The 288,358-nt window shown below is 38.4% G+C and overlaps 9 protein-coding genes across 12 annotated transcripts; 4 read left to right on the top strand and 5 right to left on the bottom strand.

Moving 5' to 3' along the window:
* Positions 1 to 16,423: 16,423 nt before the first annotated feature.
* Positions 16,424 to 19,941, bottom strand: LOC149016044 (flavonol synthase/flavanone 3-hydroxylase-like). Its single transcript, XM_089155639.1, has 3 exons — positions 19,418 to 19,941; positions 18,892 to 19,219; positions 16,424 to 17,026 (listed from the first exon to the last, which is right to left on the bottom strand). Exons 1-3 carry the CDS (start codon positions 19,876 to 19,878, stop codon positions 16,814 to 16,816), a joined length of 1,002 nt encoding a protein of 333 aa, XP_089011765.1. The 5' UTR covers positions 19,879 to 19,941; the 3' UTR covers positions 16,424 to 16,813.
* A 4,610-nt stretch (positions 19,942 to 24,551) lies between these two features.
* LOC149016043 (uncharacterized) lies at positions 24,552 to 25,940 on the top strand. Its single transcript, XM_089156661.1, has 2 exons — positions 24,552 to 25,188; positions 25,354 to 25,940. The coding sequence occupies exons 1-2, from the start codon at positions 24,552 to 24,554 to the stop codon at positions 25,938 to 25,940; spliced, it is 1,224 nt and encodes a 407-aa protein (XP_089012787.1).
* Positions 25,941 to 45,917: 19,977 nt separating this feature from the next.
* Positions 45,918 to 53,345, bottom strand: LOC149016042 (glycine-rich protein). The gene is made up of 4 exons (XM_089157157.1): positions 53,161 to 53,345; positions 46,610 to 46,713; positions 46,371 to 46,518; positions 45,918 to 46,285 (listed from the first exon to the last, which is right to left on the bottom strand). Exons 1-4 carry the CDS (start codon positions 53,177 to 53,179, stop codon positions 46,248 to 46,250), a joined length of 309 nt encoding a protein of 102 aa, XP_089013283.1. The 5' UTR covers positions 53,180 to 53,345; the 3' UTR covers positions 45,918 to 46,247.
* Positions 53,346 to 86,694: 33,349 nt separating this feature from the next.
* On the top strand, positions 86,695 to 89,966 carry LOC149016041 (Ribosomal protein L36). Its single transcript, XM_089157156.1, has 3 exons — positions 86,695 to 86,806; positions 88,008 to 88,161; positions 89,319 to 89,966. Exons 2-3 carry the CDS (start codon positions 88,010 to 88,012, stop codon positions 89,467 to 89,469), a joined length of 303 nt encoding a protein of 100 aa, XP_089013282.1. The 5' UTR covers positions 86,695 to 86,806; positions 88,008 to 88,009; the 3' UTR covers positions 89,470 to 89,966.
* Positions 89,967 to 90,064: 98 nt separating this feature from the next.
* Positions 90,065 to 91,859, bottom strand: LOC149016040 (Eukaryotic aspartyl protease family protein). Its single transcript, XM_089157155.1, has one exon. The coding sequence runs from the start codon at positions 91,531 to 91,533 to the stop codon at positions 90,196 to 90,198; it is 1,338 nt and encodes a 445-aa protein (XP_089013281.1). The 5' UTR covers positions 91,534 to 91,859; the 3' UTR covers positions 90,065 to 90,195.
* Positions 91,860 to 95,773: 3,914 nt separating this feature from the next.
* LOC149016039 (uncharacterized) lies at positions 95,774 to 102,896 on the bottom strand. 3 transcript variants are annotated; one of them, XM_089157151.1, is made up of 6 exons: positions 102,675 to 102,896; positions 102,511 to 102,584; positions 102,185 to 102,409; positions 100,320 to 100,538; positions 96,598 to 96,817; positions 95,776 to 96,479 (listed from the first exon to the last, which is right to left on the bottom strand). In XM_089157151.1, exons 3-6 carry the CDS (start codon positions 102,304 to 102,306, stop codon positions 96,213 to 96,215), a joined length of 828 nt encoding a protein of 275 aa, XP_089013277.1. In that variant the 5' UTR covers positions 102,307 to 102,409; positions 102,511 to 102,584; positions 102,675 to 102,896; the 3' UTR covers positions 95,776 to 96,212. The 3 variants fall into 3 exon arrangements, with proteins under 3 accessions (XP_089013280.1, XP_089013277.1, XP_089013278.1); XM_089157152.1 differs by lacking the exon at positions 102,511 to 102,584; XM_089157154.1 differs by lacking the exons at positions 102,185 to 102,409; positions 102,511 to 102,584; positions 102,675 to 102,896 and adding an exon at positions 100,661 to 102,178 and having other exon boundaries at positions 95,774 to 96,479.
* Positions 102,897 to 119,455: 16,559 nt separating this feature from the next.
* On the bottom strand, positions 119,456 to 120,791 carry LOC149016038 (uncharacterized). Its single transcript, XM_089156660.1, has 3 exons — positions 120,686 to 120,791; positions 119,678 to 120,196; positions 119,456 to 119,580 (listed from the first exon to the last, which is right to left on the bottom strand). Exons 1-3 carry the CDS (start codon positions 120,789 to 120,791, stop codon positions 119,456 to 119,458), a joined length of 750 nt encoding a protein of 249 aa, XP_089012786.1.
* Positions 120,792 to 128,467: 7,676 nt separating this feature from the next.
* On the top strand, positions 128,468 to 256,616 carry CSTF77 (Tetratricopeptide repeat (TPR)-like superfamily protein). Its single transcript, XM_089157150.1, has 23 exons — positions 128,468 to 128,703; positions 128,868 to 128,936; positions 129,039 to 129,101; positions 129,652 to 129,761; positions 147,647 to 147,747; positions 148,003 to 148,064; positions 148,208 to 148,348; positions 148,648 to 148,776; positions 166,196 to 166,242; positions 172,622 to 172,685; positions 179,095 to 179,215; positions 179,466 to 179,524; positions 179,611 to 179,679; positions 180,185 to 180,325; positions 188,560 to 188,624; positions 188,751 to 188,847; positions 192,253 to 192,312; positions 217,138 to 217,290; positions 238,382 to 238,448; positions 238,534 to 238,650; positions 240,404 to 240,580; positions 242,754 to 242,951; positions 255,532 to 256,616. The coding sequence occupies exons 1-23, from the start codon at positions 128,692 to 128,694 to the stop codon at positions 255,693 to 255,695; spliced, it is 2,286 nt and encodes a 761-aa protein (XP_089013276.1). The 5' UTR covers positions 128,468 to 128,691; the 3' UTR covers positions 255,696 to 256,616.
* A 14,910-nt stretch (positions 256,617 to 271,526) lies between these two features.
* Positions 271,527 to 281,704, top strand: LOC149016036 (Pentatricopeptide repeat (PPR-like) superfamily protein). 2 transcript variants are annotated; one of them, XM_089157138.1, is made up of 4 exons: positions 271,527 to 274,768; positions 275,051 to 275,239; positions 277,589 to 277,729; positions 280,012 to 281,704. In XM_089157138.1, the coding sequence occupies exon 1, from the start codon at positions 272,105 to 272,107 to the stop codon at positions 274,577 to 274,579; it is 2,475 nt and encodes an 824-aa protein (XP_089013264.1). In that variant the 5' UTR covers positions 271,527 to 272,104; the 3' UTR covers positions 274,580 to 274,768; positions 275,051 to 275,239; positions 277,589 to 277,729; positions 280,012 to 281,704. The 2 variants fall into 2 exon arrangements, with proteins under 2 accessions (XP_089013264.1, XP_089013265.1); XM_089157139.1 differs by lacking the exon at positions 275,051 to 275,239.
* Positions 281,705 to 288,358: the final 6,654 nt, after the last annotated feature.

Below are 288,358 nucleotides of genomic sequence, written 5' to 3'. Positions count from 1 at the left end.
TATAACACATCGCTTTATACCGGCATTAACATGAACATGCATCGCATCGCATTTGGTATTATCTTGCAAATTAATGTGAAAAAGACCATCAGACAAGGTACCATTCCCAACAATTTCAGATTTATATGATAAACTAAAAAATGAATCTGAAAAGTTAAAGGAATATTCCAAAGGTAAAAGTGCTGAAACAGAAATCAAGTTTCTCGAAAAACTTGGAACATAAAAGGTCTTTTCTAAAATTAAGACAAAACCACTACTAAGAACTAATTTGCAAGTTCCAATAGCTTCCACATGCGATTGCATCTTGTTTCCTGAATAGATGCATCGTTCATTTCCTACTGGCTTCCTGTGGTTGAGAAAACCCTGCAAGGAATTCGAAATATGGATTGTAGACCTAGAGTCAATCCACCATGTGTTATGACTTACATCTATCATATTAGATTCATAACAAACACAAGAGATATAAATACCTTTCTTTTCGAGCCAGGCCTTAAATTTAGCACAATCCTTCTTCATATGTCCCTTCTTTTTACAGAAGAAGCATTTGGATTCCTTCTTAATGTCAGATTGGGGTGGCATTTTACCCTTTCCCTTCTGCTTGCCTTGCCCTTTGAACTTTCCTTGTATGGCCAAATGAACACTTTCCCCTAACTCCATAGTCAGTCGGCCTTCCTCTTGAGCACACATGGTCATGAGTTCATTAATTGACCATTTCTCCTTATGTGTGTTATAAGAGATTTTAAAAGGTCCATACTGCGGTGGAAGAGTGTTTAGAATAAAGTATACAAGGAAGGACTCAGATATATCAACCTCTAAATTTTTGAGCTGATCGACAATGTCCCTCATCCTCATGATGTGTTCACGCACACCTCTTACACTAGTGAGCCGTAGGGATGTCAGTTGCATAATTAGGGTCATGGCATGTGCTTTTTCAGAAGACTCAAATTGTTCATCAATAGCTTTCAACAATTCTTTAGCCTTAGTATGCCTCTCAACAGAACCACGAATACTAGGAGAAAGTTTGGTTTTTATGTACATAACGCTAAGGCGGTTGGACCGCTCCCAGCGATCATAAAGATCCTTTTCTTCCTTAGTGCTAGTATTAGTAACTGTAGGTGGTTCTTTCCGGATGGGATAGTCAATGTCCATCCACCCCAATTGAAGGAGAATCAACTCTTTCCAAACCTTATAGTTGTCACCCTTTAGTTTAGGAACATCACACTTAATATCAGACATATTCATAGGTAATGGAACTACATAAATAAAATATACACACTTACGTCAATGACTCGAGGAAAATAAATATTAATCATAATTTACCAATGTAAATTAAGGAAGAATATGAATCAAACAATATACAAAAAACCACCTGTGGGCCAGATTTTCTAAAATAGATCCATATTAATTTAATGATGAAACCAATAAATCATGTTCATTTTCTCAATTCCTGTGGGTAAATTAAGAAATATAATTTGTTGTATCATCCTAATTAATTAAATTAATATAACAGAAGTTCCTGTGGGATAAATTCCATTATATTAACATATTAATTACAATGAATGTCATATACCTTATGCGATTTAGAGACTCTTAATATATAATTTAAATAATTAAAGATGTTGTGGCTAATCTTTAATTAATCAAATTATATTGATCACATGACATTTGATTTTATGTATGATTATACATATAAAAATTGCATGCATCAATAGAATCATACACTTAAATTGCATACAATTAGATAATTACACATAATTAATAAAAGTCATAATTCTATCATGCATAAACTGATAAATATTGGTTCTAATATGCAAATATTAGAAATATTAGATTCAAAATAAACTGTAATGACAACAATAAATCATGTAATCATGCTCAAAAAATATTCATTAAGTGACAAATCATTAATAATATTAAACATATTTTAGAGAGTTTAAAAATAAATAAATAAATAAATGAACATAAGTATCTTCATTTATTATTCATTTCTCTCCTTAATTTAGGAATAAAAGAGAATGAATATAATTTATTATTATTAATTATTTTCTGTCAAATATATATAATTGCACTTAACCAAGATTTCAATAAATAACAAATTAAATAATGAATGTATTCAAACGTAATACTTTTCTTACCTTTTTTTTTTTATTTATTTTTATTATTATTTTTATTTCCCTTCAATAATTTTCAAATTGGAAACTTTTAATGATACAAAAATTACATCATAAGAAGGGATTTTAAATAAATTCATTCTTAAACAACGAGGGAACCCCAATAGCTTAAAATCAATCAATCCCTATTGGGTAACGATAATTAGAAGAAGAAAACATGATATAAAAGTACAAATATACATATAAATTCATTGGAGTTTACTTAATAATCTCTCTTTTTGTGAAAATTTGAAATACCATCATAGATATGTCAAAAACCATGACATCCTTGGATCAAGGTAGATATTAGAAAAAGGCCCTGATGCCAAATGTTAGTAGTTAAACAAATTATAAGCATGAAAATCTAAATTCATATGATAAAACAAATGCGGAAGCGAAGTCTTTTATATACCTCCTGCCATTGATCCTACTAAAGTTTTGCAGATATAATAAAATGATTTAAGGATTCTTCTGAACCCTAGCAAACTCAAAATGATGGTGTCTGACTTAATCTATTTGCTAGGTTCAGGGACCCTTTATATAACAATGGCTCACGTACGTTTTCCCATCAAAAACATCAACTGCCAATTCAATTGAGCACTTTAAGTGAAATTGGATTTATGATCATTTGTGAGAAGTAACAAGATTTCACATTAACCCATAACTAATAGTCACTTATTTATGACATTTAGTTATGGTTCAGTTTGTAAAGTATAATGTTATCCCAATAAAGGGATCATAACTTGTGAAATAGGCCCCCCCCCCCCCCCAAAACGAAAGCGTCAGATGTGGCCCGACCGCTGGGTTCGGGAGTCCACCTCCGAAGGCTAAGTCAGTTGATGAACTTAATCACAAAACGGCTCTGCTGGAAGCGCAGAGCTAAGGAATGAAGAACTGGGAAAGGTGATCTAGATAGTAGATCGCTGATAGTTTAGGTCTATCAGTATGTATCTGAACCTGAGTCTCAGATAGTATTCTTTTCGATCCCCTCACCTTGTATGGTAGTGAGGTTTATATAGAGTGTACCTTCGAATCTCCTTCGTTGGATGCACTTGAGCCTTCTTCGGGTAGTCGTTGGATCTTAACAGTTAGATCCGTTGAGCAATAGATTTCTACTAGTTTGGACTAGTAGAGGACTCCTGAGATAACCTTTAGGTTATGTGATGATTATCCCTTCGATAATGATTATCCTCAGCCGTCAATTCGAGTCTGCCATCATTAGGGTGATTACCCTAATCCATAAGTAGGATTAGGGCGCGCTTGCAGCCGAATAAGCTTTCTTCTTCAGCAAGCCATCTTCCGGATCCGGTTCGCTCCGGAGCGAGTCGGTTCTCTACGTCTCGACCGGGGTTGAGGGTTGGACCAGGTATGAACCCGGTTTGACCATAATCTCTCCGTATCACGAGCCCCCCAGATCAAGCGTTCGGTCGATCCCGAGGGCTTGGTTTTTAATTGGGTTCGTCGTCAGGTGATAATCTCTGCGTGCTTCATTAAATGTCATATCACATTTAATGCGGTGGTCACTTTTCCTCGAGCGTTGTGAGTGTAAGGCCACATATCTTCTTGCAGTTGATCTGTCGTGGCTCACCTCATCCAAGCGACGGTTTCCGAACGCCTATTTCGGATTCGTGAGTTCAAACTTTCAAAACGTCTTTCAATCTTGATCACTGATTTTGAATCAATCTCGATCGTTCAGATTCCCGAACACTCGTGCGGGAGTTTTAAAAGCGGTTCGTTGTCTTCGTAGGTTTCATTCTTCCTGTCTGGAATTTGAACCTTTGTTTATGCGCTTCGCGCCTTCTTGCTCTCAAGCTTCCGCCTCACTGAATCAGTAAGTTTACCGGTCTTTTTCTTTTTGTAGTTTACTGAAACAAGTAATGGCGGATGATAGGGCTTCTCTGGTACCCAGTGTTGGTAATAACAGTGAGGCTTTTGCTTCTCCTGCTCCCGAACATTCGGATAGTGATAACAAAACCCTAACTGTCCTCTAGCGCGAGTTCGCTGAAGTTTCTCAAAAAGGTTTAGAAAGAAAAACCGAAACTTCTCCTGTCCTTCTCGAGTCTGGATCTTCCAAGATTGTCAAGTCTTCTAGGCAGCCTCAAACTTCCGGGTCCGATGGTGGACCTGGCTCTGTTCCCTCCATTTATAATGAGAAAACCCTTCTTTCAGCTGTCCAAGATTTTGATTTTCCTTCCTCTTATCAGGTTAGGGCTCCCCACCCTGATGAGAGGGTTGATTCATCCCTTTCGGGTGAATTTTCTCTGTATATAGATGCACTGGAAAGCGGGGTTTGCTTTCCCTTTTTTAATCCTTTGTTCTCTGCAGTTCTGAATCATTGGAACATTTGTCCCGGAATGCTCCTCCCCAATAGCTGGCGTCTTAACATCGGCTTCTTGGGTTTGTGTTTTGAACTTGGCATTACGCCATCTCTTTCTCTCTTTGTACATTTTCATGTTCTTTCTATCTCCCATCCTCCCGGATGGGTTTTTCTGTCCAAACGCAATAAGGCTGAACTTGATTGGAGGGGCAGCATCCTTGTCAAAGGAACTTGCCCTTCTAACCACAAAAGATGGCTCGAATGATACTTTTTCTGTCGAGTGCCTCCATCAGATCTTAACTTCCCAACCACCTGGAGGAGGTGTACTTCTTCTTCCGAGAATAACCGAGGCCTTCCCTTATCCAAAGAAGATGAGGCGGCCGTCAGGAAGATCAAATCCATTCCATGGTATCAAGAGATACATGGACTTGAAGTGGAGTATAACTCCATCCTTCAGTAATGGGGCTTGGCTCATTGTGAGCATCTAACCACCATCCTTTAATTTTACTGAAGTGATATGTTTTTAATTCTGACTCTTGTCCTTCTTCTTTGCAGTGCCTCCAAGAATGAACCCTGAAAGCCTGCGGGAGAAGGCCGCTAGGGCCGTTGTGACAGCCGAGCAACGATCGCCCAGAGCCTTGACCGTAGATCAAGAGGCTTCTATTCCCTCTCCCGACCCCTCTTATAGGGGTATTAGGAATATCAGGCCCGTGGTTGATGCTTCGGGTAAAGGGAAGAAACCGATGGTGGAGAGGTCTAATGTCTCTTCTTTCGCCCGAACCAAGAGGAGGCATGACACAATTGATGCTCCCTCCAATAAAAAATCCAAAGCTTCAATGGATGGTGAGGAGGTCTTCACCCCCCCAGTGGACCCTGAAGGCGACCGACGGGGTGACTCGGGATCCCAAGAAAGCGCTGAGAATGGAGCTCCCTCGGTCTTGCTCCTTCGATCGCCGAGAATTTGAAGCCCTGGATGACACCTCCCTTGTTAGTCAATCTACAAGGTACCGGTCTTCTTGCTTAGTTATTTCTTCATAATTTCTTATGACTTCTTCTCGATATTTTCCGCCTTCCCGGGAATGCTTGTGTTGAGCTTTTATCAACACATGGAAGCATTGAGCCGGGTTGGTCGCACCAGCTCCTTGCCGCAAACTCCGTGAAGAGAATTTGGCGAAAGCCAATTCTAAAATAGACCAGCTGACCGCAGTCTGTGGAGCTGCAGAAAAAGTATGAGGAAGAATTGATCTCCCTCAAGGAGGCCCTCGAAGTGTCGAAGATTCGTGCCGCTGCTGCCGTGCGCGAGGCCAGGAAGCAAAAAGCAGCTGCCACGTAGTTTGGTGACAGGCTTGAATTCAAAAGTAGGGAGCTCGAAGAACATCTGAAGTTGGCGATCCCTAGCAAGCCCGAGCATATAAAGCCAGAGCTTCGGAAGGAGTGTGTTCGGAAATACCTGAACAGCGTACCTTTCTCCGAGCTGCTAGGTATCTACAACCTTCAAGCTTATCGCTTGGGGTAGAACGACATTTGGGAGCGAATCCTCGGATCAATCCCTGCCTTCGACACTGCTCCCTTTCGTGAGGTGTGCCACAAAGAGGTCTTCGGGAAAGTTGGTATGGATCTCCCGGACTGGGCTCAGGAAGAAGATGATCCTTTTCCAGCTGACCCTCAATATGAGGCATACCTTGCTGACGAGCCGGCACTTCCAGAGGAGAAATCACAAGCCGAGTCTCAAGTTGCTGCTGTAGAGGACTCAGCCGATGCCATTCTTGAGGAAGCCTCTTCTCATGATCTTGAGAAGAGTCCTCCCGACCAGGGTCCCTCGGGCAACGATGAAGAAAAGGCTTAGGGAGTTATCTTTTTGTACCCTTATGAATTGACTTCTCTCTCATGGGCCTTAATCAATTTCCCCGTCACTGCCGAAATCTTGCCTTGAATATCAAAGTATTAATGATAAAACTCATCACTTAACTTTACATTCCTCGCCGAATAATAATCTTGTAGAAATATTGTGAAGATGCGTTTCGGGAAGATGCATTAATCTTCTCCACTATTTCATTTATTACAAAGTCCGCACGTTTCCCTTCGGCGAAGTTCAGACGTTTTCTTGCTTTTGTATACCATTCACTATTTCCAATGAATCGGAAATACATCCATTATTTTAATGGCGGTGCGACGATTGGAGGTATCTCTGCATCAGGTGCTCGCTTCCACATGTTTCCATGTGGCATCCCTCCGACCGTTGATCTTGCTTTCTGCGGATTTTGAAGCGTCATTTCGATCTAGGTCGTCGGTTGTCCTTAGCCTTCAACCGTCGTCTTAATACCTGAGGCTATTTAAAGCCTTCGTGGGTATTCTCCATCTATCCCGCCTTCGCAAGTTAGATTTGCTAAAGTGTTAAAGTGACCTTTCGTCCTTCGGCCTCGCTTCCGTATTCCTCGTACTCCAACAATAGCTCTATCAACTTCTGAACAAGTGAGTTTCTTGATTACTTATCTCCTTCCCCACTTCCCCCCTGAGTAAACTGCACAATAGTTATACTTGGGGTTTAGTTATTTGGTTTTGTCGGAAGTGATAAAAAACTAGGGTTTTCCCTATTGTTGTTGTCGTTTATTTCTGTACTGATACGGCTTGTTTGTTTGCATAGTGGCTCCCAAGGTCAACCCGAACTTTATCAGAGCAAAATCTTGCAAGATAATCGTTCCGTCGGTGGTGGTTGGGGCTAGTGCGGTGGTTTCAGCTAGTGAATCCTCTAAGCGTAAGCCGGTGAATCTTCAAGTCAGATTCCCACAGTTTCTATTGATGCTGTCCCTGCGCCTCCTTTGCCCGAAGTGATCGCTCGTCTTTCCCAGGAAGGTCTTGATCACTCCGTTGCTGATGGTGCTGCCGACGCCCCGCTGGTGAGATGTTGGTGCACCCCCGAAAGAGACTCATCGGGCATCCTGAGGCAACTATGTTGGCGTCTGATCAAGGTGTGGTCCCATCAGGTGTTGCTCCTATTTCCAACTCCAGTGCTTGTTTGGCATCCTCCTCCTCTCCTTCCGAGTTGGAGGATTTTGCCACTAGGAAGCACCGTCGGGTGACAAGTGATGCAGCTCATCCTTCTCTTGGTGTAGCTCATCCTTCTCATCCTTTGCCTGAATTAGTGTCAAACGAGTTTGACAGAGCGTTGGAATGGTGTACTTGCTGCTCGAATGACTTTCGAGAGCGCAGCTTCTTTCCAAACTTCTAGATGAAGTCTTTACGAAGTCACTTGGTGATGTAAGTCTTTCTTCATTATCCCTCGATTCTGAAAAATTACTTTTCTCGCTCCTCGTTAACTCGGAAGTTGTTTGCAGGAGTCTTGCTTTGGTAACTTCCACAACCAAGTGGAAGCGAGTTACTAGGCTCGATGAGGTTGAGCAATGAAGTTTCTAGGCTTCGGGAAATCTCCGAAGCTAAAGATGTTGAGATTGCTCGCCTTCGGAATCTAGCTTGGGAGGTGGCAGGAGAAAAAATTCGATGATTGGTTGTCTTCGGTCGGACTTGGATGATGCCGGGGAGAAGATCCGGCGATCGGAGCGAACAGTTGGAAAGTCGGGAGCCAAAGGATCTGAAACGTTACCCGAAAGGCAAGATGTTGTTCCTTTGCTCGAATCCCTTCCAACTGATGTTCGCAGAGCCTGCGTCTTCAAGTATTTACACAGTAAGCCTTTTGTTGATATGCTGAATGCTTATAACTTGCAGGCATACCGGGATGGTGAGAACGAAGTATGGGAATCAATATTAAGGAAGGATCCTCATTTTGATACGACTCCCTACAGGTCTTTTTGCCATCCTGAAGTATTTCTTGACACGGGTATTCCTCCTCCCGATTGGACCAAGGATAAGATTGATCCTCCACCTTCCGATCCAGATTTTATGCATTATCTGGAAGATTCTCCTGTTTATTCTCCCCTGGAAGAAGTCAATTATGACGAGCTTGTCCTGAATGCGAGTTTGGTCGAGGACCATGCTTCTCCTGGACAAGCTGGACAAAGAGTATGAAATTGCGGAGGATTTTATGCATACCGAAATATTTTTTTGTAATCCTCACTTCTTCTCTTCTTTTCCTTGAATCCCCACCAATGGTTGACTCATATGTTTGTTCTAGCAAAGTCGCATCGATCTTGTATAACTTCTTAACAGTCACATATGATGACTTTCTTTTTTGACCAAAGATTGTATTCAGCTCTTGTAATTGTTTTGATACTGGCCTCTTTGGATCTTTTGAAGAAATAAGAAATTAACTTTATCTTGAACTTTGCTAGCCACTTGAATCGCTGTTGCATTAGGTCTTAGTTGTTTGAAACAATGCCTTTACTTAAGGATTTCTGGAGAAATACAATAAGTTTGAGAAGGAACTCACTCGGGTTTTAAACCGATGCCTTTACTTAAGGATTTCCGGAGAAATACAATAAGTCTGAGAAGGAACTCACTCGGGTTTTAAACCGATGCCTTTACTTAAGGATTTTCGGAGAAATACAATAAGTCTGAGAAGGAACTCACTCGGGTTTTAAACCGATGCCTTTACTTAAGGATAATTCAAAAATTCAATAAGTCTTGAAGGAACTTACTCGGGTTTCAAACCGACGCCTTGCAAAAGGAACTCACTCGGATTTTCATCCGATGCCTCGACTTAAGAAAGTCCGAAAAATTTCCATAAGTGTTGAAGGACCCACACAAATTTTCATCCGATGCCTTATAGTTGGATCTTGTTCTTGAATGTGGTGTATGATGCCCCCCAATCAAAAGATAGTTTGTTGAAAGCCAAAAATTGCATTGATTGAGTTGAAAATGATTACATCGCGAACAAAATTGAAATCATCCTCAAGGATAAAACTTTTTGAGATGCCTAGCATTCCACGAACGATCCAACTCTTTCTGGGTGTTGATGTTCTTAAGCCCGTAAGCTCCCGAACCGACCGGTTTCACAACCATATAAGGTCCTTCCCGGGGAAGGGTCCAATTTTCTTTGGTGACGCGGGTCGGAAGCTAGGGTGTTTCTCAACACCAAATCTCCGGCTAAGTACCGATGATTCTTCACTCGAGTATTATAATGAGACGCTATCCTTCTTTGATAATGTTGAGTTCGTGCTATTGCCTTTGCCCGAACTTCGTCCAACAAATCAAGACTATCAAGCAGTCCTTGTTCATTTGCTTTTTCCTCGAACTCACGATCCCGTAATGTCCCCGCCATTATCTCCACTGGTGCCAATGCTTCGGATCCATATGCCAACCTGAATGGAGTTTCTCCTGTGGGTGTTCGAACCGTAGTTCTATAAGCCCACAAGTACATTATGAAGTTCTTCGACCCAAGAAGCTTTGTCGGCCTTCGAGTCTTCTCTTTATTCCTTCTAGTAGCGTTCGGTTAGTAACCTCTACCTGTCCATTGCTTTGGGGGTATGCCACCGAGGACATACGATGCTCGATCATATATGTTCCACGGAATTGCTCAAATTGTGTGGACAATGAACCGAGTACCATGGTCGGTGACAATAATCTTTGGAATCCCAAAGCAATATATGATTGATTCAAGCACAAATTTCTCCACTTTTTTCTCGATAATTGCCGCGAGTAATCGCTTCTACCCATTTTGTGAAGTAATTAATTGCTACTATCGAGATATTCCCATCCGCTTCGATGCCTTGGTGAATTTGCCCATGATATCAATTCCCTACATCGCAAAGGGAATGGGATTTAGAATTGAAGTCATAGTTTCCCGGGCGCTTCGACATCTTGTAGCATGAATTTGATGATTACCACATCGACGAACGTATTCCATAGCAGCCTCTTGGACCTTAGGCCAATATAACCCAAGTCTTAGAATTTTGTGAGCCGGGGCTCGTCCACCCATGTTAGCTCCACAAATTCCTTCATGAATCTCACCAAAGCTGATTTTGCTCCTTCGAGGCCTATACATCTCATAAGGGGTCCAGCATAAGATCTTTTGTATAGTCTCCCATTCCGAATGACAAATCTAGCTGATCGAATCTTGATCAACCTTGCCTCTCTACCGGATCCTCGGATAATTTGTCATCCCTTAGATACTCGATTATCGGATCCATCCAAAGAACGTTCGCTTCAATATAAGAAATTTCTTTCTCATGATAACTTGGAAAAGTTATATCTTCAATGTAGACCGAAGGGTCTAGATTCTTTTCCTTGGCATTGGCTAGTCGGGATAGCTCATCTGCCAATGAATTTTCATTCCTCGAAATCGAGATATCTTCAAATTCCGAAATTGGTTTTGAAATGCTTGAACTATCTCTTGATATTTCTACAAGCGTGGTTCTTTAATACCATACTCCCCCTGGACTTGGTTGACTATAAGTTGAGAGTCACTATAAATAGTAACATCTGCAATAGATAATGCTTTTGACAACCAAAGTCCTGCTATCAGAGCCTCATATTCTGCTTCGTTATTACTTGCTTCAAATGCGAATCTCAAAGCATATTGAATAATAAATCCTGCTGGACTTTTTAATAGAATTCCAGCTCCGCTCCATCTTTATTACTCGAACCATCCACATATACCTCCCAAGTGGTTGGTATAATGGGATCCTCAATGGTGGGTTCCACCGGTGCAGTAGTTTCTACTACAAAGTCGGTTAATGCCTGAGCCTTGATTACAGTTCTGGGCTTAAAGCTCACTTGGAACTCGCTGAGTTCAACCGACCAAGACACCATCCTTCCGGACAAATCAGGTTTGTTAAGAACTTTACTAAGAGGAAAAGTTGTAAATACCTCAATTGGATGACCCTGAAAATATGGCCTTAGCTTCCTGGCGGCCATCATGAGAGCCAGAGCCTGCTTCTCAATTTGTGAATATCTTGTCTCCGCATCTAGCAACACGTGGCTTACATAGTAAATCGGCCACTGTTTTTTATCTTTTTCACGAACAAGTACTCGCGACCGACCGCCGAAAGGGACGTCGCTAGATATAGCTGTAATATTTCCCCCTTCTCCGTGTCCGGGACAGGATCGGTGGTTGTCCAAGTGCATCTTTTAATTCCTCGAAAGCTTTTCTCGGCACTCTTCAGTCCACTTTGCTTCCTCATCGCCCTTCAGGTTTTTAAGAACCTTGAAGAAAGGCAAACATTTTTCTCCAGACTTGGAGATGAATCGATTTAAAGTAGCAACTCTCCCTGTTAAACACTGCACATCCCGAACAGTTTTGGGAGCCTCCATATCAATTAGAGCTTGTATTTTGGCAGGATTAGCCTCAATTCCCCTCTCGTGATACCATGAAGCCCAAAAATTTGCCCGAGGAGACTCCAAAGGCACATTTTTCCCGGGTTTAGCTTCATTTGATGTTTCCACAGATCGAGAATACCTCAGTCAAATCTCGCAATATGATTTGCTTTTGTAAAGCTTTTCACTAGCATGTCGTCAACATAAGCTTCAACATTCTTTCCTATCAGCTCTTTGAAAATCTTGTTGACGGCCCCTCGATATGTGGCTCCGCATTCTTCAGTGCCAAAAGGCATGACCTTGTAATAATAGCTTTCACGATCAGTCATGAAAGCCGTATACTTCTCATCCTCCTTATTCATAAGGATCTGATTATACCCTGAGTAGGCATCCATGAAACTTAAAGTTTCATATCCTGTAGTCGCATCTATCAAGAGGTCAATCCGAGGCAACGGGTAGCAATCTTTTGGGCAAGCTTTGTTAAGATCTGTGTAGTCTGTACACATCCTCCACTTCCCATTCGCCTTTTTTACCATTACCACGTTGGCCAACCAAGTTGGGCACTCAATTGGTTCTATGAAACCAGAATTCTTAAGTTTTTCAACTTCGCTTCGAACGGCTTCATACTTTTTAATGGAGAAATTTCTTCTTTTCTGTATCCCTGGTTTCGCCTTAGGGTCTATCCAGAGTTTGTGCTCTGCAATGGCCCGATCGATTCCGGGCATGTCCTCAGCAGACCATGCAAATACATCTTTATTCTGCTGAAGAAATAACTTCAACTCATCTTTAAATTCTTCCAGCTGTTCAGACCCGATATAAGTAATCTTTTTCTCATCCTCAGTACACAGCTGGATTTGTTCCAGCTTCTCCACTGGTTCGGATCTTTGCATCTCTGTCTCTTCCCGATCATCTCAAACTTCTATGGGGAGGGCAGTCACCTTCCTCGGGCCCTCCTTCACGGAAATTCTGATCGATATTCCGGTCTTCAGCAATCTCTTGGTCACGGGGCAATGTACGTCTCCCTGAATCGCGCTGATCAGGATCTTGTGGTAAAACCACCCGTCTGGTGAGCATGCGGAGTGCTTGGCTCACCTCCAAGAGTTGAATCTTTACCTGATCCAATTGATCTTGGATTGTATCAAGAGGAGGATTACGTCCTCCCTGGCCACCATCTACTTCGATAGGATTTTGGCTTTCCTAGGGAATATCTGGATTATTCACTCTAGGGATCTGAACACCGGAATTGCGCTGTGCAGCGGCTGCTGATCTAGTCACCATGGCTTTTCAAGTTGTTTCCCACAGACGGCGCCAATTGATGCGTCCAAAATCTGCTCAGCCCTTAGATCTCCTCGTGATGTCCTGCAAAACGAAAGCGTCAGATGTGGCCCGACCGCTGGGGTCGGGAGTCCACCTCCGAAGGCTAAGTCAGTTGATGAACTTAATCACAAAACGGCTCTGCTGGAAGCGCAGAGCTAAGGAATGAAGAACTGGGAAAGGTGATCTAGATAGTAGATCGCTGATAGTTTAGGTCTATCAGGATGTATCCGAACCTGAGTCTCAGATAGTATTCTTTTCGATCCCCTCACCTTGTATGGTAGTGAGGTTTATATAGAGTGTACCTTCGAATCTCCTTCGTTGGATGCACTTGAGCCTTCTTCGGGTAGTCGTTGAATCTTAACAGTTAGATCCGTTGAGCAATAGACTTCTACTAGTTTGGACTAGTAGAGGACTCCTGAGATAACCTTTAGGTTATGTGATGATTATCCCTTTGATAATGATTATCCGCAGCCGTCAATTCGAGTCTGCCATCATTAGGGTGATTACCCTAATCCATAAGTAGGATTAGGGCGCGCTTGCAGCCGAATAAGCTTTCTTCTTCAGCAAGCCATCTTTCGGATCCGGTTCGCTCGGGAGCTAGTCGGTTCTCTACGTCTCGACCGGGGTCTAGGGTCGGACCAGGTATGAACCCGGCTTGACCATAATCTCTCCGTATCAACTATACATATAGACCTCAGGCGTTCCAACTGTTTTTTGAATCATTATATTTCTTTTATCCAAATTTTTCTTTAGTCATTCAGTTCCGTTGTAAACCTACGCAAGGAAACCGGAAACCTCGAAACTACTATGCATCTAAACCTTCCCAAAGTACAAGTGGGTTATCAGACCTAACCAGTCAATCCAATCCAAGGTTACTCAGTAAGGACTAAAGCAGCCTGAACTGAATCTTATTGAATACTGAATGTGTATTAGGTTCAGGTCTGTAAAACCTGTCAGCTAGCAGAGTCTGGTTTGCACCATGAGTAACCCAATAAACCCAACCAAATGCACCCAACCGAGCCATTAACCAACTCAAACCGTTAGAACCATATTAAAACCCTAGGTTGATAATATACTTTTTACCGTCTCTCTTTTTTCTCTTCACCTCTGGTCTAACACTCCCTGTGGCTGCCCAAGTTCTCGAGCACCTGAAAGATTTGCTGCTCTCGAGCATCTCTGTAATTACTTGCTGGTGGCAGTAGGCCTACACTCTATAGGCTTTAGCAGTATAGCCTATAGCCATGACTAATGAGATGACGAAGATGTTATCATGCCATGCCCAAATGCTGACCGAGGCTACCTGACCATAAGCCATGAAGCCATCCATGGCTTCAATTCCATGATAGAAAAGTAATGAGTCCTTGACTACAATGGCATACGTCCTTTCAAGCATCCGAACCTCTTTAACCTCTTCATCTCTCAACTTCTCAACACCCCCAACAATTTAGCATGCTATTGCATCTTGATTTCTTATTCTCCTACTCCTGCCCATATAGACCATCCTTGAAGGCTTGTAGCTCTGGAAACTGATGATACTCCCCTCTTGAGACTTGGTTACTTGAGTTCTCTTTCTTCTTCACATATTTTATAACTTTATTACTGCAAAGAATATGCTCATGTGGTCATTGTCAATTGATGTGTCCCACTTCCCTCTGCTTTCCCATTCACCAATGGATGATGGACGATGAAGTGGATTCTAGAGTTTCAAATTTTGAAAGTTCTGAAAATTTTAAAAATGAGAGAGTGGTAACCACATTGCCAATAGGGGAGCCCACACAATTTATACAAGAGGGATATACTCAGAATTTGGTTTCTTGGGAGAATGCGAGTCTACCATGAATTCAATTGAGCGGGCCCACATAAAGGCTTCTCTACACGTGGAGGTGAATTGGCCATTGTTCTATCTAATGAGATGGATGCTAATCCAGGGTAGAAGGTGCAGTCAACCCTGTCTGTCGATGATAAAATGTCTCAAGATCTAAGGTTGATCCAAAATTAATGGCTCGGTTGGGTGTTGTGGTGAGGTCGTGGCATTCTGGCACTAATTATGGGATTAACCGGTGGAAGACAAAAACATGGTGACGTGGTGGCAGAGGTGGAAGGAATTAGCCTCACTCTGTATCTACTAGTCTAGATGAAGAAATGGAGATCTCAAACTTTCATGGTTGTACTATATCATCATCTGGATGAATTGAGAATACTTTTGAAGAATTTGCAAAAGTTAATCGATTCTTGGTGGAAAAATAAAATAGTGGGATGAACAATCAATTTTAGATTATTTATTTTTCTAATGAGGAATGGGTTGTTCTATCTTAAAATTTTGAGCAAATTGCATAGGCACCCCAAAATGGAAGCCTTAAAACATTGACGCCTTATTTTATGTTTGAAAAACACAGATATTCCAAAATTGAATTTTCATTAAACACATTAGTTCAATTTGTCACCTGAAAACTATTAAATCACTATTTATTTTCTTTCAATTAAAAAAAAAAAAAAAAAAAAGCCCTATCAAAATACAAAGGAAAAAAAAGCATAAACAATAATTTAACGGTTTTCAGTGACAAATTGGACTAGTGTGTTCAATAAAAATTCAATTTTTTTTTTTTATGTTTGTGTTTTTCAAACATAAAGTAGGGTATCAGTGCTTTAAGACCTCCATTTTGGGATGCCAATGCAATTTTCTCTAAAAATTTTATGATGATATTCTTTTGGCATATGGAATATTAGGGGCGTGAGGAAGAAGGTAGGGATCAATGCTTTGCAAATGTGAACAAGTATTGCTCTTCATTGTCCACACATGCGACAACATCAACACAAATTACTCCAAATGCAAAACTTATCCTTTCCGACCATGGCCTAGAAGTATGTATATATTGACTTACATTTTAACAAAAGTTTTAGTATAGAATACCAGTACAAATTTTCTAACCATTTTTCGAAAAATCTAAATGTAAGTCCTTAATGTTGAGGTATCTAAGTCATACTTAAATATGGTTGAGGTATTTGAGTTATACTCAACGAATATTCTAATATAAGCCATCGGATCAATTACGATCCAATGGTGTAATGGCTCTTCGTGGGAGAGTCCAACTAACCGAATACTAGCTGGAAGCAACGGTCTGGGTATTCCAAAGTAGATACTCAGGGTGTAATGCTTTAAGCCACCTTATGCTTAAACACTAACCCTAATACTTAATACGCCAAAGCAAGGGGGAAATCCACGGGTTCACTTGAAACAGATTATCAATTGAGTCACAAGGCTAACTCTAGCACGCCCATGCAATTGAACAAGACTCTAAGTGTTTGAATACAATGAGAAATTTAATTTTGATTGATCGACAACAAGGTCCCATATTTTCTTTTCCATTGCTTGTCACCCTATAAATTTTTTTTTTTGGGGGGGGGGGGGGGGAGGTTGTGGTAGTCTTGGTTCTTAAAAAGTGTCAAATTAATATCATATGGACCATTGGATTGTAACCCTAATTACACTGTTTTTTTGGGTAGGAGAAAACCCTAATTGCATTTTGCAGTTGAAGAAAATTAAGAGAGAATCTTTTCATCTTGAAACTTGGAATGAGGTAGCACAATATAGGTGGCTTCTAAAATTTAAAATTAGCAGGTAACCACCATTCTACCTATCTTGCAAAAAATGATCAAACACACCTCCACATGATAGAAAAAAACCATTCATCAAAAAAAAAATGATAGAAAAAACCAGCAATTTTCAAGTTAAGGAATTGCAATTTTCTAAAATCCTTCAGAACTGCAAACTAAAACTGTAGCTAGCCAGGAATGATTCTCTTTTTCTTATTTCAATCTTCTACTGTGGAAGTCCATTGAGCTTGCAATACTCATAATCCTTAAATTTCTTGCTTTTGTACTTTGGTGGGTTATGTTCATTAGTAAGTTGACGCAGTGGGCCTACAACCATCTCTTTTGGCGGCGAGCAAAACACCGGCCATGAAATCCTTGTCTTCTCCTTGTTCACAGTGGATCTATGTAGGACGCTCTTGTACCTTCCATTGCTTAATATCTGCATCCACAAGCAAAACCCTTATTTTCTTTTTCCATCTTAAATGCAAGTGAAGATGATGGGATAGCAAACAAGGTCGAAATGTTGGACTTAACTTCTGAACTTCATCTTGGAAACCCTATATTTTTTTTTTTATGCTAAATAAACTTCATATTAGTTAAAACAGCAATATACTTCATCTTGGAAACCCTATATTGGAATTCCCAGAAATGACCACAAGACACTGAGTTCTTGAGGTCATTAACTTCTTTGTTTTTGGTTGGAGAGTTATCTTCTTCTTCTTATTTCAGCCCAACACAAGAATGAGAAGCCAAAAGCGACTGAAAACTAAGTAAAGGCTAAGTATGCACAAAGGTTTCAAAGAATTTTCATCATGTCAGGGGTGGTGGAACACCTAATGCACCCACAATGAACTGATCCAACTTTTTCATTGGAAGTGGAAACCCAATGAGTTTCAATGAGCATTGACGACTACTATATCATCCACACATCCCAAAATGGATGGATGTCTATCTTGAGTATCAGCCAATTGGTGCCTCATTGGGTTCCTATTTTTTTAAGGAAATTCAAATTCAAACTAGCAAATTTCGCCAATTTTCTCCTTTTAGTTTCACGTGGTTCACCTCTTTCACGTTTTCTATTATTTTATGGTCTTTCACTCTTTTCAATTCAAAAGTCGGAACATGAATAAATGTGTCCTCACTCCTCATAAGTATTTTAAAAGATTTGATTAGGGCGTGGTCATGAACAGAGATCCGGATTCTGAATTATACCCGGGTGAAACTCGATCAGAACCCGTTAGGTAAAAGGTGATCGAGATTATGGATAGGGGTGAAATCCGAGATTTCAAAAAGCTATACAATGACACACAAAAACGCGATCAAATAAATTTTAGGATGAATCACGTTTCATTCCACAACCAAACACTTAATTTTATAAATTATAATTCCATAGATTTGAAGTCTATAGATTTGAAATCTCTAGATATTTGAAATCTCCAGACTCATGTAACCAAACAGGCCCTTAGACAATGAATAAGGATTCAAAGTCTAGCTCAGTCAAAAAAGCATTGTCATTTAAAATTTAAAATGAAAATTTGAAGTATGAGAAAGTGAAAACTGAAAACTGAAAAGGTAGGTTATGTTTTTAAAAAGTATTAATAATTAAAATTAAAAATAACATTGATAGTCACATATGAAATCATGAAGGGTATTTAAAATTTTAAAAAGTACACGATATTTAGCTAGAATATGCGAATAATCATCGATTTTGGCAATATATCGGTTATATCGACCAAATATTGGCAATATTTTGCATTTTTTCGGATCCAGTGGATGAAAAAAATCATTACTCGCCGAAATGACTGAAAAGTAGAGAATTTCGATCGAATTTCAGCAATGTGTCACATTGTGGGAGGATGATCACTTTTGAACACTGGAGACAAGGTTAAGCCCCCTACATATGATGACGAAATCAGAAGGGCAAAGAAACCGGGCTCTTCGAATCCATGCATTATACTGTATACCCATTGAATGATGTTGACCCTAGCTACCAAATGCATGAGTACATAATACAATGCACCAAATGGGTGCAGTACTCCCCCTCACATATTTACTATCACATGTTTAAGAAAGACATTTGCTTATGGTTTACTTTATCAATGTTCAAAAAAAAAGTGAATATTTTCTTAAACATGTGGTAGAGAATTATAAGAAAAGTGCAATCTCGTATTCGAACGTAGGGATAAAGTACCTGGACTCACAGTAAATAGTGGACAAGAGCAGAGAGGGGAACAAGTATCAGAAATCCAACCTGTGCATGCAATGCTTCAGCTTGATTTGTAGTGGTGGACAGAAAACACTAACCTCAGTCTGATCACCAATGTGGACAATGAGAGCACTAGGGATGTGATTAACGTCAAACCAAATGCCATCTTTGAAGACTTGCAGACCAGGAACTTCATTGGGCACCAGAACGGTGAGAGCTGACAAGTCAGTATGCTGCACCACACCAAGAGCCAGATCAGGGCGAGGGCAAGGTGGGTAGTAGTTAATCTTCAGCAGGTATTCGAACTCATCTCCACCCACGGCATCTCTCATCGCATTTCCTTCCAATCCTAACCCCAGAGACAAGCACTTCAATAGCTTCTCCACAACTGCTATTAAGTACTCTGCGTATTTCTCATTAGCTTCCCTGCATATGCAACAAGAAATAAGTAGAATGAGCAGATTATGAAAAGACCATATAGAGGTTTAACTTGATGAATCCGGATCTCCCCATCTGGCATTGTTTTTTCTTTTGCCCAACTGTCCAATGGGTGACACATGGACTGTTAAAATTACAATCATCAGATGAAAAGTTTGAAATGAATCAGAGGGAGGAATTCAATACCTGTAAGAAGACGGGTTCTTGGGCCAGAACTGGTAATTGATGACAGAGGGAGGCCATATACTATGGAACAAGAAATCAACCCAAGCTCGCTTTCCTACTTGTTCCTTCTGAAGTTTTGTTCCATAACCTTCTAAGGATCCAGGAACAGAAGCGTAGGTTTCTTTTTCTTCTTGTGGGAGCTCGAAGAACTCTTTTCCAACGGTCTGCAGCTTTTGAATTATCTCTACAGGTATTCCATGATTCACGACTTGGAAGATGCCAAAATCTTCGCTGGCAGTGGCAATTGAATGGACAAGCCTGTCTTCATCTGGGTCACTGAAATCGATGGTTGGGATTTCAGGGACAGGTCCATGGAAGGTGGTGGCTGCTGGCTGTTCTTCCTCGCTTCTTATGAACTCTTCAGGCATGGCGTTTGTCTCCATTGCTTGAGAAGCCATTATTTGCACTCGCCCTTTCTCCATCCTCTCTCTCTTTCTCTCTTTCTCTCTCTCTCTCTGTCTCTCTCACTCTATATATATAGTAGGCTTAGTGAGGGAACTCAAAGAAAGAGAGAAGAGGAAGGTTTATTTATATTCACGAGAGTGAACTCAGTGAAGAGTAAATGAAGAACCGTGAGGAAATGGCATATCCTGTCAACGTCAACATATTTGCTTTAATTGCCTGGATTTAATTTATGTTTGGAGGAAAATGAATGAGGGGGCACCAAATTCAATAATTTGCACATGGTTGTCCAAGTTGCTTTTGAATCTTTTTCGTTGCATATCATGCAGGGATTCTCTCAACACCATGGTTTCCTCGCGATGGTATACGTACCACGGGTTTATTCATTGGTATTGTAAGAAACAGCAAAGAAATGAGTGAATTCTTGATCTCACTCTGGAGAGGATTTTGCTTGGCTGTTGAGTCTCACCTTGTGGTTATGGGTGTAAATGGATAGTCGAAATCCACATCCGAATTCTTATCCGCATCCGTTTAGTGGTATTCAAATTCGTCCGATTACTAATAGAATGCGGATATGTTATACCCATTTCCTACCGATTATTATCCATCCGATAAAATTATCTAATTAAGTTACTTATTTAGATTTATTTTTCTTATTTTTATAAATTTGTACTTGTGATATACGATTATTTTTCTAAATTTTCTACTAAAATAACTCCCAAAGTTGTTAAGTTCTTAAATTTCAAACCTAACACTCACAAATAAAATAGTAAAGATGTACACAAGTAGTCAAAAACTTGTATTCAATATGTATTATACTTCTTTAAGAAGAATCTACTTTAGAAAATGACCATTTGATTATTATCTGAATCCGTCCGAAAACCAATAGGATATTATCCGAATTCGTCCGAATATAATAGAATGTGGATATGGTATTACCACTATTTGATCCGAATCCGGTCCGTTTACACCCTTAGTTGTGGTGCCTATAATATATGCCCAACGTTGGATGACAAGTTGCTTCCTATGATGCTTAGTAGGGGTGCAAGTTTGGCCCTGGTGGCGTTGACCGCCCTAAGTTTGCCCTGAGCCCTAATAGGGCTTGGGCTAAAGATTTTGGCCCTAAGGGCGGGTTAGGGCCAAAATATTCTAACCCTAAACTAGGGCCAAGGGCGGGCCTGAGATTACTCTCTGGCACACGCGTCCAGCCCATCCTAGCCCGACCCTGATTTTGGCCCTGATTGTGATCCTGATTCTAGCCCTGATCTTGGCCCTAATTCTGACCCTAATTTTGGCCCTAATTTTGGCCCTAATCCTGGCCCTAATTCTGGCCCTAATCTTGGCCATAATCTTAGCCTTGATTTAGGCCTATGATTTTGGCCCTGATTCTAGTCTTGATTTGAGTCTGGACCCTCCACCCATATGGAGAGGAATTAATTCTAATCCACATGGGTGAATACTTGACAAGTGTTAAATTTTAAAAACATGATAATGTTTTGTAAAAAATTAATAAAAATAAATTATATCCTGATTACTAATGTAGTAAGCATCCATCTGATTTTGGCCCGATCTTGACCCTAATTTTGGCTCTAGTCTTAGTGTTAATTTAACCCTGATCATGTACTAGATTTTTACCCTAATCTTCATATTAACATTGATATAATCTCATAACTATAAGTCTCGACTTTGACCTTTAATCATTTTGATCATATTAGACTATGAGTTCACTTTTTATATTATTTTTCAGATTATATTTTTATTTTTTGAACTAAGTCATTTTTAGTTCTCAAAAATCATCGATTTTTTTTTATAACTAAGGCAAGATAATATATTATAAATAATAAAAGCTAATATATAGAGAATTAATATCTAACAAATCTACACCCCAACTTCTCATCATGAATATTAACATATTTCATCCAATTAATACGATTCCTATGGTAGATCAAAGAATAGAAACGTCTTCGCCGCCGATTAACCCCATGGTGAGTACTCTTATCCATTCTTATGATTCAAATAATTTTCATTCTCATCGAGACACCAGCAATATGGGAAGAGAAGGAAACGAATGGAGAGCACCTCGTGCAAACCTTGGCCGAAGAGGAACCGCTAATGTTCAACTTGACAGAGCTTTTGGTGGTCGCGAGACAAAATAGATTCAAGTGCTTGATGGAAATGAGAATCAAGACATCCCCGATAGTGACATTCTATGGGGACAGGAAGATAGAAGCAGAGAGAAAGATCGTTCTCAAGAAGTTGGGCTTGGAATGTTAGAGGTTTAAAAACCGAAGAGATTGATAAGAGATTGGATCTAATAAGGACTTGATATGGTAGCTATGATTGAAACTAGGGTCCGGAAGCAAACCCCATAAGGCGATGATGGATGATCCTGGAGTTTTATCAACTAGAAAGATCACTGGGTGTATTTGTGTCTTTTGGAACAATGACAATGTTGATTTCCAAAAGTTTTGTTCTATGCAAATTGCATGGAATGACACCACGAGATAAAAAACGGTCTTTGTTTATGGTGCAAATGGATTCTAGATCGACTCCTCCTGGAATGACTTCACCAGTTGGGTAACCAATGCAATGCGGGGTGTTGCTTGGTGATTTTAATGCTATAAAAGGGATAGATGAGGTGAAGGTGGTTTAGCAAGGTAAAATTATTCAACCTCATGATGCATGCTCTTCTTCACAAGAACTCAAATGGATGGGGAACAAATAGGTGAAAAACTGAAGGAGAAGGAAGGATACGGTCAAAGATCGACACGTGTTGGTTAATAAGAATGGTTAGCAAACTTCCAAATGCTAGCCGATTCCTAATCAAGGTCTGATCAAGGAGTGATATCCATCGGAATCAAGGGAAAAATTTTCAACAGGGTGGACCACGATCATGAGATAGTAGAAGAGGTATGGAACTACCCAATTTGAGCCATTTTTGGTTTAATGAGTCGCTGAAAGTTTTGAAGGATAGACTAAAATTCGGAGTAGAGGTGCTTTCAATCACTTGGATGACCAAATAAACAAGTGAAGCAGTTGGATGAGAACCAAAATTGAACAACGGATGAAACACTTCATATGAAGGAACGACATCTCATTCATCACCTCCAATATCTGGGAGATCGAACCGAAAGCAAGAATTAAATGGTTAGAAGGACGATAATACCCAATTTTCATAATTCCATCAAAACGAAGAGCAAAAATGGGTGCACAATTATGATCAAGGGAACCCATTGATGATGAAGAAGCGATCGAGAGGAAGGCGTAGATTTTTGAAAGTACTTTGGAGGATCTCCCAGCACGCAACATATAGACGTGTCTTCAAAGATGTTTGTCGAGGATGAAGAGCACCCAAAGACGCACGATGAAGAAGTGCGAGGTGTCATCTGCGGACAACAACGGGCGATGGGTTTGGGGCTCTTTCACAAACGAACATGGATTATAACGGGGAGGGTTGTATGTGATGCAATAAAGGATTTTTGAACACCGACGACAACTAAAGTTATCAAGACTAACCGATTCCTAAAGGCAAGTACAAACAACTTTGGTGATGGACAAGAGTTAGTTCCATGGTGTATGGTTTATTGCGAAGATTCTAGCAAATCGGTTGAAACAAGTTATACACAAACGGTGGGAATGGATCAATCAGCCATTGAAGGTCCAAATTACAGACAGATTCTATTGTGTCAAGAACCCTCCATGGGTACCATCTAAACAGGGACAGCTGAAGAAAGATTGACTTTCGAAAGCTATGATTCAGTCATTGGAGCTTTTTCAACCCAGAGAAATACAGCAGCTAATTTTATTAAGTGGGTGAAGAAATGTGTTGAGAACCGTCTTTCGTATTTTCCTAAATGGACAAACGACTCGCTTTGGATCGACTCGCGGGTTGGACAAGGATGTCCTATGTCTCACTCCTATTCAATATGTTCTCAATCTTCGACCACCGCTAGCAACTCGAAGGGAGACTTTGATCATCATCAAACGCAAGGAACCGGGATACATGGCTCTTTGCTGATGATGTCTTTGTTTATGGAAAGGCTACCAAGAGAAGTGCAATTGCCTTAAGAACACTCAACGTTGGATCGGCGGACTACATATCAACATACAAAAATCTCATATTTTCTTTGGGAACTGTTCAAGAGATGAAAAATCTCTTTGATGAGGTTCTTGGATTTACTCATGGCACCTTCCCTTTAAATATCTTGGCGTTCCTATTACTTCAGGGATGTATCGACAAGTGGATTTACATGAGCTCTTGAATAAAGTAGACAAGCGATCAACAACTGGGTTCATAAGCACTTGTCATATCGGAAGATTCACACTCATTAATTCAGTCCTTATGGGAATCATTGCATACTGGCTGAATGTAATCCCTGTACCAAAAAGCATTCTCCACAAACTAGAGAGTAAGTTGGCAAAATTCCTTTGGTTGGGACATAAGGCTAGTGGTTCCTATAAAATTGCATGGTCAGATCTTTGTGTTCCCAAGCAAGAAGGAGGATTAGGCTTAAGAAGACTTGAAGATTGGAATAAAGCTGCCTTAGCTCGCCATGTGTGGAACTTGGCATCATCATCTAATTCATGTTGGGTCCATTTCATCAAATGTAGATGGTTAAACAACCTCTCAATTTAGGCAATTCCAAGGCCAAGTGGTTGCTCAGGTACTTTTCAAGCCATCCTCAAAATCAGAATGGAGGTAATCGGTTGTGTTAAGAATCTCATTAAAAATGGTGAGAAAACCAATTTATGGTTTGATCCTTGGCTTGTGCATGGTCCTCTTTGGAAGCCGGGTATATTAATTGCACCAGCTCTTGGCCGATCCTACAGTGATACTGTGAAGACCTTGATTGTAGAAAATAATGTTTGGATAAATCCATCAGCAGATTATACGATTCAACAAAGATGGGGAGACATTAGTTCAACCAAACTGTACTTGGCGATTCCTCACGATTTACCAGTATGGGTTCCAACCTCATCTGGCGTATTCTCTCTCAAATCAGCATGGGAACATGTTCGTCAACGACGTCCGGCGGTTACATGGTATAAGGTCATATGGGGTAATAGATGCCAAAAACGTTTCTCTTTCATCAGTTGGGTTGCTGCTAAAGAAATGTTACAAACAAAGGATAAACTCATGAAGTGGGGAGGTGTGATTGATAGTACATGTGTCTTATGCACTCACGCTAACGAAGATCATAATCATCTTTTTTTTCAATGTGGATTTTCCAATGAGATTTGGTCTTCGATACTAAAGCTCAACGGATTTAGACATATTACCACTGGATCATGGAAGGAGGTGCTTGCATGGGTGGCAGATCACTTCACTGGTAAGACTCTAATGAATCGAATACGGTGCTTTAGCTTTGTATGTACGGTGTAGAGGATCTGGGCAGAAAGAAACTTAAGAATTAACTCTCCTAATCGGCAAAGTCCTACATCAATACTTAGTCAAATTGTTATGGAAACACGACACCGCTTTTCGTCAACATTAGACAAGGTGCCAAATAATGCGAGAACAAGGGAATTTTTTCAACGTTGGCAAATCCAAGCTCGATTCGTTTTTGACATAGAGAAGATGTTCCGTTGGATACGGCCACCAGACGATTGGATTGCAGTTAATTGCGATGGTTCTCAAATTGGTAGCCGTGGAGGCTATGGGACACTTGGACGTGACAATACTGGCAAACCAATCTTTGCCATAGCCGGTGGTATGCCAAGCCTTAACATCCTTCATGCTGAGCTTAAAACAATTGCTATTGGCCTACCGAAAGCTCGCAATTTGGGGCACAACAGAGTCCAAATACGATCCGATTCTGGAGTCACTATTAAGATGATACAGAAGATTTATCGGGTTCCATGGTATGTAGTAGATCTTGTGCAACAAATTCATGAGCTGACTAGGGATTTCGTTGCATGTTCTTTTGAATATATTGTGCGTGAAGTGAACTCTTGTGCGGACTTCCTGGCTGGATTCTCGCAATCCACCCAAGAATTCCACCTTCACCCCCTTTATCTCTCTGAAGCTCTTTCCTGTCTTATTAGGAATGATGCTAATGGGAAAAAATTCTATTGTCTGTAAACCCTTTATTTTTAAAATTTTTAATATAAAGCTACCTTTCTCCAAAATAAAGAATATTAACATATTTATTTTGCCTCCAATGTAATATTTCAGAATTTTTTTTAATTTTTTATTAAGGACAAATAGCTATCTTTGTAATTAAAATATCACTTTCTTTAACTACGAAAAAAAATATCAATCCTAAATTACCGTTGATTTACTTGTTAACAAAGTTTTGAATACAAAATATCAGTCCTAAATTACCGTTGATTTACTTGTGTTGTTGTTGTTGTTGTTGTTGTTTTTTCTTTTCTTTTCTTTTTTTTTTTGGAATAAGGATATCAATGGGAGAGGTTTTCCATTTCCATTAATAAAGCAATATAGAATTGGAGTATGAATTTATTTATGTTTAAAGCAACATTATCAACTTATTGATTATTTTATCATTTTGTATAAGCTTGAATCATTTTATATTTCTATGAATTTTATTTTTAATTTACTTGTGATACTTTTATTTTTTTTTTTTTTTTTAAATATGAATTTACATTTGATATTTTAGATCCAAAGATAGGACCAATTAAGGCTAAGGCCAAGATAAGGTCAATCAGGGCTAGGGATAAGGCTAATCAGGGTTAAGCCAATTAGGATCATGGCCCAGGGACAAGGCCAATCAAGGCTGATCAGGGCCAACCCATCCCAACCCGACCTAATTATGGTCAATTATGACGGGAATGGAATTGGTTTGGCCATGTAGGGCTTAGGGCTAGGGACAATAATCCTTGGCCCTGAAGTAGGGTTAGGGCGGGAATGGGCTCAGATTAGGACATATAGGGCTAGGCTTGGGATTGCAAAAGCCCGGCTCAGTTACAGCCCTAATGCTTAGCATTAAATGAACATCGTGTGAATTCCTTTAAATTTGGCCACACAAAAGAGCATTGCTTAGATTATGTCAACTTAAGTAAAATAAACTGATTTTTTCTTCTATCTGATCGAACCAATCTTTTTTACAATTGAGATTTAATAGAATCCATGTGATGTACATTAAATACTAAGCACCACAAGTGAGATCCATGTATTATATTTATACTTTCAAAAAAGATTAAAAATAAAAACCTGTGAGTCAACTGTTACAGCTATTTTACTTAAAAAATGGTGCTCCAGCTGTATATATAGTAAAATAGTATACACGTTTTTATAATAATAATAATAATAGCATATATCAGTAAAGCGATGAAACCAAGCTCTAGTATTATAAAGAACGTTGGAATTTAAACACAATGAACAGAAATCTGGATATCTAAATACCTGGGGGTTGGTGCATGTAAATATTCTAATTTAAAAGTAACGTGCAGCGGTGTAGGTGCATTAGTGCATGTAAACATTCTAATTTAAAAGTCACGTGTAAAAATGCATTGTTGATCGTTGCCAAAACAGCCATAAAATAGTTTTACAACCCGATTAAAAGTTTGATCATTAATGTAAACCAAATTCTTGATTGTATTCCTTGGCAACCGAGCCTCTTGGATCTGTTGATGGTGCCATCTATCCGCCTCTTGATGCTAAAAAAAAGCCATTTGCACCTAATAATAGGTCAATCAAGTAGGGGTGGAGTAAGAACTCAAGTGTTGTTAATTATAAGTGAATTAAATTTATCATCCATTGTCTTGGGCTAAAGAGCATACGTAGAGTATTAACTAATAGGGATTTAATACTCTGCACCCTGAAACCCAGCAGCTTCTGGGTATGGCTGCCATCGATCATTATTTTTTCACTTTCTCAAAATTAAATAAAATATAATTACAAACCTAAACTGAAGAGATGTCTTCGTTTTCTATTCATCTCGACGGAAAAGAGAAACCTCTTCACGAGGAGATACACAAGAGCAAGTTTTATTTTTTCAATAGATTTGCAACAGTAGTTTTTTGTTTTGATAGAATGTGCAAGAGCAAGTATTATCCAGCCCAGTGACTTTCATCATGTACTTTTGGGAACCTATGGTTCTGTATATGAAGATAAAGGTCAACCAACAAGTGCACCGATGTGTTAGGTTTACAAAGGCATGGTGAATGGCTCCATGCAGGGTAGATTTTGGGACTCATTAACTGGATAGAACTAAAGGCCATTTAAATTCAGTTCTACGATTCATCCATCTGTAAAAAAAAAATACTAGTTGTACTTCTTCTTCTCACGTTCTCCTGGTTTCAACACGATGAGATGGCAGCATAGTCATACACTTCAGGAGTAAGTTGGGAAGTGAATGTGAACTGTGAAAGCCAGACATCTAGCTGCCCATGTTGATAATTAAGCATTCAATGCTCGTGTATAGGCACTGAATGGAAAACAATGTAGGGTCTTACAGAAGTAGTATAATGAATTTAAAACTTCGTATTTCTCTCTTCTGTCGAGATGAATAGAAGACAAAGACGTCTCTTCAGTTTAGGTTTATAATTATATTTTATTTGATTTTGAAAAAGTGAAGAAAGAATGACCCGTTTGGTTTAATCAAATAAATCCATTTATTCAGCCTATAACTGAATATTTGAGAAATATTGGCTTTTTGCCATACCCAACAACAGCTGGATGGCTCGCTGAGGATTAAATCCGTAACTAATAAGAGCAAGAGGTGGGGGTCGCTAAAAGTTCATTCATAAATCTCTCCACAATTAGGAGAGTGAATTCTTGAGCTCACTCTTGAGAGGATTTTGCTAGGCTAGTGAATCTCACATTGAGGGGCTTATAACATATGCCCAACATTGGATGGCGGGTTGCTGCCTATGATGCTCAGCATTGAATGAACGTTGCGTGAATTCCTTGAAATTGAGCTGCACAAAAAAGCATGTGTTAGGCCAATGGTGGATTAGTAGAAAGCAATTGTTAAAAGCCGACAAACCGCATTCCCACAAGGGAGGCTTGATAGAATCAATGTGCGTGATCCATGCTGGCCAGGCACCACAATTGAAATCATGTATTATATTCCTCCCGAGAAAAAAATATGCACCGGCAACTCATAGTACAGCTCTTCAAAGGGCTTCAGCTGAATATAAAATAATGACACGCTTAAAAATAAAATGTAAAAACATGTGTAGATCATGTCAACTTAAGTAAAGATCAAACCGCATTCTTTTATACAATTGAGAATTTGATTGAATCTATGTGACGTGGATCCCATTTTGGCCAGGCACCACAATTGAAATCCATGAATTATATTTATACTTTGGAAAAAAATAAAGATAAAAACGGGCAACTCAGAGTGTTACAGCTGCTTTACTTAAAAAAGGTGCTCCACCTGTATATATAGTAAAATAATATACACGTTCTTATAAAAATTACAATAATAATAATATATGTTACAAATTTTTATAATAATGATAATAATATATAGCTCTAGTATTATAAAGAACGTTGGAATTTGCAATCTAAATATCTGGTGGTTGGTGTAGGTAAACATTTGTAACTTAAACGTGTAAAACTGCAGCGTTGATGTTGCTAAACCAGCCATAAAATAGTTTTACAACCGGATTAAAAATTTCATCATTAATTTAGACCCTTGCATCAACTGGTGCTATCTATCGGTCACTTTAAAAAAATAAAAATAAAAAGAGGCCATTTGCAACTAATAACAAGTCAGTCAAGTAGAAGAGGCCATATGCAACTAATAACAGGCCAGTCAAGTAGAGGTGGAGTAATAACCCAAGTGTTATTAGATATAAGTTCATCCATTGTGTTATGTAGAGGCTTAACTAACAAGAGCAAGAGGTGGGGTTATTTGGGGGCCAAGAAGTTGCATGGGACATGTGGATAGGGGTGCAAGTTTGGCCCTGGCAGCCCTAACCCGCCCTAAGCCCGATTAGGGCTTGGGCTAAAGATTTTGGCCCTAAGAGCAAGTTAGGGCCAAGGGCGGGCCTGGGATTACTCTCTGGCTCACCTAGCCCATCCCTGATCTTGGCCCTAATCTTGGCTCTGATTATGGCCCTGATTCTAGTCCTAATTCTGACCTAATATTGGCTATGATTCTGGCCCTGATCTTGACCTTGATATTGGCCCTAATCTTGATCCTAATTTGATTCTGGACCCTCCACCCATATGGAGAGAAATTAATTCTAATCCACATGGGTGAATACTTGACACATGTCAAATTTTAAAAACATGATCATGTTCTGTAGAAAATTAATAAAAAAAAATTATATCCTCATTACCAATGTTGTAAGCATCCATATGATTTGGCCATAATCTTGACACTAAATTTGGCTCTAGTCTTAATGTTAATTTGACCATGATCATGTACTAGGTTTTTATCCTAATTTTTATATTAATATTGATATAACTATAAGTCTCAATTTTGACCTTCAGTCATTTTGATCATATTAAACTATGAATTCACTTTTTATATTATTTTTAAGGTAATTTTTATTTTCCGAACTAAGTCATTTAGTTTCCAAAAAATATTGACTTTTTTTTTTTTGACTAAGGTGAGATAATATATTATAAATAATAAAAACTAGTTTATAGAGAATTAATATCTAACAAATTTAAACCCAAACTTCTCATCATGAATATTGACATATTTCTTTTTCCTCCAATATGATATTTCAAAAAAAACTTATTAAGACAGATAGTTGTGTTTGTAACTAAAATATCATTTTCTTTAACTAAAAAAAAAAATACCAAATTATCGTTGATTTACTTGTTAACAAGGTTTTGAATATAGATTTTTTTTGTTGAATAAAGATATCAATGAGAGATGTTTTCAGTTTTTCATCACCAAAGCAATGGGAGACTTTCAGAACTCAATATAGAATAATGGAGTGTGAATTTATTTATGTTTAAAGCAATACTATTAACTTATTGATTATTTTATCATTTTGTAGAAGCTTGAATCATTTTATATTTCTAAGAATTTTATTTTTAGTTTACTTGTGATACTTTTATGTATTTTTTATTTTTTTTATGAATTTACATTTGATATTTTAGGTCCAAGGAAGGACCAATTACGGCTAGGGACAAGGCCAAGGGGTTAAGGCCAAGATAGGGTCAATCAGGGCCAGGAACAGGGCCAATCAAGGTCAGGCGGAGAGGCCGTTAGGGCCAATCAGGGTCAGGGCTAGGGACATGGCCAATTAAGGTCAAGGCCAGGGACATGGCCAAATCCGGGCCAGGGCCAGGGCCAATCAGGGCAAACCCATTCCGACTCGGTCCAATTAGGGCCAATCAAGGGTGGGAATGGGCTTGGCTTGGTCCTGTAGGACTTAGGGCTAGGGACAATAATCATTGGCCTTGAACTAGGGTCAATGCACAGAATGAGCTTAGATTATAATATATAGGGTTGGGCTTGGGATTGTAAAAGCCCGGCCCTATTGTAGCCCTACATGTGGAGGGGCGGAGCCCGCAATTTTTTTTAAATTATTCTTTTTTTTCTTCTTCTTCTTTCCACATGTGAATATCATCCATTTACCCCCTTCTCACTATTGGGTATGATTTTTAAAGATAAAGATAACAGTATAAATGTCATTCTTAAAATTTTAAAATTAAAATCCTATGTTTTTTACTTTCCGATTTATTCTCTTCACTTTCTTCACATGCTTAGGAAACTCTTGAAAGCTTAACTTTAAAAGTTCATTCTTAGATCTTCTCCACAATCAAGTGTTCTCCTCTTTCTTCACATGCTTAGAGAAAACTGGAAAAAAACTCAACTAAACTATAAGAGTTCATTCTTAAATTTTCTCCACAATCAGGTGGTTCTCCTCTCTCTCTCTCTCTCTGTCTGTCTCTCATTGAAATGATATACTTTCTTTTTTTCCCCCGTAATATGGATTTTAAAAAGAAATATTTTGTATGATATTTTTTTTGTTAACAATCCTAATGCTTTAATTTATCGATATTTTTATAAACGTAAAAGTGTCACATCAATAATTTGTTTGTATTTTTAACATATTTGGACCCATATCCGAATATGATAAATAATTCAAAGGTAAAACCCTTAGTGGGCTCTATATGGGCCACACAATATGTGTGGCAAAAAGTCTCTTGATAGGCTAGTGATCCGGATTTTCATTATTCACTCCGATCCTATATTGAATCCCAATTCTGCCCTTGAACACGTGGAATTTGAGTTCCATATTGAGAACAAGTTATCATAAGCAAGAGTGGTACATCAGAAGCTTTGTGCATTAGGCTAGCTTTAGAGGATGCAAGATCACGTGGCCGCACCAATCTAAATGTCCATTTTGACAATCAAGCTATTGTTTCCTACTTCTTCTCTCTTTCTTTCTTTCTTCTTCTTTTTTTTTTTTTTTTTTTTAATTAAGGAAAAATTCATTAGAAACTAATAGCACTTACATATATTATATATTGTTCTATTACAGTCATCCACTTGATTGGCTGCAATATTTACATACCGTTCAAAAAAGGTCTGAGTACTAGGTTTGGGATTTTATCAAATTTCATCAAAATTGTTGTCTTTGCCAATTCTAATAATATTGATAATTCCCCTATTGGCCAGCTTTCTCTTGTTGGTCTTGGTAATAGAGCTTCTAGGTGTGGATTATTAGTCCAAACTTCTTCTATCTTTAGTCCTCTCTCTGCTACCTCATTCAAACCTTTATGTATTCCAAAAGCATGGCTTCCAAGATATCCTTTGTTTTTCCTTTTCCAAAATTGACAGACTGAAGATGTTCATCCTTCCTTATCCTTCATCCCGCTACTCCATCCTGCTAGCTAGGAATCCCTGCACAGATTTAAACATTTTTATTAAGTAGTGGTATACAATAGCACCCATTATCATCTAACATATTAAGATTATCACAAATAGAGAAAAAAAGGTAAATGTGAAGTTTCATCCTCCCTTTGTAGTTTTAAAACCTTAATCCAGTATTTAAGGTTTTCTAAAACCTTCAAGGGATTAGAGTTTTTCAGATTAAACACCCTTTTATTCCTTTCTTTCCAAATGAAATAACATGCTATAATGAAAATCAACATAAACCACCGGGAGTTAGTCTTATTCAGTTGCAAGCTCATGTTATGACACCAGTTTAGAAGAGATATATTCCAAATTTCCGTTCGTAGTCCCAAGGGGCCTGCCACATGAATTCTTTTTCCCCAATCGCATGAGACTAGAAGGTACCATATTGTTTCTTCTTCTTTCCCGCACATAGCACATTCCGATTGCATTCCCGACCATTGTGCAAGTTTGGCCCGAACCAATATTTTTGTATTTAAAACACGCTAGAAAAAAAACTTTAAATTTGGGATGAATTGGTAACTTCCACATGTGAATCCACCAACTACAATTTGGTGTACGTGTTTCCTACTTATTTAATCATGATGGCCACTACCATTAGATGTAGTGCAGATCCTTAAGTTTACTTCTGAGCTCTGTTTTTTATTTTATTTTATTTTATTTTATTTTTGTAGCTTTATTATGTCCTGTAATTTCTTGTATGTTCCAAGAGCATCTAATGCATTAGCGGATGCTTTGGCTAGGAGTCCATGATCGGTATCGAGACCGATAGCTTGGCCCAATTTTGATCCTTGGTTGGTGGAGTTTCTGCCAGCTGGGTGCTGTACTCATTAAGAAGTGGTACATTAGAAGGACCCCCACTTAATTAGCTCAATAGGCCCAGCAAAAGGTGACCCATTCACTAGGACAAACAGTTTCACAAATGGGCTGGCTTGAGTCAATTAGTGAAACTGGGCTGACAGGAACATAAATGGGCTTTATGTAAAACAGATCCATCACTAATAGTATTTGACAGTTCATATTATTTAACAGTCCATCACTACTAATAGTATTACAAGTAGGCCCAGAAGAATGAGACCCCATGGACGGATGGCCCGGCCCCTATTACAGGGAGATATGTAGAACCACTCAGCAACCCATGCTGCCAAATGCTTTGATAAAAAGACAGCCAGGCCACCAAAGTGGGCTAAGAGGAAACAAATCTATTTCAACAATTTGTTTATGTTTCCTTTCAACCTTCCCATTCCTTCCCATCCCTGCTTAGACGTGCATAGTAGACATGAAAACCAACGATTATTACCACATTTTTTTTAATAGAAACAAAGGAATATTACAATGAGCATTTACATAATTCTAATGGAATTAAAACCTCCCATTTGTTCATAAGAGTTCTAGATATTGTATCCTGAACAAGATTACACATCCAAGTTTGAACTTCCCGCTTTGGAAATGGTTTGATCTTAACGTTAGTAGTAGTCTTTGCTAAGGTAAAAAGATCCTCTGTTAAATCGATTGGCCATGCCAATTGAGCGTTGGGAATGTATTGTGCTAACACATCAAATGTTGTCCAAATCCTCATGATGTGGATACCAGAAGAGTTGGCATAAGAAAAACCTTCCATAAGACCCCATATAACCAGTTGTAACTGGTTTCTTGAATGGAATCTTCCAACCACACATCGGTGTAGGGTACCATGCACAACAATGGCCCAACAACATCATGTCCAGTCACCTTGATTAGATGTACACCCTCCACATATGAGGAGATTATCATCTGCAAATTCAACTAAATTAAAAGCGGTACAACAACAGACATCAAAGTATAGGGTCATATGAGAAGTATCCAAAGAACTGTTACTAGGAGGCCTGAGACTAAGATCTTTAATCCAGTTGTTTACAAACCCTAAGACCCGACTAGGTTGGGGTGCAGTTCTATTAGCAAGAGTCTCATTACGAACAAACCAGATACCATAACAGGTAATGATAAAAACAAAGAAGAACCACGTTAGTGTAGCTCTATCCAACATATTCTGGGAAAACATAAAATCACAGAAGTCACGCAGAGTTATATTGAGATTCTCCATTCGAAGCCCTAATGGTCCCGAGGCCCAAATTATTCGCGTCCATTGGCATTCAGCAAAGAGATGCCAAATTGATTCACCATGGCTGTCACATAGTACACACACAGGATCAGCCATGGTCCACTTGGCCATCCAAAAAAATTTCCAACAATCAGAAAGCCTTTAGTGGTCAACTAATTATCCTTAGACTGAACAGCCACCCAAGTATTAGCCTCTTGTGATAGTGGAAAAGATGACATAAAAGACCTTTCTTGAGCACCAAGGAAAACTATAGGATGGGAAAGAAGTCCAAGTTGTGTAACTGCCTCCGCCATAGAGACCTTCCGCATTGTCACAAGGAGACTCCTACAATCCATAAAAGGATCGAAAGCAGGAAAAATGCATGGATCAAACCACAAGAAACCTTTTATAACCCACTTTCCTTTTAACCATTTTAGAGCGAATGAATCACCTTCCAAATATTATTCTAGACCAAAGACCCCCTTTTGTCCCGAACCTTCGGGTCAAACAAAGAGAAATGAGGAAAATATTTGGCCTTAAGACACTTAGCCCATAATGAATCAGTCTCAATTAGAAGGCGCCATCCTTGTTTGATAAGAAGAGCTTGATTAACTAGCTCTAATTTTTTAAGACCCAACCCTCCCAGGTTTTCTGGTTGACAACATTTGTCCCAAGCAATAAGAGTGGGATGTTTACTTGAATCAGTATGTCCAAGCCAAAATCTCGGACAAATAGAATCCATTTTCCTACAAATAATCTTTGGAAACAAAGAATATTGCATATGGTAAATACGAAGAGCCTGAAGAATAGATTGGATCAACATCGTTCTTCCCGCAAAAGACAGAGATTTAGCTTTCCACCTAGCTAGCCTAGCTCGAACATTACTAATTACCAAACTCTCCAAGTTCTTAGTACGAGCCCAAGAGTTGAAGAGATTAGTACCTAAATAGACAGCTTTAGAGGACATTTCTTTGAGGTTCTAGAATGGCTCACAAGCGATCACGCAAATCATGGGACACAGCTTTACTAAAAAAGGCTTCACTCTTTTCAAAACTAACCACTTGACTAGTAATGCAAGAGAATAGTTCAAAAACGGTTTTAATCACACACACATCTTCCACCGAAGCCCAACAAAATAAAAAGATATCATCAGCAAAGAACAAATGAGAAATTTGAGGGGCATTTCGGGCAATGGTGATGCCCCTAAAAGCATCCAGACTTCAAAGAGCATTTAAAAGTCTAGATAACACTTCTATGATAAAAAGAAAAAGATAAGGGCTAAGAGGGCACCCTGATGAAGGCCCCTCGAAGCAAAGAACCAAGAAAAAGGAGAACCATTAATTTTAACAGAAAACGAGGTAGAAGATACAAGCCCATCAATCAATCTACACCAACAGTTATTGAAGCCTAGGCATTGCATAATTTTTTGAAGAGAGGACCACTCCAGCCTATCATAGGCTTTAGACATATCCAATTTCAGAGCGAGAAATTCAGGTTTGGCAGGAAAATATTATCCATAATTTGACTGGTGGAAACAAAAGCACCCTAGCAAGGGGAAATAAAATTATGAAGCAAAGACTTTAATCTCAAGACAATAATTTTTGCCAAGATCTTGTAGGATACATTACATAGACTGATAGGGCAAAAATCATTTACATAGATAGCATTCTCTTTTTTGGGAATAAAACAAAGCAAGGTGTGATTAGTGCCAAAAGGTAATACAACATTCTGAAAGAAATTTTGTACAAACATAACAATATCAAAATGAATAGCATGCCAAAAATGTTGGAAGAAACAAGCTTGGAACCCATCAAAAACCTGGAGCCTTAAATGCACCAATGGAAAACATTGCATGTTTAATTTCATCAACATTAGGTATAGCAGTGATATTAGCAGCATCATGAACATCAAGATCTTCATGAAAGAGATTATCTATCAAATGCAGCATTGAAGGATTTGAAGAAGTATAAAGGTGAGACATATAAGCAGCAAAACATGATGCAATCTTTCCAGGTCCAGAGAACCATTCCCCCCCCCCCCCCGGCCCCATCACAAATAGCCTCAATTTTCATATGCTTAATATGAATTTTAGAGGCCAAATGATAGAAACGGGTATTCTTATCACCATCTCGAATATATTGCACTCTAGATTTTCTAAACCAAAAAATCTCCTGAGCATGGTAGAGCCAACCTAACCATTCCTTCTTTTGATTATAATCCACCCAGTAAGGAGAAGGGGAAGATTCAATTGTATGCAATTCAAATTCCAGTCTCTCTCTCAGAGAAAAAAGATTACCAAATTTAGAGTAATTCCAAATTTGCAGAAAATGAGATAAATTGGCAAGTTTGCAAGTGAACGACTCACCTTGCTGCAGATCCCAATGCTTACCAACACATCAATGAGAAAATCAGGATGAGAGTGCCAAGCAACCTGATAATGAAATAGCTTCCGACCAGTGGACAACTTAGGAAGTGTGTTGATAAGAAGGGGGGAATGATCTAACCCAATGGCAGCCAAATGAAAAACATGTATGTTAGGTAGAGAAGCCATCAAATAATCATAGATAAAAACTTTGTCAAGGCGTCCCTTAGGTAAATGTGGGAGGGGCTTATGAGTAGACCATGTGAAACTGGATCCAAAGACTCCCAAAATTGTCAAACCATGGGAAGAAAGAAGATGTTAAAGATATGGAAGAGCAGGAAAAGGTTTAAAAGGTACCCCAAACTTGTCATCAGGTGACATTACCTCATTAAAGTCTCCACATAAGATAATAGGGTCAAAGATAGAGTAAAGGTAGGAAGACAACAATGACTAGCAATTCTTGCGTAAAGAGTATTGGGAAGGGGCATAAAGGAAAATAACAATGAAGGAGACATGATTTTCATTTACTTTTATGGCTACAAAATGTTCGGAAGAAAAGAGAATAGTAGGGAAAGAGAAAGTTGAGCAAGAAGCCATAATGCACCCTGAAATCCTCGACGCCCAGAACTAGGAACCTCAAAGATTAAATTAAAAGATTTAAGTACACCAGTCCATTTTGAACTTACATCATTAAACTGCTTACAATGAGGTTCACAAACAATAGCAACTCAAGATGATATTTGTAACAAATTTTTCCCAAGCGAGAAATAGATAACTTTCCATGGATGCCCCTTACATTCCAACATAAGAAGACCATTGTTGCCACACTCTCTACCACAAAAAATTACTCAAAAAGGAGTCAACACCAAATGTAGCACCTCAAATACAAACAGCCAACACTACAAGTTAGGGTTATGCTAATTAAAGATAAAACAAACGGAGCGAAACTAGCTTGCAAGCGCATTACAAGAACCAGGGGAAAACCTAAGCGAAGCACACAAAGTTAGAAGGAATCACAGTTAGGAGAAAGCATAAGGAAATTTACATATCCACTTGAAACAAAAAGACCAGCCAGAAATAATTAGAAGTGCAAGAGAGTCGAGCAGATTTAGAAAATGGGACGTAGGGGTCACCTGGGAGTCCGCCAAAGGTTGCTCCCTAGAGTTTGCCTGGTAAAAAACCATAGGGCACTGAGCCACTGCAACAGACCCAGTACCATTAAAAGTCATTGCCACTATTTCATCCCGCATTTGGCGCAAGAGGGAGGAACGATCAAGATGATTGAGGGTAAGAGAGTCAACAAAAGTTTGGAAGGAGTCCATGGGATCCAATGGGGGAATCAGTGGGTTGGGGGGCGCTGCCGTTTTCGGGGAGGGGCATCAGTGGCTGGTTCCCTACTAGCTATGTCGCCTAAGTCATCCCTCCTCAGGTTACCAAGAGTTACCCCATGCGAGAATCCATGCGATTTAGAATGACAGCAATACACATGGTATACATTGACAATTTTACCCTCTGATTGCACCACTTTGTCCCTACAAATATCAGAAGAAGGGAGAACTTGAGTGGCATCCACAGTAGGGGTAAAAGCTGGAATCTTCATAAGAGAAGCCGCTTCATGAAACAGGCCCTCAAGATTAAAATTCTCCAATGGGTAATCAAGGAGGAATTTATCACCAAACATGACACCTTCACACTCCATGGCATCAAAAACAATAGTTGCAATCACAGTTTCAGTAGCCTCCCTACTCACAACAGACTCGTGTTTCCTTTTAAACTTGGAGTCAATAATGGAGGAAAGATGTTTCATTTTGTATGCCATAAATTTCTCAAGGCATCAAGTAGAGAAAACCTTCAAATAACCGGACATCAATGGCACGGTTCAAGGACTTAGATAGAATCCACCTAATGGCAGGTCCAAATTGATGCTCCCATCCGGCATCTTATGAAAAGGACAATGACCATCAAAGTGAGTGAGACAGCCACACCGAATACAAAGCATAAGAACTTCAAACAAGCTCTTTGAATAGAAGAAATCTCCATGTTTATTTTCAAAAGAAATTTGAAACTCAACTGGAACACCTAGATCAAACATAATCTTCACCCAAGCATCATCTTTAGGAAGCCCAAGAGAATGCAAATGCAACTGGACATCAACAATTCTACCAAGAGGAGTAGCGACCTCAACGATTGCATTTTCATTGCAGAATTCTTTTCGAATATCATGGATTTGAAACCCACGCCGCCAGCGGTGGCGCTGGGTCTCTAAGGCGATACATCTCAGGGAAAGGGGAAAAGGAAAGATGGAGCACTAAGTGATCAATCCACCAAGGGGCTAAGGATAGCACCCTATTCCGATGATCTTCATAAATAAACTCCACCGCAAAATGGCCTCCATTGAAGTTGAGAAGCAGATTGGCTCCATAACAGCTCCACGCAGAAACAACCTTTTCTACAAGCAGAGGTGCTTGGATCTTAGGAAAACCCATGGCAAAGCCAAAGCATCCCAAGAACTTTGTTTGTTAGGCATATGCTTAAAGAGTGACCCTTCAACAGTCACAACACCGGTGCCAGCCACACTCCACACAACAGCCTGCATCCGATCCCTTCCATCAGCAGGCTGAGAGTTTCCCTCAAGAGGCGACCGACCCACTAACCCAGATTGGGATGCATTGTGAGACGGCAATCGAGAACCAGAAGATGAGGACCGCCCCAAAGAAGAAACAAAAGTAGGAGAGTAAAGAGAAGTAGAAGATATAGAGAGAATAGAGGAGCGTCAGCAGGGCGATGCAAAGATTAGAAGTAGCACAACATAGAGGAGCTCACAAGAAACACGAGAAAGTAGAAAGAACCGCCTTGCTATAAAAGGCCAAACCAAGCTCAGGCACTTACTTCACACGCTTGAGGTAAATGGGAGGATTAAACACAAACCTAACCAATGGGAGCACCAAATACGATAGGACAGTAAGTAGGAAAAAAATGGCAAACCAGTCAAACCCAAAAGCAAACCGTGGCGTTATCCCAGATGACCATACCGAAAAGAAAGGTTAGAAAGTGCGAAAAGGACCAACCCGCAAATGCGAGAGGAAGACAATAACTACAGAGCTAAAGAATAACAGGAGATTGGTGGCAAATCCTGGCAACACCGAATCTTCATCCAATAAATTTATTTATTTTAGAAAGTTGTTTTTATCATTGTATAACTCAAGTTTGGTGTTTTCATAAATGTAATAGTTTTGAAAAGCGTAGAGGATTTTGTTCTTTCATTTTATGCTTCTCTCTCCCTCTCTTGATTGGAGTAGAATTGAAGAAATTGCTAGGTATCTAAACTGTCTTTTCTTATTACCACAATTTTGAAGAAGTTTTGAGAACCCCTTAAACCCCTTAATTCTAGTAGAAAACTATTTCTCAACAAGTGCTTTGAAAATTTGAAACAATCAAAAACTTCTGATTACAAGTTTTATGTACTTCCATGTAAGTCAAGTGAAGTGATGATCTACATGACCTTCATTTGAGAAATGAACATTGACAATAATGATAAGGATACCGTAGTACAATAGATCTTTTGATGTATTTCCCTTTGTATCCTTCTGTATACATTATATATACATGTAATTTGTCTAAAGTCAATATACAACTTTACAGTATTATCATGGTATCAGGCTTTTTCTCTCTCTTAAGAGCTCTCGATCCTGCTGTTTACAAGTTCTAGAGTTCTATTTTGAAGATTTCATGGCGGTGGCGATCTGAAGTTTCTTTTTCTTTAGCTAAAGTCTTTTGCAACTTCTTGATTTTCTTTGCAAATGGCCTCTGATTTCTTTGAAGATCTTCCTCACGATCGTGTCTCAGAAGATCAGGCATCTGGTGATCTTTCTTCTCCACCGTTCTAACTTGTTCATCATAATGTTGCCCCATCTTTACCATTGAAACTCACAAATGTAAACTATCCTATGTGGCGAGCACAATTTCTTCCACTCTTGTGAGGTCACAATCTTCTTGGTTATGTTGACGGTACTTTTCTCCGACCATCGACTACGGCTGCAGCTGATGTTTGGGATCGTCAAGATCAGTTAATTTCGGTTAACTTCTTCCCTTACTGAAGAGACAATTCCCTATGTTATTACGGCAACAACGTCTCGTGAAGTTTGGCAAACCTTGATGCAAATCTTTGCATCTTCTTCTAGCTCTTACGTTCTTGATTTGAAGAATCGCTTGTTTCAGTTAGAGAGGTGTTCAGATCAGTCCATGTCTGCTTTTCTTCTTGAGGTTAGGGCAATTGCTGATGCCCTTGCAGCTATTGATTGTCCTGCTCAGATCTTGATTTGGTGCTTTCTGTGCTTTGTGCTCTTGGTCAAGAATATCAAGATTTCTCAACCTCAGTGCGCCTACGGGCAAATCCAGTAAGTTTCTTGGATCTTTGTGGATTATTACTCAGTCATGAAATTCATTTGCAATCCTCGTCTTGTGTGCCAACTGCCTCTATTGTCTATGCTAATGCTGTGATTTCTACTTCCTCTGTTGAGGTCAATCGGAATAATCAATTTGGTGGTGGCCGTTCTGGTTTTGCTCAATCTGGAGGTTCTTGTCGGTTTCAGTCTAACAGATCTGGTGGCTTGAATCGTTTTAGAGGTTATAATAGATATGGTGGTTCTAATTGGCCTGGTTATACTCGATGGAACAATACTTCTAGAGCTCGGCCTGGTTATTCTCAGTCGTTTTCACAACAGAATTCTTCAGCTCGTGCTTCACCATCTTTCATTACTAATGCCTCTTCCTGTGGTGGAGCTTCTTCTGTCTCTCGTGTTGTTTGTCAACTTTGTAATCTTGCTGGACATGTATGCTCTCAGTGTCCTCACCGTTTTGATCAAGCATTCCTTGGTACATATGCATTCTCTATTTTTCATTCTTCTTCTTTCTTTTCTTCTTTATGGCTTTTGGATTCAGGGTCTAACAATCATGTGACTGTAGACATATCTAATCTTGCCATTTCTAATTCATTTTCTAGATCTGACAGTGTCTTTGTTGGAGATGGTAATGGTCTTCAAATCTCTCATGTTGGTTCTTCAATTTTTCATAATTCTGGTCATTCTTTTTCTCTTACTAATATTCTCTATGTTCCTGGAATTAAATATAATCTACTTTCTGTTTCTCTTTTTTGTTTAGATAATCATGTGTATTTTTCTTTTGATTCCTCTTCTTTCTCTGTGAAGGATTCCACCATGCACCGCATGCTTTGCTCCGGCCAGAGTAGTAATGGACTCTTTTTTCTATCACTACATCCTCATTTATCCATTCCTGCTTCAGTTACATCTTCTTTTGCATCTCCTGCTGTCAGCAATATAGCTTCACTTTCGGTCACTGATTGGCATCGTCGTCTCGGGCATCCCCATGATCGTCATCTTTCTTCTCTACTTAAGCACCTATCTCTACATGTTTCTAGTAAGTCTGAACCCTGTGATGCTTGTTGCAAATCTAAAGCTCATTGTCTTCCTTTTCTTCCTTCCATATCTACCACCTCTACTCCTCTTGAGCTTATTCACAGTGACCTATGGGGTCCTGCTCCTGTTTCTTCTTTTGATTCTTTCAAATATTACATACCGTTCATTGATGACTACTCTCGTTATTGGTGGTTATATCCCATTAAAAATAAATTAGATGTGCTTGCTATTTTTCTTCGTTTCAAAGCATTGGTAGAAAATTTCTTTCACTTGCCCATTAAATCTTTTCATCCTGATGGTGGTGGTGAATTTTTAAAATTAGCCTCTTCTATTTTTTCCACTTTTGGCATTTCACATCAAAGTTTTTTTCCTTATACTCAAGAAAAAAATGGTACTTCTGAGAGGAAACACCAACATATTGTGGAATCTGTTCTATGTCTTCTCTTTCAAGCTAATCTTCCTGATAAATTTTGGTATGTTGCTTGTCAGACTAGTGTCTATCTTCTTAATAGACTTTCTTTATCTTCTCTTGGTAATGTTTCTTCATTTCATTTTCTTTTTGGTACTTGCTCCGACTATTCATATCTGCATAATTTTGGATGTCTCTGTTATCCATGGTTGCGACCCTATTCTGCTCATAAACTCTCTCCTCGCTCTCTTCCTTGCATTTTCTTGGGGTATTCGCTCTCTTCCTTGCGTCTACTCAATGGCTCTATATTTTTAGACATGTTAAATTTTTTGACAATGTTTTCCCTTTTGTTACTTTGTCTTCCTCCAGTCTGTCTTCATCCTCTCTCTCCAACTGGCATCTTTTTGTTCCTTCTGTTATTTTTCCTTGTTCCCAACCCTCTACAAGTGTTTCTTTTGCTGAACGTGTGCATGATCCTACCACTCCAGTGCTGGTTGTTCAAAGTGTTGATGTTGTGTCTACAGTTCCAGCACATGATGATATTGTTGTTGATCCTGTTTCAAATAATAGAGTTGTTTCAGGATCTACTGCTGAAGGATGTTCTACTGCTTTTTCTCCTTCATTTGGGCTTTTAGATTCTCATCATTGTAATAATTTGGACACTTTATGTACACGGACTGCTAATGACACTTACAATTTTGTTGGTAATTTTTTGGATGGATCTGCTCCTATTGATGTTGTTGGGCCTGCAACACTTGATAAAAAACAATTCTCTTAGTCCTCAACAGCCCACTGGTGTTTTAGTTGTTAATAGGCCTGCATCTAGTTATCCAACTCAACCCATTCATCACATGCTTACTAGGTCCAAGACTGGTTCTCTAAAGCCTAATTGTAGATTTAATTTTGTGGCCTCAACAAATGATGCTTCTATTGATCCTCACACTTATGCCCAAGCTGCTCGTTACCCTCAATGGCGAAGTGCTATGGATGATGAGATTAATGCACTTCTCTAAAATGGAACATGGGTATAGTTTTATCCTCTTCTTCCCAAAACATGATTGGGTGTAAATGGGTTTTTCGGATCAAACGAAACCCCGATGGATCTATCTCTCAATATAAAGCCGGCTTGGTTGCAAAGGGTTACCATCAACGCCCTAGTTTTGATTTCAACGAGACCTTTAGTCCGGTTGTTAAGCCCACCACCATTCGTCTTGTTCTTTCTCTAGCCGTGATGCAATCATGGACCATACGGCAATTAGATGTTTCAAATGCTTTTCTTCATGGTGATTTGGATGAGTCTATCTATATGACTCAACCACCAGCGTACATTGATGCTTCTCATCCTTCTCATGTTTGTCATCTTCGGAAATCGCTATATGGACTTCGTCAGGCTCCTCGTGCTTGGTTTCTTAAGCTTAGTACCTTTGTGATTTCCTATGGCTTTACTGCATCCAAAACCGATACTTCTCTTTTCATTTATCGGTCTTCTACAGTGGTTCTTTATTTTCTCATTTATGTTGATGACATTATCATTGCTGGTAATGATCCAGATGCGATTCATGGATTCATTCGAGCTTTGGGAGGCTCTTTTGCTATCAAAGATTTAGGTGACTTACACTACTTTCTTGGCATCGAAGCTCACCGTTCCAAGACTGGCCTACAGTTGACTCAACATAAATATATTTTGGATTTATTAGTCAAAACCAACATGCAATCTGCAAAGCCGGTCTCTACACCTATGACCACTGAGGCACTTTCTGCTACATCTAGTTCTCCTTTGGTGGATGGTACCTTGTATTGCCAAACAGTTGGTGCTCTTCAATATCTTGCCATTACTAGACCTGATCTTTCCTATGCTGTTGGTCGTGTTGCACAGTTTATGCAAAACCAACTGACGTGCATTGGTCGGCTGTAAAACGCATTTTGCGTTATCTAGGTGGCACGTCTCATCATGGTCTTTTTCTATGGGCTGATTCTTCCATGCACCTTAATGCTTATTCGGATACCGATTGGGCCAGTAACTTGGATGATCGGCATTCCACTTCAGGGTTTTGTATTTTCATTGGTGCCAATCTCATTTCCTAGTGTTCTCGCAAGCATAAAACTATTTATTGTTCTTCTACGGAGGCAGAGTATCGAGCGGTTGCTACCACTACTACAAAGTTAGTTTGGTTACACTCCTTATTGGGTGAACTTGGTGTCTCTCTTCCACTTCCACCTTAGTTTGGTTACGCTCCTTATTGGGTGAACTTGGTGTCTCTCTTCCACTTCCACCTACTATCTGGTGTGATAATGTGGGTGCAACCTATCTTACGGTCAACCCTGTTTTTCACTCTCGTACGAAACATTTAGAGATTGATTTTCATTACATTCGCAAATTGGAAGCCTCGCAGCAACATCGTGTACATTTCATCTCTACTCATTTTCAGCTTGCTGATTTACTCATCAAAGCACTCTCTCGTTCTCGCTTCTTATTACTTCGTGCCAAGCTCACGGTCATGGACCTGCTTCACTTGAGGGGGCGTGATAAGGATACCGTAGTACAATAGATCTTTTGATGTATTTCCCTGTGTATCATTCTGTATACATTATATACACATGTAATCTGTGTAAAGTCAATATACAACTTTACAGTATTATCAAATAATACCCCATAAATCTGAGTTGATGATTTGAAGAGGAACTACGATATGTAACTTGTAGCATTCAGTAGGCAAACGATTAGACTTGCCAAGTTGGCAGGGAGAACGTACAAGAAGAGATCAACAATTTCCAGTAGATGGGAGATCAAAACCAGAAACGAAACGACATGTCCAAGGCACAAACGCCATCAGTCCGGAGTAGCTCTCACAGCAGAGAATGGAATTGAAGAAATACAGCCTGAGGATTGATTTCTTCATATTGATGCCCGAGGACTGATCCTTCATAGGATTTATAGTAAACGTTAATTTAACCTTCCAAAGCTAAAACTTTTAACGGAAATTTTAGTAAATATGATGCAAGTTCAATGGACCGAGATGAATTTTCTGTCATTGAAATAGAGGCTCTTATCTCATACTATCGTGCCCGATACAAGCCTCAATTTACACTAAGAAAACCCCAACCATGTTAAACAGAATATATGACAAAACATATATAGACATTTTCAGTTGACACCCCCAGGTTCTTTCTTACAAACAACAAAAACAGATGGATTGACAGCAACTGCTTCAATTTTGTTCCGACTTCATCACATCAACGTATTAAACTAGCATTAAAGACTCTTGAAGAAAAACCTAAGATGTAATTTTTGAAATATCGACCTTCTTAACCACCGCAGCATGAGCCGCAAGCTGGAAGTGAACCTGCAAATTGCACATACAGACTTAGTATCTGAATAATGAAAACAAGGTGTAGATGATGATGGTAGATGCCAGAGAATGCACTCACTATGATCAATGCCTCGGACATTGTCCAATCCACGGGGAGGTCCCCGTGGGCCACCGCCATATGGACCACTTCCAGGTCCTCCAGGACCACCACCGTCCCATTTCTTACTCGCACCTGAGCTTTTCTTGTAAGCATCGGATTTTTCCATCTGAGATTGCAGACAGAGAAGATGATTATATAACATGAAACCTTAAAGAAATGGGAGTATTGGAAAATGGCAAGAAGGAATAGAAATATACCGAGAACATTGTCATGAAGAATGCTACAATGAAATTGATAACGGCCCAGAAGGAATCAGTAACGGTTTTCAATCGCCATATAGATCGCTTGGATTTTACAACACCTGAGAGAATAAGAATATAAAAATTAAAATATAATAATTTCAACTCTGGTATAGGCATGACATAAACTTCACTTTCTTGCAAAAGCATCTGTAATGACTAAAAGGTTGAACTTCTAGAATACAAAGACAGGTAAGTGGTCACCATGAAGAAACCTGCCCATGCAACTAGGAGACACCTTGATGACTATGTAAACAATGACCAAAGCATGATATTCCAATATAATGCTTTTCCAAGGGGCTTGTGAACAAAATACATTGGAAGTGAAAAGGAAACGAAGCTTCATCTTTTTCAGTGGAAAAAAACAATAATTATAGTTTTAAAAGGGGAGGAGATAAGATAATCAGACATTTATATATGCTGTATGTCCTATGTTGAAGATCAATTCTGTTAAAGTTACAAACAGGTTTCCAAGAGAAAGTACAATATGCAATAAGATTATTTTTAGTACTGGATGAATCTGAAAGAAGGTGGATACCAATGAAGTAGTCAAACAAGGAAAATGGGATTTTAAAGGGGATACCAATGCAATGTGGAATGAGATGATTATGTGTATTAAGAAGGTGGCTAAAGATGTTCTAGGTGAATCAAAAGGAAAGATCCATTCTTATAGAGAGACGTGGTGGTGGGATAGTGAGGTTCAAGCTGCCATTAGGAATAAAAAAGCTAGTTTTAAGACATGACAAAGAACTAAGGATGTTGAGGATCTTCAAAGGTATAGGTTGGATAGAAATGAAGCTAAGAAAATTGCGAGAAAAGCAAGGGAAAGGAAGTATGAAGAGTTATACAATAAGTTGGGCACAAAGGAAGGGTAAAAATCTATTTATAAGATAGCTAAGATGAGGGATAGGAAGAGTAGAGACCTTGACCATGTTAGATGTATTAAAAATGGAGATGGTAAAGTATTAGTTTGTGAGGAGGATATTAAGAAAAGATGGGAAACCTATTTCTCTAGTTTACTAAATGAGCATTCTTCAAGCACTTATGTTTCGGACGATTACACTTTTCACCAAGGCACCAATGTCCGAACTTATATACGTAGAATTTCGATGTCCAAAGTAAAAGAAGCTTTAAGGAGGATGAAACTCGGCAAGACACAAGGTCCTGATGAAATTGAAATCCCAATTGAAGTATGGAAGAGCTTAGGAACCCATGGACTAGTTTGGTTGACTAAGTTGTTTAATAAGATTATGAGCACAGGGAAAATGCCAGATGATTGGAGGAGAAGTGTAGTGGTTCCAATTTACAAAAATAAAGGAGATATTCAAAGTTGTAATAACTATAGGGGCATTAAATTGATGAGCCATACGATGAAATTATGGGAGAGAATAATTGAAACCCGTTTGAGACACTTAACTACAGTTACGGAGAACCAATTTGGGTTTATGCCGGGAAGATCTACAACGGGAAGATTTTCATATGGTATTTATTGACCTAGAAAAAGCTTATGATAGAGTCCCTAGAGCGTTAATTTGGCAAGTACTAGAGAAAAGAAGTGTTGCAAGTAAATATATAGATATAGTTAAGGATATGTATGATGGTTCGGTGACTAGTGTTAGAACAGTGGGGGACAAAGTAATGAATTCCCGATAACAGTTAGGCTACATCAAGGGTCAACTTTAAGCCCATATATATTTGCACTAGTAATGGATGAATTAACCAAAGACATTCAAGATGAGGTCCCCTAGTGTATGCTTTTTGCGGATGATATTGTGTTAATTGATGAGACCCAAGTGGGGATTAATACCAAATTAAAATCATGGAGATTAGCTTTGGAATCAAAAGGCTTTAAACTTAGTAGATCGAAGACAGAATAATTAGTTTGTAACTTTAGTCATGATCGGGCAGATGATGAGGTGGTGATACTTGACGATAAAAAGATTCCTCAGAGTGATTGTTTTAGGTACCTAGGTTCAATCATAAGTAAAAGAGGTGATTTAGAAGATGAGGTTTCCCAAAGAATTAAAATAGGGTGGATGAAGTGGAGAGGGGCGTCCGGGGTCTTATGTGATCGGCGTATTCCATTAAAGCTTAAAGGAAAATTTTATAGGACTATTGTTCGACCAGCTATGATGTACGGTGCAGAGTGTTGGGCTGTTAAAAAGAATCATATAGATAAATTCAGTGTAGCAGAAATGAGGATGCTAAGATGGATGAGTGGCAAAATTAGGATGGATAAGATAAGAAACGATCATATTAGAGTTTATCTGGGAGTTGCTCCCATAAGTGATAAGCTTAGAAAAAGTCGTTTGAGGTAGCACGGCCACGTTCAACGGAGACCTATAAATGTTTTTGTACGGAGAAGTGATATAATCCATATTGAACGAACTAGCAGAGCTAGGGGTAGACCTAAGATAACCTTAGGAGAAGTGGTGAGAAAGGATATGTATAGCTTAGGCCTTGTATCTAGCATGGCCTCGAACAGAACTGATTGGAGGGCAAGAATCCATGTAGCCGACCCCATTTAGTTGGGACAAGGCTTATTGTTGTTGTTGTTGTTGTTGTTGTTGTTGTTGTTGTTGATGAATCTGAAAGAACTGAACAGTGGAACTAGGGGAAAAAGAAAATAAAAAGTGGAATAAGCGATGAATGATATATGAGTAACAGATTAAACATCAAAGGTCTAAAATTTTTCTAAGTCAGACAGCAAACTAACAAACCATCATCTACAAGGAAGAAATGGACATTTAGCTTTATAAGGTTTTGGCACATGATACAGTATCCCAATCCCCAGAGCAAGGCTATGTTTGGGTGTCAGAAAGAGAAAAAATGTTTTAAATTATGAATTCAAGGGGGAAGAGGGGAGTGAGTGAGAGACATAAAACAATCATAATGTCATCCTGCCAATCTAGTCTTTTTCTCTTTTAGGCTTCCAACATATCTTAAATGAGAGATTAGAATCATACTCCAGTCCAGACAAAAGAACCATCAGCTCAGTATATACAGAGAGTCAGAAGACTAATGACATGGAGAGTTTGAGTTAAAGATAAACATTGTATGGGCAGATCAAATAGAGGCAACAACCTTCATTGACCACAGGAAAAGATGGTGACTCTCACATGAGGTCTTTACACTTGTTTGTTGATTAGGTCCTCAATTTATCAGGACTTGTGAGAGCAACAAAATGAACAAAAAGTCAATCAGAATGTCCAAATCCGGGTGCAAATATAACTAGAAGTCATACATGTGATCTTCCTCCCAGTGAAGTAGAGAAAAGGCCTAACCATGGGAGCTCTCAGGAACAACATAGAAGATTAATCAGAAAAGCAAGAGCACTTCAAGGAGAATTACAATCAGGGGTTCCAAACCGTTTCAGCCCTGATACCAATTGACGCAACATGGTGTTCCAAAAAATGAGATTCGATTGCTTATGGGCCCATCCAAGCTATAAAAGGGTCGAGCACTAAACATATATCTATGAAAAACAAGTATCTTGAAAGGTCACTTAGAAGAAATACGTTTCTACCAAAAAAAAAAAAAAAAAAACTTAGAAGAAATACGTACATACAAATGCCAGGGGATTTCAATTTCCCAAACACAGGCAAAACTGGAATGGAAGATAAATTATGGACATGACAGAATAGAGGAAGGCATAGCTTTGGACGTTCCAAAACGGGGGCTTAAAGGACAACCCATGATAAGAGGCTGTCCTCACAACTGTTGGCAGGGAAGGGGTAGTCCAGCAAGGTATTAGGTGGCCGAACTCACTCAACTAAACTCCAAATAATGTGAAACTTCAAGGAAAACTACAAGGAAAAGGCCAACACTTGCTCAAGGGCAATACGAAATTTCAGAGGGCTACATATTTCAAATTCAATATTTTTTAAACATAAGAAGCGCAGGGGGTGAACTGGAGTTTATAAGGATAACCCTAGAAATGGTGTAATCCTGGCTTCATAAGGCTTACTCATTCAATTCTGTTAACTATATATGTAGACCTCAGGCATTCCAACTGTTTTTTGCATCATTATATTTCTTTTATCCAATTTTTTGTTCAGACATTCAGTTCTATTGTAAATCTAAACAAGGAAACCAGAAACCTAGAAACTACCATGCATCTAAACCTTCCCAAAGTACTACAATTGGGTTATTAGACCTGACCAGTCAACCCAATCCAAGACTACTCAATAAGGACTAAAGCAGCCTGAACTGAAACTTACCGAATATTGAATGTGTATTAGGTTCAGGTTTGTAAAACCTGTCAGCTAGGCAGAGTCTGGTTTGCACCATGAGTTACCCAATACACCCAACCGAACCATTAACCAACTCAAATCGTTAGAACCATATTAAAACCCTAGGTTGATAATATACTTTTTTACCCTGTCTCTCTTTTTTCTCCACCTCTGGTCTAACCCTCCCTGTGACTGCCCAAATTCTCGAGCACCTGAAAGATTTGCTGCTCTTAAGCATCTCTGTAATTACTTGCTGGTGGCAGTAGGCCTACACTATATAGGCTTTAGCAGTATAGCCTATAGCCATGACTAATGAGATGACAAAGTTGTTATCATGTCATGCCCTGATGCTGACTGAGGCTCCCTGACCATAAGCCATGAAGCCATGGCTTCAATTCCATGATAGAAAAGTAATGAGTCCTTGACTACAATGCCATGCATCCTTTCAAGCATCCGAACCTCTTTAATCTCTTCATCTCTCAACTTCTCAACACCCCGAACAAATTTAGCATGCTTTTGCATCTTGATTTCTTATTCTCCTACTCCTGCCCATATCGACCTTCCTTGAAGGCTCGTAGCTCTGGAAACTGATGATACTCCCCTCTTGAGACTTGGTTACTTGAGCTCTCTTTCTTCTTCACATATTTTATGACTTTATTACTGCAAAGAAGATGCTCATGTGGTCATTTGATGTCTCCCACTTCCCTCTGCTTTCCCATTCACCAATATTCATTTCTTATAGAAATCAAAATGACAGCACCCCCCCCAGGGGCATCATCTTAAGAAAGAGAAGAAAGACTGTAGTATAGTGTACACGATTTTGATTTAAAATCGGGCTCATTGTGGTTTAGTACTGCAGTTTAAAACTGATCCATACCATTGAAGACCGCCTAACAAGAACAGAACCCAAACCAAGCCCAACCTGGACCAAACCAAAAAGAAATAAAGACCATGAAAGAAGTCAAGAAGCTGATCAATATCACTGGTCTGTACGTGGTTCATCAGGCTCCCACCATCTTTTTTTATCTTTTTCTCTTTGTGTGTGTGTGTGTTGGAGGGGGGCGGGTGTCTGGACATGATCATAAAGTACATATATCCCCTCTTGAAGAAGCTGTTTCCAACTTGATCTCATGACCACTAAGTTGCAATATAACAACCCCAATTGTTGTCCAAGGTCTGGACTCTACAAGCTAATCAATAACTCTAATCCAAAATAATACCCCGAGGTTCCCTTCAGCAGGAAATTCCAGCAAACCATCAACAACATATGAACCCCAGATATTGAATACCAACTAAACATCCATCCTCTGTAAAATATGGCACAGTGGAGGTTCAGGCATGCACAGTATGATCTCGGTAAAATAGACAGAAAAAAGAAAAGGATATGGACTTGTACAAGTAAGACGCCCTAAATCATAATAAATCTAACGAGAAGGGAATGTGGTGGTATAGACAAGTTATAAACCTGCATACATGGAAGTAGATCACAAAGATCTGTTCTCTATTAAAAGGCAGAAATAATTGGATATAAAAGACGGCACTTACTAACCGAAGGAGTCACAAAGCCCCAGTATAGCACATTAACTCGTCTAATTATGTAGAGAAATTTGGCTCTATGTCACTCCCATTAAATTTAATACAGAGATCCATACCTACTGATTTCAAATTTCAAAGCTACAAGAAATTTCTCAGACAAGGAGAATTCACCCTATTTCACATTATACTACGAAAGTGATCCATGATCAGGAAAGGGAAAAGACACCTTCCAGTTTTGTGGGGGCAATTCTCCAGAATATATAAATAAATGCCTGAAACGTAGGGATTCAACTTCCAAAAGGAACTTGAAAATCTCCCATTTAAAAGATGCTACGCAGAAAAAGAAAATGCAAATTAAACCAATAACTCCAGCCAATTGCCAATAATACACCTCTAATCGGCAAATTAACAAAAACGGCGGTTCGGAACGAATTGCCGAAAAGAAGACTTTAATCGTTGACAAAAGAAATCAAAAAGGAAAATAGCATCGAAAGGCTATAGAAAAACAATCTATGAAGCAAGACGAATTGAGACCAGACAAATTGAAGGATTCGATGAAACCCTAAGAAATGGGGTGGGAGAAACTTATGATTCTGATTCATCATCCAATCCAAGTTTTCCATGAAATCCGAATTCAAAATTAAGAAGATCTCATAAACAGATCAAAGAAATTTAGATTTCCAGAAGAAAATTCAAGGAAGAGAGAGCATTTGCAATTAAAATCATAGCTTCGAAACGTACCTTTCTCAACATAAGCCATTGTAACAGCAAACTCTTCTGCAATCACGGTCGTCTCTAGTCTTGAGGAAGAACACAAAAACGAAAGGCTAAAATCGAAGAATTTATTTATAGTTAATTAAAAATCGTAACGAACGGTTTCAAACCTTCAATGAAGGAACCAAATTTCGTCTTGTGACGTGTTCGACTCAATCTCATTGGACGATGTGAGTGGAAACTTCTAGACGAGTCTTGGTTTCCATTTTAAGGTTAAAAAAAAATATATCGGACCATATTTAAACCAGACCAATGCACTCTACCGGTTTACAAAACCATATAGTAACTAAGTTGCATGAACCGAATTAGAACCATATGGTAGGATCAATTCAGAAGCGATTTTTAGAAACCGAAATCAAACCAATACCAAATTGGTTCGGATTTGGATCCAATTCTAGAATCGACTTAGTTTTTTTAATTTTTGGACTTGATTGCACTATCTTGCTCAAACCAAAATCAAACCAAATTTTCAAGACCAAACCGATCGACAGTCTTAGTCTCAAGTACTTGTCTTCGCCACAAATATTTAGTACGGAGTTAGACCCTTAAAAAAGTTAATGTATCAAAAGAGAACAAGCATTTAACAATGCAAAGGAGAATGTGTGAATTTTCATTGATAAAACTCTTATAGGTCCAAGCAAGTTCGAGATTGAGTTCCAAAGTCATTAGGATACCTTCCTCTTTTCGTGAAAAAACATTTGGAATGAGGATTTTGTGAATCTTCCTGTTTTTTTTGGGACTCCAAGCCAGCTTTGCACGTACTTCAACTATATTCTCAAGGGACCTTTTATAATTAATATAGGTGGGACTTCACCCCTAGCCCTGAAGGGATTTGAACTCTGACCTCCTATGTGAAAAGCATTGGTCTTTTGCCCACTAAACTACCCTTTGAAGTTTAAATGTTACATCTCTTTCCTTAAGTCAGATGTGGATCACAAAGATGTACTACTAAAGTCAACAATGCGAGATAAGGGAGATGTAAAAGGTTAGTAAACTAGTATTAGATGTTGGTCTAAAGCCTTGTGGATAATTCCAACATGTAATTGCCATATAAAACCAAGACAGAAAATTCTTTCCCACTTGGAAATCTGCTGACAGTCCTCCCATTTGGATGTGATAACAATTGGTAATTTGAAACTAGTTCTCTAACAAGTGAATCATATCTTTTATAGATAAGATCCTTCTCAAGAATAGTTTATTTCTAATTATTTAGTTTTAACTAACAATCACCTTTTGATCTACCTGGTCACAAAAGTAATGTCCATATGGTAACTTTGGATCTATTATATGTACTCAGATTCATATTTTACTATAGCTAGATTAGGGTGTCTGAGTGAGTCCAGCTCAAATATCCATATGGATATCGATGGGGACAATCTTTACCTTTCAAATAGATATGGGCCCATCTCTGAGATCATCTCTCCTTGGGAGCAGTATATAATATTACCCCTTGTCAATGCAGGGTTGGTAGAGTGGTAAGATCTATACTTCTCAGTGGAGAGGTCATAGGTTCGATCCTTGCGGACAACAAGCATCTCCCCTGAGGATGTAATCAAGGTGCGCGCAAGCTGGCCCAGATGAACCTCAATACCCAAAAAAAAAAAAAAATTTACCCCTTGCCTTCTCCACCATATACGATAAGGTGAGATTGCCACCTCTAAAGTCGACAAGGTGGAACCCTTTCTCGAATCTAGTTCTTCTCTACCCAAGAATAGTGTCTACCCATCTGTCTAGCCCTCTGCATGGATGACACTTGGCTGCTTGGTATCTACATAGGCCACGTATCGTCTATCTAAAGGACTTGGAGGACGAGCGGATATTATCCTTGGCAGAAGGGGATATTAATTGACTCTTTCCCTCACTATATGGTGGGAGTAGTATTATATAGTATTCTCAAAGGGAGCAGAACCAACCTAAGTTTTGAGATAGTGGAACTATCTAGGTAGAGAGAACTTAGGAACCTATTAGTTGCCTTCTCTTGTTTTACCTAATCAAGCTTCTTGTATTTTGAAATCATGGGAAGTTGTGGATAAGGATATATTACAGGGACAAGGGGGGTCAATCTTGAGATCAAATAGAAAGAAATTAGATTGAATCAAACCAGAAAAACCATTCCAAAGAACCAAACTCATCTTTACCTTTCAAATAGATATGGGCCCATCTCTGAGATCATCTCTCCTTGGGAGCAGTATATAATATTACCCCTTGTCAATGCAGGGTTGGTAGAGTGGTAAGATCCATACTTCTCAATGGAGAGGTCATAGGTTCGATCCTTGCGGACAACAAGCATCTCCCCTGAGGATGTAATCAAGGTGTGCGCAAGCTGGCCCAGATGAACCTCAATACCCAAAAAAAAAAAAAATTTACCCCTTGCCTTCTCCACCATATACGATAAGGTGAGATTGCCACCTCTAAAGTCGACAAGGTGGAACCCTTTCTCGAATCTAGTTCTTCTCTACCCAAGAATAGCGTCTACCCATCTGTCTAGCCCTCTGCATGGATGACACTTGGCTGCTTGGTATCTACATAGGCCACGTATCGTCTATCTAAAGGACTTGGAGGACGAGCGGATATTATCCTTGGCAGAAGGGGATATTAATTGACTCTTTCCCTCACTATATGGTGGGAGTAGTATTATATAGTATTCTCAAAGGGAGCAGAACCAACCTAAGTTTTGAGATAGTGGAACTATCTAGGTAGAGAGAACTTAGGAACCTATTAGTTGCCTTCTCTTGTTTTACCTAATCAAGCTTCTTGTATTTTGAAATCATGGGAAGTTGTGGATAAGGATATATTATAGGGACAAGGGGGTCAATCTTGAGATCAAATAGAAAGAAATTAGATTGAATCAAACCAGAAAAACCATTCCAAAGAACCAAACTCATCTGGTTGCTTCAATTTTGATTTCAACATATGTAAGCATTCACTTGATTCGGTTTGGTCTAACCCAATGGGAACCAAAAGAAGATTGAACCCTACCCAAATTGAATCATAATCCTAATGCAATTCAAAACACAACCATACATTTCTAAACCTAAGAACCCAATAAACCCAATGTATGGTTTTGCTAATTTGTTAATTTTCTACTTGGGTAAATTCAATTCTAGACTTCGTTTATTGATTAGGTAATGCATGTATGGTTTTACTCTACCAAATGAGAGAACATACATTTCTAGAAAGCCTAGCAAAATTATAGGTCCACTACTGAGGGGTGATTTTCATTATGTGTTACAGTATAATGGCCCATTTTACAGGTGGGCATACACCAGAATTTACATGACAATCTGAATAAGAAGCAAAGCAAGGCAAAACCACTAGTGAGCAAATTGAAAGCCATTCTTCAGCAGAAGGAGAAGATGTAGAGTGCCTCAAATTCTCATAGGAAAATTGTTACTCATCAAATGCCACAATTCAAGAGACAAAAGTTTTCCCAGACTGACAACTCATTGGGTAGCTCTCAAGCGTTTGCTATGTTATCTCAAATGAACCTTGTTGTATGATTTACATATTACTCTTTCCTCTCAGAATGTTATTAAGGCACATTGTCCCGTACAAAATGAAAGTCGATCTCAATGTGTTTCGTTTTGGAGTGAAAAACTGGATTTGCGGAGAGATAGGTAGCACCAATGTTATCGCACCATAATGTAGGTGGACCGGCTATTGGAATTCCCAATTCCTGAAGAAGAGACTGAATCCAAAATATTTCAATAGTAGCAGACGTTAGAGCTCGATATTGACTCTTAGTACTCAAACGTACAATAGTCGTCTGCTTGTGTGACTGCCAAGAAACATAATTATCACTAAGATAAACAAGATACCCACTATGAGACTTTCTATCATTAGGGCATCATGCCCAATCAGCATCCATAAAAGCATCAATAACATTCCGAGAGGAAGGAATAATATGTAAACCATACAACAAGGTGCCTTCGAGATAGTGTAGCAAACGCTTGCAAGCTACTTAACGGGTTTCAGTAGGACAATTCATAAACTGACAAAGCTTGTTGACCACAAAGGGCAAGTTGGGGATGTGAAAATGACATATTGAAGAGCACCCACTAAACTATGATACATAGTAGCATCTAGTAGCAAAACACCACTTTCTCTAGACAAAGTACCGTCTAGTACCAAAGGTGTAGAAATGGGCTTTGCATTCGAAAGACCAGTTCGCTCAAGAAATCCACTCACATAGCGTTGTTGGGACAAAAGCACCCTAGAAAGCATTGGAATCAACTCAATGCCAAGAAAGAATCGAGCAAGACCAAGGTCCTTAAAAGCAAACTCTGAGGAGAGTGAACTAAAAAGAACATCAATAGCACTTGATAAGGGCCCAGTAATCAAGATATCATCCACATAGATCAATACATCCAATGGAGAAGAACCAAACTGAAAGAATAAGGATGAGTCCGCTTTAGAACCAACAAAACCAAAACTTATCAGATAAGAATTCAGTAGCTAAAATCAGGCTCTTGCTTTAGTCCATAAAGAGCGTTGAAGTTTGCAAACATGTGTGGAAAATTGGGAATCAAGATAGTCAAGTGGTTGTTGCATATATACATCCTCAATGAGATGTCCATGTTAAAAGGCATTAGTCACATCCAATTGTCGCATAGTCCAAGCTAAAGAGACAACCATTGATAAAATAATATGAATTGTTGTAGGCTTGACCACAGGACTAAAGGTTTCATCAGAATCTAACCCATACTCCTGAGTGTAACCTTTAGCAACCAAGCAAGCCTTATGCCTCTCAATAGTACCATTCAATTTACGTTTAATCCAGAAAATCCATTTGCAATCAATAATGGTGCGTGTGATTACTAATGAAGGCATTAAACTCCTTGTCCATTGCTTCATGCCATATGGTAGACTTGTGAGCTTGAGAAAAACAAGTGGATTCTCTGTCTTGATCTATAGTCCTTATATAATGTACTTTCATTTCTCATATATAAATAGATCTATGGTCTCAGTAGAGATACGTGGTCATTTTACATCAGTTCCCTTTAAGCTCTCACACATGGTATCAGAGCAGGTTGAGATCCACTTTATTCTTCCTGTCTTTTCTCCATGTTCTTTCCTTTGGCTTTAATTCTTGCCTTTTCTTGAAGCTTCCTTTTGAAACTTTCTCTATTTCTTAGTAATGGCGTCGGCAACTTCGAACCCTTCATCTACTCTTCTTGGTACTAAGTCGGCTGTTTCTCTAAATTTTTCTCATGTTCACCATTACCTCTCTATGAAGCTTTCTTTACACAACTATATTGTTTGGCGATCTTAGTTTATGCCATTATTGTTCAACTCTGATATGTTAGGGTTTTTCGATGGTTTGACACCTTGTCCATCACCATTTCTTGAGCTTGATTCGGTTTCTCTTATCCCTAATCCTGAGTTTTTGGCCTAGAAGAAATGCCAATAGCTTCTCTTGAGCTGGATTTACTCCTCTTTAACAAAATCGGTCCATTCAGAGGTTGCTCACTTAACAACATCGAAGAAGGTTTGGACTCTCTTTATGCTACTTATGCATCCCCATCTCAGACTCACATTATGCAAACTTCAATTGCAGCTTCACAACATCAAGAAAGGGGTCGATTCTATGCAAATATAGTTACTCAAAATCAAACAGTTATCTGATTATCTGTCTCTTGCATCGTCACCTATCTTTGATGAAGATCTTGTATTGTTTTATCTCGGCAATTTGGGAACTGATTACCAAGGTATCTTGACTTCCATTGCTACTAGAGATGTTCCAATCAAATTTTCTAGTCTTCGAGGTTTTTTGATCTGTGAGGAAATCTAGCAATCTAACATTCTTCAAGAAATTTCCAACGTCTTTGCTCAATTGGCTTCTGTGACATCTGTTTCAACGTCTTCTCCTTCATTTCATCCCAATCGATTTCCTCAAGGGGGACAACACTTTGGTGGTCGATCTTTTGGGCGTTTTTCTGTTGGCCGATGTTCTTTTGGTCATGGCCGAAATTCTAGTTCTGTGTTCTACCAGATCTGTGATAAGTCAGGTCATGTTGCAAAACATTATTTTCATCTTCACAAATATGCCTCTGGCTGTGATGTTTCTTCTAGTTTCCCTCAAGCTCAGTTGGCATCTACATCTAGTTCTGTTGGTCATTCTACAAATTGGATTGCAGATACAGATGCTACTCATCATTTAACTTCAAATCTCAGTTCGATTAGCAATGCTTCAGAATATCTTGGTCCTGAGTCAATGGTTATTGGAGATCTTTCAGGTATGTGTATTAAGAATGTCGATCAATCATATATTTCTTCTACAACTTCTACACTTTGTTTAAATGATGTGTTACATGTTCCAAATGCTTCTTTGCCTCTCCTGTCTGTGAGTAAATTGACTAATGATCATCTTGTTTACTTTGAATTCCATGCCAAACAATTTTTTGTCAACGATCAATCCTCGAGCCATGTCCTCTTGGAAAGAAAGCTTAAGGATGGGTTGTATCAATTCTTTGATTTAGTTGTGGATTCACATTCGGTGTTTGCCCTCTTTACTGCTCGAGTGACACCTTCAGTATGGCATTCAAGACTGGGACATGCTAATTTTAGGAGTGTGAATTGCATTATTTCTCTCTTGTGTAATTCAAGGTGTAATAATCTGACTGTCTATGACTCTTGTGCTTTGGACAAGTCACATAAACTTTCCTTTGATTCTTGCACCACACACACCACAACACCACTACAGTTGGTATTTTCTGATTCGTAGGGACCTGCTTATGAGCCTTCTACCAATGGGCAACGATACTATGTTAGCTTTGTGGATGACTTTACTAGGTTTACTTGGTTTTATTTGCTTTCTGCAAAGTCTGATGCTCTTAGGGTGTTTCAGATTTGTAAGGCTATGGTCAAGAATCTATTATCTTCTACCATTAAACACTTTCAATCAGACTGGGGAGGAGAGTATCACACTTTCTTCAAATTTTGACTGAATGTGGGATTATACATAGATTGAGTTGCCTAGCTACTTCAAAGCAAAACGGGTGTGTTGAGCATCACCATAGAGAAATAGTAGAAATGGGACTTGCTCTTTGGCTCAGGCGGGTATGCCTATGAATTTCTGGGGTGATGTGTTCACCACTACCGTGTTTATCATGAATATACTTCCTTTGGTAGCTCTTGATTTTGTTTCTCCATTTCGATGTCTCTATAATAAGGACTCTGATTATCAATTTTTTTAGGGTGTTTGGCTGTAGATGCTACCCACTATTAAGGCCTTTTAATTCTCTTAAGTTGGACTATCGGTCTTGTCGTTATGTTTTCACGGGATATAGTCCTTGACATCATGGATACAAATGCTTGAATGTTACTACTAGCCGGGTCATTATTTCACATCATGTTTTCTTGGATGAACAGAATTCTCCCTTTAAACAAAGCACTTCTATAGTGGTTTCTTCCCCAGTTGACTCACCGAGTTACCCACTTCTCATGTTTAATGGATCTTTCTTGCCATCTACCTCACTGGATCAAACCCCACTTCCATCTACTATTGGACTACCAAATTCTGCCAATGGGCCACCAAATGCTGCTAATGGGCCACTAAATGCTGCTAATAGGTTAACAAATCCGTCTAGTGGATTTTCAACTTCTACGTTGCCTATTTTGGACTCAAGTGTCTTTAATTCCTCTCTTGGGCCTGTCCATGCTACAACTATTTCTGATGGACCATTTCCTACTACATTAACAAATGGGTCTACTACATTGAATGGGCATGTGACTTTAGATAGTTTGTTATTACCCTCCACTACTATGCTTACTACATCAATTGTTCAACTCCCATCCAGGCGGACCCACAAGATGGTTACTCTCTCTCTTGATGGAACATGGTTCCTAAAGTTCCCATGAATCTCATGGTTACCCTAATAATAGCAAAGATATCCCTTGTAAGCTACTAGATATCCCCAAAAACACACATGCCTTGATTTTATATGTAATTTAGAGGTTGTATTAGGCTTTGAACTAGGGTAGCATAAACACCGAACTATGCGAGTTAGAGCCCAAGTGGGCAATTCTTGGTTGACGGTACTCATTGACACTAGCTCTAGCCATAATTTTTTAGGCAATCAATGGAGTTGGTTGACAAGGCGAGAGGTGGAAAAGGAGAAGTTGTTGCATGTCATAGTTGCCAATGGGGCTTACAAGTTCTGGTTGTCGTCATGTTCTTCCAGCGCAATTACAGGATTATCATTTTACAACTGATTTTTTCTTGATTCCATTAGAGGGTTGTAACATGGTTCTTGGAGCTTAGTGGCTCAGAACTCTTGGTCCAGTGGTTTGGGATTTTAAGAAAATGCAAATTAGTTTCACAATTAAAGGGGTTGATGTGAAGTTGGAAGGATTAGAAGTTACTAATGCTAAACTAGTGGGTGCCAAAAAAATGACTAAGGCATTGCACCAATCTCATGGTAAGGGTTTCTTGCTGCATATTCAAGTTGTTGAGGATGTGGTGGCTACTGGAGAAGTTTAAAAATGTGAAGGTGAGGATTGGAGTTTTTTGCAGGAGGAGTTCCCACAGGTGTTTCAAAGCATTTCTGATCTACCACCTCAAAGACACATTGATCACCAGATTCCTTTGTTACTAAGTAGTAAGCTTGTGTTTGTGAAACCATATCGATATCCTTTTTTTCCGAAACAGGATATTGAGAGTTTGGTTGAGGAAATGTTGGAGAATGCATTATACCAAGTAAGAGTCACTACTCCAGTCCAGTATTGTTGGTACAGAAACAAGATGGTTCTTGGCGATTCTGTATTGATTATCGATAGCTTAATGCCCAAACAATTAAAGATAAACTCCCAATACCAAACATTGAAGAACTCATTAATGAGTTACATGGGGCTTGTTGGTTTTCGAAGCTGGACTTGAAGGCTAGATATCATCATATATGAATTAATGCAGCAGATGTGCATAAAACTGATTTCCGAGACACATCATGGGCACTATGAGTGATTGGTCATGCGTTTTGGGTTGTGTAACGTCCCTACTACATTTCAATGTTTAATGAATACCATTTTCAAAGACTATCTTCGAAAATTCATTCTGGTTTTCTTAGATGACATATTGATCTATAGTAAAACAAAAGAAGATCACATGGTGCATGTAAGGCTGACACTGGAAATCCTCCAATAACATGGTTTAGTTTTAAAGCTGCAGAAGTGTTTCTTTGGGAAGTTTGAAGTCCATTATTTAGGGCATGTCATTGGTGCTAGGGGAGTAAAAGCAAATCCGAAAAAGATTCAAGCTATGAGTGAGTGACCTGTGCCCAAAACCATTAAAGAATTGAGAGGATTTTTGGGCCTTCTAGTTACTATAGGAGATTGTTTGAAGTACCTATGGGAGAAGTGAATTACTCTTGAAGCTCAGCAAAATTGGCTCATTAAATTGATGGGACATGATTTTTTAATTAAATACAAGTAGGGTATATCAAATAGGGTTGTTGATGCTCTTTCACGTAGACGCCTAACGGGAGTCTCACAAGTATTCCCATGCCTAAGGCTGCTTGGTGGGAGGTAATCCAAGAGGAAAACAGGACAAATCTGACTTTACTTTATATTCATCAATTAGTTCAGCAACAAGAAGCAGTTGGTCCTTAGGAAGTCCACCAAGGGGTGTTATTCTTCAAAGGTAAAATTTTCTACCACCTCTTTGCTCCCTTATTCCAACATTGTTGGAGGAATTTCATAATACAAGGCATGAAGGGTATTTCAAAACCTTCCATTGTATTCGCGATGTGTTTTATTGGACAAAGATGTGCGATCAAGTGAAACAGTGGATTCAAGAATGTGATATTTGTCAACAAAGTAAGAGTGAAAACCAGTTGCCTGGGGGTCTTCTACATCCATTACTAGTTCCTTCTCAGATTTGGACTGATATATCAATGGATTTTATTGAAGGTTTACCTCTTTCGGACAGCAAGTCTGTTATTTTTGTGGTAGTTGATCAATTATCGAAGTATGCGCATTTTCTTTCACTAGCTCATCCCTATATAGTTGAGAAGATAGCCTACCTATTTTTTGATAATATCTTCAAGTTACATGGTTTGCCTTATTCCATTTTATGTATCAGGGGAGCAGCTTTTACGAGTTTGTTTTGGAAGGAGTTGTTTCAGCTGCAAGGAACTAAATTTAATTTTACTTCCTTGTATCATCCACTGACTAATGGCAATCTGAGGTTGTCAATCGCACCTTGGAGATGTAATTGCGATGTTTTACAAGTGCTTACCCCCAGCACTGGAACTATTGGATATCTTGGTCATAATATTGCTACAACACAAGCCTTCACTCAACTACCAATATGACCCCTTTTGAGGTTGTTTATGGTTATCCACCACCATCCCTTTTGTCCTGTGTTGTTGGCATTGTAAGGCTCAAGCTGTGGAGAATGCATTGGTGCAACGCGACCAAATTTTACAGGAGCTTCGTGCTCGTTTTTCCATTGCTTGCAATCGAATGAAATAGGTGTTTGACAGAAAACATAGGGAGCTGGAGTTTGAAGTGGGAGATCTAGTGTATCTCAAGCTACAGTGGTATCACTAAACTTTGGTGTCAAAGCGCACTTGTCAGAAATTAGTTCCCAAGTTTTATGGCCCATTTTGTATATTACAGGGTGTTGGTAAGGTGGCCTATAGGTTGCACTACCTCCAAGTGCCAAAATCCATCATATTTTTCATGTTTCCTTGTTGAAATAGAAATTGGATCTCATCAATCCAATGGTGTGTCATTGCATGCGTTGCTTCCTAGTACTTGTTATCGTATTCCAACTAAAGTCATTGATGGCCAAGAACAACTATTGATTCGTTGGCTTCATTTACCACCAAAGGAAGACTTATGGGAGGTTGCAACAGAGCTACTTTCTCAGTTTCCTTTACTTAATCCTTGAGGCCAAGGATTTTATTTTTTTTTGGGGGGGGGGGGAGAAAATTGTTACAAGGGTAAAAGAGTAACTTCATGTATACATGTGGGTTTATAAGGGAAAGTATATAATTGAGAATTGTAAATAGTGAATGTAGATTGAATAGATTGTCTACTGTTTACTGTTGAGAGCTCTGTTTCTCAAAGAGCGTCATTTAAAGATAGCTAAGGGAGGGAAGACTCGGGGGCAGGGATCTCTTGATCCTACCAATTTCAGACCATTGTCCGCTTTGTGTCACTCTCCCGACTACACAGGAATCGGCTAGAGGTAGAACATTTTCCTACTATAACCATTGGGTGTTAAATCTAGAATTTCTTCGTGGAACTTGAGCACCTCCAGTTCACCCATGTTCACCTTATTTCAAAAATTGAGTCAAGCAAAGTATATATCAGTTAAAAAAGTAATCTACTCATTGGCCGTTGGAAAATCAAATTATTGCACTAAAACAAGATGTTGATTGTGCTCAAACCAATCTTTGCACTCATCCAGATGATTCTAGCAGGCAATTAAAAGATAAAGAGGTGACGATGAAACAATCCAGTGATCGATGGTTATGTGAAGAAGATGCAAATGTCAATTTCTTTCACCGATCCGTGAAATGTGACGAAGCCGGAACCAGATTCATAAAGTGGAAAATGATGCAGGTGAAGTAATTATTGAGGATGCTCAAATCCCAACCACTGCCAAGCCTTACTTTGCAAGCCAAGGATGTTATGTCATGACACAAATTCTTGTGCCCGATTTTTAAGATGGACCTGCATTAAGATATTTTGTTGGGGCAACCAAATGACCTGTTTTTAGAGATTTGTGGTAGAAGTTGAGGGCTTAGGCCAATAGGCTTAAGCCTGGAGCCCACCACTGATCTCAGTCTATGGAAAGGGTGCGGGGGTGTTGCCCCCATGGTACAGTACAATCTTACCCAATGGTCTACTCGTTTACCTGATTGGAGTTTGTATATGTGTATCTTATGTTTCCTACCACATTATAGAGAGGTTTAGGATTTTGGATAAGAGTTCTTGTAACAATGTTTCTTGGAGATTGTGAAATTTTCTTCTGTACTTCTTCTACATAGTGAAAAACTCTTCACCCATAAATATAGTATACCCATTGGTGTGTGAACCACATTGAATCTCTGTATGTATTTTCATTTTCGTTTCTATTTCAATTTCCTATTTTATGGTGTTTGTTTTAACATAGTACATCAGCAAATACTTTGCCCAGATTTCTATCTTCCAATTCCACACGAGATTTCTAGACAGTGGGCGCCTCATCACTCCAGTAACAAAGGATGAAATCACAAAGGTGGTGTTCGCAAGTGATGCAAACAATAACTCACCGGGTCCAGATGGATTTGGCGTAGGTTTTTCTGAATCACCATGGAGCGTGGTTGAGGATGTTTGTCATGCAATTAATCATGAACTTCTTCAAGAACCCCACTCATGTGCCTTGGCATTATGGCAACTGACCATCTTCTCCTTCACTGATTTGCTAAAGATATATGGAATCTAACATCATCATTCAATCTTGAGAACAAAATACCATTGCATTCCCAACTTAATTCACCCATAGCATCCTTTCATAGTTACTTCTTTGACTATGAAAGACTCTTATTGACATTATACACCTTATGGTATATCTGGGGCAATCGTATATATTGCAGTGGCTCCTGGAGAAAGATCTAAGAGTACTCCACAATAAATTTTGAAATTTCTAATCAAGTCTTGCCCATAAAAAGAACAAAAAATACATCTTCTGTGAACATCAACTGGCAACCTCCTCAACCATCCTATATCAAAACCAATGTGGAAGGAGCACAGGATAGATCATGCCAGAAATGAAGCAGGCTTTGGAGGCCTTGCTAGAGATCATGCAGGTAAATTTCTTTTCTTTTATATTTTGCAGAGGCACTGGCAGTACCCATAAGGTTTTGCTTTTAGCTAAGAACCAGCAACTCGATAGATTCATTATTGACAGAGACAATCAATGTTATACACTTAACCCAGTTCAAAGAAATGCCATTAGCTGAAAATTTGATCACATCATACATGATTCAAGAAAATTGCTTCAGGAATTCTTAGAAAGAGTATAGCATATTCTGTGAGAGAAGCCAACGAATACAACAGATACTCTAGCAAACAAGGCTGTCGGCTGTGGTTATTCTCTTTTTTTCCTTCTCCCCACCCCACTTTGACACTTTCTTTGCTGGTCTACAGCTTAAACTGTAATTTCTCTCGTGGTTTTAAATTTAAATATGTTAGCTTTTCTAAAAAAAAAACAAGTAAACAATTTTTCATTAAAGACTTTTTTTGAACTTTCTAAAAGAGGATTTTGTGAATCCAGCTATCTATTTTCTTTAAATCAAGTGTGGGTCATGAAGATGTACTACTGGAGCCAACAAATTAAGCAAGATAAGGAAAGTTTAAAAAGTTATCAAACAAAGTTATTAAACAAGTATTAGATGTCGGCTTAGGCAAGCAAAAAGCAAAAAAAAAAACTAGTTTTCGATGTCGGTTTAAATCTATCTTTACCCATTCATAAAGCCCTAACAGCTACAGAACACCTCTATTTATTTCTTTAATTTTAACAAGTAATATCATATAAAACCTTAACAGAGAAAAGATATGGTAATAATAGGTCACTAGAAACTTGTTCCATGACAAGTGGATCTAGTCTTCTATAAATAAGATCCTACTCAAGAGTAATTTATTTTTATTTTTATTAGTTTTTTGACTGACAAATGACAATTACTTTTTGGTCTGATCTTTCTATTTGCTGCTTTCTCCTGTTTTATTCTCTGAAATCATAAGAAGGTGTGGCATGAGGATCAACTATAGGATAATGGATGTCAATCTCGAGATCAAATCAAAAAGTCTGATTGAATACAACTAGAAAAACCAATTCAAAGAATCAAAGTCATCTGGTTTGGCTTCGATTTTGATTTCAGCATGTAAGCATATGCTTTTGGTTCGGTTTGGTCTAACCCAATGGGAACCAAAAGAAGACTGAACCCAACCCAAACTGACCCATAACCCAAAAGCAATTGAACACAACCAAAAAATTCTAAACCTAAGCACCCAATAAACCCAATGTATGGGTTTGTTGATTCGTTAATTCAATTCACCATTTGGGTAAACCCATTTCTAGGCTTTGTTTATTGATTTTGGTATATTTTTACTCTACCAAATGAAGGGAACATACAATCTTTTCATGGTTAGGAAAAGGGAGAGGAATTTTGTTAAAAGTCATATTTAAACATGCAAAAAATATTAAATAAATCAGATAATTATTGATGCCTCTATAGTTTAATTATTACCTTATTTCTAGTATTTTTTGAAATTATTATTTCAACTTTAGGTTTTGCTTAAAATTGTTGATTTTGTATTTTTCAAAAAACCCCAAAAGTAACCCTGAGATTTTTTGTTGTCTATTCATCTCATCAAGATTTGGCTCTTTAAAATCCAAAATAACAGGAATATAAAAGGCAAAAGTTTGGCATTACATGTGCCTTTTCTGAATAAGGGTGAGATCATCTTTTTGAAGTTTAAATTGTAATGAAGGGTAAAATGGACATTATATATCTATTCTTATCAGCATTTTAACACCCTTCAAAAGGGGGGAGGCGGAAGCAGTCGCCTCTAGGACGAGCCGAGCCGATACGATAGGCGGGCGAAGGGAGCGAGACCAAGCCGAGCCACTAGTGGAGTGGCGAAGGAGGCCTACTATACGTATACTTGATTAGTAACCAGTGAAGGGGAGGCAATAGTAAAGAATAAGGTTCGATTAATAATTAAGTTATATTAGAAGGGGCAACAATAATTACCCCTAAATAAATCTAAACCAAATCTATCGTTTTATGTTGGAATGAGCACTAAGGGCATGTCTGGTAATGGGGCAAGGAATAGTTCTTTGCGTTCTTCAGTTTTCAAAATGTGAAGATTCCGATCCAAGGATTTTGGCAATTTGACATTTACAAGGTGACCAAATTTACCATATTTGTTTAGTCACACATTGGATGAAGCTAATGATAATATTGATTATGTATATATACAATGATTGCTACTAAGTGGGATGTATGCTAGTAAAGAGTTACATATGGATCACATGCATGTATTGAGTTGGGCTGAATTTGGCTTGGCTGAGGTCGTGGTCCATGGACCCTAGTCCAACCAGGCCATAGGGCATATATAATATTAATTAATTAATATTAAATGTCTATGATGGGGGCATGGGTCGTGGGTTATGATCTAGAAAACCCTTTTTTGGTTTTACTGTGGGGATGTGACTATACAACCAATCACAACGCTTTCCCTTGAGAGGTGACCTGATGAACAGATGTCACTCTCCTATATAGTTGTCTATATGAGTTTAGGAGAATATATGAGAAATTAAAAACAAGAGTTTGCTCTCTAATTTTTGGAGTAGAAAATTTTGTGTTTTAAAGAGTGAAAAATTTTCTTGTTTTTGTTTTCTTCCCTTCTTATGTTGTATGCTACCTTCCTATCTCCTTTGCAAGTAAAATCTATTGAAACGCTAGCTTTCATATCTAAAAGAGTTGTTGTATCTTGAAGATGAGGACGCCAAGGTCAAACCTGGTATGCACTTAAGGAGGCATTCAAATACCTTAAGGAAAAGTATTGTTTCATACGCCTCAACTCACCCTATTCGAGTTCGTGCTGTTCTATTTTGCTTCTTCTATTGCATACAGGTAAGGGCTTCTGACATAAAATTATATTACTTTGTGATTATGTAACTTATTGCTTGACATTAGTCTGTCTTTATACGGTGCCTTTGGTATTCTTATTCTAACACCCATTGGCTCATATTGTATGTTTGAGCTCTCTCTTGTTAGGTTTTTTATTAAAAATCTATATTAAGTTTCAAAATTAGTTTTTTGCATCTCTTTTATTTAATTTATTTTGTTAGTGTGTGGGACCATGAGGTAAGGGTGGTAATGAGGCATCATGAGTAAAGGAGGCCCTTCATGACCTTGGTTATGAGGCTCTTCATGACATTGGTCATGGGTCTTAAAGGTCTTGATCATGGTGATGAGGTGGGCTTACTTGAATGATGGAATTTACTCAAATTCTAATTCTTGACCTTCATTTCTCATTTCAACTTTATGACCATTCATGGCTATTACCATAAGTGGGGTTAAGGTCTTTGAATGGATTAAATCAAATTCATTACAAAGAAGTGAATATGAGAGTTACTTCTCCAAGTAGTGGGGAGGTTAGGTCAAGGTGGTTTATTCTCATTAGTGGATGAGGGACAAGCCATTGATTCTCCATTAGTGGAGAATTGATTCTCCAATTCATTGCCTTAAGAATCCTAAAGGGTGTAAGGTGAGGTTTGGGCCTATATAAACCCAACATTTCCTTGCATGTGGTGTGCAATTGAGACACTCCTCACTCTCACATTATTTGTGTTACAAAGTTAATTTCTTTATTTGAATTTGTCTAAGTGTTGTGCTCTAGCTTTTGGCTCCTTGAAGGGACTAGAAGAACTACCTCATCTTCTAGTTGGAGGTTGCTTTATCTTGGAGGTGGTGGTGTGAAGAACCCTTGGTAGTAAGGGTGCATCAATTACCTTAAATACAACACTCAAGGTGTGACTCAACCTCATTAATCGGTGGTTCGTTCGGTTGCAACTTCAAGCTCTCCGGATTGACTAAAGATCTTCATCTCTCAATTGTATTGCAATTTTATTTTTGTGTGTTTGAAGAATTTGTAATACAATTACCCCAACATCTGTTTACATTATAGATCTCACAATTTGGTCAAATTGGGGCTGCCGATCAAAATATGCCGATAGATCTCCATCTTCAAAATTGGGTATAAAAATTCAAATCACAGCATAACACATTTTGAATCACCCATCATATGAAATTCAAACAAAAATCATAATAAAAACCAAACAAATCTGATCTACTAGCATCCCTAATTACAGTTTGATGATTCATGTGATCGAAGAGAGACAAAAAGATTCACAAAACTAAAAGGGTAAATCCGATATTGAAGGATTTTGTATAAATAAAATCCAAAAGGACAATTTTCCTATGCAACCTGGCCCTAACAAAATATTTGTTGAATGGCTCTCTTTTGATGATAAAGAGTCACTAAGCTATCATTGGATTGGTGGTGTTTCACCCATTCAAAAAGCCCTGACCAAAAAAAAAAGGGGAGGTCACATACTCACATATCACAATCCACTGGCTAAGTCAAAAAACTCCTTATTTATTTCTCTAATTGTGTGCTGGCTTGCACTTATCCTCCACTTCCACCACTTACAAACTCTACAAGCCGAGCAATTTCAGAGTCATATCATATACTAAAGAGTGCTCATCATGATGATAAAGTTAACTGCAAAAAAGATCATTCAAAGCTTGCTTTTCTTTATCTCAATCGATCCCAAATTCCCAACTTCTCAAATTTGATCTCTGTAGCAAACCATAATCCAAGATTGACATGCAAAACAACACAAACTACTAACTGAATTCATCATATACACAATAAGTTTGATCAAAGTTTTCTCTCATCCTCTCCTGTTTAAATACTAAAAATTACAAAAAGAAGGCTGAGAGAGAAGCATATATAACTAAATTACAAGCCTTCCGTAATTCTTAATATTCTTCTTCTCCCTCCATTCAAAACAACCAGCTTTCTTCAACAAGAATGGAAGGAGAGAGACCTATGAATCTGATGGTGATTAAGACTGTTTGTTTCTCGCTCTATTCGCCACCGGAGATGAAGGAAATCGTCGACAGAACACGGTAGCCGGAGTGGCCCAGTGGTGTGATACCCATAAACTTCCTGTGCCTTCTCAAGAAGCCTCTTGAAAAGAGGGTGATAGAGATAAGAAATTGGTATCATAAACCTTTGTTGTCCTGCTTCATCATCTTCTAACCCTACTGTAACAGCTAACCATCCTTTCTTCACCTTCATCTTCTTCTCCTGCATCTTAGTTTCTGCTACTAAATGAAAACAAGCAAGCTAAGCTAAGCTAAGCTTATCAGACAAGTTGGAATTTTAGCTGCAATGAAGAAGATGAGAGACGAAAGCAACCTTATATAGGGAGTTCAACAAGGATTCTTCAATTGTTATAACTTAATTAATTAATTAAGACTTAAGAGTACGATAATCAGGTTGTACTTAATACGGAATCCAGGAATCCTTCTCGTAGCTTTTGGAACACTGCTTTTGTAATTTATGGCCCCAGTTTCTGGGTGTGTGTGTGACATTTGTGATTGGTTTTTTTTAGATACAGTGTTTGTTTTAATTTTTGTTTTTGAATGATGAAGAACAGGTCACGTTTGTGGTGGGGTTCACCACAAAAATAAGATAACGACCACAAGATCTTCCATTGTAACCGGTATATTTCCTCATTCTGCTTTTATATCTCTTTTCCTTTCGGTCCTGTTTTTTTCTTTATAGCCACAGTTCTTTTCAGAATAATTTTTTTTTTCTTTTCTTTTCTTTTTTTCATGGTAATATTCAAATTCTGGATTAATGAAAACCATGATTAGAAAAGCATCTTCCATAGTATATGTGGTTGGTACTCGACAAGTCAGAACATATCTGAACCATTCATTTCTATAGCTTTGACATCTGATGACACCTCAAAAGTAAGTCCAATACAATATTAAAGGCAGAATCCCGAGGGGTGGTTCAGCTGGCAAAAGACCAACACTTCCACATAGAAAGTAAGAGTTTGAATTCTCTTGGGGCCATGGGGGAAGCTCTATCTATATTAATTATATAAAGCTTCCCTAACGATGCAGTCGAGGTGCTCATAAGTTGGCACGAATGAACCTCAGATCCAAGAAAAAAAAAACATTGAAGACAGAGATTTATTTTCACTCTTACCAAATGTAGAATCTAAACTTAACCTAATGTCACTCTACCTCCCAGAATAGAGGATTATGCTTTTTTATATTCTTTCACCATATCATGTTTAGAAAATTGTACTTTTTCATTTTGGGCATTTTTTTTATTTTTGTATTATGGTTTTTAGGCTCTCTTCTTAGTGTGAAATGTCAGCACTTGTCCTCTACCTCTCATATTGAGAAGAAAAAAAAATTAAAAATAAAAAAGTAATGGGTTGAAAAGTCATTATGCTCCTCTCCACCTCAATGTTGAATCTTGATTCTATCCCTAGAGTCCAATCACAAGGACTAAGGGCCGATAAGCCAGAAAGATTGGAGGGTGGGGAGGAAGGAAAGGCCTGAAGGGATGGAGATTCGAACTCAAGATTTTCTTTAACTTATTATTTCGATATAGAAGATTGTCACTATTGTGCCGAAAACACATCCAGACAATAACATATCCATAGATTCTTCAAATGAGTGGCCTAAACTCTATTTTGAGTGTTGACCAAAGTATTTATGATATTCACTTGTCACAATCCAATATATTGAAGGACCAAATTTTGAGCTACTATGGTGCTGCGTGGTCGGCTGAAGTTGACTTTATTCTCCATGAGTACTATTATATTTTACAAAGTATCTTTTACATCCTTGACCACAAATTGGGTACTCAATACCCTTTGAATTTGCTCATTCAATAAACATGGAACATGAGAAATTTAAATTCTATAACCATTAGATTCGATATTCTTTCATTCATAGATCTTTATATCAAATGTGTTTTAATGAATGGTAATTGTTGAATTTATCTTAATTTTTAAATTAGAGTATTACACGTGACTGAATTCTATATTATATAAGACAATCATTAAATTAGTCATAATGACTGAAGAGAGGGGGAAGGTATAAAGGAATGAAAGTTCGAACCCGTGGCCTCCTTAGATTTGTTACATAAGAGTTTGCTATCATAGTGTATCTTCGTGCTAAATGATCATTTCCAAAGAAAATTCTTAAATTTTATAACAATTGTTGATTACAAAGGAAAAAGAGTCATTAAAAAATTAAGGTTAAATAGCATTTATAGCTAGATAGATATCAAAAGTGAGCCAAACCAGTCTTTTAGATAGAGATGGATACTCTCTCAAGAACCAAAGAAGAAAGAAGAAGAAGAGGAGAGAGACTCTCAAAAACCAAAGAAGAAATTTTCAATCATTAATTTTTTTTTGAGTTGATTGGGGTTGGGAGATGATGGGCAAGAGACACAAGACTTGGTCAAAAGTTTTGTCAACTAACCAGAAGCATACGAGTAGTGGCTCCTCAAAGGTGGAGGAGGTGAAGGTCATACCTGCAATTGGGCGGTGGTGGCGCACTGTACACCAATTTCTCAACCCTTTTTTGTCTTTTTTTTTTTTATTATCATCTAATTTGTAAAATATCTTGACAAATGAATTTTGAGAAACAACCTCATTTGGTCATGTGATTTTGGGAATTCATTTGATAACTCATCAGGTGTTTCTACCATTGCGGGGTTGTTCGGTTCATAAGACCAACACATCTTAGTGAAGAAGTCGTAAATTCAATTCGGCCTAATGGTATATTATGTAATACCTCGATCTCCAATATATAAAAAAAAATTCTTGTGAAAATAAATATTTTTCTTTTGAGAAATATCAAGACTAATTTTGAGTATTTTTGAAAGTAAGGATATTTTTACAGACGTTTAATAAATTAAGATGCTTTTAAAAGTAAAAATAGTATAAGTAGGCGTTGTATCATAGTAACCAGAGATAGAGAAGATGAAAAATAAAGACTCTTTTGGTAAAGACAATGATTAGCGTTTGATCTGAGTTAAAGAAGATGAAGAAGAATTTTGATCACTGAAGATAAAGATGTTGAAGAACCAAGAGATTTCTATTGATAGAGTTGAGCAAACAAACAAATGAAAGAGTTCTTTTTTTTTTTTTGGTTGGCAACCCCGGTTCCAAGGCTTGCCCGATTAACCGGGTGATCCGGCGCACGGTTGTGGTGGGTGAGTCTCCCGAGGATTTTTACATCCACAAGGTTTCGATACCAGAACCTTGCTTAAGCGGACCAAGTTGCTTACCACTTGGACCAATCCCGTTGGTCAAATGAAAGAGTTCTACAGTAACATTATTGGGTTTTAGTAGAATTATTCTATTTAAAATGTCAAATTTTCCGTCCCAACAACTGCCTCAATGAAATTCGACAATCCCAACTTTTGCTTCAAAAGACAAATGCAATTATTGTTGCATCAAAAATTGTTTCTCAAAACAGAAATTTTTACAAATTTTAATTTATGTTGTAAAAATGACTAAAAAAAGCAGAATAATTTTATCAAAGGGTTTCCATTAGGGCTGCAACTGGGCCTGGCTGGGTCGGGCTTTTGCAATCCCAAGCCCAGCCTTATATATTATAATATGAGCCCATTCCCTCCCTAATTGGGCCGGATCATGATGGGTTGGCCCTTATTGGTCCTAATTAGCCCCGACCCTGACCCTGATTAGCCCTGATTATCCCTCATTGACCCTGACCTTGATTAGCCTCCATTGGCCCTGTCCCTAGCCCTGATTGGCCTGTCCCTGACCCTGATTAGCGTTGTCTCTGGCCCTGATTGACCCTATCCTAGCCCTAGCCTTGATTGGTCCTATCCTTGGACTTAAAATATCAAATGTAAATTTGTAAAAAAATAATAATAATAATAAAAATAAAAGTATCATAAGTAAATTAAAAATAAAATTCATAAAAATATAAAATGATTCAAGCTCATACAAAATGATAAAATAATCAATAAGTTAATAGTGTTGCTTTAAACATAAATAAATTCATACTCCATGATTCTATATTGATCTCTGAAAGTCTCTCATTGCTTTGATGATGGAAATTGAAAACCTCCCATTACTTCGATAATTGAAATTAAAAACCCCTCCCATTGATATCCTTATTCAACAAAAAAGAATCATATTGAAAACTTTGTTAACAAGTAAATCAACGATAATTTAGTATTGATATTTTTTCGTAATTAAAGAAAATTATATTTTGGTTACAAACATAGCTATCTGTCCTTAATAAGTTTTTTTTATTATTTTTTAAAATTTTTTTCTTGAAATATCAAATCGGAGGCAAAAGAAAGATGTCAATATTCATGATGAGAAATTGGGGTGTAGATTTGTTAGATATTGATTCTCTATATACTTATATTAATCTCGCCTTAGTCCAAAAAAAATCGATGATTTTTTGAAACTAAAAATGACTTGGTTCGAAAAATAAAAATTATCTTAAAAATAATATAAAAAGTGAACTCATAGTCTAATATGATTAAAATGACTGAAGGTCAAAGTCGAGACTTATAGTTATATCAATGTTAATATGAAGATTAGGGAAAAAATCTAATACATGATCAGGGTCAAATTAACATTAAGACTAGAGCCAAAATTAGAGTCAAGATCGGGCCACAATCAGGTGGATGCTTACTACATTGGTAATGAAGATATAATTTATTTTTATTATTTTTTTATAAAACATGATTATGTTTTTAAAATTTGACACGTATCAAATATTCACCCATGTGGATTATAATAATTCCTCTCCATATGGGTGGAGGGTCCAGACTCAAATCAGGGCCAAAATCAAGGGCCTAGATCAAGGCCAATATCAGGGTCAAGATCAAGGCCAATATCAGGGTCAAGATCAGGGTCAGAATCATGGCCAGAATTAAGGCCAAAATCAGGGACAGGCCGGGATGGGCTGGGCGAGCCAGAGAGTAATCCCAGGCCCGCTCTTGGCCCTAGTTTAGGGCTAGAATATTTTGGCCCTAACCCGCCCTTAGGGCCAAAATCTTTAGCCCAAGCCCTATTCGGGCTCGGGGCGGATCAGGGCCGCCAAGGGCAAACTTGCACCCCTAATTTCCATAGATATCTCTTTTGTGAGGTTGATTCTTTCAAAAGCATATAAATAGACGAAAATCAATAATGTGCATGTATATATCTTTTTGGTGGGGTTGTATTTGATTCTTTCTCATGGAATATATATATACATAGAACAGCATCTATAAGCATCTATTTATCCATCTATTGTGAATTTAGATGTTGGGATGAGATTTTGATGTTGGCTTAGCATCATTTAACGTGCATGCATGGTCGGCGCATGCGCATGAAACCAATCCTTGGTTCCCTACTTCCCTTTCCGACAAGTGCAAGGTGGCGGTGGTGGTGGTGGAATCTGCTTCACGATTTTATTGTGGCACAGAACATGTGGTTGAACCCACCACGTACCCCCACGGATCCTTTTTGCTTGGAGCCCTTCCATCCACCTTAATTATCATGATGTCCATGTTTTCAATTTTGATTCTATTAAAAGGGGTTGATTTTACCAATAGGGTTCAAAAGGTTAAGGGACTACCCTTGCTAGGCATGTGAAATGGTGAAAAGGGGAATATCCAAATTGTCGAATGAGAAAGAAAAGAAAAAAAAATTGGCTTTTTGTTTTTGTTAAAGCAAATACTATGAAATAGCGAATAAAAAATATAAAAAACACACACACAGACATTTAACAACCAATTGCCAAGAAAACACTGTTACAAAAACTATGACAAAAAATCACAAATGTTCCATGATTTCTCCACTGAAAAGTATGGGTCTTAGATAGAAGAACCGGCGCCGGCGCCCGGGACACGGCGACACGGCAATTCGCCAAAGCGGGAGACTTTTGGTAGGGGTTCGATGAAAACGAACCCCGTTTGATGGGTTTTTTGGTCATTTTGACCGAAATTTGATGTGTAGCCTAATTTGAGGCTAATAAACACATTGGTAGTGTTATTTTGATCTAAAACATTACCAAACTAATGTTCTTAACGACCCATGTCTTACTATACGCGGACGAAAGCCCCGAAACTAAAACCTAAAACTCATAAACCAAATCATATAAAGCTACAATTCATTGTACAAAACCGTAATACATAAAGTCATCCAACCATATAAAAGAAACTCTCGGCTCGGACCAAGCACCGTGCCTAGGTGGATCGAATTCCCGACTCGATTGCTCCATTGATGCCCCCCAACAAATTCACATACTCATCCCATCTCATACGATATTGAAAATTGTTTAAGTAATCATTCACTGAGCTTCTATAGCGGTCATCTTCGCCGCGTGAGAACTCCAATTGAGGGAAGGAGAATAGGGCCAAGGAACGCGCATGCCATCGATGCCCTTGTTGGACGAATGACTCGATTGTGAAGAGAGAGAGGGACATCATAGCTCCCATGATACGAAGAACCGGAGGGGACACCATAGCTCCCAGATACGAAGAATTAGAGGGGTTACTAATTCCCATATCATACGTCCATCCGAAGGAGGGAGAGGGACACCATAATTACCCGAGGCCAATAACCCGGTGTGGAGCCTACGGACTCATCCAAGCTCATGGACCCCATTGACGCAACGCCGCATCCCAGGATTAACATAGTCATGGCAGCCCCCTCGATGGTGGCTCGGCCTCGTATCGGGATATTGACGACCACGCGATACTCACCACCATGATCATAACCCGAGTGGCATGATCAAAATGACTCTCCCCGGTGATCCGGGGTGGGGGCTCGTGTCTCTCGGTAGTGGAACATGTATACGCTCTCCAATCCCTCACCACCACCACCACCACCACCACCACCACCACCACCACCACCACCACCACACCACCACCACCACCATCATCATCTCCACCAGCCGACTAGGCGAGAGTGTGTCACGGGAGTGTTGCCCGCGGCTCCTCCGTGCCCGGTGCCATCATCCAATCCTCACGCAGTGGCGCTGCCCGCATGGCCGACCCTCTTCGGGGCCATATACCACCCACATTAACCCCGCAGCTGAGCTAGTTCGGGTCGGCCTCCCTCCAGGTTGGTCCAATACCGGCTCACCCCCGTCCAACATCCACCGAGTGAGGGGATCTTGGTCATCTTCGGCAACATCAAATATATCATCGAGATTGATGTATTGCCTTTCATTCTCGAGCCCGCTCCCGGCATATTGGGCTTCAACCTCATATTATAGTGAATAAATACGAGGTCATTTAGACGGGCTTCCCAACCGGTTCCTCCTCCGGGAGTGGATCATGCTGAATGTACTCCAATCCTCTCACATCCAGAGGCGAGCAAGTCCGAGACAGGATCCTGACCGCCAATCTTCGTAAGTTTGATGAACTATTGCCATAGAGATACCACCATTCAGCCGCATTATCACAAAAACATTAAGTTAGAAACTCAAAAGTCAAAAGACTCAAAACATTTATGCATCTAAGCCCTAAGGATCTAACTATATAAGTATCTAACCCGGATCCATGGTTTCTCCGCCCGTCAGACACCAGCTCCACTAAAAGACCCAAATGCATCTCTAAACAATTTGATCTGCAATAATACAATCATTAGTATTGATTGGTTATCTAAATTATTTAAACAATTAATACAACTCACTAATCGCTTGAAATTCCCAATGTCTCACCTCATTGTGGCAAAATGATTGGACCATCTCATCCGGCTCCAACTCGTTATCACCTGTATCGGGGCATCCAATAGGTTTGTGTCCAACCCTAAATGTTGACTATATTGATACTTAGGGTTTAGAAAATATGCTGCATAATTAAAAAGCTTAAAATTAGTACCAACTACCAAAGTACCAATACCTACAATTCTACAAGCCCACAAGTCTACAAGACTACAAGTCTACAACTACAAATCAACAACCCGAATATTTACTTACCGGCCCTATGAAGAGGATGCATCAGATGAGCTGTCCATCGTGCATCGACAATATCTAAGAAAGCCCGATGTCCTCTAGGGTTTGCTGCCTTTATAGCATCCTTCATACGCTCAAGGGATGCATACAAGTGTGGCATAGTGGGTCCCCTCAAGGAAGAGTCCACCATACGCAAGACCTTTACTATAGGATCTATGGTCTGCAACACTACGGAACACATCTCGAAATCATCGGATGATATTGTGTCTTGTGCGGCGCGCCCATTGGTCGTGCTGAATTATCACAAACTCATTAAGTCAATAGACAATAAATATCATACAAGATAATCATAAACTCATAATATAAATATAATAATTTATAAGATGAAATAGTAGATAGTTATCTTACTTGGATCCAGCCCAATCAAACCACTCCTGCGATGCAAACATGGATCTGAGGCCCGACTTCTTATCTTGCATCTTGCTCAAGGCGACGAAATTTGTCGCAAATCTTGTCGGACCAGGTCGCACCAACTCACCTCCTCATGATCTCCGCATCATTGCCAAAGCAACGTTATGATTGTAGATGAAGTTGGTTACCTGCCTTGCACTCTCAACGGTGTTGTGGACAATGCTGATTTTTCCAATGTCCTTCGAGATTAGGTCAATTGAATGTGCGGCACAAGGTGTCCACATAAGGTTATAATCGGTGAAGCCATCAACACTTCACCGGCCTTCTTATAGTTGGAGCCATTGTCGGTGACAATTTGCACCACATTCTTCCTACCAACCCGGTCGATCACATCCCGCAGGAGACCCATGATATATCGTGGTCTTTCGTATGACCGAGTAGCATCCACCGATTTCAAGAAGGCAGGTTCTCCAATCACAATATACCATGAAGTTGATGATGGACTTTCTCGTCGGGCCGGTCCATCCATCGGACATGATGGTGCATCCATAAGTATCCCAAAAGGGTTTCATACTATCAATATACTCCTGCAGCTCTTGCTTCTCCTCTTGAAGGAGGATGGTCATCAACTCGTAGGGTTGGGACCACTATATCCGAGGCTGCGCCGCTGCAATAGTATCAATCATATTCGTATAGTATGGACCCTGTCTGTGTTTCTTCGGGATGTGATTGTAATAAATCCACTTTGACATTGCCTTCTTTACCTTCTTTGCCATACCTTTCCATGCACGGATATCTTGGGCTGCTTGGCCCCTTTTCTCCTGAATGTATCGGGATCTTGCTCCATGGTCGGGCGGACGGCGTGGATAATCAGATGGTGGTGGTAGTGGCACCGAACGGTCGAACGATGTAGAGGGGCCGCGACTCGTGATCGCCAAACATGCCAAAACACCACCCCCCCCCGAACGGAAGGCAGCCCCGAGGCCAGATGGACCAGCTCCGAGCCAGCCGGCCAACCCGCCCCGATGGTGCAAGCGCCGCCAGGCCCCGCATATCCCTCTCCTCGATCCGTCCACATCAACAGGATCAACATCCCTATCATCATCTGAATCATCCACATATGATGACGGCCCCCGCACGCATCATCTAGTGCTCTATTGACTTTCCTTCGATCATCTTTCTTCTTCCCCTTTGTTTTGTAAACCCGAGTAACTTGATTACATCGGATGGGCCTCGTGCATTAGTCACATCCTTTGAACTCCCGGTGATGTGACCCTTGAACCTACGATGCCACCGAGTATATTCTTTTGTGACAAAAATTACACCGGTTATTTTGTTCCATCAATAGCCGACAATATTGCCAGGGTCAGCCCCTCCCCGCGATCTCTCGGGTTGTACGACCCCGCGACCACGCCGCCGCCCGCCCGCCACCCGGGAAGACCCAGTCCCCTCGACTCCCACCAGCGAGACATGATGACTGTGCATTCAAATAACATTAACAAATAACAACATCATTATAATTGTTTATACTTTATACACATATAAACAATCATATATGAAATTATGAATATTGCATGTATGATATAATTATAAAAATAGGCCCATATCAAAACCGGCGATGAAGCCACATGGGCAACACAACCAACAGTTGAAAAATACTTATATAATTATTCCATAATTTTCAAAACATTTCCCCCATTTTCCCTATTTTTGCATTTTCATAATTATTGATATTTTTATTAATATCGGGATATTTTGAAAAATAAAATAACTTATTTTGGTCAAAAAATATTTCGACTCCGTGAGTCCATAGATCGGCTCACGGAGTTCCACATATGTTTTTCTATCATAATACAACCACCGTATCACTTAAAAAGTAATCATACAAGATAATCAAAATATCATTTTTACCCACAAAAATAAAAAAATTAAATACTTGGGAAAAAAATTCCGACCCGTGAAATGTAGATCGCACATGGTATTCAACATATATTAATTTCAAAATCATCCAACATCATATAGCATGCATTTTGTGAAAAATTACTGGATAAGAATGGTACGTTTGCGAAAAAAGGATCGGGAAAGCGATCGGGAAACAACGGATATCCGGCAACAAGGAAGCAAGATGTACCCGTAGATGTCGAAGATCGGACGAAAATATAGTGAAAATGCGAAAAATGAGAGAGAGAAGCTCGGAGAAGAGAGAGAAGAGAGAGAAATTAAAAAAATTGAACGAATGGGGAATGCCGACGCATCGCGGAAGTGGCGATAATCGCCGACGCGAAACGCAACGGTCGAAATTGGACCATGGGTCTTAGTACTCTACCAACCCTGCTTTGAATGACTCGCATGTGATGTGTTTTTGAATTGTAATTTTTTTATGTAATTTATATATATTTTTAATTTTTTTTTCTAGATCTAAAAATCATCGAGACTAGCTTACATGCACCTCGACCACATATTCACGGTAGTTTTTTTATATAATTAATATATGTAGGGCTTCACCCTTGGCTCCAGAGGGATTCGAACTTTGATCTCATATGTGGAAACATTGGTCTTTTGCCAACTAAACCACCCCTAAGGTTAAATTTGTATATTTTTTTCTTTGAGTTGATTTTTAGAGCAATTAATGATAATTATTATATTAATTAATATTGTGTTAAAATTATAATTACAAATTTGGACATCTTTCTTAAATGATTTAAAGATATAAGAATTGAATAAGCACGGGTATTTTGGCTTAGAAAAAATGTAACATGTTCTTTGAATTCAAGCTTAATTAATAATTAATATTGTGTTTATGAATGATGAAATTACAAACATTTTCCTAAATGATTTAAGGATTTAATAAACTGAAAAGACAATGTTATTTTGGAAAGAGAAATGTAGTCACTCTTTTCAGTTTGTTTTTTTTTTTTTTTTTTTTGGTTGCCAACTCCGGTTCCAAGGCTTTGCCCTGACTAATCCGGTGTTCGACTTGGGTCGCACACCTGGCTATGGTGGGTGGGTCTCTCTTCAGTTTGTGTTTTTATAATAGTAATATGATATGATATACTCCAACCAGGTAAATGGGTTGGGTCGTACAGTACAACAGGAGTTACGCCCCCGCACCCGCACCCCGACATAAAGTTACCGGGTGGCTAGACCCCTTGTCTTCTAAAAAAAGATGGTACAAGGTAGGAAATAAGCCAACAACGCGTTGAAATTGAATTCAAAGGTCTGCAAGCTCGAGAGTACTACTAATGCCATAATAGTAAAGGAAGCGGGGAAGGAGATCATGCTTTCATGCATGCCCAATGAATCAAGATTCTCAAGATAATGTTAGCATATGGATAGAGCACCCACTAAGGAGATTTCAAATCCAATTGAAAAACTGAACGTTAGCATATGAATGACACATCCATGATGAAAAATATGAAACCGTTAAAAAGAAAAATTATCATCGGAGATCCAACAGACAATCCTCCTGGACAAGTTAATCTACATAGTCTTTTCTTAGGCTCTGCAATATTCGTTGATTTAGAATTCTAGCACCCCATCTACTAAAGGAAGGTGTTGTTGCTCCACATAATATTGATTTGATCGATTGCCAAAGGCAACTATATGACTAACACAGTCAGTCCGCTCTCACTATTTATTTTAGATTTATCCACTCGGAAAGTCAATTTTGGACATAATAGTTTTAAAAGAAAGATAGTTTTGCCACATAGTTAGTTTATAATTTCATGCTTTGCTGACACGTACAGTGATCTTATTAAGAATATGAAAATATTTATAACTTTAAGGGGTGGCTCAGTTGACAAAATACCAACGCTTCTATATAGGAGATCAGATTTCAAGATGTATTTCTTGAAAAATTATGGGAAAATTATGTGATTAACAATTATTGAATTTGAATTTACAAAATTAGCCAAAACAATCAATGTTAGTTTCTTAATCCGATGATAATTTTACCTCTCCTTCTTTCTCCGCCTCTAGACACTTCTTCCTATTCCACCTGTACCTTGCGACTTACCGTCCATCTCCCTATTTAGGAGTGTCAACGGTGCGGTTTGGGATGGTTTCGAGTTGGGCCTAACGGGTTCGAGCTGAAAAACACCTAGCCCAAACACAACTAATTAGCAAAATAACGGTTTCAGGCCGGTTTCGGTTTGGTGAGGTTCGGGTTCGAGCTAACTGACGGTTTGGGCTGGCGGTTTAGATTCAAGTTGACTAACGGTTTATGGTGTGTAAGAAAAAGAACAAGAAGAAACGATTGAGCATCTTACAACAAAAGCAAAAATTATATTGAAAGCAAAGCTGCTATTGGTCAATTTCCATTAAAAAAAACCCAACCCATTTTATAGAAATCAAGAACCTAGATATTAAGTAGAAAAATGACTATTTGATCTTTTGAATTCATGCTTAATTTTTTTAATTGTCTATACCAACTACCTATTGTTAATATAATAATTCAAATATTATTTAATGTAAAATTACAAAATGTGTTATAAAATGGGTTATAAAACGGGTTATAACTGGTTGAGGTTCGGTTTCGGGTTGATGCGGGCTCCACAACCCTCAGCCCAATTACGGCCCATTAAGGTTCGGACCGGTTCGATTATAATGGACCGGTGCGGTTCGGTTTTAACGGTTCATGCTATAAATTGACACCCTTATCCCTATTGAAAAGAAAATGAGCCAAACAACTATTTCTTCTTCTTTTTCTTTTTATTTCTATTTTTTTTAGGGGCAAGTTTTTATTTAATTATTTTAATGGAAATTTTCAGTTTGCTAGTCTTTAAGTTCAGTTTTAACCACGACAAAGGTTCCATGTCAAGATACTTCAAAACATGGTGACCACTACCAATAAATTTGGTTTTAGTGTTTGAATGAATGCATTAATTTTAGGTGAATATTGCATTGGAATAAATGATACCAAATGCAAACTTAGGTTATTTTTCGGATGCATTCTAATCATTTTCATATTTCTAAACAATTGAAGCTATTTAAGTTGTCAATGCTAAGTTAGAGTGCACACTCCTAACTCTCATTTCCTTATTCAAGCACCAACTTGGATTTCTAAAACCCCTACTATAGAGTGGTTTTGCTTTTCTATCTATTGGCATAAGAGGTAGAACATCGATCCGAAAGATCACTTCACTTTGATTTTTCTTCTTTCTTGAGCAGGTTTAGGGTCAAGCCTGTTAGGATTAGAGCGATCAATCACACACAATCGAATAAAAAACAAGGAAGAAAGAAACATGTATTTTACTCTAATTCACATCAATGTGAGGCTACCAGGGTTGAGGGCCAAACTTGAGACTCGGTTCGTTTGTGGTCCGACCCATTGATCAGATTTGACAATGCATGATAAATGATACGTTTGGTAAAATTTCTTATGTCTTTTTGAAGACTTGCTTTAAATAGAAATGTGAAATTTTTGGCTTGTTAGATCGGATCCAGTTAGGTCAATTGAAGAAAGTCAAGAAATCTTCACTACCTCACACTTGCCCCAACGTGCATGACCGATTAAAGGGTCTCACTAAGTGACTAGTACTGATAAATTGATAACGATAACGATGTCCAGTGGTTTATATTAGTCTTCTAGATCACAATTACTAGTGTACCTAAACAAATGAAATAATAGATTCCCACCATTTTTCATATCTTTCTTTTCAAACTATTTCAATGATATGGTAGGTTATCATCGTGCCAAAGATATTTATTTCTTCTTGTTTTTCTTCTTTTTTGTGATAGGGAGAGGAGGTAGGTAAGGGTCAAAAAAATTAATCTTGAATATCTTAGGTAAACTACAGAGGTCTGTGGTCGGCTTGGTAGGTTCATTTGGAATGATTCCAGTCTCTGTGAATTGACCCATTTAAATAATCAAACACTTTTAGACCCATTATAATTGGATGAGGGTTGGGGGTAGGTATGGTTTTTCAATACCTCATCATCTACTCCCCTCCATCCTTTTTCTCTCCTTTCCTCATCCACTCTAGTCCCTCCTTGTCTTTTGATAGGACACCCAGATCTGTAGTTTTTTTTTGCTTTGATCTGTTTGTTTTTCCGGCCGATCTCTCTCCCTGGTTGCAACATTTCTTTTTTCCTCTTTTCCAATTTTAAAATAAAAATAAACTCTTTGGTTGCAGCGATCGTTGGTGCACACTGCCAATTAACTCCAAATCTGGATCCAAGTTCTTCTGCAGCAAGCTTGATAGGTACGCCTCTACGACAAAGCAGGATTGCAGGTCCGACCTTCCTCCGCACTTTTGATGCTACCACAGCAACAACCGCACGAGTTTTGTGTCCGCCCTTGAGGCGTGTGGTATGTCCGCCCTTGACGCGTGTTGTATGTCCCCCTATGAGAGTGTTGTATCTCCGCCCTATTTGGCGTGTTATATTTTGCTGTTGTAGTTGCTACAGTCTTTGTTCTAAGGTTTCTTTGGGCGTGACATATTTTGTGCTTGTCCCAACCCTTAGTCTGGATGCCTTGTCGATTGCATATACAACAGTTTGGTCACTTTCCGCTCCTTGGTTCTATTCGAACCTTGTGTATTCATGCAGTTATATCTGTACTTTCTTTAGTTTACTGAATGAAATGCTATTTACCAAAAAAAAACCTAAAAATATGTTTTTTTTTTTGTTAATACCTAAAAAGATGAAGAGTTAGGGTGAGCAACCATGGGCCTAACATATACAAACAAAATTGTTACATTACTTGCTCCTAAATGCAATTGGTTTTCATTTTTTATAAGAGATAGAATGTAATTTCACTTAAAGTAGTACTATTGGCAATCTCATAACACAATAGGGTTCTCTTAATAAGTTAATTATAGGGAGACCTGGGGCTAGCTTAAATCCTTTACCGTAGAAATGCTCTCTCTTCCAAAAGCTAACTAGGAAAATAGTAGAAAGAGAAATGTTGCACATCTTTGATATAAACAAGTTGAAATCACACATTAATAGCAAAATAGAAATCATATCCAACTAGCCTTTAAGGCAATGGGTTTATGCACAGCGTGGATTCGGGAATTAGACTAATTATTCCATGGTGAAGAGAAGAGAAAAGAAGAATGACGACAATATAAGGTGGTGGGTGAATCCATTACACTTGATTCGAAGAAAGACTTTTCGCCTTTTATGTTGCCTAGGAACAAAAATAAATCGTACTTTATTAAAATTGGATTGAAGATTAGAAATAATGAAAAAGATATGGCTTGATTAATCAAAGGATGATGGATAATATAATCTTCTTCAATTTAACCTAGCAGTGTAAAAATATCAAACAGATTTGCAGGTTCTCTTGAATCATTTTAGGGTTTCAAAATTTTTGGATAATGACATCATCATTTACTAGCGAAATAGGGATACCATTGTAATAATTTTTAAAAGTAGGAAAACATTTTGAAATTTCGAAAATTCAATGGGTCCTTGATGTATATTGTGCAACTACAAAGGGCTTATCTATAATTTGCGCCACAAACAAAACTGACCGTTGGACCGAAGGTGCATTTCATTAAACCAAAACCATAAAATAAACCAGACCGCTTAATCGGGTTAATTTCTGGTCCGAAAGGAGGCTCTGAAGCTTAATCAAAACATTCAAAACTTTTCTGATTTGTTCATCGGAGAGGGAGTCGCCGTCAATCAAGAAAACGAAATATACAGATTCATCATCACTCACAAAGGTATGGATTCATCTCTCAAATCTGCAATTTCTCTTGATCTTTTCATGTTAACACAGTTCGTCTCTCAATCTCTCATTGATCATCGCTAGTACGTTGAGCCCCAAGGATCTCTGCGTCTTCTGGCAGAGTATGTGCGCATATAGCCCCTTCAAATTGATGATTTTTACATGTAGAACTCATACTTCAATAGGATCCCAGAGAGTGGATATTTGATTTCTTTCATTCGATTATTATGATATCCAAAGCTTCAAGTATATCAGGGTTCCTAATGAATCATGTTAGCAACCTTTAGTTCGCAAAATTACTTGATGTTTCTCTCTCAATGAATCATGTTAGCTACCATAATTAGGCTTAGCTATAGAAGAAGAAGAGCATCATCTTCTACAATCCTTGACTATAAATGAAACCAATTTCTTTCTCCAAGCTAATTTCCTCAGTTTGACCTATCTGTTTCCCTGCAATTAATTTATCTTAAAACAACATTATATGGAGCTGGCAAGTGAAAGTATATGGCGCTACCAGAAAAAGCCATTCAGGTTCTTTATCAGTTATGCATCAGTGGGAATATAATGATAAAGAGAGTTAACTGAGTTTCAGATCGACCAAATTGGATAAATGATAGGTCAGAATCATGTTGTTGGTTGGGAATGCATAGAATTGAAATAGAATCCTAACAAACCTGGCCATAATATTTATAAATAGTGAAAACTCATATGCAGGGACTTTTTTACTTCCTCTCGGCCTCACCCTTTCCTGGGTTGTGCTTTGACAACTATGCTACTTTCTGTATCTCCTTTTGTAACTCAGTCACTCAAGCCAAAACTTTGCTACATCCCAGACACAAGTCCTTAGAAGGAAAGATATGTAGTACGAGGCAGTGTACCATGTACTTTTTTCAGTGATGCTTTTACTTTCGGAAAGATTTAACTCCTAGTTGCTTATTTTACTCAATTTGTATCTCTAGGGGCCTTAATACACTGCAATTTGGTGATAGAATTTCTAGTGATCCTATAATCAGTTTTTTCTCTTATGTAGTTCTCAAGAAAAGTTATTCAGCCATTTTTTCTTACCAGCACCAATGTTTTTATAATGCTTTACTGTACTGCCATCAAGTATTCTGTTGGATTCTTAATGCAAAGTGATGATTTCTGATTTAAGTTTCCAGCACAGTAGCTGATGGTTTGCTCAATTTGATGTTTAGTCATGAAGGTTAGATCATCAGTGAAGAAACTGTGTGAGTTCTGTAGGACAGTCAAACGCCGTGGAAGAGTTTATGTGCTCTGCACATCTAATCCAAAGCACAAGCAACGCCAAGGACTGTCAACATTTGCATTTGAAGGTCCACTGCCTCCTGTGTATGTCTCTGTACATAACCTGCTCACAGTTTCTATGTGTTATTTCTTCCATGAACTTATTTATTCATTTACTTGTCTTTTGTTTCCCCTCCTTTTTTTTATAACCCTTTATTTATTATCTTTCAAGTACACAAGCCTGGGTCTGTTTCTTCATTAGTAGCACTGTAGTTTAGGCAGCTAATCAGCAGGTAGTCACTACCATGCCTTTTCTCTTTATAGGCAAAAAAAGAATTGATAATATTACCAATTGCATGTATTAATGTTGGGAAAATTTCTCACTTCCCCTATATTTGCCCTATGTTTACTTAAACTTCCTTAGAACTTTCACATCTGATTCCAACCCCCCCCCCCCCCCCCCCCCAAAAAAAAAAAAAAAAAAAAGGGAAGAAAAAAGAAAAAAAGAAAGCAGGAAGAAAACTCATACCTCCTCTGGTCTTATATAAAGACTTGAAATTCCTACGTTGGCTTGTAAAGAATTCCTAATCAATCTTACTCACCCAATAAAGTAAATAATCTCAAAAAAAAACTGAACTAATAAAAGTTATTATCCTATTCTAACTCAAACACTTGAATTAACTAGTTATCTGGTTTACTAATTTCACCCAAACTCGCTTGTAAGTTAAGCTTGTTATAGTGAAACCAAAATAATAAAAGACTCAGTCTATAGTATATCTACCTCAAGGTCGATTGAAGCCTATTAGTCTGTCACCAACACATTGTGGGCATCCCTAAGCTTGCCATAACCCTCCATATGAGACTAATCATGAATGTTTATTGCAACTGCATGACTAAAATGGATTTTTTTTTTTCTTTTCTAAGAATCTTTGTTTTATCTCTGAAATGTAGCTTGATTCCTTTGTGGTTAGGTCACCTTTGGTTGCTGGTGGCAAGCTTTCTTTCTTGCTCTTCCCCGATATCCTTCTTGATTCTTCTTGAATAAAATTAGTACCCTATGCTGGTTCGGAAAGAAATAAAGAATTTTCCTTCACCTTTTTCTTGCTTCTTTTTTTTTTTTTTTTTTTTTGGGGGGGGGGATGTTCTGGATTGAAGGGAAGCTATGCTCCGGTAGGTTTTTTGTTAAAGCCCTACTCAAAGATAATTTGTTCTGTCTCTGCAACTCTTGCATCTAAATTAATCAGGCAGTAGGTACTTTGCAGGATGTCTGAAATGGGTAGCAAGCAGGAGGTTTCTTCAAGCAATAGCTTGGGGTTGGGTCTTGCATCTCTGCTTTCCAAGAGGCAAGGGCAACCTCTGATTTATGGCTGGAGGACAGGTTTGGCATCCCTACTGCAAAAACAAGGCAAGTGATCGTCAACACTACCATTTCAGAAAGTAAGTATCTGGAGGCCGGCTGACAGATTCAGGATTTGTCTTGAGTGTGTTGGTGGAGATACCATTCCTTACCCTGTTGGAATTTGTTTTCATTTCGTTATTTTTCCTTCATAATGGATGTGGCTATTTGATGAATGTCAAATTGCTGCACTCTCTGGATATCGTCCTTTTTCTTTGTTGATTGGACGGTTAGTGGTCCTGAAAGTAGCAAATAGCAATAGCGTTGATTGGCTGCTAGTGATGTGGTGGGCGAACGACATGATTTTATTTTTGACAAATTATTTTCTTGTCATATTCATATTTTACGTAGATGTTGATGCCCCACCTGTAGCTCAGTTTTTGAAAGTTCTTATTCACCAAGCAGACGTTGATGCTTGAACTTATACTTAAAGTAAATCCCAAAAACATCAAAACGTTAAGTGCTTGTTTGGTAGTGTTTTTCTTCCTTGATTTTGATGTTTTTCTATGTTAGTGGAACAAATCACAATTTGCTACAGACCCAAAACATTACCAAATGCACCCCAAAACTATAGCAATCTGTCCTTAAATTGCAGGAACATGTGAAAGGAGATAACACAGCAACAGAGAATATATATATTAACGAGTATGAAACTTCTCTTTCACATTTACATCCTCTAAGGTAACACAAAGCAACTGAGACATTAAAATTAAAACCCAATCATCAGGAAGTCTCTCACCAACTCAATCACACTGATGAGGAACAAATGACAGTGTCTCCTTCTCCAGATCATGAAGCAGCATAAAATTCTGCTGTTGAACATTCCCAAAAACCGACAGCCCAGTCGAAGGCCCCATCATCAAGCATAACAAACCCATGGAAGAATCATACAGTAGGTAATTTTCTGCTGGCAATATCAAATCAGTGCCTGTGAAGTGAAAGATCAATTTGGGAACCTCTATATTAGTTCCATTAGGTGTGTCAAAGCACAAATCAAGTCCGGCATCAGTGTCAGACACTGGAAGTTTAATCCCAGATATGAAAGCTTTCCTTACTAATTTGTAACCACTTTCTTCTAAGTATGTCAGTGTAGTACCAGAATCTACAATCATCCCTCCACTCCCATCTTCTTTCATTGTGAAAGTAGATTTTGGAATGGGTAATAGAGTGTCTCCAACAGTAATCCCTTCAAGTGTTATATAATAGAATGTTTGCTGAGATGGATTTTGACTCAATGGTGTAGCTAAAACTGAATCACTTGATTTGTCTAAGCTTGGAAAAGATCCAAGCACAAGACTACTACTTGAGCTATCCACAGAACCAAGACAATATGCAAATTTTCCATAACCAACTTGTGAAACAAGTGATAAAGGACCTCTTCCAAGCCCTACTAGGCCTTGTCCTTGTTTAAACCCATCTCCTTCATTGTCTTCACCACACCCAAAAGCAATTTTAGGGATAGTGATTTTAGGTTTACCATCAAATGTTAAGGTTTCAGTTGCTAAAACCCCTTGTGTCGACGATGAATCACCGTATGCATACTGATACTCGCACCCATCAGTAGCGCACGCCGAAGCACTTAGGGCTTCGCAAAATTTGCTAGAACAGGAGAGCTTGGAGAATGATGAAGAAGTGTTTGGATCTAGAATTGGTGTGCTTTGTTGATAACAGTTTATGCAGGGCTCACACTGTGTCCATATCAAATCACTTCCAGTGTCCATTATAGCATCAAAATTCACTGGTGGAGTTCCAATTGATAAATGAATCAGAAAATCACCCTCACCTGGTAGCACTGGAGTTTGAATTTCATCAGTTGTAGAAGCTGCAGAGGTCTTAACCAGTGCACTTAACCTCTCCATCCTATGCTTCCCACGTTTAATGGCACGTTGGAGAAGTTCAAGCTTAGTGAAATTCCCTCCTTGATCCACATGACTTAGACCAAGCCGGACCCCTTCTCGCGCCGTCTCTTTTGATGATGGGTGATCGATGGCAGTCCTTGAAGTTGAGAAGACCTTTGGTATATAAAAAGCTGCAACCACTAGTACTAGCAAGAATATCAATGAAGGAGGCTTAGAAGCCATGATTGTAAGGTGGAGATAAGTTGGGAATGAATGAATATGAATGGATGAACTGATAAGTTACAGTAAGATATAAGAAAGAACAACTGATGATGAGCTTGAAGAAAGATTAAGAGGATAGGTTGTCATGTAGCGTGTGAGCTTTGAAAGTTGGAACTAAGCAAGGTGGGACACATTGGTTGAGAAGCTTCTGAGATACATAAAGAGCTCCCTTGTGGTTTTCAGTGTTGAAACATCAACACCAATGATTTGTTTTGGTAAATTGCAGCACTTTGTGATCTGATGTAAACACTTGGAGGGGCAAAAACATATGATTTTTTCCACTTCCATTAACATGGCAATTGTTATTACTTATAGTAGATTTGAAGCTTTATTCATTTATTTTGAGAGAAAGATCAAACCTTCAAGGTGACGAAAAATAAAGTAGAGAAGGATGGTTGGTGGGCTAATCCTGTTGCTTGGTTATCAGCTTTTGATTACTTCCCACGCATTGTAGAAAGATGAAGAAGGTTGGTTTGGTGACCAATTTTTTTTATTATGTGAGCCCCACTTATGAACACACATCATGCTAACCTATGCTCATAAATTAGTGGCAAAGATTAGTGCCGGATCAATTCTTTTGGTGACAAATTAGGTTTTGTAACTTCCTACCCAAAAAAAATTAGGGTTTGCAACTCATACGATTCACCTAATCCATGCACATATATGTGAATATGTGTGTGTGCATGCATGTTGAGAATTGAGGTTTCAATCTAATTTGTGGTTTGAAATACTAAATTTGTGTGCGAACGATAAAGAAATTATGCATGACTTACTTTGTAGGTAAACAATGTTGATGCAAAGAGATAAATGGAATTGAGGAATTTTTATTAGGTCAAAAGGAAATGACAAGAGAGATAGATAAACTGACACTAGACATTCTCACCAAAGCCAAACTACATTAAAAAAAAAAAAATTAAAAAACATATTTCGTTTGGTAAACCAAGAAGAAGAAAATTTGAGTGAAAATATATAAAATTAAAATCTAGAAAGCATTCATTTTGTCTAGGAAAAAAAAATTAGTAAGGAATAAAAAAATAAGTCTCTTATCAAAAGGAAAAGTAATTTGTGTTGCTGCGGAATTTCACCCTATACTAAAACACGGTTAGACCTTTGGAAGCTGGGATAAGACTTGTCCAAAGGAACACATAGTCAAAGCAAGTCAATCACTACGATCAGCGGGTTGCCTCCAATGCCTAAGTTAGATTAAAAAACAACACCACCCCTTGGGACTTTAGATCAGAAGTCTAATGTAGTTAGAATGAACGTAAGGAAAGCAATACGAGAGAATTTATACCATTACTTAGCATCAAAGAAGTGTATTCACAACCCAACCAATCAGATGTGCAAGTTATGCATCCTAGTTAGCCTCCAGTGCTCAAGTTATCGGTTGCTTTGGACCAGACCTGACAGGTACAGGTACGATATTGCAGCATTAGGTAGGGGGTGTCAAATTCTAATTTTGCTTGAGGCATGCGCATGACCGTCAAGCCGAGATTTTGGACCGTCAAATCCGAAATCTCGGTAAAACCAAAATTCTAATTTGAAGGCCGACTTGATGGTCCTGCGCATTAAATGTGCAGGACCCAAGCAAAGTCCGTCAGATGCATGTCTTCAGACTTGCCGGGGGTCTGTCAAGTAAGAAGAGGTCTAACTAGGGGACTGTCACACGAGCTATCCAATCATAACTCCTATGAAAGTGGGATTGGCTCTTGACTCCTGGTCATGTAGTTCGGTCTCAAGGCCAATTACTTTTTGCTCATGTGATCTGGTGGTTAGGCATGACCAATACGTCTAATCTTCTTAAACTGCTCTCGGTCCATTCATCAACAATTCACTGCACACTGTTCAAGAGTACAACTCATCTTTTAGTTAGTAAAGAAATGGGTTTCAAAGAGGACCTTAACCAAAGGGAGTTTTGAGTACTGACAACATGAATCAGGGGATTGAAACCAAACCGATCCCGAATTCTCAGGACCGTTAGGTATCCGCCGATTACATAGGATGCGGATGCTCCATATCCGCCGAAAAATTATCCGATTAGTTACTTATTTGGATTTGTTTTTCTTATTTTTCTATATTTTTTGCTAAATAACTACAAAGTGTAAATCTAATTGACCAACCCTCACAAATAAAGTGGAAGAGTTACAGGTGACGAAACTGTATTTAATCATATTCATTGCATTTAGAATAATTTATTCGAAAATAACATCCGATTACTCCGAATCCGGATCCGCCAACCGAGGATATCCGATCCGTCCGAATATAATAGGATGCGGATATGGTATTATCACTATCCGATCCGTTTACACCCCTAATGAATTCTAAGGAGTTGGTTTCCATACATAGGGGTGTCAACAGTTCGGGTTGGCCGGTTTCGGGCTAGGCCTAATCGTTTCGGGCTGAAAAACACTCAACCCAAACATAGCCCATTAAGAAAATAAAGGTTTCAGGCTGGTTTCGGAGCCGATGCGGTTTGGATTCGGGCTGACTAAAAGTTTGGGCTAACAGTTTAGGATTAGGTATACTAACGGTTTGTGTTCGGGTTTACTAACAGTATGTTTTGAGTACCTTGTTGATGTGTAGAATTTATCAAGAGCATGTGGACACATACAAGCATTAAGTTCTCTTTCAACTTTCTTGTGTTGAGTGTTAAAAACCAAAAATTTATTTTCTACAAAGAAGTAAAAATTATAGAACTAATATACAAAATTTTAGTGGTTTTGGCATCTTGATGAATTTTAGTGGGTTATCTCTGCTTATTCTCCTCCCCCTTCCTGACACTTGTAAAAATGGATCAAAATAAATCATTCAAAGATTTTCAAATGATAATACATTTGCTAAATATTTATTAAGCCCATCTTCCAAATGGCGAAGGCTTTGATAGGCTTGTTGTTTGCATATTCCAAAGCAAAACAATTAAGGAAATCAAATGGATACTTAGGGGTTTTCCTTGTCTTTTACATTTAAATTAAATTTATTTTATTTATTTATAACAAGTTTAACGGGCTCGTTGTTTCGGACCAAATGGTTCGGGCTAACGGGCCACACACAGACTGGCCCGGACCAGCCCAAACCAATGCGGTTGAGATTGTTCAGCCCATTAAGCTTATTCGGTCCGATTTTAACGGTTTGCGTTCGGATTTGACACCCATTGTAAATGGATAGATTCGTGTTATGTGCTTGCACCAAGTAATGACCGACTTGACCCCTCCAGTTTGCGATCTCCCTTATGCATGCAGCTATGCTGCTCTCGGAAAACCTACAGGTGCAACTTTAACCTCGCTTTGGCTAAGTCCCCTTTCTTCTGTTTGCCAAAAAAGTAATAATAATAATTCCTTTTCTTCTAATTTCATAGATCTTAGGGTCCTTAAAATTTTGTACTTCTGGATTTATTTTATATTTATGTTAAGAGGAAAATTTACACATACCCCACTTAGATATCCCATAATTACATACACATCCATCAATTTCGATTTTTTTAATTATGTATACCAGCCCTTCTCAGATGTTAACAAACTTGCCAAGATACCTCCTCACCCCCATTTTGTCTCACTCCATTTAACCTTCGTACTCTTACCCAAGGGAAATTAAAAAACAAATTCCCCTTGTACGTGCAGAATTCCCTTGTTCCAATGGAGAGTTGATTCCGTATTCCCTTGGCACAAAGGTTAATGGCCTATCAGTTATAATCTAGGACCAAGACATCAGAACAGCCTCTCAACAAAAGTTGCTAGAAAGACAGCAAAAAGCCAATGCAGGGTTAGTTGATTAATAAGACCCATACCTCTTAATGAAGAAATCGTGAGTTCAACCCTTGCAGGCGGGCGGTGTATATAACATCCTCATCCTCCATATATAAAAATCTTCCATTTCAATATATATATATTAAAAAAAAAATTACACTAACATCCCAAAATAGAAGCCTTAAAGCACCCCACTTTATATTTAAAAAGCACATAGATCACAAAAAATGAATTTTCATTGGATATGTTTGTCCAATTTATCACTGAAAACCTTTCAGACACTATTTATTATAGGAATATTTTTTAAATAAACAATAATTTAACTGTTTTCATTGATAAATTTGACAAACATATCCAATGAAAATTCAATTTTAGGGTCTCAGTGTTTTTTAAACATAAAATGAGGTGTCAGTGCTTTAAGACTTCTATTTTGGGGTGCCAGTGCAATTTGCTCCAAAAAAACAATGACAGCAGAAAATCCCCAACCCACCAAAACAAGAAAAAACCACAAAAATAAACACACTATAAACCATAGACAACAATGCCTGAAAAAGGGAAAGCAAATGCCCCGGCAGTTCCACCAAAATATCAGTGCAGATGCTTGGGATCAAGTTCTACCCTCAAGTCTCAGTCGTATGCACCTTTCTTGAGGAACCCCAAAAGCAGTTTGAAAAACAACAAAAAAGGGGGAAGTGAGGAGGAACCAAGCAACAGAATAGAAGATGAAAACCAAGGATTCAAGTAAGCAACATTTTCCTTAATTCTTCATCATCCAATTGATGGCAACCCCAAATACATTCAGGGGGAAGCCATTGTGAATTACAAATGCAAAATATGAAATCCAATATCACCTACATAGGCATGCAGCTTGGGAAATAAGTCAAAGCCGGCAAAATCTCACTTTAGACCAAACGCGAATGACAGCTTTGGTCGAGATTTATTCTTACCTAAGAGCTTCATCTGATTCGCACGTTCCTCCTCTTCCTCTAATTTCTTCCTCCTCATAGCCTCTTCTTTTTGTCTTTGAATCTGCTCTAATTCCCTGTAACGTTCCTCCTCTTTTCGCTGCTGCTCCAAAGCTTCTCTTCTTTGAGCTTCTTCAACCCTCCTCCGGTTTTCCTCTAGCATCTTATCCAGCTCTTCTCTCTCTCTTCGAGCTTGTTCCTATGAGACACAAAGGCATGAGACCAAAATCACGAAGAAAATATTGTTGATGAAGCATTAAATTTTTTTTTCTAAAAAAATTGAAACCGGCAACTGAACCGCATTCCAAGGTACTCACTTCTTTCTGCTTAATCTCAATAAGAGCAGCTTCTTTTTCTTTTTCAAGTTCAACTGCAACCTCCTCGAGGAGTTTTTTCCGCCCTTCCTCTATTCTTCTTTGTATTTCCAGTTTTATCTCCTCCGAGTTCAAGCTCTCCTCGACTTTCTTTCTAATTGCTTCCTCTACTCTCCTAGCAGTTTCTTCCTCTAATAGTTTTAACTCTGCTTCTTGCTGACGCCTGCTAGGGCAAGCAAAAAGTTAATGGGCATAATACTCGAAACAAAGATGAGAGAATATCACTTCCAATTCCAAAATACATTTCTCGAGCCAAATGGTAGAAAAACTGAATTGGCAAAGTGTCATTGCAAGCATCTCTCATTACAATAAATGGTCAACTAACCTCACCACCCATCAACACACTAAATACAAGCTTATGCTTTTAAGGCATACCTCTAAAAGATTCCTGATCCAAATAAATGAGTTTTCAAACCGGAGAACAGTAGATAAACGAGGCACCAATTGGATCATCAAATATAACAAGTTGAACTATAGCAGTAGCTTCCTTCAGAAAAGCCCGTGGAGAAGAATGTCAAGTAACCTGTTACAGGTTTAAACTAAATCACGAGAAAACACTTCAATTCTTACATTAACTGTCGTTCTCAGTTAGAATTCTAAGATTTATTCAAATAAATAATATTCTAGTTAAACTAATTGTAGGGTCAAGCATTGAAGAAAATCAATCATTTGACCTCCTGGTGCATCTTACATGAAATTGTAACTATCCATTTCATATGAAATACAGCATCATAACAAAGCAAAACCTTTTTAATAGAGAATCAATTGCCAGGCAAAACTCATGGTTACTTGAAACATTTTTGAAAACCCATGCCCTCATATTTGAACCAAAAAACAAGCACGTTCTGTTTCTTCTATTTGGCAAAATGTTGAATCCATTCAAGCAAGATTTTAAAATGCTTATGTACCTTTTTTGGGGGGTGATTCCAGTTAAGTGATAATGTCATTGGGTTAACCCTTTCTAAATGGAAAAATTGCCCTTACTGTCTAAAACCCAAAATAACCCTCTTTCCCAGTAAATAGCAAAACTACCCTTCTCATCTTCACCCTCAAGGAAGACAACCTAGCATGCAACTCCTCCTAGCCTTCCCTACAACCCCATGTTTACCAAGTACCACCCCCATCCCCCAAAAATAAAAAAGGAAAAGAAAAACCACACCCAACCCCCACCCTACAAAAATATAATAATAAGTAAACAAAAGCAAAAAGAAAAAGAAGAGGAAGCTGGACAGAGACAATTATATTTATAGGACATCAGGAGAAACTGGGACTTCAATCACAAATAAAATTCAAACACTTTCAATTTGACAACACCCAAAAAAGGGGAAGGTAGAAAACTGTAGTGAAACTCCTTGAATGTGATTTTAATGAATCTAAAAAACAGGGTAAGATGGCAAGGCCAACAGCTAACCAGGATTACTTGAAGAGGCAGAAGGTAAGACAAGAATGGGTCAATGTTTTCCATCCCATTCTAGAAACGAACACACCAGGAGGGAGCCTGAATCCATCTATGAATAAGGAATGATGCATAGGGGAGGCAATACAATAAAGCCCCCAAGACTTGGAAGCTATGACAGGGTATATGTCCCTTAAACCAAACAAGGTGGTGCCAAGGAACAACAGGAAAGCAAGCTCTGACAAAATCCCAAGCAGATGCAGTACCAAAGAGACCATTTAGGGGAGTGAAGCAAAGTGACTGTATCAACCATAGTGGACTCTGACAAAATCCCAAGCAGATGCAGCACCAAAGAGACAATTGGGGGAGTGAAGCCAAGTGACTGTATCAACTACAGCGGAGTGATAAGATTGCCTCCGTAGGCCGCAAGGAGAGGAGCATAGCAGCCCAAATGGCTGCTAAATCAGAGGAGGGTGAGTGGGTAGTGACCCACATACCATTGGAGATTACTGTAACCACCACATTAGAGTGCTTCTTTAATGCCAAAGGGAGACATGGCTCTGGCTCCTAGAGCCGAGAAAAGAACTCCCATAAAGTCCAATTGTTTAAACTGAGGAGAAGCTGCCATTACCAATCTTGGAGGAAATAGCCCTGAGGGCAATATGCTATGGAAGAGGACCCTGCATCAAACCCAAGAGGCATCTGAGGTGTGGAAGATAGTGCAAAGGGTCATTGCAAAGAAGATCCACATAGATCCAGTCGAGAACAACTTACCAGATCAACTTATGCTACCTATTACCTGCTCTATTTTCATTTTTAATCCCTCTCAAACCAATGCCTCATACATCTTTCAGGAGGCAGGTGGAGGCTCAGCTGGATCAGTGGAAACCCAGAAATTCCAGCCCTTTTCAAAAGTAACACACATAAGGGATTCCATAGCCTAGATAGTAGGTGGGGAATACCAAAAAGCCCACACCAACTCCAGCCCCTTCCCACAGTAACAAATGCATAAGGGATCCCATAGCCTTGATAGTGGGTTGAGGCAGACCAAAAAGGTGAGACCAATAAATGCAAGACAATTGGAGGACTGGTCAAAGTCCTACCAGTCAGATAATTTCTATAAAGCACCCATAACCATCAAAAGACCCGCCGGCTTTCTTATACTAGTCTTTTTGTAATAATTTGAACATGGAAGACAGTAGAAGGAAGAAAGGAATCTCAAGGAGAGAATCAACAGCAAGGGCCATGTCAATAGGGGAAGTAGAGATAAAGTTAGAAAAACATGGTGATTGGCGGGAGCTGCCCACCATACTAACCTTCTTTTGGCAAGAACTTATGGAAGGGCTATATGCTGGCTGAGCACTGACACTTCTTACTTTGCAGAACTGGCTCGAGCGGGCTTCCAGATAACACAACCTCATCCCCACCACTCCCCCACCCCAACCCCCAAAAAATAAAACTATGAGAGCCTAAAACAAAATTAGAAATCAGAAGACTCTGAGATGCCAAACATCAAAAAGAAGAATAAATATTACAGCACTTGGGCTTGTTAAAGAAAGACAATGCAAAACATTTATTTATCGAAGGAGAGGAGAGAAAGGACAACAATTGTAGTCTTTCTCAGGATACCACTAATCAATTTAATATTCAGAGAACAAAGTGTATTCCGGTTTTATTTCAACAGTACAACAGTAAAGCACAATTAAACTGAACCTTAAAATAGTTAAGGGAAAAAGTAAAGGTCCACATACAGTTAAGATCCATATGTCAGGCAAAATTATAGTGGTGTATTTCTACAGTAAATAGACCATAAACAAAATAATGAATGCATTACTACAAGTCATCAATACAGATCACAAATTAATCAGCTTATCACAATTATGCCCAAATATTCATCATTTATCCTGTCAAACAAACCAAAGCTCCGGCTTTGAGATGGAAAAAACTCCTGCAATTGTGGGATCAATAATTAAAATACCAAAATAAATAAAATTGTTAACAACATGAAACTTAGTGCAGAACAGTAACAGCAAGCTTTACAAAGTGCTCAATGGAAAAGATTCCTAACAAAGCTTGCTAGGAATATAGAGGAACATTTCTAGCAGTCTTGTAACGAAGTTACCAAATGTAAGAACTACAAATTGAAAAATGCAAAGAATGTCAAGGAAACAATTGTACCAAGAAAACATTCACCAAAAGAATAGAAAACAACCAAGAATCTGAAAAATTGCTGAGACAATGGGAAAAGCATGGAAAGTGGAAAGTACACCTTTTCTTTTCTTCTTCCTCTTTTTTCAATTTTTCAATGGCATTCTTTCGTTCTGTTGACCCAAGACTTGGGCTTCGAGACCGTTCCGTAGGAGATAGTGAGGTGGTCCTACTTCTTTGCCTTTTGTGTGGTTTTGGGGTCAGAGAGCGACTTCTACGGCGCCTTGGCGTTGGGGAACGACTTTTACGCCGTCGGGGTGATATGGAACGACTTTTACGCCTGTGAAGTAATATAGAAAATTAAAAAAGAACAAGAGGAATTTGAGCATCATAATTGATACCAAATGGCTATTTAACCCACCATCTACCATTGTAATTCTACAACATAACATCTACGGTTACCTCATATACTGTTAAGAATAACCCTTGTGCACTCCATCTTTTATAACAAGAATTCTCGTATGTCCGAAGTAAGCAACCAAAGGACATCCATCAGCACCCATCACCTGCTTATTTCCCACAACTTGGGAGAAACTACACTTCTTTAATTATCCTTATAGCATAATCGTTCTCTATCTCACTTTCAAAGGTCTCAATTTGTTTCCCAAAATATTTATATTTCCAATATTCTTTAGGCCTTACACGAAAAGTTAATATTTCTTGAAGCTGGGTAATCCTAAGCATATATCAATAGGTGTAAAGACATTAGCCACACAATCATATGGAGATCCATGCTTGGGAAGACTTTAACAGCAGTATGATGACGACGAAGCTTAAGCATGCAAACTGCCAGGGTGCTCATTGCATGAGAAGATTCTGGGTACAGAAAATGTCATTGTGCCACAACAATAGAAAACAAATACAAGTTATGCCAATAGAGAATGAAAAGAAAAAACATCCAAACATACTAGTAAGAATACAGTGTTCTACATCGTGCAAGTGCTTTTAATTTCTCCAAAACCCCTACTGCAACTTTGGGAGATTGGTCAAGATCTCTTTTCTGACTAGCACAAGTACAGCAATGGACAGGTAAACCATCAAGGAACACACCGAACATTGGCAACTTCCAATTAGTATTTAATCTTGGCTTCTTTAGTTTTTCTCTTTTTGCCAATCTTTCCTTTTCTCAGTAGAAGCTCAAATTTAATAAAAGAAAGGGGGAAAAAAAGGATGTACAGACGGTACCAAGTACAGTTACAATCCTCTAGAACACAAAGGAAGGTCTTCACTACCAATACTGGCCAACTACTGAAACCTGTATCTAGGTCTACCAGCTGCATCCTTTTCTAACTCCACGACAATTGACCAAGACCACGACAGAACCATAGTGGAAATTTTCTATCTCCCCCAGACGAGGAGGCTGGTAATGAGCAATTGGATTTGCTTCACGGTAACCGTGAGATATCTTTCAATCGATAAATTGAACAAACATCTGCAATGCCCTCTGCCACTGAACAACAAACCGAGGAACTCTTGCTAACATGAATCACCACAGGGATCCAAAGGTAAAAATCTTCTTTAACCCCCCCCCCATACAGGGATCCAACACAAGGTCCCATCCCAAGTAATAGAAACAATCCCACGCATTGGCCAAAGCCCATAATTTATTCCAGGTACCAAATCCCTTTCCTTCCATCCCAACCCACGATCATGACTGCCTACAGCCTATAGAGAATCTAAAACCAAAACACCATCAAAAAGTTTACCTTTTAAACATAGACTAAGGTAGCATCAAAATAAAGCTTGTGCCAAAACAAAAGGACAAAAAAGAGCACGAGAAAAAGGATTGGATACGTACATACTAGCTCGATAAGTTTCTAGGCGATTTGGCAATGATAGTTATCGAGTCCATGAATGAGCCTTTCTAGGAATACAAATGAATTTTATTCAATTCAATTAAGACAGAAAGTGTGTTAGTAGTATCACCTGCTACGGGAATAGGGAGATCGGCTCCGATCTCTTCTACTTCTCCTGCTATATCTATGCCCAACAGGAGAAGGAGAATATCTTCTCCTGTAAGAAGGAGAACGCGACACCGCCCGGGGCATCTCGTCTTCTCCACTTGTTCACTGCTATCAAACAAACCCAAATCCAACGCGAAATAGATATAATTGTAAGTTCTCCAATTGAGCTGCGATTACAGCAAGCTTCCTGCAACACGGAACAGGAAAAATATATTATTAACAGAAACGTTATAGAGGGAAAAAAAAATAGCCTGAAAAACGTAGACCAAAGAACCAATAACAGTGTACCCATTAAAACGGCATACAAAATCTGAAAATGACCTTCAGACCATTAACCATTGATAAACTTTAAAACCCTAAATCTGTTGGGAAAACAAAGTGAATCAATCAGAACCCTAAAATGAGTAACAAGAGAGAATGCATGAGAACCCACAAGAACGGAAGAAACATACTTTTTGGAAAGAGAAATATGAAGGTGGGTCTTGTCTTGTCTCTTTCCCTCTCTTCGTGTAATGGTGATGAAGGTATGAGAGGAAGAGGGAACAGGTCTTGAGGTCTCCTGCAAGGCTGCAAGCAGAGGAAGCGTTTTCCCTGAACAGGGTATTGTGTCTTTTGTTTCTTGATGGGTTATTCGGAGTTAATTGATTAATCCATACCGTGGAAATTGTGGACCATCTTTCAAAAAAACAAGGTAAAATTTATCATCTTCATATACAAAACCTCTCTTATATATGTAATATTCCTATCCCCATATATAAAAAGGGCCTTTGTACCAAAAAAAAAATTCTCTTATTTAAAATTTTAAAATAAAATAAAATAAAAATAAAAACCAAGAAACGCCCGAGTCTGGATCATCTCTCCGACAAGGAGCACTGAGGGTTGTTGACCACAAATGACAGGGCCCACAAGGTCAGGGTGATGAGATTTATTTTTCACTTATGGGCTCACATAATTTGTTGTTATAAGGGTGTCAAAGAGAGCACAAAGTGTGCTTCCCATCAAGGGAGATGATCCACACTCGAAACGCCCTCTCTACGAATGGGAAGATGCAATGGGGAGGGACTATGGTGGGTTTGGCTTTCCAAAAACTTTTAACATATTGGGGTGGGTATTACGAGATATAAAGCCTTTGCCCCTAATCCAAGGGAATTTGAAATCTAACCTCCAACTTCAAGATGTTGGTGCTTCATAAACTGAGTCACCTTGAGTTTCTGCAAAAGCTTTTACATATTGCTTAAGGTGCATTTAATAACGGGCCAAGGAACAAAGTTTTTGGCGTTCTTTTGTTCTCCGAACCCGAAAAAGCGTGTGGTACAATGGTTTGTTCTTTCAGGAAACAAATAGGTCTAATTTTCGTGTTTAATATGAATTTTTACAAAATAGCTTTGACTTGTTTTCTCGTTCTCAAAAACAAAAGGCACATCACAATTACATCAAAGAGAGACACTCATAGACAACTTCTAACTCCTTCCTACCTTCATAAGAAATTTTTTCTTTCTAAAAGAAAAATCCCCATCATCTCAAGTATTCTTAGCATATATATTTTTTTTTTTTTCTAACAATCAAAATTGTACTCAAACTACCGTTCTCTGATAAAAAAAATTCAAAAAACAATTCTCGCAAAGAACATTGTCCTCATAAAAGACCATTACCGAATGTGCAATTAGAGTTATGATACTTTTTTTAACTCAAAAAAAAATTGTATATTTTCTTTTAATCGTAAAAAAATAATTATTATTATTATTTTCCCTTTCTTCTTCAAAATGAAAGAGAAAAATATACGTTAATAGGGTCACTTTTTTAGTTAGGATAAGAACCAAGATAAAAATATACATATTTTTTGAGAAATATTAAAAGAATGAACTATTACACATTTTCAACATTATCCCTTAAATTGATTTAGTACCATATTGTACAACTTCTCAAACCTATCTACTTTTAATGGTTTAATCAAAATATCAATAATTTGATTTTCAGATTTATAGAAATCAAATTTGATATTGTCATCCTTGACCCACTAAGGTATATAAATATTTAATGCAAATGTGGTTGCTCCCACTATGAAATACTAGTTTTGAGAGAAAAATTACTCTCTCCTGTAAGTAAGGAAGTATTTGATTAAAATAGTAGATTTTGTTTTACCTGTCTATATCATGCATGTTTTATTATATCAAATGAATTATGTCATCACATGAACCAAATGATAAGACAGTTTTTTTTTGTGGTAGAATGACTAAGGCAGAGGTATCCATTAAGTAAAATGGGAAATTTTATGCAAAAGCAAGAGGGATGGTGGGCTGGGATTTAGGGATGTTCACTGTTTTAATGAGGCATTGTTGGCCAGAAAAAGTTGGAGAGTGCTGACTACCCTAATTCTATGTTGGCCCGAATTATGTCAACAAAGTATCTAAAAGGCATACTCCTATTAGAGGTGGAATTTTCCCACCAACTATTCTTAGGGCCATATGTTTTTGACTGGGAGGGATATGTTAAGACGGGATTTTAAGACAAGCGGGTAATGGGCTACATACTAAGATATACAAAGATCAATTTTCCCACTACAGTCCTCAATGAAGAAAGAAAGAAACACCCTTCCTCACACCCTCCATTTCCTCCCTGAACTTCGTGCATCTCAATCTTTCCCTGCTCAACCTAAATCTGAGTAGAACTCCCGCCCGGGGGGAGGGGAATGGCTGACGAGATCATTTCTCTCTGCCGGCAGTAAGTGAAGGAAGTTTGGATCGTTAATCCAGGGACTGCCGAATAGCCACGTCGCCTTTCATGCCTCAAGTACGTGTTCACCCCATCCCCATCTTAGCTTTATTGCACCCACCTACCGCTCAAAGTTTAAGCAGCAACATCCTTTATTCAATCTTATCAATTAATTTTCCTTCTCTGCTCCTCATTAAAAGCCATATAGTAAAGTCCCCACCCAACCTAGTTTACACCCTACCAACTACGACCACCTTGCATCTTTTATTACTTATTACTATTTCTTTTTCAGGAACATCTCATGGTAAGAAAAGACAGAAAACTTTCCTCTTTGGTCTATGTTTTCTCACTTTCTTTACTACACTTGTGCTTCATCGTAGGAAGAGACCTACTACGTTTATTTTCTTGTCTTAAGCTATTATGCAGGGTCGTAGTCGTTCCTCCCCTCGAACTTCATCAAACAGGAATCCAAAGTAAGGCCCTACGACCCCGGTCAGGTATGGCTTGGAAAGCTACCCAAAAGCTGGAGGGCAAATTTCTTCGTCTGCCTGGAGGCCTTCTCGGGGCCAATCTGAACCCAGAAAAAAAGAACCTTATGTTGATACCCCTATTGATAGAATTGTTTACGGTTATGCACTGGGCTTTCCCCCTCTAGCTGGCGTTGCCCTTGGTGGAAGTATTTCTAAACTCTGGAGAGACATGGGAGTGGTGGCTATTATTCCTGCTGGAAGAGACTATGTTAAAATCATCTTTGCATCTTCTGATGCCCGAAGCAGGACCATCGACCTATCTCCTTGGTGGATTGGAGACCACCTACTCCATTTATCCATGATTTCGTTCTCGGATAATCGGAAGAAAGCTAAACTACCTCCAATCACAGTCTGGACCCAACTAAGGGATATCATACCAAATTGCATGTATGGTGACCAGCTCTTCTGTGCAGCCTCTAAGCTAGGAGGAGTACTAGATGCTCAACTCCAGTTCAATGAGATTGGTCTACCACCAAACTCAGATCGACTGAAGATTCTCTTGGATATAAACTCCCCTGTTAAACTGACGGTGCCCATCAAGAACCTGAATGGGGACACTTTTTGTCTCAAAGTCTTGTATGAGGTTCTTTTCATTTGTACAAAGTGTGGGAAAATCTCTCATGAAGCTGACTTTTGCATCATTCATGAACCCAATCCCACACCCCTAAATCAAAATCAATTGGTCTATACCCCACCCAAAGCTTACCTCCAAGCACTTACCAACCCCATTAGAGGATTCATATCCAATCCTAAACCTTTCTACCCTGGTCCGTTGAACTCTGGCCTTGAAGGAGGTCCCAGACAGCCATCGGAAGATGATATTTTAAAATCACTTCTAAACAGTCCCGTTTTGACTCATTCCATTATGAGGTTCGAATAGGAACCCATGTGGTAGATGTCTCAAAAGCGGTGGCCCCACTAAACTCACTAAACCCAACTTCTCACAACCCAGAACGGTTGAACCAAAGAATAAAACCTCTAACCAATCCTATGCAACCCAACATCGACCCTTTACAAGCTACCTTATCTCCAAACCATGCTGAATCACTGATGCCAATAAATGGGCCCTGCTACGGTGTGCAAAATCAAAAGGAAAAAACACTACCAAAGGAATGGAAAGAGCTTCGGAACAACTCGCAGAAAGCGGTGTAGGAGTAATCTCGACACATGATGTAGTCTCAAAGAGCTTACTCATCGATTCAGGCAAAGTAACCAGAAATCGCGAGCTTGTCTCTCAAGCTGAGATCGTGATCACTGAAGAGAAGGGAACAAATTCTTCTCTCTTGATTCCCCCTACTGATGATGGAGGACCCATACCTTTTGCCCCTAAAAATAAGGGAAAGGAGATCGTCGATTTTGAGACTCCTTCTCTATTGCAGATGAAAAATTCGGATAAAGGCAAATCGGTTTTGGAAGCTGATGTCTATTTGCTGGAATTAAAAAAGAAGGAACAAGCTCTGAAGTTGAGTACGGCTGATCCTAGTCAAAACAGGACCCAAGCTGGAGAGACCCCAATGGATTGTCTGCCCCTAAGTTCTAGTTTGGAGCTTCTAAACCTCCTTAAGGACCCAGGCGTCATTTCTGTGCTGAATCAGCTCAAAGGGAAAAGCTCGGAGAATATGCAAGGACAACAAGTCTTCAACATCCAAAATGTTAAGATTTTCAATGGATCTACTGATCTAAAAGTGTCTGATGATACTGTGACTGAAGCTACACCTAACGGGGGTTGGGGGACTGGCTTTAGTGGTACTGCAGATGGAGGGGAAGGGGAAGAACGTACTTGGCCCAGCCGCAAGTGATCTCGATCATCGGCTCTCGATGATGAGCAACTCTCACCTCTAGAATCTTTCCGGCTGGCTTTGAACTCCTTACTTGTGAAAGCACCTGAACCCATTGCCCATTTCGCAATTTTCTGGGAGGAAATGAAAGCGCGATACATAAGCATATTTGGGCACCCTGTGAACGATCCATTCTTCACTCCTACGCGCCCGACGGAGAATGTGATACTGGAGCCAAACGCCCCCCAGGTTTTCCCCTACCATATCTACAGTGAATTTTTCGATTCTTGCATAGTCTATTTCCTCTCCTTATTTGCAGTTCTTTTCTTTTGGTACAATAAACTGTATGCTAGGTCTAGGAACCATTTTTTTGCGTAATCTGCAGTAATATTCATGTTTGTTGACCCCTAGAGTTTGGGATTATGCTTAGTATCTCTTGCTGGTTTATGCCTAATTTACTATAAATTTTGACTTTATCTTTCTTTCACCCTGTAAGCTTCTCTTCTTTTTCTTTCATACTGTTTTCTACTTTCCGTTGTAGTCTTTTTAACTAGTGTAAGCATTAATCCTTTCAACAATATGAACTTCCTTTCCTGGAATATTAGGGGTGTGAATGGAAAATTCTCTCTTCATTGTCTAAAGAAAACCCTCACAAAAATTAAACCTAAAGTGGTGTTTCTCTGTGACACCAAATGCAGCAACCACCTGACACTGGTTAAGGCACAAAACACTGTTTTCAAGAATTTCTCTTTGATCGGTTTCACTAATAGCTCTAGATCCAAAGGACTAAAAGGTGGTTTGATGGTGCTTGCACAAAAAGACTTCCCTGTCTCGCTGTCACATGTTGAAAACAACTTTTTGGTCATTACATGAAACAAGCCCTCACCGTGGGTTGCAATTTTTGTTTATGCACCACCAACCTACTCGGAAAGAGTCACATTCTGGGAGAACCTAAATTTGTATCTCTCCACCATTGACAAGCCATTCTTTATCGCCGGAGATTTTAATGAGGTCATCTCAAAAGAAAACAAATTAGGTGGCTCCTTAAAAAAAAACCCATCCTTATCCTCTTTCCTGAAAAGGGTTGATGCCTACTCCCTATTGGAGATCATAGCCCCAGGAACCTATTACACTTGGACTAACCGATAGAAGCCCCTGAACCTTATTAAGGAAAAACTGGATCATTTTTTTCACGAGCACTAGCTGGATTGCCATCTTCCCTTCCACCCATGCCCAAAGACTCCTAGCTGCTTGCTCTGATCTGATCATAACCCCATGCTCCTCTCGGCCACATATCACGAGAGAAGCGGGAAAAAGTTGTTCCATTATCAAATTGCCTGGCATCTCCACCTGGATTTCCTAAAGGCTGTATCAGCAAACTGGGAAGCAAATTATGGTGTGCCATTGGAAGGGAAACTAGCTAATCTCTCTAGATTCTTGTCCGCTTGGAATGTCTCCTCCTTTGGAAAGGTCAACGAACTCTTTCATAGACTGACTGTTGAAATTGATTTTTTGGAATCCAGAGACTCTCCTAATCTATAACTAATTAAGGAAAAAAAAGATCTCCTATCCTGGGCCCTTGATGTGGAAGAATACTTCTGGTTCCAAAAGTCTAGAACTCAGTATATCACCGCAGGTGATAGAAACACTAGATTTTACCACCTCAACTCCAAAATACACAATCACAGGAGGAAAATTGAATCCATTGACCATGATGGGGCCACTTTAACTGAACCACAAGCCATTGCATCTGCCTTTGCTCAATATATGCAGAATATTTTTTCCACCTCAAAACCACTCGACATTTCTTGTATCCAGTGCCTCTTCCCCCTGATTTCGGATCTTCATCCACGTAGCTCCCTACCGTTGGTCCCTTCCCTGGAGGAGATAAAATCAACTGTTTTCTCTTTCGGACCTTATAAAGCCCCAGGTTGTGATGGTTTCAATGCTTTATTTTTTTCAAAAGCACTGGGAGACCGTCTGTTATGACGTACAAAAATTTGTGACGTCTTTTTTCTTAGAGGGTACCCTCCCATGGGGAACGAATCATACGTTGCTATGCTTCATCCCTAAAAAAGAGAACGCCCAATCTGTGTCTGAGTTTAGACCCATCAGCCTCTGCAATGTCACCTACAAAATCCTTGCCAAAATTCTGCACTGCGGCTTAAACCGACACTCCAACACATCATCTCCCCTCTACAAGGAGCGTTTGTTCCTTAAAGACAAATCACTGAAAACATCTTCCTAGCTCATGAAAATTTTCACTTTATGAACAAAACAAGGGGTAAGGCTGGATATGTAGCTTTGAAACTTGACATGTCCAAAGCCCACGACAGGGTAGAGTGGAGTGTCATCACTGGGCTTTTATCCTTCCTAGGCTTCACCCAAAACTGGTGTGACCTTGTCTCTAAACTCATGACAACGGCTACCTACTCTGTAAAAATCAATGGTAGCCCCTTCCAATGGTTCACGGGATCTAGGGCAATTAGACAAGGTTGCCCCCTTAGACCCTACCTTTTCCTTCTTGTCATGGAGGTCTTGTCCAGAATCCTCAATGAATACAGGACTCTCAACTGCTTCAAAGGGATAAAAATTGCAAGGGAAGCTCCAGAAGTATCTCATCTCTTTTTTGCAGATGATACGTTCCTATTCTGCAAAGCTGAAAAGGAGGATGTCCTTACACTGAAGGCTGCGTTGGAGATGTTCACGGATGTCACCGGTCAAGAGATTAACTTTAAAAAAAGTGGAGCTTTTTTCAGCAAAAATGTCAGTCATGAACACAAAACCCAAATCCTGTCGATTCTGGGAATCGCGGAAATGAAGAAGGATGCTATATACTTAGGAACCAACCTGTTCCTGGGAAGATCCAAAACAAAAAATCTCAATTTCATCCTGACCAAAATCCGAAACCAGTTTGCCTCATGGAAAGCATCTACCTTGTCCTTTGCCGGGAGGGAGGTCCTTATTAAACCGGTCCTACAACCTCTATCCCTCTACTACATGTAATGCTTTAGGTTCCCAAAAGCCATCTGCAAACAAATTGACTCTTTATGTCAAAGATTTTGGCTAGGAAATCCGACAAAGAATAAGCAATTTACCCCTATCTCTTGGGATAAATGTTGCACACCTAAACATCTCGGGGGACTTGGTTTCAAGAAAATTGAGGACATCAACAGAGCTCTCCTCCTTAAGCAAGGTTGGAAACTTCTTAGTGAACCCAAATCCCTTTGGGCAACCACACTGAAAGCCAAATACTTCTCTAAATCAAGTTTGTTTAACCTCGAAATTAAGCTCAAGAGTTGATCATGGACATGGAAGAGCATTCATAGCATCACCCCTGATCTCAAGAGAATGATAGCAAGACAAGTAGGGAATGGGGTCGACACTTCCTTCTGGTACAACCCTTGGCTCCCTAAGGCTAGGAGTGTTAATGAAATGTTCCCCCACTCTAATATTTGGTCACACAACACTTTTGTGGCCCAAATGTCACTAAACATTCCAACAAACAGGGAGTATCTCTCAAACTTTAACCTACCTCTCTTCCCTACCACTCTTTTCAACCTTAATCATTCACAAGATTCTTAGAGTTCACGCATATCCACCAATGGTGAATTCTCAGCCAAACTGGGTGGAAAGGCGTTGACAAAACATAATTATGAGACAATACCTACAGAATTCACTAATTGGTGGAAAATGTTCTGGAAGCTGAAGTTACACCCTAAACTCAAAACTTTCTTTTGACGTCTACTGAATGCAGGGCTACCAATTAGAGCTACACTTTCTCAATAGACGGAAACGCACGATATTTGTGAACTGTGCAGCAATAAGACAAAGACTCTTTGGCATATCTTCATCTCGTGTGAATGGACAAAGAGAATTTGGGCAGCAGGACCCCTCGGTCTGCGAACGGAACATCTAGCTCAACAATCTCTATTACATTTGTGCAATGATTTCCTAATTGGATTTCAACTAGATATACATAAAAACAGTGGTTCTTCTCCGTATTTGTGATCACATGTTACTTTACATGGAAAGAGAGGAACAATGCTTTAAAAGGAAAAATTAAACCCAACCCCACAGGATAATGCATAATATAAACAGATGGATAGTAGACATGAAAGTTTCACCTTTTAAGGATGAGAAAACAAGTTTGGAAATCCAAACCCACCATACGGAGTATTTAACAAAGAATACTAAAACTAATGTTTTGCTTTGTGCAAGGGTATATAACAAATCAGTAGACACAGCTGGATGGAGCATAGGGATCATGGAGAAAGGAAAAATCGTGAGGAAAAAAGAGGATATTTGAGAAAAAGCAACTCATTGGAAGCAACAATAAGGGCGATGAAGGAAGGCATGAAATTTTTAGATTCCATTCAGGAAGTTTGGGTAAACGAAGAGACGGCAGTTCCACTCTTCCATAACCCACCCACAATTCATTGGCCCATCCACTTAATATCTAACTTGGTAGATATTAAATCCAAAATAGGAAATGCTGAGTTCTGTAACTTTAAATCCTCAGGACATCTAAACCTCTTCAATTAGTTAGCTACTGGTTGTTTTCTGCATGGCACAAGTGACACTAACCTCAAACAAAATGAGGATCTATGTTTAATTTAATCAGTAATGAATTTTCTTTCTTTGATCAAAAAAAAAAAAAAAAGATATACAAAGATCAATGGCTACCCTCTTTACTTTTCAAGTGTATCTATAATGCACTCCAACCTTATGGCACATATAGTATATCAAAAACTGATATATATATATATATATATATATATATATATATATATATATATATATATATATATATTATTTTTTTTTTTTGGGTGGGGGGGGGGGCATAAAACTGATATAGTACTATAAGCTAAACAAATATTAGAGAATCCAAATTATGAAAGATTATCATTAAAAAACTAACATAAGTTCATCTCATCATCATACAAATACACAATAGAAATTAGCAATATAATGTAATAACATTCTTCCCCCTAAGCAACACATGCTTTACCCTTCTATATTTCTAACATCCATCATTGTGGTATTATACATATTGTTAATGCAACTAAGAGGGGGTTGAATATGTTGCAATTAGTGGATTTGTCTTTTTTTTTTTTTAATTACAAATTAAAATTAAGTATAAAACTAAACTAAAAGAGAACAATTGCAATCAACCACAACACACAAATTTTATAGTGGTTCAACTTTAAAAGTCTACATCTACTCCTCTCTTAGCCTTAGAGAGAGTAGTATCCCACTAATGAATATCTTTCAATATGGTGGGTAGAGATCAAACACAATCTATGTTCAATTAGGACAAGAACAAAGAACACCCTTTATAGTCTTTGTTCTAGATAGGGCAAGAGCACCTTTAACCAATTCTAATCAACCTATATTAGAATTGAACAAACAAGATACAAGGGGCTTAACACTTTACCCCTTGTTTGAGTGACGCAATATGAGATGCATGCTCAACCAATGAAACTTCAACAGCCTTCAATCACCTCAAACTTGGCTCCAATAAGCTTGCTTAAACACCTTGGTATGTTCTTCAAGGTTGTGAGAGGACAAAAGGCAATAGTGAGTTAATCTTGACAAGTTTGAGAGCTTGAGAGTAGTTAGGGAGCAATATCTCAATAGGCAAGGTAGAAGTCCTCAAATGGGTTGGTTGGGCTTATAAAGATGGCACTGAATTGCTTGGCACAACCTCCTAATAGATATAAATTTTTGTAAAATTTTAGTCTAGAAGGATCACCATTTGATTCAGATGGAGATCCGTTTGAGAAAGTAGCCATTAAAATATAGTTGTTAGGCATATTTTAATCACACGAAATTCCGTCTTGGCTACTATGACCAGACAGACGACTGTCTGGTCCAGGCAAAAATTTTGTCTGGGCTTCTATGACCAGACAGATGCCCGTTTACAGCACAAAAGCACAACTACGAAATTGAAGGGCATTTTAGGTCCCTAACCAACCTTATGTCTACAAACACACTCATAGCATGTCCTATGTCAATATAATGACATGATGCACATGAATTTGATACTAATGAGTGCAATTACATGCAATTGTGTATGGAGGTGTCCTAGGTCCTAGTGTGCTATGTCTTCTTACTTGAGCATGACTTGATATTCTTGAATCTTCTTATGCCTTAATCTTCATGCTCATCTTGACTTAGACTCCTTATCCTACTTGACTTAGTATTGACTTGGGCTTGAGCATACGGTGAGCTAGATTCAACGAGTTGGATTAAGTCCACTTGCTTTAATATTAAACTAGACATACACAACTCATTATAAACATTAATACTTCATGTTTGTTATCATCTAAACTAATAGAGACTGATGTGGCAATGCTGACATGACATTTTTCCACACGTCTTTAACTATATTTATATAATTACTTGTGCTTCCCTCTTTCAATTATGGCCTAATAGATGAGTTCTATGGGTACCATATTATAAGGGTATTCAGCTCGAACCTAGTTGTGACCAATGAAGGAAAAATTGACAAAATATAGCAGAAATCGATGATATTTTGGTATATGGTGATACAAAAACTAGGATCGAAATGATATTTTCTAAAAGTCGCCAAAAAATAGACGATTTTCCAGCAACCCAACGAAATATTTGCAAAAATCACCAAAATTTCACATAACAATGCTCCTTTGTTAAAAAATCTCAAGTTTTGAGGATTGCGGGTTCGTGCATTTTGTAGGTATGGGAAGGACGAGCTGTTATGAAAGTTTCTCCCGGTACAACACGGTTGGCATGGAAGAAGCCATGCATGATTAACATGCATTCAACCACCCAAGCTCCGATGCTCTTTTGCAGCAATCACCACTAGCAACTTCCAATGTGCAAGAGCAACGACTTTGTGTGCGTGACTTGTCTCAAGTTCCTCATCAAACTTTCCAGGATTCTATTTTATCATCAATCCAATCACCATTCACGTTTTTTCTTTTTCTTATCAATGAATAGATCTCTTTACTTGTACGACTTATATGGCTCATATTTCTAGATGTCTCATATTTCTCGAAAAAGTGATTCGATTGATGGGATTTGGTATGACACTTATGAGATTGATGATATTGATGAGATTGATAGTCAATTGATATTCAAATATTTCTTCTTAGAACGTATTGATTTGACCCCATAAGCGGGACCACCACCCAATAGCATGTTGCTGCTAGAATCCCGTATTTCTTTTAGAGAATCTCCTAATTGTTCGAGAGCAACTAGAAAGAGATTCTTTAACTAGAAGGAATTCCGTTCAAATGTAGGATACCTATCCAGAAGTTTTCACAACTCAATCATGTATGATGGAATCATCAAAGATTTGATCTTTTCGAACTCTATCTGTAACTCACTAGAGGCTTGGGAGTTCTTCTATTCAATCCCTATTGAAGCATGGACTAATCCCAATACTCAAGCTCATCTTCTCTGGATGGAACAAGCTTCGCTTTTTCAATTCTTCTCCACATCGAATCAATGCTTAAGGGCCTGTTTGGTTACATGAATCTGAGAATTATACCCGTTTGGTTGTAAAAATCTCTAGATTCATGAAATCTAGAGATTCACCTTTTTACACTAAAAACATGAATATGTAGATTTATGGGTAAGGGGTGAAATCCAGAGATTTCAAAAAAGCTATACATTTGCACATTCACAAAAATCACGTCGATCAAATAGATTTTTAGGATGAATCCACTGATTTCATTCCACAACCAAACATCTAATTTTATAAATTATAACTCTATAGATTTGAAATCTCTAGATATTTGAAATCTCCAGACTCATGTAACCAAACAAACCCTAAGGCATTTTAGAGAATCAGAACTTCAGAAGTTCTTTGGATCTCGATCGATGCTCACCTTAATCTTGATTTTTTGACACTTTTGCTTCTATGTTCCCGTTAGATATAGTAAAAGATCCTCTTGTCAGTCATCACTACTAAGCCTGCAGAGTGTTAGAATCACTGAAATTGTGCTAGAAATGTCGGCAAAATGTTGCCAATAAAATGGGGTTTCACTAGTTTCGTTGGTTGTTGAACCAGGCTGTTCCGACGATATTTCATACCTTGGTTGTGTCTATCGTTTCAAAAGGACATACAATAAACAAAGTGTATACTATCACATATGATAATATCAATCAAAAAGATATGGACAGTTCAATAAATAATAAATTAGGTTTGACGGGCTCATAAATCCAATACTAACACCCTTTAAACAAAATATTGTAGTCATAAAACCATATAAGCAAAAAGATACCTCATCTTAGAAAATTGTAACTACAACAAAAATGTGAAACAACCTTGCATGTGTCCTACTTATCTTGAGGAGGCAATGTCTCCACATTTCACCCTGATATGACTCTACTTTTCATTTGGTTTCCTATTCCATGCGTGTACCTTGGCCTCCCCCCAAGAGGGATCAAACCGGTTAACTCTGACTCTAACTTGAGCAACTTGTTTAGCTTAACCTAGTCGAACCGATTTACCAAAAGCATATGTAACTTGCATAACGTTACTAGTTCTTGTTTTGTGTGTTCTTTTTCCATTTTTGGAATGAAAGCAGCTCAAAACATTAGTGCAATTCAGTTGGGTTTTTTTTTCTTTTCCTTTTTCTTTTATCTTATTTCTTTTCTAAGATAATTATTGTTGCTCCCCTATATTATAGTTTAATTACTACCTTATCCCCTATACTTTTTTAAACTGCTAATCAACCTTAAACTTTGCCTATAATTACTGATGCCCTTGCATTTAAGCTCCATTAATTAAATGATCATGTGACATCTTAGATTTACTCAAAACTCGTAAAATAAACTTGAGGTTTTATATTATTTATCTACATTACTCCCTTTATTAGTTAAGAAATTAACCTTAAGCCTTTATTAAGTGCTAAACGTTCTTCTTCCACACACACCAAAAAAAAACTTCTCCTGTTACCCCCACAAAAGGGGGGGGGGGGAATCTTCCTCAACGATGCTAAACTCAACTTCTTCCTTTCACTTGAGAAACCTTCAAAATAGAAGGTAATAAAAAAAAAATAGTAGTTCTTGTTATAAATAATATTTATTTATGGATGTTCATTACCCCCAAAGAGATCATACCAAAATATGTAACTTGCAAAGAAGATCTCAGCCATTTGAGCATGCGATCTTGGCGATTCACATTTTCATATTAATCGAAAATCTTAGCAATCCATCATTTCATATCAAGATCATCTTATTGTGTGTGAGAATCATATATTGTATTTCTTTGTAAGCTGTTATATTTCCATATTAGAAAAGATGCTAGTTCCATTTTAAATATGTAATGAATAACTCAATAAAAGAGTTGAATCCATCTTGTCCTAATTTTCTTTCTTGTTTTGAATATATTTTTGCATTTTATAATTGTTCCTTTATTAGCTTTTTTATTTTTCTATACTTCAATTTGGCGTTGTTTATTTATTTTGAGTGACAAAGGTAGCTTTTATTATAGAAAAGCAAAACAGGCATAGCTTAACAGCAACAACTTACGAAAGCAAATTTTTTGGAGCTGCATCCTTCCAAACCAAAGGGCTGGCGGGAGGGGAAAAAGATACATGAAGTGAACTCTACTGTTATCTTCAGCACGTCTTCTACCATACCTGCCGCCCTCCACGGCATCATGAACTTCCTTCTTATCAATGATTTTGCAGAACAAGAATCCAAACAAATGTGTATTTAATGCTGAAATTAGAACTAGAGAACTTTTCACTTGCTTGTGAAACTTAAATTTCCTAACACTTACCATTGATGACTTGCCTTGGAGCTTAGTTGAGATTCACCATATTTCTTTCTCCCATGAAATCTTTATTGAGACTTTAACGGCTTCAGATATCTAGAGATTTCAAATATATAGTCATAATTCATAAAATTAACTATTTGGTTAACCTAAATTTGTGGAATGAAATCTGTGGATTCATCCTGAAAATTTGGATTTCACCCACATACCTATAAATCTACAAATTCATGTTTTTAATGTAAAAATATGAATATTTAGATTTCATGAATCCAGGAATTTTCACAACTAAACGGATATAAATCTTGCATCCATGAATCTAGAGAATTCAAATCTTTGGATTCATGTAACCAAACACGCCCTAAGGCCATTAATTCATAGAACCTTGGGTGAATGAATATAGTGATTTAGTTTTTGTTATTTACTTTACAATCTCATGTTTTAGGAAATTTCTTCTTTCAATAGATTGTAGTTTTCAATTATTTTCTTTTGACAGTTAAAGAGCATGTGATTTTATCTCATCACGATTTAAATCTAAAATGATTAGAATATAAGGTTTAAATTGAGACTTTATATGGTTCTTCTAATGAGAAAATATAATCTTTTAGCTTCTTAATTAAGAAGGGTAAAATAAATATTAAACATGCAATCTTAACAGTCTATTAACATCGTTAGAAGTGAACATGACAATAGTAATCTCATAAAGAACATGGTCTGTTTAGGAAGTAAACTATAATACAAGAGGCAACAAAAATTATCCCTTCCTTTTCCATCGTTGAAATGAAGTGGTACTTTGTTATAGTTTTGAGTCCACCTTGAAAACATACAAAACTACCTCTCTTTTTTTAGGTCCAAGAAATTGTTTTTTTTTCACAAAAAAAGGACGTTTCTTCTCTTAAACGCGTGGAAGAGCATTTTTTACATCAAAACAATAATCTCATATTTTGAAACCCTTAAAATTCAAAATTTCTTCCTTCTCATTTTTCTTGTTATAAAAATGTTTTTTTTCTTCTCCTTTGTTACTATACATGATTTCAATACTTAGAAATAGTAGAAAACAATAAAAGAATAGAAATAAGAGAAACTATTTTTTACCTAAAAAAAGAAAAACTAAATAGAAGTGTTACCAAACAAACCCTTACAAAGAAACTTCATATGTAATCTAAGAAATTATTGTACATTACATTTTATTTGTTTAAGATATATATTTTTATTTCATTATAAAAAACTATGGGATTTTTTGGAATACCAGATTGTAGGCTTTTTAACAGGGGCGGAGCCAAGATTCAATATTGGGTGGGGGCCAAGAATGAAAGTCCAAATCCCTTCCTGTTGGGGAAGCACTAATGCTTTTTGCTACACATTGTGTGGGCCCTTATAAGACCCACTGGGGCCCTACCTTTGAATTATTTTATTATATTAAGGCATAGACCCGCATATATTTTTTGGGGCCCACACATTTAAAATAAAGGTAAATTATAGAGAATGATTTTTTTTTTGGGACAAAATATAGGTAAATTAAAGCAACAACACGAAGGAAAAATAAAAAAAAAAAGATGACTTCAAACCCTAAAAAGTTAAATGTAAACAAAAATTTTATTCGGTAGGAGATGCAAACCATTTTTTATTTTGGTAAAAGATACAAACCAATGATAGTTAGTTACCTTATTAACTATAGATATTTTATTCACAATATATAATCAAATAATAAAAATTACAGAAGAAATAAAGAAACGGAGAATATAAAATTAAATAAAAAGAATAACAAACAAAGAGTAAAAGATAAATAAATTGAGAAAGAGAATCTAACTATGAAGAATGCTATATATATATATGGTAGAAAGGAGGTTGAGATTTTCAATTAGAAGTATTATCTATTTGGGGGTGATGGATATTCATAATCAATATTATTTAAAACATAGAATATGTTTTTTCTAAATTTTCCTTAACCCAAGCTTATAGAAAGGGAAGAGAATAAATAGAAAGAAAAGAGGAGAGAGGAGAAAGGAGAGAATAAATAAAGGATTGATGAATTAGTTTTTAATTAGGAATGACATTTTGAATACCTAACAAGATTTTTAAAAAAATTACCTTTACCCATGTTTATAGAAAGAGGAGAGAACAAATAAGAAGAAAAGATGAGAGAGAAGAGAGGAGAGAATAAATAGGGATTAAAGGGTTAAATTTTAATTAGGAATGACATTTATATCTATTATTTATTTTTTAAAATCATTCTCAATATTGAGGGGGGCTAATAGTGATATTGAAGAGAAAAAATTAGAAAAATTAAAGGAATTAATCAAAATTTTCAAAAAGGGGCCATGGCCCCCTCCGGCTCCAATAAGCATGGAAATGCAGGCTTTGGTAGAGTTTTTGTTTCTAATCCAATCCAAAAATTATATGGGTTTAAGCTGCATGAGTGCATTTTTTTTTTGGTGAAAGGATATTTATTCAGATGGATCAACAGTAGGAAAACAAAAGCCTGGTTCAAGAGTAAGTATCTCTTGAAGCCAGGGAGAGCTCACAGGCCATCGCCTGGAACCAAGGGAAAGGCCACGCAGGGCCAAGTAATCTGCAACAATATTAATAAAGCGCGGGATAAACGAGAAAAAAACTCTGGCTGGAGGAACAGCAAGGGTCAAAATATCAGCAACAATTGGGGCAGCTACCATTAGGGACGCTAACAGCCTCTGTGAGAGCTCGAACAGCAACAAGGCAATTTGATTCAATAAAAATGTTGCGATAGCCAGAAGACAAAGCAAACTGAAGAGCAGCTTTGATCGCATCCAATTCACCAAGTAAAATTGAACTCATAAGCATCTCATCCGAAATCGCAAAGATGATGTCTCTGTTCCAATCTCTACCAATAAAGCCAATACCACCATGATTTGCTAACTTCGGGTAAGTAGCATCAGAGTTGACTTTTAACCATCCTTTAGCAGGTGGAGTCCATTCAGTAGGAAGAGGAGTGAAGGCCGATGGAGGAAGAGGCCTCCAAACTAAAGAAAATTCCCAATAGGCTGAAGAAGCTTTGGAGATCACCTCAACTGAATCAGTGACAATGCCATTAAAAATGAAGTTGTTGCGAGCAAGCCAAATAGACCATATGATAAAAGAGGCCCTGCTGAAGTGCTCAGATGCAAGTTTCTTATCTTTCCTTCTGAGAGCACACCAAGCAGAAAGCCAATCTGCTAAGAATGAATCAATAGGAGTAAGCATTTGAGAGAGGTGGGAGCCGAACCAGACAGCCTTGGCAAATGGGCATTCAAAGAAAATATGATTTGTTGACTTAGGGGCCAATCCACACCGAGAGCAGGTTGTATCAATAGGTATGTGTCTTCGATACAGGCCAGTAGCTGTAGGGAGGCCATTTGCACACATCCGCCACAACAGAAATTTGATTTTTGGTAGAGCTGGGGAGGTCCAAATCATTCTCCACATGTGTAGATCAATCCTCATATGAGAATAGTGAGTAGAAGAAGAAGGTCAAGTACTCATAAGTTGTTGCTGTTCATTGTATAACAAATGATAGGTACTCTTGACCGAGTGTAACCTAGATGACGATGGATCCCAAGTCTAGATGTCAAATCCCCTTCTCCAAGCAGGACGAATTTTTGAGATGGATATTACATCTTGGGCATTGAAGAGACCAGTCAGTAATGGAAAATTCCAAGTACCATCATCATATAATAGATCCTCAACCTTGTAGATTGAACAGTTAAGAGGTTTATCAGAAGTAACATGATATCCAGGCGTCTTCCCAAATATGCATAGAAGCGCCATTACCAACATTCAAAAGTAATCCTTTGGTCATCACATCTTGGCCAATTAAAATGCTCTTCCATATATGCGAAGGTTTATAACCTGTAGAAGCTTGTAAGAAGGTAGTCCTAGGGAAATAAATTGCCTTGATAATTTGAGCCCACCACGAGTCTGGTTCATTCCACATCTTCCAAGCTAATTTAGATAAAAGGGCTTTGTTTTGGAGAGCAGAGTCCTTGAATCCTAGGCCACCATGGAATTTGGATTGACTGAGTCTAATCCAAGAGATCCACTGGATTTGACCACCTTGAGGATTAGAACCCCAAAAGAATCAAGCAGAGGCCTTCCGAAAAGCTTCATGATGTTTTTGAGGAAGCATAAGATGGAGACCAGCATAGTTGGAGATAGTAGAAGAAACTAACTTGATTAATACTGACTTTCCAGCAAGTGTAAGAAGGTTCCCTTTCCAGCTGCCAAGACGTGACTTCACTTTATAATGCAACTCATGAAGAAATTCAGTTTTCTGAGAATTGTTGTCACACCCCACCCAGCCGGATCCGGCCATACCTGAATACCCGTGGGGGTGATACACCGCAGGACCTAGGTTTAGTGACAATTCAATACAACACATGATATAGCATAATTAAAAGGACAAGAATAAATCAAGTTCTAATAATAAGTTATTAAATCTGGATTATCGAAAGGTTACAATCATCCATTATCTAAAGTTAATCAAAATGGACATCAAAGTTTGAAGGAAGCATAGATTGTCATAGCGGAATTTAAACTAAACTGATTCCCTAATGGAATCCAACCTCATAAGAACAATCTTTGCACAGGCATGAAGCTCCATGCAAGTCTACATCTTCTTCAGTCACTCCTTCAAGAAAGCCTGCCGGCGACGAATCCTCCACTTGGAAGGAGTCCTCATAACCTGTAGAATATTCTAATAGAAATAGACATATAAAAAGGAATGAGTTCAACAGAACTCAGTGAGGTCAACTCAACATCTTATCATACATTCATCCATAAGATTCCACATCATATCATGCATTTGTACACAAGATCCCACACCACACGTATAGCTTGAGTATCGATAATGTAATTAATGATAGTGATATGATGTATGAATGATTATGATATTATGCTCCTAACTCTATCATGAGGTCTCTATGGTAGACACGCATTAAGTTTGTACACCAATCTCCTTTGGGTGGTCTCAGTCACTCTCCCTCAACAAGAGACTTCTATTGGGTTCTCCGCGGTTGTTGGATAAAGTCCTGGCAAACCATGGTTGGGGTATAGGTCACCACTCTCTCACATCACCGTTTGGTATGAGATTGGCGCATGTCAAGGATAATCCTAGCCCAGTGCAAAGTCATACAGTCTCGTACTAGATATGGTTTGGATATCTCCCCTCATGCTTGGTGCCCTTTTGGTTCAATACCTTTCCACCTATGAATGGAATCCTCAACGGGAGGCATCTGTTGGATCCCATTCCTTAACCCATTGGTCATCCACATATAATGGACATGATGCTCTCCATGTCCTCTCATGGATCATTTCACCGGTCTTGAGCGCCCAGGAGCCCTTATCTATTATATGCAACCCTACCTCTCTATGATGATAGTGGGCCTGCTTGACGCTCAGGACCCAGCCACTAACATCACGGGTTAACCGCTTCAATACTCATGCTGGAAGGGTAGTAGTACTCATGAGGTTACCTAGCCAAACATTTCTAGACACTTAGCATTCATGTACTTAGGTCTAAATGCATACTCATGTAAGTTCACTAGGGTAATGGGCGAACCCACAACCCTAGTTTGAAACATAAAATAAAAAGAGTAATTTAATTCAACATCATCTATATATCTTCATATCCATAATTTAGAATTTGAAAATAAAAGAAAACACTCAATCCATTCAATCTCATCCATCTCATACATTCGCATATTGTTTTCAAAGAATATTGAAAATAGAAGCAAAGATACTTGCTTACCTTTCATTCGTGCAAAGTCCCACACATAATCACAAGATAATAAATATTAAAGCAAGGCAATATATCAATAATGAAATTTAATTACATAATTAAACATGCAAGATAAGGTTGAGTATATTCCTCACCTTTTTAGTTAGTATAAGCTCTCCAAAGTTCTACAAAGTCACACTTACTAGTTGGTGATTATAATCAAAATAAACCTAATAATGTAAGACAATCATTAGACATAAATTAGAAGTCAATTAGGTTTTAATAAGGTTCCCAAAATCACCCAACAAAAGCCTAATCTGCCAACTAGTTTCAAACCCACCTTTCTCAACCTGATTTCGGCGAAAATCAAATTTCACCATCGATTCGAAGTCGAATCGAAACAAAACTTTGGGAATGCCTATTTGGAAGCAAAAGGGTTCTAATGGTACCTTAAATTTGATCTAATTCCATCTCAATCAAAAAGCCCCAAATTTTGGCTCTCGCGAGTGCTCTCGGCTGGGTCTGAGAGCCAAAATGCAAAATCGTTTGCAATGACTCGCACAAATCACTTACAAACCAAAGGGAAACATAAATGAAACTATTTGTAAGCATTCAAAACACCTATCATGTTACAACTACTCAAATTCAACATTTATTGCGAAGAACTACTCCTAAAATTAATCCCAAAGAAGAGGGTTTGATGAATCTTACCTTTCCTAATGATTCCGCAAAGATCCGGGTGCCGGCACGCTTCCAAATGGTTAGGAACCTTCTTCTTCCTTGGTTTTTCCTTCTCCTTAAGCCTCAGCCTCATACTAGCAACATAAAATGCGTGTATGAGTGAAAGATAGCTTCAAAATAGAGTTTTAAAAGGAAAAACCCGATTCTGCCCCGAATTGGGCTGGGGGCGGTTGACCGGCCGTTCAACTGGGCCAAACGACCTGCCCTTGTTGAGGGGCCAAATGAAGTCCAAATTGGGAGATCTTTGGCTTGTTGGAAAGGTCTTTCGACGCTCGTTTTGATACCTTATTCGCATCAATTGGATTCTCCATCACCGATCTATAGCCGTTCCAAGATCACCCTTTTTACACCATCATGATTAATCTTCTCTCTTCAATTAAAATTTAGGAGAGTTGATGAGTCATCACAAGGGTCATCCACCAACATTGGTTCCATTTCCAACCCTTCGGGCTCCACTTGAATGGCCCACATTTTTTGTCAACTCGAGGCCTGATTTTCTCGATTTTGAAGCCACGGGTTAAAGGGGTAGAAATCCGGGGGATTTCACAATTGTAATCCATCGGAAGCCCAAGGTACTTCTTTGGAATTGAGCCCAGCTTCAATTTTAGTATCTTTGTAATCCAGCATCGCCACCGACTAGGAGTGCTAGGGCTGAAGTAAAGAGAGGATTTGGTTATGTTGATCTGTTGACCCAAGCCTTTACAAAAAAGATCCAAGCATTTTTTAAGTCCATGGATAGATTGAACTGAGATTTCAGCAAATAAAACTATGTCATCAGCAAAGAGCAAGTAAGAGAGTCGAGGTGCCCTGTTTTTAATACAAAATCCCCGAACCAATCCCTCATCTGCAACTTTATCAAAGAGGTGAAATAGCCATAGAACAAAGAGGAAAGATAGCAGGGGATAAGGGGTCGCCTTGACGGATGCCTCTTGTTGGAGAAATATGACCCTGCACAATGCCATTGATAAGAAGAGAAAAGGAAACTGAGCTTATACTGGCCATTATGAGATCTACCCAATATCCTAATTGAAGTAATACCTGGTGAATAAATTCACACTCAAGACTATCATATGCCTTTTGAATATCCACTTTCGCAGCCAAAAAGTGAGTCTTACCCTTTTGTCTCCCCTTGATGTAGTGATACATTTCATTAGCAATAACTATATTTTCAGAAATGGATCGGCCTGGGGTAAACGCAGTTTGATGGGGGTCTATAATTTTGGGAAGAATGCTGAAGAGTCGAGTTGCAATCACCTTTGAAAAGACTTTGGATGCAACACCACAAAGGCTAATAGGGCGAAATTCCTCCACCGATTGAGCATTGCTGTTTTTTGGTATAAGACATATGAGTGTCTTATTGAAGTGCTTAGGGAACTGCCTGGAAATAAAGATTTCTCTCACGAAAGCAACTAAATCTTCATGAATGATATCCCAAAAGCGTTGAAAGAAGGCCGGAGGGAGGCCATCCCAACCAGGAGACTTATTAGGTTTCATGTCAAAAAGTGCAATCTTGATTTCAACCAAAGTTGGGAGTTGGAGCAATAGATCATTCATCTCCAGCGAGACACTAGGTCTAATACAAGCAATTAGAGAAGCAAGAGCAGTATGATCAGTACCTTCATAATTATAGCCATGTTGAAAATAAGGCACTGCTTCGTTAATAATTCCTTGTGGAGTGTGGATCCAAGAACCATCTTGCTTCTTAAGTTTGAGGATTCTGTTTGTACGCCTTCTATGAAGAGTGGTTGCATGAAAAAAGGAAGTATTAAGGTCTCCACATTTCAGCCATTGAAGGCGAGATTTTTGATTCCAGAGAGTCTCTTCTCGTGCAAGTTCTTCCTCCAATTTAGATGATAACAAGTTCAGATGCTCTTGACCAACAGAGTGATTGGCATCATTCATGAGACGAGTCATATCATTCTTGAGAGATTTAATATTATCCTGGACTCTTCCAAAGACCTCCTTATTCCATCTTTGAAAAACGGCTTTTGTATTTTTCTGCTTTTTCTTCAATCTATTGCATTACCAGTAGCAGAGGCTGACCAAGCAAGTTGTGCTACCTGCTGAACATCAGGGTGCCGAAGCCACATATTTTCAAACCGAAAAGGGCGGGGACCTCTCATTCTGCCTCCTTCGGTATCAACTACAATTGGATAGTGATCAGATGAGTGAATAGGTGACACAAGAGCTGTTGAGTCAGGAAATTGAGTTTGCCAGAGATTATTGATGAAAGCTCTGTCCAAATGGACTCGTATGTTGTGCTGCCCCAAACGCCGGTTAGTCCAAGAAAAGCGGGGGCCCTGAAAACCCAAATCAATTAAAGAGCAATCATCAATGAGTGTACGAAAACCCAAGGAGTCATGTGAACTAGCAGAGGATCCACTACTGCGCTCTCGCCAGTGTAATGTCGAATTGAAATCGCCCACAACCAACCAATTATTCTGTTTATTAGGCATTAATTCTCGCAAAGAAGACCAAACTTAGGCCCTATTTTCACGCCATGGAGCACCATAGAAACCAGTGATATAGTACACAGTTTGATCAGAGGATACACATTTGATATCTAATAAATTCGAGATGCCAGACAGGATATCAATCGAAAAATCTGGATGCCAGAGTAATGCAAGTCCTCCAGCAGTGCCAATAGAATCTACAAATGACCATCCATTCGAAGACTTTGTGCCAATCGTCTAACACGCAAGCAATTACACTTTGATTCCATTAGAAATATAAGATCAGGCTTGTGCTCTTTCAGGAGGTTTTTGAGAGACCGGAGCTTAGAGGATCCTCCCAAACCTCTAATGTTCCAGCTTAGGATCTTCATGGCTCCCCATGGGGCTGTTCTCCAGCACCCATGGGGTTGAGGGATAAAAAAGAAGTGTTGGGGAGAGAAATAGGTGGTAAAGCATGGTAAGGTCTCATCCGTCGGGCTTTCTTCAGATCAGGGGAGGAGGAAGAAGAAGGAAAAGAGCTACTTGATCTGGGATGATGAGGTTTACGGGGAGTGATTGGGCCCGAAGAAACCAAGGGTAAGGGGGGAGATGAATGATGTGCGTGGGAGATGGATTTTATGGTTTGTTGAGATGGGTTATTGAAAGGCACTAATGGGCCGAGTGAAGATGGGCTAGTAGAAAGAGAGGAGTGTAATGGGTTGGGCAGCATGGGCTGAGTGGGCCAGGTTGTGTGTTTATTATGGGCGGCAAGTTGAACTTGATTCAAAGCTGGAACCAGAGAGTTAAAAGTATTTGTAAAGGCCAGGTTCAAGATGGAGTGAGGAGATGAAAGTTCCATAGGGTGGGTGGGGTCCAGAAGGCATAAAGGAAGGGAGGTAGGTTCACACTGAGGATGTAGCGCGTGGGTAGGAGGGGGCAAGCTTTGCAGAGGGGCAGTGGACAGTTGCGTTTCAGTAGCCGTTAGGAAGAGAGGGTGGGTAGTGGAAGAGAGAAACGAATGCGGAGTGATACGGCTAGAGTTACCCGCGTGTTGAGGAGTGGAGACAAGATCGTTTAGGGGCAGGGAAGTGTCAGGCTCAGTGTCAGGGGTATGATAGGGCTGTATAAGAGTTGAATAGGAAATTTCCGCATCTTCCTCATCGCCGGGAACCTGCAACTCCAGCGAGGTAGCATCATGGTGGAGGGCTGATGGGGAGTTAATTTCATGGAAAGGATGTGGAGCATAGACTAGCATATGTTTACTCGCAACCTCTACAAGGCGATTTGGCGGTGGGAAAGTTTGAATATCTGAGGGTAAAGCCATTTGCAAGTTGGAATCAAGGGAGGCTGGCGCAGAGGGGCAACGAGCATCTTTGTGTCCCAAAAAACCACAAGTAAAGCATACTAAGGGAAGACGTTCATATCGCATCTGAAAAGTGTTAACGGCACCGCTGCAACGGCTAACCTTGATAACTGCTTTAAGACGTTTCCCAGCATCTAGGATCACCTTACCTTGAAGAAAATGGTGATGACGACCACCAACGGACCCATTGATGAACATCACAGATTGAACCGAACCAATTTTCTTAAAAAAATTTGCCCCCATCTGAACATCTAGAAGTTCCAGATTTGTTGTAAACAATTGAACCCAAATGGAGAATCGATTAAAGGACCATTGCTAGTTTTCTTTCCAGGGTTCAAGGAGTAACAAATTTCCATTTACTGACCATGGTTCTTCTAGCAGGACATTAATCAGATCTCTTTGGTTTTCAAACTTGAATAAAAACCGATGTCCTTCAAGCTGTGTTATAGTCACGTTGTTTCGTGGATTCCAGGCTTGAACAAGAGCAGTAGAAACCGCTTGAATCCTATATCTCTGGCCAATCAGCACTCTACCGACCAACGCCGTAGCCCAAGAAGAAGCATGCCAGTCTTCAGAAGCATCATCCAGGCAAACGACCTCATTAGAATCGTCCAAATCATATTCAGGTAGGTGACACGGGTCCGGTGGTAATAGAGGAGGGTTAGTGGAGTTGGTAAGTAGAAAGGGAGGACAATCCATTGACGGAGGAGCTCAGGTGAGTCTCAGGAGGAAGAAAGCACAGTCGGAGACTGCAAGAAAAAGCACGTCAAAGACGGAGGTGGTGGCGCATATTACCACCCTCTTGTAAATATATATATTACAACCCTCACACTCCCCTTTCTATCCTGCATCAACAGCAGCCTTGTCCAATCCCAAAACATCTAGATTTCCCTACTCCATTCCCTTTCCCTTAGCAGTAAGTTCAAGAAGATCACGAGTTGAAATTGTCTTCGCACAATTATCATCTCGTCAGGCTTATGGCCCCTAGTTGGTGGAAAATTTATCAGGTCCATTTCCTTGTTAGAAATTGACCATCCTTTATTTTGTAGATGTGTGACATTGACATGTGTCAATAGTTCATTTTCCTGTCAGAAATGGACCTGATATGAGTTAAGAGTCCCCAATTGGTAATGATTGGTTTGATGAACACCAAGGAAAGAAGTGAAAAAGACCGAAACACCCTCTATGCCTGCACGGGCGCGAGGGTCACGTAGAGCGAAGCGAACAGAATCACAGAGATTCTACTCTCTCGCTTACGGTGAACGGAATAAGTGCTCAAACCCCATGGGGGGCCGTCTTCTCATTCAGTACTCAAATAAGCCTAATCCTTCTCGTACGTAGAGTAATTATATTCGTCTGGTAAACCTGCTAAATTCGCAGTACGTGAAACTGGAACAGGTGTAATCGATAGGAGCAATGGCAGAAGAAGTAAGAAATTCTCTATAGGATCTAAGCGGAGTCGAGACTATAGTTTTTATTTTTTTTTCCTTTATAAGTTCCCTCTTTTTATTGGGTTTTAAATTCAAAGCCTCTCTTTGACTGTCTCTGTATCTCCCTGTTTGTGTTTTTGGGGATTCTTTGGCATGATAAAGGCGGCAGACAATCTTAGTGTGGATAAATACAATGTTGAAGCTGCGGAGAATTTGGCAAACCAAGCTCTGGTGAGACAAGTCTCATGTTGGCTTTGTAAAGTTAAATTTATACGGTGATTGAAGGGTTTATACTTTCTGTGCTGAACTTGTGTGAACTGGGTTGTTTTGCAGCATTTGCCCATCTCTGAGGCTACTCCGATATATGAGCAACTCCTGTCAACGTTTCCAACAGCTGTGAGTTCTTTAAAATAATTTTGCATTATCGTGTTTCTCTTGAATTATTTTCTGACAGACAGATATATGCATTACTAGACATTTAAGACAGAGTCACTTGCAAGAATACTAGTTTGTTAGTTATCAGCATGAAAAAAAAAGAAAAAGAATGGGCTTATTTTGATTTGCTTTCTTGCAGTGATATTACTTGATGGTTATGTAATTGGACAATTTTTGAAATGCCTTTGTACTCAATGAGTTCAGTTTCTGGTAGATATTATTGTTGCGCCAGTTTAATGGTGGCTTTTGTCTCACCCCCAAACCTTCTCCTAAAAATCAAGGAGAAAAAATGAAAAAGAAAAGAGAAAAAAAGAAGAAAAAAGAATATGTTGAACCATAGGTTATGCTGTTTATTCATTCCCCTGAATTGAAGGTGTCTAATTTCTAGTTCCTCTCCCAGATAATGGGGATTTCCATGTTACTTCTTTGTAAATGCAATGTTTCTATTTGACACTTCCTTCGCTGCACTGTATTGGATTTGTGGCTGAACTTGTCACACTCTGTACTGTAGGCCAAATTCTGGAAGCAGTATGTGGAGGCACACATGGTGGTTAATAACGATGATGCAGTAAAACAGATCTTCAGTCGTTGTTTGTTGAACTGTCTTCAGATTCCTCTTTGGTGAGACTTTTTTCACTCCTCAAAAAAGGAGTAATTACTATTCAATAATAGTACTTATTTTAGGACTTCTAATAGCCTTCAGATACCCTGGTTTATTAATTATATATTGCTATAACCTCCATGTTTGGCCATCGAGTGGTGATGAATTAGTTAAAGAAACTAATGGGGAATCCTATGGTGTGCCCTCTGTGTGGTGACCCCAGTTGGTTTTGCACTAGTGACCTGTGAATCCTTTGCGTAGGTAAGTGAAGTTGTAATCGGTTTATGTGGGGTAGTGCTGGTTTGGTATTGAGGCGTTAGGGGCTGTTTAAAGAAATTAAGAAAATGGGGTTGGGGGGGGGTGTTCAGAGAGGTTTCATTTGATGGTTTAGCAGATCTAATGTGATTGTATATGATTAAACTTACATCGACTCTAGGGCTAATTGTGTAGTAGATGCTCACCAAGTTTCATCAAATTTAGATGGTGGAACTGGAAGTTGTTTAGGATCTTTATGTTGGAGGGAAATTAGTGTGTCAAACTAAAGAATGGGCAGATTCGGGTCTCAGTAGGGTATTTTTAGCTATAATGGGGATTGGAGGTGAGACCCGTCGTGATGATGTGGTGCCTGGAATTTGAGAGTAATATGATGGTTGGTTGATGAGATGTGATTTCTGATATGGGGTGAAAGAAGGGCTTGAACCAGGGGTAGGGAATTCCAAATAGAAATTGAAGGGGAATGAGAAGCGGGATGGGGTTAGGTTGCGAGATACCTGGATGATCAGGTGGGATTGGTGTTGTGGAAGGCTGTCCTCTCAGCACAGCCAAACTTCAGGCTTGATTTCACCTTGGACCTATTTTTTTTCAACCTTGAACCTTTCAAGTCGAAGAAACCTTATTGCAGCGGTAAAACTTAAAGAGAATACTTGGACTAAGAAGTCTTATTAATCATCTGAAAGTTGGTTGGTTACCTTCCTATTGAGCAGAGGGCTTATACATCATATGCTGGAGCTGGACTCTAACTCAAAATGGAAATGACCATCTTAAACTAAGAAATAGGAATATTAATAGGTCATTATATGGACTAGGACCCTAAGTGTGGGCCTCTCTTAAGGACGTAAAACTGATTACAGAAATCTTAATATGCCCCTTCATTGGGCAGAATTACAAGTTTGTCACTGCCAAGTTGGGGGAAAAGATAGATCTGCTGCTGGGCAGCAACCTTAGGGGCTTTTCCTAGTCTTGGCCTTCCACTTGGTGTGGGAAGGCTTGGTTCCAGCATCAGATTGGTATCTAAAGGGTGATGCAGATTCATTACAAAATTGGGTTTCTATCCTCAGGAATAAGCCTTAGGGTTGGGTTATTTTCTTCTTCTAAACCTTCTAATCCCAGGTCCTAGCTTCCCCCTTCTCTATTTCCGTTTTTTGGAGACTTAGCTTAGTAAAACCTACACACAGTCCAAATTCACCGTTGTCTCCTGCACTGAATCCCCTTTGCTGCCCGAGAAACCCATTAAAACTGTGATATCCAAAAATCCAGCTTTATTCAAGTTTATGTTCAATTAAGCTGGCTATCATTAAGAAGCTGCAACTATCTTCTAGAAGATACAAGGTGTTTTGCAAGAATTCTTCCTGGCGAAGTCGAACCATTAAAATCTCCTGAAATTCTGATTGAATCTTCTCCCAACCCTAAGGGCGACACAATTCAAGTTTCACACCCATCTACCCAGCCGATTTGCCTGAAATTATCCTTTTAGTTTACTAGGAATCCTCAAAAAGCTCTAGATTTAACAACCTGATTTAGATTTAACTTCCAACATGTATTCTACTCCACATTAGCTTGATGCTACTGTTGCCATTAACCCTAACTTTAACCCCTAAGTAGACCCCCACTGCCACACCCAGCTTTGGCATGTATTGGCGGCTTCATTTGAGGTCCTGGTTTACTGGCCTCTAGTTGGTCCATTTCGATCTATGGCCACATTAGAGAGAAAAGGGGGAAGCTATTATCTGGATTAGAGGGGTTTAGAAGACGAAACTTGGGGATGGGGATCAATGCTAACCGTAGAAACAGTATTCGTTATGATGTTTTGTTGGACAATTATGGAGTGAAAATTTCATTCTTGGGGGGGGGGGGGTCCTGGTCATGCTTCTGCGGATTTTATTCACAAATGGGATCATCTGGGCAGCATTGGCAGACTAAATGAGTTAGTCCCAGACTCCATTTTATGAAGAGACAACTCCGATGGCATGTTCATGTCAGCCTAGCAGATTTCAAGAATCCTCATTCTGAGTTTCCTTGGACATCTTGTGTTTGGTTTCACTTTTATATTCCTCAACAATCATGACCTTTGTTTTGGCCAGCAATATAATATTAAGAAGACAGCAATGTTACAAAAAGAGTCATCCCTCAACCCTTCCCGCCGCACAGACCTAGCCGAGAAGGGGTTTCTTAACAAGCAAGGACAAACCCCTTGCACTCAACATGAGAACGTAGAAGGGCAGTTATATAATCCTTTATGTAGACAGCTGACAGCTCCCATGTTTTCATCTAGCACCATGTCCTTTGAGTTCTCATTGAACACCAAAGTCACCTTTTGCGCCCCCCCCCCCACACAAAAAAAAAAAAAAAAAAAAAAAAAAAAAAAAAAAAAAAAAAAAAAAAAAAAGGAAAAAAAAAAGAATACTGAGGTCACCACAGTAATTTCTCCTCTTTCCTTTTTTTTCCCCCTTCCATGCTTGCCATTGCCTTCTTCACCTCCTTCCAGGCATAAACCATTTTCATTCTAGAATGCTGTCGTATGAGACTAAAAGTTTTTCTGTTCAGCACTTCAATATTCCAAGGACCCACAATTTTCCCACTCAGCATCTCCACTGGTAGTAGGAAATCTGACTGTTGATGTGCGCCAAATCCCTCTTTAAGCACAGGGAAATACCTTTGGAGATTGCTGAGATCTCCATATGAAATACTGATTAGTTATCCCCTTTAACAGTAAAAGCAAAACTGCTTTTGCATTTTAGTCACTAACTATGCCTCCATATGGAGCTGTTTCTTCTGACAATGTTCCATATAAATGCAACATTACCATAGCTCTTGGAGGTTGAACCCAGGAGCAAACTTTCAAGGTAGGTGATGTAAACTATAAGCAGCCCCCTAATAGAAGCCACAAGCAGCCACCAATTTTGGGCACACCCATAGGGGTATTTTTGTCATTTTCCTAAAGTTTAAACACTTTTAGTTTAGAAAGTCCCAAGTGGGATTCTCTTAAGTAAAGGAGTCCTAGTAGTTTTGGGAGTCTTTTATTATTTGAAGTTCAAATTGTAATTAGTCGAGTAGGAGTTTGAATTAAAGTTCTTGGTCTTTCTAGAGTAGAACTCCCCAGCATCGAGTTCCACTTGGAGACTTTTACTTTTGGCTATAAATTGAAGGCCCTGGAATGTAACTATTCAGTTTTGAATGCACTAAAATTCTTGACAATTATAGCCAAGGAGGTTCGATTGAGGTTGGAGCAGGGTTTTCTAGGTGGGAAACCCCGTGGCAGACCCTGTGAGGTTATCTTCCTCATTGTTTCAGCATTCTAAGCATCTGCAGCATTGTTTCTTCTTCTGTATTCTGAACTCCAGCAAGTATCATTCCACAAACACCAAAATCAAACCCTAGGACCTCCCCAGCCCAACCTCTCTTCCCCCTTTCTTGCGTCAAATTTGTTGAAGTTTCCTAAACCCTAAAAGCTTAAACCCTCCTGTCTCTTTGTTATGAACCCTAAATTACCTTAGGAACAGCACCTAAACCACATCAGAAGCCTTCTGTTAAATCAGTAACCTTCCCCTAGAAACCACTCCTCTCCCTAGTTCTGAAAATAAAAATTGTGGAAGATACATCAAGTACAGAATTGAAACCCTAGACCTGTAAAATTGATCTACAGCACCTACTGTTCAATTTCCCTTAACCCTAGTTAAACCTAAGGCCAAGAAACCCCAGCTGCAAGCTATAAATCCTATTCTCTCTTAGACGCAAGCCTTAAACAGTGTAAACAGTGTAAATAGGTCTGCTAATAATCAAATAACTGTTAAGGCAATCCTTCCCTCCTTGGTTTACATCAGTAGGTGCCTACCATTTCACAGTAATTCCCCAAGCCTCTAGAAGGTTCTTTCTTTGATAATGTTAATCAGCCACAATCTATATCTCCTAGCAGTTTGGTGACCACTTCAAACTTAATAGAATCTCCTTGTATTCACAATTGGAGGTGCACTTTGATGCTCCTCCAACAAAGGACCAACTTCAAAGAAGATCCATCTGGTAGATCTCTATTGTTGTTTTTGTGGGTGGGTATGAAAGGGTAGAAAATCATCTTTCCCCCCCTCCAAGTGCTTAGTGACCTCCAAATCTGGGGAACTATACTTAGTTTTATATTCACCATCGGGGACTAAGAAGGATCATTGAGTTGGTGATACGCTGAAACCCATATGGATCCAACATACCATGAAGATGGTGGTTTCGGGCAAAGGCTACACAACCAAACCTTAGGTGGTACAGTAAAGCTGCTGTCCTAAAAGAACCTCAAGGGGACAGTTTTGTTGCAAAACTTTGGACGGCATTTGGTTAATCAGATAGGTTGCAGTAAGGACCGCAACCCCCTAAAACCAAGGAGGCACATTCATAGTAAGCATCAGAGAATGTGCCACCTCAAGAAGGTGTCTATTCTTGCTTTTGGCAACCCCATTTTGAGGAGGGGTAACTTGTTTAATTTATTTGGCTAAAATACAAGTGTCACAAAGAAAACCATTCAAATTACAATGTTTAACCAAATCAGGCAAAAACTTAAATAAAATAGCTAAGGGAATGTGGCTGAAGCGACGATGCCATTGTAACAAAGTAAAAAGTGTGGGAGAGGTGGAATCGGAGGCTGTAGAAAAAAACTGATAGAGACCCGTAACACCCGTTAGATAGAGTCTCTTTGTCATATAGAGTCCCCCTTTGTTTCTATCACTGTCAATCATATGCCCTTTTTTTAGGTCTTGAAACACAATATGAAGGAAAAAAATGTTACCTTGCAGTTTATATCATGAGGAAGGCCACTAATAGTCTAATAGATAAAAGATTAGCAAAAAATTTAGGAATATGAAAATAGAGGATAAAGTAAGGGAAGGTGAACAAATAATAGAGCCGTTTCCAGAGATAGGAGAAAGAGACCCATCAGTAGTTCGAACAACTTTAGTCAAGGGAATAGAAGAATAAATATGAAAAAAGGATGAAGAACTAGTCATATGGTTGGTTGCCCCATAGTCGATTATCCAAAAGGGATAAATTTAATTGACACTATGACAATCAAAGATACCTGTAGTAGACTGTGTATTTGAAGGGGGAACTATGGAAGAAGCTACAGAAGGCACTCGTATTGGGAGTTGGCGCAGAAGAGGTCATATCACACTTGGTCATCAAGTGGTAAAGGTGCTAGAGCTTGTTAGAGGAGAGAGGTGCTAGAGTACTCAAGGTGTCAGAATTAGCTTAATGGGCAGATGCTTGGTTTCCTCCATGGGAATTTGCTAGACAATTATACTACTTTTAACACTTATCCTTGATATGTTGCTCTCGACCACATTATTCAAATTTATTTGGTGTGCGAGAACCACCCGTATTGGGCTTATTACTACCTGTACCAGCCACCAAAGCAGATCTGTCAGATGTTTGAGTATGCACCATTGCTATCCTATGACTATCCTCAGTGTCACCTATAGCATAAGCTTGCTCTAGAGATGGAAAAGGTTCTTGGGAGAGGATTTGAGTAGTACATAATCATACTCAATATTGAGACCCGCTAATCAATCATACACTCTAAGTTTGTCCTCCCACTGCTAATAAGTAACAGCATCTGCAGCACAGGTTGGATTGAAACACCCTTAGAAGTCAAGAGTTTGATAGTGACCTTGAAGAGTATTGTAATCTGAGATAGGGTGAGCCCTTTTGTTGCAACTGATGAATTTTTTGTCGAATCTCAAAACACTGTGCATCGTCGCTAGCTAGGTAACTCCCTGCAATACTTGGTTCTATAAAATTGAGAGGGAATCCCATAACCAAGCATTTATCAGTCTCCCACTTGTCTTGCTCCGTTCTAGGAGAAGACAGCTTAATAAAAGTCCCGTGAAGATGGCCAATAAGGCCACGAGCACCAACTAGAAGAGAAATAGTGCAAGACCAACGAAGATAGTTGGTCCCATTAAGTTTAACAGTGGTCATCTGAAAAGGAAAGAAATCATGTTCTCAAGAAACAGAATAAACGGGAGTCTCCTCCATACCAGATGTACCAGAAGAGTTGGAGGTAACTTAATCGGCCATCGCATGGAATAAAAATTGATCAAAAAAATAAGATCATAGCATCAAAAGGAAAGTAGGACCCCTTGGCAAGAGAAAAGTGCTCACTACTAAGAAATAGGCATAAAGGAGGTTTTTAGGACAAGAAAGTCATTAAAAAGTTAAGGAGAGGGAGGCGATGGCCCTAGGAACTCTCGTAAGGAAGGGCGACAATCCTAGGACCAGTCGTAAGTGGTAGATGGAGCCTTAGGAGTATTGTAGGGTATAGGAAATGGCTCTTAGGGTGGTGCGATGGTGTTGGATTGCCCAGAAAGGGTTGCGACAACCCTAGGGGAGTCACAAGTGGGTGGTGACACTCCTAAAGGGAATCATAGGGGGTTTGGAATGGCCGGTGGTACAGAGTGATAGCCCTAAAGGGTTGTGGAAGGGTGGCGATCCTTATAGGGCTTATCGCTAGGTGCTGCGATGGATTTTGGGGCTGCGATGGTGGTGGTAGGGTCATTAAGGTAGCGCTAGTGGGCCAGCGTGGTGGTAGTAGGTGGTGATAGGGTAGGGAGGTGGTGGATATGAGTTACGATGGGAGGAAGAATAGAGAGAGGGCGGAGGAAGGAGTTTCTTGTTTGCGATGGTGGTGCTAGGGATCCTCAGGTCAGAGGTGGCTCTGATACCATGTTGTAAGAGTTGAGAAAATCCTGGCTTGTGTCTGAGTGACATAGTAGGGCCTTTGTTTGTATTATAAACTTAACAAAATAGGGACAAATATTCCCAGTGTGGGATCATTATAATGAGAATTATAAAATAACCTAACAAGACAATTCTACCCTCAGTAATAAAATAACTACTACTATGCCTCACAACAAAATGTTTTTTATCTTTAAGTTGGGTGGTCAAAATGGGTCAAACTAGGATCTAAGGTCACTAGGGTTGGTGAGATGATGTGCGGATGTATCTAATGTTTGGATTGGTATTTATTTGATGTTGAATATTGGACATATTGGGAACGCTGAAAAGTCAAGATTTGAGAACATAAAAAATATGTGATAAGAAAGTCTAATGGGGTGTAGATTGAAGAGTGCTTGCCTTTGAAATTACGCACGCCACGAGGGAACAGAACCAGATGATATTTTTCATATTTGGTGGGCCCCAAGTTTAGCTTGCATGGAAATAGATTCAAATTTGGTGGGCCCAAACTCCAGCTTGCAAGGAGATAAAATAGGATCTGTTTTCGTGGGAGTTCTAGAGATAATTTAGAATTTTATTATTTATTATTGGGATAATCATGTAATCAAAGTTTTTTTATTTGGGTAGGATATCTAGGATAAGTTTTAGTTAGTTTTAAATTCCTAGGAGTCCTGTAGGATCAGTCTTTGTTAGTTTTAAATTACCAAGAGTCCTATTAGAGTCGGATCAAGTATGTTTGTTTTGTTATTTAAACACTTGTAATCAGCTTATTGAGTATGGAATAGAAAATATGAATTGAAGCGAGCTTTGTGCGTTGCAGCCCCCCCCTTCTCTCCTCTTTTCTTCTTCTTTTCTTTTCTTCTTATGAGTGTTCTTCTCTCTCTTTCTCTTCTTCAAAACTAAGTCTTCTAAGATTTCCTTCTTCCCCCTATCTTCTTTATATCCTTCTTTCTTCTATATTCTGTCCCCCATTATTTGGTATCGAGCCCAAACCTGGATAGATCTCTTCTTTATCTCATCGTTTGTTCAACCTTCTTTCTCTCTTCCTTGTTTTCTTCTCCTCCTTGAGATCTTTCTACTCTTCATCCTTTCTTTATTGCCCCTAATTTCTTTTCTCAGAATTGAACAATCACAACAACCTATCAAATCCGTGGCCAACGGAGACAGATTTCATAAACCGAGACGAGTTTTAAGAGAGGAGAAAGATGCAGCACAACAGAACCAGAAAACAGCGGAACAAACCAGAGATATTTCATGTTGGGGCCCCAAGTCAGCGCATGGAAATAGATTCAAATTGGGGCCCAAACCCAGCCAAGGAGATAAAAAGGATCGCGGGAGTTCAGAGATAATTAGAATTTATTATTTATTATGGGATAATCATGAATCAAAGTTTTTTATTTGGGTAGGATATCAGGATAAGTTTAGTTAGTTTTAAATCCAAGAGTCCTTTAGGATCAGTCTTTTTAGTTTAAATTACCAAGAGTCCTATTAGAGTCTGATCAAGTATGTTTGTTTTGTTATTTAAACACTTGTAATCAGCTTATTGAGTATGGAATAGAAAAATATGAATTGAAGCTGAGTTTGTGCGTTGCAGCCCCCCCCTTTTTTTTTCTTTTTTCTTATGAGTGTTTTTTTTTTTTTTTCAAGACTAATTCTTCTAAGATTTCCTTCTTCCCCCTATCTTCTTTATATCCTTCTTTCTTCTATATTCTGTCCCCCATTAGTGCCCTGATGGGGGGAGTGTTGTAGGAGCTTGGGGTCAATCTGTTCAAGCTATGGCAAGGATCTGGCTTGTTCTAACGAAGAGTTACTCAACTCTTGGAGCTTCTTTGTCCAAAGTTGACATGACCAGCACTGCACTGTCACATGCAGAAGCACTAAGTTTTGAGAGAAAATATCTGATAATCTGAATTGTCTTTATTCTTTCTTCTAGGGGCTGTAGATAGGGCTAAACAGCCATACAACTTATTGTTAAAATAGGAAATAAACTCTTAAATGACACTTAAAACTTGATTAGACCTAGGAATCCTACCAGACGTATGACTTGGACACTTAAAACTGAAATAAAACATAGAAAAGCTATTCTATCCTTACAACTTAAGTCGGGTAGAGTTTACATAATTAGACCAAGTAAACCAACCTATTTTCGCACTTGGCCTGGACACAAACTTTTAGGCCCATCGAATAGGTCCATTACCACATAAACCTATAGAACAAAGGCCCAACACCCATATTTATTAACCTTACGTTGATTTCACACTAAAATAGTCCAATTTAGTGTTGGATATGCATCACAGTGTCAACCCCTTATTTTGCCTTTATGTGGACAATACTAGAAGATTTGGGGCCCCAGATTAAGACCATGTGAAGTTTTTCAAAAGGGTTGATTTTCTTTCTATTGTTATAGAAGTCCTAGTTTCTTTTTTTTTTTTGGGGGGGGGGGTACAATTGGGTCCTAATTACTAATAGTTTCTTTCTTTAAGAAAAATTTGCTCGTGGGTCCTCTTAGTGAGACCTAGAGTATTGTTGGGTCCCCTTAGTGCAAAAGATTACGTCTAGGTCCCAAACCAACTAACACCTTCTCAAATTGTTAACCTATTTCAAATTTCAAATTTTTAAGGACCAAAATACCCCCAACTTGTTTAATAAATATGGTATGACTTAAATACTCGCATATACCCTATTGTTATCAATCAGATAGGTGAGTCAAGGGGGAATCCCTTCACCTTGCCAGACCCACCGCTTGAAACCACTTCCGGGAGGGTGAAGGAATCCCTTCACGCACCTATGTTGTTGATAACAATAGGGTATGGGGGTATCATATTTATTGAACAAGTTGGGGGTATTTTGGTCCTTCCATATTTGAAATTTGATTGAGGTTAATGGTTGGAGATGGTGTGAGTTGGTTTGGGACCTATACGTGATTTTTTTGCACTAAGAGGACCCAACCATAGTTTAATTAAGAGGACCCATGCCTGTTTTTTTTGAATCAGTTTTATTTCTCAGTGAAGTTAGTTTAGGATTAATAGTTTTATTTTAATGTAACTTGGAGACACCTCACAATTTGAATCGATTTGCCTTTGAGCGTTAAGAATCTCATGTCCATTGTGAGTGATTAGAAGGGCTAGGGTGTAGCTGTGAGAGCTAACACCTAGAGCCAAAGTAACCTTGCTGTCGACTGCTAAATCCTAAGGGCAGAAGAAGCTGAGCTGGCTAAATCCATCTATCCTTGCCACTTCCAGACTGCTCCTCCATTTAAATCAGGTTGGTGGCTGAAAATTTAATTGGTAAAAACCATCCCCCCCCCCCCCCCCCCAAACAAAAAACAAAAGAAAAGAAAAGAAAAGAAAATCTCTCACATGCTCTTTTGTCGGCCTCTATTTCCATTCCACCTCGCTCTCATTCAATCCTTCTCTCCAGCCATTCATTACTCCATTCCAGCATTAAGTCATAAGTTTCTATTTTCAGTTCACCTCCATAACTGAGAAACCAAGGTCCATGTTAGCTTCAGATTTGTGGCATAGACTTCCCTCGCTTGGAACTCTTCTTGGTCTAAGTTTGGTACCAATCAGTTGGTTGATTGGTCCTACATCACAATCTATGGCACCACATTAGCTTCAAACTTGCAGCATAGCCTTCCCTTACTTGGAACTCCCACTAGATGTAAACTTGGGTCCAATCAGTTGCCCAATTGGTCCTACAACACAATCTATCCCACCACGTTAGGTTCAAATTTGCTGCAGTGCCTTTCCTCACTTGGAACTCCACTAGATCTAAGTTTTGGTCCAGTCAGTTGGCTGATTTGTCCTGCAACACAATCTATCATATTTTCTGACACTGAGTTCTATTTCGATTTGTGCCATGTCTCCCACTTCAACTGTTTGAGATGAGTGGAACTCACAGCAGTTGTTCCCCACCATTCAAGCTTTATTGGACCAAGGCTGATCATTGATTTGGACTTTGGTGGCTGGTTCAGTCCAGACCTTGAGTTACTAGCCCCATCCTTGTTTCTGATTTATTAATTTGTGGGTTAACGTGGTCCAGCTGCTCCTATCCTTAGCCTTTACGTAATTCAATTTGGCCCCCTAGTAGGCATCCCTTATCCTTCAAAAAATCACAAGTGATTGGTTATGGCTGGTTATGACTTATGACATTCTTTGGCAGCACCATTTGTGACATTGCTGGTGTCCTTGTGTTTGGTGCTACTGATATCTCCTATTTGGGATAGTGTGGAATCTTAGATGCACCTCTAATCCCACTCCTTATACTTGGAAAAGCATCTCCTTCAATGTTAGCTAGACTTTGTATGCTCCCAATAGCCCTTCTTGACTCCCTAAGGAACTGGCATGTTGTTGTTTCCTGTGGGCCTTGGTATCTCCATTTTGCAACATATTGGCCTGGCTTCTTAGGCCTGTGGATTTTATGATGCCGCCTCCACCCCTCAACACACCAAATTCCCTTTTAAATTATCAATACCATTCTGAGTTACCCCCTAATATTAATTCGATGCCAGAACAAATCAAGATATCAAGTAGATCCCATCTCAAGAAGTTATTTTTTTCTTTCTAAATGACAAAAATATGCCTCCAATAATGTGAAGTTTCTATCGTATCCCTTTAATTAGAACAATTGATCAAATGAATATGAAATTAACTTGTTGAGAGAATGATCAGGAATCATTGCCATCAAGGAAAAAATATCGATCGATATGGGAATTTCGACCTTGAAAAAGGTTGAAATTTCGATCGAAACTGGACTTTTTATCCGACTCTTGAAAAGTAAATTTCGAGCCTCAAATGCACTCAAATTGATTTGAATTTTTGCATAATACCTATATCAAGCATAATAAAATGGTATCAGCTGAATCAGAGAAGAAGCGGGAATGTTACTACTGAAAATGTAACATCCAACATTTCAAGTATATAGTACATGAATCAGAGAAGAAGCGGGAATGTTATTACTTACAAGTCTATTCTATTCAAGCCTCAAGGTCTCCCTCTTCCGTCTGCACTTCATACAAATGACAATACAACTCCCATGATGTTTGCCCCATATAGTTTTGGACATAGTCAACAACTGCATCTTTGTACGTGGCCTCATCCACGTGCATAAGATTTCCTGACGGTGAGAAGTTGTGAATCTCCAAAGGAATTGGTGGTGGTGGGCCTTATGGCTGTGGAATAGTGTGGAAGATCTGCTCAACAAATGAAAGAGCACTTTGGCTCTCAGGACTAGGAGAAGGATAAGGATACTGATAAGGTCCCAGTGGCTGACTCCGATAATCGACAGTGGGAGGGACACCATAAGCTCCATAGGCTGCTCCATAACCATAAGGCTCCACTAGTGGCTGACTGGCCTGACCTTGAATCTGATAGCTAGGAGGGACACCATATGGTCCATAACCATAAGTCGACTCGGTAGAACCAATACTCTCCACAAAAGTATCATATGAGGATTGTGCAGGCCTATGCCATCCGGATCCTCTGGAGGTGGAGGAGTCTCTAGCATCATCAATGCTCATCGATCTCATAGATCCCACCAAGCTCTCTGCATCGGGTGGATGGTAGGACCCATATGATGGCGTGTCCTCTGTGCTCCAGCCGTGCTGTCTCCCCTTCCCCTTCCTCGAATATGTAGAGGAAACATTTTTGCCTCGAGATGCAGTTCCAGTATGGTCTGAATCCTGTGTCGCATGGGTGAACTGACTCTCGCTTGTGAATCTCGGTGGTTGTCCTCCCCCCTTGACTCTCACGTGGTGGTGGTGGTTTGTCCCTAGGATTAGTTGAATCCTGATCACGAGGTCCCACACCCTCCTCATCCCCTCCATCATCACCGCCATCGCCATCATCACCGCCATCGCCATCATCACCGCCATCGTCATCATCACCACCATCATCGTCATCGTCGGAGGCTTGAGTCACCTCATCCTCAGTGTCGGACTAGAGAATCAAATCCTCACTTTGGGTGGATGCACTAGGGTGTGGCACGAAAGGATGGGCGGGCTCTGTATGTGCCCTCCCCTTGTGGGCCATGTAGTCATCCATATCAGCCCCCATCTCCTTTGTAATCTGCTTACTAGGGACGACCTCCCTCCTCATCTAGCAATGGCTCTCCACTGTCCCTGATCCAGTTAACTACTAGGTTATCATCATCATCCATCTCAAATATGTCGGCCAACTCGATATTGGTGCTCTCTGTCCATCCATTGTCTAATATGATCCTCTCTCAGTCTTATATTATAATATATGTAGACAAGGTCCTCTAGACGCTTCACACCCAATTGGTTGCGTCTCTTCGAGTGAATGAGAGCACTTTGCTTGCAATCCTACTTAAGTTGTGTGAATCACGTCCAAATTGCAACCACCACTCAGCTACAACAAACATAGACTCCAAGTCATTTTAATACTTAAATAACTAAATTAAAGATAGAATATAATAATTAAATGTATAATGAAATAAATGAATGAACTTGCCCACAAGGGCGGTTTCCCGTCCCGATACGGCCACAACACGACCGAAGCTCCCAGTGGCATCCTTAAAAGCCTTTATCTAATATATAAAGAGAAAAAACAATAACTAGTTACTAGGTTAATGACTTAGTATAAAACTATGAATTATGAATATCAAATGATTCAAATCACTATCTCACCTCCATAAGGATGACTGCTTGTTTAGCTGAATCCGGTTCGAACTTCTCCATTACAGTTTGGACAGCATCCATCAAATCTTGCCTCATCCCAAGATTGTCCTTGTAATGGTAATTGGGATTTAAATAGTATGCTGTGTAAGAAAGAGTATGTCATAAAATGGGAATAGTTAATGCTTAATAGTGTGATAACATAATGTAAATTAAATTAAATACTAGACTTAACAACTCACCAGCCTTATGCAGTGGATGCTGCAACATAGACTCCCATCTAATGTCGATGATTTGAAGGACTTTCTTGTTGCCACATGGGTGGACCTGAGCAACTTGCTGCTTCATCCTCTCTAATGTAGCAAATATGTGTGCTAGAGTAGGTTTTCTCTACTGATCTACCATCCTCAACACATTCACCACAGGCTCAAGCATTTTCACCACTATCCTCACATTGTGCCAGAAAGTCTCATTGAGTATGGTCAACTGTGCTTTCCTTCCTCCCACTGATGAAGAACCCTCCCAGTTAAACCACTCCTCTGATGCAAACATACTCCTAAGGCCAGTCTTCCTACTCTCAAAGTTCTGCAGTGCTATCCAATTAGTAGCAAATCTGGTTATGCCTGGCCTCACTAATTCACCCTGACACTTGTCCCTCATCATCCTTAATGCATAGGTGTGGACGTGTGGTTATATATGAAGGTGCTAACATGTCGAGCTTGCTCCACGGTCTTCTTCACAAGCTTAACCTTTCCAATGTCCTTCAACATTAAGTCAATGCAGTGAGCAGCACAAGGAGTCCAAAAGAGCCTATATCTGTCCATCCATCAAGGCATCAAGCCATCATACAAAGTTATAAAGTGTACATGTGTATGTGTAATGTAAATATATGCATTTATAAATGAAAATTAATACTATATGTTTAAATACCCGGAGTTCTCTTGCATCTTCAACCTAGCTTTCTTGTAGTTGGAGCCATTATCAGTCACAATTTGAACCACATTTTCCACTCCAACCTCCTTCACCACTTGCTTCAATAATTTGTAAATGTATTTTGCATCCTTCTTCTCACCGGATGCATCTACTAACTTGAGGAACACTGTCCTCCCATCACAATTCAACATGAAATTGATGATGGACTGTCTAGTGGGACCAGTCCAACCATCAGCCATCATAGTCACTCCATAATGATTCCACATGGGCTTTAATCCTTTAATGTACTCATTTAAGTCCTCTTTATGCTTAGGCAAATACATATTATATATCTCATATGGAGTGGGGCCCTGTACACCACTCCCAGCCCTGCCTATCTCCTCAATCATATCTCTATAATAGGGCCCCTGAGCTGTATGTGCTGGAATACTATGGTAATAGGCCCATTTGGAGAAAGCCATCCCCACTTTTTCCTTCACACTCCCCCATAAGTGCTTCAACTTCTTCTGCTTTTGCTCAGGCTTCCTAAATAGGGGCGGATCATTGTGAATAATCTTAAGATTTAGATCTGTAGGATGTGCTGACGAAGCTCGACCCCTTGTAGGGGCCCGTGGGATAGGAGCCTCCTGCTTCACACTCTGAGTCCTCCTTATAGAGACTTGGGAGCCACCTGTGCCTCCCATACCTACTGGCTCTCTAGAGGACCCACAACCCAGACCCCTCTGTTGCCTCCTCATGTCATCAATCCTCTGTTGCTCTTTACTCATCATCATCGCCCTCTTCAGCTGATCGGCCTCTGGATCAGGGTCACTCTCTCCTGGCTCATCCTTACCATAATCCTTAGGATCTGGAAGGTCATCTAAGCAGGCATCCTCAAACTCATCCCTCTGTGTTCTCTTCTCTTTCCTCTTTTTCTTTCCACCACTAATATATGAGGCCATTGTCCTCTTGACCTCTACGGGCACCTTTGGGCACCCTGTTACATCCCTGTTGCCACCAGCTAGATGCAGCTTCAATCTAGTGGCCCCACCTCCTCCTATTTGTTTTTTACAATAATTACACTCGCTCTTCTTCCTATCAGTTGTCAGTGGCCTCCCATGTTCCCAAGCTATGTCTGACATCTTTAAAAGAGAGTGCTTGATACAAGAAACACACACTAAGTATCTTGAAAAGCTCCACAATATGCTCCAAAAATGACATACATGCTTCTAATAATAACCTCCTATTTTTAAATATATAAAAAAAAATGTATAACTATATAAGTATTTTTTAATATATAAATCATTTTAAAATACATAAAATCCACACAAACTATCTTAAAAATATCCACAACATGCTCCAAAAATTGCATACATGCTTCCACTAATACTCTGCTATTTTAAAATTTATAACAGAAATTAATTATTTTTTTTTAATATTTAAATATTTTTTAATTATTTAAATATATATTAAATACAGTAAAAGTACATAATTAACAGGAAAAAAATTAATTCAACACCATCATAGCAATATGGTGTCTCAACTCTCACATACATTCGTTTGAAGCTTATACATGTACTATACAGCAATATACATAATTTAGTAAATAAATTTTAATAACAGAAAAATAAAAAAATAGTAGGAAGAATCAAAAAATAATTTTGACACTACAAATTCATAAATCAACACTCTAAAGTAAAATACATAAATTTGGAAGCAATCTAACATGATTTAAAGCACAAATGAAACAAAAATAAAAAAAAGGAGGAAGTTGGTTACTCACATTGCAAGATTTGAGAAAATGCACAAATGGAGGAGCAAATCAAGTGTTTGAAGGAAATGGAATACTAGAAATTAGGTGTAGAAGGGGATGAAAGCAAGAGAAATCACAAAAAATTCCAAAGGAGGTTGAAATGCAGAGGGCGATATCGCTCGGTAGGTCGAAAAGTGGCTCCGTTTGGACACTTTATAAGCTGCGTAAGTATCATTTCGGTCCGATATGGTATCGGGCTGATATTTCGACTAGTATCGATACGAAACGATATTTATACTTAGTTCCTACAACTACATTTCGTTTCGAATTCAAAATATGCAGACATATTGATCGATATTTCGACCATATCGATCGATTTTTGTTCCATGATTGCCATAATGCTAATTGGTTTTTGGGTTAATACTATTTACATTTGTATTCTCTTGTTGGTTCAAGGAATTTGTTCTTGAACAGGTAGAATAGATACTTCACACCATTACATGGGTATGTTTGTCTTTTTAAGAAATCTTTTGTCAGGGGCCTAGCTGAATTTTTACTTGTTTTGGATTGGCATTAATATTAGGCAGTAACTCTGGGGTTGCACTGATAATTTCCCTTCTATTTTTTCTCCTTCTTTGGGTCTTCCAGTGGTGGAAATTTTTATTTAGAAAACCGCCAAACTCCCCCAAACTCCCCCCAACAACACACACACCCCTGAAAGAAAAGAAAAAAGAAGGGACCATCATGATCTAACCTAATAACGTGTCCTATGATAACCGCATCGTCAATGTTGGTTTTCTATTTTATCATACAATATTTCAACTTTTATTGTTGCACTATATAATACATAGGATGTACATTTTTCATTTTTGTGGGACATTTATATAACTTGTAGTTGGTAAGAGATGGTAGTGTGTTTTCTTTTTCACTTTTTTGGTTTCCTTTCTTTCCCCCTTTTTTTTTTTTTTTTTTTGGGGGGGGGTGGGTGGGTGGTGGATTTTGCCTTGTGGCATAACCCCCTCTCCACTTAATCTTTCCAAGGGCAGCTGTGCCCCTGCTTGCTATAAACCAGAAGGAACCGCAGAAATTCATCCGCTCGTTAAGGTTAAATTAAAAGTTTATCTTTAGAATCTACTGGAAATTGTTTTCACAAAATGATCTTTATAGCTTATATCTCCCAGTTGTGAACAATCAGGGATTGTGAAAGATTATAATACTACGTATGTAAACTTGGGATTTGAAGTTGATCAAACTGTGCAGATGCTGATCCTTCCTGAGTTCAGTCAGCTGAGGGCTTTTCCTGGCAAAAACTCCATGGAACCAGTGTAAACAGTCATTATCTGTTAATTTCTTGGGTTGGTGGTGGTGGAATTGCTATTGGATTGGTTGAGTGGCCTCCATTGACTGCATGTTGACTTGGCCTAGTTGTCCAATCTCGATATTTGAAGGACTGTACACTTTGATAAAGATAATTCCATATGTGCAATTGAGTTGTTCACTGAAGAAACATAGTTCTTCTTAACCCTTTGTTGCCTTCCTGTTTCTTTTCTCTTTAGCAATGACTAACTAGAATCTGTTTTAACTAACTGTCATGGTTCATGTTGTATTTACAGGCGATGCTACATTCGTTTCATCCGGCAAGTAAATGAAAAGAAGGGTGCAGAGAATCAGGAAGAGACTAGGAAAGCTTTTGATTTTATGCTAAGTTATGTTGGTGGGTATCAGATTGCTTTCCTAGATGTTAGTTTTTGGTACTCAATGACTTAAATGTACACAGTCAGTGGATTATTTCACTTGCAATATTTGTTAGAAGAGAAATCTGTTAAATCCAAGGGGATTATTGATTGAGCTTACTTGTGCTTAAGACTATTCGTAAACCATGTTAATCATTTAAAGGAGTTACATATCCTGGTAGTATGTGCTAATTTATATGATCTAACCATGCTTAGTTTGCTACACCTTGTGGCAGGTAGTGATATTGCATCTGGGCCTGTATGGATGGAATACATCACCTTTTTGAAGTCATTGCCGGTCTGTTGAACTATTTACAGCTTTTTCTGATTTACTTATCATTTTTTTGGATTCTGGGGATTTAAAGTTTCAATTCATTATCAGTGGATTTCCTTTCATCTTCTATTTTCCTATTATTTATCTATTTGGATTTCCTTATCCAGGCTACGACAGCCCAGGAAGAGTCACAACGGATGACTGCAGTGCGGAAGGCATACCAAAAAGCTATTGTTACTCCGACCCATCATGTTGAACAACTTTGGAAGGAGTACGAAAATTTTGAAAACTCTGTCAGCCGTGCACTGGTAAACTTTATGTCCTTAATTGGAAATGCTTTGGCATATCTCTAAGCAATTTAAGTTTCAAACCTGTTCCATCTTCCCCACTTTATCTGTACATAATTGTGCTAATTGTGGAAAGTCAGCTTTCTAAAGGAAATGCTTGCTCCTGAGCAAAGATGGGAGTATTTATTTCTTATATTCTGATGGCCTTTGGCTTTATCTATCTTCTGTAACTCATGCTTACCATGTATGGTCTATTTATGACCTAGAAAACACACAAGTATTTGAAGGGTGTGGACTTATCTGCTAATGATATTTTGCAGGCTAAAGGGCTATTATCTGAATATCAACCAAAGTATAACAGTGCGAAGGCAGTATATAGAGAACGAAAAAAATATATAGACGAAATAGATTGGAACATGCTTGCTATACCACCGACGGAATCCTACAAGGCAGGTTATTTACCATGCTTTACAATTTCTAATTCTGTCTGATGTGGGACCTGAAATTGAATTATTCTTTGTGATTGTCGACATATTTCATAGTGCAAAAGATTTGGAGAAGGCATCCTAATTGCCCGAGGCAGTAAGCTTTGTTTGCTTGCTTGGTCAATAAAAGGCTCTCATTTAATTGGTTGTGTACCAGTTAGCTTTCATGAATAGATGATCTATAAAAGCTAAATCTAGATCCATATCCCTCTCAAGAAAAAAAAAAATAGAAATTGAAGTATTCTGGCTTTTCAGGGTGAGCATGCGCAGATGTAATCACTTATGCAGGAAGAATGCTGATCATGTATCATGTGCAGATATAATCACTGATCTTCTGTCTTTGGTCCCATCGAATGTCTAATTTGGTATAAAACTGTAATTAGTAGGGTAACTTCACAATTTCCAAGAACATATGTTATAGTGTCCCGGCTTTTCAGGGCAAGCACGTGTCGCTTAGGGGGAAGAATGTTATTACATTATATTGCTAATTTCTATTGTGTATTTGTATGATGATGAGATGAACTTATGTTAGTTTTTTAATGATAATCTTTCATAATTATGATTCTTTAATATTTGTTTAGCTTATAGTACTATATCAGTTTTATGCCCCCCCACCCAAAATATATATATATATATATATATATATATATATATCTGTTTTTGATATACTATATGTGCCATGTAAAATAGTTTTATTAAAAAAATGTGCGCTAACCGCTTTGGTCGCCTTGACAACCATGGCACTAGGTATGGATCCCCCTTTTGTTTACAACTTCTATAGCATTTGACCATATAGTATAGTGATTTATCCTCTTCTCGCATTGCTTTTCCTTTCCGTCATTTTTGTTTCTTTATGACTAATCCCAACCACAAGTCAATAACCTTTTATAGGCTTCCATGATGGAATAAAGAGGATGAGAGTAGTGATAGCCATATAAAGAGGTCGGGCCGTAGGGGAGGAAAGCCTTGCGGCCTGGGCTATAGTGTTCTTTGTGCAAGTTCAACATATTCCAGCAAGGCACTTCATCTTCTCTTCCCTGCGGCAGCCTTCATTAAAGGTTTTCTGCAGATTCTAGCACTGTTTCTTCACTCGATGGTCATCTCCTTCAACTCTAGTACATACAGCCATAGAAAAAAATTTGAGGGAAACTCAAGTTTCAACCAGGTGAGAATGGGAAACTTAGGTGGAAACTTAAGAAATTTGGACAAAACTTGGGACTTTTTCGTGCAAGTTTCAACAGGTTTTAGGGAGCATGGTGGGAGATCTCGCGAGATATCTTGCTATTTGAGGATAGTGAGACGAGAGGGAGTGCAAGATCAGAGAGATGGGAGATCTCGACTCAAGATCTTGCCAATATCTCGGCGAGATCTCGCTAACGAGCCTTTTTTCAACACTTTAGGGGCTTTAAAAAGCCCCTGTCTCGTTCGAGAGAGGCATATCTCGCCTCTCTCTCTCCTCTATCTCGCTGGAAGCCCAAATTTGGCCGGAAAACTCGATTTTTGGCCGGAATTTGTTGGGAATTCAACATAGCAACGTCATCTACTCATCTACAACAACAAATTCAAGCATATTTCAAGTGTTCTTCAAGAAATGTAAGATTTTCCCCCAAATTTGAATTTTTTCAAATACAAGGTTCTACAATGGTTGTATGAGTGTGGTATAAATATATGTTGATGATCAAGCTTTGATCTACACTTTCATGGAAAAAAAATTTAATTTTCTGTTATTAAATTTTTTTTTTGAATTTTCGTATTTAAAAAATATATTATCTAAAAAATTAAAATTAAAGATTATAAATAAATACTTATGATATGAATGTGATTATTATTTATGTTAAACTACATTTAGAGGGCTACAGTCTCATGTATTAATATTTTGATTATCATGCTTGCTGTATTTATTTTTATTTTTATTATTTAAATAAATAAATAAAATAATTATGAAATATAATATTTTATAAAAAATTATCTTTTTTTTTTATTTTTTAAATTTTAAATGATTCTTATATTATGTAGTTTATTTTAAAAATACAAACATGTCTTATTGAGCATTGTATATATGTTATTTTAGAACAAAGTATGTGTTTTGTTGTTTTATAAATTATTTTTACATAAAATAATTATAAAAAATAATATTTTATTAAAAATTTATCTGTTTTTTTTTTATTTTAAAATGATGCTCATATTATGTAGTTTATTTTAAAAATACAAACATGTTTGTTTAAGCACTGTATATATGTTATCTTAAAACAAAATGTGTGTTTTGTTGTTTTATAAATTGTTTTTACATGTTTTTATGTATCCAAAAATTATTCTAATGATTATTTGGGAACATTCATGTATGTATTTCAGACTTTCAGTGCTGTACATTTGTATCTTAAATGGCAACTAGTGGGAGTGGCGGCACTAGTAATGGGACTCAGGATATTGCTTGGCAACATGGGATCCACTGACTGCTGATAAGAAGAAATCCCGATGCAAGTATTGCCTCAAGACTTTGAATTCTGGTGGTTCAACCAGATTAAAGCAACATTTGGCTGGTGGTTACAAAGATGTTTCCAAGTGTCCCAAGGTTTCTTATGAAATGCAAAAAGCAATTGCAACAACTTTAAGGGGAGGGAAACAAAAAAAGGACGAGATGGCACAAAAGCAAAGGGAATTTGAGGATACAGTGCTATCTAGACCTATTCTTGATGTTGATGAGGAATCAAGTGATGATGAAGAGAGGAGGGTTATGGGTGTTGAGTCATGAGCCGAATGGAGACAGATGAAGGCTGCAATGGAAGCTAGCAGACAGTCCTTACATGCTGAGAGTGTGAGGCAATAGGAACAGACAAGGGGAGCAGGTGGTTCGGGGTCAGGGGCATCCAAGCCACCTAGACATAGTTTTCAGGGAACTGAGATTGAGAGGACCGAAAGGAGGAGGAGGAAGACTAGACATTATGATTCCACATTTGACCGAGACCTCTCCCTCTTTAACCAACAAGAAATCTATCAAAGAAGCATTCCATATATGTTTGTTGGAGGTAGAGAAGGCAGTAGGGAGGAGGAAGCTAGGTTGGCAATCAGCAAATTCATGCTTTACAACAACATTGCAGCCAATGTAGCCAAAACACCATACTATTAGGGGATGATCAATGTAGTTGCTAGGGCAGGTGTAGGGGTTAAAGGCCCAAGTGCTTGGGAAGTAATGAATAAATATTTACCCAATGTAAAGCAGGAGGTGGATGAATACATTGGTTCATTAAAGGAAAAGTTGAGTACATATGGTGTTACTGTGATGGCTGATGGATGGACTGGTCCTACTACAGTCCATTAATTTTATGGCAAGTTGCAATGGAAAGACAACCTTCCTTAAGTCAATGAATGCCTCAGATAAGATCAAAGATGCTGACTACCTTTACAAGCTTCTTAGGGAGGTGGTCTTTGAGGTAGGGCCAAAGAATGTTGTCCAAATTGTCACAGATAATGGTGCTAACTTCAAAAAAGCTGGAGAAATGTTGATGAGGAAGAAGAGCGCCAGCATCCACCTCTTTTGGACACCATGTGCAGCTCATTCGATTGATCTTATGTTGAAGGACTTGGGGAAAAGAAAGTCAATCAATACAGTGGTTGAGAGGGCTAGAATGGTTAGTAATTTTATTTATAACCATGGTTATGTGCTGAGGATGATGAGAAACCACTGTAATGGTGATCTAGTTAGACCTGGATTGACTAGATTCGCCACCAACTATGTAGCTCGGAAAAGCTTCCAGAAGAAAGTGGTGGGTCTTCGGCACATGTTTGCAAGTGAGGAGTGGTTTGGTTGGTGTGGATCTAGCCATCCTGATGCAGTATTAGCCCAACAAACCATTGCTGATGATTCCTTTTGGAGGCAGCTGAATAGGACACTGGGCATTATAGAGCCTATTGTGTTTGTTTTAAGGATGGTGGATTCAGAGAAGAAGCCCACAATGCCCCACTTATATGCTGCCCTCCAGCAAATGAAAGAGTTGGTTAGAGCTGCTGCCCCTAGCTCCTTCAAATCCTACGAGAGGATCATCGATAATAGATGGGAGATGCACTTGATGCATCCTTTGCATTTGGCTGGTGAGTCACTTTTAAGTCTTTAAGTTTTTGTTGTATACTTTAATTTACATTCTTTATTTGTTATAACTTATAATTTATAAACAAGTAAACAACCAAATCACTAATTCACTAACCGAATTTTTTATTTCCATAATGCAAGCTTACTACCTCAACCCAAAGTACCATTACAAGAATGATATGGGGCTTGATGTAAAGTTGATGATTGCGGTGCAAGAGGTGGTGGAGAAGCTTGTGTCAAATCCTGTTATGCAAGGGACAATTAATGGAGAGATGAGAACTTATTCAATTGTTTCTTCAACTTCTTGCATTATTGCATTAAGCATATACATAAGACAATAATTGAAGAATTGGTGTACAGATCAGGGAGTTCAGGGATGCCTCTGGAAGTTTTGGAAAGCCTTCTGCAGTTGCAACTAGGCAAAAAACTGATCCTGGTAAATAGTCCACTACTCTATAAGTCATTAAGTCTATAAGTCTATAGGTTTATAGACTATAACTCTATAAATGATAACTGATAAGTTATATAAATATAAAGATTTACTTGCCTAATGCATTCTTATTTTTGGTTATGTAGCTGACTGGTGGGTGTTATATGGAAGTAGTGCGCCAAATCTCTGGGACATAGCAATCAAAGTACTCTCACAAACTTGCTCATCCTCTGGTTGCCAGAGGAACTGGAGCACCTTCTCGCTCATCCATAGTAAGGTACGGAACAGATTGGGGAGTAAGAGGCTCGAGGACTTAGTGTATGTGCATTACAACATGAGATTGAGAGTAGGGCACATACAAGATGATATAGATGACGACAATCGTGAACTAATTAAGTTGACTGATATATTCCACGAGCCCCCCGCAGAAGACGAGGAAGATGATGTCATATATCAGTGGGTTAGGGATCGAGGTGGCCGAGTGCTGGATGGGCCAGGAGGGCAGCCGGATCCTACCATTGCTGCTGCTATGGGCCCAGATGCTGTGGCTGAGCACGTGTCTTCTGATGAGGGTCAGGCTGCTGCAGTGGCATCAGAAGGACGACCGATTGGTCAACTTAAAACAACTGAGGTGACAACTAGTAGTGGGGATTCAGATGATGCCGATGATACTAGAGGGCCAAGTGGCCCAAGTCAACCATCGAGTTCGAGTCATGGAGGCAGTTAGGTTGGTCGTGTTTCTGGTGGAAGTCAGCATCAACAAAGGGAGTCACCACCACCAGGTTCGAGTCATCCGACACATGTGACCCATAGTTCCCTTGTCTCTCGGACTTATGCTAGGAGTAGGAAGAGCAGATCAAACCAGGGGCAGGGGCAACCGAATGATGATGCAAGCATGCATGATCTTGAATTGAACATGGGAAGCATGAGCCTAGATCATGGTCAAAGTGATTCACAACAGCAGAGTTTGGACAGTTGGCAGTCATCGGGGTACCAATACGGGGATCACAGTACCGGGTCAGATTACAATGGGTATTCTTCTTATGGAGGTCATACCATTCCTCAAGACCTTGCACCTGGAGAGTACACATATGGGAGTGAAGGTGGGTTGTTAACTGAGTGGTTTAGAAACCCCTACCCAGATACTCAACAACAATATGAACACCAACAACAACAATGGCTCTTTCACCCACCCACGATTGACGGTTATCCCAGAGTGCTATTCCTCCAGTATTCTAACATGGAGACATATCAGTTCCATATAAACCGATATATGACATACTTCAGTGATGGATTGACTTGGGAGTCATATGTGGCCACCGTTCAGAATCAATTGATGCAAAATGCTGATTGATACTCATACTCTTAGTCTTAGTCTTGTAAGTTGTAAGTTGTAATTTTGAGTTTTGACATTCTTAGTCTTAGACTCTTAGTCTTATAAGTTGTAAGTTGTAATCTTCTTAATTCTTATGGTTGTAAAATTTTGAAGACATTTAAGTATTTAACAATTTATTACTTTGAATCTTTGATAGTTTGAACTTTGATCACTTGTTGACTTGAATACTTGATGTGTAATGTTATTGTATTTGATACTTGATAGTTGATAAATGATAACTCATTAACTTGAATTACTTAATATCTTTGCATTACAATATTACATGTTGTCTCTATCTCTCTGTTTCTCTGTCTCTCTAAGACTCTAAGAGACTAAGACTCTAAGTCTCTAACCTTGCATTTCATAGAATTTCGGTTTTATACATAAGGTCGACTTAGGAGATATAGTTAGGGTTATTTTCTCACAAATCTAAAGCCACCAATGTGTTCAAAAGGCCTTAAATAGTCTAAATACCAAGTTTCAGCCCAACCAGAGCCCTAAAACCCACCGAGATGGGCCATCGAGACTACCGCCATTTTTTTGGTAGATCTCGACCGAGATCTCGCTTTTCTTGAGTGGTGAGATCTCCCACCATGTTAGGGAGTATTTTGGGGTGAGACTCTGCATTTAAGCTAATTAGAGTATAAATAACACATTAGTACATGCATTTTGTTAAAAAAAATCAATGTAGATACATTATTCAATGTACATAACATCAATGTAGAGTTGTTGGAGAATTACACTATAAACTTAACTACTTAAGTATATAACATTCAATGTATAACTTCTAAGTTCAAAACATCAAATACAAAGCAACTGACAATAAAAGGGAAGTACAACTCAGTGCCAAGAGGAGTGCCTCGATGGATCCATCCCGTGAATTGAGTAGTATTGTACTTGTAACATTCTCTCCTTCAACCAACGAAGATAGACATCCCATGACATGTTTTGCCTATGGTTGTCAAGGTAATCGACAATTGCAGCTTTATAAGTTTGGTCATCAACCTGCTTAAGATAACCAGTTTGAGGGAATACACAATTTGGATAGAGAAGTCTTGATGAATGGGGTATTGGTCGTGGTATTTGGGGAAACATGAAAGAAACAAAAAAATAAAAAATTTGGGGAAACCATGAACTTGCAGGAAAAAGCCCCAAGTTTCCCCAAAATTTCCCAGGTTTCCATGAAATTTCCCAAGTTTCCTTCGAATTTTTTCTCATAAACCAGCTGGTTCAGCCGATTCGGGTCAGGTTTCAAACCAACCTTGAAATTTTGAGGTTTCAACGAAATTTCGACAGTTTTGATCGGAACTTGGGACTTTTTTTTGGGTCCCCCATAGTTACGTTTTGAGGTTTCAAAAATGCGAAATTTTGACTCGACAGTTTCGACCGAATTATATGATGTATACAGCAGCAATCCCAGTCCCTCCTCTCCCCTTTCCCTAACCTACGAACCACCAAGAATCACTCCCCGATCCGCAGGTCTTCTCTGCTCCCCTAGTACCATTGCAGCCCTATCCCCTACCTGACAGCCCCTCCCCAGCCCTCCTTCCCACCTGCGACAGCAGCTCCTCCCTCCCCTCTTCTCCTTTTCCCTTGCAGCAGCAGAATTCCCCCTCCCTCTCTCTCTTCTTTTCTTTTCCTTGCAATACCCCTCTGTCCCTTGTTTCGGTTTTTTTTTCTTCTTTTTTCCTCTGGATCTTGTGACAACAAAAACAGAAAAGAATTACAAAAGCAAAAGAGAAAAACAGAAAGAAAAGAAGATGGAAGAAAAGAAAAGAAAAGAAAAAATTGAAGAAGAAAAAAAAAGAACGAAAAGAACAAAACAAAAGAAAAGAAGAAGAAAAGAAAGAAGCAAGAAGCAAAGAAGAAGGATAGAAGAAAGAAAGAAGAAAGAAAGAAGAAAAGAGGATCTTGAAGAATTTCTAGATCCAATTAAATTTACTTACCCTTCTCCCATCCCCATTCCATCCGAATTTGGATCCTCTATTAGGTTCGCAAGTTCTTCCTTTGCATTTATCTCTGAAATATTTGAGTAAACTTCTTTCCCTCCCCATTCCTGTTGGGCATATTCCACCTTACTTTATTAATCCAAATTATCCCTAATCCATTCCCTAGGATCTTTAGACATTCCCACAACCAACGAAACCTCATCTATTACACTTTTCACCCTCTCATGCCTTCCCATAGGGTTTCCTATAATTTTTAGCTACCCATAGTATACCCAAATCATCCCATAGGGTACCCAAGCGGCCAAGCCATCCCATAAACAAACACAACCTTATTATTAGTCCAAACTTGCGTTGGTTCTTATTAAAGAGGGTCTTGGGAGATCTGACCTAGACCCTGGGTTACATCACATCCGCTTCATCACCTCTAAAAAAATTCCTTCTAGGGGAGTCTTAAGTCTTGTTCAAATCCTCCTTTAGGACAGATGAAGGGGATGCTGCCTTCTGCTCTATGCATCTAACAATATCATGACAAAATAAAATATTGTTTGTGATTGGTCGGTCCTCAATGAAAGCAGACTGGTTTTCACTCAGAAGGTCCCCTTATCACCTGTTGCAGTCAATGATATTTTGTAGTAGCTTACATAGAGCAATTGGCCTAAATCTTGCAAACATGCTCACATCTCCATCCTTGGGGATTAGGATGTTCAAAGAAAGAGATTTTTATGTGCACATCCCTTGAGTTGGGCATGAACCTAGTAATCCCCCTAGTGTGCCAAAAACTATAAGGGGGTCCGCTCCTTTAAAAAATGTTTTAAACTGTCAGTGAAATTCAAATTAAGTTTAAAATAAGATGAAATTGCCCATGTTGAAATGACTCAAATGCCCCATAACTTATACCCTATTCACAAAAGTTGAACCTTACACAAAGAGAAGGGTGAACGGATTTTGATGATGTCTTTAATGAGATGATAAGTAGTTGGACAACATCAGCCCAAAAGATTTGGGGACCAGCATTTCAAAACAGTAAACAACAGGAAACTTCCATCAGATGGCGACTCTTCTGTTTTGCCTCACCATTCTGTTGTTGGGGGGGGGGTGTCAACATTAGAGGATTGATGAAGAATGCCATGTGATGCCATAAAAGTATGAAAAGGACTAGAGAAATTTTCTTTTCCATTATCACTTCGAAGGATTTTGACATTTACCCCAAATTGTGTACGAATTTCATTCACAAAATCAGAATAAGATACTAAACAATTCAGAATGACTTTTCATTAAATATATCTAGGTAACTCTTGAAAAATTATCCACAAAAGTAACAAAATAATGAAAGCCTAAAGTAGAAGTAATAGGACATGGCCCCCACACATCAGAATGAACAAAAGAAAAGGGTTTGTCTACCCTAATATTGATTTAAGGGGGATAATTTACATGGTGAAGTTTCCCAAATTGACATGACCCACAAGGTAAAGAAGAAATGATACTAAAACGTTTATCCAAAAATTCCGAAGTATTTAGTAGAGGATGACCCAAATGGCACTGAATTTGGTGAGGGGTAGACGTGCTCGAGTAAGCAACAGAGGAAATGTCATCAAACACATACAATCCTCCCAACTCACAGCCTTTACCAAGCGTCCTCTTCGTTGTAAGATTTTGAAACACATAATAACCAAGAAAGAAAGTCACAGAATAATTGTAGATGATGTTAGGTTATGAATAGACAATAAGTTAAATGGAAACTCGGTAAATACAAAATGGAAGACCAGAGATAGGGACATAGGGTGGGGGTGAGATTGACAGTTCCTACACCTTTAATATTGGTATGGGAACCATCAGTAAGGGTCACAATGGAAGAGGATGAGAAAAAAGGATGAAAAGTTACCTAAGTCACTAGTCATATGATCAGATGCCCATCAGTCAATGATCCAGGATGAGAAGTAGAAACACAGGCTGTAGCATTATGTGTCTGAACAAAGGTGGCGGTGGGAGGTGGAGACTAAGGTGCCTGGAACTCAGTGAAGCGGACATATTCTTTATCAGTCATTTTCACAGTCTTCCCTTCTGATTGTGGAGTGGTAGTGGTCAATGTCTCTAATGATGCAGTGTTAGCAACCTGAGGTGGCTTACCATAAAGCTTCCTGTTGGATTCTATTAGGAGTCTAATAAGAGTTTGTATAGGAGTTAAATTAGAGTTTGCATTCATGTAAAATTCTATTCCTTGTAATAGTCTACTTTCCACTTAATTATAAAAGAGGGCTTGAGATCATGGATCATGAAGCCATTCTGCCAAACATTGTATTTCTACATGGCATCAGAGCCTAAATTCGATTAGGATTTTTTTCTGCAAAACCCATAGCAGATTTTCTCCAATTGTTGCAGAATTTTCTGCGCAGATTTTTCTGCAACAGTCGCAGGAATTTTCTGCAACTATCACGGAAATTCTCGTAACCTATCGTTCGATTAGGGAAGCGACCTACCTTCTTCTTCTGATTTTTTTTCAAACCCATCGCCAATCTTCAGTTCTACTGCTGGCAGTTTTTCAGTACCGTCTTGGTCGCCAATTGAAAGAGAAAAAATAGAAGAGAGAAGAAGACGACGATTCAATCCGTCTCGATTTGACGAATAAGAACAGAAAACAGAGGAAAGAAGAAGAGAAGAAGAAATCAGCAACTTCTGCCGCTTCTGCAATTGCAACTACCGCTGCTCCTGCAACTTTTTTTTCTCTCTGATTCTTCATCTGAAGCCTGCGATTCTGAGCCCTGGTTCTTCATCCGAAACCTGCGATTGAGGTTCTTCGATCAGGGTTCTGCTATTGAGGTTCTTCGATTAGGGGCTATTCTTCTTAAGCCTGCGATTGAGGATTGATTCTTCATCTGAGACTGCTTCTTGCTGCTTCTTTTGATTAGAAGAGAAATCGCATCGTAGCTGCTGCTTCCTGCTCCTGCAACACCACCGTTGCGATTAGGAAAGAGAGAGTAGAATACCAAGTTACCAACAGCGTTTTTTTACCCATCAATCGTCTGATTTTTTCTGAATCGCAGAATAACGTCATCGATTCTCTTCTCAAACAGTGAGTTTCCTCCGATTCTTTTCATCTAAATTCTTCTTTCAATCTTGAATTTAGCAAACTCTATTTTCCCCCCTCTTTCCTACGGTTCTATTAGCCCAAAAAAAGGAAGAAACCAAAAAAGCGATGTTTCAAGGGTTTATTTTGTGAATTCAATTAGTTCCAGGGACCCAACTGTAATTTCAGATTTTTTTGGGACTAATCTGTAATTTCAAAAGTTTCAGGGACCTATTTGTAATTTCAAATAGTTTCAAGGACCTATTTGACATTTCAGCCTTTTTAGGGACCTACTTGTAATTTCAGATTTTCTAGGGACTTATTTGTAATTAAAAAAAAAAAAAAAAAAAGAAAAAGAAAAAGAGAAGGTAGATCTGTTTGGGTTGTTTGGCTATTGCATTCTGCGACATTTCTGTTACTTCGAAAGGGTGAAGATTGAAGAACTGCAGATAATTTTGTCAACATGACAACTATTGATGGTACAACCTTGACCACTGCTTCCTCTACTACCCATACCAACACCTACCTTGTTACTTCAAGTAAAACCTTTACAAGCTTTCAAGCTTCTTCAGTTTCTACTCCTTGGATCATTGATATAGGATCTACATATCATATGATAGGTTTATCCTCCTCTTTCTTACAATATTCTCCAACTTTTGGAAAGGATAAAGTTTGAATTGCTGATGGCTCCTATTCTTCCATTGCTGGAAAAGGGACCATTCAGCATTCTCCATCACTTTCTTTGACTAAAGTTTTACATGTTCCCTCTTTCTCTACTAACTTGCTCTCTATCAGTAGTCTTACATATGACTTGAATTGTAAAGTGACTTTTTTCCCATCTTATTGTGTCTTCTAGGATCTGGTCAAGGGGAAGGAGATTGGACGTGGTAAACTAGACAATGGACTTTATTTTCTCGAGCCGATTGGAGAATCTACGTCTGCTTTGACTACATCTTCTAATCCGGTCCATTCGGTAATATTAGACCTTCATCAGTGGCACCGTAGGCTAGGTCACCCCCCTCTAGGAACTCTTAAGAAAATATTTTCTAATTTGGTTTCTTCTTATAATGAAAATAATTTTTTTGTGAAGCTTGAATTTTTGCAAAACAGACTCGTTCTACTTATTTACCTTCTCTTCATAATAGAAAACCTATTCCTTTTATGCTAATTCATATTGACGTGTGGGGTCCTTGCCAACGTGTGTCTATTACTGGCCATAGGTACTTTGTTACTTTTATTGATTGTCACTCTCGTTTTACATGCATTTATCTTTTAAAACAAAAAAAATGAGGCTTTCCGATGTTTTCGTGACTTTCATAATATGATTAAAACTCAGTTCAATGCCACTGTGAAGATCCATTGCAGTGACAATGGCATAGAGTATATTGATGGTGAATTTCAAAGATATCTCTCTGATTCTGGCATAATACATCAGACTAGTTGCGTTGATACAAGCTGCCCAAAATGGGGTTGCCGAAAGGAAGAATCGGCATCTCTTAGAAATAGCTCGTTCCATTATGACTTCTATGAATGTCCCTGACCAATCTGGAGTGACGCTATTCTCACTGCTAATTACCTTATGAATCGGATGCCCAGTAGGATACTTGGTTTTAAATGTCATAATGAGATTCTTCAGGGAGCCTTTTCTTTTGTTATTCCCCAAAGATTTTTGGATGTGTGTGTTATGCTAGAATCACAGCCCACCAAAGTAAGCTGGCTCCCTGCGGCCTACGCTGCATATTTTTGGGGTATTCTGCTACTCAGAAAGGGTACAAATGTTATCATCCTCCTTCCAGGAAAACCATTGTATCCATGGATGTAATTTTTAATGAGTCTTGCCCTTACTATACACCTCTCCAGGGGGAGAGTCCTAGAGGAGAGGTGTTCTTTCCGACTCTAGATCTTCCTATCACACACCAACACAACTTAAGAGTCCCAGAAGAGTTTCCTGACTAGGGGGAGACTTCGGCCAGTATACTTGAGGACTCTAATCCTCCCCCTTCGATTTCTAAACCATGTGAAGAACCTAGCCAGGGGGAGACCACTCTGTGAGACACACTTGTTGGGGTCTTTGAAAACCAAATTGACCAGAATAAGGAGGTGCAGACTTATCAGAGGAAGAAATACAACCGGCTAAGGCAGGTGGAGAAAGGTGATACGTTACCACTTCAGTCTCCTGCTCTAGAATTAGATTATATTGTTCCCCTTAAGGTATCTTCTTTCGATCTTCCTATTGCTATTAGGAAAGGGGTCAGATCTTGTACTCAACATCCCATAGATAAATATGTTTCTTATAACTCTTTGTCTAACTCCTACCGTGCTTTTATATCCTCTCTATCATCTGTATCTGTTCCTAAAAGTTGGCAGGAAGCCTATGCTGATAAGAGATGAAAGGAAGCTATGGTAGAGGAAATGCAGGCAATGAAGAAAAATGACACTTGGGAGCTGATTACACTTCCTCCAGGAAAAAAACCAGTGGGCTGCAAATGGGTATTTTTGGTTAAACAAAATATGGATGGATCAGTCAACAAGTTGAAAGCTAGACTAGTTGCAAAGGGTTTTACCCAGACCTATGGGATTGATTATCAGGAGACCATTGCCCCTGTTGTGAAACTAAATACTGTCAGAGTTCTGTTGTCTATAGCTGTGAACAAACACTGGAACTTGCACCAACTAGACGTAAAGAATGCCTTTTTACATGGGGAGTTAGCAGAAGAGGTCTATATGGAAATCCCACATGGTTTTTCTGATGTCAATACTACAGGGAAAGTCTGTCGGTTGAAGAGGTCAATATATGGGTTAAAACAGTCTCTTAGATGCTGGTTTGGACGCTTTCTGAAGGCAATGACTTCTATTGGGTACAAGCAAAGCAATGCTGATCATACACTATTTGTTAAGAAGTCAGGTACTAACATCACACTTCTCATTGTTTATGTAGACGATATTGTCATCACAGGGAATGATGGTGAAGAAATTCAAAAGCTGAAAGACTTTCTTGGCAGAGAATTTGAAATTAAAGATCTAGGAAGACACCTCGGGTGAGGGACGATCATAGGTTTCCTCCCAAGAAGACGCCCAGATCTATTATCGTGGGGAATGTTGGGGTGTAAAGCAGTTGATACCCCTATTGAAGCTGGAGCTAAACTTAAAGAAAAAGAGGGAGAACCGGTGGACAAAGGAAGATACCAAAGGTTGGTAGGGAAGCTTATTTACTTGTCCCACACCAGGCCAGACATCGCTTATGCTGTAGGGATAGTGAGCCAATTCATGCATGATCCATATTTAACTCATATGAAGGCTGTTACTATAATACTACAGTATTTGAAGGGAACTCCTGGAAAAAGGAATACTTCTCTCACCCACCGATAATCTAAAAGTAGAAGCATACACTGATGCAAACTGGGCTGGATCTCCAGACAGGAAGTCAATTTCAGGTTATTGTACCTTTGTTGGAGGTAATCTAGTTACTTGGAGAAGTAAGAAACAGAATGTGGTAGCTTTATCTAGTACCGAAGCTGAATATAGAGCTATGGTTCATGGAGTTTGTGAGCTACTATGGTTGAAAGGCTTGCTGCAAGATATTGGAGTCCAAGTTCCAAACCCTATGATGTTATGTTGTGACAACAAGTCTGCTATTAGTGTTGCTAATAATCCAGTGCAACATGATCGAACTAAGCACATTGAAATTGATAGGTTTTTTGTCAAAGGAAAGTTGGAACAAGGGCTTATCTGCATGCCTTTTGTAAGATCTGGAGACCAAGTAGCAGATGTTTTCACTAAGGGTTTGAAAGAAAGAGATTTCCTTCCTATTGTAGGCAAGTTGGGCATGACTAATATTTATGCCTCAACTTGAGGGGGAGTGTTGGATTCTATTAGGAGTCTAATAAGAGTTTGTATAGGAGTTAAATTAGAGTTTGCATTCATGTAAAATTCTTTTCCTTGTAATAGTCTACTTTCCACTTAATTAAAAATAGAGGGCTTGAGATCATGGATCATGAAGCCATTCTGCCAAACATTGTATTTCTACACTTCCAATAAAATCTTTGTATATGTGCTAGTTTTCCACAATGATGACAAATCTTGACATTCCTAGTAGTTTCATTGGAGCCCTGAGTATTGGGGTTTCTACCTGACCCTTTATTCCTACGGATATGAGTTCTTGACCCCCACCAGAGCCACGGTTTGGAGTAAAAGAAGCTAATGTAGAATTGATGGAGGAATTAGACTCTTGTGTGGTTTCTTTGGACACCTGAAGTACATAGGAAAAAGTCTCAGATAGTGAGCGTACTTGTCTCCTCCTAAAATTTGTGCTCTAACTGATTCAAATTCTTTCCCAAGTCCTCCCAAAGATCCCATGACCACAAGTTGTTCCCACTAATTTTGCATCTCAACAACATCCGGTGAAATGGGTATAATGGAATTTCTTGTGGTCGGCAAAATATTGAGTCATAGGTCTACCCTTCCTATCAGCCTCATATAATTCTTGTGAAATACTGAAACCTCATAGATACAAGAAAAATTACTCTGGCTAGAATATCATATATTTAGGTAGTTCCATAAATCCTTCACTGTGTCAATATCTGTAACTAAGTCAACAATATTCCTCTCCATAGTGCTCAACATCTGCCCTAAAATTTGGGCATCTACAGTCTTCCATGTATCATTCCCAGCGGACTTAGTAAGACAATCTTGTTGTCCACGACCAATCAACACAACCTGTACTATCTTTTTCCTCTGATAGAAATGGATTGCCCCTTCAAGCTTTTGTTCAGAAATATGATGAGTTGTGGATGTCATGATTGCAGTAATAGGTTCTTAGGTTCAGACATGATGATCTAATCTTTCTTATGTCTAGAGAGACACCTTAATTGAAACCCAAAAATTAAACCACAACTTGAACCAAAATTTAGAATCAAACTAGTAGTTTTGAACCAAACCAAAAATCAAATCAGATTTAGCCTCCAAACCAGAAATAGAACCACATCAGTCTAAGCCCACAGAACCAATAACGGAACCAGAAGTATTGGAACCAAGGTGAGCTGAACCAAAATGGACTGAACCAGCAGGTTTAACCAAATAAACAGATCGAACTCAACCCTAACACCTTTTCTTCGCCAAATCGCAGAAGGTTTCTCCGCCAAATTGCATAGAAGTCTCCACCAGAAAAAAGGAAGAAATTCCAGCACAACTCCAGTAACACAACTACGGCATCAATAATGCAAAAGGGAATTGAAGTATTGAACAATTCTCCCCTTGAAGAAGATCACAAAGATGGGTGCTAACCTCTATTGAAACTTGCCAAGAGTCGCGTCTCTTCACAACTGATCGAACTCAGACAACATTCTTCAACGAAGTTTTCTCATAAAGTTGCAGCTTGAGCTACTGCTTCAAATCTTTGACTAAAACATCAGCAGTAGTGCAGTTTAAGGTGCTGTCCCCTCTAACGTCTGGAATCCAACCATCCTACCAGGTGCAACTCCTTCTCTTACTCTAGAAGTAGTTCTTTGTATCAGTGATGCTTAAAATCGAACAGTAAAGAAACACCTACGGCTCTAATTCCATGTAAATTATGGTTATAAGAGTAGAGAAAAAAAGGTGGAGATGAAGACAATGAAGGAAGATTTGTAGAAGACAGATGAAAGAAGAAGAAGATTGAGGATGAGAGGAGCCTCAATCGATTGATGAACTCCAACGAAATACCTTCAATATTTATAATAAAGATCTAGTACTTAGAACTCAAATTGGGAAAGAAGAGGCCAATATGGACTCAAAACCTTCAGACCTCAGCTCGAGATTTAGTGTGAGGTGCTAAATCTTGAGCCTATTTCTTGTTTCCCAAAATGCCCTCCAATACATTCATAGGATGAAACTTTAGTAGCTTGTTCTTCTAGTGGATGGTAGAAGGTTTGGCTGCCATGGTTAATGCCTTGGTTTAAGTCTGTAAAAATGCAAAAAATGCAAACAATGCCTGAGGTTAGAAGAGACTCCAGGTTCATCCCTTCCCGGATTCTGCGTGGGTGGGATCAGCTGGTAATGCTCCCCATTTTTTGTTGAACTTTTTTTAGTGGGGATCCTATCTGAGATATCTATAGTCTGCTTAGTATTTCATTGTCTTTACTGGGTTCTTTGTTGTTTGTCATAGGTGGGTTCTGAACCTTGAGGATAAATTTCCTATGATGCTTTGTGTTGCTAGAATTTGGTTTTTCTTGGATACAATGCCTTGCAGGATTCAAACCTATGGCCGGCCCGCCCCTGCCCTGCTGGGTTGGGTGGCCGGTTTAGCACCCCTCGTCGCCTCTGTACCGATCATTGAGTCACAGCTGAGCTGGGAATTCTCCGCTAAATATCTGTTTTCCAGATGGGGTCAGAAGAGCTTGAGCTGTTGGTTTGGGTAGAATAGGATATTTATTATACTTTGATATTGACCTTTGAGGAGAAAAAAAAAAAAAAAATTCTAATCTGTCGTGTGCATTTGCAGGAGGAGCAACAATGGATGGCGTGGAAAAGGTTGTTAGCCTTTGAAAAGTAAGACACCCTTTCAAGTATAAGTTGCAAATTTACAGAGCGGTTCCTTTTTCTGGTACTTTTTTTTTTGGCACAAGTGAAATAAAACAAATAAAGATGAAGGAATGGGGAAGTAAAATTGCATGGTAGTCTAGGGTAAGTGAAATCTTTCTTCAGATTGATTTTCACTATCCCTTACCCCTCTCAACAAAACCTTGTGTATACAGTTGAACTAAATTATGCTTTTATAACAGTTGAACGGGTATTTGTGAAACAAATTCGAATTAATTTCCCAGCTGAAGTGTGATTGCCATAACAACTATTTTTCCCCTTCCTTTCCCTGATTTTTTGAAAATCACATGCCATGTAATAGTTAATACAGAGAGAAATCATATAATCCATCAATCAATTGGACATGCAGTACTCAATTGAGAACTCCTGAACTCCTATTTCCGACTTTGCATTCTGGCTAGTCCTGACTTCTGAGTTTCATTTATCTTTAGTAAGTATTCCCTATGATTTGCCCTTCACTCCTAGTCACTTTTGCACTTACAGAACACTACTACTTTCAATTTTCAAAGTTGCACCTGTGTTCACTCCTATGAAGTGAATGTTGAGGGACATTTGGTTTTCTGGTGTGATTCTCACCATTGTCGTATTCTGCTAACTCTGCATTTTTTTTTGAGTTTTTTTTTTGAGTTGTATTGTTTTATTTTATCTTCCACGAGGTTTCTTGGCTATACATGCTGTGTGACTGGGGGTAGGTTGTTTGCTAAAGGAAAATATTGCTCTATTTGCTTGAAGGTTTACATAGGTTCTGAATCAACCTAGTTGGGTTGCTGTGATGCTTGCAATGTTGGGTGCAGTGTGATTGTGAAGGCATCTGCATCAAGCATGTCAAGCTCAGTCCAGCTGCCGCAACTCTAGCTGTTTCAGCATTTGACATATGGAAACCTGCTTTGAGTGCATTACACGTTGGCCACCAGATGCATCTTGCAAAATGGGTCGATGATTTGGTCTTCCCTAATGGGGCAGAAATGGCTTGGTTATGTGGCAAGCATGTTAAATCCAAGTTTACAACCTTCCCTCACCTTGAGGACAAGGTGAAATTTAAGGGGGCAGGAATGTTAGGACTCTGGAATTAGGCCATGTGCAGGAGAAAGAAAGAGAGAGGGCTGCTGCTGGGGGTAATAAATAGGGGAGAAAGTTGTGAGAAGAGGGCATTGGGTAATTGATATGAGTGTTAGGGCAGCCTCTAGCTGAGGGCATCATTCATTGTAGGTGGTGATTGGCACTATTAAAACCAGATTATTTTTTTAATTGTCTTGTTTTGATACTGAATTTCATATTCAATTTGAGGGATCTTATCAGGGTGCCTTTCTGCTTTTTGTTTATTATATGTAGCTTTGCCACCAGAATTAATAGGGGCTGGTCTGTCATTATATTCATTTTAAAGTTATTCACATAAGATTGCCATTCTTCTGATGTTTATGAGGGGAAGAAAAACTGAAAAACTAAAGTAAATAATGATGAATGCTAGAAAATCTATTCATATTCAGTTTCTTAGAAAGAGTGGGGGCAGATGTAGCCAAGTGGATTAAAGCAGTGGATTGTGAATCCACCATTCACGGGTTCAATTCCCATTGTTTGCGCATTCCTTTTTTTCTTTTGTTTTATAGACGAAGAAAGATATTCAATTTTCTATCCTATTTTATTTAATATGGTGACGAAGAATCAAACTATCACTATAGTCATTCCTTTAACTACTTCTTCCATATGCAGGATAACCCCAAGGGGTTGTGAGTTTTTTTACCTACCAAGTGGGGCCCTCCCTTCACCAACCCCCATGGGGATCTATGGGGTTCCAGATGATTATGAAGATAAGGCCTGCAGTTCGGGGAATACACAACCCAATTGCAGGCTCTCTCCTCTGGATTGCAATGCTTCTCTTCTCTTCTTCTTCTTCTCCGATTTTTTCATCTTTCTTATCCTTATGCTGGTTACAGATATCATATCAAAGCCTCTGTAACTAGCTTGAGGAACCCAAAAAGTTTTCTCGAAATGCTCAGTTTTTTAATTATCTTTCTTTCCTGGTGAGAAAAAGCAGTCACCTATGCTGCCTTACCCATGTACTTGAGATCCTTTGACAGTTTATGAAGTGATTTCTACATATTTTACTATTGCTTCAGAATATCCAGAAGACGTGGAATTGTTTTGCTATTATTTACTTTGGTTCAAGATATGTTAAGGTTATAGATTTAGCAGAAGTCATCTCCTTCTGGTGATCAGTCTGGTTTATCATGGTTCTCTGGGATGCCTTTTTTCCCTTTGATTGATTATGAATTCTATTTAGTCTGCAAACTACACTGGCTGCTGCTCTTACTCTGGTAAGCATATTTCTTCTCATACTGCTGCAGTCACTACTGCCCTACTGCTGAGGCATTCTCTGCCTTGATTAAACCCTTTCACTGCCTTTTTTATATCATGGTTCTATTTATCAGAATCAACTTCAGCCGTGTCTTCTGATAAATTTCTAATTTGTTATTTTGCTGCTGCTGTTCTCTTACTGCTGGTCTGCATTTTTTGAGTTTTGAAATATGTTGGAATGGCCACTGAAACTACTGCTGCCCCTATGGAAGACCCTACACATACCTTTTCTTCTGAGCAACTGAATATTCAGATTACTAAAATTAAACTTAGGGGCAGTTCCAACTATAGTTTTCAAGGTGCCATGGAAGTCAAAGTGTCCACCTAGGTTCTCAGGCCCATTTTTGGGTCAAGGCGACCTGGTGTCGCCTTGGTTTTCGTTGCCCTCTATCGCCTTGCCTCGTCTTGTCGCCTTGACGACCATGCAAGGCAGTGAAGGCACCAAGGTGAAAGTCGTCTAAGGGGCCAAGAAAACCAAGGCGAGACCAAACTAGGCGCCTAGGTGATCCCTTGACAACTATGGTTCCAACTACCTCTTGTTGGCCCAAGTTGCTTTCCTGGCCAAATAAAAATTGTCTTTTATTGAGGTGCCGCTACTACTAAAGATAGAGATTATGATGCTTGGTCCAAGTTAATGCAGTTGCTATGATCTAGTTGTGGAATAGCATGGAACCTAATATTGCCGCCAACTTCATGTTTCACTCTACGACTAAAGGAGTATGTGATGACTTGAATGAAACATATTCCTAGGAGAGAAAATATGAGTCGTATCTACAACATTTATGAGAAACTTCTTCAGTTTCAGCGAGCAGGCAAATCTTTGGAGGATTGGTACAGTTCTTTCAAAGGCATGATGGAGAAGCTAAAATACTTTTAGCCCCTTCCACAAACATTGAGAAACTTAAGACTCAGTGGGATGAGTTTTTTCTTTCCAAATTCCCTGCTGGACTGGACCCTAATTAGGCTTAATCTTACTGAAGTAGTTGGTGCAGTATCGATAGGGTGAACTACTTTAGAAGATTTAGAACCACCATCAGACACTGCATGAGTAGCTAATTGATGGGCCCATTTAGGTTTACCATGCTTGGCCAGTAGGCTTCCACCAAATGACTAGATTTGCCACAAAAGGTACACTGTTATGAGGCATGATCCCGATGTTGTCCACCACAGCGCCCCCCCTATCAAGGCGGCAAGGTGACCAAAGTGGTTGGGGCTCTACCTAGGCGGCAATAAGGCCACCAAAGCGGTTGGATCAAATTATTTTAATACAACTACTTTTAAACTGATAAATTTATATTATAAGTTAAACAAACATTCAAGAATCACATTCAACAAAAAAAAAAACATGCATTCAAGAATCATAATTATGAAAGACTATCCAAAAAAGATTACAAACATAAGTTCATCTCATCAAGCATCATAACATATCACTATGAATTATATCAAATTATAAGTATGAAAATGAAAGTAGTAATTTTGCATTTTTACTTACCTCCATGATATTGTGATGCCAAATAAGTGCCTTGTCCATCTAATGATTCATTGATTCCCAGTTTCAAAATGACTTAACTATTAAATTTGTATATGGCTGTGTACATGGTAGATCTTGCTACCATGAAAAACCAAGATCTCAACCATCTCGGTGAGATCTCTGTCAAGATATGCCATGTTTTGGGTGTAAACTCGGTAGCCCATCTCGGTGGGTTTTAGGGTCCCAATTGGGCTAAAACTTGGTATTTAGCCTATTTAAGGCCTTTTGAACACACTAGTGGTCTTGGATTTGTGAGAAAACAGCCCTAAGTATGATTTCTAAGTCTACCCATAGTGTGAAACCAAAATGCTGTAGGATTAGAGAATGCAAGGTTATATAACATGTAATATAAAACCATTAACGCATATAAATGAAAATCAAGTGTATCAAATACATCAAATAACTTAAATGTCATCAAGATTCCATCCATATGAGTATTACAATCTTGACTTTCGAGAATAGAATGATAAAAGTATACAACCGTTAGAAGTTCTATATAAGTCATTAATGCATAAGTTCTATATAAGTCATTAATGCATAAGTTCATAAGACAAGTAGAGGATGAATGAGCTTCCTTTGATGTTGTAGATGTGCTAAGAGTAGTTGCAAGTGAAAATTTGGCTGGAATCCTAAAAAAATGGGGCAAAAATTAAGAGTTCCAACGAGATATGGCGAGATTTGGGGCGAGATATAGTGAGATATGGCGAGATCTCGAGCGATATATCCCATTTCGCAGATCTTGATCTCGTCTCGGTTTATGAAAACATCGAGATATTTCTCGAGATCTCCGACCATGGCTGTGTAGAATGATATTTGATTGGAAAAAAAATTAAGAATTTTTTTTTTTATTATTATGTGAAAAATGTCAAAAAAACCATCACTTTGGCATCCGGGCGGCATCAAGGTGCACAAGGCAACAGAGTGGTAGTGATTAGGCAAAAAAGAGACTGAAAAGCTGCATGTCAACAAATCGTTGCAAAAAGAGATTGAAAAACCGCCTTATTGCCTAGGCGGATGCTTTGAAAACCATGAATTTCCCTTTGGTCAATATGTGTACGTGGAGAGCTTGTGCCCACAAAAGATAGTTGGAACTTGGAACTACCTTGAAGTTTAATGGAAGCAATGTGAATGTTTAGATGCTCAAAAGAGAGTGTAAGTGTAGGGTTTTCCGAAGGAACAGCAATGATCTCAGTCAGCAGCCAAAAAGTTCAGATCAGTAGTAACCAATCAATAGCAGTGCAGCACTCAAACAGTAATGGACCTCAGTTATCAGTGTGAAAAAATAACAGTAGCTGCAGTTGATTCTGATAAACAGGACAGCATTAACCAGTTGCAAATTTATTTCCAAAGATCCGTGCATCAGTAGCAATCAATGGAAGCAGCAGGATAATAACAGGCAGCACCAGCAGAGTATTACAGAGTAAAGAAATTTCAGCAAAAAAGAGGAAGCATCAGTGGTAGTTCGTGGCAGAAAATCACATTACCAGAATAAGGAGCAGCAGCAACATGCATAGTGTGCAATCCAAATAAAGCCCATATGACAAAAAAACATAAAAGGACCAGTCCAGAGAAGTAATGCAAAACAGATTGAACCTCAGAAGAAGAGGCAGGCTTGCACGGAAACTAGTTGCTGGAGAGGCCTTGATCTGAAGTAGATAGGCAGCCATACCTCTTCACGATCCCTGGATTTTTTTAGTATAAATAGGTAGGTAAATAATCCTTCATAAGTTGTAGAAGAAGGTTTGAAATTACATGAGTAATGCAGTGATGGGTGGCTGCACACCAGATATAAAAAAAAACCAGAAAACCTGATCGGCAGAGAAGGATTTGGGGTTTCCTTAAGCTAGGTACCGAGACTATGATACCATGTTAGAATCCAAGACCCTGTAACCAGCCTAAGAACTGAGAAAGAAGAAAGAGTTAGAGAAGAAGAAAGAACGAAGGGAGTCTTCTGCAGGCCAAAGTAAGAGGCCTGCAATTAGGTTAATTTTCTCCTAATCGCTGGTTATGTTTTTATGATGGAAGGAACTCAAGTACAAACCACAGTTGTGAAGGCAACAAGGCATTGGAGGGGGCGAAGGAAACCAAGGTGATACCAACCAAGGCAATGCCTTGACAACTATGGACAAGCCCAACTCTGCCCCTGATCAATTAAAGGTAGAAATACAAGTCATAACTAACATAGTATAAGGATTAAACCTGGATAACTAAACACGACATTAGGGCAGAGTTGTCCACAGTGTCGCTGCTGGAAACTTAACAAAATTGTTATAAATATAAGGCCTGCAATTGAGGGAATACACAGTCACAGGCTCTCTCTTCTGGCTTGCAATACCTTCTTTTCTTCTTCTCAGATTCTCTCTTCTCTTGTCTTTAAGCAGGGTACAGGCCTGATTTGTGACATTATCTATTTGTAAACTCATCATGTTTTGTGCTTTCCAGAGGTAATCCACAGAGGATAGACAGTGCATCCTCCAATAGAAGAATTGCGTTTACTTACGAGCAGGTAACAGTTGCTTATTCTCCTGTGTCATCTTCTCTGAGCTATTAACAGTGAATTGAATTTTTTGTACTGTTTGAACATTATCGAGCAGAGTTCAACAATAATCAAGGAACTAAATTTGAATTTGTTTTGGTTTTTACAACTTAAATTGGGGGAATACACAATCGCAGGCTCCCTCTTCTGGCTTGTGCTCTCTGGTGTTTTACAGGTTGCTTATTAGCTAGTTAGCATCTCTCTTGACATTGATTTCTTGTAGCAACTTGGAAGTCCTAGAAGGTGGTAGATGATCTGGCAAAAGAAGTGGTTGGTTTGTGACTGTTATCACTGCTACTCTTTTATGTTGGAGTTGGGATAATATACATGGTAGAAGATCTCGCTCTCAAGAGAGATCTCACCACCTTGAAAAAGAGAGATCTCGACCATCTAGGTGAGATCTCGGTCGAGATATACAATTTTTTGGCGTCAACTCGGTGGCCCATCTCGGTGGGTTTTAGGGTCCCAATTGGGTTGAAACTTGGTATTTAGCTTATTTAAGGCATTTTGAACACGTTGGTGGCCTTGGATTTGTCAGAAACAACCCTATGTATGATTTCTAAGTCTACCCATAGTGTGAAACTGAAATGTAGTAGGATTAGGGAATGCAATGTTATAAAACATGTAATATAGAACCTTTAAAGCATATAAATGAAAAGCAAGTATATCAAATGCATCAACTAACTTAAATGTTATCAAAATTCCATCCATATGAGTATCACAATCTCAATTTTCAAGAACAAAATAATTATACAACCATTAGAAGTTCTATATAAGTCATTAAATCATAAATTCATAAGACAAGTAGAGAATGATTGATCTTCCTTGTTGTAGATGTGCTAAGAGTAGTTGTAAGTGAAAATCCAGCCAAAATCTACAAAAAAAAGAGGCAAAAATTGAGAGTTCCAGCAAGATCCAGGGCGAGATATAGCGAGATATGGCGAGATATGGCGAGATATGGCTAGATATAGCTAGATATGGCGAGATCTCGAGCGAGATATCCCAACTCGCAGATCTCGACCTCCATCTCATCTCGCCAAGGTGAAAAAACGAGATATCTCACGAGATCTCCCACCATGATAATATATAGAGTGTTAGTCACACTTAATGGGGCTAACTGATTATGAACCTGACTGCTATGTATTATAGATCTATAGTTGATTTCCCAAAGCACAAGCAATTGACTCAACCACAAATATAGTGAATGAAGGTAGCTTGCTTACTCTTTGCCACTACAACAACATTAATAGCTCAGTCTTCTGCCAACTAAATGCGGTTGGCTTACTCTTAGACATTATTAGAAGGATACCCCTTGACTTCACTTATGCTCAGTGATCTGGCTTCAGATTGACTAGCGTCACCTGAGAGCCAACTCCAAGATTTTCAAATCCGAGCAAACTTGAAAACTGGAAATTAGAGTCCAGGTTTTGCTGAAATTTGGAATTTTGGATTCTAGGGTTTACACATGGAATTTGGAGAGGTATCTTCATGGGTGGAACTTAGGTAATGGTGTATGGGGATGATGCCCCAGTTTTGTGGACACCAGATGGTGGTTCTTACTAAGGTCTAAGCTTCAAGATTTGGGTGCTTGCAAGGATTGATCTCAAGAAGAGGGAGCTTTAATTAGATTCCTGATGGATGAAAGGGGCTGCAAAGGTAATCAAATATGGGGTCCGTGTAAAGGGAGAGTTCCCACAACTTGTTCAAGATCTCGCCATATCTTATATCTCTTCCTAGATCTCACCATATCTCATTGGAATTTTCAATTTTTGCCCCATTTTTTTGCGGATTTTAGCTGGATTTTCACTTGCAACTACTCTTAGCGCATCTAGAACACCAAAGGAAGATCAATCAAGCCCATTTCAAGTAGATCTTCAACCAAAGAGGACAATGATATTGCTTGGCAACACAGAGTCTTGGGGATCCATTGGTTAGAGGATCACTTGCAACTACTGGGCAAGGCCCTCAATGGAGGCAAAGGCCGGTTCAAGCAACATTTGGCTGGTGCCTATTGTAACACACCCATTTGCTTTGCTGTCCCTAATATAGTGAAGGAGTATATGATAGACCACTTCTTGGAGTTGGAGGGCTGATGTGTAGCCGCTGGTATATGACGTGGTCTTGGTCATGATGCTGTTGGAGCTGGTGGACTTGGTGTTGGAGCTCATGTTGGAGTTGGTGGTGGAGCTGGGGCTTGATTGAATTTTTATCTTGTTCTATTCTTGTCTTATGAACTTATGGGTTATGACTTATATAAAACTTCTAATGGTTGTATAATTTTATTATTCTAGTCTCGAGAGTCGGGATACTGATATGGATGAAATTCTGATGACATTTAAGCTATTTGATACACTTGCTTTTCAATTATATGCCTTTAAGGTTCTATATTAAATGTTGTATAACTTTGCATTCCTCAGTCCTGCAGCATTTCGATTTCATATTTAGGGTTGACTTAAAACTCATACTTAAGGGTCGTTTTCTCACAAATATAAGGTCACCAGTGTGTTGAAGGCCAAAATTAGGCTAACTACCAAACTTGAGCCCAACTTGGACCTTAAAACCCCCCCTGAGATGGGCCATCGAGTTGGCCCATAAAAAATTCCCATATCTTGACTAAGATCTTGCTATCTCAGTCGAGATCTCGGCTTTTTGAATGAGAAAGATCACTGGCGAGAGCGAGTTCTAAAACCATGCTTGAAACTTTAGGAAGCTTATACTTGGACTTTAAACACTGAGTACGGAGCCGCACTCCTAGTCTAGACTTTAAACACTAGAAATATCTGTTATTGATAAAAAAGGCAGCGGCCAACAGTTTATGTCCAGCAAAAGACAATTTCTAAGTGTGTCTTCTACTCTTCCATACTAGGGTATTATCTATTTTTATTTATTTTGGAGGTTGGGGAGAGGCGGGGGGGAGTTGCTGATTAGAGCCAATTGCATGCCCTTATTTTAAGCAGAGAAACAATAACACTCTCTTCTAACCAGATCGTGGAGAAAGTGTGAAAGGCCACAAGTTACACTTTGGGAAATTACTCTTTTACCCCGACTTTAATTTGACCAAAACTAACTAAAGTGGAAGCAAAACTAAAGTAGTTCAATCTTTAAAGCCAAATTAAACTAATTAATTAACCCAATTTTAACCTTTGTATCTCTAGTCTAGGGCGTAGGGTGTCTAGGCCTGCCCATTGGATGCCCATTGCAAGGTTAGCTCATAAAAATCAAATGCCCATCTCCTAGATAACCCAACCCTTGGCTTATTCTTAGGAATTAAACCAATTTTCGTGGTGCATCTATATCACTGGTTGTTGTCTCCTGGGGCTTACCTATCTCTCTTCATGCTTCTTTCACCTGTTGCCTGTTGGTAGGGCTGGGTGTTTGTATAGTTCCTCTCCCCCCTTCCCTTTGCTTCCCCTGTATCCTTTCCCTCCCCTTTTTTACCTCCCTTTTTCTGGTATTGAACTTTTGGTGATTTATTTATTTCTCAGAAAAAAGAGGGTTATTCTAATACTGAGGCAGCATTGGTTGCTGCATAGCCCAACTGGATTGTTTGGAGAGTACTTGAGAGTTCATTCACTATCTATTCCTGCTTTGATACCATGTAAATGAAATCAGAGGGTGGATTACTTTTGTGAGAGAAAAAGAGGAAGAAAATTGGGAGAAATGAGATTAGAGAAAATAATCAACCCTACACTGAGCAACCAGGTATATTTATAAGCATAATATGTGTAAATACAAAGGACCTGTGAGGCTGAACCCTAATGAAGTAAAAGAGTGTAGCAACTTACAACGTAGATGACAATGTGAATTTGATTTTTTTTTGGGATCTGTGAATGAAATTGATCTTATTAAATTTAAATAAAGAAATAGTTGGGTTGTTATAACTTCATGGTGAGATGATGGAATTGACCCCTTCTGAGATACTGGAGGAAATGGTTGGGTTGGTTCAATAGCTTCATTATAATTTCCAGTTAATAAACGTAAATAATTCTGGTCATCTTAAAGGATGGGCAAGGGTATCGTTTTTCACCCCCCTTCACATTGATCTCTTGGTGTTCCATAGCTTCATTAGGAGTTTGGAGATGGTATAAGTCTCCACAATGCAAGATTACTAATTGTTAATTTTCCCCATTTAATTTAGATGAGGCTTTAGGCAAGTTCAGTTGAGTTGACTCAGTGGTGTTTGTTGGTGAGGTGCTTTATACGCTGTGTTGGAGATGGTTATAATTCCAGTTTGTAGCTTGTGTAATGTGTATAGTATGTCGGTTCTCTTAGATTTGTGCTTGGTCAAAAGAATTCAGTGTTTAATGCTGTCTCTGGCTTCAGAGTCAGCTTAATGAAAAGTATGAAAGAGGGATCAGGGTTGTGGACCTTTAAGTGGTTGAAGAGAGTGCCAGTTCATTTAGGTGTACCTGGAGGTTCCAAATGCAATCCAGGGTTTGAAAAACCTGATTTAGTTCAAAAGGTAAATGGTTATGGCACTTTGGTAAGTAAAGGGGTTTCAAAATGCATACTTGGGAAGACAAAAAAGTAAAGGATGGTCGAGGGCTTACCAATTAGAGAAGACAGGTAAGCTTTGAATCAATAAGTAGCGATGAAGTTAGAATATAAAATGGGGATTGTTTTGGAATGGGAAGAGATGATGACCTCTGAAATAGTTTCACCAGCTTTGAATATTAAGATCAGAGTAAAGAAACAAATGAAAGAGTGCTCAGCTTGCACATGATCTGCTTTTCCATAGAGGACTAGAAACCTCTTGAAACCTTATGAGCAGGTTTGCAATACTAATCCTATGGAATCCAACTTACAGAAACCTTCACAAGCAACCAACGGTTTCAAAATGTACTCCTGGAATAGAAGGTAACAGTGGGTCCTTCAGATTTATGTATCCCTTGAAGGATTTCAGCAGCCAATGAATTAGGCCTAGGGCTTGCCTAGGCAGCAGGCAAACTCTCTCCCAAAATCTCAGGAAGAATGGGAAGAGGTGAGAGTAATAAATGGGCTTCGAGTAATCTTGTCAAACCAGCAAGCAAGGTTTTAAATCTCAGTTTTGAGGCCTTTTTAGACTTTACTGAAATCAAGGTTTCCTAGGTTTTGATAAAAACCTGGCATCTTTCTGGCCGAAACTTGAAATTTCTTGGGTTGGTTTGAACTGGCCGAACTGGCCAGAACTCTATTTTTTGACCGGAACTCTTTTTCTTTTCCCTTTTTCTAGTGGGTTTTTGCGTTTTTGTGTATTCTTTTTCATTTTGTGTCTGTTTGTTTGGCTGTGCAGTTTGGAGTTTTATTTATTTTTAAACCCAAGCAATCCATTTCACTGCTTAGATCGATATGTCAATACTAGTGAGGATCCATTGCATTGGGCTATATTGGTCCCAATTCCACCATCAAACAGTCAGTTCTTGGTTTACAAAAGTAACATTCATACCATCTACATCAGCTAGTATCGGTACAGTTTCAAGCTTCCCGCCAATAATGATATGTCACTGATATGATACCAAGTTTTCTTCCTTGATGGTTAGTTGACAACTGAAATAGTTTCACCTTAGCGAAGATGTTCAGCTTATGGGCAATCTGGTCTTCCACAGAGGACAAAAAATTAGAAGTCTAAGGAGGAAATCAGGATGACATGGACAGAAAAGAAGAAAGAAAGAGAGGGTGGGATAGACCAACTTGGTCCCACACAGCTCATTCCTAGCTTTACCTCAATACAGAAGTTTTAGTAAAATATGTTACTACCTTAAACAGAGAAACCAATCTCCTACATTCATAATCCTTCTCAAGATTTTGTATAAACTAGAAACATGTAATTTAAGATTACAAAATTAATCCCAATTGCATGAGACCTTCTTTAAAGATTGAATCGGAACCTCTTCTCTTTTTGCCTACAATCTGCATTAGTTTCAAATGGGGCAAATCCAAGGTTTTCACTATTTGTGACTTGTATATTGAGAGTGGAGATAATGGTGACATGGTAGTTAAGGTGCTTTGTTTGGGAGGGTGTATCATAATCAATAGCTCTCCTTGTGCTTGTGTTTATCCTTATAGCTCCGGTTTGATGTTTTTGTTTTCATGGAAGCCACAGAATAACTGCTGGGAATTTGTTTTGGCATGAGGTAGATGCACATGAGAAGTTCATTTGGGTAACTGGAAGCAGGTTTCTCTAAAATTTTTCCTGTTGTATTCAAGCACACCTATGCAGACTTTTCATTCATGATTTAGTGGTCTACTTTGATTTTTCTGGAATGACACCAACTCTGTTGTTCATGTTTTATTCCTTGGAAATGTGTCTTGGAGTTTTTATTTGTTCTACTTGTTACTATCTGTTGTTGTGCGGAGCTTCATTCATGATTGACTTACAATTTGATCTGTCTTTGTGCAGTGTCTTATGTATTTATATCATTATCCTGATATATGGTACGACTACGCTACATGGCATGTTAACAGTAGTTCTTTAGATTCTGCAATCAAAGTGTTTCAGCGGGCTTTGAAAGCTCTTCCTGGTATTCTTGTTTCTTCTTCTGTCCTCCCATTTGAGTGGTCCGATCATTTTGTTCTTCTGTTAAATTTAACTCACACATTTGTTGAACCATCTTTACTTCTACATAGACTTCAGAAGAGTCTATATTCTCTATTTTTCCCTATGGATGCCAGGCAGTTGAATTGGACCATTCCCTGCCACTGGCAAGGGCAAACTGTAAAAGTTACTTATTTCTACCCCCTTCTTCTTCTTCTTCTTTTTTTTTAAACTAGATTCTGCGGTGCTAAGGTTTGCTTTTGCGGAGCTGGAAGAGTCTCATGGAGCAATTCAGGTCCCTAGATTGATGTTTTATTCGAATACACTGCTTTCTATTGTTCTTGATTATTGTTTGCTCACTGCCGTTTGGTTGTGATGCAGCCTGCAAAGAAAATATATGAGGGCCTCTTGAGTAATGCTGTCAATGCAACAGCATTGGCACATATACAAGTAAGCAACATTTTGTATTTGACAGTGATCTGTTGCCTGTGTTAATTGCCATTGATTAGTTCTAACTGGAACACTGTGGAGAAAGTCTTTCAAGTACTGAATGCAGATAGAAGGTATCATGAGAGTATATAGGTAGCCTTAAGGGTTATGTAAATCGTTTCAAGAATTACAACTAGGATTTGATCATTGATCTTCTGGTTAATCTTGATCAGATTCTAGTTGGATCAGCTGATGCACTGTATCAAATGTGGACCAGCCAATGACCTGGCAGTCAAATCACTTAACTGTTACTTGTTAAATCTCCACCAGGATTGCAATTGTCGGGTCATTATAAAAGTTTGGTTGTGGTTACAATGTTACATACCTCATTCAGTCAAGACTTTGTTCTCGTCCTTTGGTGTTAGATGTCATAAACTATTGTGCTTCTGAACGCCACCCATGTCTACTTGAAATATCATGTTTGCAGTTGTGTATCTTTCCTCAGTGAATAGTGTTGATTCTGCAGTTTATTCGTTTTTTGAGAAGAACCGAAGGAGTCGAAGCAGCTCGCAAGTACTTCTTAGATGCCCGCAAATCTCCAAATTGTACATTTCATGTCTATGTTGCCTATGCATTGATGGCATTTTGTCTTGATAAGGACTCTAAGGTTGGTATTTCGAGTGGATGTCTTGCTTTTTAAAGTTTCAGTTTCTATGTAACCCAGATGGACTTTTTCTTAAGTAGCAGGTATTTAGAAAAGTTTAACAGAAATATTGCTATCTCCTTTTTCTTTTCTACAGTGACACTACATCATATGAGTGTATTGTAATTCTGGCCATCTGGGAACATTTGGCTTTGAAATTTCGTAGGTTTTATGATATACACAAATGTTAAGGCTAATCAGCTAAAATGTGGAGTACCAGCTTGTTTCATAATTTTAGTTTTTTAGTTTACAATTGTTAATAATTGCAAGCATTTTTGTAAAAAAATGAATTTTGTTTCTTTTGTCATCCATTTATAGGACCAAACAAAATAAATGCAGTTGTTGGACTGAAACTTTAAAGCTTTACCACTTTGTTTCTCTTATTCTTCAAATGCTTTTGTTGGTGTGTGAGAGTGGAGTAGTGTGAGAACAATGCAAATGCAGTTCCAGAAGAGAGAAAACAGAACTGACGGCTGAAACATAAAATAGGCACTACAGCAAAGGAATTGTGCTGATTGTGGAGGAATTTAAAACACATAGCAGAGAAAACAGAATAGTACGATTTTATGATTGAGTTTACTTCTCTAAAAGTAGGTAACATGTTTAAGATAAATCTAAAACCGGAGAGCTGAATAGTCTTGAGCAGGTTAATCCATGGTTGTCATGGTGTATTGGTGTTTCAGTTACCTAAGGCATTTGAGGGGTATCTATCTGTATCCATAGTTCCATACCTTATTGGCCTGTATCATTACCTTCTGTTTTGTATTAGTTATGTATTGTATGATCATGGGGGATCGCAATATGTCAGACTGATTATGCTGACAGATTTTGATACTTGATTCCATTATGCAATGCCAATTGTTAGAAAAAAAGCTTTAATGAATCAAAACAGTGCTGGAAGAAGGAGAAGAACAAAGAAGAAGAAGATATAGAAGTATGAGAGAACAACCACACAAAGGCTTGCGATTCTCGCAAAGTAAAACTAGAATCACAGGCTTCCTTTATGTATAGAATTGAAGTGCTAAACATACAACTTGAGAGAGACAATAAACTTGTCTATTAAAAAGGAAATAAAGGGTATAACTCATGGACAGAATTTTCTAGTCTTCTAACTCCTAAAATCTTTCCAATATAGGAACTACAGAAAAAGGAAAGTTTAGAAATTAGTAATTAACAAAAAATAGACACTCTGCTTTCTTGAAACTCCCAAAACTTTTGTAACAAGGTTCCTACACCAGAAATAGAAAGTAAAGTGGCATATCTAAAAAAGGAAACAACCATCAAGGCATGCTTATGCACCAAGGCAGCAGCCTTGGTGCTCCTCTGTATGCTTCAACACTCCCCCTCAAGTTAGAGCATACAAGTCTTCCATGCCCAGCTTGCAACAAATAGATTGAAAACTAGGCCTAAATAGAGCTTTAGTAAATAAGTCAGCTAGCTGATCAGCGGAACCCACAAAGGGAGTCTCGATTAGTTTCTTCATGACTGCACCAATTACCTATTTATTCTTTGTCCTCTCATGGACACATGCTTACTAGTGATATAAGTAGCAACTTGATTATCACAGAACATCTTCATAGGGGCAGAGATTGAAAATCCCATTTCCTCCATCAAGGAACGAAGCCACATTAACTCGGTAGCCGTGTGGGCCATGGCTCTATTTCTGCTTCAGCACTAGATCGGGCAACAGTGGAATGCTTTTTACTCTTCCAAGGCACAAGATTTTCACCAAGAAATGTACAATAACTTGTCATAGATCAACGATCAGTTAAAGATTTTGCCCAATTTGCATCTGAAAAGGCAACCAAATCCATACTCTGATTTGGTTGATAGATAAGCCCTTTCCCGGACGCACTGTTGAGATACCGAAGTACTCTCATTGCAGCATCCCAATGGGACTTCCTAGGGGATTGCATGAACTGGTTCAACACACCAACAAAATAAGAAATATCAGGACAAGTAATAGTGAGATGAATAAGCTTTCCAATAAGACTCTTGTAACGATGGACATCATCCAACAAGTCACCATCATCTAGTCCTAACTTTAATTGAGGATGCATGGATATGTCAGTAGGTTTAGATGCAAGCATGCCAGTTTTTTGTCAAATGATCCAACACATACTTCCTTTATGATAAACTAACTCTGTATTTACTATGAATTACACAAATTCCCAGGAAATACTGTAAATTACCCAAGTCTTTGGTTTGGAAGTACTCCTGTAAGTGTGCTTTGACTGTATCAATAACCCCATTATCACTGTCTGAAAGAGTAGTGTCATCAATGTAAACTGCCATAATGACAACACTAGCATCCTGTCGCCTAACAAAAATAGAGTAATTAGAATAACATTGAACAAATTCAAAAGATTCTACTATCTTGCTAAACTTCTTTAACCAAGCCCGTTGAGACTATTTGAGTCCATAGATGGCTTTATGAAGCCTACAAACACGGGCACTATCTGAGCAACATACCTTGGAGGTTGCTTCATATAAACCTCTTCTTTGAGGTCACCATATAAGAAGACATTCTTTATGTCAAGCTGTAAGAGAGACCAATCATAGTTAATAGCTAAAGATATCAACACAGGGATAGAATTAAGTCTAGCTATGGGAGAAAAAGTCTCAAAGTAGTCCACATAATACGTTCATGTATAACCTTTAGCCACCAAATGAGCGTTGAGCCATTCAACCGTACCATCAGATTTACACTTAACAATATATACCGACCGAAAGTGGACCACATCTCTTCCAAGGGGCAAGTCTATCAAAGACCATGAATGACGAGACTGCAAAGCATCCATTTCCACATCTATGGCATCTTTCTAGCCTGATTTTAAGGGCCTCATTGTGATGCGTTGGAATATGAATGACAGATAGAGAAAGGACAAGACAACGAAATTTGGGAGGTAGATGAGAAACAATTACATAATTAGAAATAGGATAAACAATATTAGAACATAAAGTGCAAGTATGAGTACATTTTCTCAAGGCAATGGGTAAGTCATCTGAATTAGGAGTAGGGTCTCCAATAGAAGAATCCGCCGGTGGAGAGGATAAATAGGTAACTTCTGTAGGACCACCCTCAATCTCAACTGTAGGAGAGCCGGTAGTATCAACAGGAGAAACTGTACTATCCACAATATGTTTTGTTGGCTTACGTCTTTGCTAATAAACTTTTAGAGGGACACTGTCGTTAAAAGGAACTAAAGATGTAATGGGAGGAGTATCATTTAGAACATGATTTCATCAGGCAAAGATGGACTAGTATAATACGTGGTGTCATCCTAAAAAAGTCATGTTGGCACTTACAAATTGTTTTCAGTGAATATGATCATAACACCGAAAACCTTTTTGAGTACGAGAGTACCTAAGAAAAATACACTTAACAGACCGGGGAGAAAATTTATCCACAGTATATGGTATGTGAACAAAACAAATATAACAAAAAATTTTCGGTGGATCTTTAAACAATTCTCCATTTGGAAAAACCGAAAAACAATTAGAAAGCATCTACATCATCATCAGAAAGAACTGTAGCTGGGGCAGCATAGTGAGATAGTAGAGTCTATTCCTTTCACACCCTCCTCTTATTGTCTTCTTCGTGTGAAGGTCTTGGAAAACACTAGAATTAGGAGTAAAGGTTACACGAGTAATTCAAAGTTTTAGTTAACTGGCTAACAAATAATAAATTGAAAGGAAAAAATCAACATGGATTACAAAAGATAAAGTAAGAGAAGGTGTAGGAGAAACACTTCTATAGCCTAGAATAGGTGTGGAAGTTTCATTAGCTATAACAACAGAGTTATTAGTAGTAAATTTAGAAAAAGAACTAAAAAGTGATGACTTACCACTTACGTGGGAAGTAGCCCCTGAATCAATAATCTAAGGGTAGGATGTAGGAGTGAGAAGAGCTGGGTTTCCTGCATGAGAATGAGTGGCGGCAGAAATACTAGTGGATGTGGAAGCAATGGTCTCAATATTTTGTAGACGACGAAGAATTTGGCTTACATCATCCTGATGAGTCTTAGACAGGTCCCCAGAAGAAGATCCAGAGCCACTATCATTTGCTATTGTGTTAGTACTACTTTCAGATATGGCATAATTGACAAGTTGCTTGGCCCATTATGGCTTTCCATGTTTGGCTCAACAAGCTTCGCCAAGTGTCCAGGTTTTACCACAATGACTATAAAGCCTAGATGCCTTGTTAGACTGGTGAACACCATGGCTTTTAGGAGGTTGACTAACTCCTCTGAACCACGACCACGTCCCCTTCCATGAGATGTAGTAAAGGCAGAATTTTCTCCTTTAGAACTATTTCCAAAAGAACCCCTTTTACGCAAGGCAATACGTTGAAGTCTAGAATATGCTTCACTGAGGTTGGGGACATGCTCATCAGCAAGAAGATGTCATTTTACAAATTTTAATTCAAGGTTCAATCTTGCAAGAAACTTAGAAACAAAAAACTCATTTTGTTGTGCTTTTAGCTTTTCTATGTTTGTAGTTAGAGGTTGAAAGATATTTAACTCCTTTATCATTCCTTTAAAAGAGTTGTATTAATCTTGCAGTGACTTGTCAGGTTGCTGAAATTGAAATAAATTTTCATAAATAATATAAATTCGAGTCATATTTTTAGCTTGGGATTATGTTTCTTGCAAGTCATCCCATATTCCCTTAGCAATCTTGAGAAACATAACATTGGCTGCAATATCAAGTCCCGTGCTATTCCACATCCAGATTTTGATGATAGCATCATCTTGGGTCCAATTAGCATAAGATTTGTCAATCTCAACAAGTGGTTCAGCATCAATGAACTTAAGCTTACCTTTTGCAAGTATGTAAACACGAACGGCTTGTGACCAAAGCATATAATTAGAACTACCTTTGAGTTTGATGGAGGTAATTTGAACACAGCTTGTGATCCCTTGGAATCTGCAGTACTTGCAATTGAATTAGTAGTGATTGAAGACATTATAAGTTGTAGTAGATATCACACAATCAGTAGGGTAGAAATTTGAATAAGTATCCTAGAACTTGAAGTAGAAAACACAACAAAAAATCTGCAATTTCTAGGCCGAATGGGTGGGAAACAGAATCTGCAGAGTGTAGAAACAGATGCAAACAAAGGCGATAAAAACCAGAATATAATCTAAGTTCTGGGACCTTAAAATGTTGGGTAATCAGAAGAATAGATCACTTCATATGAACACCTGATCTAGCGCTGTATTAGATACAGCGTTAGGTTGCTGCGCACCAAGGAAACGGAACACAGAAAAAGAACTTGAGAAGAAAGAATGGAACAACACTTGTTGAGTATACGCAAGTTTGGGCTATTTTATTGTTCACGTTACTGTGCACGTAAACAGTAAAATTTGTTTCTACTGTTCACGTGAACAGTATTATGCTAGTGATACTACTCTACTTTCTATTTCTAATGTTAAGAGTCTTGCTACATAAGTTTTGGGAGTTTCTAGGAAGCATAATTTCTATTTTAGTGGTAGTTTCTATTTTCAGAACTTTCTATTTTAGGAGCTGGAAAGTTACTAAAGCTGTAATTTTTTCTTCTTTTTTCTAGAGGACAATTACTTGTCTCTCAAGTTGTATTAGATTCATTAAAAGCTATAAATAAAAGGGCTTTGTGATTCTAGACTCTTTGGGTAGAATCACAGGCCTCTTCTGCTAGTTCTTCATCTCTCTTCTCTTCTTCTTCTCTCTTTTCTTTGTTCAAGTTCAGTTGCTGTTTTGATTATTTAAAGCTTGTTTTCTAACATGGTATCATAGCTTTTTTGAATCAAAACAGTGTTGTTCTCAATATTCTCTTCTGAAGTTCTCTTTTGTTTTTCTGTTTTCCTTGGTGTGCAACCACCTAATGATGTATATTATGGACTGTTAGATTAGGTATTTATGTGAATGAATATTCTCTACCTATTACCTTACTTTTACAAGTTCCAGAACTTGGATTAAATGCTGTTTTTATCTTTGTGTCCCAATGGGCCTTCCTAGGAGACTGCATAAACTGACTCAACACACCAACAAAATAAGAAATATCAGGACGAGTAACAGTAAGATAAATAAGCTTCCCAATAAGACTTTGATAGAGCCTCGGTGTAAACTTCATTAATCCTTGTCCATTACTGAAGAAGACACTCTAATAGTTGCTGAATGCAATTCAAAGATAGCAGTAACAGTACAATTTAATTAGAACAACCAAGAAGCAGTAACTGCATTCATTTAGTAATATCTGAATTGACAATACTAAGAACACAAGTTGATTCTACTCTTTACTACTTAATTTGATAAAAACAACAAAGTAAAAGACTCAGCAGATAACCAGAATAACTCCCACACAACTGAGCTCCTCCGAGAGGTCTTCCCTCTCCCACAAGCCTCGCTTGTTCCTTCTCCTTTTCTCCCCCCTTCCTTCTGTCCCCTTCCTCTCCTTACATACCCTAATCCTTCTAACAAACTATTACATGCCTTCCCACTCATCCTCTGCCACGTGGCCTGTCTCTTCTGCTGCACTGCTGGGAGCAGAGTAAGTTATCCAATAGAATGTTGCCAGCTGTCCCTCCTTTGCTTTTGTCCTCTTCAGCCACCGGAAGTGATAGTGTTCTCTTCTCTTTATTTTTACGCTTGTACACCTTAGTTATGAGAGGTCTATCAGACTCCTGTAACGATGGACATCATCCAACAAGTCACCATCATCACGTCCTAACTTCAACTAAGGATCCATGGGAATGTCGCTAGGTTTAGAAGCAAGCATGCTAGTCTCAGTCGAAAGATCTAACATATACTCCCTGTTTACTCCGAATCACTTCAATCCCCAAGAAATATTGTAGATCACCTAAGTCTTTGGTTTGGAAAGATTTTTGTAAGTGTGCCTTGACTGAATGGATTGCATCAACATCACTGCCTAAAAGAACAATATCATCAACATAAACTGCCATAATGACAACACAATCACCCTTTTGTCTAACAAAGATAGAGTGATCAGAATAACATTGTACAAATCCAAAAGACTCCACAGTCCTGCTAAATTTCTCAAACCAAGCCTGTGGAGATTGTTTGAGTTCATAAATCGCTTTATGAAGCTTGTAAACACGAACATTGTCAAATTTTGATTTAATAAAGCTTTGATTCCATGTTAGAAAACAAGCTTTAATGAATCAAAACTGTGCTGGAAGAAGGAGAAGAACTAAGAAGAAGTAGAGGAAGAAGATGAGAGAAGAACCGCACAAAGGCCTGCGATTCTAGCAAAGTAAAACGAAAATCGCAGGGTCCTTCATTTGTAGAATTTAAGTGCTAAGCATACAACTTGAGAGACAAAATACTTGTTCTCTAAAAAGAAAATAAAGAGTACGACTCATGGACATAATTTTCTAGTCTTCTAACTTCTAAAATTTGTCCAAAATAGAAACTACAGAAAAAGGAAAGTTCATAAATTAGTTACTAACATAATATAGAAACTATGCTTTCTAGGAACTTCCAAAACTTGTTTAGCAAGGTTCCTATACCAGAAATAGAAAGTAAAGTAGCATATCTAAAAAAGGAAACTGCCATCAAGGCACGCTTGTGCACCAAGACAGCAGCCTTGGTGCTCCAGTGTATGCTTCAACATCAATCATAAATGACCTCATGTTGAACATGGTTACATTGATGGGAAATTTTGGTATCAGTCCTCAACAGTGGTTTATTTCCTTTATCAGGTTTAAGCAACCTGACAATTGGTCTATTTGTTCTCTATCTTTGTTGATATCTTCTAAATCACATTTTCTTAGTCTTGTTGTGTTTATGTTCTGCTGGGACTTTTCCTTGTTGAACTGCCAGAACTTAACTTTCATCAATTTTACTCCATGAGAAGTCTCGCGCTTCCTTAAACTTGTCTTAGTCCCAAGGATTCCTTAGGGGTCGAAGTTGTAAGTTGTAACAAAACATTGTAAAAATGTTACTAAGCAAAATACATTATGCATCATGTTTCCTCCTATTGTATGTGTTGAAAACTTATCTAGAAGATATATACTCAGTACTAACACTTGATTTGCCTACTGAGTAAATACCTATTTTCAATTGATGGTATTATTGGAACTTGGAAGATAGAACTACTAAAAACTGAGTTTTGTTATATAATTGCTGTTCATTCTGTTAGTTACGATGACTAAAAGCCTTTAAGCAATCACCATTGGAAATTATTCATTGTGCAGGTTGCACAAAATGTTTTTGAAGCAGGATTGAAGAGATTTATCCATGAACCTGGCTACATTCTTGAGTGAGTACATCTCTTGATACATTATTCTGAAGATAACTGGTTAACTCTATACGATGTCTGTCACCTTTGTAACATGATTCTAGCTGCATTGATGCGGTAGTTCTATGTCCTGACATGAAGTTACAGATATGCAGATTTCTTGTGCCGGTTAAATGATGATACAAATATCCGTGCATTATTTGAGCGAGCTTTAAGCTTACTTCCACCAGAAGAATCTGTTGAGGTAAGGTTTTTACATTCTGGTTGGTAATAGTATGTTAGATGACTCATTTCTTTCAATTTTGATTTTTTGCATCATAAGATATTGGGTACCAGTGTGGTTCATTCTGTTAGCCTTGATGCAACTCATGGTAATTAATTTCATCCATTTTGGGGCAGGACATATTAAGGATTGTTTTGCTATATATTTTCATTTAAGTATATTTATTAAAATATTGGGAAGATTTTAGAGACATCCCAAGATGTATAATGAAAAGCATAGACACCCTAAAACTATGACAAATCGGCAATCACCTCCTTTTCTGTTAGAACAGTTAATTATTAGATAAAATGGTTGGTGTACCCTTAATATTATTATACCTAATATGTATTCTAACCTTCATATCCGTTATACCCTTGTTTTCAACGTTTCTCTTCTATAAAAATTAAAATGTCAACACCAGCAATGAACTTGGAGAAGTCCTTAAAAGAACCTTTGTTTCCTTTGATCTTCTGTTTTTGTTCTTTCTGAGTCTCCGTTCATCTTTTCTTTCTCAAGTCTCATGGAGCAATGTAGATTTTCTCCAATAAATCTGCCTTGAAAGCAAGTGGAAAATGATCAAAGAGTCACTGCAACAATGTCGGACCTTTCCTTCTTGACCATCTGTGCAGTGGAAATTTCAGGTTATGCTGATGAGAGCAGGGTTGATCCCCCTGGCCTAACCCTAGAGTGGACCCCAGAGTCCAATTTTGTTAAGAAGTCTTAATTTGAGTTAGTAGTTGAATAAGAGTCCTTAGCCCAGCACAAGTCAATTGGAGTTTTTAATTAAATAAAATTTAGCATGTGCTAATTAGAGTCTTAGTTAATGAGGATCTTATTTCAGCATGTGTCTATTAGTGTCCCTTAGATCTTATATTGTTTGGTCGGTTGAGATTGATTTATGTGTTGGGATCCTAATGTATAAAGGAATCCCACTTAGAGTTAAGATCTTTTAGTAGGTTACAAATAAGCCTACTCTTTCTTTGTAAACTTAAGTCTGATTATTGAATAAGGAAGTTGTGTTTGAGGTCCGTGGTTCCTTTTCTTCGGGGGGGGGGGAATTTCTAGCAAAGTTCTTCAAGATCAGCAACCTACTCATTCTAGCATCATTATTCAGAAATACCAGCAACTTCTTCCAATTCCAGCAGTCATTCAGAGACAACAGCAGCCTGAAACATGTAAGTACAGTGGCCCCAGCCCTCATCTCCCAACCCCATTGCAAGACCTAGGAAGCCCCTCCCTTACCATCGCAGCCCTCCCCCTCCCATTCCCTTGCAATTTCAGCAGCTCCCTTCCCTTCACCTGTTCTGCGCACCCAACTAGACCCCTCCCCCTTGCTGCCACAACACAGTGGCAGCATTCCCCAGCCCCTTCTCTACAGCCCTTCTCCTACCCTCTCCAAACCTTGTGGCACCCCCCACCCCCTCCCACTCTCTTTCCCACCCTCTCTTATTTGCAGCAGCAGAAAGACAGGAAAAACAGAAAAGGAAAAAGAAAGATAAAGAAAAACAGAAAAGGAAAAACAAAGAGAAAGAAAAAGAAAAGAAAAGAAAAGAAAAGAAAAGAAAGAAAGAAAGAAAGAAGAGAAAAAGAAAAGAAAGAAGAAAGGAAAAGAAAAGAAAAGAAAGAAAGAAAGAAAAGAAAGAAGACAGGAAAAGAAAGAAAAGAAAGAAAGAGAGAAAAAGATCCAATGAAGATTTCTCAAGATCCAGCCCATGTTGATCAATCCCTAATTTTTTCCTTTCCCAAATTATTTCCCATATCTGTTCTGCATTAGTTTATTACATCCCATAGGATTGGTAAAACCCTAAGTTTGCTTTTCTTCCCAATTATCCCAACCAATATAGATTTGAGGAATACTAGGATCAGAGTGCTAGCATCCCTTGCTCTCTATTGAATGTGGTGCTTCAAAAGGCTTAGATTTGTTTGGTGCTAGTGAAAGACTATGGGTGTAAGCCTGAAAGCCTTTGGTACTTCGCTAGGATGAACAGCCCCTGAACCAAAAAAAAAGCGACTTCCGCTTTGAAAACCTAACAGCCCATAGGCTCCCTTAAAATTATTGGATTATTTGCTAGAAGATTCTTGGCAAATCCCTAATTTTAGGAAAATTATTCTAGAAACCCTAACCATGTAATTGGATTCACATCATATGGTCTGCATTTTCCAATGGTGCGTTCCACCATAAGCTCTTCGATTCCACTGGGATCTTGTAATCTCTTTCTTCTGCTCTTCTATGGTTTACTACAATTGCTTGCTCATGGATTCCCGGGAAATGTTTTGTAAAACTACCATGAGTTTGTGAGATGTCTTTCTCTTTTGGATTCTTCCCCCTCCCCTCCCTTGTTCTGTCGTATTTTATTCTGGTTGATGGCATTACGAGTTATGTTCAGTTTGGCTAGTGACTCCAATTATCTTGTGATTGGTGATGACTACATACTTGCCCTCCCAGACCAGTGCCACCACTGGACCAGAAATAATGTACTCAACAAGTCCTAGAGATCCTCATAGTGCTTCTCAGCAAAAGAGCAGTCCAAAGTGATGAACTTAAAACATTTCAAGTGAAAAGATTCTTCCCAGAAAAATTCTGAACCAACAAAATCAGCTCCGCTTATGGCACGGTCAATAGAATCACCCATGAGGGTCAGTTGCTTGAGCCGTTTTCAAATGACCAAGCTTAGGAAAGTAACCCTGGGGGTGGGAGTGTGCCATTAGTAGAACTCATTTGTGACTGACAGTTTGCATCTCTCAGTTAAGGCGTGATCAGGTTAGGTTTAAGGACAAAAACACACTTGAGGGTTAATTTGGAATTTAGCTATTAAAATTAACTGAATGTAGTTCTGGGTTTTAATTACTAAGAAACTGTGATGGGAAGGGTGGTTTTGGAAATCACAAGATAAAAACATAGACATAACGTAAAATGCTAACGGAGCGTACTATTATGCGAATTTAGTCGATATTTTGGGGTGCATATACCAATTTGACATAGTTTTAGGGTATCCATCCTTTTTGCCATAGGGGTGTCTCTGAATTTTTCCGTAAAATATTTTGCCTACCTTGAATTGGAAGAGCTGTTTCAGGTGGAGTTCAATTGTATTCTGCCATTATTCCAGTTTGGTATTAAATTGGTTCCCACTTATTTATTGGTTCACCTGTGATTAACAGGCAATAGTGTGATGCCAGTTTCTTTTTTCTTTTTCCCTCCCCCCTACTCAATAGCCAAGTGGTTTTCGGAAACTCTCCATCCCACATAAGAATAACTTTTTTTTTTTTTTGGCGGGAGGGTGTGTGGTTACATTAGAAATTGATCAGCTTCAAGATGTTACTACATTAAATTCATTTATTTTTTATACTTGTTTTTATCCTATTCTTATGGTATTATTTCTTTCGCAGGTTTGGAAGAAGTTTGCCCTATTTGAGCAAACCTATGGAGATCTGGCTAGCATGTTAAAGGTATTTGTTAGTTCTATTCTTTGTGCTTTATCTTGCTTGTTGAACCAATTTATGGCTGTGTTATTCCTATAATGATTTTTTTCTTCTTTTTTTCTTTTTCTTTCCTCCCATTTTCATTGGACAACCTAGAACCTGCATGTGGCACTTGTCTAGTTTTCATTTATGTGTGTTTCTAGAAATTATACATATTTCATATTGCAAGATTCTTATTTAGTAGTTTTATTTAAGCAACCATTTTTGAAAATTTTTATTTTATTTTTTTAAATATCTCCATATAACTGTTGGTATTGATGCTACAGAATTAGTTCAATACTTGGGTGATCAATGACACCATTTCCCACTTGAAAGAAAAAGTTAATGGAACTATCATATAAAACTTCTTATGATAGTTCCATTAAAACCAACTTAAAGAAAAAGTTAAACACATCTATTTAAACTTAAACCAACACTTGTTTACTTAGCTGAATATATTCTACATTGCAGTGAATCATGTTAATGACAATTCTATGGACTTAAATAGAGGCTGCAAACAGAAAATAAAAAGGTGAAAGAGAAGCAGGGAAGAAGAGAAGACGGCCTAGATTAGTATTCTGCACTCTACCATCGCATTATAGTACACAATTATTGGAAATCATCAGGCATTTCTTCAAAAAGAATTTTAGGGTTCAAACTCTGTACTTCTATGAAAATGGATGAGAAGAAGAGAGGTGGGTTGACTGAGCAAGCAATGATCGTGGTGTATCAAGCAGTTGTCATAGTTTGGTTTTGATTTTCTCAAAACATTACTAGCTTCCTTGGTTACTTAGGTCTCTGGCACCTATATGACAAAGTGATCAAACAACAAAGCAGTCATCAATCTGCAATGCTCTAAAATCTGATATAAGGTACTGCTCAAGCTAACAATTAGGTCCCAAGCATGTTCCAATCATCACAATTTGAATGTCACTCATCAGTTCCAGTGTAGTACAACTTTGGTTTGGTTTCAATATCACAAAAGAAACTTGGTGGATTTGAACCACTGTCCCCTTGAAACATGCTCATGTAGAAAAACTCTATATCTGAAACTATGGTCAAGATATGCCCTTTTTTTTGCATCAACTCGGTGGCCCATCTCGGTGGGTTTTAGGCCCAGTTGGACCAAAACTTAATATTTAGCCTATTAAAGGCCTTTTAAACACACTGGTGGCCTTGGATTTGTGAGAAAATAACCCTAAGTATGATTTCTAAGTTTACCCATAGTGTGAAACCGAAATGCTGTAGGATTAGGGAATGCAAGACAACATGTAATATAGAACCTTTGAGACATATAAATGTAAAACAAGTGTATCAAATACATCAAATAACTAAAATGTCATCAAAATTCCATCCATTTGAGTATCACAATCTTGACTTTTGGGTTCATCCAGAATCTTCCAGAAAATAATCCAACAATCTTAATGGAACCTATGGGTTGTTAGGGTTTTAAAAAAATCTATATGGGTTGGGATGATTGGGAAGAAAGGTAAAATTAGGGTTTTCAATTCTTATGGGAGGCAACAGAATAATAGGGGATGGATAGAGATGGGTAACTGAATAGGATGGGATAATTTAGAGAAGGAAGAAATTAGGGATTGATCAATACGGGCTGGAGCTTGAGAAATCTTACTTGGATCTTTTCCTTCTTTTGTTGGTTGAGTCTTACTAGTAGTTCAACTCTATTAAAGTTTTTGTCCATGTAATTTTCTATTTTCTTGTTACCCATAATAGTGTTCTTTCCACTTTATTATAAATAGAGGACTTGAGATCACACTGATCAATTCAAGCCATTCTACCATAGTTGTGTTTTTCAACATCTTTTCTTTTCTTCTCTTTTCTTTTTCCTGTCTTACAATTTCCCCGCACCCTTTCTTCTTCCTGTTTCTGGTTACTGCAAGTCAGAGAGAGGAAGAAAGAGAATCGAGGAGAGAGGGAAGGGGGGTTGCTGCAAGGTTTGAGGAGGGTGGGGAAAGGGCTGAGAAGGGTCGCAGGGGGTAGAGGAAGGGGATAGGGGAGTTGCAGGGGCTGGGGATTGCTGTTGCTGTGATGCAGCAGCAAGGGGGAAGGGTCTAGGTAGGTGCGTGGAACAGGGGAGGGGAAGAGAGCTGCTGTCATTGCAGGGGAATGGGAGGGAGGGGGCTGCAATGGTGAGGAAGGGGTTTCCTTTGGCTTGCGATGGGAGGGAAGTAAGGGGGAGGGGCTGCGATGGAGGTAGGATGAAGGGGAAGGGGCTGTGGTTGTGTGTACTTACTCGGAGGCTACTGGAAGTGGAAGATGGCTGCTGGTTGTTGAAAAAGGTTGCTGCAATTGAATGTTTGAATAGCTGTAAAACTGCCATGGCGCTCCCAATGAGAAATGCGACCCAATTTTTCACAAATACTTCAAAGTTTATTCAAGCAGACTTACCTTACAAAGAAAAGCCACATTAATCACAGCAATTGAAATAAAAATTAAAAAATCTCATGAACCCTGATTGACACATGCTGAAATAATTTGCAAATTAAAACTCTACTTAACATGTGTTGGAATTAAGAGGAACTAAATACTCAAGTACTAACTCAAGTACTAACTCAACTGCTAACTCAAATTAAGACTTCTTATCAAAATTGGACTCTAAAATTTAGAACTGAATTTCTGGAATTAAATTCTAGCAACTAAATAGGGCTGAAAATGCCCAGAATATCCTCCGTAGGGGTTCGGCCTGCCTGGAGAGGGCTTCTAGATGTATTTTGTAGGCCACACCTAGGGTTTCGGCCAAGGGGAAAATCATCAGATCAAGGTTCAAAATCATGGAGAAACTTGACCCATGATCAGATCCTAGGTCTTCAGTCATGATCTACTTCCAAATTGGTGCAATTTTATGTTTTGGTTCTTCTCAAGGAGTGTCAACGGACTGCCATCCTCCAGCCTCCACTTCTAAAACTAAAGCTCTATGCACCTCCTCTAAAGCTTTTCCCGTGTATGCATATGTTTTCCTTGTTGGTAGTTTGTCCTCTTCTTGTACTTCAGTTATTTGGTAGTACTGTGGGAAGGACCACAACAGCATGATTGATTATTGCTGGAAGCTACATGGTCATTCCAACACCCTTTCCTCTCAAGGACGTGGCCATGGGGAATTCGTTGTAACCATGCTCAGCATATTGAGGTTGACAGCTCCAGCAACCTCTTGAAGGCCAGTTCTCACTGTTACATCCCATCTTAGCAATCAGGTTGAAGTTGTAACTAGTATTCTAGACCCAGTACCCACACAATCAAATAACACATGGTTTAAGGGTCATATCTTCCACCTACACCATTATTGTTAAATTTATGGCATAAAGAAATACCAGTAATCATAGCAGCTAAAAGAGAACTAAAAAGCTATGTTACTTATGAGTGATTTATGGTTTCTCAAAGTAAACAAGTATCAGAGTTGCAAAAAATCTGCTAAGCCTAGCAAAACCTCTCCACTTCATCCACTCTATTTTAATTTTTTGGGAAACATCATCCTCTATGTCACATTTTTTATTTATTTATTTATGATTGAGCCAAGGTACCTAAAATAATTGCTTTATGCAATCTCTTCATTAAGTCTCACCACCTCATCATCCATCCGAACATAGCCAAACTATTATTCCATCAAATAGAAAAGATGAAACAAAGATTAGATAAGGTTTGATCCACCAAATTTCATTCTAATAGGACACCAGATTGAAGGTGTACCTGTCTAGCAGTGGGGTAGTTGCAGGCTATCAAAATAACCCATGTGGGAGGGACACGTGGAAAGTAGATTAGTTAGGATTCTTGGGGGTGTATTACGTGGTAGGAGGCAAGGGGAAAAGTGGGTAGAATAAATTTAGTTTTGTTGGGCAAGGTTTCTTTCAGGAAGGGGAGGACCCCTAGGTGGGCATTTTTAAGGTAGAATTGAGGTTTGCAATGGTGTTTTGATGAGTTTAGTACAATCGGCCTTTTGCCATTTTTTTTACAGATTCATTTTTGCCTTTGGAGTATTGTGTGTGTGAGTATTTTTGTGTTAACCAGGGTGCTGCTAGGAGCCAGATTAGTGTTTGGTCAATTGGAAGTTGCCGGTTCAATTGAGGAAGAAGAAGGTTCTTATCAACGTGGTATCAAAGCAGATCTGATCCCACAGTATGGTTAGGAGCATAATCGACTCCAGAGTGGAAGAGCTCAAGAACACTGTGAAGGGACTCCAAGTGGAGATGGGTGTGGTGGATTCAAGAATAATTTCCCTAGCACAGCATGTGGGGAAGACTAACAGAGCAATGGAGAATTCAGATCTGAGCTTAGGGCGTACCTGATGTATGGAATGGCAAAGTTGACTCACCGGCGAAAGTAACAGAAGAGAGGATGGCGATGGCTCCACAAGCTTTGTTGGGGGTCAATTTGCAGAGGAGGAACAGTGGCGCTGTAGATCGAGGCGAGGATGCAGAGTGCCTAAGGGATTTTTCGTTATGTATCTTAAAATGCCCATATTTTCTGGTGAAGATCGAATTGGATGAACAGCGAGGTCCGAGAGGTATTTTGCTCTGCGCAAGTTCACCACAAAAGAAAGGATGAAGGCAGCTTTACTTTGAGGGGGTGGCACTAGGGGGCTTTGATTCAAAGAGTTGGAGCAGCCTCGGAGTTTTTGGTTGAGTTTAAGGAGGAGATGCTAATCAGGTTCTGTTCACTGCCAATGAAATTGCACAGAAGGCTTTGATTAGTCTTAGGCAGGAAAACTCTGTCGCTGTATGCAGGGAGCAGTTTGAAGGTCTTGCCCTTACCGCCAGAGCTAAGAACAAGGAATGGTTATGCGGGGTTTATGTCCGGGTTGATGGAGGAGTTACAGGCCGAGATCCGCCTGTTTGCACCATCAAGTCTGGCCCATATGATCAATTTGGCCCAATTGATTAAGGCAAAAAACCATGCTCTTCGTGGGTCAATTGAGCTTAGCAACAACGAGCCCATAAGTCCATCTAATTCTAATGCGGCCCTATGTTTTTTGAATTTTAGTTCAGACATTATGACTGGGCCGAAGCCCAGTCCAGCAGTAGGTAACTTGAGTGGTGTTGGAGCCAACTTGGTTGGGTAACTGGGCCAAGTCAAACCCAACCTCTTCCTGCATCGATTAGCTTTTCGTCTTCCCCAATATCTTCTCTGGCAGCAACAACTCCTATTGGACAGAATCAATGCTAAAAAGGCCCATCAGTGTCGCTACAAAGAACTTAAAGTTCTGATTGTACATGAGGAGGAAGTCAATGCGGCGGCAGTGGTGGATGACGGGGGTAGTGTGGCGACAGTGACCTTCGCTGGAGGTTCGAGTTGACCTTAAGGGCAGGCTAAAACTTTAGGAAGTGAGTAGTGATAGGACACAGGTTGAAGGTGTAACCGTGTAAGGGTGGGATAGTTGTAGGCGATATCAAAATAACCCATGTGAGAGGGACATGTGGAAAGTAGGTTAGTTATGATTCTTGGGGGTATATTACGTGGTAGGAGGAAAGGGGAAAAGTGGGGGGAATGAATTTGGTTTTGTTAGCTAGGTTTCTTGCGGGAAAGGGAACACCCTTGAGTGGGCATTTTGAAGGTAGAATTGAGGTCTATAATAGAGTTTTGATGAGTTCAGTAAAGTCGGCCTTTTACATTTCTCTTACAGATCCTTTTCTGCTTTAGGAGTGATCTGTGTGTGACTATTTTTGTGTTAACCAGGGTGCTGTTAGGAGCCAGATCGGTGTTCGATCATTTGAAAGTTGCACGTTCGATTGAGGAAGAAGAAGGTTCCTGTTGAGAAAGTTGATTGTGGTAGAATGGCTTATTGATCAATATGATCTCAAGCCCTCTATTTAATTAAATGGAAAGTACACTATTACATAAATACCCTTACTTGGGTAACAAGAAATAGAAATTTTCATGAATAAAAACTCTAATAGAGTTGGACTCCTAGTAGAACTCAACCAACACTCCCCCTCAAGTTGAGGCATTGATATTAGTCATGCCCAACTTGCCTACAATAGGAAGGAAATCTTCTTCTTTCAAATTCTTAGTTAAAACATCTGCCACTTAGTCTCCAGACCTCACAAAAGGCATGCAGATAAGCCCTTGTTCTAGTTTTCCTTTGACAAAAAACCTGTCAATTTCAATGTGCTTAGTTCGATCATGTTGTACTGGATTATTAGCAATGGTAATAGTAGCCTTGTTGTCACAATATAACATCATAAGGTTTGGAACTTGGACTCTAATATCTTGTAGCAAGCATTTCAACCATAGTAGCTCACAAACTCCACGAACCATAACTTTATATTTAGCTTGGTACTGGATAAAGCTACCACATTCTGTTTCTTATTTCTACAAGTAACTAGATTACCTCCAACAAAGGTACAGTAACCTAAAATTGACTTTCTGTCTGGAGATCCGCCAAGTGAGCATCAATGTATGCTTTTACTCTTAGATTATCAGTGGGTGACAAAAATATTCCTTTTCTAGGGGTTCCCTTCAAATATTGTAGTATTTTGGTAACAACCTTCGAGATAAATATGATCATGCATGAATTGGCTCACTATCCCCATGGCATAAACGATGTCTAGCCTGGTGTGGGACAAGTAAATAAGCTTCCCTACTAGCTTTTGGTATCTTCCTTTGTCCATTGGTTCTCCCTCTTTTTCTTTATGTTCAACTCCAGCTTCTATAGGGGTATCAATTTCTTTACACCCCAACATTCCCACTTCTGATAATAAGTCTAGGACATACTTTTTTTGGGATAGGAATATATCCTTCTTTGATCGAGCCACCTCAATCCCTAAGAAGTACTGTAACTTCCCTAGATCTTTAATTTCAAACTCTTTGCCAAGAAAATTCTTCAACCTTTGAATTTCTTCACCATCATTCCTTGTGATGACAATATCATCCACATAAACAATGAGAAGTGTGATGTTAGTACCCGACTTCTTGACAAATAGTGTATGATCAGCATTGCTTTGCTTGTACCTAATAGAAGTCATTGCCTTCAGGAGGCGTCCAAACCAGCATCTAGGAGATTGTTTTAACCCATAAATTGATCTCTTAATTCTCTTCAACCGACAAACTTTCCCTGCAGTATTGTCATCGGAGGACCCATGTGGGATTTCCATATAGACTTCTTCCTCTAACTCACCATATAAGAAGACATTCTTTACATCTAGTTGGTGTAGGTTCTAGTCTTTGTTCACAGCTACAAACAACAGAACTTTGATAGTGTTGTTGTGAAACACAATGTTTGGCTGAATGGCTTATTGATCAATGATCTCAAACCCTCTATTTATAATTAAGTAGAAAATACACTATTACAAGGAATATAATTTTATATGAATACAAACTCTAATTTAATTCCTATACAAACTCTAATTGAACTCCTACTAGAATCCAACACTTCCCCTCAAGTTGAGGCATAGATATTAGTCATGTCCAACTTGCCTACAATAGGAAGGAAATCTCTTTCTTTCAAACCCTTAGTGAAAACATCTGCTACTTGGTCTCCAGATTTTATAAAAGGCATGCAGATGAGCCCTTGTTCCAACATTCCCTTGACAAAAAACTTGTCAATTCAATGTATTTAGTTCGATCATGTTGCACTGGATTATTAGCAATACTAATAGCAGCCTTGTTGTCACTATATAACATCATAGGATTTGGAACTTGGACTCCAATATCTTGCAGCAAGCCTTTCAACCATAGTAGCTCACAAACTCCACGAACCATAGCTCTATATTCAGCTTTGGTACTAGATAAAGCTACCACATTCTGTTTCTTACTTCTCCAAGTAACTAGATTACCTCCAACAAAGGTACAATAACCTGAAATTGATTTCCTGTCTGGAGATCCAGCCAGTTTGCATCAGTGTATGCTTTTACTTTTAGATTATCAATGGGTGACAAAAGTATTCCTTTTCCAGGAGTTCCCTTCAAATACTATAGTATTCTGATAATAGCCTACATATGAGCTAAATATGGATCATGCATGAATTGTCTCACTATACCTACAGCATAGGCGATGTCTGGCTCGGTGTGGGACAAGTAAATAAGCTTCCCTACCAGCCTTTGGTATCTTCCTTTGTCCACTGGTTCTCCCTCTTTTTCTTTAAGTTTAGCTCTAGCTTCAATAGGGGTATCAACTGCTTTACACCCCAACCCCAACTTCATATGGTTCAGAAAACGGAGGGGGGGAATTAGAGTCCTCAGGTATACTGGCTGAAGTCTCCCCTTGGTCAGGAAACACTTCTTGAACTCCTAAGTTATGTTGTGGTGGTGTGATAGAAAGGTTTAGAGTTGGAAATAACACCTCTCCTCTAGGACTCTCCCCCTGGAGAGGTGTATAGTAAGGGGGCAAGACTTATTAAAAATTACATCCATGGAGACAATGGTTTTCCTGGAAGAAGGATGATAACATTTGTACCCTTTCTGAGTAGTAGAATACCTTAGAAAAATGCAGCGTAGGGCACGGGGAGCCAACATACTTTGATGGGCTGTGATTCTGGCATAACAGACACATCCAAAAACCTTTGGGGGAATAAGAAAAGAAGAGGTTCACTGGAGAAGCTCATTAAAACATTTAAAACCAAATATCCTACTGGGCATCCTCTTCATGAGGTAAGAGGCAGTGAGTAGAGCATCACTCCTAGTATTGGTCAGGGACATTCATAGCAATCATAAGTGAAGGGGCTATTTCTAAAAGATGTCGATTCTTCCTTTTGGTAACCCCATTTTGGGCAGCAGTATCAACACAACTAGTTTGGTGTATTATGCCAGAGTCAGAGAGATATCTCTAAAATTCACCATCAATATACTCTGTACCATTGTCACTGGGAAGGATCTTCATAGTGGCATTGAACTTAGTCTTAATCATATTATGAAAATCATGAAAACATTGACAAACCTCATTTTTTTGTTTTAAAAGATAAATCTATGCAGAACGAGAGTGACAATTAATAAAAGTAACAAAGTATCTATGGCTAGTAATAGACATACGTCGACAAGGGCCCCACACATCAGTATGAATGAGTTCAAAAGGAATAGATTTTCTATTATGAAGAGAAGGTAAATAAGTAGAATATGTTTGCTTTGCAAAAATGCAGGCTTCACAAAAAAATTCATCCGTTTTATAAGAAGAAACTAAATCGGGAAAACTTTATTAAGAGTTCCTAGAAGGGGGTGACCTAGCTTATGGTTCCACTACGCAAGGTTTGATATTAGCGAAGGGACCGGATTAGGAGATGCAATTCGAGTAGAAGTAGATCCTCCACTTGGCTCTAACAGATAAAGTCCATTGTCTAGTTTACCACGTCCAATCTCCTTCCCCGTTACCAGATCTTGGAAGACATAGTAAGATGGGAAAAAAATCACTTCACAATTCAAGTCATGTGTAAGACTACTGATAGAGAGCAAGTTAGTGGAGAAAGAGGGAACGTGTAAAACTTTAGACAAAGAAAGTGATGGAGAATGCTGAATGGTCCCTTTTCCAGCAATGGAAGAATAGGAGTCATCAGCAATTCAAACTTTATATTTTCTAGAAGTTGGACCATAATGTAAGAAAAGAGAGGATGAACCTTTCGTATGATCTGTGGCTCCTGTATCAATGATCCAGGGAGCAGAAACTAAAGAAACATGGTTGCCTATAAAAGTTTTACCTGAAGTACAAAGATAGGAGTTGGTATGGGTAGTGGAGGAAGCAGTGGTAGAGGTTTTACCGGCAGTAGAAGGCTGCAGAATATTTCGCAGGGTAGCTAACTCCTCCTGTGAAAAACCAATGTCTGTAGAGGGTGTTGTGGAAGTTGTTTAAAAAATATGAGCTTTTGGTTTTCCTCTTCTTTGTGCTCTTTTTTGCTTAAAATTAGCAGGCTTCCCATGGAGCTTCCAACAATTGGCCTTTGTATGATATGGTTTGTGAGAGTGCTCACACTTGACGATTCCTTAGCTGAATCAGATTTAGTGCTAACAGATTGTAAGGCTGATTTCTCCACAATAGGAGCATGAAGAATGGTTAATCGACAGCTTTCCTCACATTGAACAAGGGCATAAGATTGTTTTAGTGTAGTAAAGGGAGAACGACTTAATACTTTTACTTTGAGTTGATCATACTCCACATTCAAACCTGCCAAGAAGTCATATCCTTATCAACGTGCTTCCTATAAGTAGTCACATCATCTTGATTAGTGCGGTGATAATCCCCATAATGATCCAACTCTTGCCAAAGAGATCACAACTCAGCATAATATTGGGCCACAGTCAGTTCCTTTTGGGTAGTTTCATGAAGCTTCTTCCGTAGCTCATAAACCTGTGCATCATTCCCCAACTGTCCATATGTTTCGGTAGTAACCTTTTAGATTTGGGCTGTAGTATCAAGTAATACACGGACAATATTTGGATTCATGGAATTCAAAAGGAATGACATATTAAGAGTTATTCAAGATCCATTTATCCTGTGAAACACCAGTGGTAGTAGGTTTGATAGTGGTGCCTGTAATGTGTCCAACAAGTCCTCTTCGGGCAATAGTTAGATAAGCAGATCGAGACCAGATCAAATAATTTGTTCCATCAAATCTTACGGAAAGAGGATGAAGAGTGGGGTAATGTTCGGAGCCAATGGAAGCAATAGTACCATCGGTAGTTGCCATGTTGAAAAGTTTGTTTGCAATTCTTCAGTCTTCACCCTAAAAAATAACTGAAACGTCGCAGCATTCAATAGCCAAACCATGATTCAAAAAGTGCATATAAGGAACACCATATTTCCGTTTTTTTGGAAATTACAAATAAGCCCCCGAAAAAGCAAAAATTACAAATAGGTCCCTGAAACAATGGAAATTTACTAAATTGGTTCCTGTAACTATTTGAATTTACAAATAAGTCCCTAGAACTATGCAAATTTACGAATAAGCCCCTGAATGCAAATTTACAAAAAAATTGTCCCTGAAATTATGCAAATTTGCAATTAAATCCCTAGAAAAAAAAGCAAATTTACCAACAAAACCCCTGAAACATTGGTATTTTGTTTCTTTCTGTTTTTGGGCTAATAGAACTGTAGGGAAGGAGGGAAAAATTCCTAAATATGGTTCGAATAAAGTTGGGCTTAATTCAAGGGTTGAAAGAAGAGACTCAGACGAAGAAATTCAGACCAAGACGAGAGTTTCAGACGAAAATAATCAGAGGAAACTCACTGTTTGTATTTTGTGATTGCTTTCCTAATCGCAACGATGGTGTTGCTGGAGCAGGAAGCGGCAGCTGAGCCTAATCGCAAGAAGCAGCAGCTGCGATTCTGTTTTCCTAATCGCAAGAAGCAGGAGCAGGAAGCAGCAGCTGTGATTCTGTTTTCCTAATTGCAAGAAGCAGCAGCTGCGATTCTGTTTTTCTAATAGCAAGAAGTAGCAGAGTAGCAGGTGCGATTCTGTTCTTGTGCTTTCCTAATCGCAAGAAGCAGCGGGAAGCAGTGGCGGTAGCAGTGGCGGTGGTGGTTCTTCTTCTCTTCTTTCTCTCTTTTTTCTTTTGTTCGTGTTCTTCCCTAATTGTCTCGAGGCTCTGATGCTATGTTGAGAAAGTTGATTGTGGTAGAATGGCTTATTTATCAATGTAATCTCAAGCCCTCTATTTATAATTAAGTGAAAAGTATACTATTACATAAATATCCTTACTTGGATAACAAGAAATAGAATTTTACATGAATAAAAACTATAATAGAGTTGGGACTCTTAGTAGAACTCAACCAAGAATTCCTATCAAATTCCATATGATGAAAATAGCGCCATTGAATTAGAGTAACAATCAAAGAGGGAAGAATCAAGAAGGTTGAGTTCTATTTCTAATGTGCAAATCTCACTCAGAGCTTCTTCTGCAAGCTTTTTCTCTCTTCTCAATTGCAATGGTAAAAAAGGTTTCAAGAATTCCAACCCATCTATGATGAGGGACAGAATAGAGAAGAAAGAAGAATAAAGAGGATAGGGGAAAGAAGGGAAAATCGTAGAAGAATTATACTGGAAGAAGGGGAAGAAGCAAGGTAAAAATTTCGATCGATATGAACATTTCGACCTTGGGAAAGGTCGAAATTTCGACCGAAACTGGATACTTTTTTCTTGAATCTTGAAAACTCAATTTTGAGCCTCAAATGCACTCAAATTGATTTGGATTTTTGCATACTAGCTATTTTAAGCATAATAAACACTATAAAACTACTAGTTTACTAAAAAACTACTAAAAATGTAACATCCAACATTCCAAGTATATAGTACATGAATCAAAGAAGAAGCGGGAATGTTATTACTTACAAGTCTATTCTATTCAAGCCTTAAGGTCTCCCTCTTCTGTCTGCACCCCATACAAATGACAATATAACTCCCATGATGTTTGCCCGCGCCCCATATAGTTTTGGACATAGTCAAGAACTGCATCTTTGTATGTGGCCTCATCCACATGCATAAGATTCCCTAACGGTGGGAAGTTGTGAATCTCCAAAGGAACTGGTGGTGGGTGGGCCTTGTGGCTGTGGAATAGTGTGGAAGATCTGCTCAACAAATGAAAGAGCACCCTAGCTCTCTGGACTAGGAGAAGGATAAGGATACTAATAAGGTCCGAGTGGCTGACTCCAATAATCGACAATGGGAGGGACACCATAAGCTCCATAGGCCGCTCCATAACTTGTGGCTTTAGTCTTGGCTGACTGGCTGACCTTGAATTTGATAGCCAGGAGGGACACCATATGGTCCATAAGGACCATAACCATAAGTTGACTCGGTAGAACCAATACTCTCCACAGCAGTATCATATGAGGACTCTGCAGGCCTATGCCACTCGGATCCTCTGGAGGTGGAGGAGTCTTTAGCATCATCAATGCTCATCGATCTTATAGATCCCACCAAGCTCTCGGCATCGGATGGACGGTAGGACCCATATGATGGCGTGTCCTCTGTGCTCCAGTCGTGCTGTCTCCCCTTCCCCTTCCTCGAATGTGTAGAGGAAACATTTTTGCCTCGAGATGCTGCTCCAGTATGGTTTGAATCCTGTGTCGCGTGGGTGAATTGGCTCTCTCCTGTGAATCTCGGTGGTCATCCTCCCCCCCCTTGCTCTCACGTACTGGTGGTGGTGGTGGTTTGTCCCTAGGATCAGCTGAATCCTGATCGTGAGGTCCCACACCCTCCTCATCCCCTCTATCATCACCGTCATTGCCATCATCATCATCACCACCATCGTCGTCATCGCCAAAGGCCTGAGTCACCTCATCCTCAGTGTCAGATCAGAAAATAAAATCCTCACTCTGGGTGGATGCACTAGGGTGTGGCACAAAGGGACGGGCGGGCTTTGCATGTGGCCTCCCCTCCTGGGCCATGAAGTCCGCAACATCAGCCCCCATCTCCTCTGCAATCTGACTATTGGGAAGACCTCCCTCGTCATCCAGCAATCCGTCTCCACTATCCCTGATCCAGTCAACTACTGGGTTATCATCATCATCCATCTCAAATATGTTGGCCAACTCGATATTGGTGCTCTCTCTATCCATCCCCTGTCTAATATGATACTCTCCCAGTCTCATATTATAGTGTAGGTAGACAAGGTCCTCTAGACGCTTCACACCCAATCGGTTGCGCCTCTTCGAGTGAATGAGGCTGAAGGTGCTCCAATTTCGCTCACAACCAGTGGCAGAACATGTCTGGGAGAGCACTTTGCTTGCAATCACACTCAAGTGGTGTGAGTCACGTCCAAATTGCAACCACCACTCAGCTGCAACAAACATAGACTCCAAGTCATTTTAATACTTAAATAACTAAATTAAAGATAGAATATAATAATTAAATGTATAATGAAATAAATGAATGAACTTAACCGGTGGGGCGGTTTCCCGTCCTGATACGGCCACAGCACGATCGAAGCTCCCAGTGGCATCCCTACAAGCCTTTATCTAATATATAAAGAGAAAAAATAACTAGTTACTAGGTTAATGACTTAGTATAAAACTACGAATTGTGAATATCAAATGATTCAAATCATTATCTCACCTCCATAAGGATGATTGCTTGTTTAGCTGTTTCCGGTTCGAACTTCTCCACTACAGTTTGGACAGCATCCATCAAATCTTGCCTCATCCCAAGATTGTCCTTGTAATGGTACTTGGGATTTAAATAGAATGATGTGTAAGAAAAAGTATGTCATAAAAGGGAATAGTTAATGCTTAATAGTGTGATAACATAATGAAAATTAAATTAAATACTAGACTTAACAACTCACCAACCTTATGTAGTGGATGCTGCAACATAGACTCCCATCTACTGTTGATGATTTGAAGGACTTTCTTATTGCCGTGTGGGTGGATGTGAGCAACTTGCTAGTTCATCCTATCTACTGCAGCAAATATGTGTGGTAGAGTAGGTTTTCTCTGCTAATCTACCATCCTCAACACATTCACCACTATCCTCACATTGTGCCAAAAAGTCTCATCAAGGATGGTCAACTGTGCTCTCCTTCCTCCCACTGATGAAGAACCCTCCTAGTTAAACCACTCCTCTGATGCAAACGTACTCCTAAGGCCAGCCTTCCTACTCTCAAAGCTCTGCAGTGCTATCCAATTGGTAGCAAATCTGGTTATGCCTGGCCTCACTAACTCACCCTGACACTTGTCCCTCATCATCCTTAATGCATAGGTGTGGTTATATAGGAAGGTGCTAACATCTCGAGCTTGGTCCACGGTATTCTTCACAAGCTTGACCTTTCCAATCTCCTTCCACATTAAGTCAATGTAGTGAGCAGCACAAGGAGTCCAAAAGAGCCTATATCTGTCCATCCATCAAGGCATCAAGCCATCAATACAAAGTTATAAAGTGTACATGTATATGTGTAATGTAAATATATGTATTTACAAATGAAAATTAATACTATATGTTTGGATACCTGGAGTTCTCCTGCATCTTCAACCTAGCTTTCTTGTAGTTGGAGCCATTATCAGTCACAATTTGAACCACATTTTCCACTCCAACCTCCTTCACCACTTGCTTCAATAATTTGTAAATGTATTTTGCCTCCTTCTTCTCACCGGATGCATCTACTGACTTGAGGAACATTGTCCTCCCATCACAATTCAACATGAAATTGATGATGGACTGTCTAGTGGGACCAGTTCAACCATCTGCCATCACAGTCACTCTATAATGATTCCACATGGGCTTTAATCCCTTAATGTACTCATTTATGCTTAGGCAAATACACATTATATATCTCATATGGAGTGGGGCCCTGTACACCACTCCCAGCCTTGCCTATCTGCTCAATCATATCTCTGTAGTAGGGCCCCTGGGCTGTATGTGCTGGAATACTATGGTAATGCGCCCATTTGGAGAAAGCCATCCCCACTTTCTCCTTCACACTCCCCCATAAGTGCTTTAACTTTCTCTGTTTATGCTCAGGCCTTGCAAATAGGGCCGGATCATTGCGAAGAATCTCAAGATCTGGATCTGCAGGATGTGCTGAGGAAGCTCGACCCTTTGTAGGGGCCCGTGGGATAGGAGCCTCTTGCCTCACACTCTGAGACCTCCTTATAGGGACTTGGGAGCCACCTGGCTCTCTAGAGGACCCACAACCCAGACCCCTCTGTTGCCTCCTCATATCATCAATCCTGTGTTACTCCCTACTCATCATCATCGCCCTCCTCAGCTGATTGGCCTCTGAATCAGGGTCACTGTCTCTGGGTCATCCCTACCATAACCCTCAGGATTTGGAAGGTCATCTAAGCAGGCATCCTCAAACTCATCCCTTTGTGTTCTCTTCTCTTTCCTCTTTTGCTTTATACCAGTAATATATGAGGCCATTGCCCTCTTGACCTCTCCGGGCACCTTTGGGCACCCTGTTACATCCCTGTTGCCACCAGCTAGATGCACCTTCAATCTAGTGGCCCCACCTCCTCCTATTTGTTTTTTACAATAATTACACTCGCTCTTCCTCTTATCAGCTGTCAGTGGCCTCCCATGTTCTCAAGCTATGTCAGACATCTTTAAAATAGAGTGACTGATACAAGAAACACACACTAAGTATCTTGAAAAGCTCCACAATATGCTCCAAAAATGACATATATGCTTTTAATAATAACCTCCTATTTTTAAATATAAAAAAAAAATGTATAACTATATAAGTATTTTTTAATATATGAATAATTTTAAAATATATAAAATACACAGAAACTATCTTAAAAATATCCACAACATGCTCCAAAAATTGCATACATGCTTCCACTAATACTCCGCTATTTAAAAATTTAAAACAGAAATTAATTGATTTTTTTTAATATTTCTTTAATTATTTAAATATATATTAAATACAGTAAAATTACATAATTAACAGAAAAAAAAAATTAATTCAACTCCATCACAACAATATGGTGTCTCAACTCTCACATACATTCATTTGAAGCTTATACATGTACTATACATATACATTTTTAGCAATATACATAATTTAGTAAATAATTTTTAATTACAGAAAAATAAAAAAATAGTAGGAAGAATAAAAAAATAATTTTGACACTACAAATTCATAGATCAACACTCTAAAGTAAACATATATAAATTTGGAAGCAATCTAACATGATTTAAGGCACAAATGAAACAAAAATAAAAAAATGAGGAAGTGGGTTACTCACGTTGCAAGATTTGAGAAAATGCACAAATGGAGGAGCAAATCAAGTGTTTGAAGGAATTTCTTGCCTACTACTACATTTCGTTTCGATTTGGAATTTTGCAGGCATTTCGGTCGAAATTTCGACCATTTCGATCGAATTTTTTTCCATGGTAAGAAGGGCAAGAGCACTTATTAGAAGAAGGGGTAAAAGAGAATAGAGAGGGGGGGGGGGGATGGGAGATGCACAATGTTAAAGCTTCAATTTGTCCTTTTTCCCCCCTCCAAAAGTCATCTCTTTATTGCGATGTAATGGCCTATTTATAACTTGGCCAAAGCTTTACAAGAAATAGAATCTTAGTAGACTGAAAATAGAAAGTAATATCCTTGTAACGGGTGACAATAGAATCTTATAGAAATAGAAACTAAATAAAATTAGAAACTACTAAAATGGAAACTAATCTAAGGTCCTAAATCTCCCAAGAATAAAGTCTTAATTTAATCTAATCTTAGGCTCCACAAAATCCTCCATGGATATCCCCAATATGCCAAATAATGGGCTGTGACAATGTTCACATGAACAATGATTTGTACAGTATTTTGGCTTCCCTTCTTCATGTTTTGTTCCATTGTAGTAGTCCAAGTTGATTGGTGAAAATTGTGGAGTTAGGGGACCTTCTAATTGGACCAGCTGGCTGGTTTGAGGTGGCCTTCAATGCTGGTTCAAATTGGTTCTTGGCTGGTTATCTTGCAACAATTTCTCCCTCTCTTAAGAATTCGTCTTCGAGTTTCATAGAAAAGGTCTGCCTTGCCCCCGGTACACACACACCCAAAAAAAAATTATTTGATAGGTGGCTGCAATGGTTTTCGATGACAATCACTAAGAAAAGAAGTTAGGGGAACACAAAAGTAGGGAGGGAAAAATATAAGGGATAGAAAGGCATTAGGGAGGAGAAGAAAAGGAGGAATAAATACAAGAAGGTTGAATAGACCACAAGTTGGGGTAGAGCTTTAACTAGGTTGGGCTCTGATACCAACTATTAAGGGATAGAGTAGTGAAGAAAGAAGGATAAAGAGGATAGGGGAAACGAGGGGAAATCTGAGAAAAATTGGACTTGAAGAAGGGGAAGAAGGAGAACACTCATAAGAAGAAGAAGAAGAAGAGAAGAGAAGTGGGGAGAGAGAGATAAGGGGTTGTGAATGCACTGTTAGAGCTTCAATTCATCCATTTTTCCCCTTCCAAAACTCTTCTTTTTATTGGATCCTAAGGGGTTATTTATAACTTGGTTAAGCTTTACAAGAAATAGAAACTTAGTTGACTAAAAATAAATTCTAATATCCTTGTAACTGGTGACAATAGAATCTTATGGAAATAGAAACTAATTAAAATTAGAAGCTACCAAAATAAAAACTAAACTAAGGTCCTAAATCTACCAAGAATAAAGTCTTAATGTAATTTGATCTTAGGCCCCACAAAATCCTCTTGGATATTCCTGATATGCCAAATAATATGCCAAATAATGGGCTATTCACATGAACAACGTTTTGGCCTCCCTTCTACATGTTCTTTAACCATCCCATTGTAGCTGTCTAGGTTGACTGGTCAAAATTGTGGAGAAGGGGACCTTCTTGTTGGACTAGCTGGCTGGTTTATGTGGCCTTCGTTGCTGGTTTGAATTGGTTCCTAGTTGGTTGGCCTGCATGAGTTTGTATAAGGAAAAGGTTTGGGGGGGGGGGGGGAGGGTCAAATAAGCCTAAAATCCGTAGATTTTCAGGTTTCCTAAGTTCAAACGGTTGAAGTATATATACACTTGGGATATTTACTATTCACGACACTATTCACGTGAATGTTTTTACGGTTCACGGTAACTTTGTTTGTAATGTTTACGTGAACAATATTATGCTATTGATGTTATTCTACTTTCTATTTCTAATGTTGGAGTCTTGCTACATAAGTTTTGTGAGTTTTTAGAAAGCATAGTTTCTATTTTGGTGGTAGTTTCTATTTTCAGAACTTTCTATTTTTAGAGCTAGGAAGTTACTAAAGTTGTAATTTTTTGTTTCCTTTTTCTAGAGGACAATTACTTGTCTCTCAAGTTGTATTAGATTCATTAGAAGCTATAAATAAAAGGGCTCTGTGATTCTAGACTCTTAAGCAAGAATCACGAGCCTCTTCTACTAGTTCTTCATCTCTCTTCTCTTCTTCTTCTTCTCTCTTTTCTTTGTTCAAGTTCAGCTGCTGTTTTGATTATTTAATGCTTGTTTACTAACATGGTACCTTATTATATATCTACTCAAGATGTGCTGATGGATATTATTTGTGAAGATCTTTGTCCTCAACTTATGGCATTCTACAACGATATCATTACATGTCTTTACCTATATTGTCCTTTACCTAACTACTTGGTCCGTAGTAACCCATACTACCTTACCTACTTGGTGCGCAGTAACCTATATTGTCTTTTACTTTACCTACTTGGTCCGCAGTAACCCGATATCATTACATGTCTTTACCTATATTGTCCTTTACCTAACTACTTGGTCCGTAGTAACCCATACTACCTTACCGACTTGGTCCGCAGTAACCTATGCTGTCTTTTACCTTACCTACTTGGTCCGCAGTAACTCATACTGTCTTTTACCTTACCTACTTGGTCCGCAGTAACCCATATTGTCCCATACTACCTTACCTACTTGGTCCACAGTAACCTATACTGTCTTTTACCTACCTACTTGGTCCACAATAATCAATATTGCCTTTTACCTACCTATACTTTGCCTATTACTTGCCTTCTTGTGAAGCATTTATATGGACATTGGAGTTGTAATTTTGAAGATTTAGTATGGATATTTCTCCCTACTACCGGCATTGTGTGGATGGTGTCTTTGATCTTGCTATATTTATGGACATTGGAGTTGCAATTTTGAAGATTTAGTATGGATAGTATCTTTGATCCTGTTATACTTATGGACTTTGTTCGTCTTCAACATCGTCGATTGTTCTTATTATTGGATGGTTCTATTGACATGAAGAATTAAAGTTTTTTTTTAAAGTTGGTGTTGATTATCTCCTGGGTGACGTTTTCTCAGTGTTTATTGCCGTCTGCCATTGCTACACGATTCAAGATTGGTGCTACTTTTCAAGTTTATTCTTATTGTGCAAGCTGAAGTTTTCTTTGTGTACGCTCCATCTTGAGGGGGAGTGTTGAAGTATATATACACTTGGGATATTTACTATTCACGACACTATTCACATGAATGTTTTTACTGTTCACGCTGTTCACGTGGTAAAATCTGTTTTTTACTGTTCACGTGAACAGTAACTTTGTTTGTACTGTCTACGTGAACAGTATTATGCTATTGATGTTATTCTACTTTCTATTTCTAATGTTGGAGTCTTGCTACATAAGTTTTGTGAGTTTTTAGAAAGCATAGTTTCTATTTTGGGGCGCATAGTTTTTACATTGTTCACGTGAACAGTAAAAAACAGATTGAATAGTGTAAAAACATTCACGTGAATAGTGTCGTGAATAGTAAATGTCCCAAGTGTATATATACTTCAACACAAACAAACTTAAAGGCATTCTCAAAGTGGGACCACATTTCTATTATTTTTTATGAAAACAGCCCTTCGAACCAGTCAAGAGGCGGGCAAGCCTTTTTACATCGTTGATTATTCTAATGTGAGCTTTCAATAATTTTAGGTTTTGTAATTTCCTTGAATTTCTTTTTTTATGACCCCAGTTCTTAAGACTTGGTGGGACCCACGTTATGGATACCCAACTGGGGCACGTGACAGTTCCACTTAGTATCAGCCTGTGAAAGAGCCACAAAAAAGAAGAAGGGTAAACTAAACATATCCAAGGACGAAGACAGATAACGTATTTGATTTATATACATATGTACACGGTTCAAAGTCCTATTTTACTTACATTTGAGTTTTCACCTAGGACCTAGTTAAATACATACAACCTCAAAGGAAATTTATACATTCCACAATTTAGTTTTACAAAACATTAGTTGCAATAAGTTCTCATCTTCTACTCTAAATGTGTTCTTGGGTAGCAGCACCCTTGTCTTTGTCATGTATCTGGGGACCTGTCAACATTTACAATAATGAGCTTTGCGGGCCTAGTAAGCGATATAGTCAACCATGTAAGCAACCAAATAAATTATCATACATCATTCACCTCACCAAAGTATAATGACATTAAACATTTCAGTTTTCATTTCATTTTCCTTTCTCTTTTTCTTTATTAACCCAGACCAAAGCTTTACCTGTAGAGAGGGCACCCTCAGTTTAAACCACAGAAGTGGCATTAGTCTCAGTCTTAGAGGTTCTCATTAGGAGATTTTCTTTTCGGTCTCTTAGCACAAGGCTAGGTGTTCTCCACAGGTGGCTATAATTGGTCTAGATTCCTATTCACTTTTCAGTCTCGCTTCATGCCTTCCCATTTGGGTACACTAGGTACCAAGACTTACAAAAGCCATTAACATTTTATTTCTTTCTTTATTCTTATCGTTTCCTCCCTTCTCTTTTCTCTTTTTATGTTCAGTTTCAACCTTGTATTACTATACCTCTTCCATTTCAGTGTACCTTTTCCATTTTAATTATCATTTAACCTTATATGAACTAGGCTTGATACAATTCATACAATTATCGTTACAATCTTATCCTTTAGATAAAGAAACATGCAAATTTTGAATTTAACAAGCAAAGCATTGTTCCCTATTCCTAGTTTAACGGTTAAAGAATGTTACTAGCATTTCGATTCAATATTTCATTCAGGTACTTCAGCTATCATTCAATTCTATGCACTATTATTTTATTTGAAAGGCCACATATCGCACACTTCCATAAATCAGAGAAGTATAAAAAAATAAAAAATAAAAAATAAAAAGAAGAAGAAGAAGAAGAAGAAGATAGGTTTAATTAACAAGTGGATATTACTCGTTTACTAAGTGAAACCATCCACTTACAACATACATGGGTAGTCAATACCATTTTCCTATTAGATCAAAACATATATATTTTTTACAAAATTCATATTGTTGCAGCTTGTGCTCTGGAAAGGCAAACAAAGCTTAACAATGTCTTTCAGGCGTTCTTACAAACACTTGAGGTGCACCCTATTTCATGCATGAAATCAAGTAGTAAAATATACAAAACATCAAGACTTCAATTATAACTCTTCCATCACATTAATACCTACATCATACACCACAATCACGCAACATAGGTTGGGTTATAATACTCACTTGTATTCTGAATGATCCTTGGCTATTTCAGAATGTGCAGGAACCACACAAGGCTTCCCCTCTATTTCCCTCTCTCGTTTCTCTCCCGTTTTCTCCTACTTTCTCTATCTTCTTCTCTTTGTTTCATTTCCTCTCTCTTTTCTCTTTCTTCCTCCTCTCTCCATCTTTTCTTTCTCTCTTCTCTCTCCTCTATTTTTCTCCTCTCTCTGTTCTTTCTCCGTTCTCTCTGTTCTCTTTTCTTTGAAAGTTTCTACAGGATTTTTTTTTATATATATATCAATTCTCCCACCTAACCTATGCAGGTGGAAAGTGGAGGTGCCACCTCCTCCTTCCTTTGTTAAATTGTGCCACCTAAAAATCTATAATATATTTGTGTATATATTTAATGAAATAATTAGTGGGCCTCCTTGTAGGCTTTTGGGCCCATTCTGATTTCTTGCGCAGGGCCCACTCAAGGATGTGAAAATTAATACCCTCTGGGTTCAGAAAATTGTGCTGATTCTTTTTTTTTAATCATCGGTTCAGTCTAACTTTGTTGTATAAGAGACCAATGGACGGAGATGTGTATCGACCCAGTTATGGATCGGGGATTCAAACATTACTAATTATTTAAATAATCTAGGGGATTTGGAACGTATTAGTACATTAGAATAATAGTATAATGAGATGTGGGGCATCACATCTTTTATAAATAGAATTTGGCTATGCTTATGATGTGTAAGTCATTATTTCATATTTTCAATCTCTCTCTCTCTCTCACTCTCACACACACACACGCATGCACGCATACACACATCTATATATATATACACACACATACATATATATATATATATATATGTTCTAAACTTTGTTTACAGCTCAATAGTCCAACTAGCGAAATTGGAATATGAGTAGGAAATCTTCCCTAGCTGACTTGATTTATGACACAACCTCCCTCACGTGTGCAAAGAGGTGTGGGCCCAAACAATTGAACACTGCTAACTTAATAACTGAAATAAAAACAACTGAACTTGAACCAAATGACCAATATGGTAACAAATTTTGGTTTCAGATTTCGACTGACATATCTCAGTTTCCCATGTTACCTGCAGGAAACCATAACAGAGTTTAAAAAGTACCAGGTTTTGACAATGTTTTGGAAAACTTGATTGTTTTAAGTTTTCAACAAATAATTTCCAAGTTCTGACTAATTTCAACAAATACGGTTTTAGTAGTTTCAGCTGGTTCCAATTTTGAGAGTTTCGATCAGTTTTAACCAGCACATCACATACGTGTTTTTCCTGAAAAATAGTCAGTGAAGTTTTGGTTTCTAACTGGTCGAAACCTTGCACATCATGATCTTCATCCTTTCAAACAATGATCCCCGCTCAGCTAGGTCTAACCAAGAGAAAAACATTGGAACTCATTCAAACTAAGTATGAAACCACATACATCAGCGTGCAAGACATTAGCTATTAGGCCACAGATTGTGCCCCTCTCTTGGGCTTCATCTTCCTTGAATGTTCTTCAGATCTGCATCAATGGGCAGTTAAAACATGGAGTTGACTGATCTCTGGTTTTGTCCCTATTAATTGATGATTGAATCAGTTGATGTGCACAGATAATTGAAGGTATATTTGTCATCGAATTGAATCTTGATTCTGCCCTTCTAACTAAAGTTGCCTTTTGATGCATGGCCTGAATTTATATTAATCCAAGATGGTAAGGGTGGCTGTATTGTGGGGGCTGCTTCTGAAAGTCAACTTAGACGGGGGGTTGACTAGGTTGTGACTATTGACTCATCCTTGTCTTTGCAGTTAATTAACAATTAAAAAAATTTGAACTTTGAATTTTGGCACAACAATGAGGGCTTTTTGCTCCTTGTAGCTCATGCCTTAAGAGTGTCATAATGATCCCTATTATAGCCAAAAAAACTGGGTCAAAATGGTGTTTAACGGATATTAAATGGTCATATTTTTGAACTCATGGTCAAATGGATCAATGCAACTGTTGGAATCTGGCCAGTAGAAGGCCATCTGTCTCCACAGTTGATTGATGGATAACCATGACCATTCATCTTGGGGCTTGGTGGAGTGTAGGTCGATCAGAGAGCCTTCATGGTACGTATCATGAGCTCTTTGGAATGCTGGCCATTGATCAGGTTTATTTAGCTCATGGTCGACTTGCACGGAGATTGTGGACCTTTTTAGAGCTTTCCGAAAATAATTTTGAAATTCCATTTACACCCTTAAGGATTGACTCAATAGTACCTTTTCCCATATGATTATTTTCTTGAAATCCTCAACTTGAACATGCATGCAGTTAAATGTCACTTTCCTAATCTTATGCTTGGTTCCCAGGAAGGGTCTTATCGTCATTGTTGAGCTGTCCTGAACTTGTGTTTGCACATGGGAGATTTCCATTTGTTGGTCTTCCACACCTTGATTTCATAAAATTCATCTTGTCATAGTGCTTGGACTCCTTCCATGCAATGCACGAGTAGGTCATTAATTCATCTTGAGTTTTTGGCTTTGTATATTGACTTGCCTATCTTAAACACATGAGTGGATCATTAGTTCATAAATATATGTGTTAGTGATCGTTAAAACATGTCAAGGTAGCTAGGTCATTTTCCCAATAGCTTCCATGTGAAATTTGTTGGGGTTATTATAGGAAAGGGTTTGGAGGCTATTTAGTAAAAATCTAGAAAAAGCCTTGGATTATTTCCGTAATTAGTTATTTCATCATGAGATGGGTCTGTCTAGAAAAAGAGTTCAGGATATGGAGGTTTTTTGTACAGGTTTGAAATGGATAGAGCGTTCAATACACAAGCTGAGAGTTTGTTCTCATATTGTCGGCTAGATCTTTTTTTATACACGTCATTTTTCTTTATCAATAAAGTTATCTTTGTTAGTCTGTTACTCTTCTTCCCTAAATATGTGGTTTAAAGGCCTGGTTCTGTGTTTACTTTGTATAGGTTGAGCAAAGGAGGAAGGAGGCTCTATCTAGAACTGGTGAAGATGGATCATCAGCATCAGAGGGGTCCTTGCACGATGTTGTTTTACGTTATAGTTACATGGATCTCTGGCCATGCTCGTCTAAGGATTTGGATCATTTGGCAAGACAAGAGGTATGTCCATTCTTATTCACATTGTCTATCTTTCTTTTCTTTTCTTTTTCTTCTTCCTGGTGAACTTATTGTTTATCCTTAGAAATTAGCAGGAATATAAAATATATTCTGAAATTTTGCATAATTGGGTGTCTTTACCACGTTATGATGCATTTGAACTTTGAAGATGCTTATCGAAAGACCTCGAGAAAACTGGAATACTTATCGCAAGATGTCTTGTTATTTGTCTATCTGGTTAGACATTCCAATCTGTGTTCACTACCTCATTATGTACTAAATCTTCAATGAATGCCTTTCTCGACCAATCTGTTTATTAGACAAGAGCATAGAACTAAAATTCGTTTCATTTGGCAGGTCGAAGTGGCCAAAATTTGGCTGAAATTTGGGTGAATTCGATGGCCGATTTCGGTGGGTTTTAGGTCTTTTTTGGCTTAGTTTTTTGTGTATAGCCTAATTTGAGGTCAATAAACACAATGAAAATGTTATTTTTTCTTTCCTAAAATCCGACCCAAAATGTTCTTCTTGATAGGCACATGCCCAATTATATATTGGTGAAACTAGAAGTCTAGAACATGCATTTTCACAAAAATGTAAATATGGATATTATGAAAGAGAACACTAATGTTTTTTTATTAAAATGCAACAGAAAATACAAGAACAAGTTGAATTGTAGAAGTGTAGACCTTAAATCCTTGTTTAAAAATTACAACGAATGAAGTATAACAATAAATGAATTATAATGAATGAATGAATAAGATATGTTAGAAAACAAGCATTAAATAATCAAATCAGCAGCTGAACTTGAACAAAGAAAAGAGAGAAGAAGAAGAAGAGAAGAGAGATGAAGAACTAGTAGAAGAGGCTCGTGATTCTTGCTTAAGAGTCTAAAATCACAGAGCCCTTTTATTTATAGCTTCTAATGAATCTAATACAACTTGAGAGACAAGTAATTATCCTCTAGGAAAAGGAAACAAAAAATTACAACTTTAGTAACTTCCTAGCTCCTAAAATAGAAAATTCTGAAAATAGAAACTACCACCAAAATAGAAACTATGCTTTCTAAAAACTCCCAAAACTTATGTAATAAGACTCCTACATTAGAAATAGAAACTGTGCAGTTTTTACTGTTCACGTGAACAATAACATGAACAGTAAAATAGTCCAGACTTACATATACTTCAACAAGATACATCATAGCATATCTCAGAATTCCACAATAACAAATATACCCAATGAATGAGACCTAGTCTAATCTAATAAAAGCTATTGTGTTGTGCTAGAACCATCCCCTAAGTCATGGAGTAATTTGAATGACATAAGCAAGCCATGACATGGTCCAGATAAAGTTATCCTTGTAGTTCGTCATTGCCCTTTTATAGGTAGCATCAAGAACATAAAGTAGATATCCTACCCTAGGGAATGTGTCATATGGCCATGGACTCTAACACAAATGTGGAACTTGCATACCTGGCCCTACTAGTCCTAATGGATATCCAAAAATGGAGTCCACAAATGATGCAACTGATCCATGTACATTCTCAAGTAGACATGCTATTAGAATTAGCAGATGAACCACCGTACAATCCATCATATCCATATCCATAGCCATAAGCCCTATGCCTTGCAACCACTTGGAATTTTCAAAATTTCACTGGAATTTTCAATTGAGATCTTGGAGAAATGGTACAAGTTTTGATTTTGACTAGCATTCCGTCGTGGCTTAGGGTAATCTCATCAAAATGTCGTGAAATTTAGTAATATGGACAAGAGGCTGCATTTTTTCATCACATGTCTTGAGAAGCCCTCTTAAGGTAAAGCTAAGATCAAGGATGACTATGGCAGATTAACCCACTATAGAGAGTCAGAAATCGGGCCAGAAATTAGTAGGTTATTGTCTGAACCAAACTAGCCACCAATACGATGATCAGCTTACGTTCAATGAAATATTGCAAATTTAACTTGATTTGAATTTCCAACTCTTGGATTGGAATATATAAGGATGCTCACCAAAATAAAAACTTTGCTTAGAAATATAAACTTTTGGGCTGTAGCACAAATTGACCAGCTGATGGTCCTCAAACTTGTATAGAGTGGTGTTGCAAGTGATGGGCTGCTTTGCTGCAAATCTGAAGTTATTGCGATTGTTGGATCTCCAATTGTGAGGGTTGACCAAACATAGACATTTTGTGTTTAGTTGTAGTACTAATTACGGTAAGTACCGAAATGAAATTATGGGCGATAAGAAAATATGCAATATCTCGACGAAATCTTGTGGAAATTTAAGAAATTTTGTTGGAATCTCGAAATTTTCAGTGAAATTTTGAAAACTTTCAAGGGGTTGTACAATACGAGATTTATGGCTTTGGATATGGTGTTGGTGGAGTATATGGTTGTTCATCTATTGATTGACTAATTCTAGTAGCATGTTTGCATATCGGTGTGGAGATGGATTAGGTGCATCATTTGTGAACTCTAGCTTTGGATATTGATCGGGACTAGCATAGTTAGTTATGCCAGTTGTGCAATCGGGTTACAGTCTTTGGCCCTACGACACATTCCCTAGGAAGGTTATCTACTTAATGTTAATGATGCTACGTATAGAAGGGTAGTGACGGACTATATGGATAACTTTATCTATACCATGCCATGGCTTGCTTATGTCCAGTATTTAGAGTGTCCTCTATGATCCTAGGGATGGATCCAGCCCGATGCATACTTGTATATTGAGTTCTACTTGTTGTATTTGTTGTTGTAGTTTAATGAAAATCTTAATATATTCTTACATAATATCTATCTTTACATTTGCGAAAATGCATGTTCCAGACTTCTAGTTTCTCCCGCATACAGCCGGGCATGTGCCGATCAAGAACACAACTTTGAGTTTGCTTTTAGGCAAAAATAGCACTTTCATTGTGTTTATTGGTCTCAAATTAGGATGGATATCGAAAACTAGCCCAAAAAGCACCCAAAACCCACCAAAATATACCATCGAGATTTGGAAAGAAAAAAAATTTCAGTGTTTCGGCTGTTGAAGTAATGGGCTGTTTTATTGTTCATGTCAACAGTATTATGCCTTGATGCTTGCTTCTTTTTGTAGATATGCTACTCTACTTTCTATTTCTAGTGTAAGAATCTTACTACACAAGTTTCGGGAGTTTCTAGAAAGCATAGTTTCTATTTTTTTGTATTTACTAATTTCAGAACTTTCCTTTGTCTATGCTTTCTATTTGGACAGATTTTAGGAGTTAAAATACTAGAAAATTCTGTTTATGAGTTGTATTCTTTTTTCCTTTTTTAGAGAACAAGTTTATTGTCTCTCAAGTTGTATGCTAAGCTCTTGAATTCTACAAATAAAGGAAGCTTGCAATTCTAGTTTTACTTTAGCTTGAATCGCAGGCTTCTTTTGTGGTTCTCTCCTCTTTTTTCTTTTCTCAAGTTCAAACACTGGTTTGGTTGTTTAAAGCTTGATTTTTAACATGATATCAGAGGTTTTTTGAATCAAAATAGTGTTGTTCTCATCTGAGGTTCTCTTTCTTTCTTCTTCTTCTTCTTCTTCTTCTTCTTCTTCTTCTTCTTCTTTTTTTTTTTTTTTTTTTTTTTTTCAGTTTTCCTTGTTGTGCAGCCACCTAATGCTGTATCTAATGTACTGTTAGATCAGGTTTTTTATATGAACTGATCTTCCTACTTATTACCTTACCTTTATAAATTGTAGAACTTGGATTTGCTTCCTACCTGCATTACCTTTTTTTTCTCTTCTTTTCTGCATCCTAAAATCCTCTTTCCTCTATTCGGACCAAAGGTTTGCAGAGTTTTTTTTTTTTCACATTCTACTTCAAGTTCTAGAAGGCTGATTCAAGTGATATCTACTTCAATTTAATGTCTTCAACTACAAGTGACTCAACCATGAGTACGGCTGAATTTAAAGGACCTCATGGAGATCATGTGAATGTTCAAATTACTTCCATCAAACTTGAAGGAAGTTCAAAAAAAAGTTTTAAAGGAGAAAATTCAGCCTTTACTACCTTTCGTGGAAGGGGAAGTGGTCGTGGAGGAATTAGTAGATCTTCTGGAGGTTGTAGTATTCAATCCTCTAACATCCCGGTTATGTACTCATTTGCGGTAAAATATGGCACTTGGTGGAAGCTTGTTGGGCCAAACATGGAAAGCCAGAGTGGGCAAAGCAACTTGCCAATCATGCTGTTTCCGATGATGGTACTGATAGTGTAGCAAACAACGATAGTGGTTTTGTATCTTCTTCAGGAAACTTGTCTAAAACTCTAAGAGATGATGTAGTCAAATCCTTCGCCAATTGCAAAATATTGAGACCAACACTTCCACATCCACTGGTACTTCTGCAGCAACACTTTCTCATACAGGTAACACAATACTTCTCACTTCTACTCCTACCCCTTGGATCATTGACTCAAGAGCCTCCTCTCACATGAATGGTAAGTCTTTGCTTTTTAACTCTTTTTCTAAATCTACTACTAATAATTCTGTTGTCATAGCTAATGGGACTTCCACACCTATTCTAGGCTCTGGAAGTGTTTCTCCGTACTTTGTCATATGTCCTTCATGTTGCAAACTTTCTGTTTAATTTATATCTGTTAGTCAATTAACTAAAGCATTAAACTGCTTTGTAAACTTTTCGGGAAAGAGCTTATATATCGACCACATCAAAGTATGGACTTGGTCGCATTTTCTAATGCGGATTGGGCTTGATCCCTCATTGATCACCGGTCTACTACAAGTTACTGTACCTTCCTTGGTGGAAATCTTGTGACTTGGAGTAAGAAGCAATCCACTATTGCCTAGTTTAGTGCTGAAGCTGAGTATAGGGCCATAGTCCACACTGCTGCTAAATTAATGTGGCTTTGTTCCTTATTAAGAGAGATGGGGTTCGCAGTTTCTACTCCTATGAAAATGTTTTGTGACAATTAGACAGCCACTTACATTGCTAGTAATCCAGTGTTCCATGAGAGGACGAAACATATATAGGTTGACTTTCATTTTGTGCGTAATGTAGTCAAGAAAAAGCTTATAGAGACTTCCTTTGTTAGCTTTACTGACCAACTCGCTGATCTTTTCACTAAACCTCTATTTCGATCCAGTTTCCAATCTATTTGTTGCAAGCTAGGCATTGGAGACTTGTATGCTCCAGCTTGAGGGGGAGTAATGAGTTGTTTTATTGTTCACGTGAACAGTAACATGAACAGTATTATGCCTTGATGCTTGCTTCCTTTTTTAGATATGCTATTCTATTTTGTATTTCTAGTGTAGTGATGGGTGTCGAATCCACCAAAGATAATCCTTCTCTTAAGGCATAGAAAAAAATTGTGGGAAACTCAAGTTTCGATCAAGTGAAAATGGGAAACCTAGGTGGGATATTGGGAAATTTAAAGGAAACTTTGGACTTTTTTGTGCAAATTTCGACATGAAGTTTCGACAGATTTTAGGGAGTATTTTAGGGTGGGACTTTGCATTTAAGCTAATTAGAGTATAAAGAACACATTGATTGTATTTTGTTAAAAAAGTTAATGTAGATATGTCCAAGGTTATTAAAGCGGCAAAGCGACAAAAGTGATTGGGGCTTTGTCTTGGCGATTAGGCGACTAAGCGGCGCTTAGGCGGCAATAAAGCAACCAAAGCGGTTTACTCAATATTTTTAATATAATTACTTTTAAACTATTTTTTAATACAAATACTTTTTATAATAAACTAAAATACTAAACAAACATTCAACAATCACATTCATAAAAATAAAAATAAAAAAAACATTCAAGAATCACAATTATGAATAATTATCCAAAAAAAGATTAAAAACATAACGTCATCTCATCAAGCATCATAAGATTCATAACAATAATTATGTAGTATGCACTATATCAGTAATCAATGTGAAAAATAAAAATGAAAGTAGTAATTTTACATTCTTACTTACCTCTATGATAGTGTGACGCCGAATAAATGTCTTGTACCTTTGTGCATAGATCAGTAATCAGAATTGATGTATCCATTTTTTCATTTTTTTAATCAAACAGTGCCGATATGATAAATTAATAGATCCCATTATTCCGATTTCCAAGTCATTGTTTATTTAATGATTCATTGATTATCAATGTTGAATATGGCTCATGCTTCACATTCTGTTGCCGATAGGCACTCTGGGCCACGGAGTTCATTTGCAAATTGGGCATCGATTCCGAAATGGCTCACATATTTAAATTTGTATACGGCATTGTAGAATAAATTATAATTAAAAAAAAAAAAATAATATGCACAAATTACAAAATGTAAAAAAAAAGGTGACTTTAGCATCTAGGCGGCAATATGGCACAAAAGGCGGCAAAGCGGTAGTGTGTAAGCAAAATAGCGGCAAGAAATCAGCCCGTTAGTTAAGCGGCAACAATTTAAGCGGTTCAAAAACCGCTTTGCCGCCTAGGCGGATGCTTTGATAACCATGGATATGTTATTCAATGTACATAACATCAATGTAGAGTTGTCTGAGAAGTACACTATAAACTTAACTACTTAAGTATGTAACATTCAATATATAATTTCTAATTTCCAAAACATCAAATACAAAGTAACTGACAAAAAAGGAAAGTAAAACTCAGTGCTAAGAGGAGTGCCTCGGTGGATCCATCCTGTGAGCTGAGTAGTACTATGCCTGTAACATCCTCTCCTCCAACCAACGAACATAGACATCCCATGACATTTTATGCCTATGGTTGTCAAAGTAATCGACAACTGTAACTTTATGTCTGGCCATCAACATGCCTAAGATAACCAGTTTGAGGGAATACGCAATTTGGATAAGGAAGTCCTGACGGAGGGGGTATTTGTCGTGGTATTTGGGGAAACATGAAAGAAACCAAAAAATTGAAAATTTGGGAAAGCTACGAAACTTGTAGGAGAAAGTCCCAGGTTTCTACAAAATTTCCCATGTTTCCCACGAAATTTCAAGTGACATTCCTACCACTTCTGGCTAGATGGCATTTAATTTAGTGGCCTGACCTCCTATTCGTTTCTTGCAATAGTTGCACTCAAATCTTGTTATCTATTATTAGTGGCCTCTTGTGTGACCAAGCAATGCCCGACGTCTTTAAACGTAATTGCCTGATAAAAGTAATAGCCACTAAGAATCTTTAAAACATTACAAATAATTGCATATTCGTTTTTGCTAATATTCTCCTATTTTCAAGTATTAAACAAAAAATAATTGGTATTTGTTTTTTGAATTTTTAAATAATTTTGAAAAATATTAAATATTTTTCAAATAATTGGAATAAATAAGTATCAACAAAAGTTCAATTCAACACTATTAGAGCCCAAATGGTGTTGGTGTCTCATTAAATTCAATCTCATATATCATGTATAAATATGTATCTTTTTCAATATAAATAATTTAGAAAAAAAATTTAATAAAAAAAAATGCTGCCATTAATTTAAAAAAAATAAAAATAAATCTAACATCACACAATTATAGTTAGTAGGTATAGGAATGGGATGCATTAGGTGGGAGAGTTGTTTGACCTGAATTTCCGTTAATAGTGGGATTCAATAACCTATCCAACCTATTAGGAGAAGAGACTCTAGAACAGGAGTTTTGGCAGACGAACTAACTACAAAGATTTTATCAGAAAATCTGTATTATGCTGAACAAAAAGGACAAATAGACATCTCCTCGCTAGAGGAGAAAGAGAGGGTTGGGACAAGATTCAAGATTCAGAATTTGCCAACATATCATACTAATAGCAAAAAGATTTGGGTTTAGATGAAGTTTAATGGTATGGTTTTGGCTCAGATGGTGTGGTCTAGGAGCGGTAGAGAGGGGTTGGTTTTTAGATGAAAAACCCAGTTACGTTGGGTTTTAAGTCTCTTAAAGTCTGTAGTGATAGGCTGAAATATGTTCAATTCTTCCATCATTCCTTTAAAAGAACTATAATAGTCTTGCGGAGATTCCGCAATTTGTTGGAACTGGAAAAGTTTTTTATAGAGATCATAGACATGAGTCATATTTTTCTCCTGGGAATCTGCTTCTTTCAAGTTTCAAATCGTCCCATTTTCCCTTTGCAGTCAAATGAAACGTAACATTAGCCGCATTACTAGGTTCCATATTGTTCCGTTACCAAATCATGGTGATTGGATTATCTTTAGACCAACTATCATAATCCTTGTCCTTAGTAGAGGATGCAGAATTCTCAATAAACTAATAATTTTCCCTTTTGCCAAGATGTAAACATGGACGGCTTGGACCCGCAAAAGATAATTTGAACTACCTTGAAGTTTAATGGAGGTAATCTGAATCATGGTAAAAGATCTTGCTTTCGAGCGAGATCTCGCCACCTTGAAAAACTGAGATCTCGACCATCTTGGCAAGATCTCGGTCGAGATATACAATTTTTTGGTGTCAACTCAGTGGGTTTTAGTGTCCCAATTGGGTTGAAACTTGGTATTTAGCCTATTTAAGGCCATTTGAACACATTGGTGGCCTTGGATTTGTCAGAAAACAATCCTAAGTATGATTTTTAAGTCTAGCCATAGTGTGAAACTGAAATGTTGTAGGATTCGAGAATGCAAGGTTGTACATGTATAAAACCTTTGAGGCATATAAATGAAAACCAAGTGTATCAAATGCATCCAGTAACCTAAATGTTATCAGAATTTCATCCATATGAGTATCACAATCTCAATTTTCAAGAATAGAATAATATAATTATACAACCATTAGAAGTTTTATATAAGTCATTAAATCATAAGTTCATAAGACAAGCAGAGAATGATTGATCTTCCTTCGATGTTGTAGATGTGCTAAGAGTAATTGCAAGTGAAAATCCAGTCGAAATCCACAAAGAAGGCAAAAATTAAGAGTTCCAGTGAGGTCCAGGGCGAGATATGGCAAGATATAATGAGATCTCGAGCGAGATATCCCAACTCCTGGCTCTCGACCTCCATCTTGTCTCGCCTATTTGAAAAAATGAGATTTCTCACGAGTTCTCCCACCATGATCTGAATATTCAGATGATCCAAAGAAGGGGTAGTAAGAAGATTTTTTGAAGAGGCAGTAGTAATCTCAGTGGCCATAATAATAAATTCAACAAACAACAACCAAAACTATGGCAGAGGAGTATTATTATAGAAGGGCAGGAACCAAATCGGAAAAAAATCCTAATTATCAAAAGAAAGATAAGAAGTTGGAGTTGATTAAGATAATTAGGCTTGTAGTTAAGGTGTGAAATGTCGGCTATACAGGGTGTTTTGCCATTGGCGAAAGCACCGAAACCTCGAGGTTTTGTCGAAATTTCGGTGACATTTGTTGAGGTCTCGGTGGGATTTCACCCTCCTAGTTTTGGGGAGTATTTGGGGTCATTTTGGCTTGGTTTTGGTTGTTTAGCCTAATTTGAGGCCAATAAACACATTGGGAGTGTTATTATGGCCTAAAAGCTAACCTAAGGTGGTGTTCTCGATCAACATATGCCTTGTTGTATGCAGGTGAAACTTGAAGTCTATAACATGAATTTAAACAAATGTAAATATGCAAATGATGCAAGAGAATACATATATCTTCATTAATTTTCAAAAAAGAAGAGAAGTACAAAAATCTACAATTCATTATACAAGCATACAATTAGTCAAGTCAGGTGTATAGATACAACACAAGTATGGAAGTATAGGCAAGTACATAGTAGTCATACCATCATCTCAAATCTCAATACCAAGTATTGTGCCTAGGTGGATCCATCCCCTCTTGACTCTCCGTCGTACTTATAGTATACAACATCCTCTCTCCTAACCAATTTGCATGCTGGACCTATATCATTCCATATTGATGGTTGTTCAGATAGTTCTGAAATTGCAGCTTTGTGGCAATCATCTTCTACCTCCAAGAGAACTCTGATATGATGGAAGTGAGAATAGGGCCAAGGAAGGTGTTGTAGTGGTGGTGGTGGTGTTGTTGGTGCCTGTGTTTATCTGCCATTCGAATATGGACTCCGGAACTAACTTTGGTCTTGAGAGACCACACTCATAATATCCATAACTGTGCCTATAGTGCGAACAACTGGAAGAGATACCCATACTTGTACCAAAATGTCCATGAGGGGGAGGGACACCATAAAGACCACTAGCCCCATAAACAGATATGGAGCCTTAGACTCATCCTAGCTCATTGATCCCATTGCTCCTGCCAAGCTATTCATTTGATCTGGACCCGAAGGATTAACATAAGAAGTGTATGATCTGTGTGTAAAGGTGACATCATCATAACCACCTTTGTGCTGCTTCCCATGACCCCTCCACTTCCAGTTGTAGGTCGTAGTATGGCCATGTTGATGCTCATCACTATGATTCTAATCCTGATCCTGGGTAAAGTGTGAAATGAGTCCCCATGGTGTATCTCAGTGGGGGCTGTTACGTTTCTGGTAATGGAACACGTAAACACCCCTGAAGTCCACCACCACCACCATTGTCATCAGAATCCCTTTTAAGTTGAATTAGGACCATAGCTGTCACGGTGACGAGGCGGTTTTAGCTAGTTGGGGCGATGAGTCGATGAGGCACCCTCTGAGGCGCTTTTGAGGCGGTCGAGGCGTTTTAAGTGAAATTTTTACTTTTTAGTGTACATCTCATACACTAATTCATTATAAACATATCTTATATATAATAAAAAAAACTAATATTAGCCATTTAGCCTACCTCAAGTCATCCAACATACTACAAACCATACATAGTAGGTCCTAAATAAATTTCAAGTATCATATTATCATTAACAAGAATCAAGATACGATAAAATGTAACTAAATAGTAAACACATGGATGCATGAACAAAACAAATAAACACTAGACAACATACCTTCATTAAATGTCACCAACACTAGCACCACCTACAACTCCACGGCTCCACCTCCACCAGCACCTACAACTCCACATCTTCTACATTGCTGAGCTGTAGACAAATATTCTCACAAGTAAAAGAAGAAAATGAAACAAAGCATATTATATCTAAATAGATAGTTTTAAATATTTAAGCAAACAGTCCCACTTATATCTAAAATCTAAAGTCCAAATCCCAAATATACCAACACACCTATATCCAAAATCCCCAATAAAAATCCACAATCCATATCCAAAATTCCCAATAGAAAAGTATAAGTCAGCTAGTCATAATCATCATCAAGTAAATTGGTAGCAACTGGGAGATCTTCTCGAACTTCTTGTTGCTCCAAAGAGGTAGATCTCAAACCAAAATCATCTGCAATGTTCTCATCATCATGCAAATCTTCCTCTTCTTCCATGTCTCCATTAGACTCAGAGTCATGTTCCTCAACCACCCTCTCCAAAGACCTGCGACGTGAGTAACATATATTAACTCCACCAGATGTTGATCCACTTGGTTGACATTTCCTCGGTCTGTTTTGGCCCTCAAGTGATGAAGATGCTCCTATAGCTCTATCAATAGTGCTTCAAGTAAGATCACCCTCAGGATGGACTAAATCATCAGGCTGATTAACCATCCACTCACTGCTCCAGTCAAGCTCATCAAGGCATAATTTCTACTCTTTAATCGCCTTTCATCGAACCTTTTTTGAAGACGGCTATTGTACTGAACAAAAGTTAGATCATTCAACCTTTCATGTTCCAGCCGATTCCTCTTCTTGGTGTGAATCTGAATTCTTAAGCAATTGAAAGAATCCCTAGTCATTCTTTTAAATTTAAATTTAAAAGTGTTTTAAATACTTGAATCACTTAATACTTACAAACTCAAATGTGCTCCAAATTCCGTTCACAACCAGAGGAAGAACAACAAAGGCCTAGTATCCTCCGTGCAATCTTTGTAAGCTCAAAAGCAATTCCTCCATGTGTATCCCACCATGTAACTATAGTATTAAAAAAAAAAGATTAACATAGTAGGTAGAGTTACAAACCAAATAAGCATAACTAAAAATAAAATATACAAGTAAAAACTTACGAGGACTCATATTTGTACGTTGTCTGATAGCCATAGCTGTGGAGAAAGGACCTCTTGCTTCCTTGTAGTCACTTACCCAGGACAATATCTTATCTTGTTGATGTGCATCAGGCACTAGTCTTCCAACAACTTCATTGAAAGAAGTTTGGAGAGTAGTGATCAACTCATAATCATCTACATCATCTAAATTGTAGAACTTCTCAGGATTCAAAAAATAGGCTGCACCATATAGAGGTCTCTCCATCTGACACTCCCATCGCCTATCAATGATTTGTATGACTTTCTTCCAGAGTCGTTCTTTGCCTCCAAAATTGTCCTTTTTTCTTCTCTTAGCCTCTTGCATGGCTACAAACACTTCAGGCAATGCGGGTTTTTCATCAGCATCCACAATCCTCAATACAACCATAAGAGGTTGTGATGCTCTAATACAATCCTCCACACCATGCCAAAATGCTGTAGAAAAAGTTGTTTCAGCTACTTTCGTCTTGGACAAATTGGAATTTGTCCACTCCTCAGAAATGAATAAGTGCCTTAAATCATCCTTGTGTTTCAATAAGCTTTGCAACGTCAAGAATGAAGTGGCAAACCTAGTCACTATAACCCTCACAAGATCCCTGCCATTTGTCTTCTGTCTCAAGGCCTCCAGCAATCTTGTGTGCCTATAAATGAAAGTGGTAATTCTCTTCCCCTGAATTATCACTTTCTTATATTGTTTCAAATTCCCAATGTCCTCTAGCATCAAATCAAAACAGTGGGCTGCACAAGGAGTCAATATAATCTAGTCCTCTTCTCCATTAATAATGCCCTTGCTGCTTTGTAATTTGAGGCATTATTAGTCACCACTTAAAGTACATGCTCTTCCCCAATTTCTTCAACTTTGCTAACCAATAATTGAAAGAGCATGTTTGCATCTTGCACCTGGCTAAATGCATCCACAGAACCAAGGAAGAATGTTCCCTCTGGACAATTGTCAAGAAAATTGATGAGATGCCTACCCTTTTTGTCAGTCCACCCATCAGACATGAGTGTGCATCCATACTTCCTCCAATACTTTTCATAATTTTTCCTCATCTCCATTGTTCTTTCTTTTGCACTCTTCAACAAAGGAACCCTGACTTCATGGTAACTTGGGGGCTTATACCCAGAACCATATTGTGCAATAGACTCGACCATCACCTTAAAGCTTTTAGCTTTAACTGCATTGAATGAAATGCCAAACTGATACATCCAATCAGCAATGTGGTTATCTACTCGCTTCTTTTCTTCAGGAGATCTCATTCTATTCAAGATGGTTGTTTGAGTAGCACCCTTAACCCTCCTTTCTTTAACAAGTTCTTCAGGAGTGCGTTTAACATGCATATCCATGGGACCCCTTACTGGTGCCTTATTAAGGACACTTTTTAGTCTCTTTGATGCAGTCCCAGAGCTTGGTATCTTGGAGCACACCTCAACCTCAGACCCTACACTAGGTAATGTACCTCCTCCAGTAGAGGGCCTAGAGGCAGGAATAGGATGTTCTTCTCCAATTTGAGTGTCATCATACTCCTCATTATCCAACTTAGTAACAACAGTCCTCTTTTTATTTTTCACCAACACTGCATTCATCTCTTGGGCAATTGCTACAGTGGTCTTAGTGCACTTCACAACATCCCCATATCCACCCACTAGATGTTGCTTCAATCTTTTAATTCCTCCTTTAAAGTTTTTGTTACATAAATTGCATCTGACTGTATTCCTATCAGCAACATTTGGCCAATACCCATATTTCCACCCTGGGTCATTTGACTTGGCCTTTCTCTTTGGGTCTTTTAAGGGATCATAGGCTTCACCCCCACTAGGAATAGGCTAACTAGAAGCAGCCGCCTGATTATCACTTGAGGGCCTTGAGGTCATTTTAAATAACTAGTAAATATATACAATAAAAAACATGAAGCATAGTTACATACACATATAATCAGCCAAAATTAAAAACAATAACAAAGTTGATAATGATACCGTATAATTTGAATTTTGCACCATGCCACACAGCTCACACCACAATAAAAATCCTATGCATTCATCTAATCATCTCACTTTATGATAATTGATAATCAAGCTTCTAAATCAGACTATCAGAGAGAATGAATCGAAAAAATACACTGAAGCTAATAAACAACAATAATCAATAGGCTAATCACAATTATGGTTGAATGCCATTTTATGAGAATACAATCATTGTTGAAACCTCACCTAGTGGTCCGTCACATGATTCACATCAACTGATCTTGAAAAATATATTTCAAAATTTGCAAAGGGACCATTTAAATCTAAGAGAAACCTACAAAAACCCTCCTTGAAGCTTATGCAAGGAAAGAATTCATTAGCTTACCAAGTTGTTGAACTATCAGAAAAAACCAAACAACAAAAGAAAAACAGAGACACACGTACACCAGATAAGAAAAAAATCATTACAATGATACAATTAGGTAGATGAAACAGAGATGGAACAAATTCAACAAAGAAGAATCATTACAAATAAAAATAAAATGCAGATACACCAGATAGCAGCTCTGAACTATGCGATCAGGTGCAATTTGCAAGTCACAGACTCACAGAAATGATAAACAAAGCTACGAATGACATATAACTACATAACTATATAACATAGCTACAATGCAGGAAAGAAAAAAAAAAGCATTCCGGCGACTTACTGTCGCCTGAGATGGTGATCAGAGTGACTGGAAGCTACTGCAACTTGGTCGTTGACTCGCTGCAAGCCTGCAAGGCTGCAATCGCAACAGTTGCAACAGTTGCAAATGGGTTTAGGAAAAAAAATTAATGATCAGTTGCAGAAGGGAAAAAAAAAGAGCATTCCGGCGACTTACCGTCGCCTAAGATGGTGACCAGAGTGACCAGAAGTTGCTGCAACTTGGTCATTGACTCACTACAAGCCTGCAACCGCAACTGTGGGTCGCACGGTGAACAAAATGAATTTGGGAAAAATAATGATCAGTTGCAGAAGAAAGAAGAAGAAAGAGAGTCGCACGATGGCATGTTGCTGCTGCCGGAGGTTGGCCGCTGCAAGCCTACAACTAAAATACGGTGGAGTTTTGGTTGATGAAAAACAAAAATCAGAGTCCAACTGAGAAGAGGGTTTTGGGGTTTGTCTTGTTTTACTCAAGCTCTAGAGAAATAACAATGCAAGGTTGTAGTAAGCATCAACTTCAAGCTACATAAATTGGGTCGATTTGATTTAGACTTTAGGAGCTTGCTGGGATGATGAGATGAGCACGTCAAGGGAAGACCTGTCTTTACGTCAAGCTTATAATCTCCAGATGGCTATCGCCGGTGATGACGCTGGTTGTTGCCGGTGTCATTGGTGTTGCCGGTGTCACTGGTGGTTGGTGTCGGAGTCGGAGACGAAGAGAGTAGCAGAGAGTAGAGAGGTTAGGGGTAAGGGCTCGATTTGATCGAGTATGCTCGAATGCTCGAATGGGATTTCAATCTCGTTTTTTTTTTTTTTTTTAATTAATTTAATGTTACAAATGATAATAAGTAACACCTATATAACAATTCACCCCTTAGATTCTTTCCGATTGGAATCTACTTTTCAAATTATTTTTTACCTTTGATTTGGAATTAAATAAATTACAATTTTTAAAACTCAAAAAGTCTGTCGCCTAGTGTAATATTGCATCCTAGTCGTCAGAGGCGACGACTCGGAGACGCCTTAGAGCCAAGTTGAACGCGTTATTGAGTTTTCTTGTGGCGACGCCTTGACAACTATGATTGGGACTGGGAGTGAGTGTGTTATTTGGATCGTCGTCGCGCGTGCTAGGTGCCACCATCCAATCCTCGACCATAGTTGCAGCTGCCTCATGTACATGTGCTTGCCCATCTCGAGATGCCATGAAATCATCCTTATCAACCCCTGCAGCTCGAGCAAGGTCTGGGTCAAGCATCCCTCCAAGCTGGTCCAACATCTGCTCATTCCTCTCAGTCAACCACTGAGTGAGGGGATCCTGCTACTCTACACCTACCTCGAATATATTGTCAATGTTGTTGTCCTGCTAACTACTCTCAATGTGTTCTATGGCGTGCTATATCTTCAACCTTGTGTTAGTGGCAAAACACTAGATCGTTTAAGCACTAGCTCCCCAACTTGTTCCTCCTATTGGAGTGGGTCATGCTAAATGTACTCCAGTTCCTCTCGCTCCCAGAGGCGGAGCAAGTTTGAGGGAAGATCTTGATCGCCGGTCTCCTAAGGCTCGATGCACTCTTACCATAAAGAACCCACCACTCAGTTGCATTATCACAAAAACATTAAGTTAATACTTGACATATAATCTACTTATCTATAAAATAAATAACCTGGACCAGCATTTTCTCGTCCCCTAATACCAGCATCTGAACTGCCCAAATGTGTCTTTAAACACCTTTGTCTACAATTATTTACATTGGTGGTTAGCTAAATTCTTTCAAAAATCAAATGCAAATCAAATGCAAGTTCTAAGTCTGAAATCCATGCTATCTCACCTCAGTATGGCAGAACGATTGGAGTTGTGGGTCTCGATCCAACTTTGAAATCACTTGAATCATGACATTAAGCAAGTCTATGTGCAACCCCAAATGTTCGCTATAATGATATTTGGTGTTGAGATAATAGAATGTACAATTCACAAACTTACAGTTAGAATTAGACTTTGAATGAATTACCAATACCTACAAGCCAACAAGCAACAACCCACAATGATAACTTACCGTCCTTATGCAGCGGATGCATAAGATGATCGGTCCATTGTTTATCAACAATCCTTAAAAAAGCCTGGTGGCCTTTGGGGTTTTCTCTCTCTATGGCAACCTTCATACACTCAGTAGTGGCATACCGGTGTGGCATAGTGGGCCCCTTCAAGGAGGAGTCCATAATATGCAAGACCTTTATGATGGGATCCAAGGTTTGCAATACAACCCTAACATTTCTCTAGAACTCATCAAATGAGATGGTGCCCTAAGCATGGCACTCGCTTGGGGTACTGAATTATCACAAGAACATTAAGTTAGTTGATAGTAGATGGTCATAGTATAATACTTTGTAAAATGAAATAGTAGATAGTTGTCTTACTTGGATTCAACTCAATCAAACCACTCCTAGGATGCAAACATGGATCTCACTTTCGACTTCTTCTCCTACATACTGCTCAGGGTGACGAAATTCGTCGTAAATCTCGTCGTACTGGGTCGCACAAACTCACCTTTACATGCTTGCCTCATTAAGTCCAAAGCAATGTTATGATTGTAAATGAAATTTGTTACCTCTCTTCTATATCTTGGACAATACTGATCTCCCCATGTCCTTCAACATGAGGTTGATATAATAGGCTGCACAGGTGTCCACAATAGATGATAGCCAGGTGAATTCATCAACACCTCACCCACCTTCTTAAAGTTGGAGCCATTGTTGATGACAATTTGCATAACATTCTTCTTCCCAACCTCATTTACCACATCCTATAGGAGACCAAGTATATATCTGTGGTCTTTCACATGACTAGTTCCACAGATCTCAAGAAAGTTGTCCTCACAGTACACTATGAAGTTGATGATGAACTTTCTCATTGGACCGGTCCATCCATTAGACATAATGGTGCATCCATATGCATCTCAGAAGGGTTTCATGCTATTAGTGTACTCCTGTAGGTCCTCCTTTACCTCTTGCAAGAAGGTGGTCATCAACTTTTTAAGGGTGGGACCGTCACATCCAAGACCTGCATCTATAATAATATCACTTATGTGCTTGTAGTATGGACCTTGGGCTATGTTTGCTGGAATGGAACTGTTGAGCATCCACTTTGCCACTGCCATTTTAAACCTTTTTACCGTACCTTTCCATATATTTGTTATCTTGGGCTGCTTGGCCCCATTCCTCCTGAAGCTGCTCTAGTATCAGGTTCCCTATGGCGTGGATAATCAGATGGTATTGGATTTGCTAGAGGAGTGGCCCTCTAACTCAGTGATCTACTAAACATGCCAAATATGCCACCCCTCCTATGCTCCAGCCCTTGTTAGGTCTAGAGGGACCAACTCCCATAGCTCTAGCTCTGGCCTTGTCCTGCTCCTAATCATTTCCATGCTTTTTACCATGGCCCACATTAACAAGTTCAACATCTTGAGTAAAATCTTAATCAACTTTGTATGATGACAGTCCCTGCATTGCATCATCTAGTGCACTATCCACTTTTCTCTTCTCCTCTTTCTTCTTCCCCTTCGCATTCTCTGACTCCATGATTACCTTCACTACATCTGGATGAGCCTCTGTGCATGTGGCCACATCATTTGAACTCCTGGTGATGTGAGGTGTGAACCTGCTTGATGCAACCGAGTTCAACTTCTTGCCACATAAATTACATTTTGTTTTATTCTTGTTTCCATCAATAGCAACACAATATGCCATGTTGGGTCAACCCTCCCTCTTATTGTCTAAATCTGTGGCTGTCCTTGGTCCTGTTGTACAACACCAAATTAATTTTTATGGACAAAGAAACAATCATGTACCTAGCTAGCAATTTTTCCCTTGCCTATGAACATTTTTATATATAAAATGAATTTTTAAAAAAATTTCATCAAGAAAATAGGCTGCCCATGCCAAACCCATCGATGGAATCACATGGGCAACACTTGAAAAACACATACATAGCTATTCTATAATTTTCAAAACCCTTTTCCCTATTTTTTTTGTAATCATTTATATTATATAAATAGTTTAGTAATTTTTGAAAAATAACATAATTATTTATTGGGTGGAAAAATATTTCGACTCTATGAGTTCATAGATCTGCCCATGGAGTTCCACATATGTTTTTCCCATCACAATACAAAACAAGACATATATCATGTAAAAAGAAAGCATTTTTAGTATAGGAAAATTCAATTTTTATGCCCAAAAATAAAAAAATAAACTACGTTGCTAAATAAAATTTTGAAGCTATGAGTTCATAAATCGGTCTACGGTGTTCTACATATTCTAATTTCATAACCATACAACAATTTATAACATGCATTTTGTAAAAAATCAGTTTGGAGAAGCAGAATGGTTACCTCTAAGATGAAAAAACTCCAAGATCTGTGTGAAATGCCGCTTGATCGACGCAAAAAATGTGATTGCCTGGCAAGAATCAAGCAAGATCCACCCCAAATGTCCAAGATTGAACCAAAAACAGCAAGAATCAAGAGAAAATAGGAGAGAGAAGCTCAGAAGAAATTTCGCCAAGTGTGATTTGGCGAAATTTTGTCCGAATGTCATATTTAAAGGTGAAATATTGCTGAAATTTTGGCGAGAAATCAAAGACATGGTGATATATCTCCAACATTTGGAGATGTCGGTTTTCATTTGTGTTTTTGGGTCGCTACTTAGCGATACAGTGATTTTTCACCATGTTTCGCTAAAATATCGGTGATTTTTCATACCATGCTTGAAAATGTTCCAAGAATCATGTAGCATCCAAAAATTACTTAAGACAGCAAGGATAGAATATGGTTCCACAAAAAAAAAATATTAGGAACAATAAATCATACCAAAACAGGGCAGTAGCAGTTCAGTGCACCACAAACAGCTAAGCCATGTATCTCGCACAACATATAGTGAAGAATAAAGAGAATATCAGCCCAGGATTTTGACAACAGGAAGATCGAACCTTAAAGGCTTAATCTGGATCCAGAAATTTCATAGAACATCATCGCAGGAAGAGAGGTTGTTCAGAAAAATAATAAACCTGGTATTGACTTGATCATGGGTTGATTCAGCATCACTTAAGGTCTTTCGGGGGTTGTTGAAGAAGTAACCAAAATTTTACACTTTTGCAGCAGCAGGTGGCTGCAAACCAGAAACTAGAACTCCAAGTCGTGAAATCAGCAGAAGAGAAAAAATCTGTGCTGGTTACAGTGGCTCTGATGCCATGTTAGAAGCCTGGAATTCTGCAACTAACCAGATTGTTGTGAGGAGAGAAGAAGAGAAGAAGCAAGACGCAAGCAAGAACAGGCCTGCGATTAAAGAGCTGTTTTCCTCCTAATCGCAGGCCATATTTATTCACTTCTGAAATAGAAAAAGGAAATGAAGATGTTGACAGATCTACCCCTTCCAATAATATAGCAGATTAACACTACCAACTACTACAAATCAAAATACCCATGCTACTGCCACATGGATCTTTAACAATTACAACTTGTATTAAGAACGATGCTGAGAAGTCCTAGGGATTTCAAAGGGTATGCACCTAGCACTTAAAGACAGTGGTGCGATGACAACATCCAAGCATCAATAGGCTGAGACATATCATTTTAAACTAGTAGGTAAAGGATAATCGAGATATTATATAGCCACAAAAGAAGCTTGGAAGATTGTGGGGAAGTAGAAGCAATAAAATATGGCTATCTTTATGAAAAAACTTTTTAGAAAGGTAGACGGAAATGTGATCTATTGCATTGTTAAGATAAGGACAAGGAAGAGTTGAGATTTGGACCATGTTAGATGTACTAGGAATGAGATGGCAGAATACTACTATGGAATGAGGCTATTATGAAGAGATAAGATGAATATTTTGGTACCTACTAAACAGAGATACCTAGATTGATGGGATGGATTTAGTGATAGAGAGAAATAGTCCTAAACGAGTTGACGACACCGAAGTTAAAGAGGCTGATGCAGGCTTACTCAGATAGGTTTAGTGTTCCATGATCTCTAATAATAAACGAGTTTCGAAACCTAAATCTTGGTTCCAGGTGAACAGGTTCCCTATTGGATTTGAACTTGTGGCCTCTAAATCTCCTAGTTAGGGTAATTGGGTTAGATTGGTTTTTGAGATATTGGTGGATACGTTTGGAGTGTTGGTTGATGGTAGAATGGAGCATGTTCTTGAGATATGGGATGAAAGACAAATTTTATTCGCATCCTAAAATTATTAAGGTTCATCTTATTCTCCTTCATGCCTGTGAAAGGTTTCCACATTAAAACGCTCACTCTGTCACATGTAAATTGATGAACATCTATTGCTTTTCTATCTATTGTTTTTGTCTGTCTCAGAAAGAATAAATTTGTTATCTTGACCTTTTCTTTTTAAACGTTCCATGTTTATTTGACCTTTTCAGTGGCTTGCCAAAACCATCAATAAAAAGGTTGACAAGTCAACTCTAACTAATGGAACCAGTTCTGTAGGTAAGCATAAACTTTTGCAGATTCTAATGATGTTGTTTATTAATGATTTCTTGTTGGTGAGATGAATCATGTATCTTTCTTTTAGGTGGAGAGAATGTTTCTTCTGGACCGGCAACTAATTTAAAGTCATCTGTTCCATCCTCAAAGGTTATTTATCCAGATACTTCGCGAATGGTGATCTATGATCCAAGGCAAAAGCCTGGTATATTATCTTTTTATTTTAGCTATTATGTCTTTTAATAAATTATTTTAGTTCACACAGAAGTATTTCAGCAGTGAATGAAAAATAACCCACAAATGAGATGATATTTCAAGTTCAGGACAAACCAACTGATGAAGACATTTAAGTCATGCATGCCAACACTTGCAATTTCAAGTTAGAAAAATGGTTGTTTTGACTTCAATGCACTGTTATCAAGTTGTCATATAGGTAACTGCCTTGGCATCCGGGCATTTTGACAACTAGTATTGCCTAAGCAGGATTTGGTTGCATTGCAACCTGGACTCTTCCAACACTTGGCTATACTGGGTGCTTTTTTTTGTTTTTCTTGGGTGAATAAAACTTTGGAATTTGAACTCGATGTAAATGAAATGGGCAACCTTCTCATTTGGAGTTAGACACACCACCAAGGTTATCAAGGTAGCAAGGCAACCAAGGCTGTTGGGGCACTGCGTAAGTGCCATGGTAATTAGGCGGCTGTCAAGGCGGTGCCTTGGTGAAGGTGTTTTAGTATACATTTTTCAATACAACTATTTATGCGGTACAAATAGCATACCAAAAATTTTACCCCCAAAAAAAAAATAGCATATAAAAAACTTATATAGTTTTACTATAAGCTAAATATTATTAAAGAATCATGATTATGCAACAGTATGTTAAAAAAACAAAGATAAGCCCATCTTATCATAATAGAAATATACACTAGCGATTAGCAATATATCTTGATAACATTATAACATATGATTATGGTCTATATAAAATAATAAATATGAAAATGGTAGTATTAATTATATTTACCTCTATGATGTCAAATAAGTGCCTTGTGAAAAATATGCATAATGTGGTCTACAATATGTACAATTGTTACTCAACTTAAACATTTGAATGTTTTTACTTGACTTTTTATTAGTACATGAATAATTCCTGAATCCGAATCCAAATTTTAATTTGTCCCTCTTTTTTTTATTGAACCGATAAGTTAATTGATCGCATTGTTCTAAGTAATTCTCGATGTTAATGATTCCTGAATCCAAAATAAATAACTATTACTTTCATGTATGGTTTTGTAAAATAAAACTTGATGGTTTAAAAAAATTAAAAAAATAAAAGGTCCAAGTACAAAAGTCAAAATAGTGACCATTTTATATCTTAGGTGTCAATGTAGGGCACAAGGCAACAAGGTGATGTCACCTAGGCAATAAAGTGGTGGTTTTTTTGCATATCTAAAGAGCATTGCATCGCGCCATCGCCTAGGGGCCAAAAAACCGCTGCCTTGGTTGTTGCTTTGATAACAGCACGCATTACCATTGCACCATGGAGGACTTGGTTGTTTATGGGGGACGATACAAGGTCTAATGATTCGGTATGAAGGGGCCATACAAAATTATGAATACTGATCACTTTATAGCTTTAGGGAACTTGATATGTTTTCAGAAAATCAAGTTTCTGTTTTCTAGATTGGTCTTAAATTGATTATAAATTCTTTGGAAGTTGCCTGTTTTTGAAAATCCCCCCCCCCCCATAAAAAAGGCACTAGGTAGAGAGTCTTAAAATGTGTTGTTGCCAGCTAATCGGACATCTAATGGGTGTGTAGTTCTGTGGGACCAAGTTCCCTTTGTTATGCTCAAGGGGTTAGTTTTTGCTTATTCTTGTGTCTCTCCTCTCATATTAACCTTCCCCCCCCCCTTCAATTTCGCATAGTTTCTGATCAGATATTCACCTGTAATTATTGTAGGCACCGGATTTGTTCCTAACGCGACGGCTCCAGGACTTCCATCTATTTCTAGCTCAATTACACCTGTTCCAGGTGCTTCCCTGGTTGGTAGTGGAACATCAAAGTCGCTTGAAGAAATTCTGAAAGTAATCCCGCCGGCATTGGTAACATTCATAGCACAATTGCCTGCTTCTGAGGGTACTATCTCAAACTGCCTTGTGGTTTTTATTACTTATGGTGCAAATTATTTTGGTTGATGGTTGGCACATGGCATGCATATACATTCACATGAATTTCACTTAAGTAAAATTAAAGGTAATCGTCCATTAGTGTGTGTTCTTTTTGGTGTAACATTATTATGGGTAACAATTGTGATGATGCCCATTATATATTATCAAACTATATTGCTTGTCCATATGAATTCTTATTCTGTGACTATAACAAAGGAAGAAAATTCGACCAAAATAGGAATTTTGACCTTGCAAAAAGCCGAAATTTCTATGTTTCGGTCAAAACTTGACACTTTTTCTGAAAATTGGAACTTCAATTTCGGGCCTTATATGGACTCAAAATGATTTGGATTCTTGCATACTATCTATTTCAAGCATAATAAACCCTATAGAACTACTAGTTTACCAAAAAAACCATTGAAAATGTAACATCCAAGTATATACTACATATGAGAAGAAGTGAGAATGTTACCAATTACAAGTCTACTTTATTCCATGTCTCTCTCTTTCTTTTGCACCCCATACAAATGACAATACAAGTCTATTCTCACATACATTAATTTGAAGCTCATACATCTACTATACATATACATTTTTAGTAATATACATAATTTACAAAATAATTTTTAATAACAGAAAAATTAAAAAATAGTAGGAAGAACAAAAAATTAATTTTGACACTACAACTTCATAGATCAACACTCTAAGGTAAACACACTTAAATTTGGAAGCAAGCCAAGAAGATTTAAGGTACAAACAAAACAAAAATAAAAAAATGAGGAAGTTGGTTACTCACCTTGCAAGATTTAAGAAAATCCACAAATGGAGGACCAAATCTTGTGTTTGAATGAAATGGAGTTCTAGAAATTAGGTGAAAAGAGGGATGAAAGCAAGAAAAATTAAAAAAAAAAGTCGAAATCTGTCAAAATCTCAGTGGGCAATATGGGTTGAAATGGCGGCATGTCAAAATTCTGTCGAAAAGATGCATTTTTATAACATGGGAAGTATAATTTCCGGTCGATACGAAATTTCGTGTCATATCGACCGAAATTTTGTATCGTTTCGGTCGATATGAAACATTTCGTGTGCCTGTCATTGTATTTCGTTTCGTTTTGAAAAATGCAGACATTTTGACCGAAATTTCGACAATTTTGGTTGAATTTTCTTCCATGACTATAATAACATCATTAGAAAAGTTAGATTACCTCAATCTGTGGGTCTGCAAACTTGGTCCCACATGTTAATTCATATCCTTATTTTATATTTATTATTATTATTTTTTTTTTTTTTTTTTTTTTTTTTGGGGGGGGGGGGGCTCTTATGATTGAAACTTTGCTTTGTCATTTTGCTAATCTTTTCTGTCCCTTTTTCTGCACTGCAGAATTTTGGCGAGGCTATTTCATGAGAGAGCACAGCTATATGTGCATTTCTTCTGTAGTCAAATTGGTGAGCGTGATAGGGTGTGCAAGTCAGGCTGGTAGTTTTTAATTGGTGGCAAAACCTGAGCCCAACTCTAGTAGTGACCCTATCAATCTATGACCTAACTAATCTGAAAAACCACTAAGTTCCAAAAATGAGCTGTGTGCATGACAAGGGTGGAAGCCAGGTTGTTAGTTTCAGTTGATGGTGAAATGTAGCCTGATATTAAGTGTCTTGCCCGTGTATCCATAATCTAACCAAATTGACCAAACCTTAAGTTAGGAGTCTCTTTATTTTCATTCTTTAGATCTTGTAATCCATCATTGCAGAGTCAGTTTTTTAATGGATTGGGTTGCTCAAGGTTTCCATGGTTGCATGATTCTCACCCTCCCTGCAACTAGAGGATTCCATCTCAGATTTCTCCCTTTTCTCAAACTGCCCCCCTGACTGGATATTAAGGGGATTCTGGGGACAACATTTTGTGCTCATCAAATTGGATTTGCATTGTGAGTAAAAGCTGGACTGTATCTGTTGGACAGTCATGATGGCCAGTGTAAACAATACAATAATTTATATTGCACAGAAATTTTTTGTAGCCCTTGATTATTGAGAACCTGGAGCTTTTCCAAATGAGCATGTCTGCCAAAGTTTTGTGTCTTGCATTTCCTGTTTAATGCTTGCTCTCTTCGTGATTTTTGACGATCTTGTTCTTAAAATGTCAGGTCCCTCGCCGGATGTGGATATTGTATTGTCTATTTTGTTGCAGAGTAACTTACCAACAGGACAAACAGGGAAATCAGCTGCTTCTGTCCCCAGCACAAGCGACCTTTCTGGCTCAAATAAGTCACGTCCCAATCCAAGTGTTTCATCATTCAAAGGAACCAGGGATATACAATCTGGAAAAAGAAAGGATCTTGATAGTATGTTTTGCTTCCTTAATTCTATATCTCACATTTATTGCTCAGAAGAATATAGAATGCAAACTTGGTTCATGTCCCAGTGCATGTTAAAAAGCATAACAATTTTTTTTTTGTGCGCGTGTCATCAAGTTATGTCAACTACTTTTCAATCATAAGGTGTATCTTTTGTATTCTGCCATCTTGACCATGCATACTTGATGAATGGATGTTGATTTGTGTGCCTTGGTGATCTATAATGCTACTACATTGTTTCATCATGTGCTATTTTCAAGCAGAGGATAGAGTACAATCTCTATTTTAGAATGTAGTGTATCATAGCACCACCTTTGTCTCTCTCCTCCCTCGCTATGCAAAGAGATCAGTACCAAAAGATTGGCAGGGGTGCTAGCAAGCATCATGCTTCCAAACCATGAGCTTGGGTGTCCTATACATGGTACGTTCAAGGTGTTCTGATGCAGTTCAAGAAAGGAAGACTGTTCTTGTAGACAGTGATGTGGTTCTGGTTCATAGTTGAGCCATCTATATGCAACCATATATTATGTGCATGTGCTTTAGTTGTGGGTCCATATGTACAGTTGGTGTAGGAGTTAGAAGTTTCCAATAGCTATCAATATCTTTGAGATTTTTTATCATTAGTTTCTATTTTGATTAATACTTTTTAGTTTTTAGTCAATAGCTACACTCATTTTGAATCATAGTGGTTCATTGGTTTTCATAGACTACGATTTCGTATGACTCTCCTTGTGTCGCTGGGGCAGCGCCATGTCTTCTATTGTTCTTATAGGATCGTTTCTGATCTGGTATCTGTGTAGGGCACATGCACATCCCCTGCAGACGTAGTCTGGCTGACCAGATTCCCCCAAAAAAAGCTTAGGGCATTTTTGGTATCAGTTCTGATTCTCTATTTTGCCTATTTAAAATAAATGAATATAAAGATCCATTTTAGTCAAAAATGAAGAATGGTTTGGTAACTTTTGTCCAAAATTAATTATCAAATAAAAATAAGTTTGGTATGTCAAAATAAAAATTGATCAAAATTGAAAATGAAAATTGAGAAAAATAGATCACTAGGATTTGGGACTTGGAAAATGGCAAAATAATAGAGTTTTCATAAAAAGAGTGTATGTTTATTGTTATACCCTCAATTTGCATTTGGACTTTACGTGGCTAGTGCAAAAATGAATAGAATGGTTTTTTGACCTAGAATCCATATTAGACCAGAATTTTATAATTTTGGAATTTAGGGATTTTTCTATTCTTATTAAACAAAAATAGGATTTAAAATGGATACCAAGCAGTATGGTAGAAGATCTAGCTCGAGAGCGAGATCTCGCCTCCTTGAAAATTGAGATCTCAACCATCTCGGCGAGATCTCGGTCGAGATACACAATCTCTTGGAGTCAACTCGGTGGCCCATCTCAGTGGGTTTAAGGGTCCCAATTGGGTTGAAACTTGATATTTAGCCTATTTAAGGCCTTTTGAACACATTGGTGGCCTTGGATTTGTCAGAATACAACCCTATGTATGATTTCTAAGTCTACTTATAGGTAAAACCGAAATGTTGTAGGATTTGGGAATGCAAGGTTATACAACATGTAATATAGAACCTTTAAGGCATATAAATGAAAAGCAAGAGTATCAAATGCATCACGTAATCTAAATGTTATCAAAACTCCATCCATATGAGTATCACAATCTTAATTTTCAAGAATAGAATAATAATATATAACCATTAGAAGTTCTATATAAGTCATTAAATCATAAGTTTATAAGACAAGCAGAGAATGATTGATCCTCCTTTGATGTTGTAGATGTGCTAAGAGTAGTTGCAAGTGAAAATCCAACTGAAATCCACAACAAAAGGCAAAAATTGAGAGTTCCAGCGAGATCCAGGGCAAGATATGGTGAGATCTCGAGCGAGATATCCCAACTCTCTACTCTCGACCTCCATCTCGTCTCGCCTATCTCCCACCATGCCAAACACATCAAAAAATGAAAAATATTAGAAAATGAAAATGAGAAAAATCATCCTTATTCCAACGTAATGGGTTTGGGGATCCAAACAGAACAAGGTGAGGGAATCTGAGGTCTAACAGTTATAATAAAAGAAAAATAGATGGGAGAAGAGGGCTCAGAAATGAGAGGAGAAATGAATGATACAATGATATATGGCAAGAGGAAGACAAAAAATGGAAGAAGAAAATGAAAATGGAAGTAAGAGGAAAGAGGCACAATTTAGCAAGTTAGGAGACTTGTAGCAAATGGAATCTACAACATGGATCCTTGTCCTGCAATAGGCTCGACTGGTGATCCTAATGAGGCCTATACTGATCATGTTCCTCACAAATTTCCTTATGGTAATTTTAGGTCTACCCCTTTCTTTTTATTTCTTTCAGTCAACCATATCAATCATCCTTACTATTCATCCTTATGAGAAAAATCGATTTAGGTGTATGGCTTTAATGATCAATGTGATCTCAAGACTTTTATTTGTAATGATGAGAAACATACAATATTACCTAATTACCCTTAGAGGAAATAGGAAATAACAAACTGAAGTAAAGGGACTAAATTATACCAATAACTAAAGCAACCAACACTCCCCCTCAAGTTGAGTCATGGATGTTAGTCATGCCCACCTTGCCCAAAATAAGGAGAAAATCTCCTTCCTTTAACCCCTTAGTGAAAATATTAGTTCTTGGTCTCCAAACCATATAAAAGGCATGTAAATCAGGCCTTGTTGCAACTTCCCTTTGACAAAAAACTTGTCAATCTAAATCTGTTTAGTCTAATCATGTTGCACATGATTATTGGCTATATTGATAGCAGCCTTATTGTCACAATCCAACATCATGGGGCTTGGGACTTGGATTCTAGTGTCTTCTAACAGACCTTTCAGCCACCGTATTCACATGCTCCTCATACCATATCTCTATATTCGGCCTTTGTATTGAATAAAGCAACCACATTTTGTTTCTTACTTCTCCAAGTCACTTGATTACCTCTAACAAAGGTACAATTACTTGAAATTGATTTCCTATTAGGAGACCTAGCTCAATCTGCATCTGTATATGCCTCTACTTTCAAACTATCTGTAGGTGACAAAAGAATTCCTTCATGTGAGCTGAATGAGGCGCATGCTTGGACTAGCTTACCAGGCTTACAGCAAATGTAATGTCAGGATTGGTGTAGGACAAGTAGATAAGCTTCCCTACCAGCCTCTGATATCTTCCTTTATCCACTGGATCTTCTATTTTTTCCTTGAGTTTAGCTCCTACTTAGATAGGGGTATCAACTGCCATGCACCCCAACATTCCCACTTTAGATAGTAAGTATAGGATATACTTCCTTTAGGATAGGTAGATCCCTTTTTCTAATCTAGCAACCTCAATCCCTAAGAAGTATTGTAGCTTTTGTAGATCTTTAATCTTGAATTCTTTACCAACAACTTCTTAGCCTTTGTATTTCCTCACCATCATTCCCAGTGATGACAATATCGTCCACATAAACAATAAGAAGAGTGGTTTTAGCAATGGACTTCTTGAAAAATAGTGTATGATCAACATTACTTGTTTATAACCCAATGGATGTCACGGTATTCTACAGACAACCAACCAACATCTAGAAAAGGATTGCTTCAACCCATAAATTGACTTCTTCAACTGAAAAACTTTCCCAATTGTTCTACTGTTAGAGAAGCCATGTGGAATCTCTATGTAGATTTCTTCTCCAACTCTCCATATAAGAAATGCATTCTTTGCATCTAATTGATGCAAGTTCCAATCTTGGTTTATATCCACAGACAAAAGGACACTAACAGTATTCATTTTTGCAACAGAGGCAAAAGTCTTTTGATAATCCATCCCATAGGTCTAGGTAAACCCCTTTGCAATCAGGCTTGGCCTTCAACCTATGACCGAGTCATCCATATTATGTTTGACCACAAACACCCATTTACAACCCACTGGCTTTTTTCTTGGAGGAAGTGTAACCAACTCCCAAGTTTCATTTTTCTTCGTTGTCTGCATTTCCTTTACCACAGCTGTCTTCTTTTATCAATATAGGCTTCCTGCCAATTCTTTAGGACAAATACAGATGATGAAGTAGATATAAAAGCAGGGCAGGAGTCAGACAAAGAATTATATGAGATTTACTTAGCTATGGGATGTTGAGTACATGATCTAACTCCTTTTCTAATTGCAACTGAAAGATCAATAGGAGATAATACTTGAATCGATTCCTGGAGCAAGAGACTAGGACATATCAATTTTCTCCACCTATGATTCTTACTCTAATAAGTCTACACCTCTATACTCTAGTCAATTTTGTTTTAAAAAACTATATTAGTGTGCCTGGTTTCCCTCTTAACAAAATCCTTGCAAAGTCCAAAGGAGGTAGGGGGAGAATAAAAATCCTCAAGTATGCTGGCCAAAGTCTACCCTAGTCAAGAATTTCTTTGTAAACTTTGAAGTGTTGTTGTGGTGGTGTATTGAGTTTATATGTTTGGTAGGAAAACCCAAATTAGGAAAGAACCTCTCCTCTTGGACTCTCCCCCTAGAAAGGTTTATAATAGGGACTTAACTCATTAAAAACCATATCCATTGACATTATTGTCCTTCTGAAAGGAAGATGATGACATTTATAAGCCTTTTTAGTAGCAGAGTACCCCGAAATATGCAGTGTAGGCAGCGAGGTGCCAACTTACTCTTATGGGCCGAATTTCTGGCATAATGCACACAACCAAAGACTTTAGGGGGGACAATGAATGAAGAGTCTCCTTGGAGAAACTCATTAGGACACTCAAAATAAAGTATCTGATTAGGCATCCTATTCATTAGGTAAAAAGCTGTGAGTATATCATCACTCCAGTGTTAGTATGAGAAATTCATGGCAATCATAAGGGAACGAACTATCTCTAAGAGATGCTTATTATTTCTTTTGGCCACCCCATTTTGGGTAGTCATTTCAACACGACTGGTTTGGTGTATTATGCTGGAGTCACAAGAGGTATCTCGAAATTCTCCATCAATGTACTTGGTTGCATTGGGCACTGCAAATGATTTTAACAGTGGCATTGAATTGAGTCTTAATCATGTTATGAAAATCTCAAAAACATTTGGGAACTTCATTTTTTTTTTTTTTAAAGATAAACCCATGTGGAGCGATAATGACATTATATAAAAGTTACAAAATATCTACAGCCATTAGGAGACACGTTTGTAAGGTCCCCACACATCAACATTAATCAACACAAAAGAAATGGAGCTTCTACAATTATTGAAAGGTAAATAACTCGAACGAGTTTGCTTTGCAAAAATGCAAGCTTCACAAAGAAAACCTTCCTTATTAGAAGATGAAACTTAGTCTGGAAAAATTTTCTTTAAAGTTCCTACAAGGGGTTGGCCTAATCTACGATTCCACTGATGAAGATCTGACAAAGCCGAATTAACTTGGAGAGGAGATACAATCATTGCAAGTGTAAATCTTCTAGTCGGTTCTAGCAAGTGAAGTCCATTGTCCAGTTTACTATGTCAAATCTCCTTCCCCGTTACTAGATCGGAAGACATAGTAGGAAGGAAAAAAGGTTACCTTACAATTTAAGTTATTTGTGAGACTACTGATAGAAAGAAGGTTAGTAGAAAAAGACGGAAGATGCAAAACTGAGGACAAGGAAAGTGGGAGTGTGTTGGATGGTCCCCTTTCCAGCAATAGAAGAATGAGAACCATCAGCAATACGAACTTTACCTCTCCCTGAGGTAGAGGAATAATTTAAGAAAAGTGGTGCAGAACCTGTCATATGATCTGTTGCTCTAGTATCGATGATCCATGGTGCAGAAATAGAATAAGCATGGAAGCTTTTAAAAGTTATACTTGATGTTGCAAGATAGAAGTTTAAATGTGTAGTGGAAGGAACTTTAGTAAAGGCTGCACCAACAATGGAAGACTACAGAATACATCGTGGAGTAGCTAACTTCTCCTTGAAAAAATCGATGTCTACAGTAGGTGCTGTAAGAATAGTCTTGGAAAGATTGGCCTTCAGTTTGCCCCTCCATTGTGCCTTTTTTTGTTCAAAATCAGCACTCTTCCCATAGCGTTTCCAACACATGGCTTTGGTATGATAAGCCTGTGGCAAGCCCATACTTAACTACTTCTATAGTTGATTCAGGTTTGGAAGAAAGAGTGCTAATAGCCTGAAGAACATTTTTTTTTTTTCCACAACAGCAGCGTGGAGCATAGTCAAACAACGACTTTCCTCACACTAAACAAGAGCAAAGGCTAGCATAGGAAAGGGAGAATAGCTCAACTCCTGCACTCTGATCTAATCATACTCCACGTTCAAACCAAGTCATAGACTCAAATGTTATCAATATGTTTCTTACATGCAGCCACATCATCAGGGTTCATGGGGTAATAATCCCTATAGTTATCCAACTCCTGCCAAAGAGTTCTCAATTCAACATAATACTCTGCTACAGTCAATTCCTTCCGTGTAGTCTCATAAAAGTTTTTTTCGCTGCTCATAGATCTGTGCATCATTCCTCAACTATCCATATGGTAGCCTTCCACTGGGCTGCTATATATCCACGTGCAAGATTTTGATGCATGGGATTCAGAAGAGATGACATAATATGGGAATCGTTTGAAATCCACTCATCCTGAGTAGTGCCTGTGGTGGAGGGCTTGATCTTGGTGCTCATAATGTGACCAATGTGTCGTCTTCCAGCAATAGTTAGATATGAGACCAAATCAAATAGTTCGTAAGTTTCAAAACCAATTGGAGTAGCAATACTGTCGTTTGCTGCCATGGTGTCACTAGGGGGGAAAAACTACCTGCTGTTCTTCAGCCTTCAACCTTTTGAAATAACTATGGCGGCGTAGGAATCACTAAGAAATTGTCGACAATCAAAGAGATTATGTTTTTGTAGAGGTAAAAGTAGGGCCAACATCGATTCCCAAGGAATCACCTTCGAGATGCTGCCCTAGGGGGGAAAAACAACCCAAGGAGGTTATCGCCAGGGGTAGAGAGAGAATACCGACAGCGGTAAGTGTAACAAAAAAGGAAAGAGAGAGGAGGGTTACAATGGTGGTGAAGGGGTCACAGCCATGGTGCGGGGGCTATGGCGGTGGCAATATGGGGAAAGAAAGAGAGGGGCAGCAGCAGTGGTTGTGTTGCAATGGCAGCGATGAGTGAGAGAGAGTAGGTTTCTTATTTACTTCTTTAATCGACTTTTGGCTCTGATACCATGTAGAGAAAAACGATTTAGGCTGTATGGCTTTAATGATCAATGTGATCTCAAGTCCTTTATATATAATGATGTGAAAAATATAATATTACATAATTACCCTTAGAGGGAATAGGAAATAACAAATTGAAATAAATAAACTAAACTAGGATGGATAAGAATAAGGAATGATCATATTAGAGTTGGTTTGGGAGTTGCTCCCATAAGTGATAAGCTTCGAGAAAGTCGTTTGAGGTGGAACAGTCACATTCAACGGAGACCTATAAATGCCCCTGTACGGAAAAGTGATATAATCCAGATTGAAGGAACTAGAAGAGCTAGGGGTAGACCTAAGATAACCTTAAGAGAAGTGGTGAGAAAGAATATGCATAGCTTAGGCCTAGTATCTAGCATGGCCTCGAACAAAACTGATTGGAAGGCAAAAATCCATGTAGCCGACCCCATTTAGTTGGGACAAGGCTTATTGTTGTTGTATAATAATAATTGAACAAACCAACACATCCCTATGCCTTCTTTGGACATTACCAAACCACCTCAAGCAACTCCCCCTTAGCTTGTCGCTGGTTGGGCAACTCCAAGTCAACTCTAATCATGGTTGTCAAAGCGGCACATCTCGGCGGTAAGGCGGTTTTTCAACCACCTTATTTGGCACTGCTTTGTTGACATGCAGTTTTTTAGTCGCTTTTTCGCCTAATTGCTACCGCTTTGTCTCCTTGTGCGCCTTTATTGCCACCTAGACGCCAAATTAGTCAGTTTTTGGACATGTACTTAATAATATTGTTTTCTTTATTTTTTTTTTTCAAACAAATTTTATTCTACAAAGTCATATACGAATTTAATAGTAAGTCATTTTGGAATCGAATCAATGAATCATTAGATTGACAAGGCACTTATTTGGCTTCACACTATTATAGAGGTAAGTAAAAATGTAAATTTAGTACTTCCATTTTCATACTTATAATTTGATATACGTTATAGTTATATGTTATGATGCTTGATGAGATGAACTTATGTTTGTGTTATTTTTTAGATAATCTTTCATAATTATGATACTTGAATGTTTTTTTTTTTTTTTTGATGAATGTGATTCTTGAATATTTTTTTAGCTTATAATAGATATCTATCAATTTAAAAGTAGTTATACTAGAAAATTTTGACTTAACTGCTTTGATCGCCTTATTGTTGCCTAGGCGCCGCTTTGTCACCTAATCTCCTAGGCGAAACCCCAACCGCTTTGGTCACCTTGCTGCCTTGACAACCATCGCTCTAATATGAACATTCCTTCATCCTTTATAGATTTTCCATGAATCCATTTTATCCTCCTCATCGTTCCACACATGGCTTCTCAATGTAATGCTTCTTAAGTGCCTTAGATTTTCTACCCATTACATCATTGCTAGTCAGATAGAACAAAATCCGGTCGAAATTTCCCATTTTGGGAACCTTGAAACGAAAAACTAGGGGACCGGAAAAAAATCCCAAGTTTTTATCGAAACCGTCACAACTTGTCAAAACCTCAAAACCTGGTTCTTGAGAAAAAAAAATTCCCAAATTTTGTGGGGAAGCATGGGAAATTTCGTGGAAACTTGGGGAATTTTGTGGACCTGCAAGTTTTGTAGCTTTCCCAAATTTTCAATTTTTTTGTTTCTTTCTTGTTTCCCCAAATACCACGACAAATACCCCCTCCATCAGGAGTTCCCTATCCAAATTGTGTATTTCCTCAGACTGGTTATCTTAGGCATGTTGATGACCAAACTTATAAAGTTACAATTGTCGATTACCTTAACAACCATAGGCATAAAATGTCATGGGATGCCTATGTTTGTTGGTTGGAGGAGAGAGGATGTTACAAGCATAGTACTACTTAACTCACAGGATGGAGCCACCAAAGCACTTCTCTAGGCACTGAGTTGTACTTTCATTTTTTTTTGTTACTTTGTATTTGATGTTTGAAGGTAGAAATTATATATTGAATGTTATTTACTTATGTAGTTAAGTTTATAGTGTACTTCTCGGACAACTGTACATTGATGTTATGTACATGGAATGACATATCTACATTGATTTTTTAAACAAAATACCGCCAATGTGTTCTTTATACTCTAATTAGCTTAAATGCAAAGTCAGGACCCTAAAATACTCCGTAAAATTTGTTGAAACTTCATGTTGAAACTTGCACAAAAAAATTCAAAGTTTCTTCGAAATTTCCCAATTTCCCACCTAGGTTTCCCATTTTCACTTGGTCGAAACTTGAGTTTCCCTCGATTTTTTTTGTATGGCTAGTCTTCCAATAGTTATATTGAATTTTCTTTTAAGATTTTAAGGACCTATTGAACTTTCTTATAAGATTTAAAGAAATATGCCTGTTACATAACACTTAGAACACATTTCACAGCTTCATCCATCCCACTTTAATAGTAAAAATACACAAATTGAAAGGGAAAAATTAAGTTAATTGAGACACTAGTTGGAGGCTTTACTATAGTTCTCCATTAATGGAAGTTCAATACACATTGGGAAGATGCGGAAAAATAATTTCAGTCATGGCGCACTTACTGGTTGTAGAATCAGTTTCTCCCATATCTAAACAAACTCATAAACTAGATTCAGTTTGTCTTTGTGAGTAATGACATCAACCTACAAGAAAACATTCAGATTTACAATTGAGTTCAATTTGAAAAAGTAGAGTCCAATATGGACTCAAATTATACTCATAACCCCAGCTTTAGATCAAGGATTAGAATCTCGGTTTCGAGGCCGGTTTCGACCAGGCCAGAAATCCAGATATTCTAGTTTCAGCCTAAACTTGAAATATTTCGCCTAGGTTTTGACACCAAGTTTCAACCCTTATATGATATGTGTTTCATCTAATTTCTTGCCTCCTTCCTATTTAAGGCATAATGAGCACAATGAACTAGTATTTTGCTAAAAAGCAAAAACAAAACCATTGAAAAGTTATCATCCAATTATAGTAACAAACTTTATAAAATTGTTCAAACTTTATTGAATACATGAATTCTTTGATAGAGAATTACATATACAAAAAAATATAATAACCAAAAACAAAGTCCTAGGCTTCAATTCCAAGTTAAGTGTCTTGTTGGGATTGGTGGATCTATGGTAGTACCCTGAATAATGGATGAAAGCATCCGATGACATGTTATCCCTAAAGTTGTTCAATAATTGATTTATTGTGTTTCTGTGTGTATCATCAATGTAATGTAGATAGCACATCCTAGGAAATGTGTCATAAGGGAAAATACTCTATATGACACCCACTCAAGACATCAGGCATCAATAAAGAAAAAAGTCGAGACCATTCAAGCCATCAACAAAGAAAAAATTAAAAAAAAGAGGAAGTTTGGAGCAACCTTGGAAGAATCTTCCAAAATCCCCAAAGGATGAGCAAATGGTGTCATTGAAGGCAAAGAAGTTCCTGATATAGGGTGAAAAAGAAGTTGAAATCAGAAAGAACCAGCAAAAAAATGGTTTGGGGGTCGAAACTCAAAGAGTGAAATCTAGTGGAAGGTGTCGAAACTTGCAAAATCTCGCAGGTTTTAAGGTTTCGTCCATCTCGGTCAAAATTTCAACTGTTTCAGTCAAACCCTGGTAATTTTTCAATTCCACCCAGATTTCATCTCATTTTTTTCAAAAAGCAAAGTCTTGGTCGAAATTCCTGTGGTTTTGACCGAAATTTATACCATTTGTGCAGCCTATGATGTTGAAATTGGCTGGATTCAATAGCAGCTGAATCAATAGCACCGTAGTCAGCTCAGGGATATATTGATTAATGACTATAATAGAAATAGAATGTGCAGCTCATCATTGAATATCCCATGGGGCTTCTCCACTAGCCCCATGGAGTTTCGAACTCTCAACCTCATACTATGAGGCATTGTTCTTTGCCAACTAAGCCAACCTCTTGAGCTTTTAAAATTCATTCTTATTACTACACTAATCCTTCAGTTATCCTAATATATCCATCACTGTCAGAATATTATCTTCCCATACTCAAGTTGTTATAAAATAATTTTGGTTAGTACTACATCCAATATGCCACCGTTTTAGCACATGCACCTCCATTTCTTTCTCTCTTTTTTTCTTTGTTGGTTTTCTTTTTTTTTTTTTTTTTTCTTCTTCTTCTTTTGGGGGGGGGGGGGTGGGGGGGGTTTGCCTTCATACTTCATTTTCTTATGGGGAAACATTATAGACAACGTACTCACCACAAGCATTGTGCTGATTAAGGAATCTTGGTTTCTGTGCTGGAACCTAGTAAAGGGCTCAAACAAGAAGAGCGAGGGTAAAACCAACAAAGACTTAGCAACCCTTTGTGGGAGAGGGTGGGAGAGGGTTGGAGAGGGTCTGCTTCGCTATCTTTGTGCGGCTTCATTCCTTGCATGAGGGGTAGTAGTAAAAGCACACAAATTAGAGGGGTTGTACCAATTTTTACAGCTTAGAATGAAGTGGACAGTATCCCAAGTCCCTGGAGGGGCACTAGCATGCAATTTGGGACAAAGCTGGCTGACACTGTGGCTTTCTTTTGCCCATATTTTTTCAATGAATATGTATAAATTTGGAAATTGTATTTAATACAAGACTGAAAAGACACATTTAGCTCTAAAATCAAGAAAATATTTGTCCATTATGGTAAAATAGCTAATGAAATTTTAGTTACAGTAGTCTTTTTGTCCTAAAACACAAGGGATAAAGCTCACCCAACAATAGGAAAGAATCCTATGGCTCCTCAGGAAGACAACCTCTTCCTAACAAAGCTAATCTCCTCTGTCCAGGAAAAAGAAGAATTGATATAAAATGTAAAACTGAAAAGGGTGGTGGTAGGAGGGTGATTAACGGCAGTTTCAACTACAGTCGCTAGTTTGCTACCATCTACAAAGTTCAATCTGTCCATTGAAAACTGGCAAGATTAACTTTTTTCCTTACATCACATTGAAGTCCAAGAGAACCCCTTGTTTGTGGAATGGAGTGATTGCAAACAACTGGATTAAACTCCAAAGCAATGTATGATATACTCATTCAAAGTGGATAAAGTATGTATGATGATGTATAGAGCAAAATATTTTCTAGAATCAGAGGACACGGCGTCTGTGTGAAGCTTGCGTACGTACGACTGTCCCCAGTCGAATTCTTGGAAAAAAATTGCCTCTGCTGAAATTTTTAACTAATTGGGGATACACTTGTCTTGCATTAACTACTTTACATCGTCCAGTTATCTGCTATAAGACCATGGACATAGGATGAACAAAGTATGTACTATATTACTAGTCTTATTGCTCTGGATCATTCCGGTGATTAATAGGTTGCTGCATCAAATGCAGGGCAAGAAGAAGATGAAACTGTTACAGTACAAAGCAGAGCACTTCCAAGAGATGCTTTTAGGATCCGACAGATGCAGAAAGCTCGAGGAGTTACCAATTCACAAACTGGGTCAGCATCCTATGGTAGTGCATTTTCAGGAGAGCTGTCTGGCAGTACAGGATGATGTATTAAATGTCCTGTTTTGAATTTTGGTTTGTTTTTCAGCTTTGGTTCCTATTCTGGTCCTCAATTTGATAGCAGATTTTCTAAGCCTTTTAGCTTCCTGTGAAATCGTTTGTATGGTTATGAATCTGTTGACAATCTTGTGATTCTTCTCTTGCCTTGAATAACTTGTGTGCGATTCCCTACCATCAGGTCACAAACATGTGAAAAGATCAAATGAAAAAAATTACACAATGCAAAACTGAGTTTAATTTGCTAACTTACAATTCAATCTCCTACCCTATCAAATTACTCAAAATAAGGCTGTGTTTGGTATGTGTTCCATGAACTCTCTACTCTCTCCCAACACTGCCTTACCTTCGACAGATGATTTTAAACATCCAGATCCACCAACTATTTATGGGTCCTGAGCTCCTCACTTCATGGAGATTGCTTGGAATAATATAGTGGATTTTGCTACATCAGAGTTGTGCTTGGCAGGATTTGTTGTTACTCATTACTGACCTAAACCTGATCCTTTCAAGAGATGTACACGGTAGAGAATGTCGATTTGCTACACTTATTTGTATAATGAAATACTCCGGCCATGGTGTGTACGGTACTCAAATAAAATTGTCTCAATCGAGTGGGATTTTCTCTCTTTGCGGGTAGAGGATTGTGTTTTTATTCCATCGTATGTTTAAGATTTTCTCAATATTCTAAAGGTGGGTCCCTTGAATGTATGGTATAATCGTGTGAGGGGAGAAAGCATAATCTTCTATCCTCACTGGTAGTGGATTTATGGGGACGAATGGTCTCAGGTTTGTTTTAGTCTGATTTGGATATTAGAATCGTTCTTATTTGGTCATACAATTTGGTTTACTAAACGGTTTTATTATTTATGTTTAAATTCTCAGTAATTTCTACACATTCAAATCTCCATCTTTATAATCAGAAATATTAAAGTAAATAAGAATGGAAAACCCTATTTTGTCAAGAAAATCATCCACTTTCAATTAATATCTTATAAATTTTCTTCTTTTTTCATAAAAAATTAATATCTAAGCTTGGTAAGTAACTTTCTAACAAATTCATAGCCTTTAGCCCTTAGAGCACAGCACAGACTTTTAAAGACATAAATGTAGTTCTAGGGTTTTTTTTAAGTTTAACCCTTAAAAAGAAAGAACTAAAAGGGTTAAATGACTAACCTTTCAAGGTTTTGAATTAGAATTGAAGTCTGAATTGAAAACGCATATATTGGAACTGAAACAGAGTTTGATAGTTTCAGTTTAAGTCATTCGGTCCAATTTTCATATCGATCTTCTTTCAATTACACCATTAGTTACAATCATGGAAAGAAATATCACCGAAATACGGTGATATTTTGCCTTTCGGCGATATTTCACCAGTTCAGTAGGTATCGAAACATGGTCTTCAAATCATGAAATTGGCAATATATTGCCGATTATTCATTTTATCACGATAAATTTGGTGAAATATCTTCCTTTACAATCGAATTTCGGTACAATTATTCAGGTTTTTCTGGAGTTTCTCTCTGCTATTTTCTTGCATTCTTGAATATTTTTTAATCTACTTCTAATTAGGAATGTACAATCATACAATGATTTACACAATATTACAAAATGATACAAAATAGGAAAATATAATTATGTGATGAGGGTGGTGATTGAAGGATGTTGGTAGATATGGAAAGATGAAGTAATGAGTATGGTGTGGTGAATCTTGGTAGATATGAAAGGATGAGGTGTGAAGATGGAATAAGGGTGGAGATATAGAGAATCATGGTAGAAATGTTGAATATTTCTTGCATTCTTGAATGTTTCCTAATCTACTCCTACTAATAGGAATGTACAATCATAACAATTTAGACACCAAATTTTGACTCAAAATTACCTAAAATACCCCCCAAAATTGAGAGGCGGAATTTGACCGAAACCCCTTGAAATTTTGCACCTTGGTTATGGTGTTGAGATCTATAATCATGATTTCAATAGCTTAAGTTATCCATCAAAATCAAAAAAAATAAAGACTCAAGCTACAATGTCTTGTTAAGCTAGCATGTTGGAAACAATATCAAGCGTTCCTCTAATTTTCATCTGTGAATTTGTTCAAAAGCAAAAACACAAGACACAACATTTAACATGGTTCAGCCATTGAAGCCTACTCTACAGAGAATGTATCCTAATTTTTCCCTTAGCCACTTGGGGTGAGATCATTACATTTAAATAGAAGATTGCTAGAGATCATACAATGGTGATTAGATCATATATATTTTACAAACTTGATGTAATTAAGTTTATTGAGTATCTCTAATCGATCTCTTATTATTGCGAGAATATTTTTTATATAGCAATAGGAACACATCTTACTGTGCTATCAGAAAGGATATTTCTTTCCATTGTTAATAGGAACAAAGCTTGCTGCTCAACTGGTAGAATGCTTTCCATAGTACTATGGACACAGCTTGCTACACAACTAAGAAAATCATTTCTTTTCTTAGACTTAAGGGCATAGCTTGTTGTACAACTATCTTCCCTTATATTCTCTTTAGATCTGTTTGGAATCTTTGTCTGTTCAACATCTCCCTCCAAGTTGGGGCAAAAATATCATCTGAGGTCAACTTGGACCATTACATTGTTGGACACCCCCTTAGGCAATGCCTTGGTAAACAAATTAGTAAATTGATCTACACTTTGAATAGATGAAGTCTCAATGGTCTTATCTTACACCTTGGACAAAATGACAGTCAACCTCTTTATGTTTAGTCCTCTCGTGAAAGACTGGATTACAGGTAACATGAGTTGTAGCTTGATTGTCACAATATTACTTTATGGGAGCATAAGAATTTTCAAATCCAAGTTCTTTCAACAACAAAACGAAACCAAACTAACTCACTCATGGCTATCGCCATTGCTTTGTACTCAACATCAGCACTTGAACAGGCTACAACATTTTTTTTCTTTTTTCTCTTTCATGCTACAAGATTTCCTCCCACGAATGTGCAAAAGCTTGTAGTTGAACTTCTGTCAATAGGATTTCCAACCTAGTTAGCATTGGCATAACCCACCATCTCTGTATTTCCATTTCTTTGCATCCAAATACCTCTCCTAGGACAAGATTTGAGACAATACAATATTCAATTCACCAAGTTTATATGTTCCTCAATAGGAGCATGCATGAATTGGCTAACAAAACTGATTTGAGACAATACAATATTCAATTCACCAAGTTTATATGTTCCTCAATAGGAGCATGCATGAATTGGCTAACAAAACTGTCAACATAAGTGATGTTAGGTCTGGTGATTGTCAAATTAGATCAATTAACCCACAAGTCTTTGAAACCTGCCAGTATCTTGTAATGGTTTAGCAACATCAAGAATTTTATTATTGCAGTTCATGGGAGAATCCACTGGCTTTGCACCCAAATTCCATGTTTCCTTTCATAGGTCCAAGACATACTTATTTGTGAAGTGAATAACCCCTTTTGAGAGCTAGCTATTTTTTCTTCCTAGAAAATATCCCAATTTTTCCATATCTTTGATGTAAAATTTGTTTCTTTCAAATATTGCTTGAGAGTAAAAATCCCATGATGATCATCCCCTATGATGACTATATCATCCACATAAACCAAGACCCACCACATTTGCTTCAAATCTTCTTTTGACAAACATTGATGAATAAGATTCACATTTTTCAAATCCAAAACTTAAAAGGGATGTACTTAGTTTACCGTACCAAGCTCGAGGAGATTGTTTTAGACCATACTTAGCTTTGTTGAGCTTGCATACTATGCGCTTTCTTTTTTCAAAGGGATGACCTATAACAACCCCCATAATTCTAACCTAGAATCCGTATTGTAGGTCCGATAACCTGAAGGTCAAGCCGGAATAAATTGTGGAATATCCGGATTGAAGTCTATGATCCATATCCTGAGTTCATGGATCTGGATTCTCTTGATGAAAAACCTGCCTTATTGGGAAAGTCGATCACCAGTAAGAGTCAAGAGGTGTTTAAAGATGTCAGAATTGAAGGTAATACCTCCCCCACATGCTGTTTAGGGTTAGGTTGGAGTTGGGGATCAACCCCTTGAGCAAAGCACCCAAGTACTGAAAAGTACCAGGGGCGGTTGCTTAAGGCGGTTGATTGGCCAATCAACCGCCCCAAGCGACCGTCAGGTCTGCTTGCGTGGTTTTGCCCTAATTTGCCCCATGTTCCCTATATATAGCAAACCCTAACCTTTTTACTCATTATTTTACTTGGGATTGTTGTTGTGGACAGTTAGGAGGTAGAGAACACGTGCTGGAAGGTGAGAGAAGCGTGCATTGCGAAGTAGAACCAATCCTTCGTCTGTTTTGCGAATCTTGAGGAGGTAAGTGATTGTCACTCACTCCATTCTCTTCCCTCATCTTTTGAAATGGTGTAGATCTATTTCCTTTTTGTTGTTAGTGACTAAATTGTATTGGTTCTATTCTTTATCAATGATTTTGAGAAAATCCTGTCCGAAAATAGATCCTTGCATTCGAATAAAGGATGGATCTAATCAAAGAAGATGAATTGAATTATGAATCTTTAGAATTTTAGGTAGCTAATTCGCACCTTTGTTATAGACTTCTTAAGAATGAAATTCAAACTTAAATCATCCTAAAATCATATTAAAATTGGATGATTGAATGTTAGAATTTTGGACTTACAGACTGTCTGTAACAAGGGCGGTCACTTGACCCAAGTGACTGGCTGGGTCACAATAGCACTATGAAGTTTGTCTTTGCTCTAATTTGACTCATGTCTTATATATATTCTTGCAACCTTATGTTTAGGTGTTCTCTGAGTTTGTTGAAAGTGTTGTGGGTGAAGTTTAATTACATTCTAGTAAAATTTTACATATTTACAAGTAAGGACACACTTTCTTATTTATATGTAATGACATGCTATATGATAAATGGTATATTTCTTACACTCTCCATTGTTCATGTAACTTGTTGTAGTTGTATAAGTCATTGAATTAATGTTGAATGTATGTTGTAGATGATGTTTTTACATACTTTATTAAATATGATATAGATTGAATGATTATGATATAATGATGGATGGTGTGACGTAGTTGTGATGGAAGGGTATCCATTTGGGTATCCATTGCTTAGGATATCAAAGGATTGTGGTATGAGACACATGCTCACTAATGCCTCCAGTAATATCATGACTGCTAGATGACATACCTAGGAAGTCTAGATTGCATGGCTAGGTACCCTTACATGCTACTACCCTTTCGGTAGGGGAATTGAAACTGAATGACCCGTGATGATGGTGATGTGACTCTATTTCATCCTACAGCGGTAACCAATCTGTGCAGTGACTCAGTGGTCCAATGTTGATCATACAATGGAAGGGTTGCATATGTTGGAGTTTGGGCTCATGGACATCCAAGGAGCAGCCAGGGAGTCGTGAGGGGTCATGAGAGCGTCCGCCCCAACAATATGTGGATGACCATAGGGTTAGGGAATAGAATCCAACAACGGTAGCCAGACTGTGAGGGTTCTCATTCCTAGGTAAAGAAGGATACGTATCCGAGTTGGTTGGTGCCATAGGGGAAGTATCTGGACTTCATGTAGTATGACACTGTATGACCTTGCATTGGATTAGAAACCCCGACATGCGCCAGTACTCATGCCAATGGTCGTGGTAAGAGAGTGTTGACCTAAACCCCAGCCATGGTTGATTGATGAGGACTAAACCCCTTTACCCAGGATCCCAACAGAGGTAACCAGTCCGTGAGGGATTAGAATGACTAGACCTACCCAGAGGAGGGCTGATGTTATATCTTAAAGCATGTCAACTGTCTAGAGACTTGCATAGTTAGATCTTAGTAGCATTCATATTCTTGCATATTGGATATGTTGTCCTATGTATGAGAAATGTGTTATCCTTACTGAGTTCATCAGAACTCATTCCTTTATTTGTATGTTATATTATATTGTACAGATGGTAGTGTGACGGCACCAGAAGAAGTTTTGCGTGAGTGCAACATCATCTATGAAGAAGATGTGGTACCGTCAGTGGGAAATGGAGATGTATTCCACGAAGCCTCCTGCGGATGCTTGGAGTGTGCTTACAGCACCCACTGACGGCAGAAGAAGGTAGATTGCCAGGCATTTTGAGAAATCCTTGGAGAAGAACTAGAGAACCCCCTTTCTTGCTAATTTAGAAAAGCAAATTTTAGCTTTAGAGAAAGCTATTGGAAAGAAATTAATTTAGTTGTTTATTTTTCTTCCGTTGAACTCGATAATTTTTTAAACTTAATTTCTTTGATTCATTCTTGGAGTACTTGGACTCTTGTAATCCCTTTTGATTAATTATTTGAACTTGCTCTTGCTCTTGATTTTTATTTCTTGCATTTATTATTATTGATTGTAAGACCGTGGATCTTGTGACGGATTGCACCCACGGGTTGTCGAGCATAACCGATACTGGCAGGTGGGGTGTGACATGACCAGGTGGAATGGTCATATAAACTTCTCCTTCAAGGTCTCCTTGCAAAAATGCATTTTTGACATCCATTTGGAACAAGGGCCATCCATGTTTAATTGAAGCTAATGTTAGCACTTTGATGGTGCTCATTTAAGCTTTGTAGTCTATGTTGTATGTATGACTATAATCCTTTACGACAAGTATAAGCTGTCTTTTATGGGAGCCGTCACTCTTGTATTTGGTTTTGTATATCCAATGGCAACCAGCAAGGTAAACTCCATCAAGTAGATTGATAATGTCCCATGTATGATTTTTGTCAAGGGTTTTTAACTCATCATTCACAGATTTTACCCATAGAGGTGATTCTTTTGCTTCTCGAAAAATGGTAGGCTTCATGTGAATATCAATTGCAGTGAGAATGATTGAAAACCATTTGATAAGTTTTCATAACTCACATGGGCTTGAATGGGAAAAGTAATTGCATGATAAGTTTTGTAATCTTTGAGTCTTGTGGAGGACTGAATAGTGCAAGGTGATCTTCACACTGGCATAGCAACAATAGCATCTTCTATAGGTGCTATAGTAATGTCTTCTACAGGCGCCATGTTATCAACATGGGAGTCATTTTCAACAGCCGGATCATCAATATTGTTGTCATTAGCTGGCGTACCTATCTCTAGAGGTAATATAGGAGTATCCAAGTCAAGATCACTATAGTCAATAGTAGTCTCTACCAGCATTTGTTTTTTGTTAGAAAAATACATATGAGTCTCATCAAGCTAACGAAATGAGAAATGTATAGTTTCTTAGTTTTAGGATCATAGCATATATAGCCCTTTTTAACTAATGAGTAACCCAAAAACATACACTTATGGGCTATAAGGTCAAGTTTCCCCCAGATTATCAGTGCAAATAATGAACACATCCAAACACATGAATGGGATATGTTAACTTAGATTGAAGAGCCTTATTAGGGACTATGTAAGGCTAGCAAGAATAATGTCAAACCAATAATTTTTAGGAAGGTCCCTTGAAAAATTAATGACTATGTAACCTCCAAAATGTGTATGGTTTTGTGTTTGGCGACTCCATTTTATTTGAACATGTCTGGACATAAATTTTGGTGAATAGTGCCAAGACTTTTAAGAAAGTTTTCAAAGGAATTATTTGTACATTCAATGCCATTATCTATATGCAAAACTTTAATCCTTAAAGCAAATAGAGTCTCAATCATCTAACAAAACTCACAACAAATTTGCAAGACCTCACTCTCAAATGTTATAAATAAACCCATGTGGCACAAGACTTGTTATCAATAAATTTAGTAAAGTATTTAAAACCTTCTTTATAGTCAACAACAGCTTTACTACACACATTCGAGTACACTAATTCAAAAAACTCAATAGAAGTGTGGGAACTAAGAGAAAAAGGTAGTCTATGTAATGACAGGTTTCACAAACACTAAAATCATGCATAAAAGAAAAGTCAAGGGGCTGAAGCACTTGATCGAAAGGATGTCCCATCCACCAATGCCACAACTATGACTTCTCACTATTATTCTATTTTTTTATGAAGGCTTCATTCAAATGATCCAACAAATAAAGCCCTGGGCATTGACCTTCACAAATCATCCTCTCTATGATTATGTCTTGAAAGATAACATTGTCAGGCAAAAGAATGACATGGCATTTTAAATCCTTAGTGAGCTTATTCACATATAACAAATTTAAAGCAAGATATGGAACAAATAGAACATCTAAAGTAGTAGAGAACAAGTATGCCTTCCAACTCCACTTGAAACATGAGCACCATTAGCAACTATAATAGGGGCTTAAGTATTGTCAACTTCAATGTCAAGCAAATAATATCTAGAGCAACACATATGGTCGGTGGCACCTAAATCAGTAATAAAATAATCCTCAGATAATGTTGAAAGAGAAAAAGTATTACTAGTTATTTGAGCAATATTGCTAAAGTAAGAAGTAGATTGAGCAACACCATTGTATTGCAAGAGTTGTTGAAGTTGATGTGCAATCTTTCCCAATGACTTTTGAAAATCTGTTGCACTAGCTTGGGTTGCAACCTTGGTAGATTCAGTTCCTTTATCCTTGTTGACTTTCAAGTGATGGTACAAGATCCAACATTTATCTTTGGTATGACATTCTTTGGCTCAATGATCACAATGGTAAGAGGTGCAGAATCCATGACCCCTCCCCCTACCTCTTGTAATATGAAATCTCCCGCCATTATCAATTTGAGATTTCCATTTTCATTTGCAATATAGGCAAAGATTTCAACAACTTCTTCCCTCATCTTTTGTTCAGAAAGCATCAGTATACGTCTAGTTTCTTCTCCTAGAATAGTAGCACAAATAGTAGAAAAATTAATGCTGAGAGGCAATTGGAAGATCCTATTGGGCATGTAATAACCCCCATAATCCTAACCCTAGTCCGAGTACCTGAGCCTCTAGTCGGAAGAAGTTTTGGGCCATCCAAATTGAAACCCATGTTTTGGCCCCATAACCTATGGATTTGAACGATGGGCAGGTGGATATTCATTGTGATAAAGTCAAGTCTGGATGTAGTTTATGTGCAAGGTAAGAGCCCTCTACATGTTGGTTAAGGTTGTAGTAGAGCAAGGGATCAACCAGAGAGCAAAATGCCCAAATGCTGAAGAGTACTAGGGGGCAGTTGCTTAAGGTGGTTGACTAGCCAAGCAACCGCCACCCCTAGTGGTTAATTGGAAATTTCAGTAGAAAATGCATGTTTTGCCCTCCAACACCCTATTTAAGGTCCCTAAAACCTAATTTTGCATTATTTTAATGCTTTAGACTACTAGGGATAGTTGCAACATTAGAAAGCACATGGAGAAGAAGAAGACATTGATTTACGAAGATTTGGTTGACTATCGGACCTTTGAGAAGGTTAGTTAGACTATTCTCTTGTTCTATTAACTTCTTCACCTTTAGAGAGTAGTTTTTCTTTCGAATCTTTCTGGAAATTGATTGGAGATAAAGAATTTTTATTTCTTTATTTTTCGATCAAATCACCGAGATAATAGATCTTATGTTTATTTTAATGGCGGTTACTCTTTGAAGGAGATTCTATTTCCAAATCTATGTTAAGTTTTGTTTTCGTTTTCTTGTTGATAGAAGAGGCTTTTGTAGTGCTTTAAGAACATGATTTAGACTCGAGATCATCCCAAAATCTGTCTAAGATGGATGATCAAAAGTCTGAATTTCGAATTTGAAAAATTGCCAGAAAGGCTAGCGGTTGCTTTAGTTGGTCAATTGATTTGACCAACAGCCTTAAGTAATCGGTTGGGGTCCAGAACATGTTTTGAGGTTGTTTCGACTCAGTTTGAATCCTAAACTCTAAAGTAACTTAATTTACATAATCTAAGGGCTTTTTAAGATCTATTGGAGTATTTGGTCGTGAGGACTTAACGCATGTATCTATATTTTTTTGCTAAGTCAAGTAAGGACACAATTACATATATAGCTGGTTTGTTTGATATATTCACTTGTTTATTGTTCTAAGCATGTAAATGACTCTATAGCTTGTTGTGATTACTGTCATGCTTGTTTACTCATTAATTATGAATTATAAATGATGCTTATTGTACTTTTATTCTTTTCATGTTGTGGACTGTTGTTGTTTGGTGCAATTATGACTTGGGGAATACCTAGCCCAATATTCTTGGCTTGGGATATCAAGGGCTGTTATATGGGACATTATCGTTGGTGCCCCTAGCATTTTTCATAGTTGTTGTCCTTGATGATTAGAAGGTCTAATGTATGGTTAGGTTACCCTTCATGTTACTACCCTTTCGGCAAAGGTATTGAAGCCAAATGACCCGTGATGGCAGTGGTTGGGTCTTGTGGGCATTCAAAAGATGATTTGGGTGTTGTGAGGAAACACGGGCCAACTGTTATCATACAATGGTAGGGTTGCATATGTTAGGGTAGGGCTCATGGGTGTGTAAAATATGGCTAGCTTAGGTATCATTAGTAGACATGAGACGCATCAGCCCCAACAATGTGGATGACCATAAGGTTAAGGATTATTGTCCAAAAGACGGCTTGGGTGTCATGAGGATTAGCACTCCTAGGTGGAGAAGGATACTGGACCAAAAGGGCACTAGGCAGGAAGAAAGGTATCTTGATCACATATAGTGTGTTATTATATGACCTTATATTGGGTTTAGAATCCCTAACATGTGTCATTATTCAGACCAATAGTTGTGGTCAGAGAGTGTGGACCTAAACCCTAGCCATAACAGATGATGTGGACCGAACCCCTTACTCAGGATTCCAAAGATGGCTTGAGCGTTGTGAAGAATCAGAGTGACGAGACCTACCCAGAGGAGGACTGGTGTATATCTTAATGCATGTCTGCCTAGATAGAGATTGGCATAGTTAGACAACATAGATGCATACTTAGTGCATTTATTTCATCATTTGTTTCCTTATTATCATGCTTGTTTCCTTACTAAGCTTGTTAGAATTCATTCTTGTGATTTCTTGTTCTTTCTCAGATTGTTATGCACGAAAATAAGAAGCCCCATATTTACTGGAGAACCCCACTGAAGAGATACTGGAGACACCAATGGGAATTGGTTATTATAAGCACGAAGCTTCTTGTGGATGTATGGAGTGCTCTTATACAACACCCATTGACCGGAATAGAACTCTAGTTGTTTTGTTATGGGGTTTTTCTTTTTCTTATCTTCTAGTTTCATCAACTCAATGTATTCATAATTGAAGTCATGGTGGCTGGAAGGTCTTGGCCTTTATGGATCTTAGGATTTTGGGAAGGGTAGGACGGAATGAGTGTGAACACCTCATGAATCCCTCTCTTTCACTTTTTCTATCTTACTCTTTCCCTACTTCCTCTTGCTATAGTTACAGTGGTAGAACCCATATCTATTGGGTTTCATCTGCTGCTCAATCTCTATTTGTCAAAGAAGATAGAAAATCGACAACTAAGAGATCACATTAACTATGATTCAATTCTCTTCATTGATCCAATAATTCATTTTCAAAATATAATCCTAACCCGTTGAGATTCAATCCCAATTGATCGCAATCCCCATAAAAAACTACTCCAGAATGATATCAATTTGGTGCTTCATAAATGTCTTCAGACCTCACATTTTCTTCATTTCTAGTTTTATAATCTCAACACTAACTTTTTTTTTTTTCAAATTTTCTTTCAACAATGGTGTGTTGCAAGGATAGAAGAAGTGAGAGTAAGTGATTGGATTGAGCTATAGGGATGGCAGTTGGATGGAAACATAAAATAGGGAATAATAGAGATACGGGATGTTTTGGTTTAGCAGTTGGCAACAAGATTCAATACGAGAATAAGAAAATTGATGGCTGGAACTTGCAGATAAAGACAATAGAGAATGGGTTTTTCACCCTATTATACATAAAGGGTATAGTGGTCTTTATGTTTGTACCACTAACTACTTTAATGGAATATGACCTTTATGTTTTTCAAAAAGAGCAAATTGCACTGAAGCCTTAAAGCACTAACATCCCACTTTATGTTTAAAAAGCACAGAGACCTCAAAATTGGATTTTCATTGGATATATTTGTCCAATTTGTTACTGAAAACTTTTCAGACATTGTTTATTATAGCAATATTTTTGAAAATAAATAGTGATTTAACTATTTTAAGTGATAAATTTGACAAATATATTCAATGAAAATCCAATTTTGGAGTCTCTGTGCTTTTTAAACATAAAGTGGGGGTGTCAATGTTTTAAGGCCTCCATTTTGGGGTGCCAGTGCAATTTGCTCTTTTAAAAATGAAGTGGAGTGTCAGTGTTTTAAGGCATCCATTTTGGGGAGTTAGTGCAATTTGCTTTTTTATATTAATATGAAGAGACATGAACAATAGACTTACCCTCCTTTACATGAAGGAGACAAGGAGATGACAATAGAAGACTTAAAAAGACATAATGGATTTCTTACTCTCCTGGAAAAAAAAGTAAAGGTTCACTCAATGGAATATAAGTGTTGTATTTTTAATAGTTTTATTATTTAAAGATTCAAAATTTTAGTTTGTTAGAGGTTTGGTCTTTTCCTAGTATACACCTAAGTAATGAAAATATGTAATTTAAAATGCTTGTTTGAATGATTAATAAACAAACCTTAAGGGAAGTGGTGTCTATTATTCTCTTATATAAAGGTAGGAGGTGTTGCTCGATCTCTAGCATTATTTTAGCAGCCTTGTTTTCTTTTAATCATATCATTGTAAATAGATTGGTAAATATAACTTTGAGACTTAATCACATTTCGAGGTGTATTGTATGAAATTAGAAGGTTGCTTTATTTTGGAGGTATACACATAAATACATAATCAACCCAGATTGCAAATAAGTTGTGGCTTTTAAATACCTTAAGTATCATTGATATGCTCAACTTTGCCAATTATTTTTCGTATATCTTTTTTTTTTTTTTTTTTTTTTTTTTGAACAAAGCTGAAATTATATTAAGCTCTCAAGTCGGAGACCTAAGGCAAGCAAAGAAGGATTTACAATGCAAGCTGATGGGGATGCACACCAGGACCTATTAAGCTGAAAGACCCTAGAGCCCCTGGCAAGATAGTCCGCCTGGGCATTTAAGGATCTATTAATAAAACTGAACCTAATAAAGGAAAAAGTTGTTGATAGCTTTAAAATATCCAGAATAATACCGTTACTTGGCCAATCCAACGATTGCACCTGGCCATTTAAGGCCTTAACGGCAGGCAAACAATCAATATAACCACCTGGGAGATCCTAAGATCCAAAATACAAAAAATGGCGTCTCTAATCGCCTCAAGCTCCATGATAAGAGCGGAGAAACCAAAACAAAACAAAGTTTTTGCAACTACAAATTTGCCCGTAGGGCTCCACAAAATACAACTTCTCCCAGCATGCTTTGAAGAGGAGTCCCAAGCTGCATCAACGAACATGCTAAAGCTGGTTCGAGGGGTTGGAGACTCCACATGAACATCACTCGGATTAGAAGAAGAAACCTGCACATCATCACCTTTGGCCAATTCCACATCGCAAAGCAATTTGTTACAAGAGTTTATAGAGTCAAGAAGAGAGAATAATTTACCATTAAACAAAATGTTATTTCTATTAATCCAAATCACCTCGCAAATGATGCTGCATAGAGTAAGAACATAACCCTTTTGATTTAATGATGCAAACCTAGCTTCCATGAAATCTAACCACTCGTGTAAAGAATTGCCATTAAACTCAGAAGAATCAAGACGCAACATAGAAGCTCTCCAAATTTGCTTTGCAAAATCATAGAAAAATAAAACATGGTTAACAGATTCAATTTGTACTTTACCTTGATATGAGCACAACATACAAAGAGGAGATTGAGAGCAATTTCTATCAAACAGAGCTTCTTGAGTTGCAATACCTTCATGAGTAGCTCTCCACAAATATTTTTTTTTTAATTTTGGGCAAAGTATTGATGTTCCATATCCTACCCCAATTAACATTTGTAGAGGAGCTAGGGGAATTTATTTACCCTTTGAGAGAGTTTCTAATCAGATATATACAGATTTTACTCTAAACCTACCATTTTTTTCTTCCTTCCAGACCCATAAATCATCAACTTTCATATTTTTTGTATATCATAAGAAGGATATGTGTAACTATAAATTTTTGGATGAGTAGATTGTTCATGCCATTTGAAATAGACAATTTCTTATACTTTGTATTTATTGTATAGTTTTATTAAGAGCAAATTGCACTGGCACCCCAAAATGGAGGCCTTAAAGCACTGACACCTCATTTTATGTTTAAAAAACACATAAGCCCTATTCTGTTAGAATGGTTATTACTTGGTTAGTCATATTTTTGCAAAGACTATTATACCCTTGACATATTCTGCTGATGTCTCTGTCCCTGTTTCACCGGCAACAGCGGTGAAGCCCAGTTGTTTGACCAAGAAAGTCGCAATTGCGGTTTCGGTGGGGATTTCGGCATTTGGATTCTTCTTGTATCAACACAAGGTTAGACACCGGCCTGAATCTCAGAAGCTTCTTGGTGGTGGTGACCCCAACTCTCAGCGATTCGCTCAGGAGCCAACAGGACCAGCCTCTGATTTCCTCTACCTTGGAACGATGGAGCCTTTTGATCATAGAGGCGGCGACACCGTCGTTGAGGAGGCAAATGGAAATCTGATGAAAGAGAGACAAACATTGATGAATCCGTAATTTCAAGACCTTATCTTTCTGAAGCTTGGGGTCGTCTTGATTGAAGAAGGGAAGATAACCCATTAGTGAATTGGAGATTTCCTGCTTCGGGTGACGAAATCCTCAAAAAAGATCTTCTTAGAAGTTGGGCTCACACAGTTGCATTAACCGTTAGGTGAAGAGATATGGTTTGAGATTGAATTCCACCTCTTCTTTCTCGTGTTCTTATCCGACATCTCAGACAAACAAATCTCCACTTTAAAGCTCAGATTTGGGGTTTTGGTTTTGCAAAAAATGAGTGGTTCTTCTCTCGCCGTGGCTCAATAGAACTGCTATTCTTCTTTTTGGAGATGAGTTCAATGTCTCAGAAAGAAGATTTGCTTGATTTTGTTTATCAACGCAACTACTCTTCTAAGAGGAAATTGGACGATTATGGAGCCTTTGACAACGATTTCTCCAAACTTATTGAGAAGAATGAAGAGAGATGAAGCCGCTGTTGTCATTTCGTTTGATGAAGTAGGCACTTGGTTAGGGCACAACATTACTAGTGGTAGGATCCGATATTTATGCTTTATTAGTTTTTCGCAATCGTTCCAACGATTTAGGTGCCGGAAGCTCTGTTTACAGGCTACGGTTCTTCGTGCGTTGGTTTTCTGATGGTAATACCATTGTTAAAATTTGTTCATGAAAAGATTCACAGGGATCACCGGAATTCAAGTAATAGAGCAATGTTTGATATATCGCTGCAAGCAATTGCAGTGGGAACAAATTCTAGGGTAAATGAGAACATATTTTTTTTCCTCTCATATTTTAGTAAGGATATTTTTTGAATTAAAAAAATTTAACAGTGGGTTAATAGTTTCACTAATAGAATAGGCTAGTGTGTTTATTGAATTGGGGTATGTGTTTTTTAAACATATAGTGGAGTGTCAATGCTTTAAGGCCTCTATTTTAGGATGGCATTGCAATTTGCTCTTATATTATTTTACGTTCTTGCGCCACGTCAGATTGTAACATAAGGGATATAAGTTTTAAAAAAGGTGTGAACTTTCGGCAGAGTTTGCCGGTTTGCCACGTGGCGAACCGGGGAAATCTCGCCTAAAGTTATCCCTGTAAAAATTCAAAGATTCAGAACCCTAAATGCAAATAAATCCGATGTTTATATTCTGGAAACCTCTGAACTGAGAAACAGCAAGAATGAATAAATAAGGCCTTGATAGAACAATCAAAATGACTTCTTACTAAAAAACCTATAATTGTTGACAACGAAGACTGGAGATACAGATCGATTTTGTTGAGAAAAGGAAGGCAAGTTGGAGCTTTTGTTGCTGTGTTCCAGTCAACTGGAATTCCGATTTTGTTTCAGACCCGCTCTCAATCCATAAACCCTGCAGGAACACGAAGCGTCACAAGGACCCTCAAAGAAAAGCTCTGTTGCTTCCTGATGGCACAAAGAGAATAAAGAAAAAAAGGTAATCACAGAAAATCAGAACAAGAATGGGAGAGATTTTGCAAAGGCACAGTCGTCTGGCGGAGAGAAATGTCGAGTAGAAGTGAATGAGAATAGAATTAGGGGAAGGGGATTCTGATCGAACTCTCTTTCTCTCTCTCTGTGTCTCTGCGCTGCCGCGTGCGTGTGGTGGTGGTGGTATATGCAGTGGTGGTGCTCTGAATTAGAATTGTTATACCAATTATCTAACCAGAAAATTCCCAACACTGCACCTCAAGTTCTATGTTTCATGCTAAACTTTTTTGTTCGAACATCAAATTTTTATTCAATCAAGCTTCCATCAACACTCGACCTTTTTCTCTATCTATTAGTGCCACCATTTCCTCTTGTGTGCCATCCTGGACCCATTTCTCTTATGATATCCACTCTCTCATCTTGCACTTTGCCTCCTCAGCCCAGTCAATTTGTGAAGCCAAGCAAGCACATGCTTTAGCCATTCTTCATGGAAAACTTTATCATAATGCTCAAATTTGTAGTGCTCTGATGCTATCCTATGCCAATTTCCAAGACTCGTTGACCTCTCGTCTGCTCTTCGAAAAGAGCTCTTTAAAGAGCAGTCCCTTCTTGTGGAATACCCTCATAAGGGCATACACTGTTGATGGCTTTCACTCTAATGCATTTGAGGTTTATAACCGGATGGTCTGTAGTGACATTCGAGCTGATGATCATACATTTCCATTTATTCTGAAGGTCTGTGCAGATACCTCTGCATATCAGAAGGGTAGGGAGATCCATGGTTCAGTCTTTAAGTTGGGGTTTGATGGTGATGTTTTTGTTGGGAATACGCTGTTGACATTTTATGCAAATTCAATGAACCTATTGGATGCACAGCGGGTGTTTGATGAAATGCCCAAACGAGATATTGTGTCATGGAATTCTATAATTACTGCTTTTTCACTGAATGGACATTATTTAGGGGCACTTTGTTGCTTTTTTGAAATGAAATTGATGTCCGGGTTGCAACCAAATTCAGTTAGTGTTGTTAGTGTGCTGCCTGTGTGTGCTACGCTTGACGATGAGGTGATGGCAGGTGTGATCCATGGGTATGTAGTGAAGGCTGGTTTGGATTCTCAGGTAATTATTTGTAATTCATTGGTTGATGCATATGGGAAATGTGGGAATTCAAGGGCTTCGAGGCAATTATTTTATGAAATGCTTGATAAGAATGCGGTTTCATGGAATGCAATGATTGCTTGTCTAGCTCATAAAGGGCTTGATAAGGATGCCTTGGAAATGTTTAGGTCCATGGTAGCTGCACAAATGAAACCGGACTCAGTCACCTTTTCAAGTTTGCTACCTACATTGGTTGAATTGGAATTCTTTGATCTGGGAAAGGAACTTCATGGGTACAGTATAAGGACAGGTATGGTGTCTGATATTTTTGTTGCAAATTCACTGATTGATATGTATGCCAAATCAGGGTGTTCAAGAGAAGCATCAAATGTGTTTCATAAAATGGAAGTGAGGAATGTTGTCACATGGAATGCAATGATTGCTAATTTTGCTCAAAACAAGCTTGAGTTAGATGCCATTGAACTTGTAAAAGAGATGCAGATCCATGGTGAGTGCCCAAATTCAGTTACATTAACAAACTTTCTCCCTGCATGTGCAAGAATTGGTTTGCTTCGGCAAGGAAAGGAAATCCATGCCAAGTCAATTCGCATGGGGTTTGCTTCTGACTTATTTGTTTCAAATGCTCTCACAGATATGTATGCCAAATGTGGGTGCTTAACCTTGGCAAGAAAAGTCTTTGACATTTCCTTTAGAGATGAAGTATCTTACAATATATTAATAGTAGGTTACTCAGTGACTTCAGATTGCTTAGAATCTTTGCTTTTGTTTTTGGAAATGGGCATTTCTGGCTTTAAGCATGACACAGTTTCGATTGTGGGTGTTCTCGCTGCTTGTGCAAATTTAACTGCAATAAAGAAAGGAAAGGAGATCCATGGCATGTGTGTGAGAAGGCAACTGCACTCACATCTTTTTGTTTCCAATTCAATCTTGGATTTGTACATGAAATGTGGAAGGATAGACCTTGCAAGATTTGTCTTTGATGGTATGTTGTGTAAGGATGTAGCCTCATGGAATACGATGATTTTAGGTTATGGAATGCAAGGAGAAATGGATCTTGCAGTAAATCTTTTTGACGCAATGAAAGATATTGGTATAGAGTATGATTCCATTTCATACGTTGCAGTTCTGTCTGCATGTAGTCATGGTGGGATGGTAGAGAAAGGCAGGATGTACTTTGAGCAGATGTGCTCTCAAGGTATGAAGCCGACACAAATGCATTATGCATGTATGGTTGATCTTCTTGGGCGAGCTGGGCATTTGGAAGAAGCTTCAGAACTTATCAGAAGCCTGCCGTTTGCACCAGATGCCAACATATGGGGCGCATTACTTGGGGCATGCCGAGACTCTGGCGATATAGAGTTGGCAAGGTGGGCAGCTGAGCATTTATTTGTACTGAAACCAGAGCATTGTGGCTACTACATACTCCTTTCGAACATGTATGCTGAAGCAGGGAACTGGGATGAGGCAAATAAGGTCAGGGAGTTGATGAGGTCTAGGGGAGTGAAGAAAAACCCTGGGTGCAGTTGGCTAGAGAGCCGTGACCATGTGCATGCTTTTGTGGTTGGAGAAAGGTTAGAAGGTACAGAATCATGGTTATCAACTATTACAGAAATGGTCAAGTGATGTTGTGAATTTCATGCTTTAATTGGAATGGATTCTGAAGAGACACAGTCTGACAGCAATAGCAAGAAATGATATGTAAACACTAGACACTTCTAGGATGATTGTTCTCTTTCCTCTACCCTATCAAATATTCCCACCAAAGCGGAATTTATCTGGAAGACCTCTTTATTTTGGCAGCCCCCAGAGAAGGTATAATATTTATTTGACACTTGATTTTCCATCATTCCTCAATATTGCTTTCTGTATCTGTATTAAAAATATTCAGTTCCGGAGTCATATGGTTACAACTTATAACGATTGCAATATCCAACCCAGTTGAAAAAATGGGTATATTGTCCCTGTTATCAACAATTGTGCCTCCTTTTTCCTTCTTTCTGCTGTATGATATCAATTTTTCGTTCTTTTTCTTTTAACATTTCTTGGTTGATGAGTTTTTCAAACATAACATATTTCCACAATTGGAATTCTCAGATAAGGGAGGATAGCAAGGTATAGCAAGTTGAGCAACAAATGAATTTTGACCACTAATTCTGTTGATACCTTCTTCGGGTCTGACGGTCTTCATGTTCTATGCACCCAATTGGAAGTATGCATACATATGCCATTAATTGACACTTTTTACCTGAAAATGAATTCAACAACACAAAAAATAAAATGAAGGTACAAACTTTACTTTCCTTTATGTCATTGAGAGTTTGTAGTGGGCTGGTGTTACCGTACAATATGTCAATATGTGCTTAATTATATAATGTTTACCTGTCGTTTGAAATCCTGAGGCAATGCTTTTACCATGTGAAGTATTCTTTTTGTGGGTCTGTTTAATCATCCACTTCTGTTGGGAAGGTTAGTTAAAAAGAACTGGAGGGGAGAAGTTATAACTGTCATGACTCATGATCCACTTTTGCTTGTTTGCAGATCTCCCTGCAATATATGAACCTCACTCTCATATACGTTGCAAATGTTGAACATTTTTGCTTTATGTTTAGGGGCTGAGAATTGTATTAATTTTACTAGATGGCTAAAAGCATTAACCATCTCTAAATATAAGATGATTATAGCATACTTTGGAACAAATGAATCTTTCTTTGTTCAAGCTACCATGTTTGGCAAATGCACTACAAAAAAACACATTTTTGGCGACGCTTCTTTTTTCAAGCGTTGCCCTATATGGATTTTTGCTGACGGTTTTTTCATAACCGTCGCCGAATATAATATTCACCGACCATTGTAATTAGACCGTAGGAAAATAAGTATTTTCAGCGACGGTTCACAAAAAACCGTCGCCAAATATACTATTATTAAAAAAAATCTATTTTTTGCAACACCCAAGTTTATAACCGTCGTCATATAGCATTTTCCCCAACGGTTTAGAAAACACTGTCTCCAAATAATGTTTTCGGTGACGGTTTATAAACCGTCGCCGAATGTAATGTAAGTGTTATTATATAACAATTCGTAAATAGGCTATTAAATATTTCCGGCCATATACAATATTTTCGGTGACGCTTTATTGTGAAGAGTCGCCAAATACAATATTTTCGGCGATGATTAGTTTAGAAGCGTTGTGGAATATCCAATAAAATACCCTGCCCAATCTTTTCATTCTCCCGCTTACATTTTCCGATCTCTCTCTCTCTCTCTCTCTCTCTCTCTCTCTCTCTCTCTCTCTCTTTGCCTCTCACTCATGCTCGCTCTCTGCCTTCAGCTCTCTTGCTCTGGTTCGCTGCCTCCAGCTCTCTCGCTCTCTCCCTCTGGTTTGTGCTATCGCCAGCTCTCTCTGTCTCTCGCTCACGTTTTCTCTTGCTGCCTCTGGTCGCTCACGCTCGTAGGTCTCTCTCGCTCGTGCTATCTCTCCAGCCCTCTTAGCTCACAGGTCTCTCAAAGGTTTGCCTCATTAATTTTAATCTTGATTTTGCCTTCGATTGGTGAGATTTGGGGTTCTCATCTGTGTATCTTTCTCGAGTTTTATCTTTGTTGTTGAATTAGTTTATTTACTGGTCTCCAACTTGGATGGTCCAGTGCAACACATAGCTGCAACAGGGGAGAGTTTTGATGAACCTGAGATGACTGTGCCTCCTGGGAATTCACTCCCTCAACCAAAACGAGGGCATGATGATTTGGGAGTTTCTGGTGGCGAAAAGAGGTGGCCTGGATGGCTAGGGGAGAGTGTATTCCGTTTATTGGTTCCTTCACCAAAAGTTGGTGGCGTCATTGGTCGTAAAGGGGAGTTTATCAAAAGAATGTGTGAGGAAACGAGAGCTCGTATAAAAATTCTTGATGGTCCTCCAGGCACTTCAGAAAGGGATGTAAGTTCTTCTTAGAAGACAATCTAATTTTGCTGAAATTTGAACATGAAGATCCAATCGATGCATTTCAGATCCTCGTGCGGTAGCCCAGTTATATTTTGTGGTGAAGTCATACATTAATCATCTGGTGTTAGTCGTTAGCTTCCAAGCTAACTGAAAATTTTGGCATTTTATATGAGAATCTTGCATGTGTAGGACTGCATTATGAAGGTGTTTTTATTTTCAGGTTGCATGTTTTACTAATTATCCAGTAAATCTAGTTTGGTGCTCTTTTAGTTGAACATGCTTTTAGTTGCATGCAGATGTTTTGTTAGTTGATATAATAGACAAGTGGTCACATGATGGATACCTATTTAACTCCCCTGCTTGGGACATGACAAATCCATTACTGTAAAGTCCTTACCTTCCACCCGCTAACGGCAGACATCTTAGAATGCCTCTGAAACTATTTCTGTATACTGAGGAAACCTAACTAGCAATCTGATAGTGATAAAAGATTGAAAGATCTCCTACTTCTAATCTAAAAATGTATATTAGTTTTCAGAGAGGATGGAATATCATCAATGGTAAATCCCATGATAAAATTCTAAATGCATGTCTTACTATAAAATGCTAAGAAAATAAAAAAGAAGTATCACATTAAACAGGGCATTAATCTGAATAGGGTGTCTTTCATCACAATAACTGAGATGAATCTGTGCAGGTTCTGCCTGCCAACCTAAGGCAACAAATCAGTCACCAAAGTGACTCCATATTAGAAGAACCACTGGTCCAGATTGCAGGGATCAGCATTGAGCATTACTAGTGCTGAAAAGTAGATCTGATAAGCATTCAGAGATACCTTGTAAGAACATCTGAACCAAGAGCTCTGCATTTTAGTCTTTTAATTGTTTCAGCTTTCCTACATCGGAGTGACATTTTGGTTTGAACTTTGCTTTTAGTTTCATATTTCAACTAGAATTTGTGTTTTGTTTTAAGTCCACGCTTGTAACACCCAGTTAAGATTAGAACAAGATTATGAATTCTTCCCCCTTTTCCTTGTGGAGTTCTGTTCTTCCTATTTATCAAGTTTTCCTTCTGTCCAGGCCACCATAGCAGCATATTCCTGAGGTCTGCACCAACAATATGCATCCACCAAATAAAAAAAACATTAACAATGTGTATTCACCAAAAAAAAAAAAAAAAGCATTAACAATATGCTGGAATACTACACACAGCATAAGATACATCCGAGGAAACAATCTAGAAACAGAACAGCTTCACTTAACTCCCAAGGATTCTCACATTGGAAAGAACTTTGTATCTTGAGTTACACAATCGCATGCTCAATAAAACTGGGGCTATAGGAAAGGGTAAATAAGGTGCACTTGATGCCTTGTTGGGCCAATATCTTAGTACTTCCCCCCGAGTTGGAGCATACAAATCCCCTAGGTCCAGAAAGGGAGAGAGGAAGAGTTGCTGGGGCTATAGGAAAGGCTTTAGTTGTGGTACACACATGATAACCTATGATGAATTACCAATATCTTAACAGAAACATTGTGATGGTTTTCTTTTCTAAGCATCTGCTTTAATTGGAAGGCAAGCTAGGGGTTTGGGTTCGTCATTCCAACTGAAACTAGGTATTATATCTAGTTTATATGTGAGGTGATAACCTGATAATGCTTTCCAGGGCTTTTTATCTGTTTCATTTGCATTTTACCTGGACTATCAACATGGTTTAACTCATTAAGCATTGGATTTGGATCAGAGGAGCATCAAAAGTACTGAAGGAATTTAAATTGTCATATTATTCATTCTTTCCAGAAAGTAGCCTTGGTTTGTTTTACCCCTTCTGTTTTTGGCCCAAAATTTCATTAAGGCGTGGTTTCATTATAAATCAATGAATTTTCACATAATAACAAATCATCATAAGAAGGTTATACATTATTGTTAGCTAATGTAGTCACCCATTTGCATGGTTAAAGAATTAGAGATGTGATGAGGGTACAGTTACATTAGCAAAACCAAAAAAAATAAAAGATAGAAGATGCCACCACTGTTATGGAAACAGCTTTTCATCTATGTTGATGGTAATTGTTGTCTAGACTGTCAAGGCTCTCAGTCCCTATTTTGCTGGGCAGCCAAGGTTCTGAAACCCGGTGACTTAAGGAAAATTTGAACAGTTTTGTCTTGATTCTAGTTGAATTGGTGGAGAACTTAAGTATTTTTCTTCTTCTCTTTTTTTCTTTTGTGGGGAAAAGGAGGGTGGGGGTGGATTTGCTTATTAAGACGTATTATAAAGCAGATTGGTGGGTATGGATATTGGTGGGATGTGCCAAAAGCTTGGATTCCTGTTGTTACCAAAATATGGTGGGCATGATAACAAAGTGATTTTGGTGAGCAAGAACTAGGTAAAGGTGTCAATCATAGTGTGCAAAAAAACCATTTATATGTATGAGCTTCTTTATTACTCTCTAAAGGTATCAATCATAGTGTGCAAAAATAACCAATTATTTGTATGAGCTTTATTACTCTCTCTCTCACATCCTTATAATGTGAGTTCCATGTGGATGTGCAAAATATGTAGAGAAATAAAAGCTACTCTCTCTCTCATCCTTATAATGTGCGTTCCATGTGGATGTGCAAAATTTGTGGAGAAATAAAAGCTACCTGTTGTTTCCTCAGTGTGGTGATCACACCTAGATGCAAAACCGCCTCAAAATGTTTGGTTGCCATGTTGACACAATATACATGCCGAGTTCAGATTTTATTTTATTTATTTATTTTTTTTTGGGGGGGGGGGGGGGGGGATTAACCTCCTATCATCTTAACCCATTAATAATATCAGAGCATGTGGTCTGGTTAGTAGATGCCAATTTCAGCTGGTCATGATCTTGATTCTTGAGGCAGTTAAACTATTTGTCAACCCAAAGAGTTCATTATTCACTAACAAAATGATTTTGATAACAAAATGTGTAGTATATTATACTGAAAAAATGATTTATTTATAAAGAATTTCAGATGCTTAGTTTTAAAATAATGTTAAGAACATTATACATAAAAAGCACCTGGAAATTGAACTGGTTTAGATCTACAATTATGTATAATACCAGTCAGGATCTCAAATACCTAACTACTTAGGTTTAGGTTGATCAGTCAATCTGGAATGCATCTGATTTCAGCAAAAGAAGAGCCTGATGCTTCTATTCCTCCTGCAATGGATGGCCTACTGAGGTTTCATAGACGCACCATTGATGGTTTGGATGGTGACGTTGCTCATGCTCCGCCAGGTGCTGGTGCTACCGCATCAACAAGGCTGCTAGTGGCTGCTACGCAAGCTGGTAGTCTAATTGAGGCAGGGTGCTACCATAAAATCTATTCAAGAAGCATCTAATTGTATTGTTCGAGTTCTCGGGCAAGGTACTGTGTGGTTCTGCTTAGGGCAATCATTGATGCTTGTTTTGTGAAAAGTATCATTTCTGTTCATAGTCATTTATTTCCTCTCTGGATTTCTTTTCCTTGATTCTTTTATGTTTATTGTTTCTGTCATCCTGTATTTGTGCTTTTAGAATAATGATCTGGATTTGCTCTTATGCTACACCCCTTTCTTTTATGTTTATGTATCAAGTAGGTTAGGGGCTCTATTTTAGTCATGTTTTGTCGTGGCAGCAGCTGGATATATTTGATGCTGCATGAATATGTTCAATTGACACTTTTCGATTTTTAGGAGACTTAATGCTGTTTTTGGCTTGGGAGGTGTGGGGAAGGTAGGGTAGTGATGCAATTAGAGTGTATAAGCAGGACAATCAGGTCTGGGAGGATTTTCTTTTGGCCCATGGTGAGTTACTCGGGCATCTTCTACAAGTCCATTTAGTAACGGTAAAGCACGAGTTTTTTTTTTTTAAGATTTTGTAGTTTTATTTTCTTCTTCCTAACTTTGATATATGGACTGGTATTTCGGACTCGATTTTTCTCTTATTTTTCGATTGATCTCAAAGTCATTTTCTGCAATTCTCGTCTTTTCTTATCATTGTTTAGCAGTGACTATTCGTGGCATAAATATTACATCCTTCTGAATTTACTTTAATCCGTACCCCAACTTAAATCTTATGGATTTCAGTTCTGCTTGCATACTTGCCAATTTCTTTTTGTTCTGAACCTTCTTACAGCTTCAAAATTAAACATCAAATTGATTTCCTGTTTCTCTACTGCTTGTCTGGTTTTGGTTTCATCAATGTCCAAATTCTGTTTTACTTCCAATTATTGACTTCCATTAGTCTTGATATTTGGTACTTAATTGACCCCCAATTGGGTTTTTTGTAAACCTTTCATCTATTCTAGATTTTAGAATTTCTTCAAGTAGGAATCTTCAAATCCTATTAGTCTTTACTATTTGATGTAGCCAGATTTCTGGTTATCATATTCTCCCATTCAATCAGAGCCCTTAACCAGCATTTCGCTTGAGTCCAATCCCTGATTCTCTGCTTATAAAATTCTTTGTAGATATTGTTTTATTCCGTAGCACAACTGTGCAATCCTGCTGCAAACTTATCTTTTGCTGGATCTCACTGGTTGGAGAGAAGCACTGTATTAGGCAGGAGTCAATTTATATTGTTAAATTCTGCCTTGCATTTTTTTTGGCCTGAGTGGAAAACATGGGAAAACATAATCGGAAAGCCTTTATGTTTACATTTTATTTGATGGACTGGTTTTGGTTAACAAACAATGGTGTGGATGCCAAGCTGTTTGGCAAGAAATATATGAGAAGACAAAGAATTAAAAAGAACAGGGCTGGTTTACTTTTAAACCAACACTTTGGGCCATAGGGCCAAGTAATTGCACGCATGGGATTCTAGAAGAGCCAAAATGCTGTTCACTGTTTTGGCTAGGGCTGCAACTGGGCCGGGCTGGGTCGGGCTTTTGCAATCCCAAGCCCAGCCTTATATGTTCTAATATCTGCCCATTCCCGCCCTGACCCTAGTTCAAGGCCAAGGATTATTGTCCCTGGCCCTAAGCCCTACAGGGCCAAGCCAAGCCCATTCCCGCCCTAATTGGCCCTAATTGGGCCGGGTCAGGATGGGTTGGCCTTGAGCCCTGACCCCTGATTGGCCCTAATTGACCCTGGCCCTGACCCTGACCCTAATTGGCCCTGACCATGATTAGCCCTGATTGGTCATGTCCCTAGCCCTGATTGACCCTGTCCCTGACCCTAATTGGCCCTAACCCTAATTAGCTTGGTCCCTTGCCCTGATTGACCCTATCTTGGCCCTAGCCTTAATTGATCATATTATTGGACCTAAAATAACAAATGTAAATTCATAAAATAATAATAATAATAAAAATATCATAAGTAAACTAAAAATAAAATTCATAGAAATATAAGATGATTCAAGCTCATACAAAATGATAAAATAGTTAATAAATTGATAGTGATGCTTTAAACATAAATAAATTAATACTCCATAAATCTATATTGACCTTTGAAAGTCTCTTATTACTTTGATGATAGAAATTGAAAACTCTCCCATTACTTTGGTGATGGAAATTAAAAACCCCTTCCATTGATATCCTTATTCAACAAAAAAAAAGGAAACAAGAAGCCAGGCGCACAAAAAGCCAGAAGCACCACAGAACAAACCAGGGAACCAAAAGACAAAAACAGGAAACCCCGCCGAAAAAACACAACCCCAAACGAGAAAAAGACGAACGGAGGCAGGACGCGACGCAGAGAGGACCGGAACAACGAGGGGGGCGACAGGAAGCGGGGGCGAAGGGCCGACACGGGAGGAGGGGCCAAAACGAAGCGCACGGCGGCAGGGAGCCCGAGACAGAGAACCGACGCTGAGGGGAGACACCAAAGAGGCGAACAACGCGACCGGAAAGAGCAGGAAGGAACGAAGCGGAGGAAGAGGCGAAGAGAGGGACGGAGAGGACGAAGGATTCACGGCGCAGATATGATCGGAGAGCACGACCGAGCAGGGGTGAGGGGCGGGCAAGACAGCGACGGAACGAACAAGACGCGGGAAGGCACCCCCGGGAGAGGGACGGGAGGGACCGCAAGATGAACGGCGGCCGCCACGGGCGGAGGAAACAGGGACGGCCAGGCAAACACAATAGTTGAAGTGGGGTCCACCCACACGAAAACAAGCCGCAACCAAAGAAACGCCCAATGAAGAAAAGAGACAGCGATGGAAGGTAAGCGCATGTTGGCTGGTACCACGGAGGCATGCTGGGTGACGGCGGCTCTTGTAAAGCAGTAAAAATGGTTAATCTTGTAATTTTCCCAAAAATAATCATATTTAAGACTTTGTTAACAGTTAAATCAACGATAATTTAGTATTGATATTTTTTTCGTAGTTAAAGAAAATTATATTTTACTTACAAACATAGCTTATGTCCTTCATAAATGTTTTTTTCCCCTCTCTCTCTCAAATATGACATTGGAGGCAAAAGAAAAATGTCAATATTCATGATGAGAAATTGGGGTGTAGATTTGTTAGATATTAATTCTCTATATACTAGCTTTTATTATTTATAATATATTATCTCGACTTAGTCCAAAAAAAAAAATCAATGATTTTTTGGAACAAAAAATGACTTAATTCGAAAAATAAAAATTATCTTAAAAATAATATAAAAAGTGAACTCATATTCTAATATTATCAAAATGATTAAAGGTCAAAGTCGAGACTTATAATTATATCAATGTTAATGTGAAGATTAAAGTAAAAATCTAATACATGATCAGGGTCAAATTAACATTAAGACTAGAGCCAAAATTAGGGCCAGGATTGGGCCAAAATCAAGTGGATGTTTACTACATTGGTAATGAAGATATAATTTATTTTTATTAATTTTTTTATAAAACATGATCATGTTTTTAAAATTTGGTAGGTGTCAAATATTCACCCATGTGGATTCTAATTAATTCATCTCCATATGGGTGGAGGGTCCATATTCAAATCAGGGCGAAAATCATGGGCCTATATCAAACTTCAAAGCCAAGATTAGGGCCAATATCAGGGCTAGGATCAGGGCCAAGATCAGGGTTAGAATCAAGACCAAAATCTGGGCTAGAATCAGGGCCAAAATCAAGGCCAGAATCAATGCCAAAATTAGGGCCAAAATCAAGGCCAGAATCAGGGCCAAAATCAAGGCTAGAATTAGGGCTAGAATCAGAGCCAAGATTAGGTCCAAAATCAGGAATGGGCCGGGATGGGCTGGGCGGGCTAGAGAGTAATCCCAGGCCCGCCTTTGGCCCTAGTTTAGGGCCAGAATATTTTGGCCCTAACCCGCCCTTGGGGCCAAAATCTTTAGCCCAAGCCCTATTCGGGCTCAGGGCGGGCTCAGGGCTGGTCAGGGCCGCCAGGGCCAAACTTGCACCCCTAGTTTTGGCTCTTCTAGAATCCGTGTGTGCAACTACTTGGCCCTATGAGCCAAGGAGTCGGTTCAGAAGTGAACCACCCCTATTTTCTTTATTCTTTTCTAATATTTCTTGCCAAACAACTTGGTTCTGCATTAACTCCCTTCCCCTTTGGAATCATTCATCTCCAAGGAATGGATAAAAGACATGGAAAGGTCATAAAGTCATAAAGCTCTAGGTCAAGGCGCTTAAAATCATCTGCATGTATCCAAATGCTGTACTTGACGGGCTTGCCTTTCCACTTGACAAGGAAAGAATAATAATCCTTGCCACCTCTCATCATGGTATACTTGTCATCAAGTACCTCAATAGCGTCTTCATTTGGAGTGGCAAATTGGGATAGGTGCAATGCATGTTCTGAATCTCCTTCAGAAATTCTGGTTATGGACACTAAAAGTCATATTTACTTGATCTTCAAAGGTTCAGTCTTTGTTGGGTCAGGTAAGATCTCCTTCAACTTATGTCTTTGTCTAGGCACCCACCTTTTTATATGTTCATATTTTGTTGAAACTATAGAGTTAAGGTGAATTTCTCAGTCGTCTCCCTCTACCCCCTGTCATCTCTTGGCTATTCATTTTCTTGTGCAAATGTTTGGTTATTTTTAAATAAAATGCAAATTCTTGTTGAACTACATTCAGCTGGGACTGGGGTCTGTTAAAGTGTTATTTTTATAGGGAAATATTTATGAGGTTGGACCTCAATTTTAATTGTTATGTTTGATCAACAAGAGTTCCCTTGACTTCAAGTGTTCCATTTGTAGCATATACCTTGACAGACCAACTATAGCTCCTTATTGTTGTAAATATTGTTTTCTCTTCTCGCATCAATCCGATAGCTGCCCACTCTCTGGGGCAGTCTCCTTATGTAATCCATTCAATTTGGTCATTGCTGATGAGGATTTCCGCAAAGGCTTCAATATTATTTATGATAAAGCTCTTTCTAGAGCTCTTCGCAAAATTTTCAAGAAGTAATACTTGATGATATAATTCCTCATAGCTTCATTATCTCCTATCATCTACCCCAAACATTTGTAAATTTAATGTGTGGATCAATCTCTGTGCGGACATGCTCTCCTTTTTGAAGATATTGGAGGTGACTATAACATTCCATTGGCTGTTGGTGCTAAATCTATTAGGGAGTTTGATGAAGGATTAACACGAAGTACGTATGCATGACATGGAGAAGTAAATATGTGTCTAATGGGATGCCTATAGCTAATGTTACCTTTTTAGCTTTTTGCAGTCTCATTTGGTTTCAAGTCAGTGGATGACTACTATTCCAATTCCAGCAGTTCAGACACCATAAAAAATGTGCAGAAGCCTCTGTTATGCATTCAGGTAACGATCAATCATTGCGTATCACTAACTCTAAGCCTGGTAATTCGTGAATCTGTAAATATATTTGAAATCTGAGATGTGCCAACATTTATTTGGAGGTGAAATCTTTCATTAATGTTCTTGCTGCATATGGATCCTATTATTAATGTTATCGGATTACAGTCTAATGTTTTGTCTTGTGTGATAAGCAACATGGTGCTCCTTAGCCTAAGTACCTTGGTTTAGCTATAGAAGGCGTTATGCAATTCCACCATCTAATGCTTATTCATACTTAAGTTGGTTACCAAAGGTTTTGTGCAAGCTGGCCAAGATCCATTCTAACTTACATTATGATCTTATTCTCTGGGTCCTTTAAAACAGGATTAGGTTTTCATCATTGTCCTGTGTCCCTACTCTGATCCTTTTCTCTATCTTCACCACAAAGTTCTCACTTTGCTTTCTCGTTTTCATTACCAAGTTAGTATTTGGCAGTGATGGGGTTTTATGTATTTCTTGATTTATTTATCTAATGTTTACATGGTTCTGATCTTGGTTGCTGAGTTATTTATTTGGTTTCATCAATTAGTTTTTAGTGACTATATTCTAAGCTGGATCATTACTAGTAGAGACAATACTTTTCTTCCAAGGAGGCTAGGCATTATTAGCAGTGGTCTTGAAAGTAATTGACCCTTAAAAGAAGGCTTTGGTGGTGGGTCTACTTAGTTTGTTTTCCGTCATGTACTCCCATTCTATGTTTCAGCTTGTGCATGTTATAAAGTGCTATCGTTGCCCTATGTCTTTGGCATCCCTGAGAGGACAGCAGCCAAGTGCTAGCTGTCACATGATTAGGCCTTGTCTACGAATATGAGTGCTAACTCAAAGCATGTTTTATCTCTAAAAGAAAAGGGACTAACATTCTTTGACATTTTGGCAATTTGTTGTGCCCATTATTGGGTTTGAGAGAAACTCAAACCATTTCTCAATTGTATCATGGCAGCACAGCCTGCAAAGGTAATATACGGCAAACGATTTGGATGCATCCCCTATCTGTAGGGTTTCTGTACGGTTTCAGATAAGATAATCATTCAGTTGATAACCAGTTCCCCAAGCATGGTTATTGGAGTTGGTACAATATTACTGTCATCCCCAATTTGAAGAAATTTATGTCTGTAGTGCCATTGGTAGAGACCAATATTGAACTAGCTCTTCAGTGGATTCACCCCTATCTCATGCGATAGGAAGAATGTGCATAGTTTTGTATTTTTATTTCAATCGATTGTTATTCTTATTTACAGTTTGTTTCTTAGTTCTATTGCTTTGGCTATTACTAGAATGACTCTGGTAAGTATGCATGATACTGATTCACTTCAACATATGGATATGGATTTGCCTTTATGCATATTAACAAATGTAGTGGTCATGATTCTATATGAAATCATCTGATTTTTCCTTGTGTGTTTCAAGTATGGAAAATGAATCCAATTTGCTTTTCTAGAAACTTGAATTGATGCAGAAGTGAATGAGAAAGCTGATTTGTCAAGCCAAAGGGTATGAACTTGATGCAACTGATATCCAAGTTCGTGGAGGCACTTAGCATTGTCAAGAATATGTTGATGATATAACAAGAAACATCAGTAATTTTCAAAGCAAGTTTTGTAAAAGTGCTAATATTTTTCTTTCCTTTTGTTGTAGTAACCATGGTACAAAATGTCGGCGACATATCGCCAACACAGGGTGATATGTCGCCATGTCACTGGGGGGCGACACGACACCCCCCAACGACACCGACATCGCGAGAAGTCGGTCGATAAATCGCCGACTTCTCGCGATAAAAGGGTGAAATTGGGGCGAATTTCACCCGAATTTCATTCGAATTTTTTTTAAATTTCTCTCTCTTCTCTCTCTTCTCCAGAGCTTCTCTCTCTCATTTTTTGCACTTTTCACTATATTTTCGTCCGATCTTCAACATCTACGGGTACATCTTGCTTCCTTGTTGCCGGATATCACGTTGTTTCTGTCGATCAGTAGCCGTTTCGCACAGATCTGAGAGTTTTTTTGTCAAACAGGTAACCATTCTTATCCAAGTAATTTTTCACAAAATGCATGCTATATGATGTTGGATGATTTTGAAATTAATATATGTCGAATACCATGTGCCAATCTACGATTTCATGGAGTCGGAATTTTTTTCCGCAAAGTATTTTATTTTTTTTTATTTTTGTGGGTAAAAAATGATATTTTGATTATCTTGTATGATTACTTTTTAAGTGATACAGTGGTTGTATGATGATAGAAAAAACATATGTGGAACTCTGTGAGCCGATCTACGGACTCACGGAGTCGAAATATTTTTTGACCCAAAAATAAGTTATTTTATTTTTCAAAAAATATCCTGATATTAATAAAAATATCAATAATTATGAAAAATGCAAAAAATAGGGGAAAATGGGGGGAAAATGTTTTGAAAATTATGGAATAATTATATAAGTATTTTTCAACTGTTGGTTGTGTTGCCCATGTGGCTTCATCGCCGGTTTTGATATGGGCAGCTATTTTTATAATTATATTATACATGCAATATTCATAATTTCATATATGATTGTTTATATGTGTATAAACAATTATAATGATGTTGTTATTTGTTAATGTTATTTGAATGCAACGATCATCATGTCTCTTTGGTGGGAGTCGAGGGGAACTGGGTCTTCCCAAGGTGGACGGGGGACGAGGGACAGGGACGAGGGTCGGGGACAGT

This window comes from Hakea prostrata, chromosome 5 (genome assembly GCF_041222555.1).
Source record: "Hakea prostrata isolate BN-2017 chromosome 5, UWA_Hpros_2, whole genome shotgun sequence".
NCBI lineage: Eukaryota > Viridiplantae > Streptophyta > Magnoliopsida > Proteales > Proteaceae > Hakea > Hakea prostrata.
Note: the sequence above shows the minus strand (reverse complement) of the source record. Positions and strands in the feature narration are given on the sequence as shown.

Excerpts from the sequence above, each read along its gene's own strand:
- LOC149016044 (XM_089155639.1), bottom strand. The coding sequence starts at position 19,878 with ATGGAGAAAGGGCGAGTGCAAATAATGGCTTCTCAAGCAATGGAGACA. Across the intron at positions 19,220-19,417 it reads AAGAACCCGTCTTCTTACAG|GGAAGCTAATGAGAAATACG; the intron begins GTATTGAATTCC and ends TTGCATATGCAG. Across the intron at positions 17,027-18,891 it reads ACATTGGTGATCAGACTGAG|ATATTAAGCAATGGAAGGTA; the intron begins GTTAGTGTTTTC and ends TTGTGGATGCAG.
- LOC149016043 (XM_089156661.1), top strand. The coding sequence starts at position 24,552 with ATGGAGGTAATCGGTTGTGTTAAGAATCTCATTAAAAATGGTGAGAAA. Across the intron at positions 25,189-25,353 it reads GGTGGCAGATCACTTCACTG|ACAAGGTGCCAAATAATGCG; the intron begins GTAAGACTCTAA and ends CGTCAACATTAG.
- LOC149016042 (XM_089157157.1), bottom strand. Across the intron at positions 46,519-46,609 it reads TCTTCATGACAATGTTCTCG|ATGGAAAAATCCGATGCTTA; the intron begins GTATATTTCTAT and ends CTGCAATCTCAG. Across the intron at positions 46,286-46,370 it reads TGTCCGAGGCATTGATCATA|GTTCACTTCCAGCTTGCGGC; the intron begins GTGAGTGCATTC and ends TGCAATTTGCAG.
- LOC149016041 (XM_089157156.1), top strand. The coding sequence starts at position 88,010 with ATGAAGGTTAGATCATCAGTGAAGAAACTGTGTGAGTTCTGTAGGACA. Across the intron at positions 88,162-89,318 it reads GAAGGTCCACTGCCTCCTGT|GATGTCTGAAATGGGTAGCA; the intron begins GTATGTCTCTGT and ends GGTACTTTGCAG.
- LOC149016040 (XM_089157155.1), bottom strand. The coding sequence starts at position 91,533 with ATGGCTTCTAAGCCTCCTTCATTGATATTCTTGCTAGTACTAGTGGTT.
- LOC149016039 (XM_089157151.1), bottom strand. The coding sequence starts at position 102,306 with ATGCCCCGGGCGGTGTCGCGTTCTCCTTCTTACAGGAGAAGATATTCT. Across the intron at positions 96,818-100,319 it reads GAGGAAGAAGAAAAGAAAAG|GCGTCAGCAAGAAGCAGAGT; the intron begins GTGTACTTTCCA and ends TTGCCCTAGCAG. Across the intron at positions 96,480-96,597 it reads TTGAGATTAAGCAGAAAGAA|GAACAAGCTCGAAGAGAGAG; the intron begins GTGAGTACCTTG and ends TGTGTCTCATAG.
- LOC149016038 (XM_089156660.1), bottom strand. The coding sequence starts at position 120,791 with ATGGCGCTTCTATGCATATTTGGGAAGACGCCTGGATATCATGTTACT. Across the intron at positions 120,197-120,685 it reads GGATCTATTATATGATGATG|ATTGGCTTTCTGCTTGGTGT; the intron begins GTACTTGGAATT and ends CATTCTTAGCAG. Across the intron at positions 119,581-119,677 it reads GGCTGTTAGCGTCCCTAATG|ATTACTTGGCCCTGCGTGGC; the intron begins GTAGCTGCCCCA and ends ATATTGTTGCAG.
- CSTF77 (XM_089157150.1), top strand. Across the intron at positions 188,625-188,750 it reads GAACCTGGCTACATTCTTGA|ATATGCAGATTTCTTGTGCC; the intron begins GTGAGTACATCT and ends ATGAAGTTACAG. Across the intron at positions 188,848-192,252 it reads CACCAGAAGAATCTGTTGAG|GTTTGGAAGAAGTTTGCCCT; the intron begins GTAAGGTTTTTA and ends TTTCTTTCGCAG.
- LOC149016036 (XM_089157139.1), top strand. The coding sequence starts at position 272,105 with ATGTTTCATGCTAAACTTTTTTGTTCGAACATCAAATTTTTATTCAAT.